General features: G+C 39.7%; 5 protein-coding genes across 18 annotated transcripts in view; 2 read left to right on the forward strand and 3 right to left on the reverse strand.

The window, feature by feature from the left end:
- Nucleotides 1-454: 454 nt before the first annotated feature.
- dync1h1 (dynein, cytoplasmic 1, heavy chain 1) lies at nt 455-54,899 on the reverse strand. Its single transcript, XM_061895981.1, has 77 exons — nt 54,528-54,899; nt 53,083-53,170; nt 52,840-53,013; nt 52,501-52,756; nt 44,228-44,414; nt 43,879-44,150; nt 43,574-43,801; nt 42,492-43,145; nt 41,980-42,402; nt 41,729-41,908; nt 41,506-41,655; nt 41,276-41,422; nt 41,044-41,184; nt 40,776-40,952; nt 38,154-38,264; nt 37,753-37,872; nt 37,432-37,671; nt 37,185-37,340; nt 36,999-37,112; nt 36,054-36,164; nt 35,767-35,976; nt 35,552-35,698; nt 35,317-35,483; nt 35,068-35,241; nt 32,999-33,353; nt 32,725-32,919; nt 32,368-32,650; nt 32,176-32,276; nt 31,219-31,378; nt 30,896-31,136; nt 30,643-30,826; nt 30,340-30,552; nt 30,016-30,254; nt 29,778-29,934; nt 29,472-29,696; nt 29,169-29,399; nt 28,855-28,995; nt 28,510-28,743; nt 28,227-28,433; nt 28,010-28,131; nt 27,770-27,935; nt 26,135-26,298; nt 25,899-26,028; nt 25,702-25,835; nt 25,511-25,625; nt 25,285-25,446; nt 24,995-25,209; nt 24,730-24,934; nt 24,489-24,662; nt 24,295-24,414; nt 24,092-24,212; nt 20,823-21,018; nt 18,574-18,691; nt 18,273-18,488; nt 17,972-18,184; nt 17,748-17,875; nt 17,511-17,664; nt 16,791-16,937; nt 16,553-16,703; nt 16,227-16,480; nt 16,016-16,150; nt 15,848-15,942; nt 15,600-15,774; nt 13,194-13,269; nt 12,950-13,110; nt 12,761-12,872; nt 12,496-12,680; nt 10,812-10,925; nt 10,563-10,733; nt 10,264-10,481; nt 8,736-8,839; nt 6,808-7,016; nt 6,339-6,492; nt 5,016-5,158; nt 1,131-1,299; nt 930-1,054; nt 455-862 (listed from the first exon to the last, which is right to left on the reverse strand). The coding sequence occupies exons 1-77, from the start codon at nt 54,775-54,777 to the stop codon at nt 734-736; spliced, it is 13,923 nt and encodes a 4,640-aa protein (XP_061751965.1). The 5' UTR covers nt 54,778-54,899; the 3' UTR covers nt 455-733.
- Nucleotides 54,900-58,348: 3,449 nt separating this feature from the next.
- tmem30b (transmembrane protein 30B) lies at nt 58,349-64,473 on the reverse strand. 3 transcript variants are annotated; one of them, XM_061896003.1, is made up of 8 exons: nt 64,337-64,473; nt 62,026-62,212; nt 61,784-61,891; nt 60,452-60,559; nt 60,294-60,384; nt 60,042-60,179; nt 59,235-59,441; nt 58,349-58,999 (listed from the first exon to the last, which is right to left on the reverse strand). In XM_061896003.1, exons 2-8 carry the CDS (start codon nt 62,206-62,208, stop codon nt 58,821-58,823), a joined length of 1,014 nt encoding a protein of 337 aa, XP_061751987.1. In that variant the 5' UTR covers nt 62,209-62,212; nt 64,337-64,473; the 3' UTR covers nt 58,349-58,820. The 3 variants fall into 3 exon arrangements, with proteins under 3 accessions (XP_061751987.1, XP_061751988.1, XP_061751986.1); XM_061896004.1 differs by having other exon boundaries at nt 62,026-62,215; XM_061896002.1 differs by having other exon boundaries at nt 62,026-62,218.
- An 18-nt stretch (nt 64,474-64,491) lies between these two features.
- On the forward strand, nt 64,492-86,247 carry kdm1a (lysine (K)-specific demethylase 1a). Of its 6 annotated transcripts, none has more exons than XM_061895998.1 (22): nt 64,568-64,642; nt 67,889-67,925; nt 68,300-68,590; nt 68,800-68,968; nt 69,284-69,417; nt 69,525-69,603; nt 69,720-69,812; nt 73,099-73,205; nt 73,331-73,412; nt 73,565-73,659; nt 75,270-75,287; nt 76,205-76,347; nt 76,481-76,571; nt 76,708-76,842; nt 80,267-80,340; nt 82,999-83,110; nt 83,194-83,326; nt 83,402-83,589; nt 85,218-85,332; nt 85,396-85,523; nt 85,604-85,750; nt 85,821-86,247. In XM_061895998.1, exons 2-22 carry the CDS (start codon nt 67,896-67,898, stop codon nt 86,034-86,036), a joined length of 2,580 nt encoding a protein of 859 aa, XP_061751982.1. In that variant the 5' UTR covers nt 64,568-64,642; nt 67,889-67,895; the 3' UTR covers nt 86,037-86,247. The 6 variants fall into 6 exon arrangements, with proteins under 6 accessions (XP_061751984.1, XP_061751982.1, XP_061751983.1 ...); XM_061895999.1 differs by having other exon boundaries at nt 68,803-68,968; XM_061896000.1 differs by lacking the exon at nt 67,889-67,925 and having other exon boundaries at nt 64,492-64,642.
- Nucleotides 86,248-90,026: 3,779 nt separating this feature from the next.
- Nucleotides 90,027-193,301, reverse strand: luzp1 (leucine zipper protein 1). 5 transcript variants are annotated; one of them, XM_061895985.1, is made up of 8 exons: nt 193,283-193,301; nt 131,918-131,975; nt 116,588-116,937; nt 114,283-116,341; nt 113,642-114,159; nt 113,437-113,580; nt 96,910-97,170; nt 90,027-93,775 (listed from the first exon to the last, which is right to left on the reverse strand). In XM_061895985.1, the coding sequence occupies exons 3-7, from the start codon at nt 116,708-116,710 to the stop codon at nt 96,931-96,933; spliced, it is 3,084 nt and encodes a 1,027-aa protein (XP_061751969.1). In that variant the 5' UTR covers nt 116,711-116,937; nt 131,918-131,975; nt 193,283-193,301; the 3' UTR covers nt 90,027-93,775; nt 96,910-96,930. The 5 variants fall into 5 exon arrangements, with proteins under 5 accessions (XP_061751969.1, XP_061751967.1, XP_061751966.1 ...); XM_061895983.1 differs by lacking the exon at nt 193,283-193,301 and adding an exon at nt 183,814-184,114 and having other exon boundaries at nt 90,027-93,778; XM_061895982.1 differs by lacking the exon at nt 193,283-193,301 and adding an exon at nt 183,814-184,113.
- A 12,229-nt stretch (nt 193,302-205,530) lies between these two features.
- ptafr (platelet-activating factor receptor) overlaps nt 205,531-210,140 on the forward strand; it is a 5,367-nt gene continuing 757 nt past the window's right edge. Inside the window, exons 1-3 of one of the 3 annotated variants that reach the window (XM_061895987.1) lie at nt 205,531-205,616; nt 205,969-206,046; nt 209,375-210,140. The exon at nt 209,375-210,140 is cut by the window's right edge and continues 757 nt beyond it. In XM_061895987.1, the coding sequence (XP_061751971.1) occupies nt 206,032-206,046; nt 209,375-210,140 (781 nt within the window). In that variant the 5' untranslated portion in view covers nt 205,531-205,616; nt 205,969-206,031. Of the gene's footprint in view, nt 205,692-205,968; nt 206,047-209,374 lie in introns of all 3 variants that reach the window. The other 2 variants (XM_061895988.1, XM_061895989.1) reach the window with 2 other exon arrangements.

A 210,140-nucleotide genomic window follows, 5' to 3' on the forward strand; every position in this document is an offset into this window, starting at 1 on the left:
AGCAAAGAAAAAAGTAAACAGCTTGGGCCTTAAGAGGTATTAAGCTTTTTGACAATTTTTCATATTTTGAGCTACTGAATTTTATCCTTTTAGCTGCAGGCTATAATCAAAATTCAGATACATTAAACTATTTCACTGGGCGTCGTGAATCTATAGAATGCAACTTTTGCTTTTTGTCAAACATTAAAATTTTGCAGCAATGGACCTGAGCCACAGTATTTTGATGTATTTGAACAATACGGGCATCTATATTAACAAAATGATTTGCTTGAGTAGCTGGACAGGACAAAAAATAAATTTATTTGTACATTGTCAAATATATACTCTGCACTTTCTGTAGTTGAGTGAAAGGATCATTGTCATTATATAAGGCAATACGGTAATTTCGCACCGTAGAGATCTACTTCACAGTGGAAATCGTTCAAATGAATCCACAAGTCCAAATAATGGCCAATTTCATTTCTGTGAGCTTTATTCAATCAAAAAACATCCGCATTCTTTCGTAAAAACAGGTTTTCCTGTCAACTTCCTCTTTCCCAACACGATTCCTGACATTTACCATTTGACAACTTTCCTCTCCACCTTCTCAGAACACTTTCCAATATGCATAAAATGAGTTCACTACTGCTCCACAAAGTAATATAATTGACTAGGCTTAAAACAGGCGATTAATATGCAGTGCTTACGAATGATTAATAGGTTGGTTAACTATGACTATGACTCAGGTGTTTTTCTACTCTGTGCACAGGATCGCCACTCCGCGCTCATAGAAACTGTGCGGATCTTCGTTGGTAGCGATATCGAAGTCGACGGTGAAGATGAGGTCGGACCTGGTGAAGTTCAGGTAAACGGGCAGAGTAACCTGCAGAAAAGAAAAGAACAATGAGTGCATAGAAACAAAATAAAAGATGGATGTATTCCAATCCTACCATGTGTCTCTTCTCAGCACTGCTTTGCTTGATCCAGCGCAGCTGAGTGAGAGGCAGCTCAGTGGAGATGGATGTGGACAATGACAGCTTGTTGTTGGCACATGTTGCCCCCTGCAGTTTGAGTCCTACAAATTTACACAGTTGGCGTAAACATGCAATCCTCCAAAACACTCATTGCAGACGTTCAGTAGAAAATAAGACCTTTGATGCCGAAGCTGCACGCGTCCAGCGTGGCTCCCTGGGCGGTGGTGACGTTGACCTCCAGACACAACTCCTCCAGCGACCAGCTGTTAGCTTGGGCGACATATTGGCGGGTGGCCGTGATGTACGCCTCGGGCACAAACAGGCTGCCCAGACAAACGTGGATGCTCTAGGGAAAGAATTTCCATGTTTGCTATTGATTAGTGGCTTTCAAAGTGACACACGGAGCCTAAGGTAACCTATTTTCTACGTTATATATTGATTGAGCGTTTTAAGCAAATATTTACACAAAAGCTACAAATACAAGGGAAAGTGCAGGTTGGTGTAATTCTGTGGAGAATTTTTGCCATGTAAGATTTTGCTATATGAATGAAAACCGACCAAACCCCATTTAGTAATGTACACTGCCAACACCTACTGGACATGAGTGGAATAGTATCTCCCCATGCAACATGACTTTTAGACAAGCCCCCCTCCAAAAGTAGGAGTGCAAAAAAAAAAAAATATAATAATCACGTCACAGTTCTCATTTATTCCGATCATACATGAATTCTTAAAGGCCACTGAAATGAGATGTTCTTATTTAAACGGGGATCGCAGGTCCATTCTATGTGTCATACTTGATAATTTCGCGATATTGCCATATTTTTGCTGAAAGGATTTAGTAGAGAACATAGACAATAAAGTTCGCAACTTTAGGTCGCTAATAAAAAAGCCTTGCCTTTACCGGAAGTGGCAGACGACGTGCGCGTGACGCACGGGTTGTAGGAGTCCTCACATTGTTTACAATCATAGCCACCAGCAGCTAGAGCTATTCGGACCGAGAAAGTGACAATTTCCCCATTAATTTGAGCAAGGATGAAAGATTTGTGGATGAGGAAATTTAAAGTGAAAGATTAGAAAAAAAAAAAAAGTTTAAAAAATAAAAAAAGGCGAGGGCAGTGAGAGCGATTCAGATGTTAGACACATTTACTAGGATAATTCTGGAATATCCCTTATCTGCCTATTGTGTTCCTAGTCTTTTAGTGAGATTATAAAGTACCTGAAAGTCGAAGGGTTGTGGCCACTGGTGTGTTGACGCCAGAGTCTCTGAGGGAAGTCACGTAGCAGCAGCAAGACCGAAGCTCCGCTGATGTCTCCGGTAAGAGCTGACTTATTACCACGATTTTCTCACCGAAAACAGCCGGTTGACATTTGGTCGGGATCCATGTTTGCTTGACCGCTCTGATCCATAGTAAAGCTTCATCTTCGAGAATTTTAAACAAGGAAACACTGAGTGTGTTTGTGTGGCTAAAGGCTAAAAGCTTCCCACCTCCATCTTTCTACTTTGACTTCTCCATTATTAATTGAACAAATTGCAAAAGATTGAGCAACACAGATGTCCAGAATACTGTTTAATTATGCGATTAAAGCAGACTACTTATAGCTTGGATCGGGCTGGAAAATAATGTCCGCTACAACCAGAGACGTTAAACGCACGCGTCGTCATGCGAGTCATCATACTGCGGCGTTTTCAACACGACACTTTGCGGGAAATTTAAAATTGCAATTTAGTAAACTAAAAAGGCCGTATTGGCATGTGTTGCAATTTTAATATTTCATCATTGATATATAAACTATCAGACTGCGTGGTCGGTAGTAGTGGGTTTCAGTAGGCCATTAATATTCAACTAAAGAACAATTAAATTTTTAATAAAACAATACATTTCTAAAAATTCATGTGTGCTGGTTAGGAGGCCTAAAAAAATCAATTCAAGTGCGAATCACGATTCATATTAATCCGATTCTAAAGAAATTAATAATTTCTTTTTTATATCAGTTAAAAAATTTATATTTTTAGGTCATCGTCGTGCTTACCTGCTGTGCGCAGTTACTTTTGTCTGCTAAAAATGTTTGTCTTCGTTACTGCCATTGTCCTTCTTTTTTTTTTTTTACCCCTCACTAAAATGTGACAACCAGTCAAAACAAATAAATGTTGACCAAAAAAAAAATTAATTGACCCTTGAGTCAATAAATAAAAACACGATGAAAACGTTGAGATTAAATCCAATCATATATGATTTCAACTTTAAGCGGGTGGGACAAGTCAGTCTGCTGCATGTGGGAGAGGGGCGGGGCGTAAATCACAGCGGTAATCTAATTAGAACAACTGCCTTTTTGAGGCAACGTGTTTGGATTTTTCAGTGGGAAAACAAGACTGTACACCTCAATACAATATGTATTTTATACCTACAAGAAAGAGAAGAGAAGACATATGGACACACTTATCTTTGCCATGGGTTTACAACGTATCACAAGATATGTTGTAAACCCAGTGGCTCGATTTTCTTCAACTTTGAGTGCCATCTGCAGACTAATTGTCCGGACATCTATGCAACAACGAGCAGGCAGAATCTTAAGATTACAAAACAACTCATACTGTACTAAATTACTGTTACTATTAAAGACAGTGATGTGGATCCCCCTGGGTCTGAAATAAAATGACTATCGATCGATCTATATATTACATTTTAATGATAGAGCAGAAAATATTTCTGAAGTTATTTGATGTTTGTTAAAATATGACTTCTTTAAATTACGCACTCCAAATTGCCAACAGTTTATGTATACAACTTTAATAATGTAACACTTTGTATTTTAGTCGAAGAAATTTACTGTAATGTTAGTGGATTTAGTCAAATAAAATATAGAAATCCTTGATGTAAATTGTGTTACAAACTGAGAACAAGACAGACATATGCGTTAGTAATTTGTATGATGTGGAAAAGGAGTAGGATTAAATAAACTTTGCTTCTTCCTACTGCTTTTTGGTCATGTAAAGAAAAATGAAAAATATGTGATGTATCATGTTGATACTGTTTATGTGTTTGAAATAAACTTCAACCAACCAATGTGACTAAACTAAAATACGTTCATCAAAAGAAACTAAATAAAAACTGCTGTCAAAATTAACACTGGTTGTGCGTATAAGCTATTTGTAGGGACGGGTTTTGTTTACAATTTAACTGATTGTAAACTCAAAATTTGGGAAAAAAAACAATACCTTTTTATTTTTACATAACTGTGACATTAAGGTTGAACAGACAAGTAATTAAAATACTTCTGTGATTAAAATAAAATAACAAATTGTCATAATCAGTGCAGCAAAATACAGAACAAATGAGCAAAAAAACAACTTGAGTTGTAATGTTTCATGCTCAAAATTCCAGGTGTTCCTAAATACAACCTTGCTTGCGGTAACAGTCATTGGCGCATAATGAGGAAGTGCTGTGTTGTTATGAGAGCTGCAGCTGGCGCGTTAAAGTTGGCAATAAAGTTTTAAAAGAGCGTCAGACTTTGTGCTTCTGTCAGGACGCTACATTACTTACAAGACAATACTTATAGAATGTCACCGCCAGGCACTTGCTGCAGGTGGATGAGTCTGCATTTGTTGAGCACCTAACTAAGGTGAGGTGAGGTTAATTATATTTATATAGCGCTTTTTTCTAGTGACTCAAAACGCTTTACATAGTAAAAGCCATGCCCTAAGGCATGGATAGCTTCTTTTTCCGGTCCAGTTACTACCATGTAAATCAGCACCTCTGCTATTATTATAGAATTGGGTTTCGGTGGCCATCCCAAGTCATATGTCAGCAGCCAAGGGCAGTTTTGTAACCTGTAACCTGTTTTGAAAAGGTTTATCATTTTTATACCAATAATACAGTGCGAGAATCGATTCAATTTAGAATCAACTCTCAATTCAAACCATCACTCAAAGAATCGGAATGGAATCGTGAGTTGTAGTAAGATTCCCTCCCCTAGTACTGATGGTACCGAGTTATCACATTCAAAATACAAGAAGGATGCTGTATAATATGTATGGTATACATATGTATATTTTTTTACCTTGAGCTCTTTAGCGCCCCCGCTGGCAGCTCCCTGGGAGATTTGCTGCAGCTGTTTGATGCGCTCACTGAAGTCAGCCACCCATTGGATAACAGTCATGGAAACGGGAACCGTGTAGCGACACCAGCTGCGTGGGAGGATGCCTGGAACACCGTCAAATACAAACGAATGAGTATCGGCTGTACAGTAAAACCCCGCGAACATGAACGCACCCATATAATGCCCCCAAAAATAGCTATTTAATACTCACATTTATAAAACTTAATTGGTGAAATGCGTAGATAATAATAAATAAAGATAATGAAATTTACTGTGCCTACCGATGCTATTTATAAAGCTGCTAGAAGTATCAGCAGGAAGTACAGCTAAAAATGTATTTGTTTTCCTTTTCATCATTTTCTTTTACTAGTAACTTTTGAAGGCTAACAAGTCCGGCTCATTCATACACTAGTGTAGATGTCAATAGCAAAGCCTACGTATATTGGCATCAAGCTAGCACATTTTTGGTAAGGTGGAACTTTACTTTGTTGGAGCATTTAAGTACATTTTTATGTTGGTATTATTTGGGTGAGTCCGCTATCAGTGCTGCTGGAGTGATCGCAAAGTGCAAAGAGAGACATCTAATGCAACGCAGGTACCGAAAAATGGCATTGTTCGAATTTACGTGAAACATTTTTAATCATAGGACAGGCAGGATTCGGTTGGTGACAAAAAAAAAAAAAAGTACCAAATTCGGTATCCATCTTTAATTGTGCAGTACACGCCATTCAAGCAAGGTATCATGGCCAATTTTCTACATCGATTCAATTAATTGGGTTCTAATTCGATTGATCACAATTCAATTTGATCAACACTTCAACATTGAAACTGTCTCACATATTTTATACAATACAAATGCAGTTTGTTTTTCCCCTTACCAATTCACTTGACAGTTAAAACATTTTAAAAAGTCTTAAAAGTGCATTTTTAAAAAGTGAAAGTGTACTTTTATTGCAAAATTCCTGTAGCAGCGGTTTATCAAAACAAAGTTTTCTAAATAAACTTTTCACCAAAAGAAACTCAAAAGGCAGAGTTGGAAGTTTTATTGTGAAAAAAAAATCCTCCAATATGGGGTGGAGCGAATGGTAAACCCCAAACAGGCAAGGATATCCTTTTTTTTTTTTTTTTTTAACTTCTCAGTTGCAAGTAAATCTAATACCCAGGCTTTTGAAATTTAATAGTGAGTTGCTATTTACTTTTTTGGGGAAAAAAACCCTTAAAAGGTTTTCCGATAGCTCAGAGAAGTATCAAGGGGCCATTATTGTGTACTGTGTAACAGTGTACCTTTAACCAGGTCGCTGATAAGAGTGCGCAGATCGTTGGTCTGCTTCTTCTTTCCCTGGCACACTTGCACCACATCTGACAGATCCTGGCGGACCTCCTGAAGCATCTTGCCGCCCATCTTAACCTCACGCTCAAAAAAGCGGAACAGTGGGTCCTGGCGAGGAAAAAATTAAGACAATTAAAATCTTGAAAGACCATCATAGGAGTACAGTGGAACCTCAATTTACAAACAGTCTCATCACAAAAGAACATTCTCTACAAAATGAGCAAGCACAAAATGGCTGCCATGCGTGAAACAAACTGAATGAATAAAGTGTTCGAACACAGAGCTATGGTTCGCACAGAGGCTTATTTAGTGCGATGTATAGTTTTGTAAACCGAAAAGTTAGCAAATAGAGGTGTTGGTAAAACGAGGTTCCTAGTTGCAAGTTGAGTGACGTTAAATGTGGAGCAGAATCCACCATCTTACCTTGATGTTCTCCACTGTGCGCTTGAGTGGATTGACAGTTTGAGGCATCAGCTGCAGCCAGTTGCAGGCGGTGGCGTGCAGCGTCCTCATCCAAGCCGGTTGGGTGTCGGATGTGGACGATGCACGCTCCTTTTTCTCGGTCTCGTAGGCAAGGTCATCCTCATCCTCCAGCATCTGCATTTTCAGCATCTTACCCATCATGTCAGTGCCTGCGCAACCCAGCCAGGGAGGGACGAAGGAAGGAACGGGGAGTGAGCGGGAAGGAGAAATTAATAAGTGGAACACAAAGCTCATCTTGATGACAAGACAGCTCGGGTTGCTTCAGAACACAAAAAGTGAGACAGACAAGGCTTCAGGCAATACATCCAGCAAACAAACATGTAGGTTCCAACTATATCTTACCTCCTTGAAATCACCGCCATGCCTAATTCATTAACCAAATGAATCATCAAACTAAATAGCTCTCTCAATACAAGGCCTTTTTCCCATTTTAAGAAAAACTTGACTACAAAAATAGAACGATATGTGGTCACTTTGCAATGTTGTATGCACCCATGTTTTTTAGGACCCAGGCAGCTACGCACCATCTTTGCAGTCTGCCGAAGTTCATACCTTTTGTTTTACTCTTAAATTACACTTGACATATATTGTTATATACAGTATATTACTTTAAACATTAATTATTCTGGAGAAAATATTGAAAAGCAATAGTAAGCTTTGCATCTTTGACTTTTACATGAGAAAATGATGTGCATTCGTTGGGTTTAACAGGAGGGACAGATTCGTGACATAGGGGAGGGGAGGGAGTGTTGAAAAGGGGATTCACTCATCAGCCGCTTTATTACTTAAATCATCAGGTACATGTGAACTAGTGTTGTGATGTTAACAAATGGCATCAAGTGCTGCATCATGTCAAATTTATAGCAATAGAGTACGGCTATCTAATGATGTAATTGTGTTTCCCTGAGTGTTCCCCTTTGAAGGAATCTTTCACATTAGTACAATCTTTATCCATTTAAATACTGGGACATGGCAGCTCATCAGCCTATCTGTGAAAAAATTAAAATACGGGGTTAAGGATTGGGACATCCTTACTGCTATCATGTACAGTACAGGCCAAAAGTTTGGACACCTCATTCAATGTGTTCTCTTCATTTTCATGACTATTTACATTGTAGATTGTCACTGAAGGCTTAGAAACTATGAATGAACACATGAGAGTTATGTACTTAACAAAAAAAGGTGAAACAACTGAAAACATGTTTTATATTCTAGTTTCTTCAAAATAGCCACCCTTTACTCGGATTACTGCTTTGCACACTGCTTCAAGAGGTAGTCCCCTGAAATGGTTTTCACTTCACTGGCGTGCCTTATCAGGGTTGATTAGTGGAATTTCCTGCTTTATCAATGGGGTTGGGACCATCAGTTGTGTTGTGAATGAAAAGGTGTGTCCAAACTTGTGGCCTGTACTGTACATTAGGGAAGGATGTGGATGTTTAAAGTGGGTCCAATTCAAGTTTTCCTAATAAAGTGACTGATGGCATGGCAGGCATGGTGGGGATGTGTCAGAGGGTGGGAATGGTGTCTTAGCAAAGCGACATGTTGGCTGTGAAATATAGCTGCTGGAGGGTGAGGATACACACTCCTTTTATCTTCTACTGTAAATATGACGGCTACAAAAGGAAACACACACTGCACAACAAGAAACCTATACAGCTGCTTAATGACCAATGGAAAGATGTGAGGAATCACCACAGGGCTAACATCTCTGCATCTAAAAATGGGGTCAAGGTGAACGTGAGAAAGAGCTAGGATAGAAAGGAGATGAGGTTAATCATTTGTTTTCCATGAAAACAAGTCTGATGAGGAAGAATATGGATATGATGGAATTGCAAAGCAGTGCTTAAAGAGGACTGCTGGCAGCGTACCCTGAGTGGTGAGCAAGACCTTCTCCGCATTGCTAGGCAACCCCAGCCAAGACGGCGTCTGAGTGTCGGGAAGCATCTCCACCCAGTGCATGAACTCCTCGCGCCTAGAAGAGTAAAAAATAAACAAATTATCAATAGATACATATTTGCATATATATACATACACACACACACACACACACCCATTTACACACTATGTGGGAAACTGCATTTTTAGAGTATTTTGCCTATTATTCACTGTTCCTATGTAAGACAAGCACACATTTTTTTAGTGCACTGGAACTCGTAAATAAATGCTACGCAATAGGAATCCCTCTATTCTGCCCATAAAGTGCTCTAAAAAAAACATTAAAAATCCTCCGTTAACGTTTTTTATACACTAAGTATATATGTAATGTAGTAACATGCAATTGATAATATGAAAAGTTTACGTATTTTGGTAATTTTAAGCATAAAGCAGTGTGAATCTGTTTTTATGTTTTATATATTTATTTCATTTTTTTATCATGTTCTAGTTGTGTTGTGTTTGCTTGGTCTCCTTTATTATCTTTTAACCTGCCCATTGTACAGCACTTTGGCTACCCCTGTGGTAAATTTTAACTATGTTCTATAAATAAAGTTGATTTGATTTGATATTAATTTCAAACGCATCATGACGTTCGCCTTTGTCCTTCAACAATGGCAACAGCACTACTACTCATTACAGACTTCATGAGAGCCAACAACGATTACTTTGGGACAAACGGAGATCTAAAACCTTATAATTTGAGCCTGAATACACGGAGAATGAGCTACAGGTTTTAGAAGCTGTGTGCTAAACAGATCCAGCCTTAGTAAAACACTAAGCAACATGCAACAGTATTACCAAGTGCTAAACAAGAAATACAAAGTATGAATATAATAAAATAATCACATACTGTACAATGTCTTCTCCCAATGGGAAGTTCATATCTTGCCATTTAGATGAAGAATTAATCAATTCTCCAACGCAGGCAAAAATAAAATAAAATGCAGCAACGAGTATTTTTTTCGTGTCTTTCTCACCATCTTAAGAGTCTAGATTGAATTTCAAAGTTTACCAACTTCTCGGTTCTACTATCCAATCCAAAATTAACTTTTAATTACTCGGAGGTGATGCAGCAGCTCAGTATGTCAGTACTGAAGCTGCATAAGCTAGTTACCTCTCTGTGATCACGGCGCCACTAAACACAGTTACTTAACATAAGCTCTAAATACAAAACAATATTGCTAATACTTGGTCCATATTTATGTCACGAGATGTAAATACACTATTGTTGTTAGTTTTTGGATGTTTTTACAGAGTGCTTTATGGGTGCAATAGAGTACTCCCATTAGCTGCATTGTTAGCCACCTCCTACTTGTCTTTTACAAATTAGAATGCATTCAAAATCCCTATGTCTCAAATTGGCATTTTGAATGATAGGTAAAATTCCCCCCACAAGTGTAGTTACCCTTTTAATTAAAAAAGTACACACTGGCTAAAAAAAGATTGGGTGACGCTACTGACCGAATGCCGTCAGGCATCTTGATGTCTTTGTGTCCGTCAACTTTGAGCGCCAGTTTAAACTCGCTGTCAAAGCTTCTCTTGGTGAAAATGCGATCCAGGAACGTGTTAAGCAGACGTTGGTCGAACTCATTGTCGATGCGGCCACCATAGATGGATTGGGCCATGAGGGTTTTTAGGGCTGCCCAAGGGATCTTGTCTGGGGCGATGTTTTGACGACCCTATGAGCGTAGGGGTGCCATTTGTATTCATATCTTTCTCATTTGTATAGGGGGCAGGCGGCGGCATTTGTTCTAACTAACCTTAGCGGTGTCGTCCAGCCAGGTGTCGACCGTGTCACAGGCGGAGCGCAGGTCAGACTCTCCAAACTCGTACTTCTTGGACCAACCCAAAGGTGCGTAGCGCAGACGTTCCTGGATGACAGCATGGAACCAGGCTAGCAGGAAGTACAGACGGGCACGCTCATTGGGAGCCTGTAAAAACATAAGAAAAATGTGTTAAGATAGAAACCATGGCGATAGGGGTACAGGTGAGTTTGATCTGCAGGTGACCTTGCACATGCGAGCCACAGGTATGCTGCTGAAGGTGCGCAGCATGTTGGCCTTTACACCAGGAGGAGGTTCGAAGACAAAAATACGACCAGCCCGAAGCAGATTCACTGGAACCTAAAGGGAAAATAATTCAGTTCAAAGGAAGACAGGTAAAAAGTAGTTCAGTTTGCGATTTACTGTCAATCTTTCTATAATAAAAATAAAATAGTTGTAGTAGATGACCACAGCATATCCCACAGGACATCAATCCAATACAAGTAACCGACTATGCTCTATCTATGAGCAATTGGCAATTAGTGTTTATTTATTATTAGTGTTTCTATGCCAGCGGCATATTGGGATATTGCTAACCTTACGTCATACTACAGGCAACCAACTGGTGGATACTGAGTCAATAAAGCCTCAGTGGGTTGAAGTAGTACACTTAATTTTGCCTCAACTACTGATGGGTACATTTTACATTTGAATCGATACCGGTAACACAACGGTACCAATTTTCTCTCAGTCTGTGTGTGCTCTTGTGTTAATAAATGTTAAATTGTTTAATAAGGAAATCTCAATGTTATTTAACAGTGAGCTGATACTGATAACTGTGTGTAGTTGTATCTTCATTTCTGAAATTTCAAGTATCATATCGTAGACTCTGCATGCAACTACAATTCCAATAAGTACTATGTAGCAGTAGTGTATAGGCTACGGTGTTTTGACTAGTTAGGAAGAAGTCTTTGCCATAAAACTGAATCTAGTCTTTTGGTGAGCCCTACAAATTGCTTATACTGTAAGTATTGTACTTATTGCATAAACACCAGCTGTTGATTGCAACATGGATTTTAGTTGTAGTTATTACCAACTTAGGTGTTGAAATCGCCATGTAAAATTGGTAATGCTATACAGTAGCATGATGGCAAATAGGTGTGGGAATTTTGGGCCACCTCACAATTCGATTCAGGAGCTACGATTCGAAAAAAAATTGATTATTGATGAACCTTTAATTTATGTATAATGATACATTTTTACATTTCTTTTCGTTTCACTAAATAAGCGTTTTCCATCACATTTATTAAATGCATGGAAACGTGGAAAACTGGAACGTAAGTGCCCTATAATAAATCAGCAGGTCGGATTTCTGAGTAGCCTCGCTGCAGTCAGTCAAATTTTATAACAGTCTGATTTACTCTATTCACAATAAATAAATCAATTACTGACCATTACTAACAGATTTTATAATCATTTGCGAGTCATTTAAATATCGATTATTTACCTCACCTCTAATGGCAAATCTAAAGTAAATTTGCATTGAGCTAGCACATTTTGAAAAGTGGATCCTTACCTTACGTTTAAGTGTTTTCTACCAGGTATACTTGCTTGGCATGGATAATTGCAACATTACCTAAAGGCGGTTCAACTGAGTCTGCTCTGAGTGACGAAAAAGTGCTTGTTTGGTCCCGTGCATGGTCTGCAACCGGATGTGATGTCACAGGCAACTAAGGTATCAATATATGGCACCCTTTGATTTTACGTAAACCGTTACCATATAGTACTGATGGAATTTGGTCAGTGCCTCTAAAATCTACCAAAGTACCCTCAACTTTATTGAAATAGATTACTATGCCCATCTCAGGTTTACAACACACAATGTATACATACTATGTGAGATAAATTGTGGAAAAAAACAACAAGCTACCTTAGGGTTGATCTCCATCGTCAGGAAGAGCCTAAAGCTAGAATGAGGCTGCATAGAGTGAAGCTTCTTCTCCAACTGCATCAGCCAGCCTGGGGCCAAGTGGACGTTCTCCAACATCACCCACCTCCCAGACTTGACGGCGGTGTTGATGTCTCGGTCTGCCTTGTTAAAGCCCTCAGCAGAACCTGTGGATAGAAAAGAAAAAACGCAAATCAGCAAAAGTATTCTTTAGAGGGATCATGTCTAACATTTCATTTGTCCTAACCAATGGAGATGGAAGTAATTTGTTTGTTTTGGTCAGTAGCCAGATCTCGCACCAGACCACTAGCATCATAACCCGGGACAGAACACATGAGCACAGGTGTACTGGGCTTCACCTGTATGTACAAAAGGACATGTAATTGCAACACTAACATGACTTGTTCCAAGAACACTTTTTGAAGATAACCAGTACCTCACTATCCACAATATTGGCCAGGTCGATGGGCTGCTCAATGATGTTCATGAAGGTCTCTCCCAGGACCTTTGCCACAAAGATGTGAGACATGGCCAACAGGCGGTCTGGGTGGAACGTCTGAATAAGCAACATCTGGTGCACTGCTTGGCCAATAGGAGCTGAGGAGGAAGAGGGTAAACAGATGGTTTAAGTGCAGAACAGCAGATGTGGGGAGTAGATGGAGTTGAACAAAAAAACTTACTGGACTGCTTCTCTTCTGACCACAGGTAAGGTACAGCCAGCTCTGGGTTGTTGCTTTCAAGCCACATGAAGATTTGCTGTGGCAAAACATCATGAAAACATGACATACTCATAGTATAATAAGCAAATTTACCATAATTTCTGGTATTTTCCTAAAACCTTACACTTTATACAATGCAGCGACTAGACTATGGATTATTCCGGTGTGATGGACAATGTCTGCCCCTGAAGAGCGGTAGCACAGTCACGCACGCACACACACTTGAGGGATGCAACACTATTGTAAATATCGCAATATTTTGGTTTTAAAATGCCATGGTATGTGACAGTATCAAACAAGAATTTAGGAGTACTCCAATCAATGTAGTTTTCTAGCGCTATTAATTTGGCTGGTCTGACTAGTAAACTACATCTCTCATGAACTTCCTGCAAAGTTTAAATCAGAAGTCTGGACACATTACGGTTTTCCAATGAACACAATAACGCTTAATGAGAAAACATGATGTTGGATTCTTTCGTTGGTCTGATGAATGAGCAGACTTGCAGTTATTTTCTTTGGCATAAATCCTCATGAGGGAGCATGGACATGTAAAAGAAACACTGCACACCACAACGTCTACAACGAGGAATATGTGTAGTAGGTCACTTGTCGAACAATAACCCGGAAAATATCCTTGATGTAAAACCAAGAAGCCAGTCGAACATAACTTTGTGAGCTATTTACATTACTAAAAGCTAAGTTGTCAGTTAACATCCAGGGAATCAGCATTCTCCTAACTAAAACATAAATGTCGACTGCAGAGGAGAGTGCTTCTCAGGAAGTTAAAAAACACTAAAATGAACATTGTTTTACACTTGTTTAACTGGATGTTTAAATTGTCAGTTTAAAGACACTCATACACATAAACATAGTTTCTGCAGGTATCAAGTCTAATTTAATGTTTTTTATTGCCCCTTAAAATTAATTGAATGCCCTTGTCCTTCTGCAAATAGTTATTATATAAAGTCAAGAGCTTACAATTGTCGGTATAGACACAATTGTAAGCAATTGACAATGATAATCTTGAATTAACGGTTACTATCCAGCAATGTTCCCTCTAATTTGTCTGAGCAAACGCAGAAACCTTCCTAAGCATTCAGTGGTCCACTAGTGGGCAACATAAACATGTACACCGTCATCACACCTGTCCAAAAGCTGACATAAGTTAAATGTTTAATATAGTATTAAAACAAGAACAGTCATTTTCATTCAATTATTTTGTAATATAAATGATTTGGTCTAACCTGACTCTAGCCATACCCTTGTAGTTCACTGAGCTCAACACAAGGATCTGGGCTCAAAGGCATTGCAAACTCCTTCCAGATAGCAAAATAATGAACCAGTCAGGATCGCTGGTGTAGTGCCGAAGGGACTGTTTGATTCAAACAATGGCGGCACATAGCAAGGAGTCGTGTGCTGATATTGATTCTGCTATTGCAACTGTTTCGTGACATCGATCGAATATTAATTATTTAAAAGATGAACAGAACGGTTTTGAGGGCATTAATTGGTGGCAAAAATGTTTTGGCTCTTCTCCAAACCGGGTTTGGATTTCCCAGCGCCACTCTCATCAGCGTCACGGGTTGATTTCGATGTGAGTGGTTGAAGTAGCACGTAGTTCGAGATAACGGACAAGTGGTTTATCCAATCACATACAATTATTTTTTTTACAATGCCCTGCCTTCTGAAATAAATCTATTGATTCATTGACACAGATTCATGTGTGGAGCTCAGCAAACGACAAGGATCTGGCAAGAGTCAGGTTAGATTTGGCACATTGGTAATGAAAGTTTTAAAAATAAGCTTGTTTTTCATGAGCTGTATGTTAAATGTCTGGGTGGGAGTGTCCTGCTTTGGAAAGAATTTGAGACATGTACCCCTTTAAGAGATCACATTTTGTGCAATGAGATGTGTGAAGCAGCACAAGCATGGAATGCACGATACATCTTTTTTGTCTGTAAACTATATCATTACATTGATTTTTATTAACATTCATGTAATCTAGTAACTGCATTTCATAGAATGGAACGGATTCCCACAAAACATTCCCACCACTACTGGGCCTCAAAAGGCTGTATCACTGATCGCCAAAGACTTCAGCGGTTTCAGTGGACTGGAGGACAAAGACAACACTCCAGTAGACTACTTTATGCCGTGTTACAGACACTGTCTTTTCTTAAATTTGTGAATAAACACAAGCGCCTACGCAAATATTTTATGTGTCAATGTGTACACCTACAGCTTATAAACTTGGCGGCCAAAATTTGTACAAAATAAAATTTGTCCCAAAATTAGGTGCGCTTTATAGCGCGGAAATGACGGTAGAGTTAAGTAAACAACAAGCCAACCGAGTCCCATTGTATTTACCTCATCAGCCTGAATCTTGGCCACCACATCTTTGAATGCAGGCAGGCGGCTGAGGCGGATCATTGCCTCACTCCGTTCAGAAGTCAGACCCCTCACCTTGGGCAGAGACGTGCCAGTTAGCACAATCTCTTTACCACGCAGGAAGTGCTGGAACTCTGCGTCATAGGACGGCTCGCTAAAAAGTTGAGGAGAAGTTAGAATTGTAATTGGCAGATTTTGCAGACAACTGCATACGACTGAATATGGACCTGGTCATTCCTTTGAGGCTGATTTTGGCCAACAGCATGGCGAAAGTAATGTGGTCTTGGTGTAGCATTCCCCTGGCAACTCTGTTGAACGCCACCTAAAGTGGAGAAAACAAACATGGTTTCATACAAAGAGTAAATGTTGTTGCTCTTAAAAGTTGGAGATCCTACTTGGAAAAGGTCTTTTGTGATGACAGCGAGTCTTTGTGAATGGTCGCTGATGCTCTTGAGGTTGGGGTTTTCATACAGCACAGTGTGGTAGGTGTCCAGGAAAAAGTGAAGGGAATACTGATACAGGAAGTGCATCTGTAACAAAATATAAACAAGATAAGATAATGATAGCACTGGCGTTAGATGAAATTCTATGTGTTTATGTTAACACCTGGTTGAGAGCCTCCATAGTGAAGTAGATGCTGCTGCAGGCGGACGATAGGGATAAGTACTGCTGCGAAACTGCTTCCACCTCGGCCATGATGATATCAGTCTCCTCCACCTTCCTGGTGACCTCGGCGGCCTCCTTCTTTAGGTTCTCCAGCGTGGTGATGATGGTGTCGTCATCTAGGATGCGCCCTTTAACCTCGTTAAGCGCCTGCAGCAGGGATTTTTCCAGCTGACGCAGACGCAGCTGGAACTCGCCTGAAGAGAAAAGAAATATGTGGATCAGTGACGTGTTCCTTTAGGTCACCGTGTACAAGTTGTGCGTCGCACCCTGCAGTTTGAGAAGATCCGAGCGTTTCTCATCTACGTCCGGCCTTTCAGCTTTAAGCACCTCATTAAGACATTGGCTCTGTAAGCTGCTGCGAGTCACCGTGAAGTTGACGAATGTAACACGAGAACACAAGTCTGGTGGGAATTCAACCTGCATGAAAGGCGACACCAGTCAGCAACTTATTTTAAGTACATCATCAATAGTAAATTGTAAATGCCATTTTGTTTTCCTTCTTACCGTAGGGTCTCGTGTAGAGAGGAAAATGACAAATGAAGGTGACAGATCGATGTCCTGGTCTCCCAAGGTGATGAGGACACGCCCACCAGTTCGGCGGACCTCTCTGTTTAACACTGGGTTCAAGATGGGGTCATAACTCTCGACATCCTTAAAAAAAAGTGAGACGAATTAAAAATGCAGTCAAAATACTCTACACCAGTGGTCTTCAACAAGGGGTCCACATGTTAACATGTTTCTCCATGTACTGGGTTAATGCATACGCAGTGTTTGTGGGCGGGAAGTAGGTAGTGAGTTTTCAGGTTTTTCCTCTGTGCAGAGGATTAAATGTAGTGAACGAGAATAAATGTGTTTATTCACCTGCACTTAACACACAACCCCCAGGGGTACGCAGTGGTTGAGTATATATATATATATATATATACACATATCTCCCCTCACAACTTTACCAAAAATGTAAAAAGGTCTATAAATACACATGAAAATTGAGTCAATACACTGTCATGTGGTTAAATGTGAATACATAACATATAACATGAATAAATAATTGTTATATTCATGATAGCATTCAACATAGTTTAGGATAGCCATTAATGCACTAGCTTAGTTGGCAGCTAGCAATTGGCGTGCTAGTTGCCAGCGCGCAAGTAGTCAGCTGGCAATTAATGCCCTAGTTGTTAGCCAGCTATAAGCACGCGGTATCGTCCTGAAAGCCAGCAATACCTGAACCAGCAGAGGGTTTCCAAAACGTAAGGCGCTCTCCAGGTTCTTCCTGAAGGCGTCGTCTAAGAAGCTGGTTCGTGTGATCTTTCGGTCTTTGTACTCGTTCATTATGAACTCCGTGGCTTGCCCAGATGGGTCGATGATCAGCGGATACCTTTTGAGGAGGTCATGATGAGTCACTATGTTAAAACTCTTGATGCGATAGTATTCAGACTTTGTGGGTTTACATCTACTTACCTGTTGAATCTCTTTAGCATGATGGCATTCTCAGTGCAAAGGTCATCCGCTGGGAGAGAGTTGGCCTGCCAGCGGAGCCTCTCATCTGCGTTGGAGAGGTATTCTGTCCTGGCAATGTCAGTTCGGAACTGAGGAAGAAATGTGAGCGAGTTGGGGGAAAAAAAAAAGTAGTAAGATCTGCCAGACAAACGGGAAGTCTGAGAGCTATGCAAGTTATAACTTACCTGTATATTGGCTTGCTGCAGGTGATGAGACCAAGTGGTGAACAGGTTCTGTCTCATCTGCTGTTCAAAGTAGCCGGCATATGTAATGAACGCCGCAGAGAGCAGACAGTCACCAGCGATGGTAGACATTTGGTTCTTAAACGTCTCACTGGTCTTCTCCCAGCGCTCCCTCTCAGCTGACAGACTTTTCAGGAGGGCTGTGCTGCGATTCACCTGCAAGTATTAAACCGATTTAAAAAAAAAAAAACATGCAAAAAGATGACGTGGAGGGAAATGGTGATTTGAAATCCTGGTTAGCTACCTTAGCCTCCACTGCAGCCAGGTCGGCTTTGATGGCTTGGGCCTCTGATATGAGGACAGCGTACTCCTCCTTATAGCGAGCAATGCTAGCCTCTAGGTCCCTAATCATTTGCTCCACCTCCTCAGCCTTCGTCTTGTTGTCCGTGGCATCGTCCTCAAGCTTCTGAAGCTCGCTACGCAGAGGCTCCACGCGTTTCAGCATGTCAGCATAGTTGAGCTACACAAGTAAAGTAACACAGTTAAACCCTCTGTTTATTTGAATATACATCAATTCATTTTAAATATCCTGGGACGGCCCTTACCTGAGCAATAGCCCATTTCACCATTGGGCCGCAAGCCAGCGAGGCTCTGTTGACTTGGTCATAATTGTAGCTCGGGTTGGACATGTAGTTCTTCTTCATCTTTTCACGAATGGAGTCACTGTACAGAAACAACCCAATACATGTTTTAGAGGAGAGAAACACTGCAGAAAGTTACAGTAGCATATAGAAATATTGATTTAGTTCCTCAAATAGTGTCCAAGGGATGTTTATTTATTCAACTGCAGAGCGTAATATACAAGGCATTAATTAACCCTTGCGCACCCTAAGACCCAAAGCAGGCGCAAGTTGCATGTGTTCCTTATATATGATTGTTCAGTTTAAGGGTTCGCGGTCTGTTTTTTTATGTAATAATTTTTTTAAAATAAAATTGCATTTTGTTTTTGATTGCAACTTTGTTAGAGAATAGCCTATAAACAATGCATACACATTTTCTCAAAATCTTTCAGCCCCATTGATTCCCATTTACCTGCTATTTTTTAAACAACTCTAATCCTGGTACATTACTTTGCTTTGTCCATGAAAACCAAATGAATCTCATTCTTTTCGATTGAAAAACAAGTCCATATTGTTTTGGTCTAATTACGCTTCTTAACCCATTACCAAAATTATCAGAGCTTTGATGAACGCAAATGACAAACAGCCACTAAACCACTGAAATGCAAATAATATAAACATTGTAGTTTCAATAAGGCCTCTGCAGGCAAAATGCCTGATCTTGAGTTATATATAATATAGCAGATATATATAAAATATTCGTGCCAACCAAATAAACTAAACTGGTGTGGCTCAGATGGTAGAGCGGTCGTCCAGAAACTTGAGGGTTCTCGGTATGAATCGAACTTCTGCCAGTCTATCTTACTGACGATGTGTCCTGGGGTAAGACACTACACCCACCTTACCTCCAGTGCCACAAACACTGGTGTATGGATGTGTGGCATGACTCCCTTACACTAGATTATTAATCTCAATGGGATATTCCTGGGTAAACAAAGTTCTGCCTGCTTTCTATTCTATTTTAACTCAGTAGGGGCTGTAAAAATAATATATAAGTCTACTGTATCCATTCAGTCAATGTTGTGAATTATTGACTTATTCAAGGCTGTAACAACCTAACCTCAAATATTCCTTCTGCTCTGCAAAACTTTTTTTTTTTAAAGAAACACTGCATCTTTTGCAATTTCCCATTACAAAACAGTTATTTTGGGGGAAAAGGGTCATTAAAGATAAAAAAATAATAAAACTTAAAATAAAAATTACATATCAGATGAAGTTAAAAGATTTTAAGCACTGACAGTAAAAAATATCCCTTTTGGATCCTATGAGAAAATGTGTATTGCAAATCTCAAAGTTGCAGAAGGAGATCTAATAAACAGTGGGCTCAACACACTGATATTCTATTATTGGTCAATGGAAAATTGTAATTTAAGGGTTACAGTGATAGAAGAGCAGTTTCTATTTATGCATTGTTTTATTCTTCCTTTCTATTAACTTATATTTATTTTAATAACACAGTACTTGTGTCACACAATATATGAAAAGTGAAGCTGAAGCAACTGCTGTGGGTAAGTTACACCACATGTCATTGCAGCACGGCCATAAGACCATGCCGATGTTTGTTTCAGTGATTCGTTTGCGTTCTTCCATAACGGCGGAGGCCACTATTTGAGGATTTGCAATGGTAAATCATTTGGCAAATTAAATATGAATTCCTGGTATATTGCGTAGGAAAGACGAGAGGGGATGACAACCAACAACTACTTAACCAGATTAACTAATTCCAATTTGTCATAAAATTTAAAACAAATGTGTCACTTGATTGGTGGAGTGATTCAATGGCATCATTTGCAGTTCCATCTGAGAAAGGCCAGACAGATGTGCTCATTTGGACACCAGTTAATACCTCATTTCCTCAGAGGAAAAGTTGACTATGCTGCTGATGAAATTATCACTGATAATAACTTGTCTGATTTTTTTCCAGTCACTGGTCTCCTCGCCCAGCATAAGGCAGATTGACTCCAGGGCCAGTTTGACTGCAGCTGGGGGATTGGTCATAGCCCGCACTTCTACTAGGTGCTGCCGTTTAATCGAGCTCACCGCTAGTTAGATGACAGGCGAAATGTGTTTGAAAAAAGTTGGAGGAGGAAAAAGCACCAAAGAAGGGAAATGAGGGAGAGAAAAGAACACACTTTTTAGTGAACAGTATCACAAAACATTTCCGCTCCTTTCACCTGATCTCATCGGCAGAGAAGTTAACGATAGTAGGAATGAAGTTCTCCCTCATGATGATGGATCGGATCTGCTTCCAATCGGTGGTGCTCTCCCCCAGGAGCAAGCAGATAGACTCCAAGGCCAGCTTCACGGCAGCAGGCGGATTGGCCATAGAACGCACCTCCACCAGGTGCTGCTTCTTAATGGACTTAACAGCTAGCAACATCACATCAACAGTAAGTGTGGATTATGTCAACGTAAGGGATAATATAGTAAAGGGAAGACCTGAGTTGGGGAACCACAAATAAAACATGAAAATAATACTGGGACAGAACATGAACATTGCGTCTCAATAAGAATTTATAGTGTAACCCAAAAGTAAAACAAATGTTTAGGTAAACTTTGTCTCAAAGTCAGAACTTTTCTTTACAAACCACCAAAGTGTACCAGTCATGGCATAGAACAGGGGTTCTTAACCTTTTTTTTCTTTTTTTTTTTAGCTTGGGACCCACTCAAATTTTAACACTGAAATATGAATTTTACTCTTGATTTGAATTGTTCTTAACAATCATATCTAACCTACTAACAGTATAAACCTTGTCAATGATATGAAACAGTGTTAATCACATAATCTGGTATTAAAAATGAATACTATCAAATATACTGCAAAACAAGTGGCTCAAAAAACTGATGAAAAATAAATGTTCTTATAATATACACTGATTAAAACCAAAATTATATCTAAATTAATAATAAATAAATAGTTTTTTATAAACTGTCAATAAAATATAGGTGCAAATACAAATACATATTCACCGTTGTAGTCAATTTCTGTACTTAAGAAATTTCCACATTACTTCAGCTCCAGACTTCTTCGGTCTGTTTGATATCGTGAATACTGCCACAAGTGGTGGAAAAATTTATTAACACAGAGTACCGCTGCGGTCCATACGGACCATAGCTGAGAAACAGACATGTTTTGGTGGCCCTCTAGAGCAGTGGTCCCCAACCACCGGGCTGGATTGGTAACGGGGCGCAGAATAATTTTTTACTATTCTTTTTATTTTTTTATTAAATTAACATAAAAAACACGAGATTCATTTACAATTAGTGCACCAACTCAAAAAACATCCCTTTTTCAAGACAAAAATAAAATAAAATAGCTAATACCCGTATTTTCCGCACTATAAGGCGCACCGGATTATAAGGCACACCTTCAATGAATGGCCTATTTTCAAACTTTGTACATATATAAGGCGCACCGCATTATAAGGCGCATAGAATAGACGCTATAGTAGAGGCTGGGGTTACGTTATGCATCCATTGGATGGAGCTGCGCTAAAGGGAATGTCAACAAAACAGTCAGATAGGTCAGTCAAACTTTATTAATAGATTACAAACCAGCGTTCTGACAACTCAATTCACTCCCAAAATGAATAAACAGCGGTTTTATTATTTTCCCCGATTCAATAAACACGTAAAAACGGCATCCAAAATCTCTCGTCGAAGTCGTCATTAAACGAGTCAGTGTCGCTGCTGTTAATGTTAAATTCTCTCGCTGTTGTTCTATTCCCGTGTTCTACTGCGTGACTGATCGCCTTGAGTTTAAACTCTTCGTCGTAAGCGTGTCTCTTAATAGGAGCCATTTTGGGCTCTTTACATAAACACACAGTAACGGCACGCCTCCCGCAGTCATATATCCCAGCATGCACCGCGCGCTTCTTCTACGGGGTAAAATGAAGTCGGTGGCTGCTTACCGTAGTTGTGAGACCTGTTGTGGCTCAATATTGGTCAATATATAAGGCGCACCGGATTATAAGGCGCACTATCAGCTTTTGAGAAAATTTGAGGTTTTTAGGTGCGCCTTACTGTGCGGAAAATACGGTAATTTAGAATCAAATTAAAATTGAATGTGAATTGAATTTTTGCAGCACCACTACTAAACAACACTTGTTAATAATACCGACAGAATAGGGATGGGAATTGATAAGATTTTTTCAGTTCCGATGACACCTTCCATTCTGCTTAACGATTCGGTTTCTTAACGGTTCTCTTAATGATTCTTATTTGGGAAAAAATAAATAAATAGTGGCATTGAGGTCAAGAAGCACATATGTGGCATAGAAGAAAAAAAAAATTGTAAATATAAGGAATTAATACCTTTCTGTCGGATTCAATGATGTGCCAATCACAAACAACTTAACATTTAGTAACATGTGATATCAATTTATAACATGCAAAGTGAGATATGTCAAGCCTTTATTGGCTATAATTTGGATGATTATGGCTTATACAGTTATGAAAATTTTGAATTGAAAAATGTAAGGTTTCAAAAACTGTAAGCCATGATAATCAAAATTATAACGAATAAAGGCCTGGCATATCTCACTTTGCATGTAATGAGTAAATAACACTGATTTTTTTTCCCATTTAAAGTTCATTGCTAACATGAATGGACTTTTACACCATATTCCAATTTTGTGAGTTTCACCTGTTAATATAATGACAGACAAAATCTGGTTGCAGGAAAACATGCAACTTTTCTCTGACTACAATCTAACATTCACCTACTGAAAATGCAAACTTTTGACCACAAACTCGGTGGCATACGCCTAGCGGCAAACGTGAATTGGGCTGCCTGCCTCGGAGCCAGTCACAATAATTCTCGTCCTGCTCATCTAAATGAGAAGGCATTAATTTAAATTTAACAAATAATAGCGCTAACATGATAGGAGGTGTTACTACTTGTTGAAGTCAGATGACATGCTACCATTACTGCTGGTGGGATTAGATAGCAGCGGTTAAAAAAAATGCAACTTTCATTTATAATTATTGCATGCTGTGTGTTCAAATGTTTCAGCATAATGTTTGTATGTCCTCCTCTTGATGAACTAGCAGCCTTATAATTATTACAAGTCATGCTGTTCCAATCTTTTCTTGTAAAATGTAGCCAACTTTAAAGTGTTTGTTGCACCCGGGCTCTGCCATTTTGCGATCTGGCGTCACTACGCACGTTGCCCAATAACGTCATTCCCACCCGGAAGATTCAATGAAAGAACCATGGCAAAATGGCAAGCGATTCCAAGGTATTGGTATACTGGGAATCTGTTCTAAAAAAGATTTGGTTTTCAATTCCTTGCCCTACTACTGAACATGTTAGGTTTAGCTTTAGAATGATTTATTATGTAACATTTCTTTTGGTTTGTAGACAGCTTCAAAAAATGTTGAGCTGTCAATTTATGCTAACAGCAGCTCAGAAGAGAAATTACGAGTTAAAAACACAACATACCATTCTGTGCCTCAACGACAGCTGGCTCCACTTGGTCCAAGTCCTGTTTGACTCGCAGTTGTTTGTCCTTGATCACCTCCTGCTGCTTGTAGACAGCTTCCTGTATCTCCTGGCTCATCACCTGGAATCAGAACAGTCACAATAAGACTTTGTAGAAACAATATGGGGATAAAATAGGTTAAATTTATTTTATTAAAAAGTACCTTTTTCTTCTCAGCCTCCTGTTGGTCTTTAACCATCTTCTTCAGCTTGTCATTGGCAGCAGCGTTCTTTGCCTCCAACTCCTGGCTCTTGATTCGAAGGTCGCGACGGAGCTCCTCCACCTTGATAAGAACTTGTGATTACAGTCGTGTTGCCAGAAGGTAAGCGCACTGTCAACTATAATCCTTCATGTTACCTGATCAACAGTCTCCTTGATCTTACGAAGACCGACGTTGAGGTGCATCTGTTGCTCCTCCAGCTCGCTGCGCTTCTCGTTAAACAAGTTGGCATACTGGTTGATGAAGTCCAGGTAGTGGCGAGGGGTGATGGCCATTGTGTGACCACCTCGCTTAGCCAAACGGTTGTTAGCCTAGTGACAGGTAGAAATTTAAAGCACGTCTGCCAAAATGCACCTTTTTGAATGTGGAGATGGTTACCTGGTGAAGTGTCTGGTGTACGAACACACAGCCATTAACGATGGCCTCCCTGTGCGATGGTGGCTGGGGCAGTTTGTCATAGACAATGGGCATATAGTCTGGTACTTTGTAGTTGGGCTTCTCCAGGTCCATTTTGCTGGTGAACTCCTTCCCGACTTGATAAAGTGCTTCAGTGGACCAGTCTCCAAACCAATTCAGCACACACCTAAAGCAGAGTGTTCATTTAGCATCAATGCAATAAGTGGTTTGTTTGGCATCTGTTTACCTGTTGAAGAGGGCTGGAGATGTGGCAGCCCTGTCCTTCAGGCCCTCCGATGAGGGATTCATGGTGAAAACCACATGGAGGTTCCGGATGACCTGGCTGGTAAACCACTTGTAGAGCTCCTCGTGGGTGTCGAGCATGAGTCCCTCCTTCTGAGCACCCTCCTTGCACTGAGTCATCAGGGTGGCATACTCATCTCCCTCAAACAATCCAGGAACCTGTGGATTTTGTCACATTAGGGACTGTCAATTCCTGGAAAAAGCAACAATGCTGCGAAAAAGGGAGCAATTTACCTCCCCGTTGGCCAGCAGGGTGTTCATTCTCTCAAGGAATCCGGAATCCAGCACATTGGACTCATCCATGATGAAGGCAATCTTCTCGTTTTTGCAACCAGAGCGGCGAAGCACCGTACGCAAGTCCTCATCAAAGTCCTCTCCGGTGTACTTCCTGTGCACCTAAATACCCCCCAAAATATCAAATGAATATGAACACATCGACTTACAATGATGTAATACCAACCTTGATTTGGTAAACGCTAAGTCCGTTCATCCAGGCAACAAAGCGAGACAGAGTGGTCTTCCCTGCTCCGCTCACACCAATCAACAGAAGATGCCCCTGTGGCTGGCGGAAAATTCTAGAAGAGATTTTGTCAGTCAATGGAGATGCCAGTTAATTCATAAGTTTTATAATGCTTAAGCCCCAAAACTCACCGATCAATTCTGAGAACATGGTCCAACACCTCGTTAAAGAGCACCAGAGGGACGTCAAGCTCCTCCTCGTAGAACACCTTAAGACGAGCCTTGACATAGTCCCTCAGCTCCTCTTGTTCCACTGGGATGTAGTCCTTAAGTCAAACAAGACAGACTTGTCAAAACATCAATATTTCATGTGTTTATTTTATGTTTACCTTTGAGAGCCAGTTGCTGTAGAGGATGGGCCTGTTGAGAGCCTTCTCCTTATCAATGTTAGGGAAGTGTTTGAGAGCTACCATGTCGATGTTCTCATCCGTCCACCTTCTCTCTTCATCACCGACAAGCCTGGGAACAAACAGGCACACCAACCAGATTTTAAACTTGCTCAATGTTGTCCGAATTAGGGGAAAAGGACACGTTTGGAACATAATTATAGCAAACTTGCGCTAACCTATCTTGGAAAAGGCGCAGAGCCTCATGAGCCCAAATACGGATAAGTCCCTCCACAGGGAGAGTTTCCAGTGGCCTCAGGGCTTCGAAGATCCCCCTCACCCAGCGGGTCATCTCTCTTGGAGAGTAGATGTAGTGAGGTTGTGTGTCTTGCGTGAAACGCTCCTGAAAGAAGTGCATAGATTTTACAAACTGCTAATCAAAGCCAGAAGAGGTTTTGTGTCCTGCGTGAAACGCTCCTGAAAGAAGTGCATAGATTATACAAACTGATAATTAAAGCTATAGCGTTATTAGGGGAGTCCCAATCCGAAATATGAAAAAATAAATAAATAAATAAAAAATAAATTTAAAAAAAGTATTGGATGATACTGGCTTGCGTCTTCAAACTCCATTATCAGTGTTTCGCTGTATGCATTCACAGCGCAAGACTTACAATTCACAGCCAGTTAACATCTGATTGTCTTCTAAAAACACCCACGTTTGATCTTTCTTTATAAAAAGGTAAACATGGCAGGCTAGAGGTCACTAGGAGTTAACAGCTGCAGTCCACAACAGCTAAGCCCACAAGCTAGACCAGTGGTCTGCAACCCAGGGCTCTGGAGCCGAATGTGGCTCTTTCATGCCTCCGCCTGGGCTCCCTTTGGCTATCAAACAAAATGTCAAGAAATAATGTCAATTTTTTTTATTTACTTAGTTTATTTTATTATAACAGTTGTTATTTTGGGTAGTTCTATGATCTTGTAATATAAAATAAAACATGTTTTAATATTTCAAAATGTACACCTATGCATCACCTTTTGCTGCCAAGCGATTGTATTGTTTTTAGCAGTCAACCCCTTTGTAAGCTCGCTATGGATAGATCAAAAAAGAGAACAATATCTAATGGAAATAGAACATTTATGCTTTTTGGACAGAATCATTTGTTTTCACTGTTAACGAAGTTGGTTCACCTATGTGTAAAATGGCAAACAACAAAAAAACAAATGTTGAAAGACATTTCTAGATCAGGCACAAATTTGCAGAGAAATACCCAGCTGGAGATGACAATAAAAAGCAGTTTCGGAACTGCTGCGGAAAGCTGATCAGAGCAAATATACTTGGAGTTATTTTCTGACTAGGGTTTGATTTCATAAATACTGTAAGTGTAATGAAAGTATAAGGGTTGTTATCGTCATTTTAGGGATCAAACAGAGTTTGTGGCTCTTGGTGGCTTTTATTTGGTGGGAAATGCGCTCAAATAAGCTAGACGAATCTAGTAGGTATCTTTCATTGAACAATTTTGCAGTCTAAAAAAATATTGTCAACATAAACAAGTATCAATTATACTTTAGTTTTACTTACACATTCAGAGTCTAAATTAATTATTATTCAATTTACTACATAATTCCCTTAATTTGATGAATTATTGTGACCACACAATGTCACCACTACAGATTTCATACCTACCATTGTCCCATAAGTATTTTCACTTGACCAAAGCTTTTCTAACCTTCCACACTACAAATAAAAAATGTACTGATGATGCCTGCTGATATTATATCGATATTGGCCTACACTCATGGCTCCAATATCGGTAACCTTTCTGAACTGAAAATGTTGTATCAGGATGCCTCTATTTATTGTTTTTCTTCCTTACCTGAGACATGGTATAGAATTCCACCATAGCAGCAGTAAGAGGTTCAGCATAGGTCCGTAGCGAGGGGATGAGGCGCAACATGGCCCGGTTGAAGGTGCCGTAAATCTGTGTGAGAGAAGCAGGGCCGGGATAGTCGACGTACACCACAGGAACGTGACGCAGGAACCTATAGAAGGTCACGCAACAATTTATTTCTTCATTGCTCACAGGTACATTTGGGTCAGGGCTCATTATTATTACCTGTGTGTTAGAGGCTTTCTGCCTGGATCAGTGGGAGGATTACAGGCACCCACAAACTGGATCCTCTCCAGTTTGACCCAAGTCTGGTCTGATGTGCGATAGAACCCTCCATGCTCCACCATCTGTACAGAGAACATGACCCTCGAGCAGTTAGCTTAAAATGGGGATACTGCATGTGATGCTGCTGCTTTTCCTAGCTCTTAAACAGTGCATTTACCTGTCTGAGGAATGATATAACTCTTTGTGTGCCGTACTTGTCCATATCAGGCAGATTGATCTCATCACAGAATAACACCAACCACTTGCCAAGCTGCACAGGGGCAAGGACCACGCCGTTGGGAGTGCGGCGGTATTCGCAGTAGTGGTCAAAGGTCTTGAGTAGCAGTTCAGGGGTGGTGGCGCTGGAGAAGTTCAGACCAACAACCTGGGGAAAAGGATTAAAATATTAATACATTAAATTGTAACATACAGGTACAAGGGAATATTTTTTTTTTTCTCACCTCCATATCAGGCAAGGCCCTGAGAGCGCTGAAGAGTGTCATGGTCTTTCCAGAGCCCGGAGGTCCACAAAGCACTAGTGGTTTGTGCTCTGCCAGCCAGGTGTACAGCAAAGCCTCGTGGCGCACAGTGTCCAAGGTCGGGACCACGACATCAGGCGAAGCCACTTTGTGAGTCTCTACCTCGATCTGGGGCACCTTACCCTGCCAAGACTGCCACTCGCCGGAGATACAAACCTGAGCAAAACAGACCAAATTTGCTTATGAGACAGAATAAAATGTGTATTCACTTCAGAGAATGTTAATATGGGAAAAATGTGGGTGCTTTTGTGTTCAAGTAACCAGTACCTCATAATCAATGATGGGGATGTTGGGAGCACTGGGGAGGGGCACCGTGGTGATGCGGCGAATGTATTCTCCTAGCTCAGCCCTCATTTTCAGCCGTCCATCACCAGAGAAGGACCACAGCACGGCATAAATCAGATATCTCTGCAGAAACCATTGACAAAAAGGTTTTCTAATTGTCGTACAGTGTAACAGTTAGCGATGCAACAATATGATATTTTCATACATGGTTATTTGGGGGGAGGGGGTTTAAGTGGACCAACAAAATAAATTACATGCCTACTTTTACAGCATAGTCGTTAAAGTACATGACTTACCTGCATGTATCGCTCAAGCTGATCAATGGGCATTGGAAAGTCAGGGTGGTTGTTGTTGTACTGAGCCACGTTACGGCAGGCCTGGTGCAGCATGGAAAACAGTGAACCCATGCATCGAAGGCGGGTGAAGTCCATGATATGCTCCATCTTGGAGGCGTGCTCCAAGGCCTTAATGACTAGGCCAGTGGAGGTGAAGTAAGGCTGCAAGATGGCGGCGGCATCACGCTGGATCTAGTGGGACACAAGAGTTCAATACAGATGCCTAAATGTTGACGTTGCAGTACGACAGGTGTAAGATTATACCTGCAACATCGGTGAAGCAGTCTCCTCCTCATCCTCTGTGCCCTTCCTCTTTCTTTGAGCCTCGTCCTCTCCCTCGTCAAGTGGGATACTACGAATGCGAGCCAGGAAGTTGTTGAAAACCATGTCTGTGCTGAGCACATCTTCGCTGAACCACACCATACCACAGCGAGAAACTGTGGCCAGGGTGGCGTACTTCAGGTCCTGGACCTCGAACATTACACGCACCTTGGGAAAGTGTGAATGTAAGAGTTAAAAAAAAAAAAAAGGGAAAGGGAGAGGAAAAAGGGCAATTGGGGCTGCTTTTACATTTGGTGGCAAGCTGAGACGCTCTCCATTGGGCAGCGTGAGCAATTTATTGTCATCTAATACAGAGTTGAGATTTTCAACCCACTCAGGGTCTACATCTCCATCAAAGATGATCCACTGGCGCTTCTGCAGTTCACCTCTGACATTGTCAATAATCCTGAAAGTCAAAGAAAATACAATTTTACAATAAAACATTCACAAAAAGAGCCCGTGTGTACTTCTCCCTTCTGCTACTCACTTTCTGAGGATGTGTGTAAACAAGCCATCAGTCCATTCGCGGGTGTTGGGGTCAAGTGTTCCGTAGAGGTGGTCCTTGCTAATTGCTTTGGGGTCAATGATGTGGGCCACACCCTCAACACCTTCCAGCCTCTCCAGGGCTTTAAGCAGCACCCGCCAAGCCATTGTCTTTCCACTACCTGAAGGTCCCACCATCATAAGGCCATGGTTGATCTGCGTTATCTGGTACAGCTGCAGCACCTAATGAGAAAATAATACAGCAATGTTTGATGTATTTGTATGCAACCCTGTAAGAGTTGGCAAATACATTAGGTAATGTACTTACCTTCTCCACCCACATGCAGCCCACATCGTCACCATCTCCGTAGGTGAGGTACATCTCCCTGCACACCTTCTTCAGCTCCTCCCGAAGCGCAGTCATCTCTCCACGCATGTACTGCACTCCGGGGAAGACATCGGACAGCAGGCTGAACAAAAGAGGAATGTCCTCCGCCACCAACTTTGGCACCATGGTCTCGCATACGCTCTGGATCAGAATCTACAGCAACAGAGGGTCATATTCAAGACTCAAGTACATTTATTTCTCCTGGTCTTTTTTTCATTTTTTTAATTTATTTTTTTAAATTACTTCTTGTTCGGGAAGGTTTTCTGCAATTTCATTCTCATCAACAACTTCTCCACGCTCAAACTTCTCCCTTTTGATTCTTTGGATGCGCTCACGCTTCACGTTGCCAGCACTTATCAGCACGCTCTTGAGAGCTCGCAAGCCAAAGTCGTAGTGACTTTGAGATGACAGCTGCTCGTCACACAGCCTGAAAAGAAGATACATATTAAGCAAAATGTTCCCTGAGATGTAGTTATTTCTCCATAGGAGAACATACTTGAAGAAGGGAACAATCTTTTTGGCGAGGATCTCAGCCGTGCGGAAGCCCTGAGAGTAGAGCATGACCTGGGCAATGAGCTGACGGTCCGGCTTGGTCATGGCTAAGCTACGGAAGAGTTTCTTCAAGTTGTCAGGCAGGTTGGAGCGGCCAGCATAGCCAGGATTCATGGTGATGAAGATGGCCATATCTGGGCTCACCTTCACCTGCTTGTTCAAGAGTTCTGTGGTGACCGGCACACCTGGTGAGATGACATCGCATTTTAGCCTTATTTGTTCAATCATCATATTTTTAGATTTACTGGACGCTTCCCCCCCACATACTCCTGTCTCTGTTGGGGTTGCTGTGTTCCCTCAAGGCCACCTGGATGTACTGGACTTGCTGAGAGACGGCAGACAGCATTCTCTCCTCCAGACGGTTGAACTCGTCAAAGCAGCCCCAAGCTCCCACTTGGCACAGACCCACAAAGATACGACCCATGGCCTAAAAGGAAAGGACGTACACAACAGACTTGTATAAACACAGCAGATTCCCTTGCTCATTTTGCATTTTTCCCCCAGGGGACCTCGTAACTACTGTTAGCTCTAAGTTGATGCGTTAGTGACTCTCTTCCCAGATGGCACATTCAAAAGTATTGTCTTGCCTCAGTTCATATCATTCTTGCCATTTCCAGATCTAAATTGGCTGTCAAAGTGTACAAACATGTCGGAATATGTCCTTGTTCTTCTACTATCCAGATGAGAAGCATAATCTATTAACTACTATAAAGTTCGACGTGCAAAAAAACGAGGAAGCAGTCGATAATGTCAAAATTGGCACACAAGCTCAAAATCACGGGACCGCTATAAATAGTTTGTCTGCGCATTTTGGATGTTTTTTTGGGGCAGAATAGAGGACCTCCCACTGGCTCCGCTGTAAGACGATTTTTATTTCTGAGTTAGAATGAACAAAAAGAAAAACAACTGACGTCATGTCTTTCATAATGATTTTGAACAATCGACAAAATTCCAAAAAAGTGCAGTTCCCCTTTAAGGCCACTTAATCCGCATGTGTCTCCAGATACTCTCTTCATGAAGGCCATGCATCACCAATTTGGGGTCATACCACAGCAGAAAGAAAACACCAGAAGTGGTATATTGTTGCTCTGTTCTCTGAGTGAGTCCTCCCTCATGTGTGGAAACAGTGTTTATCATTCTTTTTCATTTCCCCTCGGGGATTAATAAAGTATGTCTGATTCTGATTCCTATCTAATATTTCTTTTAGCAGCACATGTTACATACCTGGAAGTCGAATGTCTCATCGCAGTTGAAGACCAACACAAAGCGGCCAAGCTGGTGGCCCAGAGCTTTCACAGACTCTGTCTTTCCTGTTCCAGCAGGACCTTAGAGAAAAAATAATACGTTTTAATAACTTAATTTAAAAAAAAAAAAGGTTCATAGTGGGGGGAAAAATACAAAACAAAAAAAACATACCAAACGGTGACCCTCCAAGGCGAGCCTCCAGAGCCTGAGTCATGGTCAGGTAGCAGCGATCAGTCAGTGGAGTCTGGACAAGCTTGTCCTGGACACCCAAGTATTCAAAGCCATAGTTGAACTTGGCATTAGCCATCTGGATGGATAGCTGCTGTAGAACATCTGTTTGCTTGGGGTCAAAGTAGAAGCGCATCTGACTGAGCCACTCGAAGGACTTGGGGTTGTCAATCTTGTTCTTGATCAGATTCCTGGTCACATCACGTTGGTGCACCAGCTCTGTGATCTGAGAGGCAGAAAGACATCAAAATGTGTGCCACGGTCAAATAAAAACACTTGAAGATAAGCATTCTCCCTCACCAGGTGCTCCAGCTTCCTCCTGCGAAGTGGCGGCTGTTCCATGAGCACGGTATCGGCCAGCACATTGAGCGTGGCTTCCACGTTTGACAGCACACCCTGAATGGAGGTCATGTCGCCGCTACCAGGGATGGATGTCAAGGCTGACTCAATGTTTTCGGACCAGGCAATTTGGGCGGAGAGCACCACCAGCTGAGCCTGTGGACGGACGACAAAGAGGTTACATTTCATGACCAAGCATCAGCTTCGGAGTAACATGATCAGCATGCGATCAAACCTGATAGCGATCGATCCAGTTGATGTACTGGCTCAGATCCACGGTAGTGCCCTTATTGAAGGAGGTGACCTCAGTGACAGATTCTGCGAGCAGCTTGGCCAGCGTCACCCTCATCTCCTTCTCCACCAGTGTCAGCCACTCGTTGATCTTGGGGTGCTCAGTGATTGAGACGGGCGTTTTGTAGACAATTTCCTCGCCCTCGCGAGACGATATGCCCAGCACCACAGTGTTGTCCTCATTGAGCAAGATGCTGGAGACGCCTGCGAACATCTTTTTAAAGTGCTTCTGCAGCTTGGCCACGTTCTTGCTGTTGCCGATGATCTCCAGCAGGTCCTCGTCTCCCACGAAGTAGAACCTAGAAGAATATGTATGTCACATTTTCGTTTAGTTTTTCCAAAGCAATAAACTATTTTATAGTCAAAGTACTTCATAAAACGGGTCCACAAAATACACATTTAGCGTCAGGAAGCCAAATGTATACGTTTACAGCCATCCCAATGCAAATATAATAATTTTATAACTGACTAATAAATGTGTGCGCTTAATACACCTCTAAGCTAGTAAGAACGGATAGCAAGGTAATACGACATGGTTCCTCAAAGCTCATGATGTCATCAAAGCATTTCCAAAAAATCCCAATTCATAGTCCATCCATTCATTTCCCTACCGCTTGTCTTTTTTTTGCGGGGGGTTCTGTCTCAGCTGCATTCGGCGGGTACACCCTGGACAAGTCGCTACCTCATCATAGTATCATGGTTAATCGAGGTAATTTTGACGTGATTCTGTGAAAATATACTCTTATTGTGAGTCTACAGTCATCTAATCAAAACATCCCAATCACAATGCAAGGAGGTCTGACAGCAAAATGCTTTCCTCTTTCTCTTCAGTGCAAAACAGGGCTGCAACTAAAGACTTTTTTGAATGTCGATTTGTCATAGATTATCTTAACTATTAGTCGGATTATAATGCACACAGTAATCATCAAGACGCTTTAATTTTGCTATAAAATATGTAATTAATCTTCAGTTATTTTTAGAAATATACATATCCTGTATATATAAATATATATATACACACACATACACACATATGTATGTAAATATATATTTTTTATATATATATTTTTTTATTGATTTTATTTTACGGAAAAAAAGGACAGTTAAAATAGCATCAATGAAAACTTAGTCGAAGAGAAAACATTTTGTGATGATGCGTTTAAAAAGCTACAAACTGCTATATTATTCATTATTGAATAACTCCTGGCATTTTTAGCAATCTGATAAGACTCAATTTATAGAATTGGATCATTGATTAATTCTTAAAATTTAAGCTGTCTAATAGATTGTATGTCTAATCTTTAGTGGTATCGGCGCATTAGTGCCTAATGTTTTGTATGTGTGTGTGAGATTGTTGTTGTGCCTTGCTTCATTGTACTGCAATGCAATTCATGTTTTCTAGCAAGAATAAAAGGAAATGTTCCCACACTTCACAAGTTTTCACCCAGAATATTCTCGCGAGTGGCGGCGCTGACTTGCGTCCATCTGGAAAAACACTTGTGATGACGTCCAGACTGTTGTCGATACATGACTTTGTCGGCGATAAATTTTTTGGTCGATATTTGCCGACAATCCTTGCATCCAAAATACAAAGTAAAAATTACACTTCTGCTCCCTATGAGTATGTTATAAAACATTGTTTTCTTTGGTTGTTGGGCCAAGCACTTAACAGGACAATAACATGTTGTACAAATTATTTGTTTGATTGGGACTTTACAATTATTTCACATTTTGTAAATGAATTTTTATTTTTGCCCTTTTTTGCAACTTCACAGGACAGTTAATTGCGTGATGAAGACTTGTGCTGAGTGTATGGAACCAAGTACATATCAATAAATGTTAAACAAATTCAGTGGTCTACTTTGCTGCAGCCACTGGGGGGAGGGCAGTTCAGTCTCAACTAGTCTGAAGTCTAACGAAATACAATATGATGTCAAGCTTTGAGAAGTTCAGTAAATCCATGCAAACTTCAAATCATTTCCCCTTTGTCTAGCATAGATTGTGTAATTTTACCTGGGGAATGATGATCTTTCTCTCTCCAAGTATTCTCCCAGGGCTTTCTGTATTTTCCCAAGAAGGTCAGCCAGCCTCTCCAGGGACCTCTGGACCCCTTGTATGTTCAGCACATCCATCACCAGAGGAGACTTGGTGACTTTCTTCATTAATGCCAAGAACTCAGTGCTGATACTGTAAACATAATGCATCTAAAAACTGAGTTACATGTTAAATGTTGGTAGGAAATAAAGGCCCTTTTCACTTTACCTCTGAAATCGTTGGGTTTCCACCGGCAGCAGATGTTTGATGTCAGCACTCCCTGTGAAGATGCCCTCCAGGTAGACCCATCGACGCTGGACATCGATCCAAACATCAAACAGAGCCATGATGCGATTGAGCTTGTCCTCCCAGCTCAGAGCGTCCTCCTCAAACACCTAGGCAAAAAAACATTTTATTTAAACAGTAATGATTCAATGTAACACAAGCTTTAATGAGCCTTTACCTTGTAGTAAGGGGACAACTTCATAGCAGACACGCTGTTGATATGTTCTTTAACCTTGTTGAAGAGGTCATCCCATCCTCGAATGAGACGACACTTGTTTTGGTAATTCACCAAGTCGAGCTCGTAGGAGTTCCACACTTCACGGATCTGCAGACCAGCACAGACTTATTAATATTTGAAACAAGTGTAATTAGTGCATTATGCTGATAGTTCACCTGTTTGAGGAACTCCTCCAAAGCCATCTCTCCCTGGGCTACCAGGAGCACATCTTTCACCACCATCTCATTCTTCTGCAGATCCACATCCCAGATCTGACCAAGGGTCAGTTCTGATAGGACCCAGTTGACATGTAGTCGCTTCATCAGCTGCTTCCAGTGGCGGTCCTTCAGAGCCTCTGACTTCAGCTCAATCACCAACATGTTGACCTGATAAAAATCAGTGTAAATCATGCTTACAATTGCAATGTTACATTACAATGTTGAAGTACGAGAACTGCTTAAACCTTGAGGTATCCCTTTAGCAGCCTCTGGACGTACTCGTAGGAAGCATACTGTCTAAGTCTTGCTTGGAAGTTCTTGAGCTGGTTCAGGAGAGCATCCAGATTCTGACGAAGCTATAGACACACAAAAAAGAAAACCAAAACTGTGAATTTTGTATGACTTATCCAAATGCCATAAATCAGGGGTGTCAAACTCTGTTTTGAGGGCCACATCGCGATTATGACTGCCATCAGAGGTCAGCTAGTAACTGTGAATCTATATGAATATAAAACATAAAAGCCTAGTTTTTGATTGATTGATACTTTTATTAGTAGATTGCACAGTTCAGTACATATTCCGTACAATTGACCACTAAATGGTAACACCCGAATATGTTTTTGAACTTGTTTAAATCGGGGTCCACAATGCACAATCTGCCTCGGCAACGGATTTTTACAGATTGAAAAATGATTTGCTTTGAAACCTTAAATCAAGGTGACAAGCTTTTAATTAAGTACTTTTTATTGCTAACCTGGAAAAAAATGCTTGGGACATTTTGCAAGGGTACAACTTATGGAGTAGCATGAAGTACATTTTTTTTGGGTCAAAAATTTAACAAGTCTTTCGCAGGCCACATAAAAAGATATGGTGGGCTGGATATGGCCCCCAGGCCCTGAGTTTGACGTATTTTGACATCCATGCCGTAACTGCTTAAATTTTACACAAACCACCATTCTAAAGCACATGCAGAGGTAGATAAAGCTGCTGAAAGAAGACTATTTATGATACTTCAAATTGTGACGTTGGTAAAAACTACATAAGAAAGTTGCCACGATCGACAGTTTTAATACATCATCAGCTTTAATGGCAATGGTTTTTGACCCGGAGCTGTTTTTGCTTTTGTAAACAAGGCAACCGGCAAATAGAAGTTAATTGTTGCATTTAGAGTAATCCTGCTCATGTGTTACCTTGCGAGGTTGAACTGACACCCACGGCTGTTCTTTCATCTGGTCAATCTGCTCCCACACCTTGGACAGCTCTGACCACACCTCCTTCAGGTCATGCAGCTCCTCCAGTGCTACCTACAATCATTACAGTTGATTACTGAATCTCAGGTAAGAGACTAAAGGTAATATTTGTGATTGAATTCTTACCTGGACTCTCTCTTCACTGCCGCTGAGCAAGCCGGTGTCAGTGAGCTCCAGGGCCTCTTTGGCACGGGCACACTTCTCTCTTTCAACCTTCAGACGTCCAAAGTTGCCCTCATAGATGGTCAGAGACTGAAGAGCTTCCTCAGGACGCAAGTTACCCTGATGTACGGTACATATATCATTAATGAACTGGGTTTTCTTGCCTAAAAGAGCATCATTTAGTTTTACGGTTTCCCCCATGGTCTCTTACAGCAACAGGTTTTGTCTTTTCCCAGTCATTAAGCAAGTCAGTGGTGCGGTTCTCGACAGCTTTGTCCTCCTGGACGATCTTCATCTGCAGGTTGGCCACCTGTTGTTGGATAGCAGTGTCTTTACGCTTCATTATGTCACTGAAAGCCCCCCATTCTCCTTCGATGTTGTCGATGTAGAGCCAAGATGGAGGGAACTGGAATCTCTGCTTTTCAAGCAGCCGCTGCCCATTACGAAACAGCTAAAGAGAGACAAAGGAGGAAGAACAGTGTTTGTAAATTGCTTTTTCCTTCTGTGACACTTTGTCTTTCAACATACTCACATCCACATTTTTCTCAAATTGTTTGATTTTACGCTTCAGCGTTTGGACATATGTGATGAAGTTGACAGCATCTGATGTGCTTGCGGTGTCCACGGAATGTTGCTCAAGGTCTTGACGGGACTGAAAGGGAACATATAACTGTTAATACTGTGAGTACTAAAAACATGCATATGGTATTCTACTTATTCTGCTGTATTTTTGTCCGCCTCCTTCTTCCACATTTATCTGATTCAAAACATTCCACTTTCAAAACTTGTTTTTATATGTCCCAAGAATTCCGACATTCCCAGGAATGTGTTCCAAAAATTCGCCTTTCAGCATTCACAAAACAATTCTACTGAAATTGCTTTTTCTAGTTTCATAATGTATTGATCACACTATAATGTGTTATAGGGATTTACCTTGGAGATCTGGGCATGGAAATCCTGCATGTTCTGACCGAGCATTTGGCCAAACTTGCTGAGCACCTCTTTGTGCCAAGAGTCATATTTCAGATTCACCTTGGACTGGACCTAAAACACAGAATTTTTGACATTGAGTACACTGGAAAGAAATACCGTTAATTCCGGACAAAAAAAACGGTACTTTTTCCTCTGCTTTAAACCTTTCGGTTCATAAAACAGTGCTGCTAATTTATGGATTGTTCTTTGCTAATTGCTATAAGTTTTGAGTTCAATAGTTTTCATTAAACCCAAGCAGAAACACTGGAATAGTGTGTTATTGTTTTTGCTCTGGCACAATCTTTTGGAGGAGTTCGCCCACTGCAGGTGCTGCATGTTGAAAATGTACTTCCTGTTTTGATGCCTTAAGGTGGAAGTAAAATTGTCCATATTAATTTCTGCTCAAAATTTTTCTTTAATTATCACTGCTAGCAATGTTTGTAGGTTTTACTATTATCTAAAACAATTGTTACTTAACAGCCCCATGAATGATATCTGTAGGAGTGTTTTAATGCAAATTTGTTCTTGCTATCATAATGTAATTAAGTTAGCAGCGTTAGTATTAGCTATCATGCTAAAACGTCTACGAGTGTCTGTGTTAGTATTATTAACTTACAACGGCATTATTTTTGTATTGTTTCAGTTCCACAAATTCCTCAGTAAACTCACTAAGACATCACCAGGGAGGACGGTGGTGAAGTTGGTAAAGTGGCTATGCCAGCAATCTGAGGGTTACTGGTTCAATCCCCACCTTCTACCATCCTAGTCATGTCTGATGTGTCCTTGGGCAAGACACTTCACCCTTGCTCCTGATGGGTCCTGGTGAGCGCCTTGCATGGCAGCTCCCGCCATCAGTGTGTGAATGTGTGTGTGAAAGGGCGAATGTGGAAATACTGTCAAAGCGCTTTGGGCTCCTTAAAAAGGGGTAGAAAAGCGCTATACAAGTACAACCCATACAACTCATTATTGCTTGGATTTTAGTGGCGGCACGTTCGGCCCATTAAATTTGCGTGGTGGTCAAGCGAGCTCTGTTCTCAATTAGTACTATGCACCATATAGCCTTTCGAAAAGAAAAGATTCCCTATGCTTGTGTTGTTTCTGGCTGTACGAATAGTTTAAATCACAAAAAGGATAAATGTTTCTTCAGAGTTCCTCGAGAGGTTATCAAAAAGGGCAGAAGAATGCAAGATTTTACAAGAGTAGAAGAATGCATGAGTTTGCAGTAATCACTTCGTTAAAGGTTTGATATATATTTTTAAAATATATCAATTCCCATTTAAGTATTATCTTGCTATTAATTGTATTATTTAAACACGTTTGCAACGAAAGGCACTAACTCAGCAAGTCTAAAAGAAAGCAAATCCAAAAGAGTTGAGCTTTTACTAAAGGCAACACATAAATGAAGCTTTCAGCACATTTTTATATGTGCTTTCAGCACACACACAAAGTTGACATCTATAGTTATATTTTGATAAAGATTAGAAAAACATCCTACTTGTTAAATGCAAGTGCAACAGCATGGGGCGGTATAGCTTGGTTGGTAGAGCGGCCGTGCCAGCAACCTGAGGGTTCCAGGTTCGATCCCCGCTTCCGCCACACTAGTCACTGCCGTTGTGTCCTTGGGCAAGACACTTTACCCACCTGCTCCCAGTGCCACCCACACTGGTTTAAATGTAACTTAGATATTGGGTTTCACTATGTAAAGCGCTTTGAGTCACTAGAGAAAAGCGCTATATAAATATAATTCACTTCACAACAAACATGGCAGGAGACGTAAAACGTAATCATTAAATGCAACTTACCAAGGCAAAAATGATGCATATTTATTCGGGAGAGTCTTGATACCAATTTCCTTGACCCAGCCACACACAAAAAAAGTTGAAGACCTCCATCTGTTTTGTCGTGTAGAATGGCGTCTAGAGCACATTAGTTCGATATGTCTGGGAACTTGACCTACATATAATCCTTGATATTACTCGAGAATTTTTTTTTTTTCTTTTTAAGTATGGGGAACTATTACATTGCATAGTTAGATTTTTTTTTGTTCATGTCTGCTTATTACAGGAAGATTTAAGCCTCTTTTGTACACAGATAGTTTGTGCGCTGCTTACTGTACAACAGCCATCTTGGTTAGGTTGAGCACCACTGGTTTTCACTTCTGGTAAGAGGTCAGGTGACTGAATTCAAGCAATAGGGTCTGTTTAGCTGATTGGAGAGCGAGTTTCTGAAGCTAGCGGGTCCATGACGTTGACTTCTTTTGTTTGATCAGCCATGTTACAGACATAGTTTGGAAGCAATAAAAAGGTATGTAAATACACTTTTACAAAATACTTGTGTAAATAATTAATTTTCCAACGTACAACTGCAACTTCCAGTTCGGTGCGGCTAATATGAACAAAATTATTGTAAAATTTTGTGGCTGCGGCTTATAGCCCAGTGCACTCTATAGTCCAGAAAATATGTTATATAAATTCTGGAAAAACAATAGTCATCTATATGCAAAAGGTTATCAACTAGACGTATATAAATTCTGAAAAAAAGTTTGTAACCAAAAGTTAACTCAAAATTATAGTTTTCTTTTACCTTGCCATAGTCTATGACCACCGGTCCAAACTCTTTTCTTGTCTCTGCGTTGTCAAAGGTTCCGCGTGCTTTACGGATTTGGACGAGAAGGGCCTGCCACTTAGTGAGGTCTTCGCCCAGGCGATTGTAGATGTTCTCAGCCTGCATGTCCCACAAGCACTGGTACTGCAGCCACACCTGAATGAAGAAATTGAGAAGATACTTTTTTTTTTTAATTGACTCAATGGATTGTAACCACCTGAATGCGACTGATGAAAAGTACATTTACCTTGACATACTGCTCAACCTCACCGACAATGTCTTCCACTGCATTGTAAGCCTCCTCCAAGGCTGCTGGCCCATCAGGCATTCTGGTAAGAGCATTTCGGTAGAACTTCTCCTCCTCTGACAACTCGTAGTGGACCCCAACCTGGTGAAGACGGGTAGATTTACTTGAATAGAATCAAATAAAATGAAAACAATGAAAGTAAGGCAGAGATGTATATAAGAATATATTTTACCTGGTATCTCTGGCTCTGGATCCTTGGAAGAGAAAGGATGACCATTTTCCAGGAAAACATCTCTTGGTAGAGCTTGTAGCGACAGTCTTCAATAGGAGGGTTAAGGTAGATGACCTGGTTTGTGATCCTGAGCTCATGTACAACGTTCTACAGAAAACAAATGTTTGTTTTAAATTGTGACAGTATATATATTATAGTAAAGAAAAGGGTGACTTGGAAATTACGTCTACCTTGATCTTGGGCTCGCCTCCAGGTTTATGGCTCACTTGAGGAGCCTCTGTGTCCATGTCCACGTCAGCTTTGTCCTCTACCTGACCACGGAGCACCTGGGTCCAGGCCTTGAGGCCGGCTTGCAGACGCACTCCGAGGATACGCTCGATCTAAGCAAAGGCACAATTGAGGTCAGCCAGACACTTTTATTCCCAACAACAGTATTTATTGGTCCTCGCCAACCTCAATGTCCAGCTTGTTGACCCAAATGGGCAAGTTGGAATAGGAATGCAAGTTGAGGTCATCCACAGCTTTTTGGACACGATTGAGGATGTCAGAGAAGGTCTTGTTGTCGAACATGCAGGTGTCCAGAGAGCGGACTTCTAGATCAATTTTCTCCTCAATCAGCAGAAGGTCATCCACCTGAAAACACCAAAAAAGTTAAGTGTGAACTACTGTTTATGCGATTTGCACATAAAATCCTCCATACGGACCTTTTCTTGAAAGTTGAAAACAGTCTCAGCCAACCTCTGAACATAAGGGTCCAGCTTGTAGGACTCCCACACCAGAGTGATGCCCTCAGTAATGAGCGCCTGAACCTCTTTCTTTAACCCGGCCACCAGGAGGGAGATGGAGAACCTCTCTTCCACCTTTTCGCACGTGCGCTCGTAGGTGCGCACGCTCTCAATAAGAGAGATAGCAAACGGGTAGAGCTGGTTGGCCTGGTGGGCTTTGTTGACAATGGCTAGGGGTACGCGGAAGTTCAGCCACTTGAGATTGCGCACCTCTTTGGACAAGGTTATGATCTCAGGGAGGAAGTTGACTTTGAGCTTCAGCATGTTTCCTGTGCGCCCTCTGGCGCGGGTGCTCTCGATAGTGAAGATGCGTCCCGATACGCCGAGGTTCCGTTGCTGTACCTAGTACCACAATTTGACAAATCATTCAGTGATACGTTTTTTTTTTTTTTTTTTTTTAAATAGAATATCGTGAAGCATCCTTTATTTACCTTTCGCGCCCAATCGTCAAAAATCTCTTGAGTGTTGAGCTTCGCCCTGAAGCTATCTCCATCCTGCTTCAGTTTGAGTCCCTCCACGTGATTCTCCCATCCTTTTCCAAGAACATCTTCCACCCTCTTCATGTACGCCGTCAGTTGCCGGTCGATCTGCTTGGCCCAGATGATGGATCCCGACACGGGAGGCAGATCTCGCACGTGGCTCATCTTACAAGCCTGGCTCTGAGGGTACTGCACCTTGAACTTGTCATGCAGCGATTCGATGTCGTCTTTCACGCGCTGGATGAGCTGTGTCTGGTACTCGCGGATGGCACCGCGGATGTGGGGCCGCACAAAGAGTGCATTGAAGCGGGAGAAAATGCGGAACATTTCGTTGGCGTTCTTGGCGGTTCCTAGCTGGTCGCGCAGGCGGGCGGTGATACGGGTCTCCACGCGGTCAATGCGCTCATCGTAACGCTTCATGGCGGCTTCCCAAGCTTCCATTCCCTCCTTGGACACATCCAAGCCATCCACCTCTTTGACGTTCTCATAAGCCAGGTTGACCTCCTCGATAGCGTTGGCGTCGGCCGCATCAAATAGTACTCCAGCTACCTTCATGTCCTGAGGCTCCACCGTCTCTCCTGGTGCATGCTGCGGCACAGCAGAAACCTGGAGACAAATAGATTAACAGATAAATAGCCATGTTAATTAAATAATGAAATTTAAAAGGTTTTAAAACTGTCGATAAGCTGTTAAATGTTAAAAAATACTAAACTTGATTTACAATTTTACAGAGTAGAAATACAGATCAAATGAAAGGTAAATACAATAAAAGGAGTTAAAATCATTGCAAACCAAATTTTCTGTTTATTGTAATTATCATTTATGTATTTATTTCATTTTTACTATCATTGTATTAATGCCACTAATGTGTGGAGTCCAACTAAACTGTTATTGTTATGAATTATTGTTATTGGTAAGATAAGAAAAATAGAAACACAGCAAAATAAGGTTAATTAATGTAACTATAGACATACTCACCACAAAACAATCTCCTTGGTAGAGGGAACCTTTAAAAAAGGACAAATTGTTCTTACCTGAGGCCTTAAAACACGAACAATGACGGCCCTCAGCTGCTCGTGTTGCCTCCTGAAGCGCCTCATGTGATCCAAACGCGTCTGAAGCTTCTTGTGGGCGGGGCTCAAACGCCACACCATCTTTAGGTTTTCCTCTCGCTTCCTCTTCACTATGTCTCTTAGAAGAACCTGGAGTTTTTCATACTCGTCCTCCCAGGTCTGGAACACCTCGAAGCAAGCCACCATCACCTGCGCACGATAACGATATCATGTTTATAGAGATGACAAAGGGAAGTGATTAAACTATTTAAAAACTGTAGTGAAACCTTTTCAAATTCCTCGTAGGCGACATGCATGAGCTTCCTGGTGCCCAACACTTTCAGGAGCTGGGAGCTGAGGTCTCGGGAGATGGCCTCGACCAGACGCAGTGCTCTTTGAATGGGGTACTTGGTGTTCCTGATCTTCTTCAGGTGGGTGAATATGGCCATCAGGGCCTGCCGGATTTTATCTAGCTCTGAGGCGGAGAGCAGGTCGTTGAGTGGGAAGTCTTTCATCAGGGGATTGTAGTCATTGACGGTTTCCACTGCCTGTTTCAGACCTATGAAGAGAGGATACATGCATTAATACTGCTGAAGGTGAGGTGTGTACAATGTGGCATTGAAAGTATAAACCAACCAGTGTCTGTATCAAAACTGACAGTGGCGTGGAAACGTTTGCCATGTTTGAGGATGTCTAAGGTCAGTAGAACCTCTGGGCTCTCCCTCTTTTCCTGGATCCTGTTGAGGGCTCGCTCTAAATTGAGCCAGAAACTGATCTCCTGCAGGGCTGTACCGGATGCTGGGTCACGGTCCAGCTTCGTCACCTGGAAGTGATGGCAAAAAATATAAATAAAACAAGTCAACAGCAACCTCTGATGTTGCACAATTTAGACTGTGATTTAGGGGAAAATTTGGTTCAAGAGTATGGATGGGCGATGTGGTCTAAAAATTAAGCCGCGACTTATATTGCACCCTCCTGCAGTAACGATATATATATCACGATATATTATTTGGCGTCAAAATACATTTTTTTAACACCTTACAATTAACTCTTAATTTGCCTGCTGATGTATGCGGTAACATATTTCCGGTTGTATTATTTTCCCAAAACTATGACTGGTCTACTTGCTAATTTATTGTTAATATCTGATTACTTTCTGTTTTAACTACAGTTTTGTTAAAATGTAAGAAGCACTTATTCTTCTCTTTCAATGTGTTACATTAGCATTGGACGACGCTACAAATATCCATCGAGTTACTGGGGCAGTATTGGTCATATTAATGTTCAAACTTAAACTGTCAGGACCATTGAATTATTTTTTGGCATAATTAAAGTCAGAAATAAACACAGGCTGGCGGTGTAACTTTATCAAGTCCATATTAAAATGTTTTCCTACTATTGTCTTTTTAAATCATTTGTTTTGTGTCCGTAAGCCTTTCTTTGTCAGGGGACTTATTTCCTGATTTTGTAGACAATAACAAAAACGACAAAATATTTTTTGATAATGAAACATATCGATCTAATCAGTGTAGTATCGACTATTTACTGACCTTATACTCGGTATTGTCACTGTCGATATTTGTAGCGATACATCTACCTTTGTTTACATTTAGGAGCTCTAGCGAGCAGTTAGCATATCCTCTCAGCTCCGACAGTGTGTAGTGTAGCATGTTTGGCTATTACTCGTCCTCCAGTAATAATATGTGTCAAAAACAGTTTGTTTCCAGAGGATTGCTGACTTCGAAGTGGCTTTGTACAGTGCACTGAGGACAAGTTTGTCCGCTTGTCACTGTCAAATGTGCAGGACACAGCCATTATCACAATATAACGATATTAAGGTAATTAAAGCTCTACCATCGGCCATATTTATCTCATTATATATTGTATATTGCCTAGGGGTGTAACGGTACACAAAAATGTCGGTTCGGTACATACCTCGGTTTAGAGGTCACGGTTCGGTTCATTTTCGGTACAGTAAGAAAACAACAAAATATAAATTTTCTGGTGATTTATTTACCAAATTTGTAAACAACGGCTATATCCTATTAACATTGGGAACACTATAATAATTCTGTCCACATTAATCACCATTAAACTGCCTCAAGTTGTTGCTCAGATTAAATAAAATGACAAAACTTTTCTTTCGTCTACATATAAAAAGTGCAACATTAAACAGTTTCAAGTTAACTCATCATGCTTAATTTTTTACAGCATTTGGGTAGCCTGTAGTTGATTTTTATTATGTAAATGTTATATTTGTATCAACATGTGATAGCAGGGACCCTGCCATTCAAACTCAGCTGCGACATTACTAATTATTAAAGTAACGATAGCTGAAAAAAATAGTACAATAGCAATAGGAGAGACTATTCATCCCTGAACACCATGGAGTTCATGTACGCTTAATGATGCACTTACATTATAATATCAACTATCACAGACAGAAACTCTTCATTTAACATCATGTCCTTTTTGCTGCTTCAACACAGCTCAATCAACACAGAAAAAGGTAAAGTGAAATAACTGACAGACGGGGCTTTGCTCTCGTAACACACGCACGCACGCGCTCTGAATACGCACTGCTGATTGGCTGTTACCGCTTTGTGTGTAACCAATCAGATGGTTGTGTGGGTGGGACAATGCCTGGTGCTGTTTACAGACAGACACAGAGGCAGAACAGAGCGGAGCAGCTTGTTAAAACTTTAGCGTGTTCGTGTGGAAACTCGTTTTGTACACCACCGAACCGGTCCGAAACCCCGTACCGAAACGGTTCAATACAAATACACGTACCGTTACACCCCTAATATTGCCATATCTATATGATTTATAACGTCTATGTCGTGCAACCCTACCTTACAACACAGTTGAGTGTTTTCTACAGTGGATTAGCTTCTTTTTAAATAAGTAACAAGCACCTTTTCACACAGGATTATTACATCCAAGCTGTTAAAGAAGATCAGGCATTTATTCGCCTGTGCCTTTCATGCAGAATTATGAAGCATGGTAGTAGAAGCAGGAACCGGGAGACTAGTCAGGATAGAGGGAAAGATGAATGCAGCAATGAACAGAGAGATCCTGGATGAAAACCAACACTTCCCATCCAACAGATGAATCTTTAAAAAAGGTGCTGCAAAGAGGATTGGGCAAAGAGGAAAGGGCAAAACTGGGAATGGGCGAAACTATCCAAAGGTAGGTACACCAAGCTTGTGGCATTGTAGTCAAAAAGACTTGAGGCTTCACCGCACTGATGCCCATTGAAAAAGTTTGCAATTTTTTTCACATGCTGCAGAACACTTCCTCTGGGTTTACCATCGACAAGCTTTAACCAAGTTTTGAAAAATGATCCAGCGAGCCACTTTTGCTGAAATTTGCATTTTCCCTACGAGTATTAATTTTCTCCCTTTAGCTACAGCATCAGCATGTTCATAGGATGTATAAAAATTACAGAAGGAGATCTGAACTTTTTTTTAATTTTACCTATCATTCACAATCCTTATTTAAGACCAGAACACATTTTTCTGTTTTTGCATTTTAAGTCGTACAAAAACGTTAGCAAAATCCGATCCTAATTGTGACAATGGAGTCAATGGAAGTGCCTCTAGCCCAGGGGTAGGGAACCTATGGCTCTAGAGCAAGATGTGGCTCTTTTGATGACTGCATCTGGCTCTCAGATAAATCTTAGGGGACATTGCTTAACACAATAAGTAATGAATAATTACGCTGGTAATCACAGTGTTAAAAATAACCCTGTATCAACCAGACTACAAAGAAATCAGCAAAACCATGCAGCACCAGAAGTCGCATTAATGGTAAGAAGCATTTTATTTATTATTGGTTATCTTCAGAATAACAATGTTGTTAAAACAAATAAGAGACTTATCATAATCTAAACATGTTGGTATTTCTTAAAAATGCACGCATTTAATTAGGGACAGCGTGGCGAAGTTGGTAGAGTGGCTGTGCCAGTAATCTGAGGGTTACTGGTTCAATCCCCACCTTCTACCATCCTAGTCATGTCTGTTGTGTCCTTGGGCAAGACACGTCGCCCTTGCTCCTGATGGGCCCTGGTGAGCGCCTTGCCTTGCATGGCAGCCCCCGCCGTCAGTGTGTGAATGGGCGAATGTAGAAATAATGTCAAAGCGCTTTGGGCTCCTTAAAAAGGGGTAGAAAAGCGCTATACAAGTACAACCCATTTACCATTTTAATTGTATTTAGGGTTAAATAAAATATATGGCTTTCACGGAAATACAATTTAAAATATTTGGCTTTCATGGCTCTCAGCCAAAAAAGTTCCTGACCCCTGCTCAAAGCCCTCTAAATAAGATTTGGTTTATAAAAATATATTTAATGTTAATCATGTATTCAAAACATGCTGTAAAAAAGCGTATCCTCTGAAAATATGCCTTATAATAGTCAAACTGGAGGACACAATTTAAAAATGTGTTAAAAGGCAACATGGAATAATAAATGCACATCATAATAGTAAAGCAAATGATGGATGGGTTTGGAAATGGATGACTGATTTAAACATTTAAGAAAAAGAGACATTAGAGAATGGTATTTGTGTCTTTTAGATGCATTTAAAATAAGATGAGTCAATTTAACATCTTGAATAGATTATAATTTATATAATTTGAAACCCTATGGCCTTTCAGTTGATTAAAATGGGTATATTATATAGCAAGTTATGTATCAAGTGTCAGGCAGCTTAAGGAACTCTAATTCATTTACTGGGGGAATGTCAAAGAATAATAAGAGTTGTGGTCTTGTGAGAATTGCCTTGTTTGTCCATCTTAGACCACAGTAGCGCACGTGAGGTGTGTCACGAGTTGCTAATGTTAGCAACGTTAGCTCATATGTGTTGAATTGGAGAGCGACTAAAATGAAATGGAGTTGTGTATGACACAAACTCAGCTTCCTCATTAAAATCACATGGTGTCACAGTAAAGAAATCACATTTAGGCCCCCTGATCCGTTTAATTTTGCCATATTGAGGCAGTGCTTTTCATGCTTTCGCACCGGATTTTACAAGCCTCCTGTGTTTAGTTTCAATGCTGCAGCCAAAGAAGAGAAACCACAGACAGACGTAGCAAGTTATCGATGACAAAACTATCGAGTTTATTTTCATTTACCTTTCAATTAATTGACTTGCAACTATCGGCCCAGTCCTAAAATTGTATACATTTTTAATGCCTCTGGAAATACAATCTAATGATTTTTAATACCATTTAAGGCCTTACATCTTGCAAAATCCGTATAATAACTTAATGCTTTTCAATGCCCCACGGAAATCTTGTAATATATGCTCACAGCTGATATCAGTGATCAACCTCAAATTCAGGAGCTAAGAGTCGATTAAAAATCAATTATTGATGCATATTTAATTCATGTATATTGATGCAGTTTTACATTTATTTTCATTAAATAAGCGTTTATCACTTGCAACTTTTAAAAACAGTGCATTTGTAGTAAAAAAAAGTTTAATTAAAGAAGACGTGTAATAATTTCATGTCAAGTCATCATTAAATGGCCCTGATATTTTAAAAGTCATTAATAAATCATGTTCTATAACAGTAGTTCAGCCGGGGTATGCTCATTTCAAAATTAGATTTACAGCCCCGAAATATTGTTATTGTTTGATTTCGATGTCCTGCCCTCTACCGTTTGACCAATTATAAAGTCTGTGAGTGTTTCACATCCAGGTTTCCAGTTATGCAATGCCATCTCTGTCTCTCTACTGCCACTGGTAAAGTTACTAAACATGTAAATCTAAAAGTCATTGTTACAATTCTCAACTTATTCGTGACAAAGCCAGGAACAAAACGAGGATTTGTATTAGGGATGCCTTTGAAAGATGGAGACGATTAAAAGCAAAGAATATTTTTTCCATCCATCAATCTTCTTCCGCTTATCCAAGGTCGGGTCGCGGGGGCAGCAGCCTAAGCAGGGAAGCCCAGACTTCCCTCTCCCCAGCCACTTCGTTTAGCTCTTCCCGAGGGATCTCGAGGCGTTCCCAGGCCAGCCGGGAGACATAGTCTTCCCAAGGTGTCCTGGGTCTTCCCCGTGGCCTCCTACCGGTGGGACGTGCCCTAAACACCTCCCTAGGGAGGCGTTTAGGGCATCTGGCTCCTCTCCATGTGGAGGAGCAGCGGCTTTACTTTGAGTTTCTCCCGGATGGCAGAGTTTCTCACCCTATCTCTAAAGGGAGAGCCCCGCCACACGGCGGAGGAAACTCATTTCGGCCGCTTGTACCCGTGATCTTATCCTTTCGCTCATGACCATAGGTGAGGATGGGAACGTAGATCGACCGGTAAATTGAGAGCTTTGCCTTCCGGCTCAGCTCCTTCTTCACCACAACGGATCGGCATTACTGAAGACGCCACACCGATCCACCTGTCGATCTCACGATCCACTCTTCCCCCACTCGTGAACAAGACTCCTAGGTACTTGAACTCCTCCACTTGGGGCAGGGTCTCCTGCCCAACCCGGAGATGGCATTCCACCCTTTTCCGGGCAAGAACCATGGACTCGGACTTGGAGGTGCTGATTCTCCTTCCGGTCGCTTCACACTCGGCTGCGAACCGATCCAGTGAGAGCTGCAGAATCTTGTCAACCAAGACAGCCCCACAGCATCCAGAGCCTTAAGGAACTCCGGGCGGATGTCATCCACCCCTGGGGCCTTGCCACCGAGGAGCTTTTTAACTACCTCGGCAACCTCAGCCCCAGAAATAGGAGAGCCCACCACAGATTCCCCAGGCACTGCTTCTTCATAGGAAGACGTGTTGGTGGGAGTGAGGAGGTCTTAGAAGTATTCCTTCCACCTATCCACAACATCCGCAGTTGAGGTCAGCAGAACACCATCCACACCATACATGGACACCCTTATGTATGAACATGGTGTTTGTTATGGACAAACTGTGACGAGCACAAAAGTCCAATAACAAAACACCACTCTGGTTAAGATCCGGGCGGCCATTCTTCCCAATCACGCCTCTCCAGGTTTCACTGTCGTTGCCAACATGAGCGTTGAAGGCCCCCAGTAGGACAAGGGAATCACCCGGGGGATCACTTTCCAGTACTCCCTCGAGTGTACCCAAAAAGGGTGGGTACTCTGATCTACTGTTTGATGCGTAAGAACAAACAATCAGGACCCGTCCCCCCACCCGAAGGCGAAGGGAAGCTACCCTCTCGTCCACTGGGTTTAACTCTAACGTACAGGCTTTGAGCCGGGGGGCAACAAGAATCGCCACCCCAGCCCGTCGCCTCTCACTGCCGGCAACACCAGAGTGGAAGACAGTCCAGCCCCTCTCGAGAGAAGTGGTTCCAGAGCCCCTACTGTGCGTCGAAGTGAGTCCGACTATATCCAGCCGGAACTTCTCCACTTTGCGCACTAGCTCAGGCTCCTTCCGCCCCAGTGAGGTGATGTTCCACGTCCCAAGAGCTAGTTTCTGTAGCCGAGGATCGGACCGCCAAGTGCCCTGCCTTTGGCTGTCGCCCAGCTCACATCTCACCCGACCTCTATGGCCCCTGCTATGGGTGGTGATATGGGTGGTGAGCCCATTGGAGGGGTGACCCACGTTGCCTCTTCGGGCTGTGCCCGGCTGGGCCCTATGGGAACAGGCCTGGCCACCAGGCGCTCGCCATCGTGCCCCACCTCCGGGTCTGGCTCCAGAGGGGGGCCCCGGTGACCCGCGTCCGGGCGAGGGAAATCTGAGTCCATGATTTGTCTTCTTCATAAAGGTCTTCGAATATTTTTTCATCTGATGCCAAACTTGCGGATTTCCTCCTTGATAGGTAAGAAAGGCATTTACGTTTTCTTATTACTTGTAATAAATGGAAATTGACATTACTAATGTAAACTCTATTATCCAATATAGTCAATGATTTTAGTTTAACAAAGCTAGTATGTTAGTGCAACGAATGGTTAGTGTGATGGGACCAAGTTATATGGCATTCTGAAACGTTTGAAACATATCCTATAGGCATACCTTGGTAAAACGTCTCCTCTTTTGTTTTGGGCGTGTATTAGGCTGCTAAGCATGCTCTACTTATTTTCACCAGTATAACCATTGCTAGTGTTAATTGTAGTGTGTTTTAGTCTTTGTTTTCTGATAGTACTGACAATAACCGTATAATTGCCATTTGTTGCGATAATGTACGCTGGCATGACGTACTTCTTCCCGAAAATAGCCTAATTTCTGTGTAAAATGTGTTGGTTAGAGATTTGTTATTAACAAAACCTTTTTTTATTCAGCTTTTATGGTACCAGCACCTCAACCCCTAGCAAGTGGCAGTGGAAGTTTGAAGTTCCTTGGAGTAGCCTAGTCGATCAAGCTGGATTTGGCTGCAAATCTGGCAACCTCCAGCAGGGAGAGAGGGAGGGGACAACATAATTTTGACCTTGATTGTAGTACCTTTTCTGGCCAGGTATTACAATGGCTCCTTTAATTCTCAAAATTATTTAATTAATGGAAATGTTTGCAAAGCTGTAACATATGTGCCCTATAATAAAGGAGCTGGTCGGATCTCTCCGTGAGGTGGCTCACTGTGGTCAGACAAATGTTACAACTGTCTGCATTTTTTATTTACAATAAATAAATTGATGATCAATTATTGATGTTTTCTAATAGATATTATAATCGCCCATGCCTGAATTGTGATGCTTCTAAAAATCGACATGCACATTATGCTTTGCTGGAATGTTTTACAGTTTTCACATCTTAATACAACAGCACTTAAATTGTTTTCACACTTGTAATGACACCGTTTTGAATGTTCAATCATTGCCTGCACAATTACTAAATGTTATGTGAAGGCAATAGTTTGACCCTGAAACAGATTTATTTTAATCCCATTTTTTCCAATGAGAAAACTTACAATCGAGAGAGGTTCCTCCAAATGTGTCTTACCTTCTGTATCTCCCTGATCCAACGGTTAACTCCAGACTGCAGCTGGTTGAGGAAGGTGGGGTCTTCCACTTTATCCCCGAAGTCGGTGACTTTGGGCTTCTCCCCTCGCTCGTAGCACTGCTTGGCTATGTTGGCGATTATGGGGTGGATGAGCAGGCTGATCTCGGGGATCTCGATGTTCTGCTGCAAATGGAGAAGGCCCATTTCCAACTCGGCGATCTTTTTTTCGACGGAAGGTGCCATTTTATCACCGTCTCTGTGGGGAAATGTAGAAATAAGAATGGTAGGAGGGACTTCCTGTTGGGTTAAGGCGGCATCAAATCGCTGCTATAAGAACACCTGTCTGCCTTTCCAGACTCGCGGATGTAGGACTTGAAGAAGGGAGCGACGGCATTGCTGATGAAAGAGTGGAGAGTCTCATAGGGAGAATCCTCACTCAGCGTCAGGACTCGAACTTGTGTGGAGATGGGCTTGTCTGCATCGATGACACCCGTCCTCTTGATCAGAGCCAAGCTGTCAAAGATAGGCGTGTTGAAACAACTGATTCAATGACGAGAACAATCATAAATGCTGCAGATTCACCTGTTGGACTTAAGCCCGTAATGGATGTCAATGCTAATGTTGTAAGTGATGCACTCTTTCTCTTCCTCTCCTTCATCACCAACATCCTCTGCAAGAGTGACAGCTGTATTTTATTACAAACACTCAAGGCATCATTGCTCCACATTATTTGTGGTTGCTTGGAGGAAAGGGACTATAAAGCCCTCATTGATGTATGCTGGTTCACATGACAAAAAAAGACATTGCAGCATGACTCAACTGAAATAATGGTTCGTTTCATCTCAAAGGTGGCTAGTGTTTTTAGCACTGCCCCCTCAATGACAACATGGATTCTGTGCAAAAAAAGTGCAGGTGCCTGGCTAACTTCCTTGATGCCTGGCTATCATTTTGTAATGTGAACTTGGAGCTGTTTTTGAAGTACGTGTGTTTTTTTTTTTTTTAATTTGCGGCATTTTTAAATTGCTGCATTTTTCGTGTCGATGTACGTTTGCCCATTTAAAGGGGAGACGTTGATTTGAGATACAAGTGTTTTTGAGTTAAGAGCTTTGTCACAGAATCCATTATAAGAGAGTAAATTAAGATACAACTGTTGTAAGCACAATACCAATGGCGCGCAATTTAACGTCAAATCAAATCAAATGTTTATTGGATTCATCACTATACAGTGTACATCCACGACAGAACTACTGACTAAACTACTACCACAACTTGGTTTACTATTTATAAAATATAATAATGTAGGGTTACCTGGAATTCGAAATAGGCCACCCGACCCGAATGCACACTTAATAGTAGTTCAGTCACTAGTCTAGTCGTGGATGTACGATGTATAGTGATGAATCCAATAAACATTTGATTTGATTTGATTTGAAATTAAGTTTGCAAAATGCGATTGCGCAATCGGTATTGTGCTTACAACACTGCTGCAGTGCTTGAATTGATCTGGCAGTGGATGCAGGCTGCCGCACAGCAGTAGTGTGAAGTGAATTATATTTACATAGCACTTTTTCTCTAGTGACTCAAAGCGCATTACAAAGTGAAACCCAATATCTATTTTTTACATTCAAACCAGTGTGGGTGTCACTGGGAGCAGGTGGGTAAAGTGCCTTGCCCAAGGACACAACGGCAGTAACTAGGATGGCAGAATCGAACCTGGAACCCTCAGGTTGCTGGCACGGGCGCTCTACCAACCGAGCTATGCCGCCCCATAGAGAGATGCAGACTCATTGGTCACACCCGAAAGCGGCACAGCGTTGATTTATACTCAAAATAAATAATCTGTGAGGAAATTAATTACTCATCGTGGTTAGCAGCACCTCTACAGTCTTACAAACAGGTTAAAATGTAAGTGGTTTCTTTTCGAAATATGAGTTGAGCCACATCACGTACATTTCTGCCCATTGAAGAAGCTAGTTAGTTAGCTAGCTAACTAGCCGCTAGCCGCGCCAATGACGAAGTCAATTTACCTTTAAGCGCGCTTCTTTCGACCAAGATAGTGTGAATTTGAGGGTCTCCCAGAAATTTTCTCATTTGCTCCACGGTGCTCTTCTCCTCCAGGGAGGTTTCCAGAGAGGCCGGGGCCTCGCCGCCATCTTCCAGGAGGAGCGGGACTAGTTTTCGAATGTGCTTTTGCAGCACCGACGCATCTGCCACCGTGTGAACCGCCGACACCTCCATGGTGCCGGCGTTATCGTCTCCTCCGCCTCCGTCAGACATGATTTAAGGTGGCGAACGACCACCTGGAAGGTTTGAACGACGAACAAACGAACCAGAAGACTGAATGTGGGAAGCCACTGCGAAAGGGCTGAAGCTTGGGTGGGTTGGTGGGCGTCGCTGTCAAACCTCGGCACAGTGGACGTCAGATTTATACGCGCAGTGGATAGTGGTCTTTGTAGTTTAAATGGAGTCTTTTTACATTAAAGCAACTCAGTGAAAAACAACATTACCCAGAATGCAGTTAGCAAATACAGATTTGTTTTCCTTTCTGCATGCAACCGCTAGGAGAAAGAAGGGCGATGTCTCCTTTGTTTTTTTTGCTGCAGAACAAAAGTCGACTCAAATGTCCCTAAACAATAAAGATTGGATTATGGCTCTTTCCAAGAGCCATATACTGTGTGTGTGTGTGCATACATATATATATATATATATATATATCCATCCATCCATCCATTTTCTACCGCTTATTCCCTTTCGGGGTCGCGGGGGGCGCTGGCGCCTATCTCAGCTACAATCGGGCGGAAGGCGGGGTACACCCTGGACAAGTCGCCACCTCATCGCAGGGCCAACACAGATAGACAGACACTAGGGACCATTTTAGTGTTGCCAATCAACCTATCCCCAGGTGCATGTCTTTGGAGGTGGGAGGAAGCCGGAGTACCCGGAGGGAACCCACGCATTCACGGGGAGAACATGCAAACTCCACACAGAAAGCTCCCGAGCCTGGATTTGAACCCAGGACTGCAGGAACTTCGTATTGTGAGGCAGACGCACTAACCCCTCTTCCACCGTGAAGCCCATATATATATATATATATATATATATATATATATATATATATATATATATTTCTGTATATATTAAAGCTGCAAATCTCTGGGTGTCCCACGATTCGATTCAATATCGATTCTTGGGGTCGCGATTCGATTATATATTGATTTTTTCGATTCAACACGATTCTCGATTCAAAAACTATATTTTTCCAACTCAAAACGATTCTGTATTCATTCAATACATAGGATTTCAGCAGGATCTTCCCCAGTCTGCTGATCGACATGCTAGCAGGGTAGTAGACTTTTTTAAAAAGCTTGTATAATTGTAAAGGAAAATGTTTTATCAACTGATTGCAATAATGCAAATTTGTTTTAACTATTAAACGAACCAAAAATATGACTTATTTTATCTTTGTGAAAACATTGGACACAGTGTGTTGTCAAGCTTATGAGATGCGATGCAAGTGTAAGCCACTGTGACACTATTTTTATTTTTATTTTTATAAATGTCTAATGATAATGTCAATGAGGGATTTTTAATCACTGCTATGCTGAAATTATAACTAATATTGATACTGTTGTTGATAATATTCATTTTTGTTTCACTACTTTTGGTTTGTTCTGTGTCGTGTTTGTGTCTCCTCAATTGCGCTGTTTATTGCAGTTCTGAGTGTTGCTGGGTCAGGTTTGGTTTTGGAATTGGATTGCATTGTTATGGTATTGCTGTGTATTGGTTTTTTGGATTGATAAAAAAAATAAAAAAATAAAAATTAAAAAAATATATATATTTAAATAAAATGAGAATCGCTTCTGAATTGCACAACATGAGAATCGCGATTCATATTCAAATCGATTTTTTCCCACACCCCTAATATATATATGTATATATATATACAGGTATATATATATATATATATATATATATATATATATATATATATATATATATGTATATATATATATATATATATATATATAAACATAAAATATATAAAATTCCAGTTTTAATTATTCTGAGACGATAATAATTAAATTTGTCTTATGTTTTGATTATAAAAATTCCATAACATAGTGTCATATATCCCTATGCATTGGGACGTCAATGATCAATCAATCAATCACAATGGGCATCACAAACCACTATGACATATCCTGATCCAAACCTAAATCCCGGAAAGGGAAAACTCCAAAAGCCCAAAATGGGGAAAAAGAAGAAACCTTGGGAAGGGGCCGCCAAAGTGGGTACAATTATTGAACTGTTATATTCATGACAATGTGAGAGACCAGTACATCGCGAACACAGCAGAGGGTCATAGGGGAGTGTTCTCGCATGTAGACCAGTTGACAACGCTGAGACGTCACCAACTGTTACATAGGATAGTGGTCCACCCCGGCTCAAGACTTGAGACAGCTAACGCGTCTTCCAGACTGGTAAATCTTTAGAAATTATCCATGACCCCCTGGTACCCTCTGACTGGGCCGAAATGAAAAGCAGCAGGTAAACTGGTCTAAATAGGCTTCTATTTAATAGATAGCATATTTAAATTAATTTTAAAGTGGGACTTAAATGCTTATACTGGATGTAGAATCCTTAATTGGTAATGACGGCGTGGCGCAGTGGAAGAGTGGCCGTACACAACCCAAGGGTCCCTGGTTCAATCCCCACCTAGTACCAACCTCGTCACGTCCGTTGTGTCCTTGCGCGAGACACTTCACCCTTGCTCCTGATGGGTGCTGGTTGGCGCCTTGCATGGCAGCTCGCTCCATCAGTGTGTGAATGGGTAAATGTGGAAGTAGTGTCAAAACGCTTTGAGTACCTTTAAGGTAGGAAATCGCTATACAAGTACAACCCATTTATCATTATCATTAAATGGTAAGCCATTTCAGAGTACTGAAGCCTGAATAGAAAACACTCTAGAGTAGAGTTGAGTTTTAATTTCCTATATTAAAACATATTATTACTTTACAAACTGTGTGTAACGTTACAGTGGCTATAAATATTAAATATAATTGTTAAATAAAACCTCTACCTTGTTAATGAGTGCGTAAGCCTACTACAATACTGTATTTTAATGTTGGTCATTATGGTGGTACTTGGAGAGCAAAGTTTTTCTGAGGTGGGACTTGGTGAAAAAACTTTGATAACAACTGCTCGAGAGCTTGTAGACTTTTTTGGGCTCTAGGAATCAATGTTTTGAATTTCCCTTAAAATTTCCCCTAAAAAAAACTTTGTGGTTCTCAAGTAAAGATAAAAATATACAAATAATGAAATAGAATAATGTGTATATTGAGTTTGAGTTTATTTCGAACATGCAAGCATACAACATGATGCATCACAATTAACTTGGTAATAAAACTGAAGACAAAATAAAAATATGCATGTAAAACTGTAATAACCAACCAGATGTGTGTACACCTGAATTATACTTTTATATATATACCTGTACACTCAGGAGATTTGTATATTAAACAGCTCCAAAACAAACCATTTGCAATTGCCGTTTAAAAGATTAAACTTGTTTGGAAACATTACATCTCCACTAAATAAAAATTAATGCAATTTACTCATTTTCATTCAACTTCTAACAAAATGCAAGGTTTTTTTTTTTGGGCCCGTTGAATATTCCAAAAATAATATTAAACATACCTTGTATCAGAAATAGAGCTGCAATGAAAAAAAACAAAACATTTGCGTTGAGGAGACACGATAAAGTTAGTTTTTTTGTGTGGGCCCTTGTAGAGGGTCAGAAATAGCAGTACATTGCTAAGAAAAATAAAACGACTACATTTTCACAAAGTTCAGAAGTTTTTGCATTATTTTATTGCATAAATATTAACATGAGGTTAAACCAAGTGAGTGGGGAAATAGAATAAAAGTCAAAAGTACAACAGGCATACAAAGCTAAGGGAAAAATCTATAGAGTAAAATAAACTGCATTTACATTTTAATGTGCAAATCCAACTATTAGGCCTGTGCTGCTGATTTAAAACAAAGTATCCTATGGTGTAAAAAGAATGAATTAAAACCGCTAAAATACATCCTGAGACAAAACCCTGCCACATACATTTTAAAACAATCTGTAAATCCATTCTGCTTTCTTCGTTTCAGAGTCATTGCAGATGCATCGATGTGGATATAGACAAGCCAAGGAAACAAGTACTGTACACAAACACCCTCCACACTACCTAGTGCACATGCAGAGCCAACTTTGATGTCTATGCAATCACATTTCCCATCAGTTCATAGCGCATTAAAACTCACAACACTTCTCAGTCCTCCTCTGGGAACTTGAACTTGGCATAGACGATGAGCATGACCACGGACATGACGACACAAAGCGAGCCAATCACCAGGTAGGCGATACCGAGGAAGTCGTTCTTGCCGCCCATCCATGACACGTTGCTGAACACGACCTTCTTTCTGCCGCTGAAGCTCAACACAGGATAGTCTGGTGTGGTGGACGAGAGTGAAGGAAATAGAACACAGACTACATTTTCTATAGGTCTGACATTATCCAATTGTCTTAGTTGTGTAGTGTGTACACACATCAGAGAACAGCCAGTCAGTGTTCACAAAGCAGGAGCTCACCCAACCTGTCAAACAAGTTTATCTGCTTGTCACTGTAAAGCAATACTGCTGCATCAGAGGCGTAACAATCAATCAGGCATTTATTTGAAGGATACTGTAGGAAATTTCCAATGAGTAGTTTCCCGCTGGGAGGCCATCTGCGTATTCCCCCTCTGTGATTCGGCGGTATAATTTTCGGAAATCAGGCAGGGCGGCTCTTCGCATCCACACCAGGAAGTCTTGATTGATGAAGCCGTTGTTTGCAGGGTCTGAGGTGTCCAACTCAAAAGCTGGTCGGGGCCAAAACAGCGGCATGACGGTGCCTGCGAGTCAACCGAAACATTCAAGATTAGGTGGTTATCATCTTGAATAAATCAGAGGTAAACTACAGGAATGTGAGCACCCTTTGAGAAAAAAAAAAAAAGAGGAACAGTTCTATCAGCACAAAGTACTGCTGCATTAGCCCCGAAAGAATATTTCCTGCAATTTGGTGCAATTCTATGCTATATTTTCCCTTTAGATTTATTCTCATCTACCAACCTCTTGTGGCTGTCTTTATAACACTTACATGTCCCAGGTAATGTACCACAGAATTTTATTTAGAGTTTTTAGTAGTTAATTTACTAACATTTTATTTCATTTAAAATCTTAATACATAAAAAAAATAAAACAAGTTTAAAAAAAAAGGTTGAAGTCAGCAAATCGCATCTTTTTAATCCATTGTTTCTTTTTGGTCACAAACGTAAAAAGAAGTTGATCTTTCTAAAACAATTAATTAGAAAAATAAAACACTAACTCAACTTTCTTAATTTAACACCCTTTGGGGCTGCTTATGAAATCAACAAATACATATTTAAGAAGCCATATGCATAGCTCTACTATATAAGTGTATTCTGGCCAAATAAAAACCTAACATGACTAACCATTGAATGCGTCACTCAGAGGCGTGACGCTAGGGTTTCTGAACTTGATGTTGTAATCTGTCCACCAAGCGATCCCTTTTCCATCCAAGGGCACCGTCCTCGGCCCACCATTCACGGTCTGAAACAGCCTGAATGTGTCTGCAAGAACCCAATGAAAATACGTTAATACTGGTTTAATGTATTTAATACTGGTTTGATGTAATCAATACTGGTTTAATGTAGCAATGAGCGCTCACGAAGACATCAGCATACCGTTAAACATGCTGTTTGCGATAGCGCCGCACGGCACAATCGGTACGTTGTTGCTGTTGTATTGATAGGGTGCACAATCATCAAGGGGAGACTATTAACAAATTAAAAACATGTTAACCACAAAAACATTTATTTTTTATTTTTTTTTAGTCGCTCACCTTGAAGCTGTCCAAGTCTCCATAAAGCTGGTTATCGTCTCTGGAGACACTGTATCGTCTATAGTTCTGGAAGTAGTTGGACAGCCCATAATAGAAGAACACTGGTCCCTAACAGAGGCATCGTCACAAAAAAAACAGTCAAGGGTCAGAGCGAGGTCAGAGTATCATTCCATTTAGCGATAAAAATTGTTAATATAAGTTAATAAAGAAAAGCGTCAAACCGTCCTCAAGCAAGACACCAGCAGATGTCATTTACAGCGGTTAGTCAACTCTTTTTTTAGCCTTTTGCGAACATTTTGAGCATTAGCTATGGCGCCAAAGGACTTCTTCCCCAAGTGAGTCAGTTTTCTTCCTTTGAAACCAGTAGAATGCAAGCTGTACCTCAAAGTTAGCAAGCTCACAACATAGTTAATCTTAACATAGTCAGTGAAAGCTTGTTTTCCCATTGATATTTAAAACGGGCTTAAAATTGTATTTATTTTTTTGTTCTCGGAACATTTTTTTTTTCCAAGTTTGGAAAAGGAGGGAACGTCTTAGATTACTTTAACTAAATTTAACCTGGTTGGGGAGGAGACCCTGCCCCAAGTGGAGGAGTTCAAGTACCTAGGAGTCTTGTTCACGAGTGGGGGAATAGTGGATGGTGAGATCGACAGGCGGATCAGTGCGGCGTCTTCAGTAATGCGGACGTTGTATCGATCCGTTGTGGTGAAGAAGGAGCTGAGCCGGAAGGCAAAGCTCTCAATTTACCGGTCGATCTACGTTCCCATCCTCACCTATGGTCATGAGCTTTGGGTCATGACCGAAAGGATAAGATCACGGGTACAAGCGGCCGAAATGAGTTTCCTCCGCCGGGTGGCGGGGCTCTCCCTTAGAGATAGGATGAGAAGCGCTGCCATCCGGGAGGAGCTCAACGTAAAACCGCTGCTCCTCCACATCGAGAGGAGCCAGATGAGGTGGTTCGGGCATCTGGTCAGGATGCCACCCGAACGCCTCCCTAGGGAGGTGTTTAGGGCACGTCCAGCTGGTAGGAGGCCACGGGGAAGACCCAGGACACGTTGGGAAGACTATGTCTCCCGGCTGGCCTGGGAACGCCTCGGGATCCCCCGGGAAGAGCTAGACGAAGTGGCTGGAGATAGGGAAGTCTGGGCTTCCCTGCTTAGGCTGCTGCCCCCGCGACCCGACCTCGGATAAGCGGAAGATGATGGATGGATGGAAATTTACCCTGGATAAAATGAATTAAATTTCAATAATTCTTTAACGATGGGGATGATTGTTTGAAAACTGGACAAATAAAAATGTGTGTTTTTAAGTGTGAACAAAACTTCACGGCACCTCAATCAGTCTGTCAATGGAGAATACCAGCGTGCACACACAGTCCCTCACATCGGGGTCCGAGCACCTGAAGCATGGGGAGTTCTGCTCCAACCCAGTGTAGTCAAGCTGTGAGAAGGAAATAAAAATGTTGACACATTGATGAACTATTGGAGTACCACACTTTTTTTAAGGTCAAGGCTGTGCTATCATTTATCCATCTAACAAGTCTGCAAAGTACTTGTAGTTGGTTGCATGTGTACCTCCAACACTTGAATGTTCCGTGAGGTGATGAAGAGAGCCACACCAATGCCTATGAAAGCCAGGCCGATGAGGACAAAGCCTGGGATGACGATGCCAGCAGAGAGCATGGGCTGCCAGGCTGGAAGCCTCTGCTGGGTGAAGGCAGTGTTGTCTGGTCGGTTGGTCGCCTCAATCTTAACCATTTTTCTACTTGAAAAAATGTTGATTATATTTTTTGTCAAATATGCCACGAAAACATATTTAAAGTTTGTAATTTTTGTTTTCAAAATATATTTTTTCAAACACAATCTACAATTTTCAGGTCATAAATTAAGTATTATGAATCTTAAAAAATAAGTATCAACATAAAATATCAATTCACAGTAACATTGGCCAGTTGAGGAGACCAAACCGATGCTGTTCAGCATGGTGGCCACTGATTGTCTCAGCCAGCATTACTATATTAAATCATCCATCCATCCATTTTCTACGCTCGTGCCTATCAGGGTCGCGGGAGTTGCTGGAGCCTATTCTACCTGTATTCAGGCAGAAGGAGGGGTACACCCTGGAAAAGTCGCCCCCTCATTGCAGGGCCAACACAGATTGAAAGATAACATTCACACTCACATTCATATATGCCAATCAAAAGAGCGTAAAGTTAAAGGGTGTTGTTTATCTAGAACAGTGGTTCTCAAATGGGGGTACGCGTACCCCTGGGGGTACTTGAAGGTATGCCAAAGGGTACGTGAGGTTTTTTAAAAAATATTCTAAAAATAGCAACAATTTAAAAATAATTTATAAATATATTTATTGAATAATACTTCAACAGAATGTAAGTTCATAAACTGTGGAAACAACAACAACAATGCAATATTCAGTGTTGACGGCTTGATTTTTTGTGGACATGTTCCATGAATATTGATGTTAAAGATGTATTTTTTTGTGAAGAAAAGTTTAGAATTAAGTTCATGAATCCAGATGGATTTCTATTACAATCCCCAAAGAGGGCACCTTAAGTTGATGATTACTTCTATGTGTAGAAATATTTATTTAAAATTGAATAACTAGTTTAATTTTCAACAATTTTTTTGTACGGTATTTCCCTGAATTGCCGCAGGGCATATGCTGTAGTATGCGCCTGCCTTAAATAACTGCCGAGTCAAATTGGCTTCGCAAAATAATTAGCGCATGATTAGTATTACCGCCTGGTCAAACTCGTGACACTTCCCCTGTCATCATTTTCAAAATGGAGGAGGCTGATTTCAATACAGGTAATTTGAAATCGCATAAAGGGAAGAAGATTAAGAGCTATTCAGTAGGATTTAAGGTCCAAGCTTTCATCATCGCACTCAAATTTTTACTGCATGCCTTTGGTAAGTACAGGAGTGAGAAGAGGTTTTAAAATAATTAGCGCATGCTTACTTTTACCGCATGTCTTTGGTAAGCGCAGGAGTGAGAAGAGGTTTTAAATTAATTAGCGCCCCGGCGGCAATTCAAGGAAACACAGTAATTTCTATATCCTTTTTTCCCAAATAGTTCAAGAAAGACCACTACAAATGAGCAATATTTTGCACTGTTATACAATTTAATAAATCAGAAACTGATGACAGAGCTGTATTTTACTTCTTTATCTCTTTTTTCAACCAAAAATGTTTTGCTCTGATTAGGGGGTACTTGAATTAAAAAAAAGTTCACAGGGGGTACATCACTGAAAAAAGGTTGAGAACCACTGATCTAGAAGGCTCTCATATTGTTGAACAACTTATTTAGATGGTCGTTAAGTTGTGTCATGCTCTGGCTATTAAAGAATATTTGATTTATAGCGGTGTTGGCCCTGTGATGAGATGGCGACTTGTCCAGGGTGTACCTCGCCTTCCGCCCAAATGCAGCTGAGATAGGCTCCAGCGACCCCAGAAGGGACATGCGGTAGAACATGGATGGATGGATAATTTATAGTTAATAATCCCTAATTCACGGAAATTATTGTATCGCAGCTATGTTAACAGCGATAAGTGAGGGACAAACAGAGGAAACCTAGAAAATTATCACTTCCGGTAACACACACGAACCAAGCAACAGCCGGAACACGAAAGCAATTACGCCACACGCGATGATAGACGTGTAAGTGTGGGAAAAAAATCATGAAAACATATTCCAATCTTGTGTATTAAAGTTTTCTTTACTCCTAAACTAAGGGAGCTTAGCAAAAAGCCTACTTCCTGTAACACACACAAACCAAGAAATAGCCAGGACCCAACACACATGATCAAATGGTCAAAATAAATTAATAACAAATATTAATATTCAAAGATTTTTTTAATGGTTACTTACATTAGTTTGGATCAAACGGGAGTAAAAAGAAGTCAACAAAGCACATAGGTGTGCGGGACAGATCACCTTTACCTGTCTTCTTCCTGCTTTTCTCAAGCCGCGCCTACACATTACCAACAGACCCCAGATCAGTTTAAGTGGAAATCTGAATGTTCCGGTTTTTATTTTGACTGACAGCTTTTTGAGCCAATCATGTTAGTTGTTCTTGTTGGAAGGCTATCACGCTCCTCCAATCCGCGTTGAGTTCTCTTGAAGGAGTCAACAACTGTGTGGTCTTTTGTGTTGACATCTGCGGAGGATTGCGAGGTAATGTCCATATTTATCATAATTCACGTATACTTTTATTTCTGCAAATGATAATGTGGGACTGAGAATAGTTTGTATTGACGTATATTGCGACATTATCGGTACAGAGTGTGTTTTTTATTCGTGTAGCACCTGCTACTGGGCGAACGCTAGCTTGAGCTCATTGTTAGCAGCTAATGTAGCTTGCTATAGTCAAGGGGATGGGACATTTTCTATATTTTTAGGTCACAAAGTGAATGGTTGAATTCCAGTTGTTGCTACTCATAAATCATATGTTTTTTTATGTCTCGGTGCTATTATAAGATTGCTCGAGCAAATTTGACGTCTCAAGTAATGATTGTGCTGCTAGCATTGTCCAGATGGTAACGGGGGTTCTATGCCGCAAATGGTCGTTGACATTTACAGTGGGGCAAAAAGTATTTAGTCAGCCACCGATTGTGCGAGTTCTCCCATTTAAAATGATGACAGAGGTCTGTAATTTTTATCATACGTACACTTCAACTGTGAGAGACAGAATGTGAAAAAAAACATCCAGGAATTCACATTGTATGAATTCTAAATAATTTATTTGTAAATTATGGTGGAAAAAAAGGTATTTGGCCAACCATTCAAAGCTCTCACTGATGGAAGGAGGTTTTGGCTCAAAAACTCACGATATTTGGCCCCATTCATTCCTTCCTTAACACGATCGATCGTCCTGTCCCCTTAGCAGAAAAACAGCCCCAAAGCATGATGTTTCCACCCCCATGCTTCACAATAGGTATGGTGTTTTTGGGATGCAACTCAGTATTCTTCTTCCTCCAAACACGACGAGTTGAGTTTATACCAAAAAGTTCTATTTTGACATTCTCCCAATCCTCTGCTGTATCATCCATGTATCTATTTTGGTATAAACTCAACTCGTCGTGTTTGGAGGAAGAAGAATACGGAGTTGCATCCAAAGAACACCATACCTACTGTGAAGCATGGGGGTGGAAACATCATGCTTTGGGGCTGTTTTTCTGCTAAGGGGACAGGACGATTGATCCGTGTTTAAGGAATGAATGGGGCCATGTATCAAAGAGATTTTAAGCCAAAACCTCCTTCCATCAGTGAGAGCTTTGAATGATTGGCCAAATACTTATTTTCCACCATAATTTACAAATAAATTATTTCAAATTCCTACAATGTGAATTCCTGGATTTTTTTTTCACATTCTGTCTCTCACAGTTGAAGTGTACCTATGATGAAAATTACAGACCTCTGTCATCATTTTAAGTGGGAGAACTTGCACAATCGGTGGCTGACTAAATACTTTTTTGCCCCACTGTAGCTTACAGGGGTGTCCAAAGTGCGGCCCGGGGGCCATTTGCGGCCCGCAGCTAATTGTTTAGTGGCCCGCCACACATTCTAAAAATGCTATTGCAAAAATAAAAAAGTAGAATGAAGTGAAATCTAACGGGGAAAAGTTGCAATGTGGACACAAAGCTACCATTCAGGTTGTTTGTTTTTCTTTTTCTTTATTTTGCTCTTGTTGCCAATGCTAAAAAAAGAAAAACATTTTTATAAAGATTTATTGACCTATTTAAAGGCCTACTGAAACCCACTACTACCGACCACACAGTCTGATAGTTTATATATCAATGATGAAATATTAACATTGCAACACATGCCAATACGGCCTTTTTAGTTTACTAAATTGCAATTTTAAATTTCCCGGGAGTTTCTTTTTGAAAACGTCGCGGAATGATGACCTATACCCGTGACGTCACGGACTGTGAGGAAATATTAGCGCTGCGCACACACACAGCTAAAAGTCATCTGCCTTAACCGTATAATTATACAGTATTTTGGACATTGGTGTTGCTGAATCATTTGCAATTTGTCCACTTAATAATGGAGACTATAAAGAACAATGCTGTTTGTGGAAAGCGGTGGATTCTAGCTGTCTTTAGTACCGAGACCCAGCCGGCGTTTCTTTGTCTGTTGTGAAAGCAGAGCGGTCAAGAGAACATGTTTTCTCTACGTCAACCAGCATGTTGTTGGATGGGGAAATTGTGATATATATCTTACCGAAGACATCCGTGGATTATTCGTCATTCTGCAGCAGCTGTGAGCTTGGCTCCTTGGCTTCTCTCTGAGACACAGTGTGTTCAACGCAGCCATCCGACCTCGAGGTGTGGCTTTACAATCTTTACTTTACAATCTTTAAAATCTCACTAAAACAATATTAAAACAACAAGCAGATAAGGGATCTTCCAGAATTATCCTAGTACATGTGTGTAATAACATCTGAAACGCTCACACTGCCGTCGCCCGGAGCCGGCCCCCCCCCCTTTTTTTTTTTTTGTAGTCCGTCACTATCAATATCCTCAAACATGAATCTTTCATCCTCGCTCCAATTAATGGGGAAATTGTTGCTTTCTCGGTCAGAATCGCTCGCGCTGCTGGCGTCCATGATTGTAATCAATGGGTGGATGGGAGGAGTCTGACAATCTGTGATGTGAGCTTTATCGTCGATTTTCTCTACTAAATAGGTCAAAAGTAAAATCGACAGATATATCTGAAGTTGATCTCGTAACTTAAGTGTTGAAAGTAAAACAAATAATAATAAAAATGTAACACTTTACGAGTGGGGGACCTTTTGGATCCCAAAGATATTTAGTGGGATTTTTTTTTTTTTTTTACTGTGATTACTTAGAAATAATAATACATTTAAATCAATGGTGTCCTACATTATTGATCTTTTTAGGGCTCCAATTACTTCCGATCAAACATTGCTTTCTGAATGTTTTGGGCAATGGGGGAAATATTGCATATTTCAGTTTTACTATAAAAAACTAAGTTGTCTTTGACTGAAAAGGCATAAAACCTTTTTTTTAAATTTTTGTTTGTTTTACTTTATATCAACCTGAAGTTGATATAGAGATTTACTGTAAGCATTACATAAAAAATGAGAATAATAATTTGACTTATTTTTAACATGTTAATGACGGAGACCCTCTGTGGTCCCTGGGAGTCCTAAAGGTAAAAAAAAAAAGAATCCATACATTTTATTATGGTTTGAAAATGAAAAATATCAAAACGGCCTCCGCATGGTTTAATTTTTCCGTGTGTGGCCCTCAGTGGAAAAAGTTTGGACACCCCTGGCTTACATAAATAAAACATCAAATTCCTTTCTTTTTTTGTTGCACTTTAACGTTGTCGTGTGAAAACGGCCATTTTTGTCCATAACATTGCTATTCTGGTTCTGTCTTCATCTCTTAGCGTTTGAATGGATATTACCAGGTGCACGGAGAAATGGGTAAAACAAGACAAGGTTATTGTGCCATAGAGCCTCCATTTCACAAAACAAATTAAATCATATCATTCTTGCACAGACAACCGCTGTATTTATTCCATCTAGCCAATCCTTTGGGTGGTGGTTTGTGGTTATTAGCATGCTGTAACACTGATTAACATGAAACGTGATCATCAGACATGAGTTCTTACATTTTCTGCTCTTTGTTATTACACACGTATGCATCCATTTTTTTAACCCACACCATCACGCGTGCACTGGTTATTTTGTACTTCCACAGCTTACAGAGCCACAGGTCATCACATTCATCTTTTACAGTATGGATTGTGGGATTGCAATTTGAGCCTTTCTTATTGTGTCCCTCCACTCCCACACAGGAGAGGCCTCCAACATCCTCCATCATGTTGTCGAGTAAAAAATCAGATGCAGGGTCCTCCTCCTCGTCCTCTTCATCCTCTGCGGGTGGAGCTGGAGGCGACAGGGCCCCTGGTTCTGATGTCCAAATGGGTGCTTCAGTCTCCGTCGCTATGGATGTAAAGAAAAAGGAAAGATCTTCTCCGAGTGGCGAGTCAGGGGGAGCCCCTTTATCTCACCAAGGAGGAGGCCCCGGTGTTCTGGATCCGGACTCGGCCGAAGTCCGCAGGACAAGTCGGCGCAAGCGGCAAAAAGTAAATATTTGAAAATTGAGTACCTTCCTGCTTTAGAAGCAGTAAGCACATTGCAAGTACAGTAGTAAAGGGGTATCATTGAAATGAATTATACTTACAACCAACACCATTGACCAATCAAGCCTGAGAAGATAGAAACGTGTGAGTAATCCAAGAAATCGCTAATAGAAACGAGGGTTTTAATGATGCTTTTATTGTGCCTACTGTTGCAGGTGGAGTACCGCGAGATGGACGAGAGCCTGGCCAATCTGTCTGAGGACGAATATTACTCTGAGGAAGAGCGGAACGCCAAAGCGGAGAAAGAGCGGAAGCAGGTCATCCCGCCGCCAGCTCCTCCCCCAGAGGAAGAGAATGATAGTGAACCAGAGGAACCATCGGGTGTGTCCGTGTTCCGTTCATAAAAAATGGATAATCTTTCAACAATTGTTGCCACAGGAAATAATGGAAATCGCTTTAAATTGTTCCAGGGTCAAACTGCGGGTATATGAGCATTTTCTTTTAAAATAAGTGAAAGTAAATAAGTGAAATACACAAACATTTACATCTGGTTACACTGGAGTCATTCAGTCCCAAAAAGGCAAATGTGCAGAATTAGCCCTTGCAATTCAATCGTACAACCAGAGGGGCTTTCAACTTAAAATATTCCACTGTAGTTATGTTTGAGACCGCCATTAACACTATGTCCATAATTAGGAGTAGAAGGAGCCGCTTTTCAGAGCCGCCTCCCTCACGACCGCATGACATCCCAGGAGGCTGCCTGCTTCCCTGACATCATCAGCGGACCCCAACAGACACAGAAGGTGTTCCTCTACATCCGCAACCGCACAGTAAGTGCGCCTGTACTTGCATGACCTCACCTTCCAAAGTTACACGATTCTTCATAAACTAATTGAAATACAGCATTTTAAGCCCATGTTTTTTTAACACCTTCTAGCTTCAACTGTGGCTGGACAACCCCAAGATCCAGCTGACCTTTGAGGCCACCGCACAGCAGCTTGAAGCTCCCTACAACAGTAAGCCACTAGTGTGTGTGTGTGTGTGTGTGTGTGTATAATATATATATATTTTTTGTGTGTGTTTGTTTTTTTGTTGTTGTGCCTTTGTAATTTCATATTTTGTTCACTTTTAGGTGATGCTGTGCTGGTCCATAGGATACACAGCTACCTGGAAAGGCACGGGCTGATCAATTTTGGCATTTACAAGAGGGTTAAGCCTTTACCAAGTGAGTTAACTCATGAAAAAGAAATACACTTTAGTAATATCTTACTGCAATGGAATTATTACCATAGAGCAGTATGTGTTTATGCTATGATTTAAAATACAACGTGCAGGGTTTCCCCAGATTGTGGCGGTGGGGCGTGGTCAATATGACATCATATTTATGACATGATCATTTTTTTGGTGATGATGCATATCCATCCATCCATTTCCTACCGCTTGTCCCTCCTGAGGTTGCGGGGGGTGCTATAGCCTATCTCAGCTGCACTCGGGCGAAAGGCAGGAAACACCTCACCACCTCATATTTTCTTTTAAAAGGTAAACAGTGGGCTGTAGTTTAGGTACTCTTGTTCAAGAAAAGTCAGAAAAATGTGTTACGTATATTTAAAACATTATTAGTTTATTGTAGTTGTAACATATTTTTCTTATATTGTTTTGCTCTATTTTTAAATTGTTGCTGCTCATTGCAAAAGGTAACACCGGCAACACTATATTCTGCCCTCCCCGAATGTTAAAATTGAGTGTGGCAAATATGTAAACAGTCTTTTCAGTTAGTGATGAAAGAAAAATAACTAAAGGAGGTTTATTCATATTCCCCACAACAAAGTCACTGTAAAACTAAGCACATTAAGGAAAGTACATTATATACTGTATACACATGAAGTGCACACACATGTAGGAATCACATTAAATTAATAATATAGTTTGGAATAAACTGAAAAAAACCAAAACAATTATTTAACATGAAGGTTGGCTAACGTACAATGGACCGGCTCATTGACAGGCTAACAAAAATTAGCAGGGCCAATCACAGGGTACATATAGACAATCAATCATTCACACTCACTTTCATACCTGTCCTATGGACGATTTACAGTCTACAATGAATCTATTATGCACATTTTTGAGTGTGGGAGGAAGCTGGAGTACACGGAGAAATCTCCCCGTCCACACACACACGGTTAAAGTTAGATGATGTTGGTAGTAATGTCAAAATTAGGGTTGTTTGCACAAGCTTGAACAAAAAAATGCATTAGCTAACATTCTCTTCAACTTTCTCTCCTTACTTTTGCCGGATGCCAACTCCGTTCAGGTGCACGGTAAACTGTAGGACTGCTGACAGATGATTCCGATTCACATCCCCCCCAAAATAAAGCATAGAGGAACTTTTTTTTTTTTTTTTCAAATTTTTGATGGCCAATAGTATGTCAATAATAGAATTTATATCGTATATCCATTTATTTAATACCTTGTTTTTATGTTTTTAAGTTGTAACGCCACAATCATTTACATGTAGGGGAAACCCAGAAGTCTACTTCCTCAAATAGTGGGCACTGCAGTCAAACTCGTTTAAGATTGCCTGCTTAACCTAATGTCGACCACTTTAGTTAACATGAAATTTGAGACTCAATGGAGTCATTGGTATAGTAAATCAGACTGTTTTTGTGTTGGCTACTTCCTATTTATCAATAAGCAGCATTAAACGACAATGGAGACATACCTACTGTCAAATTATACAGCACTACAAGGTGTACACAGTGGCTCCCTGCTCAGTGCGAAGTAAGCCTCAAATATAAGCATGGCAGTACTGATTTGGGCTCTATCTACCACAGCAACTAAGAGGCAGATCGGTTCGACAGGAGAATAAAATGTATTAAAACTAGGGCTGTCAAAGTTAACACATGCGATTAATCACAAAATACGATCACATTTCTCATGTATGAACATAAATTAATCATGCAATTGATTATGACTGCACCTGGTCATTTACCTTAACCACGGATGTTATTTCAAAGGCGTGTGGGTTGTTATTCAGGCAGTGATCAGGTTAATGTGTACGTCATTACAAAGCAAAATAATATTATTAACTGCGAGATAACTTCTGATGGTTAGTAGTACTGTTTTAGACTAAAATGATCACCAAACCGTAATTGATAAATTCAGACTGACTGGCGCCAGCTCGCTACCTTAAATGGTAACATGAAACAAGGGTCTTTCCCCATTAAGAAATGACATACCCCAATCAAAATTCATATAAACACATTGCTGTGTGAGCAACTAAGATATGTAGATGTGCACATTGAACTTACAAGCTATGCTCTTTAAGTGTGAGTGATCGAGGGTTATGAGACAGGTGTTTTAATGGTGCTGTTTTTGCGGTGCATCCAAGGACTGCTGAACAAAGTAGGACAACACTCACTATAAATGATAGTTAATAACAATAGATTTGTTTTGCCACGCACTTTTCATTTAAATACCTCTTAAAGTTCTACAGCGCAAACCAATATTTACAAAAATGAAAGCTTAGCCATTAAAACAAATAAAACACAAAGACTAAAACACCATTAGTGAAGCATAAGAAACACAAAACATGCAAAATAGTGGGTTTTATAACAGCGTGTCTATTTATTTTAGTTATTCTTTAGAATTGAACCCGGTCAAAATATTTCAGTTTGTGTATAATCACCTTTTGAGCACGTTCAACAATACCGTGATAATAATGATAACCATAATCATTTTGGTCACGATAACTACCACTGGTATGTTTGCTGCCAAACTTTGCTTCAAAACACAGATGGGACTTCAAATAAAACCAAGGTAATTTGCATATATTGCAATGAGGAGTTTTCTTTTAAGTTTAAAATACCACCTGAAAGAAAAACACGTTTTTGAGGCAGCCACTAACAAAAATTTTAATAGTACATAAACAGCAAGCAGTATAAGACAAACAAGGCTGGCGGATTTTATCTGCCGGCAATGTTGTCAACTAGGGTAGCACAGGTAAGTTAAGCAATGTTTTTGTAGCAACTGTGATTAATCATGATTAATTTAATTTATAACAATAAGTGTTTGACAGAACTAACACAAGATTTAAAATAAAAACTAATGGAGGAAAACAATGTCAACAAACTGCCAGAAGTTCAAAATATCCCTCATTATTGCCCATTTTTTGGTAAATAAATGTGCAACTATAACTAGTTGGCTCGTTTAGCTTGTGTCAACAACAATGTTGATTAGTGTCAGGCAATCTGAGGAGCATCGACTGAGATGGGTTCCACTGTATACTGTATGCCAGGCCTCCAGTTAACCGCCATTCAATTCAACAACATCTTAAAGTATTTCTTTGTTCAAAATAATTTTTAAATGCAATAATATAAGATGCATTTGTGAACAATGCAAATGTACAAATACAAGTTTTCTCTAATGATGTGTTCAAGTGTTGAAAAATAAATTATGGAAATGCGTTACAAAAACCGAGAACCTTTACATTGGCCATTTTCTTGTTACAGCCAAGAAGACTGGAAAGGTCATAGTGATCGGAGGAGGAGTATCGGGCCTGGCCGCAGCCCGCCAGCTGCAGAGTTTTGGGATGGATGTCACAGTATTAGAAGCCAGGGTATGTATGTGTCCAGGTATAATTCATAGCATGAATAATATTTTTTACTGCCTTACTACAATGTAACAGTTATCCGTTGGTTCAGAGGTTTGACATTTAAAGTCATGTTTTTTTTTTTCCCTTAGGACCGTGTTGGAGGTAGAGTGGCCACATTTAGGAAGGGCAACTATGTTGCTGATTTAGGCGCCATGGTGGTGACTGGCCTAGGTAATAATTTATGAAGATCCTACATTGTAGCCCTAATCTGTGCCTTCTGGGACTTTTGTAAATATATTTTGCTGTAGTTTTTAGATCAGCCTGCAGAGGGTACCGTTTTCTATGAATAATGCATCTCATGTCTGGATTGTCTGCTTGTTCAGGAGGGAACCCCATGGCGGTGGTCAGCAAGCAGGTTAACATGGAGCTGGCCAAGATCAAGCAGAAGTGTCCGCTGTATGAAGCCAATGGCCAGGCTGTGAGTTTTCACCACATGCTCACTCAACTCTTTAAGCCATATTATAGAGGTGCATCTCAGTAAACAAGAATTAAGTGTAAAAGTTGTTTGATTTCAGGAGTTCAATTCAGATTAACAGCTCAGGAATATTTTGCAGTTCATTTGCTGGTTCAAGTGCGGACCATAACCACTTTTTTTAAGTTTTTATGATTTTTATGAGGTACTAAGTGTTTGTTTTTTTTATCATGAAAATTTTAATGGAATTAAGAAATACATGATTTCAATATTTCCTTCTGCAGTGTTTCCCCCAAATTGCCAACATATCTGTGGTGACGGGGGCATCTAACTTGCATAATCTGCAATTATGCACATTTTTTTTTTCTCCAAAGGCTAAAAAAGTGTACAGAAATATAAAAACAAATCTGTTATTATTAATTAGTATTAACATATTGTTGCTAATATCACATTGCTCGATTTTTCAATATTTGCTGCTTATTGTACAATGTACTGGTTCTAGAGACTTCTCCAATCCTTTTAGTGACTTTTTCATCTGATGTTATTAGAGACTGTACTAGTGTTTAGTTAGATCAGGGGCGTCCAAATGCGGCTCGGAGGGGAGCCTTTCTTTGTTGATGCCTTTTGAGCATTTTCTTAAGCAAAACACCATTGTAGTGATGCTGGTGTTTGCAGTTGGCTAATAAGGTTTAATGTGTTGAATCACACTGTTTTTGCATTTTTGCAAAACATTTGGTGCAAATATAGCACTCGAGAAGTCTTCCTCTTCAACAGTGAAAATCCCACACGATCAATGCTATGTTTATTTACAAAAGTTCAGTGGAAGTTTATTACAGGACGGCACATAGGACAAAAAGGACGCTATAGTTGCTAAACTTAACCCACCAACAACATCGTACGGGTAATCAAGCTTAATTGGACCGTTAGTTTTAAATTGGTTATCAAAGCTATATTTTTAATGTTATAAGATTTATTGTATGACATCATAATTACTCATATCGGCCCGATAATTATCAGATATTTATTGTGTACACCTAATAAAATAATCCCCTGTGACTCGCAGTCAATAGCTTGCATCTATTTGAGGTGTGGTGTTTTTGTGTTTCAAATACAATCAATAATTAAGAATACATTTTGAAGCCCCCGTATTTGCTCGTAGACACATTCAGCAATTTAATAGCGGAATTTTATCTATTACTGCCAACTGTTTGAGGAATGGTGTGTTTGTCTGCTTGTTGCAAGTTGCGAAACACAGGATGTCATTGTACCTACAGTGGCATTTTATATTTGTAGTCCAACAACATAAAACCACATTAAGGTCCCTTTTAGCCCTAGCGGGATTGAGGCATGAATCGACCTTTCACTGAACCTTTGGAAACACAACAGACTGGCTTTATTTCCCCTCCTCAACAAAACGGACAGAGCCTAAAGTCATTAACAGTAGTTAGGTTTTTAGGTTGGAGGGGTTCCAAGGCATCACCTGAACCTCTCTCCAGAGACAAAATGACATGTACAAGTTTGACTTTTCTTTGTTTAATCAATTTGTTCTCTCTCCTCCCCTTCCCTCCACCCTCCCTTTCTCCAACCACTTCCAATATTTTGGTGAACAACTAAAGGGTGAACGGTGCACAAGTGTATGTATTGTTTTTTTATTTTTTTATTTTATTAGTTCTTGTGGATACATTGTGTATTGTTTAGTTTCCCAGTGTTTTCTTTTGTAACTTTTAATGGCAGATTTTTGTATTCTTCACTTATTCTTAACTTATTCAGTCTGCACATGCTCACTACCATTATTTAACTAGTGTGGCTCCACCCCTTGTTAATGAACCCCTTGTTACGTCTGGGGATGTAACAATAAATGGTATCGTGATAAAAACTCACAAACACTTTGATAAACTCACGGACCGGTGACACTGCTCATTTACCGCAGAAGCAATTTAGTGCACACAAGCTTAAATTCTAACATAAATAAATGCAGGACACATTAACCCTTTTTCCCCCGTTGAAAACTAGATTCCCAATCTAAACTTGCATGAAAACTTTACTGTCCGAGCAACTAAGATTTTTTCGATTGTGCACATTAAACCTAAAGACTGTGCTCTCTTAGGAAAGAGATCGATCTATACTTGAATAAGAACTACATTTGCATGACATCACATAAACTGGATGTCTTTTTTCTTTGTCATTAAAAAAGTACTAAAGCATTTACAAGTTAAAACAGAAGAATATAAACATATTCAAACACGAAATGAAAATAATATGGCTCTCTCAATTTTATAATATAACATTTATTCTGACAAGAAAGTATATTGTGTGGCTATTTATTTATTGTATTACAATTTTAAAAAAATTACAAGTTTGTTATAAGTGTGTATGAGTACCTTTGTGCTCATTCAACAATACCGTGATAAAAATGATAACCGTAATAATTTTGGTTACGATAATCAACATTTTTATATCGTTGCATCATTTTGTTGTGATATATTCATTAGGAATATGTGTCCCTTTTGAAATTCTTCTGTGGAATAACTCTAGGCATGTGTGTGTTTAGGTGCCAAAAGAAAAAGACGAGATGGTGGAGCAGGAGTTCAACAGGTTACTGGAGGCCACCTCCTTCCTGAGCCATCAGCTCGATTTCAACTTCCTCAACAACAAGCCTGTCTCGCTGGGACAAGCCCTGGAGGTGGTCATACAGTAAGTGCTGATATTCTTTACATACAGCTAGTTGCAGAAGTATCAGTCGTCTTCGTAAGTCATAAAACATTCTCATTGTCACACTGCTGGACACTAAAGCATGCTTGCTCACACCGCGTGTATTGCTGTGCAGGCTGCAGGAGAAGCATGTAAAGGATGAGCAAATAGAACACTGGAATAAGATTGTGAAGACCCAAGAAGAGCTCAGAGATCTACTCAACAAGGTAAACGAGCAATCGAAAAGTCCACTGTTGGACAACTTGCAAATGGTAAATGCGTTATACTTGTATAGCTCTTTAACATTAAAGAGCTATACAAGTCTTTAAACTCCATGATACCACCTGATCTTTCTGCACTCAGATGGTGTCCACGAAGGAGCGTGTGAAGGAGCTCCATCAGCAGTACAAAGAGGCCAGCGAGGTCAAACCACCAAGAGACATCACGGCTGAGTTCCTGGTGAAGAGCAAGCACAGAGACCTGACTGCCCTCTGCAAAGTGAGCTCACACATAAACAAACACACACAAAAACAACACAACACTAATAAGTGACTCATTTCGCACACTTCTGTACTTATACTTCAATATGTGTATATTTAGTAAACATAGGTCTAGGGGGCGCCAATGTCTTGAAGGTGACAGTGTCCCAAATCGACTGTGTCATTGATTTACGCACTTAAAGGGGACCTAATAGGCAAAATCAACATTTCTTACCTATTGGTACCTGTTTTTGTGTGTTTGGGAACTGCATAAGCCCCGAAAATTTGAAATCAAACCATGGGTGCATCTAGAAGCCATTTATATTTATATTTCCTTCATACTTTTTCCAAATGGTTTGTTTGGAATTTTCCCAATTTGTGACGTTTTTCCAACATGTGACGTCAGCACATACCCGGAGAGTTTTGTACGAAATCTGTATTCAATAAGTTCCTTATTTCTCTCTATCCACTTGCTGTGGGGCAGGCTGGCTTGTACATGCACATGCATCCTCCGCTGTTGCCATTTCTAATACAAAGAAGTGTGTTAGAACTTATCCCTTTCAGACTCTATGGAAGCGCTAAAGACTATAACAAAGATGACTGTAAGAAGACACAGTCGAAGTGGAGCCACGTAAATAAGAGCGCTCACAAAACACGCATCCTGTAGAGACGGTCATAAAGCAGTTTGAAGATGAAACATAATCTTAACTAAATCTTGACCAAATAACCACCATTACATTTTATCGTAGACCACAAGGAAGTTTTTAAAATGTTGAAAGAACATCACGATATGACTTCGTTAACAGAAATGACAATCCCAATATTTATCCGCTTCCTCTTCCCTCCTTTTTAATTGTGAAATGAAACCACTCCTTTAGAGATGGGCTACATAGGCTAAAATCAATATTGTGATGTACGTTTCAAAGAATCAAAATATATATCAAAAGTTATTCTTTGACCAATATCAATTTGATACGATATTAGCACGAATCATAATTACATTTATTTTATAGTGTAGAATGGTAAAAAAAGTATTGAATAAGTGAAATTAGTCCAACAGACAACAATACGTATGAACAACACTAATCTATTTATTGAATGAGCTCTTATCGTCTTAAAGTGGCGTGGTAATTTCTTTTTGGCCGCAATTCATTAAGTTAAGCTTCTGACGCAGTAAGTTGAATGTTGTGGACACAGTTATTACTGGATACTTTCTAATACACTGCCTTGATGACTTTATATGCAGTACTATCATTTTTGGAAAAGTGTATATATTGACAAATGTTGTTTATTTAAGGACACTTACTACTACGCATGTCTAATTTGTGTGCTATAGTGTGCTTAGCTGTTGTCTAGCTGCTAGCTTTTAGTTGCCTATAGCCTACCATGTTAACCTTTTTGTAAATGATACTTGAAAACACCAACCTTGTGTGCTTATTGGAGAACATTTAGATGTTTACTGGATATTCAGCTTTGTACAAGTACTGTTTGTATCAGAGATTTTAGATTCTAGCCGATATAATCCACTGCTCTCTTTTCGCTGATATGGGACTGATATAAATATCTGATCGGGACACCCAAAAATACTATTTTAAAACACTTTAGAGTTGCTCCTCCTTTGGCTGCTGATTGGCTGCTACCACTTATGCAGTAACATATTGTGTAATTTCTGGTTTTCAGACACGTACGTTCAGTGTAGTTATTGTATTAATGTCTGTACAGACCCTTACTAGTCTGCTTGCTAATTTCCTGTTCATAGTCTGTTGCTCTCCGCTGTAACGCGCTTCCAATTAGACTTGTGTTAAAGTGTACTAAGCACTTTTTTTTTCTGTTTTGCTACTTTATATTCCAGGTAGCTTTACGGTTAGCAGGGTTTCTTGTTGCATGTGTACCTATTTCCCATCCTTCAGCCCTCCAGTGATATAATACCTGTAATAAACATTGCTTGTTTGCGACCATAGAGGCGAAGATTTGTAACTTGTGAGCTTTTCTGCGATGTTTAGACATACTTTAACTGCGCTAACTGCGCTTGCTAGCCAATTCTGTCAGGAAGCCACCTTGCATCGGTGACAAATTTGTTGTAGCTTATTGCAGCCTGTTGCTCTTAATTGTGCGGGACACGGCTAGAATGTATAACCGACATGCAATATACCGATTATAAATAAAATCTGTATCGTAGGCCAAATCTGTTGTTTCAATTTTACATAAACTTACTTTATAATAGTCCTCCCTTTCTACATTGCAGCCAAGATGGCGACAATTGAGGCTGCACAATTACCATTTGAGTGCAACCAACGGCTCATTGAATGTTGTTGAACTTCTAACTTATGCATGAGTAGTGTACATCTGGAAGAGTGTGAATTAAAACACAGCCACTACATGATATACAGTAGGAAGGGGATTCAAATGGCCCCATTCACTGTAATCTACCTGACGCATGAGCCGTGACGAATTGGAGGCATCTGCAGTGGCCAGATGGCAGTAAAACATTGAATACCTTAAAATGTGTTGTGTGATAATGCTAACTTTGGCCACAGCGTCAGTTGCTATGTAGAGTGGCACTTTCCGACCTTTTTTTAGCAGACTACATTGCAAAAAAATTATCCCCCATGTGAGATCCACCCAGGAATGAAGCTATATAAATCCCTTGCCTACTGTAGACGAAATGCATCAGATTCCTTCGTCAGACGTCTCGACTGGAGTTTCAATTAGAATATTCCACTCAAAGCTCTCGTTGTCACGTTCAGAAGCTAACTGGTTCCAAATGTCCTTGCGGCTTGACGTTACATAGCGTCTATGATTGTAGCACATTTATAGTTTCCGCTCTGATTGGTAGCTGTATGCCGAGGTCAGGAGGTGACCCGCATCACTTCAAGTTTATAATTGGTAGCAGGGTTGTTATATGCAGCTCTTTTAATGTGGCGCTATCGAACCTAAAGTAGACAGGCTATGTTTAAGTGGTTTAATGCCTTGGCAGGGTGTATTATTAGCTACGGGTGCTGGCGTTTTTATTTTTGGGCGCAGATAAATCACCTCTTGAGCGTATATTTTAGAACGTAGGGTTTAGCTTTTTTAAACACAGCTGATGTCTGCAAAGGAGTCATCTGCTGTGCCTCAAACCACTCCAAGAACCCACACGTATTTTCAGCTGGACGTGTGCGCGCATAATTTGGACCGGCACTCTTCGACACCTTATGAACACTTTAGCTTGTTAGCCAAACTCTGCGGCTTCTGTTGTGTGTGTGTGTGTGTGTGTGTGTGTGTGTGTGTGTGTGTGTGTGTAATTATGTGTGCATACATGGTCACGGTATTACAGTCGTATATTATGTTATTCTTAGTCGCTCCAGTTGGCTGCAATGACGGACTATCTTAGTTATAATCAGACTGTGTGGGAACTTATACTGTATGACACATCCTGTGTTGCTTTGCCCTTCCCTTTGCAGGAATATGATGAGTTGCAGGAGCTGCAGGGGAAGCTGGAGGAAAAGCTCCAGGAGCTGGAGGCCAACCCACCCAGGTATCCAAAACCCACAATGTTCTCTTCACTACTTACAAGCAAGAAGCAGGGACAAGCATTCACATTAAAAACATAAAAAATTTCCCCCAATAGTGGCTCGGTGAAGGAATGCACTTTATCTCAACGTCATTGTTTTATTTGCATAGTTGGCCATGACAAATTTTTTTTCATGGATGTCTGGAAGTGACCAAAAAACAGTAACAGTAAAACTAGAAAAAACTCTTAGAGATTACACTTCTTTGCCAGGCCTTATCTTACCCCACCTCTGACATTTTTTGAAAGTGTGATCAAAATTCACCCTTAACCGTTTGAGCCATGTTGCTAACGGACAAGACAAACAAATCCCATAATACATCATTTCCTGGCAGAGGTAGTAAATGGAAGGATAAATGAAATTGTCATGTCCGTGCATGCTTGCGTTCTTTTCATATTGCTTCAAAAAGGCTGCACTGTCTTTGTTTCTGTGGGTGAAGGTGGGACCGCTAGCATTCACGCACACAAGTTCAGGCTTAATATGTAAACACAAGGTAATGTAGTATGGTTAATGTTATGGTTATATTTTGAACATGCATTCAATTACAATATGGTACAATGGGGCAAAAAAGTATTTAGTCAGGCACCGATTGTGCAAGTTCTCCCATTTAAAATGATGACAGAGGTCTGTCATTTTCATCATAGGTACACTTCAACTGTGAGAGACAGAATGTGAAAAAAAAATCCACAAATTCACATTGTAGGAATTTTAAAGAATTTATTTGTAAATTATGGTGTAAAATAAGTATTTGGTCAAACATTCAAAGCTCTCACTGATGGAAGGAGGTTTTGGCTCAAAATCTCATGATACATGGCCCCATTCATTCTTTCCTTAACACGGGTCAATCGTCCTCTCCCCTTAGCAGAAAAACAGCCCCAAAGCATGATGTTTCCACCCCCATGCTTCACAGTAGGTATGGTGTTCTTGGGATGCAACTGAGTATTTTTCTTCCTCCAAACACGACGAGTTGAGTTTATACCAAAATGGCTACATGGATGATACAGCAGAGGATTGGGAGAATGTCATGTGGTCAGATGAAACCAAAATAAAACTTTTTGGTATAAACTCAACTTGTCGTGTTTGGAGGAAGAAGTATTATTGGCACCTTTTGAATGGTTATTTATTGGGTTTTATAGGCGGAATAGAGGACCTCCCATTGGCTGCGCTGTAAATGGACTTATATTTACGTTTATTTAATATTTTGAATGCATTAAAAAAAATACATCCGTCTTTCATAATGATTGTGAACGATAGGCAAAATTCCCCCAAAAAGTGCAGTTCCCTTTCAAGTTGCATTAAAAGCCTACTGAAATTAGATTTTCTTATTTAAACTAGGATAGCGGGTCCATTTTATGTGTCATACTTGATCATTTTGCGATATTGCCATATTTTTGCTGAAAGGATTTAGTAGAGAATAGACGATTAAGTTCGCAACTTTTGGTCGCTAATAAAACAGCCTTGCCTGTACCGGAAGCAGCAGACAATGTGCGCGTTACGGCACGGGTTGTAGGGCTCCTCACATCGTTTATAATCATAGCCACCAGCAGCCAGACCGATTCGGACCGAGAAAGCGAAAATTTCCCCATTAATTTGAGCGAGGATGAAAGATTAGTGGATGAGGATAATGAGAGCAAAAGGACTAGGGAAAAAAAAAAAAGTTAAAAAAAAAAAAATAGGCGAGGACAGTGAGAGCAATTCAAATGTTATTAGACACATTTACTAGAATAATTCTGGAAAATTCCTTATCTGCCTATTGTGCTACTAGTGTTTTAGTGAGATTATATAGTACCTGTAAGTCGGAGGGGTGTGGCCACGGGTGTGTTCCGCGGGTGTCTCCGGTGGGAGGAGGTAATAGTCCGCAGCAGCTGCAGCAGGACGCAAGCTCCGCTGATGTCTCCGGTAAGAGCTGACTTATTAGCACAGTTTTCTCATCGAAACCTGCCGGTTGACATGTGGTCGGGATCCATGTTCGCTTGACCGCTCTGTTCCATAGTAAAGCTTCACCATGGGGAATTTTAAACAAGGAAACACCGGCTGTGTTTGTGTTGCTAATGGCAGCTGCAGTGCACCACTTCCCACCTCCATCTTTCTACTTTGACTTCTCCATTATTAATTGAACAAATTGCAAAAGAATCAGCAACACAGATGTCCAGAATACTGTGTAATTATGCGATTAAAGCAAACTACTTATAGCTTGGATTGGTCTGGAAAAAAATATCCGCTACAACCCGAGACGTTACGCGCACACGTCATCATACATGTCATCATTCCGTGACGTTTTCAACAGGATACCACGCGGGAAATTTAAAATTGCAATTTAGTACACTAAAGCGGCCGTATTGGCATGTGTTGCAATTTTAATATTTCATCATTGATACATAAACTATCATACTGCGTGGTTGGTAGTAGTGGGTTTCAGTAGGCCTTTAAAATACCTTCGCAGATGCCTGCTGGAATCATCATGTTTAAAGGTCTGGTGATTGATTTGAGGCACTGCATCTGTATGAGTGGAGGCCTTGTTTGTGCAACGCATCATTAAAGTACATACTTGAATTGGAGTTTAGGATAATTGTAGTTGTAAAAGTGTCGTACTAATCTCTCCACTTCTCCTTGTCCGCCCACAGTGACGTCTACCTGTCGTCCAGAGACCGCCAGATTCTCGACTGGCACTTTGCCAACCTGGAGTTTGCCAACGCAACGCCCCTCTCCACCCTTTCACTCAAACACTGGGATCAGGTATGTTTCATCCTTGCCGACCGTGAACAAACATGGCCGCCGGCCTCACCGTGTGGTGCAACTCCATCCCCGCCTCCCCGCAGGATGACGACTTCGAGTTCACCGGCAGTCACCTGACCGTGAGGAACGGTTACTCCTGTGTGCCCGTGGCACTAGCAGAGGGCCTGGACATCAAACTCAACACAGCGGTGCGACAGGTTCGCTACACTGCTTCAGGTAAGTGGTTGATTCTTTTCTCGCGTGCCTTGTTTTTTTTTTTGTTTTTTTTACTGTAGTTTGATCTCCCTGCAGGCTGCGAGGTGATCGCCGTCAACACTCGCTCCGCCACCCAGACCTTCATCTACAAGTGCGACGCGGTGCTGTGCACGCTGCCGCTCGGCGTGCTCAAGCAGCAGCCGCCCGCCGTGCAGTTTGTGCCGCCGCTGCCCGAATGGAAGACGGCCGCCATACAGAGGATGGGCTTTGGAAACCTCAACAAGGTAAAAGGGGCGCTCTCATGCTTTTCTCTGCTTGTGCCAGTGTCAACAAGGACACACCAGTATTACTTACCGTGTCCTTACCCTGGTCTACTGGTGGAGGCGAGGGGCTCAGCTCCTTACTGCGTCACCCCCGAGTTGATGTCCCGCTTCTGCCGCAGCACACTGCATTATTACGCAACCTGCTGCAAAGCGCTCTGTGTCCAACAGAGGGCGCTTTAATCACTGCAGCAAGACTGGAGAGCATCAGCTGATGTAGGACTCAAACACACATTAATGAGGGCGGCATGGGCAGCACAGGGGTACAGGGGTTAGTGCATGTGCCTCACTATACGAAGGACCTTTCTGTGTGGAGTTTGCATGTTCTCCTCGTGACTGCGTGGGTTTTCCTCCGGGTACTCCGGCTTCCTTCCACCTCCAAAGACATGCACCTGGGGATAGGTTGATTGGCAACACTAAATTGGCCCTAGAGTGTGAATGTTGTCTGTCTATCTGTGTTGGCCCTGTAATAAGGTGGCGACATGTCCAGGGTGTATACCACCTTCCGCCCGAATGCAGCTGAGATAGGCTCCAGCACCCCGCGACCCCTAAAAGGGACAAGTGGTAGTAAAATGGATGGATGGCATGGCATAGTGGGTGGCGCGGCCGTGCCAGAATCCTGAGGGTTGCAGGTTCGCTCCCTGCCTCTTGACATCCTAATCACTGCCATTGTGTCCTTGGGCAGGACACTTTACCCTTGCCCACTAGTGAATGAATGATGAGTGGTCAGAGGGGGGTGGTAGGCGCAAACTGGCAGCCACGCTTCCGTCACTCTACCCCAGGGCAGCTGTGGCTCTGAAAGTAGCTTACCACCACCAGGGGTGAATGAATGATGGGTTCTCATTTCTCTGTGAAGCGCTATGAGTGTCGAGAAAAGTGCTACATAAAAATTACAGACCTCTGTCATCATTTTAAGTGGGAGAACTTCCACAATCGGTTGCTGAGTAAATACTTTTTTGCCCCACTGTAATAATGTTTCGCTGAACTCCTTTTTGGTCTTGTATGAACTCCTGGTTCTTTTATGAATAGTTTTCTGTAGTTGTGTGAACTCCTTTTGGTTCTTATGTGACGGCACTTCAGTACTTGTGTGAACTCTCTCAATTTCTTTGGAAGTAGACTCCTTATAATTCCTGTGTAAACAAGCCTTTGCACACAAACTGCTTAACAGCATGTAACCTGTTGGCTTTGTGGGTTCCTGTATGAACTCCCTCCATCCTTCCAAGCACTTGTAATTCCTTTGTCATAAAGTCTGCCTAGCAACAGCACGTCACGCCATATCAGAGCGGATGAACTCCTTCCGGTATAGGGACGGTACGGCTCAGTTGGTAGAGAGGCCGTGACAGCAACTTGAGGGTTCCAGGTTCGATCCCCGCTTCCACCATCCGAGTCTCTGCCGTTGTGTCCTTGGGCAAGACACCTGCTCCCAGTGCCACCCACACTGGTTTAAATGTAACTTAGATATTGGGTTTCACTACGTAAAGCGCTTTGAGTCACTGGAGAAAAGCGCTATATAAATATAATTCACTTCACTTCCATCCGTCGTTTGAATGATAATTCCCATGAGTCCACGCTCCCCTGTGTGTGTTTTGCAGGTGGTGTTATGTTTCGACCGCGTGTTCTGGGATCCCAGCGTCAACTTGTTCGGCCACGTGGGTTCCACCACGGCGAGTCGCGGCGAGCTCTTCTTGTTCTGGAACCTTTACAAAGGTAAACCTTTCTCACCAAAGTGGAGGTGTGAAAAAATCACTCATGTTCGGTCTCCTCACTCAGCTCCCATCCTGCTGGCTCTGATGGCGGGCGAGGCGGCCGGCATTATGGAGAACATCAGCGATGATGTCATCGTGGGACGCTGCCTCGCCATTCTGAAAGGGATATTCGGCAGTAGCGCCGTGCCTCAGGTAATGACTTTTTCAACCCGATGGGTCACACACACACACACACACACTTCACTGGGATGTGTGTTTTGTTGCCATGGCAGCCGAAGGAAACGGTGGTGACACGTTGGCGCGCCGACCCTTGGGCGCGAGGCTCCTATTCGTACGTGGCGGCGGGATCTTCCGGTAACGACTACGACCTCATGGCTCAACCCATCACGCCCGGGCCCGCCATCCCAGGAGCGTCTCAAGTGAGCACACGACCAGCATCGAGCGCACCATTGTTTAAATCACTCTCTCACACGCCGTCTTATTTTACAGCCCGTTCCGCGGCTGTTCTTCGCCGGCGAGCACACCATCAGAAACTACCCCGCCACGGTTCACGGAGCCCTCCTCAGCGGGCTGCGCGAAGCCGGACGCATCGCCGACCAGTTCCTGGGCGCCATGTACACGCTACCCAGACAGGCCACGCCCACAACCGCCACAGCCGCCAGCAACCCGCCTCAAGCTCAGCCCGCCGCCGCCGTCGTCGTCTGAACATTTAGACTGTCAAGCCCGATGTTTTCTATCCTACACATTCCAAAAAAAAAAAAGGCGCATGATGAAGACGTGAAAGAATGAATTCAACGACCTGAGTATGATTTGCAAAGTGTAGCATAGTTTGTATTAAAAAGATTTATTGAAAAGATTTCATTCGTTTGTCGTCAGATGCTTTTGTGTTTTCTTATTAAAAGATTGAAAATGCAAATTGAAAGGATTTTTTTCTCTACTAATCTATCCATCCATCCATTTTCTGCCGCTTATTCCCGTTCGGGGTCGCGGGGGGCTTTGGCGCCTATCTCAGCTACAATTGGGCGGAAGGCGGGGTACACCCTGGACAAGTCGCCACCTCATCGCAGGGCCAACACAGATAGACAACATTCACACTCACATTCACACACTAGGGCCAATTTTAGTGTTGCCAATCAACCTATCCCCAGGTGCATGTCTTTGGAAGTGGGAGGAAGCCGGAGTACCCGGAGGGAACCCACGCATTCACGGGGAGAACATGCAAACTCCTCACAGAAAGATCCCGAGCCTGGATTCGAACCCAGGACTGCAGGACCTTCGTATTGTGAGGCAGACGCACTAACCCCTCTTCCACCGTGAAGCCCGTCTACTAATCTAGGAACTAAGAATTCTAATGATATGAATGGAGGCCTTAGATGTGAATTTAAAGTACAAACCCCGTTTCCATATGAGTTGGGAACTTGTGTTAGAAGTAAATATAAACGGAATACAATGATTTGCAAATCCTTTTCAACCCATATTCAGTTGAATGTGCTACAAAGACAACATATTTGATGTTCAAACTGGTAAACTTTTTTTTTTTTGCAAATAATCATTAACTTTAGAATTTGATGCCAGCAACACGTGACAAAGAAGTTGGGAAAGGTGACAATAAATACTGATAAAGTTGAGGAATGCTCATCAAACATCCCACAGGTGTGCAGGCTAATTGGGAACAGGTGGGTGCCATGATTGGGTATAAAAACAGCTTCCATGAAATGCTAAGTAATTCACAAACAAGGACGGGGCGAGGGTCACCACTTTGTAAGCAAATTATCGAACAGTTTTAGAACAACATTTCTCAACGAGCTACTGCAAGGAATTTAGGGATTTTACCATCCACGGTCCGTGAAATCATCAAAAGGTTCAGAGAATCTGGAGAAATCACTGCACTTATGCGATGAAATTACGGACTTTTGATCCCTCAGGCGGTACTGCATCAAAAACCGACATCAGTGTGTAAAGGATATCACCACATGGGCTCAGGAATACTTCATAAAACCACTGTCAGTAACTACAGTTGGTCGCTACATCTGTGTGTGCAAGTTAAAACTCTACTATGCAAAGCGAAAGCCATTTATCAACAACACTCAGAATCGCCGTCGGCTTGGCTGGGCCCGAGCTCATCTAAGATGGACTGATGCAAAGTGGAAAAGTGTTCTGTGGTCTGACGAGTCCACATTTCAAAATATATTTGGAAACTGTGGACGTGGTGTCCTCCGGAACAAAGAGGAAAAAAACCATCCGGATTCTTATAGGCGCAAAGTTCAAAAGCCAGCATCTGTGATGGTATGGGGGTGTATTAGTGTCCAAGGCTTGGGTAACTTACACATGTGTGAAGGCACCATTAATGCTGAAAGGTACATACATGGTTTGCATTAATCAGAACCCAAGAAGCAGCTCTTGGTTTCAAAAAGGTTAGTGACCCCTGATTTAGAGCCATAGGTTCCCTACCCCTGCTATATCCATCCATTTTCTACCGCTTATTCCCTTTCGGGGGGCGCTGGCGCCTATCTCAGCTACAATCGGGCGGTAGGCGGTGTACACCCTGGACAAGTCACCACCTCATCGCAGGGCCAACACAGATAGACAGACAACATTCACACTCACATTCACACACTAGGGCCAATTTAGTGTTGCCAATCAACCTATCCCCAGGTGCATGTTTTTGGAAGTGGGAGGAAGCCGGAGTACCCGGAGGGAACCCACACAGTCACGGGGAGAACATGCAAACTCCACACAGAAAGATCCCGAGCCTGGATTTGAACCCAGGACTGCAGGAACTTCGTATTGTGAGGCAGACGCACTAACCCCTCTGCCACCCCTGCTATATATGAACGTTTATTCAGAAATATTTAATTAATCCCTGGGGAAAATGAACTTCCATGCATCCATTTTCTATTGCTTGTCCCTTTTGGGGTTACGGGGGATGCTGGAGCCTATCTCAGCTGCATTCGGGCGGAAGGCGGGTACACCCTGGACTAGGGATGTCCCGATCCAGGTTTTTGCACTTCCGATCCGATACCGATACTGGCCTATCCGAGCATGTATTAAAGTTTAACGTTATTTAGTCTACTTAGTTATCAGATTCATGTTGAAAAGGGTTTAAGTACTCTTGATAACAACTAGCCAGCTGAATTAGTTGAGTTTGAATAAATACAATGGTTGGTATTCAAGGATAAACACAAAATAGACAAAATTATACATGACAAACAGAAATGGCATCATTAAACAGTAAAAAAGTGAACAGTATAAAATGCAAATAATGCTGTAAATATTATTTAAAAAAAGCAAAACACTCAAACAACCTGAGTGGGAGAAAATGTATATGACTCAGCATCAATACTTGCTCTTGAACAAATATAAACTGAAAAAAAAAACTATCACACACGCCTTTCAATTGTTTGCCCCAGTCCGGGGGGAAAACAATTGAAGTCCAAGCATAGTGGGGAGATTCTTTCTAACAAAGACGAGCACTTCAAGATGCTTAGGTGTCAGCCTGCTCCTGTGTTCATCTATGATGAGTGAGGCTGTGCTAAAATGCCTCTCACTCTCAAGAGTCATTAAAATGTCTTACAACTTTACCACCACGCTAGACTTTATTGTGGCATGTTTTGCACTCCACCTCTTCATCTTTTTCGTTTTGTGGGGTAAAATAATCCCACACTGCTGACATTTTTACCGTAACTCTTAATTCACACGGCCGTTTTAACGGTTAGAACACAGACCTGTGGATGTGTTGAAGGTGTGCTGGAAAATGCGGAACGGAGCTTAGGGAGCAGCAGAAGAGTGGAATGTATTATTTAAATAGGTGCATTGGAAAACGCGGACCGGATTAAAAAAAAAAAACTGGATCTGAATCGGCATTTTCCCATGCCTTGCCGATAAACATTTTTTGGCAAATATCGGCGGCCGATCCGATAGAGACAACCCTACCCTGGACAAGTCGCCACCTCATCACAGGGCCAACACAGATACAGACAACATTCACACTCACATTCACACACTAGGGCCAATTTAGTGTTGCCAATCAACCGATCCCCAGGTGCATTAACTTAATTTAATTAACTTTAAATTGAAATTGAGATTTTCAGCATAATCCTATTCCAGAACAGGACTGCTGACGGGTCAGCCAACTTCCGGCGCTCCATACATGTGGTAATCCATCCATTTCCTACAGCTTATTCCCTTTTGGGGTCGCTGGCGCCTATCTCGGCTACAATCGGACGGTAGGCGGGGTACACCCTGGACAAGTCGCCACCTCATCGCAGACATGTGGTAATTTCATATTCAAATATTATTTAAAAAGGTTCATTCTAACATTTTGTATTTATTTTTACTTTAAAAAATGATCTAGTCATAAAAAAATTGAGTCAAAACCAGCTCCACAGACAAAGAAAATGTCCAGTCCATCACCCAAACAGGAAATAACACACAACAAAAATGAAAAGTATAAACATAGATAAGAAAACATAAAAGTTCGGTGTATACTAAAGACATATGCTTAAAAAAAAGTCAGCCACATTATTCCCCCCCGCTCCCCCCGACATGACGCACACGCTGACGTTGGACATTCCTCACCAGCGTGGGCTCTTCCCCCGACTTGTGCCAAATCACAAACCTGCTGAGCAAGTTCGAGCGTGTAAATTAAAAAAAAAAAAAAAAAAAAAGATGTAAAAAGCACAGCTTCAGTCTGACTCAGCGTGTTTACAAATAGGTTGCTTTTTATTTTTATTAGAATACATACGGTCTGCTGTACAGTTGGCAAGAGAGCTTACATGCGCCAGTAAAGTTAAAACATGCACATTTACCTGTAAAAGTCCACATGAGCACAAATACACAATTTTCCCCTCACAGAGTCCACTTAATAAAAAACTTTTATTGCCATATTGATCTGCTTCTTATTGATTAATGATGTACGCTCCTAAAATTCCTATTTCTTTTCTTTCTTTGGCAGAACAAAGAGCACATGAGGCCCTGAACTGAAGGCCTAATGAGCCATGTAGCCCCGCCCCTTTTTTCTCCTCCACAAATTGAGAAATGTACTAAAACAAGAAAAACACAAAATAATACAGGATGACATACTCTCCAGGAGTGTAATATAACACAAATATATATATATATTGTTCTTAAAACCACAAATATATTCCATTAATAATAAGGCCCACTTTACAAAATTAAATTTTTCTCCTTAAATAAAGTCTATCAGCATTCAAAATGAGACATCTTTTTATGCTGTTGTTCTGACAAAAGAAATAAAAAAAAAGGAGATTCAGTTGGTGAAGGAACTACAAATATGGTGGAATGATTTTCGGATAGATTTGATGAATTTTGCAGTAAATAAAAAAAGGACACTGAAGCAGGTTTTTCCACAATAAAAAGAGAGTGTTAATCCATTAAAAGGTCTTCAAGTTAAGTGCTGGTTAAGTGCAGATTATATTCGCCACAATATAGGATGCCAGAAATGTTTTATTCACAAGCACAAGACTTGAAATGAACAGCATGTTGTAGTGTAGTGTTTGTTTTACCATTAGAAAAGAGTAAAGACAGGTCGTCTTATATTCTTTTGTGTGTACATGCAAATGTTTGACAAATATAAACAGGATCTTCTTATTATATTCAGGTGAAAAGAGACAATTTTTTGTCTTTTTTAAACTTGCTGGCTTTTTTTTTTTTTTTGGCAAAAGAATGTAAGACGTCAATATTTTATTTATTTAAAAATTCATGTAATTTTATCAACAACATTTAGACTATACTTTTGTACATCTTAGTAAAAAAAATTACAAAATAAAAGCCAAATTATTAGGGTATTTTTTTTTTTTACATATTTTTTTGTCTTTTGCAGCAAACAAAAAAACATTTAACTCCAAATGAGGTGACGTCTTATATTTGGGGTTGAGAGATTTCTACGAGCAGGTGGCACCAAAAAACTTCTCCCTGCACGCACACACGCACACGCACACACACACACACACACACACACACACACTCACACACACACACACACACACACACGTGACCTGAAAAGACTTTATTGTAAAACTAATATTGAAAAAAATGTTTTTGTTTTGTTTAGTATTTTATTGTTTTAAAATACTTTTACTGGTCTTGAAAAAGAGGTGTTGTCTTATATTTAGAGGAACTGTCCATAAAAAGAAAATCGAGCTCTTGTTTGGAAGCTGAAAAGAAAACCTTAGAAAGTCATCTAATAACCTCTCGGTGGGATGGCTTGAGCGCCGAAAAGAATGCAGGATAAAACGACAACACACACAAAAAAAAAATGGAGTCAGGAGGAGTTTTTTTACTAGCCAAAATATCACGTGGATTGTTGGCGTGAGTAAAATAGATGTGATACTATTAAAAAAAAAAACTGCAATGATGTCATATCGAGGTTTCATTCAAGCCGCAGGGAGTCTCCGGCAGAACCGGGCACCTTTCTAAGGTTTCATGGCTATATTTAGACACCCCAAGTCAGTCGGGACAAAAACAGCCCTTTGACCCTTTTAGCGAACTGGACTAGCAAGTTTTGGGGTCTCCGAACGAGTCCCCACTTTTAGAAAGGAAGACGCTCAGAGGATTGGAAAACCTCTGAAAGAAACAGGGACTATACGATTCTACATTTTGGGGGCTCGAGTTTTCCTTTAGGAAATTCCAGGACTTGGGAATTCTTGATTGGGCTTTGACAAAAAAAAATATATATAAAAACTGTTTTTAACAATGAAAGAATTCTGAATATTAACTGCCAAAGCGGCGAATAGAATGAAGGACAATCCTGACAAAGCAGCAGAGGAGAGAAACCAACAGGCATCAAAATATATATTTTTTCAAATCACGTAGTATTGTTTTGTTTTATATTTGGAGTTGAGAGATTTAATATGTGCAAACCAACAGGTGCTCAGAGCTTGTCTTCCTGACGCACACGCACACGCACACACACACACACACACACACACACACACACACACACACACACACACACACACACACACACACACACACACACCTCTACACGTACAAGAAAGGTGCTGCCTGCTAGAAAAAACACACTCTTGTATTTGGTTGAATAATAATAACAATAATAAATAACCAAAAATAATAAATAACCACTAATGCAACCTTCACTGAAGCCCAACTTTATTCAAAAACCCTCGACAAATTTTTAGTTTGTTTTTATAAATGTTTTGCCCCCCCCCAAAAGAAGAAAAACTTAATATTTGTAATTTTTACAGTTAAAAACAAAAGAAAACAATTTATAACTGAGAATCCATTTTTATATCTGGAGGAATCCTGCTACATTTAAAAACTATTAGATTTGTAGTAATACATTCTATTTATTATTATTATTATTTTATTATTATTTATTATTACTATTATATACTATTACTATTATCATTATTAAAATTTATTAAGAAATTAATACATTTTCTTGAGGGAACTCTCCTGAAGGAATGACTTAAGTACTATCTATCTAAATAGCAGAAATCAGTTTGGACAAGACTCACTCGGTCTGAAAATGATGAAACTTTGCCAAAATATTTGAAACAAGTTAAACATATTTGAACGCGTTACAATCTTTTGCCACTTCCTTATCGTAAATGACTTGAATGCCGAAGTTTTCCACTGATGTCCCGCACTGTCAGTGACCCCGCCCCCCTTCCGCCTGTGTCAGTGACCCCGCCCCCTTCCAGCTGTGTCAGTGACCCCGCCCCCCTTCCACCTGTCTCAGTGACCCCGCCCCCTTCCGGCTGTGTCAGTGACCCCGCCCCCTTCCAGCTGTGCCATCCTATGATTGGCTGGCATGTGCAAAGTGTAGTATTGTGTGTTTACAGAAGAAAGAAGAGCACCATGGGTAATGTAGGGTAGCAGGTGTGATATATCCATCATTACAAAAATCAACTCTTCCTAAATGTGCCTTTAGTTGAGATGTGTCAGCAGAAAGAGGAAGGTAAAAATGGCCCACAACAGGAAGCTAATTATTGCATAATCATGACAAAACAAAAAAGGGTCCCGGGTATTGATATTGAGTGAACATGCCGAGTCATCGCACTTCACTCCTTGTCCGGCGGAGAAGTGCGTCTCAAGTCCCAAAAAGCGACACGGTGGCGTAATTTGGGAGTCATTCGCTTCCTCTTTTTGGTCACGTAGAACAACACCGTCGCCAAAGAATTATTCTTTTTTTTTTTTCCTTTCAAGCGCCGCCATGACGCGGCAGTTTTAGTGAGATGAAGTCATCCCTCTGAGCCTCTCCCTTGTCTTGGTGTGCGACTACGACGTGACTAAAACACATCCGGCGAGCAGAAGAGGACGCGTGCGATGGCGAAGACTCGTTCTGGGATGTCAACGTGCACTCACTTTTTTTTGTTTGTTTGTTTTCTTTCTTTCTTGTCGTTGCTCGTTCTGAAAGCTGCTGGAGATGATGGGGAGGCTGGAGGGACACCTGCTGCCATCTGCTGGACAAAGGAGGTATCGTCTTGTTATTCAATGGAAGCCAACAGGAAAGCTAGGAGTGCGATACAACTTCTCCACTTCCGATAACATACTGATATTGGAGCCTTAAGTATTGGCCTATACCGCTAGAATCTGACACAATGTCAGCACGAATCATAGTACATTATTTTATTAGTGGTAGTGTGGAATGTTAGAAAATGCTTGATTAGGAACTATGTGACAAACCCTAAACTTATGACGGACGTACATTGTCTATCATTTGAAATCTGAAGTAGTCATTTGTGTTTTGGCAATACCTTGAGGTCAGAGTTATTTAGATACAGTAAATTGAATTATCCGCACGTATGTTACTAAACACTTTCTAATATACAACTATAATTACAGTGGAACCTCTATTTTTCAATCCCCAGAATGGATGTAAACATGAATAATTGGTTCTCGCCTCCACAAAAGTCCCTACTTTAGCAAAACACTGCAGACTTTGAAGACACTGCATACATACATACATACATACATATATAGACATGTATTTATATGTGTATATATATATATATATATATATACATATCATATATACATACTTATATATAGACTGTATGTACACACACACACACATATATATATATTTATACACATATACTGTATATATATATATACACACAAATATATATATATATATACATATATACATACACACATATATATACACATATATATACATACACCTATATATACGTACATATATACAGTTTATACATATACAGATATATATATATATATACATATATATACATACATACATACACAGATATAAATATATATACAGTATATATATATATATATATATATATATACATACATACATATGTATACAAATATATATCCATCCATCCATTTTCTACCGCTTATTCCCCTTTGGGAGTCGCGGGGGGGCACTGGTGCCTATCTCAGCTACAATCGGGCGGAAGGCGGCGTACACCCTGGACAAGTTGCCAACTCATCGCAGGCCCAACACAGATAGACAGACAACATTCACACTCACATTCACACACTAGGGCCAATTTAGTGTTGCCAATCAACCTATCCCCAGGTGCATGTCTTTGGAGGTGGGAAGAAGTCGGCGTACCCGGAGGGAACCCACGCTTTCACGGGGAGAACATGCAAACTCCACACAGAAAGACCCCGAGCCCGGGATTGAACACTGACTACTCAGGACCTTCGTATTGTGAGGCAGACGCACTAACCCCTCTGCCACCTACATATATATGCATATATATATATCCATCCATCCATTTTCTAGCACTTATTCCCTTTGGGGTTGCGGGGGGCGCTGGTGCCTATCTCAGCTACAATCGTGTTAAATATAAAAAACCCAAAACCAGTGAAATCAATGATTTGCAAATCCTTTTCAACTTATATTTAATTGAATAGACTGCAAAGACAAGATATTTATTGTTTGAAATGACGATTGTTTTTCTTTTTTTTTGCAAATATCGTTAACTTAGAATTTAATGGCAGCAACACATTGCAAAAAAGTTGGCACAGGAACATTTTTACCAATGGGTTTGATGGCTGTTCCTTTTAACAACACTCGGTAAACGTTTGGGAACTGAGGAGAGCAAATTTTGAAGCTTTTCAGGTGGAATTATTTCCAATTCCTGCTTGTTGTACAGCTTAAGTTGTTTAACAGTCCTTTGGTCTCCGTTGTAGTATTTTATGCTTCATATTGCGCCACACCTTTTCAATAGGAGACAGGTCTGGACTCCCAGCAGGTCGGTCCAGTACCCACACTCTTTTATTATGAAGCCACAGTGTTGTAACACATGGCTTGGCATTGTCTTGCTGGAATAAGCAGGGGCGTTCATGATAACGTTGCTTGGATGGCAACATATGTTGCTCCAAAACTTGTATGTACCTTTCAGCATTAATGGTGCCTTCACAGATGTGTAAGTTACCCATGCCTTGGCCACTGATACACCCCTATACCATCACAGACGGTGGCTTTTGAACTTTGTGCCTATAACAGTCCGGATGGTTATTTTCATCTTCGTTCCGGAGGCTACAACGTCCACAGTTTCCAAAAACATTTTGAAATGTGGACTCATCAGACCACCGAACACCATACCACTTTGCAAGAGTGAATCTTAGATAATCTCAGGCCCAGCGAGGCCGGCGGCATTTCTGGGTGTTGTTGATAAGTGGCTTTCACTTTGCATGGTAGAGTTTTAACTTGCACTTACGGATGTAGCGACAAACTAAAGTTACTGACAGTGGTTTTCTTAAGTGTTCCTGAGCCCATGTGGTGATATCCTTTACACACTGATGTCGCTTTTTGATGCAGTACCGCATGAGGGATCGAAGGTCCGAAATATCATAGCTTACGTGCAGTGATTTCTCCAGATTCTCTGAATCTTTTGATGGTATTACGGACCGTAGATGGTGAAATCCCTAAATTCCTTGCAAAAGCTTGTTAATAAATGTCGTTCTTAAACTGCTCGACAATTTGCTCACGCATTTGTTAACAAAGTTGTAAACCTCGCCCCATCTTTGTTTGTGAATGACTGAGCATTTCATGGAAGCTGCTTTTGTACCCAATCATGGCACCCACCTGTTCCCAATTAGCCTGTACTCCTGTGGGATGTTCCAAATAAGTGTTTGAGGAGCATTTCTCAACTTTCTCAGTCTTTTTTGCCACTTGAGGCAGCTTTTTTGAAACATGTTGCAGGCATCAAATTCCAAATGAGCTAATATTTGCAAAAAAATAACATTTTCCAGTTCGAACTTTAAGTATCTTGTCTTTGCAGGCTATTCAATTGACTATAGGTTGATAGGATTTGCAAATCATTGTATTCTGTTTTTATTTACGATTTACACAATGTGCCAACTTTGCAGGTTTAGGGGTTTGTATGTTATATTGGACAGTTGATGATTGGAGGTACTTGTTCATCATCTAAACTTATCAAACTGGGGTACTTGAATCTTGTGTCGTCCTGTCTGGAAGACACGGATTACTGTTATGCTATACTATATTATGCTTGTATGATTTTTTATTTGTTAAAGAATATAACTTAGGTACTGCAGCTTTAATAGGACTTCTTCTCACTTTAATAGAAGAGGAGAAAAAAGACCTTACCTGAGCCATCTCCACGGGGCACTAATGGTGTTCGGCCTGGCGATGGCTCCACAGACGACTCCCCGTCGGTCCGGCCTTTCCCTCCGTTTTAGCCGTAGAGCCGTGACCCCGAGTGGCCCACTGCTCCCCGCTGGATGTCGGCGTCTTGGTTGTCCGGTCGTAGGAGCTACCCATGGGGAGAAAGTTGGGGCTGGAGGGGTGCTGTTTCCACGAGACCTGGTTGAGGCCCGGGTTTGGACTGCGATCGCCTCTATTTGGACCCTGGGAAGAAACAATGGAGGAAAGAAAACATGAACGCTGGAAAAAAAAACAATATTGTGTCTGCAGTGGAGTCTTTATGGTTAAAACAATACATAGCAGGTCAATATTTCTTATAGGAAATCCTCTTGAACCCTCTTAAAGCGCCTTATAAATAAAATGTATTATTATTATTATTAAGTCATCAAGTCCTGTTCCAACGTGTTCTTTTTACTAAAAAAAGTCAGCTTTAGTCCAAATAAAACATAAGAGCCAAGGGGGTAATTTCTAAGAAAAATTAGCTTTAGTATTATCTTCAGCAGCAACATAGACACTACTGTCTCGCTACAAAGCATTAAAACATGCACACATTAACTTCCTGTTCAGGCCCAAACAAGCTTCAGAATAAAAGCATGGCCATATTAACCCGCAACCTTCCAAAGCATCTACTATTTCTTTAAAGGCCTACTGAAACCCACTCCTAACCGACCACACAGTCTTATAGTTTATATATCAATGATGAAATATCAATGGTGCAACAAATGCCAATACGGCCTTTTTAGTTTACTAAATTGCAATTTTAAATTTCCCGCAAAGTGTCGTGTTGAAAACGTTGCGGTATGATGACTCGTGCATTTGAAGTCTTGGGTTGTAGTGGACATTATTTTCCAGCCCGATCCAAGCTATAAGTAGTCTGCTTTAATCGCAAAATTAAACAGTATTTTGGACATCTGCATTGCTGAATCTTTTGCAATTTGTTCAATTAATAATGGAGAAGTCAAAGTAAAAAGATGGAGGTGGGAAGCCTTTAGCCACACAAACACACTGTGTTTCCTTGTTTAAAATTCCCGGAGGTGAAGCTTTACTATGGATCAGAGCGGCCAAGCGAACATGGATCCCGACTACATATCAACCGGCAGTTTTCCGTGAGAAAATTGTGGTAATAAGTCGGCTCTTACCGAAGATCAGCGGAGCTTCTGTCCTGCTGCAGCTTTGTGACTTCCCTCAGAGACTCTGGCGTCAACACACCCGTGGCCACACCCCTCTGACTTTCAGGTACTATTTAACTCACTAAAACACTAGCAACACAATAGGCAGGTAAGGGATTTCCCAGAATTATCCCAGTAAATGTGTCTAAAAACATCTGAATCGCTCCCACTGGAAACGCCTTTTTTTTTCCCCTTGTCCTTCACTCTAAATTTCCTCATTCACGAATCTTTCATCCTCGCTCAAATTAATGGGGAAATTGTCGCTTTCTCGGTCCGAATGCTGCTGGCTATGATTGTAAACAATGTGAGGATGTGAGGAGCCCTACAACCCGTGATGTCACGCGCACATTGTCTGCTACTTCCAGTAAAGGCAAGGCTTTTTTTATTAGCGACCAAAAGTTGCGACCTTTGTCGATGTTCTCTACTAAATCCTTTCAGCAAAAATATGGCAATATCGCGAAATGATCATGTATAACACATACAATGGACCTGCTATCCCCGTTTAAATAAGAACATCTAATTTTAGTAGGCCTTTAATGTATTTTTTTTTAAAGATTGTTTTTTAAAAAAAAAAACTAAAACAATAAACTAAGAGGCTGCAGCTAGTTTAGCTGCCGCAACACTGCTGATTTGCAATAGTTTTTTCATACATCACTTTAAAGAACTTTACGGTGAGAGCTGGCGGGAGTATGGACGTAAACAGCGAACAATGGGTTTTGAAGTCCAAATGCCTCCATGTTGCTCTGCACGCACACTCTTTATTAATCAGTAGAATTTATGTTTTTTGTCATTCTTCCACCCCACGCTCTTTCTGCTTGTATGCGCTCTGGTGTTTGTGTGTTTTGACACACTCAACATCATGCGCCTAAGTTTGTACGTCACCGACGGATGGCAGCATGCTGATGAAAAAAAAAAAAAGTACCGGTATTTTTCAAAGGCAGTGAGTATAGTATCCTTTTTAATTCATTAGTACAGTGGTACATTATTAGTACTGCTATACTTAGTGTGTATACAGTATAAGTCATTTCAAGAAAAATGACTATACTGTAAATGTTGTTATCAGGATATGTAATTACCTACATCCGGATAACTATTTTTGTTCATTTTGCACAGCACTGCCTAGAGATGTTATTTGTAGGCCATAATGGCTAGCCCCGGAGTCGGATTTACCGAAAATTTGAACCGTACAACTTAGACTTTCAGAGGTTGCAATGTTGGCATTTTCCTGGAGCCTCGCTTGGATTGCTTGATTATGTGGGCATGTAATCCTTCAACCTCCAACCAGAAAACATGTCCCCAAGCTGGGAGATGTATCATTTGGTAACGGCCATAAGGGCCCATGCTCCTCTTTCAACCTGAGCGACTTCGCAAAGTCACACTTTACCAGCCTTCTGTCATTTCCCAGCACTGTAATTACTGACATTTTGTGGGCTAATACGCTTTGATGGAGCCCTGCTGGCCTGACTCGCCATGTCTCCGAGGGCAACCGACAGGAAATAAAGTCATTTGCCAAGCCTGCGGAGTGGGTGTGATCACTGTGGTCACTTCCTGCTCCAGTCATTGAGGAGAGGAAACATTAGTGTGGCATATTCTCCTTGTATGGTAAGCAAGCTGTGAGCTTTTTTTTTTTTAAATACAGTGTTCTCCACTGCTGGGCCTTAGGTTGCAGACTATGAGAACATGTTCACGTGTGGCTTTAGGAAAATATTTGGCTAGGAGGAACGTCAGCCTGCTAGAAATGCTGCTAATGTGTCCCGGGAGGATAGATCTAGTGAGAAAGGCCAGAGTTCTGGCCGCGTCACACAGCGGCTTCTGTTCACAAATGAAGGCTGCAAAAGAGTCCATTTTAAAAAGGAAATTGTGTTTGGCAACAGAGAAAACACTAAACCCAAGTCTGGCCTATTTAAGCATGAAATTGACGGGTAACTCTCCCTGCTTTAGATTAATGTAGTGAAATATGTAAAGTTGCTGTAGGTCACCGGCGTAAAATTACATAAAAACATATACAGTGGGGCAAAAAAGTATTTAGTCAGCCACCGATTGTGCAAGTTCTCCCACTTAAAATGATGACAGCGGTCTGTAATTTTCATCATAGGTACACTTCAACTGTGAGAGACAGAATGTGAAAAAAAAAATCCAGGAATTTACATTGTAGGAATTTTAAAGAATGTATTTGTAAATTATAGTGGAAAATAAGTATTTGGTCAACCATTCAAAGCTCTCACTGATGGAAGGAGGTTTTGGCTCAAAATCTCAAAATACATGGCCCCATTCATTCTTTCCTTAACACATATCAATCGTCCTGTCCCCTTAGCAGAAAAACAGCCCCAAAGCATAATGATTCCACCCCCATGCTTCACAGTAGGTATGGTGTTCTTGGGATGCAACTCGGTATTCTTCTTCCTCCGAACACGACGAGTTGAGTTTATACCAAAAAGTTCTATTTTGTTTTCATCTGACCACATGACATTCTCCCAATCCTCTGCTGTATCATCCATGTATCCATTTTGGTATAAACTCAACTTCAGAATCGATTTTCATTTTTAAAAAATCGTTGTTTGTTTCTACCGAATGTAGCTGAGATAGGCGCCAGCGCCCCCCGCGACCCCAAAAGGGAATAAGCGGTACAAAATGGAAAAAAAAAATGGTTGCGGTTTTTTTAATTAATCAATTGAACAAAACAATACACAGCAAAACCATATAAATGCAATCCAATTCCAAAACCAAACCTGACCCAGCAACACTCAGAACTGCAATAAACAGAGGAATTGAGGAGACACAAACACGACACAGAACAAACCAAAAGTAGTGAAACAAAATGTAATATTATCAATAACAGTATCAATATTAGTTGTGATTAAAATCCCTCATTGACATTATCATTAGACATTTATAAAAAAAGAACAATAGTGTCACAGTGGCTTACACTTGCATCGCATCTCATAAGCTTGACAACACACTGTGTCCAATGTTATCACAAAGATAAAATATGTCATATTTTTGGTTAATTTAATAGTAAAAACAAATTTACATTATTGCAATCACTTAATAAAACATTGTCCTTTACATTTATGAAAGCTTTTTTACAAAAATCAACTACTCTGCTTGCATGTCAGCAGACTGGGGTAGATCCTGCTGAAATCCTATGTATTGAATGAATAGAGAATCGTTTTGAATCAGGGAAAAAAAGCGTTTTTGAATCGAGAATCGTGTTGAATTGAAAAAAATAATAAAAGATTTTGAATCGAATCGTGACCCCAAAAATCGATATTGAATCGTATCGTGGGACACCCAAAGATTCACAGCCCTAATATACACATATATATATATATATATATATATATATATATATATACATATACACACACACACACACACACACATGTATGTAGGCTATGTAGGCTGTAGTATAATTATATCATTCATGTAAATAAATTAAATATATAAATCACTACACTAACCTCAGAACTGTTTAAAAGAAAGCTACAATAACTTGTAGTTACAATTTTAACTATTGCGCACAACTGTGAGAGTGTCTATGCGCTGATCATGTTCAAAAAGATGTGGGAACGGCGAGAACAATGATTTAAGGCTACATAGAAATGTAATAACGAATTGAAGAAGGAAGTTTGCCAAACTTGATAAACATAACTGCAGTACTACAGTAAAACCCCCAATAAAACCCGCTTTTCGAAGAAACTCGCCAATAAGCTGTCATATGCCAACACGCACGCACGCACGCACGCACGCACGCACGCACGCACGCACGCACGCACGCACGCACGCACGCACGCACGCACGCACGCACGCACGCACGCACGCACGCACGCACGCACGCACGCACGCACGCACGCACACACGCACACACACACACACACACACACACACACACACACACACACACACACACACACACACCACACAAATCCTTCTTTCGCCACCTTGCGCACGGCTCTGTTGGGTAAAGCAGACACGAACAGCACCGTGAATCTATGTAGCTTTATTTTTAGCAACTGCTACGTAAAGAACTTACGCAATGTACGTAACTGCGCCATAGCGTACATGTCAATCCAAATCCTTCTACAGTATGAAGTATATAAATATCTAGTAAAATATGATAGCAACAACGATCAATTTGCACAAAAAGATGGAGGATTTAGAATATCAGATACGACCGGACATGTCAATTTGTTAAAGCATTAATTACAACAAGCTTGAGACTGATTGACACCACCCATCACTACAATATGAAGTATATACAATAAAACATTAAATATTAAGAGCATGTGAACCACTCCTTATTTCTTTACTTCCCTAATGACCTCATTAAAGTTTTGGAATCCATTAGAAATATCCGGCCCGCGGGCTGTAGTTTAGGGACCTCTGTAGTAGGCTATACAGTCAATGATAATGTGAGTAGCTAAAATCGTTGTTACACAAGGATAAATATATATACAACCAATGATAACGTTAGAAATTAAAATGGGTATTACGCAAGGCTATACAATCAATGATTACAATAGTACCTAAACTTACAATAGTAGCTAAACTGGTTGTTACAAAGTTAAAATAAAATAAAATAAAATATAATCAATGATCAGGTTAATAGCTATTCTTGTTGTACTAGGCTATGCAATCAATAATGTTAAATAAAGATTTTATTATTTTTAGTGTTTACCTCTGGAAAAAAAGAAGGCAATATTAAAGGACAAGATGTGTAATTTAGTGAAATCCTTGCAAGAAAGTATATATATATATATATATATATATATATATGTATATATATATATATATATGTATGTATATATATATATATAATATATATATATATATATATATATACATACATATATATATATATATAAATACACACATATATATATATATATATATAAATATATATATATATATATATATATATATATATATTAGGGCTGCGAATCTTTGGGTATCCCACGATTCGATTCAATATCGATTCTTGAGGTCACGATTCGATTATAAATCGATTTTTTCGATTCAACACAATTCTCGATTCAAAAACGACATTTTTCCGATTCAAAACGATTCTGTATTCATTCAATACAAAGGATTTCAGCAGGATCTACCCCAGTCTGCTGACATGCTAGTAGAGTAGTAGATTTTTAAAAAAAGCTTTTATAATTATAAAGGACAATGTTTAATCAAATGATTGCAATAATTTATATTTGTTTTGACTATTAAATGAACCAAAAATATGACTTAATTTATCTTTGTGAAAACATTGGACACAGTGTGTTGTCAAGCTTATGAGATGCGATGCAAGTGTAAGCCACTGTCACACTATTGTTCTTTTTTTTTTACAAATGTCTAATGATAATGTCAATGAGGGATTTTTAATCACTGCTATGCTGAAATTATAACTAATATTGATACTGTTGTTGATAATATTAATTTTTGTTTCACAACTTTTGGTTTGTTCTGTGTCGTGTTTGTGTCTCCTCTCAATTGCTCTGTTTATTGCAGTTCTGAGTGTTGATGGGTCAGGTTTAGTTTTGGAATTGGATTGCATTGTTATGGTATTGCTGTGTATTGTTTTGTTGGACTGATAAAAAAAAAAATAGAAAAAAAAAAAAAAAGAGAATCGATTCTGAATTGCACAACGTGAGGATCGTGATTCGTATTCGAATTGATTTTTTCCCACACCCCTAATATATATATATATATATATATATATATATATATATATATATATATATATATATATACATATATACATATATACATATATATATATATATGTATATGTATATATATGTATGTATATATATATGTATATATGTGTATATATATATACACATATATATACATATATATATATACATTTACATATATATATATATATATATACACATATATACATGTATATACACACATATATACATACATATATATACACATATATACATATACATACATATACATACATATATATATATATATACATATACATACATATATATATACATATACATACATATATATATACATATACATACATATATATATATACATATATACATGTACATATATATACATACATATATATATATACATATATACATGTACATATATATACATACATATATATATATACATATATATATACATATATACATATATATGTATATATATACATACATACATATACATACATATACATACATACACACACATACATACATATACATACACATACATACACACACATACATATATATATATATATATATATATATAAAAAGTAAACGTTTTAACCTTGGCTATAAAATATATATATATATATATATATATATATATATATATATATATATATATATATATATATATATATATATATATATATATATATATATATATATATATATATAAAAAGTAAACGTTTTAACCTTGGCTATAAAATTAGTGATACCGCGAGGTCATACAATCAATAACAACGTTAGCAGTTCTTGTTGTTACGCTTGGCTATAAATCAATAACGTTAAGCTAAACATTGCTCTATTCTACTAACAGATTTTTTAAAAAGTCAACTTTCTCTAGGCAACAAACAGCCGCTAGAAATGGCTGTGTTTTGTAAATACATAAGACATTTTGCTTAAACTTGCCTGTTGTGTAATGTGGGTCTGTTATGAAAAAAACTGACTCTGCAGAACAAATATAATTTAAAAAACGTCTGCAGAACCAATCTATGTCACCTCTATGTCTTCATTGCAATTTTAAAGAAAAGCCAACCCCAACTATTGAATCACTTCTTCCATTAAGACGCAATTCAGGTGACATGTTTCAGACAATTGATGGTTTTGTTGGGTTGATTGGTGAAGATTTACACAGATGCGACCTTGAACCTATTTCTGTGGTTCAAGTCTTATTCCAGACGTACAGTAGACTCCCTCTCTGGTTTTAGACTTAACATTCTCGGATATTTTGGTGTCTTTTTCATTAACTGTTATGGTGTGATGAGATTTCCCGATGACAAAGTGGCTCCCATTTGTGCAACAGTCTTGGGCTGGATTACATGTGTTGTTTTAGCGATGCTATACAGCGGGGATATTTGGCTGGTACGAGTTCATTTCATAACCGTCAAACGCTTTTACACCTGGTTCCAAAAAAAATAAAAAAATAAAGCAGAACACTGCTGCCATGTAGAGGATCTTTGACTATGTGTTATTGTAAATCCTCAAAAACAGCAGAGCATTCTTGTCACATACAAAGGAACTTTGACTTTCTTTCTTTGCATGATGCATATTTAATAAATAGACGAGAACTACACAAATTAAACGTTACTGACATGAAAATCAAATGTTGGAATTGAGAACAGGAAGCAAAAACTGTTACTACTGGCTATGAAATTAAAAAAAAGGTAGGATTGGATAAATTCTGCTGACTAGGGTTGTGTGAGTACCAACATTTTGGTACCCTTACTAAAAAAATGTTCTATATTTATAAAAAATTAAATAAAGGGGATCAAAATTTTTTTCAAAATCATATAAAAATAATTGATGGCTTTATTTTGACAAAAATTGCAATCAAAGCACAAATTTGGCATTAAATAAAAGTTAACATACTAGTAAACTTCTCTTTTTATGGTAAGTAAGCAAACGGGTTACAAAAGCTCCTCATTTGGCTGCTGACAAATGCAGTAACGTATTGTGTCATTTGCAGTTCTATTATTTTGGCAAAACTATTATTAATACACTTGTTCATTTACTGTTAATATCTGATTACTTTCTGATTTAACATGTTATAGCTCCACTTATTTTAAAATGCAATAAGCCCTTATTATTCTTTTGTTTGGATACTTTACATAAGTTTTGGGTGATAATACAAATTTGGGAAAATCGATCCAATACCAAGTAGTTACGGGGTCATACATTGGTCATACTTAAAGGTCTCCTGTCTCTACAGACGTATTTCCTGCATGTTTATAGCTCATTAAAAAATGACAGAAGATTTTGTGATGACAAAGAATATCGATATAATCGTTACAGTCCATATTTGTATCGATCCACCCATTTGTTTACATTCAGGAGCACTAACTTTCTGTTAGCGTTTAGCTACTGTATCCTCCTACAGTATGTAGTAAAGCATGTTTATCCATTACACGTCCCGCAGGGATGATAATTGTAAGAAACAGTTAATTTTTCGCCATGGAGGCGAGGATTAGTGATATAAAAGTAGCTAAAACACTGCCGCTAGCTAACTATGTTAAAGTTAAAGTATCAATGATTGACACACACACACTAGGTGTGGCGAAATTACCCTTTGCATTTGACCCATCACCCTTGATCACCCCTTGGGAGGTGAGGGGAGCAGTGAGCAGTACTTCAGACTGAAAGCTCACTTGTTTTTTTAACCCAAAACTCTTTAACCTCATGGTTTCACATTTGAAATAAAATAAATTCAGTGTGGGATAGTGGGGGTTGGGGGCCTTTTGGTCCGAAAAGTTCAGAGTCACTAATTGACGTCATTGTCTAATTTGCACAAATGGCCATGTAATTCTGATAAGGGTATAAAAGTGTTGTGGGAGATACAAAAAGTGAAAAAACACAAAAAGCAAAACAAATATGTTATGTTGAGGAATAAAATAAACTTTTTTCCTGTCTCATATTTTTGTTAATTTTGTCTTTATATGCCAGTCCTCTGAAATGAGGGAAGAGCATGAGCGATACATTCAAAGTTCGATACAACGCGGTCGTTGGGGCCTATAAAAATGAATGCTGGATTTTTAATTCCCTACTTTCATAAAGATTTACTGTGTAAGTTTTTAAATATGAAATCATTTGGTGAAAAACAACGCGATTGAATCTGGTGGAAAAAAACATGCAAAGATTCAGGGTCCATGTCACGTTCGCGTTGTATAGAACATTGCATTATATCGGACCGCGTAATATCAAACTTTGAGTGTACGTGCTTTCATGTCAAACTCTCCATACGTTTCAAGTAACACAAAAAAAAGCTGCTATATTTAGTGCAATGAATACTTGCTGAACATAGAAACAAAGTCGCTAAATTAGCAACAATCATCTCTCCAGCAATATCTAATATAGTACATTCATAAGCAGTACCTTTAGCATGTGTTGATGAGCAAGCTATGTGTCATAAGCATTCATCCTTTCGGTGTCCATAGATGTCATCACAACCATTCCAAATTAATCCATCTTAACTGTGTTGACCATGTGGAATAAACGTTACCATGTTGAATAAATGACACCTAAACAAATCATCAAAAGAAAGGTTTAAAGTAGAAAGTCTGATCAATAAATGGACTGTTGTAGTTAGGCTGGCGGCATTCCACTTTAGGGAAATTCTTCTGCCTAATGCTTATTGATTTTTTTGGGCTTACACTGGTCTACAACATGCTGAGTTCTGCAATACTCACGTCACTTAAAGAATGAAAGCACCAATACTTTTCCTTTAAGTCTAGAACAAGAGGATTGCGCTGATTCAGAGCAAGCAAGAGGATTGCGCTGATTCAGAGCAAGCAATCAAGTTTAGGACACACGCTTACATTCATGCAAGACGGTAAGAAGGCAACCCTCTTCTGTCACCCTTTGACACTGCAATCACACGTTAATTCCCCGCCATCCCCCACTGTCCTGACTGCAGCTGTATTTATCCAAACCTCTTGGGAATGGACACGGTACAGACCACTGAAATGTGGTCGGGAATCCAAGCCAAACATTGTTGGCTGTGCAGAGAAGACCAACGATGATGACCACCATTTGAACCTTGTTTTTCTTGCAAGTCTGGCAATTTGTGTCAGGAACTATCCAAATGAAGTGGCCACTTTGTTACTCAGGAAAAATAAAAATCAGGAGGTCCCATCATGCTTGCGAATCAAGTAAATGGATTTAGGAAATTCCCCAAATGCACAACTGACTAAACACAGAATGAAGGGAGGCCAGCAAGAACATCAGGTCATTGCTGCAGGACCACATCTGAAGCCACAGGATGGGAGGCGGAGGACGACGGGGGGTCTTTTTGAAAGCCTATCTGGTGGCTCCAAGGTAACTATGGACCAGTCAAGGATGACTGATGTTGAGACGGGGTCAAAGAGAGGAAAGTTAAACTGAAAGAGAAAAGGATGGCCTCCCGTTTCAACAATGTGTCTGTCAGCATACAACTAATGAAAGAGTTTGCGGTCAAGGTGGCGTTTGTGAAGCTGATGTGGACCCACAAATAGAATTCCACAAAAGGATTTGTCCATTTCCACTGTGTTCATTCCAAGTTTTGATAGCAAATATCCAGTTCATAGTCTAAATCTCGGACACAGGTAATTACAGTGCCTGTTAGCCCGGGTGAAGAGTCACTTAAGCTAGAACTAACCAGCGCCAGGCGGGAAAATTCCTGCACACATAGTATTTCTTGAACAATGATGCATAAATCACATAATGCTTTTTCTCTTGTGACTGTGCCAGAGGTAGACATGTATTCTACAGAAATGGCCAATTACGAAGCGTTAAATCTATCACAGCACCAGCCATATAATCTCAAGATCCCCACCATATCAATTTATAGATGTAATCGAAAATATTTGAGATGCACTTTGGAAAATAGATGTAATATTAACAACAGTACTACTACCTTTAACATAAATGCTGCAAAACAGCCCACTATCTAAAGTATAGGCTTTGTAAATCTTAGATCATTGTCTCCCTATGCATTATTAGTTAATGAAGTCATTAGAAACAACAATCTTAACGTCGTTGGTATTAGGGAGACTTGGCCAAATCCAGTTAATCGTTTTCCGCTTAACAAGGCCTTTTGCTCCTAACAATACAAGTTCACCTGTTGCTCGTTCACTTAAAAGGAGTGGAGGAGTCGCACTAATCTCCAATGAAAACCTGAAATTTAGTCCTAACCTAAGTAATACATATTAATCATTTGGGGTGCTAACAAAGAGGTCTTTTACATCGCTACCGCTCCATTTGGCTGTTATCTATTACCTGCCAATTTTCAGAGTTTGCTGCTCAGCTAGTGGCGCATGCAGATAATATTTATATTATCTGATTTTAGTATCCATATGAATACCCCGTCAGACCCTCCGTGCGTGGCGCTCTAGACTATAATTGATAGCTGTGGCCTTACAAAAATAATACACAAAGCTATGCATCCCAACGGTAATACGATAGATGTCGTCCTTGTCTGTCCAGGGTGTCACCACCTCTAAAGTTTTGGTACGCCCATACACTAAGGTAATGCGCAATCATTACCTTATAACATTTCTAAGTTCTAACCCATTGTTAACAAGCTACTAATAACTATTGCTATAAAGGTCGTAACATTAATGCTGCCACAACTAGGATTCTAGCTGGCCTACCACTCTCGGTAATGGCACCATTCCCAATTTATGTGGACTCTATCGATAACCTCAGTAACAACTTTAACGATGCCCTGCGCAATGCCATTGATAGTATGGCATGGCTAAAGCTAAAAAAGACCTCTAAAAGGCATACCCCGTGGTTCATGGAAGAAACCAGAGCTCTTAAACTATTATGTAAAAAGCTGGAACTTAAATGGTGTGCAACTAAACTTGAGGTTTTCCATCAAGCATGGAGTGATAGTTTAATAACTTGTAAACATGCTTACCTTAGCTAAAACTAATTATTATTCCGATCTCATTCGCCCCAATATAAACAATCCTAAATATTTGTCTAATACAGTACAATCACTAACCCAATAACGGGCTTGTCCCAGTAGTTTCACCCACTGGGCTGATTACTTTATGCAATTCTTTACTAAGAAAATTGAGATCATTTGAAAGGAGATTGAAGATAACACCTCCTAACTACAACTGGGTTCTATAAATGCAGATATAAATGTTATGTACTATGGCAAATTCTCTCCAGAATAATCTCTTTCATTTTGAAGAAGTACCATTATAGGAACTCTTGCAACTTGCAGATGGGACAAAACAAACTTCTATTCTTACTTGACCGACTTCCTGGGCAACGTTTCTGTTTGAAATATTAGCACCATTAGTGCTAAATATGATGAACTTATAATTTTCCTCTGGTACTGTTCCCCTAGCATTCAAAACAGCGGTCATTTGTCCTCTGCTCAAAAAACCTAACCTCAATTCTGACCTCCTGCTGAACGACTGACCAGGGTTGCACCTTCCCTTTTTCACTAAAATCCTAGAAAAAATATTGCACAATAACTGAATGAACACTTGAAGTCTAACAATCTCTGTGAACCCTTTCAGTCCATTTTCTTGGCAAATCACTTTACTGAGACAGCCATCGTAAAAGTGACTAATGATCTATTGCTAAATATGTTTGCTGATGCGTAATTTATGTTGCTTCTACCTGATCTCAGGGCTGCTTTCAATACCGTCGATCAGAACATTACAATAGAGCGTATCAAACCACGTATCATTATGTCATACTTAGCCTTTTCTTGGTTTTACTCCTATTTTACTGAAAGGATGCAGTAACCTTGGAGCATGTTAAGGTAACGTGCAGAGTTCCACATGGTTCATTTCTTGTCCCTGCACTCTGTAATAACCGTTAGCCGCCACTGACAGAGCCTAAAAATTAATGAAATGTAAGGTCTGTAAATGTACTAAAACACATATTGCATTGTCATAACCAGTGTTGGGAATAAGTGTGTTAAAAATACAACAGCGTTACTAACGGCGTTATTTTTTTCCATTAACGAGTTACTGAAAATACTAATCAATTAATATTGCCATCGATGCAACACTGTTGCCGTTACCGAGAATGTGAAGTGGCGCGTTACTACAGTTTGGTTGAATGAAGCGCAAAGTATCTGGTTTCGGCACATATTCTCTGCATGCAGAAAACAAAGGTGGAGATGATAAAATTATTGGCATTAGCGGAGAATCTCCCAGCCCTCAATAAACACGTGTCGACATACATGAAATCCAATCATATTTAATTTAATGTTGTCAATGGGTGGTACAAATTCGGAATATATCTACTCACAGTTCTTTAATAGCGTCAAATATGAGAGAGGGCGAGGACTGGGGGTTAGCAACGATGTAGAGCCAATCAGATAAGTTTCCTTCATTGTTTAGGAAGTTGAAATTCTCTCCAGCAGCGCCAAAACAAAAATGTGTGGATTTGTTCTACGCTGTAATATGTGAACAATAAAGAGGGCACTTTTTATTTTTGTCGCCATGAACCGGCGAGTCCTCGTGACATTTACGGACTGAAAGTGAGCTATGTGTCTTTGATGCTTCGAGTGCACACATAAACAAATTATGATTAAGGCATACATCGTAACTCCAAGGTGTAGCATAACATACTTTTTACGCTTCTCTGTGTAAATAAGTGGACAATACATAAACTTTGAGACATGATCCAGCTGACCTAATGATAAACCAGTGTGAGAAGAATAATTTTGTATTTTTTACAAGACTACTACTTTTCAGTTTTGTAAATATTGACTATTGTGTGTGAAGTCTTACTTAAGATGGAATTCAATTTAAGAATTAGGCTATATCGTTGAGAACAATTTTGTGATGGTGAATAAAATGTGGATGTAGGATACTTCGGGGCGGCGTGGCTCAGTTGGTAGAGCGACGTTTCAGCAATTTAAGGGTTCCAGGTTTGATCCCCGCTTCCACCATCCTATTCACTGCCGCAGCGAAAAGTGCTATATAAATATAATTCACTACACTACATATCACGATACATCCCTTTATTTTACTTGTGTTTTTATTGCACTACTTAAAGGCCAAAAAGTTCAATATTTAATGTTGCTTAACCTAATTTTTTGTACACATTTTTACTGCTAAGGACAACATAAGGCACACTGCAATCTGTTGAGTTCAGATAAATGCCACATGTTCCTAAAATACTGTGTACAGTGTATTTATTCTTCAATCAGTTAATATAAACATATTTGACCTCAAAGATGTACTCAAACATAATACCGTATACAATAACAAAATTAAAAATAACGTCTCGGTTACTTTGCTGAGAAACTAGTTACTCTTACAATGAGGTAGCTGAGTTACTAGCTCAATTATTTTTTAGGGGATGTAATTTTTACCTGGTATTATTACTTTTGTAAGGTGAGATGACCAACACCGGCTATAACATGGACATAAAATGTACATAAATGACTAACAAAAAGAGCATCTGCATGATAACCCTTATAAGGTCTCTGTCACCTTGGAACTGTGAATTGACCTGTAACTCATTCGGGATCTTGACTCTAGGTTTGGGAGTCCCTGGTTTAAAACAACTGACTACTTAGCTAGACAGATTGTGGAGACTAACAAACGGGTAAATATTTGACTTCTTTAACCCCTGTGCAACCATTACTAGAATATTATGACTTTTAAAACACTTTCCCTTTCAAACACTAATACTGACAAAACTAAAAACTAAAATGAATAAACCAATTATTAATTGCTGCATTTATACCGTATATAACCAGTGATTGACTGACAACCAATCCAGGGCTTACAAACCAAAGTCAAAGGGGATATACCGTATTTCCTTGAATTGCAGGGGGGCGGTAATTAATTTAAAATGTCTTCTTACTCCTGCGCTTACCAAATGCTTGCAGTAAAAGTAAGCATGCGCTAATTATTTTAAAACATCTTCTCACTCCGGCACTTACCAAAGGTATGCAGTAAAAATTTGAGTGTGATGTAAGCTTGGACCTTAAAACCTACTGAATAGCGCTCAATCTTCTTCCCTTTATGCGATTTCAAATTACCGTTATTGAAATCAGCCTGCTCCATTTTAAAAATGATGACAGGGAAAGTGTCACTCGTGACGTCACGAGTTTGACCAGGTGGTAATACTAAGCATGCGCTAATTATTTTGGGAAGAGAGTTTCACGCGGCAGTAATTCAAGGCAGGCGCATACTATATGCCCTGCGGCAATTCAAGGAAATACGGTACTTTAGCTTTCCTGTGTTCCTAAACAGGTTTGGCAAATGACAATGGGTGGGTATACTCTTCAAAACACCTCTAGACAACTATAAGCGATGCAGACCTGCAACCACCAAGATGCTGGCATGGCCACTCTTCCAACCGAGCCACGGCGATTTTCTTCACTGTGAGGTTTTTGTTGCAGCTTTTTTTAAACTTGTTAATTGCTTGTTCATTCACAACATTTGTGACGTGTTGTCCACCATTTTCAGTTTGTGTTCAGAGAGACCCGCAAACCTGTCAAGCAATGCTACAATACTCGAGGAATAGAGGAAACCAGGACATCAACAGTATGTCTAAGACATTAGCTTGACTCTAGTAAAACCCTGTGTAACAGGAATTGTCCAGCCTACCGGTGATCGTTGTGAGACGGAGCGACTCCAGGACTGCGAGATGACAGGTGCATGAGGTATTTTCCTTCCCAGGTGTTCCTTAGTGCTTTCGCCACGATGGAGCACAGGTTCTTCTGCGTCTTTGTCGATTTTGCGCTTATACATCTGCACCATCAAAAAAGGTTATACAAGATGAAATTCAGCTATTATTTATGATTGGTCTTACCTCTGCAGGTGATTGCTTAACTCCCTTTGTTGCTGAAATATTCCTGCCAGTTCTTGGTCCAAGGCTCACTGTGTCTTCAGAATCGACCGTCGTTGCCAGATAAGCCTTCCATGTTGTGGTTTCTGTCTCATCCTCTGAACCTCCTCCTTCCATGGTTACCCGTCGACCTCCTCTACCCTTCTCATCCACATATGGATTGACTTGGTTATTCCAGGTCTTTCTCACGGTTACATTCTTCATATCTTCATGTGAACACTCTTCTTGGGGCTGCCTTTTTCTTTGTCTTTGGTTTTTCGAGCTGGTAAATGTATCGTTGCTGGATTTGGTGTCGTTGACGAGAGAGTTGCTGCAGTATAATTGGCTTGTGGTCATCTCCACCGTAGAGGTGTTGTGGTACTTGGACTTGGAGGCATCATTGAGGTTATCTGCACCAAATACCTGGTCCTGGTTTGGCTGCATTGTGATCTCGCTCTTGGGGATGGAGAATTCATAAGGGATCGAAATGCTGCTGGGTCTGCCTGGTCATTGAAAGAAAAGAAAAGGAAATACAAACAGAATAAATGTAATTATTAAAATAGCTGATAATAGAAAGTTATTTGATTTAAACTGCCAGCCATGCCTAAAATGAAGGTAAAACCCACCTATGACAATGTTAGTTGTGGACGTGTGGCGTTCCTTGGCAGACACTGGCTCACTGCATACACTACTGCTGCGACTGCTGGTTCTAGAGCAGTTAGGGTCGTTGGGATAGATCGTTTTAATACTAGTAGTCAGTATGGGTTTGGTGGATATTTTGGGCTTCCCGTTGGCCGCCAAAGGCTCCGATGTCATCACTTCTTTTCGGTCACTCTCAACGATGGCAGATTTAATAACCCCTTTGGATATCAGCGCCTCACGTGGACTGCAAACTCGCTGGATCTCGATCCCGCGCGAAGTGCTGATGCCTCCCTCAGCTACATTTGTTTTAATGTGTAACTCTTCATCAAATGAGCTCCGTGAAGAGGAACCCTCTGAATGAGAGTGCTTGATATGTGGATATTTAGAGTATTGTGAGGTTGCAGTCCTACTGCTAGAGGTTGTAGTAGTCGTTTCATTTACAGTCTCTGGTTCTGAGGGTCTTGATCCAGTGGATTCTGTTTCTGAAGCAGAGGAATGACTTTCCGAGCCTTGGTCATTTGGAAATAGTTGATGGACGTTGGACCTGTGAGTTCTGTAGGTTTCGTTGGCCTTGGACAGCTTGGAGGTGACGGGCACAGGATCTTGAACTTTTTCTGTTAATTCCTGGTCTAGGATAGGCTCGGTGTCCTTCTCTAACGCACAACTCTCGGATACTACATCAGAATTATTTGATTCACTTTCACTACATACATACAGTTTTGAAAATGTATTGCTCTCCTCTTCACTCTGCCTGTGAGCTGTCTTTAGGAGCTTCTTGTCATTAGCTGCTGGGGGGTATCGATCAAGGACAGACATTTTTTTAATATCACTACAAGGTGTATTTCTTCTGTATACTTTTTCCTCATTTCCCCGGGTTGACTCTTTAATTCCATTATCAGATGAAAACCGAGTATTTGGAATTTTGGGTGCTTTTGTACTTTCCTGGACAGGAGTCGAGCTGGGTTCTGGGACGGTTGAGGCGCTGTGATATTTTTGTATCTCTTGCTTGAAACCACCCATCGCAATCTCTTCAATCCCAGCTTTGCCATTCTCCAGGTACTTGGCATGGTTACCAGGACTGATGTTTGCACTTCCGTTGCCTTGTTTATCCACATTACTAGTCTCATTGCCTCCGATTCCACCTTTACTGCACAGGCGTGTGCTGAGCTGTTCAACCTGCTTGCTCAATTGAAGAGCCCGCTTGCGTTCCATTTGGAACTTTTCCTGAAGCTCACCATTTTTAGACTCTGAGTTTTTCAGGTCTTCCTCCACAATCTCTAGCTGCTTAAGGCGATTCTTGAGCCTTTCTACTTCCTGCGTAAGCTCCTTTACTTTGTTGTCTTCCTCTTGTGACCCCGCGAGGCCACTGTTCTTCTGATTCTCAGACTTATTCAGCAGGCCCATGTTGTAGTCAAGACTTTTCTTGTGTCCAGAGAAGATACTTGTGGAGGACAGTCCATCTTCAATCCTAGACCTCATTAAATCTGCACAACCAGGATCTACAGCCATTCCAAAGCAATTATTTTGCTGCTCTAGTTTTTCCATGAGCTTAAGAGGGACTTTCTCATCTTGTTTTTGCTTCTCTAGTATCCTCTCATGCTCGTTCTCGATGGTCTGATAGAATCCCTTAAGTTTGTCAAGTTCCGCAGTCAAAGCCTGCTCTGCTTTGTCCAGCTTTATCTCAGACGCCTCCATTTCCTTCAAACGAGCTTTTAGGGCTTCCAGCTCAGTTGAGAGCTTTTTGGTCAAGTTCTTCTCTTCATTGAGGCTGAGACAGAGCTGGGTACAGTCCGATTTGCTTTTCCCAAATGCTTCTTCCAGTATCTCCAGTTCTGCCATCCTCCCCTGTAGGTGTTCAAGCTCCGCTTTGAGCTCTTTCGTTAAATTTTCTTCCTCTTCCAGTTTCTCTCTCACTGTACGGCAGAGATCCTCCGCTTTGCGTACCTCCTCATCTTTGCCTTGGATTTTCAGAAGGCGTTTCCTTAATGCCTCCACGTCACCAAGTAAGGATGAGTTGCTGCCTTCTGCCTGGATGATCTTATCCTGTTGGGAAGAGAGTTCACGAATTGATTAGACCAAGGACTTTCAAAATCTGTTACCGATACACAAAATGGCGGCGGCCTACTCTGGTGCCTAAAAAAACATTTCAATTTTGTGTCGTTTTAATCACACACCATGGGAAATAACTGAAGTTAATTTAGCCGGTTTGAAAATAATAATATTTAAAAACTGCAGGAGTAGAATACTTCTGTTCTGTAGACCCACAGTTAAACACCACTTGGTACCAACCTGTATGTCAAGTAACTCATCTTCAGACTTCTGCAGCTTGTTGGTAGCTTCTTCCAGTTCGTCCAGCCGTCTGACGACACTTTGTAGCTTGTGGCGCAGGTGGCGGTGTGTCATGTCAGACATGGCTACCAAGTCTTGTGTGCAATATTTATAACTAAAGTTCTTTTCTTCAGGCTATTTGGCTTTTTGGAGAGGTCCACATTTGTGTCGTGGTGTAGAAGTCAAGCTGAATGCAATGTGATGGCCGAAGTGAAAGGTAAAGGTAATAGGAGCGGCTCTTATCTGTCTGCTTTTTACAAGAGGTGCTTTCAAGTTTTGTCAGCTTGGCATTTCGTGGACCAATCTGTCATCTGTGGGAGGGAGAGAGGAAACAACACGAGTCATCTCTTACTTGTATATGACAGTCATTTTTACTCTAGTATAGTAGACATTCTAGTAAAACACAATAGACCTAATATTACACACCAGGCACTAACTTAATATCTACCCTTATTATCAAGTAAAAACTGCAGTAAGTGGATGAGCTGTGTTATTCTGCTGCAATGACTTCCATTGAATCACTATGTCCACAATTCACCTTGCCTGTCCTTTCAAGGAAGTGTGGCGCAGGTGGGGGCTGTTTACATGCGGGGATGTGAATGTAGGTTTAGACATGCCTTCACACACGCACGGACACACGCACAGCCCCCCCCCCCCCCCCACACACACACTTTAGCTCAACATTGATTTCTGCTGGTTTCCTGCTGACCACAGCATATCTCAATAACGCTGACGTTTATTACATCATTTGCACACCCATCGCCATGGCAACCTCAATACCCATTGATTACCGCATTACAGCACAAGCGGGCATAGTGTAGAGCAGTGGTTCTCAAATGGGGGTACGCGTACCCCAGGGGGTACTTGAAGGTATGCCAAGGGGTCGGTGACATTTTTTTTAAAAATTCAGAAAATATCAACAATTCAAAAATCCTTTATAAATATATTAATTGAATAATACTTCAACAAAATATGAATGTTAGTTCATAAACTGTGAAAAGAAAGGCAACAAAGCAATATTCAGTGTTGACAGCTGGATTTTTTGTGGACATGTTCCATAAATATTGATGTTAAAGACTTCTTTTTTTGTGAATAAATGTTTGGAATTAAGTTCATGAATCCAGATGGATCTCTATTACAATCCCAAAAGAGGGCACTTTAAGTTGATGATTACTTCAATGTGTACAAATCTTTCTTTATAATTAAATCACTTTTTTATTTTTTTAACAAGTTTTTAGTTCTGTTTGTATCTTTTTTTCCAAATAGTTCAATAAAGACCATTACAAATGAGAGATATTTTGCACTGTTATACAATTTAATAAATCAGAAACTGATCACATAGTGCTGTATTTTACTTCTTTATCTCTTTTTTTCCAACCAAAAATGCTTTGCTCTGATTAGGGGGTACTTGAATTAAAAAAATGTTCGAAGGGGGTAGGTACATCACTGAAAAAAGGTTAAGAACCACTGGTGTACAGACAGAGAGAGAGAGAGAGAGAGAGCAAGAAATGCTAACAGACAACAACAATAGAAGCTAACGAGAGCCTCCTGTTTAATAAGTCTGTTAATGAAGAGGATACTGAGGGCAAAGTGCAGCAAAGTGGAGATTGTGGACTGTCATATTAAGGTGGGCAGCGCTAGGACACTGCAACAGGGTAAACCAACAATTTTCAAATAGTCCGGTGGGCCCCTCTGGGAGGGCCCGGTGCAATGGGAGGAGCATGTGATCTCAAGGAACATGCTTTTTTGTAGGCGTATGTAGTGCCTGGCTTCACTGTGACTCCGGTGGGCAAGGAAAGACCGGTGTGTTGTTTTCTTTAACGTTAATAAGTATACAAGGTTGTGCAGAGTTGTACTTATAAGAATTGTACTATTTATAATTGCAGTGGAGAATGTGGTGGTGCAAAATATTTTCATCTTCCTCAGGGGGGCGTAACTGAAAATAATTTAAAAGCGTTGGAGTAAACTAACAGAGTGCGTGTTTATTTCTGTCATTTTAAGTTATGTTTGTAAAGTGAAAGCTGCCTAAAAAAATGCTTATAATTAGTTGATTTTTCTATGACCTCCACAAGGCAGATACATTGATTAATAGCACAAAAAGGCATGTCAGCAAAAACCCTTCACGAATTGATCTGATCTTCTGTCTCATACATGATTCATGTAGTGGGTTTCCCTGCTTCTATTACACTTCCTTTCACCCTTTCTTTTAACTAAACCACCACGCCCCCAATGACAGCTAGGAGAATCTGCCTGAGGGTGGGGAATAACATTTGCACAAATCATCACTTATTGACCCCCTCTAATGCATCCAATTTGCCCTCACCTATGGTCAAAACATGACAAGTTAAGACGGTTAGTTTGATGTTTTAGTGCAGAACATCAAAAGTTGCCATTTGAGTTTACTTCTGAACAACTTTATACACTTTCTATTGTTTTATTTACTGTGTTTGGGAGGGTTATAAAGACTCCTTGTTGAACACAAACCGAGCCTTTTGAAAGTCAAATCTGGCAGTGATAACACTCCTAAAAGAAGCGCAATGCTTGTCTTTTATTCTAATTATTCCACACTTTCATGACCTCTGGTAGCACACAAGAAGGAAATAACAGCAGAACACAGTCTTTAAAGGAAGGAGTAGGGTAAAAAAAAAAAAACGAGGGGGAAAAAACAGACGTCTGACGTTAAAACCTAACCCAGTCAATAAAGTCATTATGGTGTCCTGCGTCGGTTAGTCCAGCTGTGACTGAGTTGCCTGCCAGCTTTTACACTGTTGTCTAGGTGAAGAACCACACAACCACATAAATGTTACTGGTATTGTTTTTCTATTATCCTGACATTTGCACCACCTGCAGCCCATTATCTTCAATTGCAGCTTATTAAAGCATACGTGACTTCGATGTGAAAACGCTTACAGCGACAATGAAAAAGAAAACCTGTCTCAGCTCCTTGAGATGTTAAAACAAGCATGCGGGGAAAATAATCGACAGCAGCAAAAAAAATTATTTACACTGAAAAGTTTGCGGGCTTATAAATTTGTCGTTGTGCTCCCCAGAAGTTAAGCGGAATGTTGAACCGCCAGAGAACTGAGGACACTGATTCCGATTTTAGTATGTTTGTTCATATGAGTTTGCCTGCCTGGTGTTTTGCACCCAAGTCAAATGGCAATATCAGTACATGAGGACCTATTGAAAAGAGGATATTTTTTAGAGAGGTGCATCTGCTCCACTTTCTCTCCAAAACACACGTAGGGTACAATCACACACAACATGTCATTAAGGCCTTAGCTGCTCTCTTCCTTAGTGACTTTGGTACATTCTGTTCTCCCCACGAAAAGTGAAGAAAGAAAAAAAAAATGCCGCCTCTCTTCCACTTGACATTAAGATCTTATGGCTCCTTCGCCTCAAAAATGGCGGTTAATGAAGAGTCCAATCAAAATAACAGTGACCACATCTTCATGTATGGGATGACGGCCAGTGCGAAGGAGGGATGCTGGCGCAGCAGTGGAAGCCACAAGATGGTGGAGAGCTGGTGCTTGGCTTGCGCTTTTCCCTTTTTCCCCAAGAAAGAGAAAACCGGCATCCAATAATGTTTCAGCTTGTCCTTTCCTGTACTGTCATGTGAAAGTTCTTGCGAACCTCGGCTTGAAAAATTGGTAAAGAAATACATGGGGGGGAGAAAGCCACCTCGCATTCAAGTAAAACAGGATAGTAAAAGACACAAGTCCCATGTGGGTTTTTTTTCCCCCAATGGTACTACCAGATAAAAATACTTTCAAAATGCCTACTTTTATTGGAAATGGAAAAAAGCGCCTCTGCACTTGTGAATTATAGCTTATGGTCTAAAAATATACAGGAATATTATTCCCTTTAATCAATCAATCAATGTTTACTTATATAGCCCTAAATCACTAGTGTCTCAAAGGGCTGCACAAACCACAACACAAACCACTACGACATCCTCGGTAGGCCCACATAAGGGCAGGGAAAACACACACCCAGTGGGACGTCGGTGACAATGATGACCCAGTGGGACGTCGGTGACAATGATGATTATGAGAAACTTTATGGCTGGCTCACATCGTGGTCAGTCCGTGATCACGTACGACCGCCAGACACTTCTGGATGTGGACATATCGGGCCGTTTTGGACTGATAGACGCGTGCCTGCTAGACCTGCTAACTAGCACGGGAATACTTCGGCGGCTACATCCAGCGGCCTGTGAAGCAGGGGAGTATAGTAGCAGCGGGGGCCGTCTACGGAGCAAACGCCAGCGGTGGGATCGGAAACGCGGATGCCGAGCGGGGCTAAACACAAAGCAGAAGGCTAATCCCCACAGAACACCACTTCCCTCCATCCTGAAGCCGGATTAAAATGGAAGATGCGAGACTACTGGTCTGGGTAAGGAATATACTCTAGCTTTTAAATGGACTCCCTTTTTAGACCAGTTGATCTGCAGTTTCTTTTCTTTTTCTCCTATGTCCCACTATCCCTTGTGGAGGGGGTCCGGTCCGATCCGATGGCCATGTACTGCTTGCCTGTGTATCGGCTGGGGACATCTCTGCGCTGCTGATCCGCCTCCGCTTGGGATGTTTTCCTGCTGGCTCCGCTGTGAACAGGACTCTCGCTGCTGTGTTGGATCCGCTTTAGACTGGACTCTTGCGACTGTGTTGGATCCATTATGGATTGAACTTTCACAGTATCATGTTAGACCCGCTCGACATCCATTGGAATTGTCCGGTATTTCTGCCAAATGTTCCATATTTAGCAAGAGCTCCTCGATGTCGCAGCCCGTCCGGGCGCCGCTATCTTGAACATACTTTAAGAACACAATACTGCGGTCATGCATGACATAGACTGGGTTTTGTTGTTCAACTCCTTTTTAAGAATGTCATCTTTCTGTATACAAAGGCCGACAGTGGGCTGGGCGATATATTGAGTTTGTAAGATATCCATCGATCCATCCATTTTCTACCACTTATTCCCTTTGGGGTCGCGGAGGGCTTTGGCGCCTATCTCAGCTACAATTGGGCGGAAGGCGGGGTACATCCCGGACAAGTCGCCACCTCATCGCGGCGCCAACACAGATAGACAGACAACATTCACACACTAGGGACAATTTCGTGTTGCCAATCAACCTATCTCCAGGTGCATGTCTTTGGAAGTGGGAGGAAGCCGGAGTCCCCGGAGGGAACCCACGCAGTCATGGGGAGGACATGCAAACTCCACACAGAAAGATCCGGAGCCGGGGATTGAAACCAGGACTACTCAGGACCTTTGTATTGTGAGGCAAACGCACTAACCCCTAAAAACATATTGATATATTTTTGAACAAGATATGAATTAAGAACATATCGTAACACCCCCGCCACCCCGAAAGGGACAAGCGGTAAAAAATGGATGGATGGAAAAACCGCTAGATGAATTTTTTATATTGTTATACCAATAACAAATAATGGGCATTCAAGTAAATACAATTGTGTCAAAATGTAATGTTATTTCAAAATTGGTACTTATACAAGCAAGTAATTAACTGTGACTAATTATGATTAATAAAAATTCAAAAGTGTGATAAATCTAAATAAAATATTAATCCCTAAGCATTTAAGCAATAGTTAAAATATTTTCGGATGATAACAGCTTTTTTAATTTTCCTGAAGGAACTCTCCTGAAGGAATCAATAAAGTACTATCTATCTATCTATCTATCTATCTATCTATCTAGCTTGACCTTGTAGTGGATTTTTTCCAGTCTATTTTGAATAAAGTGTGCTTAGTAGTGTCTAAATTGAAACATCTATTTCGTGTAGGGAGCCATATTTGGCATTCGTAAAGCACAATCCACTTCCACTTTGTACGACTACAAAACATGTCTGAATAATAAAAGCATATTCATGGACAACTGAGCACATGTAATCATTTTTACAAGTGCTAACAGTTTTACTTTGTTTGACTTGTCCGCACTATAAACTTTTATGAGAATGCCAAATATTGGCAGGCTCGCTATAGTCTTGGCCCAGTAAACTTACATTTTTTCCTTCATAGGCCCCCCCAGCCTTCCTACGACCCTTCCCTCCTTCCTGTGTCTTCTTGACGGGCTTTAAACCAACCCTGAACACACGTTTGGAAGAACCATAACATTGGAGAACAGGGATTATAAGTCAAAGATACAGAATGTTTGCTAATAACTGACCTTCTGGCTTTTCAAACGTTACTTCTAATACAAAATCCTACTAAATGTGTGTGAGGCTTGGACTGGTTCAGGGGCTTGGACATTTGCATGCCACTTGTTGCTAAACTCTTGCTCAGCATTTGAGATTGTTTTCTTGGGTTTGGCCTTGAAAACCCTTTTCACTTTGGGAGTAGCCCAAGGATATGCACACTAATAACTGCACTATAATGTTTGGAATTTACCTTACATGGATCCATGTTGTCTACATAAGAATATCTAATGCTTTATCAAACAGGCGCTAAAAGGGGAACTGCACGTTTATTATTTTTTGCCTAATGTTCACAATTATTATTAGAGACAAAAAGACTAAAGTTTTTTCTTCTTCCGCTTTCTAACATAAAAATTGGTTCGTTCTTGGTGGCTACCAATACAGCGAATGGGAGCAATCAATTCTACCACTAAATCACTTTAAACTTCATTCAAAAACCGTCAACGATACTTCATTTCCATTCCGTAACCTGTATAATAACCAAACTGTGTTGTAAATTGTTATTTTGTTATTGTAAGCGCGAGCACTGAGGAATTCTTTTTCTAGCATACCAACACATTGGCGTGCTACGGTATTAGCCCTAGAAGCTAACTACGGCAAGAGATAAGCTAATTTTGACGGCGACACGAAACATGTTTGAATTTGTACTGCGCAACACTATGCAATAAGACACCTATCTGTCAGGGGTGAAACGGTACACAAAAACTTTGGTTTAGAGGTCACGGTTCGGTTCATTTTCGGTACAGTGAGAAAACAACAAAATATAAATTTTTGGGTTATTTATTTACCAAATTTGTAAACAATGGCTTTATCATTTTAACATTAGGAACATTATAATAATTCTGCCCACGTTAATCAACATTAAAGTGCCTCAAATTGTTGTTCAGATTAAATAAAATGACACAACTTTTCTTCTACATATACAAAGTGCAACATTAAACAATTTCAAGTCAACTCATCATGCTTAATTTATCACAGCATTTGGGAAGCCTGTAGTGGATTTTTATTATATAAATGTTATATTTTTATCAACATGGGATAGCAGGGACCCTGCCATTCAAAGTTTTCTGTCCGTAAACACACACACACACACACACACACACACACACACACACACACACACACACACACACACACACACACACACACACACACACACACACACACACACACACACACACACCGCAAAATGAGCTAACGTTACGCTAAAAGCTAATTAGCCTTCACCTCAAGCCAGAACTGCGAGCGAGCTGAGCTACAGTTTAAGTTTCTAGAAGGTCAACGGGCTCATAGTGATGTTAGTAGTAGTTGACTGGGAGATGTTTATTATCATTTGGGGAGAGTACGGTGCCTTATGCTCAGCTGCTAAACACCTTTATGCTCGACGCTGCAGCATTTACTACATGCGCTCTGAATACGCACTGCTGATTGGCTGTTACCGCTATATATGTAACCAATCAGATGGTTGTGTGGGTGGGACAATGCTGGGTGCTGAGACAAAGGCAGAAGAAGCAAAGCAGGTTGTTAAGACTTTAGCCTAGAAACTCGTTCGGTACACCCCTGTACCGAAACGGTTCAAAACAAATACACGTACCGTTACACCCCTACTATCTGTACTGACTGGCTTAAAAACATGAACAATTGTATTACAGTATTAGTATTAGCCCACATTTAATGTTTTGTTTGTACACAGCGAGCCAGACAGCGTATGCACTGTGGATTTAATAACACGGATGACGTGCTGCGTGTATCATGATCAACATTAAAGTTTCTCACTCGATGGACAGTTGTGTGTTTGGTCCAGCTGGCCAGGGAAGTTTTTTTCCGGTTAATTATGGGTAAGTACGCCATTTAAGTCAAAAAACGCTAACAGTGTGTATGCTAACATGACACCAACATCAGTAAAGGTAACCTTATTAGAATTTTACACCCTACCGTGTGATCAACCTTGTATTAAAAAGGACAATGGATAAAGTAATACGCTAACATGCTAACAGTTTGTATGCTAAAAGAGTATGTAAATCATTAAGGCATACCATTAAGGACCGTTAACAGCAGCATTTTCTATACTCTTTAGAGCTACTGTACACTCACAGCTGTTGAAACACTCAAAGCTAAAAGCAGACGTCAGCTAGACTGATGTACAGATCCAAGTGAGCAGCACTAAACTCCTTGTAGGGGAGAAAAAAGGCACTTGCGTCACAGTTGACACAGACAACATGACACTTGTTCATTCGACGCTTCCCTGTAAGAATTAAGTAAGACTGACAAAGAGGGCAGTGAAAAATACGCTTATGGAGGATACCTATTTACTTAATGCACCGCTTTTATTTACAGGAAAATAACAGGCCTGTGATCATGTCAGCCACCTATGTAGAGTCAGCCAGGATGTGAAATAATAAGATGCCACCGAGCGTACAAATACATTTGTAGGATTATCAAAGTGCTCAAAGAGATTTAGGGTAAAATCACTACCACACATCCGTTGTCTCCCCCCCTCCCCCTTTTGTTAAAGATACCCATCCCACATGTGTTGGAAGACAAAGTGTGAAGGAACAGCCGGTAAATCAAGTGTCGAGTACATCTGCGTTTCAAAAGTATCGTTCCAAGGATGTACGCGGAAAATTGATTTGGCTGAGGTCGACTTATTGAATGTTCCCATTGGTAGACTCATCCGGTTTTGGTGCCGATGAGGTAAAAGCAGGACGCTGTTGGTACAGTGTAAACTAGTTTGTGGTCAAAAGAAAAGCATTTTCATAAATTTGTATTGAATTTGTATCTTGTAACAAAAAAAGTTCCCATCAGGGATTTATTCTGCCCATTCCGATCATTCATGAGTGAGATCCGTCGATATTAATACCGATCACGAGTATCAACTGTACATTTTTTTTATTTACTTATGGTGAGTGCTATTGACAGTTTGGCAATATAAACACACAATTTATAGATATGGGAATCCTTGGGCACCTCACGATTCGATTACGATTCAGGAGCTACAATTCAATTAAATATCAATTACTGATGCATCTTTAATTTATGTATATTAATGTGGTTTTACTTTTCTTTTCACTAAATAAGCATTTATCACATGCAACTTTTAAAAACAGTGCCATTTTAATAAGAAACAAATAATTAAATTGACATTTATTAAATTGAGGGAAATGTGTGCAAGATATCTCGGTGAGGTGGCTCGCTGCAGTCAACCAAAATATAGAACAGTCTGCATTACTTCATTTGCAATAAATAAATCGATTATCGATTGACGTTTACTAATCCACTTTATAATCGTTCATGTCCGAATTAGGATGCATCTAGAAATCAATATTTTCCCCACCTCTACTATTTAAACTAATTCCTTATTCTATTTTATTACATACAAGTGTTTAATCATAACAAAGTCACTGGCACACAGTGTCCAGGGAATTATTCCCCGAGTTCAAAAACTTTAACCCAAAAAATATTTTGAGAAAATCACGACCACTAATCGTGATCTTTATTTGAGAAAATCAAAATATCGCTGTAATCACGCAGGTATCGACCACACACTGATACTAGTCTTGGTATCGACATTGCCAACTTATGGTTCAATTTGCCCTCCTCTTACATGTCGTGTACTGACTTCAACAATGCTGACACACCAACAGTTGTTGCTATATTATTCTCTCCCTAGACTTTTGTTAACCTACTTGTTACTTTCCTGTTAATAAATGAGTTTCTCCTGCAACGTGGTTCCATCTACACTTCCTAAACTTTACTAAGCACACACATATTCTGGTCTTATTTCAAGCCAATTTAGCAGCTTGTTAGGCAATTAGCAAGCTTCCTCTCGGTGTATAACACGATCAGACAAGTCCTCCAGTGACAACAATACTTGATAATGATACTTAACATAGACAATGATTACACTGCAGACCAAAGTGGACCAATCAGAATTTTTCAAATGTTTTTTCTTCAGATGACTATTTAGTATAATATCATTTAAACTTTATCAGACCCCAGTATAAATGTGCAGAGGCCCCGATATAGTCCCAACGTAGCATTGACGTCACTTACATGCACAGTTCTATAAAGTGAAAACAAAGGAAGTTTAATTTATTTTATAAATGAACTACGAAGTCGCTACTACTCGTTGAAACATGTGGCGAAGTAACTCCGTAACTTGCCCACAGACGACATAAAGTCGCTGAACAGGTCGCATTGCTGTTTAGACTGCAGTAACATTTGAGAATATCCGATTCCAAACAGATTCAGACTGTATTCGTGACTGTGTGTACCATGAATTGATTTACGTGGACCGTTGAAAATAAGTTGAAAAACGTATTTGGGTGTTACCATTTAGTGGTCGATTGTACTGAGTATGTACTGTACTGTGCAATCTACTAATAAAAGTTTCAATCTATCACTCAATGTATGGAGACAAATTATCAGCTGCAAGCCGGTTGTCAGCTGGGGGACCAAGAATAAACGGCGTCAGCGAGAGAGAATCAGTATTTGTGATCAGCAGTTAAAGGCATCAATGGGTAACAGCGATCACATATTCACGAAAATTGTTCGATACTGATCGGTGGCTAAAACATGATCTTCAATCTCGAAAAAAAAAAAAGGGCAGTCGTCTTATATCGGGGTGAGTATAGTGCTTCCTGATTTAAATGGCACTGCAATTTTTGGGGAATTTTGACGATCATTCATATTCCTTATGCAAGACAAGCACACATGTTTTTCTGTTTTTTTCTGTATTCTAACCAGTAAATAAATGCAATCAAAAGTCCGCTTACAATGGAGCCTTTGGGAGTAGTTCTATTCTGACTATAAAGTGCTTTAAAAACATCTAAACACCGCCATTAAAGTTTTAAATACATGCTGTATGCAAATATGTAATGTATCAACAGGTACATTCATAATAATATATAACATTTACGGATTATGATCATTTTAAGCATACGGCGGCGCAATGATTTCACTAAGACATCACAACGTTGGCTTTTTCCTTCAACAACATCTCTGAATACTTCTCACTGGCGTGTGGGGCGGTATAGCTAGGTTGGTAAAGCGGCCGTGCCAGCAACTTGAGGTTTGCAGGTTCGATCCCCGCTTCCGCCATCCTAGTCACTGCCGTTGTGCCCTTCGACAAGACACTTTACCCACCTGCTCTCAGTGCCACCCACACTGGTTTAAATCTAACGTAGATATTGGGTTTCACTATGGAAAAAAAGTTTGACTCGCTAGAGAAAAAGCGCTATATAAATATAATTCACTTCACTTCACTCACTGCAGATTTCAGGAGATCCAACAAACATAATTAAACATCACGTACAGTGAACTGTCTACTGTCACAGGGATGCCAGGAGATGGGGTGTGGATATGTTACTGTTTAGATGAAGAATGACTCATAATCCTCGCAAGGAAAAAAGGGGAATTGAACTAAGCGTCTTTTCGTGTCTTTCTCACCATTTCAGGGTTCAAATCGGATGGAAAAGTTTACCAATTCATTGGATTATGTCCTCATCCTTCTACTACCAAGTTGAGACCGTGAGACATGATTTATGACCTACTGTAAACTGTCACCTCTGTGATCAAAGCACCACTAAAAATAGTTTGTCTGTGTCAGTACTTATAATAACAATATCACTAATACTTAGTTAATATTCAGGCCACAATAAGTAATTCATGTTTTGTTGGCAGTTTTTGGATGGTTATTTAGAGGGCTCTAAGGGCACAATAGAGGACCTTCCATTGACTCCCTTGTAAGCTGACTTTTTTTTACAAGTTAGAATTCATCAAAAAAAAAACATCTGTCTTGTCTCTCATAATGATTGTGAACAATAGGCACAATTCCCCCCAAAATGCAGTTCCCCTTTAAGTTATCATATAGATGCAGTGAAGCATACACAGAGGCCCTGACACAAATATCATCCTGGGTCTCAAGAGGATATGGAAGAAAATATAATTTAGTGCATTTGTTTGGAGTCTTGGAAAGAAATAGCCCTGTTATGCGTGTCCCCATAGGGACAGGGGAAGCTGGCTCTCAGAAGGATATTTTGCTTTGCTACGGATACTGTGCTCAATACAACACTGGCATGAAAACAGGACTTAAGAACATTCAGGGAGAGTTTCTCCCATACCAATAATAATAGTATTTAAGCCATTGCTATTTCCTTTGTTACTGGTAATTAGGAAATGTAATCAAACAACAAAATTGTGTCCTCCACATGCTTGTATTACTAACACTGTCAACAACTCCTGCCTGCTTTCCCATCTTCACTTGGGCTTTAGATGCTTACAGCGGCTACAGGTTTGCGAAGATGCCAAAAATGAGAAGATGCAAACAATGAGACGAGAGTAAAAAAGGGAAGCTACCCCACAGAATGCAGAGGAGGTTGCTCGCTGCCCGAGTGGATCACTGCAGCAGGAATGCAGCAAATGAGGGGGTGGTTTGTGATGATGACGTACATCAAGAAGAGATATGGAGAAAAGTATTGGGACACCTGTGTCCGCCTCTCATGGAAGGACACGAGAGGGAATGCAGAACCGATGTTAAAATACAGTAAAAAAAAAAAAGTGCCGTGCCACTCCTTGAGGCCACAGGGAAGGAAGCTTGGCGCCGGCGTTTGTGCCCGACAGGAAGCACATTCACAAAGACCAAAGAGGAAACACAGAGCAGCCTAGGAGGAGGATGAAGAGGAAAAAGGGGCAAAGGAGGTCAAAGTCAGTATGTGGTTATAAAATGACAGATCAGAGAAAGAGGTACGACAGATGAGAAAGCAAATGGATGCCATTTAGATTCAGGGCTGGTACAAAGACGTAGCTTGAACGACAATAATTATTTATTCCTCAATCAACATTTTTATTTGTATCAACCCCACACGAAATGTATCAAGATGTAAATAATTCACATGTAAAGATTGCATTTATTGCAAATAAAATGGAAAATGTTGGAATCGATGACATAAAAAATTATTAAATTATTGAAGTAAAAAAAAAGGTGCAACATTATTAGGAACACAACAAATATGTTTATTTATTACAATATTAATATGTTTTCATTTATTAAATGCATAATGATGTAAGAGCGGCATTACAATTTTAGGACTACATTTTAAAAATCCATGCGATTCTCCTAACAAAATAAGCCCCAAAATGTTTAAAATCATTATTTTAGTAAAACACATTTTTAATGAATGTATTTTTATGTATCAGTTATTTGCGCATAAATAATCAGTTAAATCTTAAATAAGCAACAAGATGACTACTAATAATTACAATGAATTACAAGCCAATATTTATATTATATAAATAATCACATAGCTTTTGATAATGTAATCGGGTGTGGTATTGCAATGTTAGTTATGGAAATAATTTGATGCAATCCTTTGAAAAAAGCTATTTCTAAAATGTATTTAGAATGATATTAATGAAATAACAAAACTGATTCTTACTTGTATGTAATTAAAGTATTTGTATTTGATAGTTATCTGTTCATGAATTATCGGTTAATTCCTGTCATATCAAGATTTTTTTTCTGCATTTAAAACACTGCCTTATGGTCTACATTACATGTAATGGTGGTTCTTTGGTCAAAATGTTGCATAGATTATGTTTAAAGGGACCTTTTCAAGCCGCTTTCTGACCGTCTGTTCAGGGTGCGCTGTTTTGTGGGCGGTTTTATTTACGTGTTTCCACTTCCACAGTGTTACTCGTACATGTAACAGCACAGGATGCATGTGCATTTACGAGCCGATCTGCCGCACAAGAGGAAAGTGAAAAATAAGGGAACTTATTGACTACAGTGTTAGACTACAATGGCGCCATGGGTACATTTCTACCATATATGGATAATCCGCTGACGTCACCAGTAGCAAAAATGCCACCAATGGCAAAAACATCGCAAATGGGTCAAATTCCAAATGGCTCGTTTCCGGGAAAAAGAAATATGAAAGAAAACATAACTGTTTAATTAATATTTTCACATTACCCTCATAGTTTGATTTCCAATTCTCGAGACTTACAGTATGCAGATTCCAAATACATAACAGCCTGTACTAACACGTAAGCAAAGTTGGTTTTGCATTAAAGGGCCCCTTTAAATGAATGCATCATTGCAAAGTCATAGAGAAAAAAATGTTTGGACGATTATATTCTATGAAAAACATGCATGTTAAACTAGCTGTTAGCTAGCTTAGCTTGAAGACTGTAGATTGAAGCACTTTACAGCTGAAAGTAAGCAGTTAACAACATGAAATTAACAAATAGAATAATAAGAGTTAGAGAGAGAATAATATAACAGTTAGTAACTGTTGATCTGTCAGGAATGTCTCAGCCAGAAGTGCACCACACGTAAGAAGAATACATCGATCCATAAACCACTGGTGTTAGCCATATCAGATTATGGTCGACACTATAATAATTACATCAATACTTTTATTTTCCTAAAATATTTTATTGTTAATGTTCGAAGACAAAAACCAAATGAATTAAATGCGTAATAGAGAGTAGCTTTTGCTTTTGTTTAGTTACTGTGTAGTATTGACTTTGTTTAGCTCAAAAATTGTATGTCCATCCATCCATCCATTTCTACCGTTTAGCCCTCTCGGTGTTGCGGGGGTGCTGGAGCCTATCCCAGCTGCATTCGCGCGGAAGGCGGGGTGCACCCTGGACAAGTCGCCACCTCATCGCAGGGCCAACACAGATCGAACCCAGGACTTTCTTACTGTGAGGCACACACTAACCCCTGTGTCGCCTGTCTGCCCCCAATTTTATGTCATAAAGGAGAATAAAGAACAAGTTTAAATATTGTGCGGATATTTTTAAACTGTCAATAGTACTCACCATAAATAAACAGAAAAATTCACAGTTAGTACATCTGATTGGTATTGGTATCGTGCAAATCTCACTCATGGATGATCAATATCGAACTCAGCAGCATAAATCCTTGATCGGACCATCTTCAGGCAAAAATATCAGTGTGCGGCCGAGCTCAGTTGAGGGAAATGTAACTGCACACTAAACTGAACAGGGAAGTATTTGCCTGGCGTTAATGAAGTGCACATGCTTGAAACAAGAGCACAAAGTACACTTACGTTTCAGACACATCCTTCATTTCTGACATGTTCACCTCCTCTTCCCAAAGTCTCCATCCTGTGATTGCAAACGCACAAACAAACATGTGGTTAGCCGGTGATTCAAAAACGTCGCCTTTCGCCAGCGTTTTGATGACAGCGCTAACAGTGGGGGAGGGGGAGTGGGGGCCATGGGAAGTCAAACTAGCATCCAGAGAGTGAGCAAACTGTTTGTGGACTTTGCAATAGACTCATGCATGAGCAGACAAGCCATGTTGGGCCACGGCAACACAAGGCCCCTATTCACTTTTCTGGGGAGGCGCTGACATGCACACACGCACACACACGTCTGCATGTACACACACACTATTATCATAATCATCATCAGCAACCCATGGACTCTCTCAAGTGCATCAAAACGCACACGCAAACACACATACAGAGACAACGCAGAAGCATTCCACTACAGTAGCATTCCATATGTTTGGCTAAGCACAGAGAATCCAGACTTAAGACAGAAGTCTGGACTGAATTAAAAGGATGAGTGCTGGAGGAGAGGAGGAGGAGGAGGGAAAAGAGGAAGACGAAGGAGGAAAAGCTGCAGGAGTCAAATACAAAATTATAACACTGTTAAACTTTGCGGTTACTGGCGAATTTGGCGGAAAAATCAGCAACCAGAAAGTCAGTGTGTGGAACGCGGACCTCCGCCAAGGTGCAAAGTGGATGGTCTGTGTAGCAAGACAATTTACTGGAAAACGACCAGCCTACGTTTAACGGTGTCATCACTTCATAACGCAGCACTGCATAACTTTACGAAATGGCTTAACCTGAGTAGCTTCGCTCATTTCTATTGCGCTAAATGACGGTTATCAATAATAATGACAGGCGGGAAAACATTCACAAGGATTTTATGACACTATCTATTAGAGGCGGGGGAAACAGTCAATTTTTAGATGCATTACAATTCGGACATTGACGATTACAAAATCGATTAGTAAATGACAATGATTAATAATCGATTTATTTATTGTAAATAAAGTAATGCAGACAGTTCTACAATTTGGCTGACCGCAGCGAGCAACCTCACTGAGAGATCTGACCAGCTATGTTATGTCATGGCTTTAATGTTCCAGTTTTACACACATTTCCATTAATTTTATAAATGTGGGAATTCATTCAACTGTTTATTACACATGCACTGTCTTTAAAAGTTGCAAGTAATAACCACTTATTTGGTAAAACAAAAATAAATGTAAAACTGCATCATCCATCCATCCATCCATCATCTTCCGCTTATCCGAGGTCGGGTCGCGGGGGCAGCAGCCTAAGCAGGGAAGCCCAGACTTCCCTATCCCCAGCCACTTCGTCTAGCTCTTCCCGGGGGATCCCGAGGCGTTCCCAGGCCAGCCGGGAGACATAGTCTTTCCAACGTGTCCTGGGTCTTCCCCGTGGCCTCCTACCGGTTGGACGTGCCCTAAACACCTCCCTAGGGAGGCGTTCGGGTGGCATCCTGACCAGATGCCCGAACCACCTCATCCGGCTCCTCTCGATGTGGAGGAGCAGCGGCTTTACTTTGAGTTCCTCCCGGATGGCAGAGCTTCTCACCCTATCTCTAAGGGAGAGCCCCGCCACCCGGCGGAGGAAACTCATTTCGGCCGCTTGTACCCGTGATCTTATCCTTTCGGTCATGACCCAAAGCTCATGACCATAGGTGAGGATGGGAACGTAGATCGACCGGTAAATTGAGAGCTTTGCCTTCCGGCTCAGCTCCTTCTTCACCACAACGGATCGATACAACGTCCGCATTACTGAAGACGCCGCACCGATCCGCCTGTCGATCTCACGATCCACTCTTCCCCCACTCGTGAACAAGACTCCTAGGTACTTGAACTCCTCCACTTGGGGCAGGGTCTCCTCCCCAACCCGGAGATGGCACTCCACCCTTTTCCGGGCGAGAACCATGGACTCGGACTTGGAGGTGCTGATTCTCATTCCGGTCGCTTCACACTCGGCTGCGAACCGATCCAGTGAGAGCTGAAGATCCCGGCCAGATGAAGCCATCAGGACTACATCATCTGCAAAAAGCAGAGACCTAATCCCGTGGATTGATAATCGATTTTTAATCGAATCATAGCTCCTAAATGGTAATTGTAATCGAATTGTGAAGTGGCCAAAGATTCCCACCTCTACTATCGATGTTGCATGCCTGTGTATATTGTCTTGGCCGACCTCTGAACTGATTTAAATTTGTAGATGATTTTGAGGTTGCAGAGGGATGTATTAGGAGTGCATTGATTATACCACATATCTACGTTGCACACCTGTACTCATGCATGAGCAAGCATTCCATGGCCTTGGAATTTTGTGGAATATTTTGAGTCTTTTGTTTTCTTTCTATTGTATAAGGTGACGGTTACTATGAGCGATAACTGTCAGTAGGACACATCACATTGATTTAATGACGCATTTTCTGTATTTTGCATGCCTGTCCATGTGTACGAGCGAAAGTACATTGGGCTTTGAATTTATGGAGTATTTTGAGTCGTTCTTTAATTTTATTGCGCAAGGTGGCAGATGTCATTGACAAATGGCGGGAGGAAAGATCACATTTCTTGGATGACACAAAAACACTGCAAGCCTGTGCTCATACATGAGCGAGCGTACTGTGGGCTTTAACTTTTGTGGATTATTTTGAGTCATTTGGTCTATTTCTAATATACTGTACAAGGTGACGGATAATAAGGTTACCATGAATGACAACTGACAGGAAGACAAATGACATTGATCTCATGGCTCGTCTGCCATATGTTGCATGCCTGTGTATGTGTATGGGCAAATGCAGAGTGGGCTCTTATTGTGGAATATTTGGAGTTAATCTGTTTAAATTTATGGTGCAAAGTGTGGTATGGTGTGGTATCAATTTTTTTTTCAAACATGCATATATTTACATGTTATACATATACATATATATATTATATTATTGGTGCAAATGTTTAACCAACACATATTTCACAACTGTTTGTCTATGTCTTTAATGTGTATATATTTGAACAGTGTTTATGTTGTGTACAAGGTGTATTTATAATATGTTTTGTAAAGGAAATTTTATATTTCTGTGAAGCTCATTTTGTATTTGAGGTTGTTTATAGAAATAAGTGCAAAACTTCAGCCTAAAACCTTTCGGTCTGTAAAATTGTCACGTTATGACTGTAAAACTGTTTGTTAATTTTGTTGACCACTGACCAAAGTAATAACAAACTAACTAACTATACATCATATATAGGGCTGCGCGATATGCCGGTATTATACTTAATACCTGCTTGCTTGGTGTGTCAAATATCTAACTACAACTCTGTTTAAAAGTGCCTCTATCCATAGCCTGTGTGGACTAAGCTACTGTAGTGTTGTGGCTCTGTGGCTGAAAAGTAGCTTTAAACTTAAACTTAACAGCCAGTAGCTTTCTCCACAGTGAGTGTGGCGACGCTCCATCCATCCCGCGCACAAGCGTGAGGATATGAACCTAACATTCATAAACAAAATGAACAAAAATTGCTCTGACATAGTAATGGCTAACCTATTATTTTTTAAAGAATAAACAACATATTACTTTACTACTTACAACAAAATAATCTGAGTGTTCTCAACACTGGTTATCTAGCCATAAAACACTGAAGCAGTCTTAAGCACTTCAAACCTTTTTTTTTTAATATACTGGTGTATATCGGATACCGGTATTCAAACTAAAAATACCGCAGTATCAGTTTTGGTCCATATTGCCCAGCCCTAGTCATATAGCTTACACATTCTAATTTCTCTTTACAACATATCCGAAATGGAGTAGGAAGACGCAAGGCTTATATAATCTTATCCCTTTTCTACTTCATATCAATTTTGAATACATATCTTGTAACACAGTTTACATTCTACAGTGAATTTCAAAATACAGCAATATTCTTCATAAGACTTTAAATGAACTATGATTCTCATAACAAGATTAATTATATACAATGTTCAATAAAGTTCAAGATTTTTCATAATTTTTCTTCTTTGTACATAGTACACACTTGTAGTTTGAACAACCTCTTGAGCCATATTAGTACATTGATTTCCATTCCATAATTTAATTCCACATACTGTACTGATGTGCTAAAAGTCTTAAGTGTTGTATATGGATACAGATGTTTTAATTTAGATTTTGTTCTAAGGTTATGTTTATCTTCTATTTAGGTTCCATATATAAGGGGTTTGTATGTTCTCCATATCCAACATTATGTGTTATTCTAATGGCTAGCTTTCGTAACGCAGTTAGTGTATGTCGTGCGTATGTTGTAATTATTTCCACACATTTCTACACAATAGCACAGTTATGGTAACACGAGCAAGCAGTAGAGAATATAAAGTTAAAAATATCATTAATAAATGGCGAAAGGAAGGATCTCATTTCATATATGAAACTTCTACCCTTCACGCCTGTGCCCATGCATGATCAAGTGTACAAAGGACATTTACTTTTTTTGGACTATTTCGAGTACATAAATAGACAGTACAGGCCAAAAGTTCGGACACACCTCTTCCTTATTCAATTAGTTATCTTTATTTTCATGACTATTTACATTGTAGATTGTCACTGAAGGCATCAAAACTATGAATGAACACATGTGAAGTTATTTACTCAACAAAAAAAGGTGAACTAACCGAAAACATGTTTTGTATTATAGTTTCTTCAAAATAGCCCCCCTTTGCACACTCCTGGCATTCTCTCGATGAGCTTCAAGCACACTTGTGAAGTGAAAACCATTTAAAGTGAATACTTCTTGAATCTCATCAAGAGGTCTCTGAGGTGATGATTTTAGGTTGTCCTAAAGAATTTGGAGGTAATCCTCCTTTTTCATTGTCCCATTTACTATCTGTAAACACCAGTTCCATTGGCAGCAAAACAGGCCCAGAGCATAATACTACTACCACCATGCTAGACAGTAGGGTAGTGTTCCTGGTATTAAAGGCCTCACCTTTTCTCCTCCAAACATACCTGTATTGCTGGGTATTGTGGCCAAACAGCTTAATTTTTGTTTCATCTGACAACAGAACTTTCCTCCAGAAGGTCTTATCTTTGTCCATGTGATGTCACATGAAACAAAAATGTTGCTGTTTGGCCACAATACCCAGCAATATATTTGGAGGAGAAAAGGTGAGGCCTTTAATCCCCAGAACACCATTCCTACCATCAAGCATGGTGGTGGTAGTATTATGCTCTGGGCCTGTTTTGCTGCCAGGGGAACTGGTGCTTAACAGAGAGTAAATGGGACAATGAAAAAGGAGGATTACCTCCAAATTCTTCAGGACAACCTAAAATCATCAGCCCAGAGGTTGGGTCTGGGGCGCAGTTGGGTGTTCCAACAGGACAATGACCCCAAACACACGTCAAAAGTGGTAAAGGAATGGCTAAATCAGGCTAGAAATAAGGTTTTAGAATGGCCTTCCCAAAGTCTTCCCAATTCTAAAGAAACGAGTCAATTTCTGAAAACCAACAAATTTAGCTGAACTGCACCAATTTTGTCAAGAGGATTGGTCAAAAATTCAACCAGAAGCTTGCCAGAAGCTTGTGGATGGCTCCCAAAACCACCGTATTGCAGTGAAACTTGCCAAGGGACATGTAACCAAATTAACATTGCTGTATGTATACTTTTGACCCAGCAGATTTGGTTACATTTTCAGTAGACTCATAATAAATTCACAAAAGAACCAAACTTCATGAATATCTTTTGTGAACAACAAGTATGTGCTCCATTCACTCCAGTCACAAAAAAATAAGAGTTGTAGAAATTATTGGAAACTCAAGACAGCCATGACATTTTCTTCTTTACAAGTGCATATGCATATATATATATATATATATATATATATATATATATACATATATATATATATATATATATATATATATATATATATATATATATATATATATATATATATATATATATATATATATGTGTATTTTTTTGTCTTTTTACCAAACAATTGCAGAAAAAATTAATACACATATGCAGGAATATGAGTTTAAATAAATAACAACATAAGCTGTCATTATTCACGATAATTATAAATCATTTAAAGACCTTTTGTCCCTTTGTTATTATCCAATCCAATCCGTTCCATCAGTAACGCCCGTATTACGATATTGAAATTCAGTCCACATTTTCACAGTTACCTTAGCAAGGTCGGGCCAGACAGCATCTGCATTAAGGCTACCTTTAGTGTGTTCACAACACTGCAGATTACAATGTCTAATTCAGATTTTCTTTTTTCAAATATGATCTTTTTATGTAGTCGTTCACATTACAAAAAAACGTATCCAGAATGACCAGAATACAGCCAAGTCAAGTAAACTTGGAAGTAGACATGCTCGTCGTCTCAGTACTGGCCTATTTGTGGCAATTTCAAGGATTTTGTGCAATCATAGTCAACACTTTCTAAACCGCGGAGAAAATTATGAAAGAAGATGTCTACCGTCCAGTTTTGGGCACATTTGCCTCGATGTTTGCTCTGAAAAGCGTATTGGCGATCAGTGGTGGAACATTGATTGACGTGAGTTCCTCAAACATTATTTTTATTTGTTTCTGCTAATTTACACACCTATTTATTTTGTAACCTTCTGTTTTGGGGAATAATGTGCCATTTTGCGACCGCAGCGCTGCAGAGTTCACACGGAAGTGGCATCATAACACTATCTAATTTATTTGTAAAATAAAACTCACAATGATATTGTCTATTATATTGCTGACAGAAAAATAACTTCCATACCGTATGATAATCAAAGCACACTACAACAGCTTTGCAGTATCTGTGTGCTACTTAAAATCATTGCTGTAGTCTAATAGCCTTAGTGATATTTTCAAGTAGTTTTTGGGGGCTCTGAAGACTAGATTCACTGACAGATTCATAGTCAAAAAGGTGGAGTTCTATAGGTTTTTTTTAATCTTCACTTTGATCTTATTTCCCATAAAAGGCAGGTTATTGTGATAGTCTATATCACCCATTCTTACTGGCCAAGTGTGGTGTTTGCGAGCCATATACAATGATGTGGAGGGCCAGATCTGGTTGAGTTAGACACCTGTGAACTAAGCTTTTCAATTGTGCATATTGAACCAACAAGCTGTGCTCTGCGAGAACAGAGTGATCGATATATACCTGGAGGAATGTGACACAAAGGCGCACACGATGCGTTCAATGACTGCTGAACAGAGCAGGATGCCGAAACCCCTATCGCCCACTAGAAATAATTGATCCTAATTGTAACAGTGTCTTTCTTTATTTTAGTTGTTAAAATACAAAAATAATTTGGTCAAAAGATTTAAGTGTGTGTATAAGTACAATAAAGATAAACGTGATAATTTTGGTCACAATAACTGTGATATGACATTTTCATATCGGTATATCCATAGATGCATTCTAAACTAGTTTGGTGTTTTAACAAGGACAGCATGACGTCAGCTGGAGATAAAAATGTAAATGGTAAAAAATGTTAATTGTTTAAAAACATTTTAAAACATAAAAAATACAAAACAAGTGCTGGCTGGGCCTAATAGCGGACGTTTTGTTTTGATGTCTGCTTTGACATGCACTATAACTGTCCTATTTTAAACATGTCTGTACATGCTTGTAAAGATTTATTGCTCGTTCTTATCCTGACATGACGCTGATGCGTGAGAAAAAAAAAAATTCAAGACAAGAAATCACTCTTTAGAGATTATTTTGAACAATGTCATGCACTTGGCACTCTTGACTTTGTGGTGTATTTTCTCTTAACTGGCAGCAACACCAATTGCCTTGAGTTGATGTGGTTATTTCTGTACCCATTGGCTACAACTTCTCTTCTCACACTTGGTGTTGTTGCTCCTTCATTGTATTGAAGTGACAAATCAGGAAGAAGACACGCCCTATGTAGACATGGAGAGCCAAAGCTAAAAACAAGGCTAACAACAAAGCAACATACTTTCCTTATTATTTGTGCCTTTATGTCTCTTTACGTTGCCAATGGCTGATTTTGTAGAAAACTTGTAAAAAAAAAAAGGACCGTAGATAAGGAACACTTTTCACCACACAAATGTGCATACAGTAACTGAGAAGATAGTTAAACGTTTTCTCAGGGTATTCAATTGATCACAACTGGACTGTTCATATTGTCTTAGAACAACTTTTGTTTAGCCTCTCAACCGAGCAGGACCGTCATAGAAAAACTGATCAGTCCAGGAGCGATAGATTGAATTAGAGCAGTGGTTCTTAACCTTTTTTCAGTGATGTACCCCCTGTGGACATTTTTTTTTAATTCAAGTACCCCCTAATCAGAGCAAATAATTTTTGGTTGAAAAAAAGAGATAAAGAAGTAAAATACAGCATTATGTCATCAGTTTCTGATTTATTAAACAGTGCAACATAACAGTGAAAAATGTTGCTCATTTGTAGTGGTCTTTCTTGAATTATTTGGAAAAAAAGATATAAAAATAACTAAAAACTTGTTGAAAAATAAACAAGTGATTAGATTATAAATAAAGATTTCTACACATAGAAGGAATAATCAACTTAAAGTGCCCTCTTTGGGGATTGTAATAGAGATCCATCTGGATTCATGAACTTACTGTAATTCTAAACATTTCTTCACAAAAAAATAAATCTTTAACATCAATATTTATGGAACATGTCCACAAAAAATCTATTCGTCAAAACTGAATATTGCATTGTTGTATTTTTTTCACAGTTTATGAACTTACATTTATATTTTGTTGAAGTATTATTCAATAAATATATTTATAAAGGATTTTTGAATTGTTGCTATTTTTAGAATATTTATCTAAAATCTCAAGTACCACTTGGCAGACCTTCAAGTAACCCCAGGGGTACGCGTACCCCTATTTGAGAACCACTGAATTAGAGGATACAATGATCTGGATGAATGGAAACATCAACACAATAGTCAGAACTTCAACTGTAAGAGAACACGGTCATCCAATTTCATGAAACTGTTATTAAACAGTTACACAACGGTTCAGGGGCTGTCAATTGTTCCTACCGTACACTACACCACTTTCATAGATAATTCCATCCATCCATCCATTTCCTACCGCTTATTCCCTTTTGGGGTCGCGGTGGGAGCTGGCGCCTATCTCAGCTACAGTCAGGCAGAAGGCGGGGTACACCCTGGACAAGTCCCCACCTCATCGCAGGGCCAACACAGATAGACAGACAACATTCACACACTAACAGTGTTTGTGCATAATCTTAATTTTTCACTTGTTAGCACTTTATGACCGCAGTCTGCAATGAAATTTATTTTTAGTAAGCCAATTTTTAGTGTTGCCAATCAACCTATCCCCAGGTGCATGTCTTTGGAAGTGGGAGGAAGCCGGAGTACCCAGAGGGAACCCACGTATTCACGGGGCGAACATGCAAACTCCACAGAGAAAGATCCCGAGCCTGGAATTGAACCCAGGGCTGCAGGACCTTCGTATTGTGAGGCAGATGCACTAACCCCTCTGCCACCGTGAACTAAATCCTGGAATGAAGGCTGTAACAGAGATGAATGCATATACTGTAGATTTAAAAACGTCATACAACACGCAAAGAAGTTGTTTTAACCCAACATTGGACTGAAACAGAGAACACAGCAGGAAAGTTTACGTTTTACAACAAAATATTTGGATTCAAATGGAGCGTACAAGAGGAAACATCCACAGGGACACTAGGATACCATAGAGTATAACAAAAGAGGAAACGAGAGAGACCGCAAAAAAGGGTACAAGACGGATTGTGGTTAAGTTCCTCCGCTGGAGAAGCGTTCAAGGCCTGAAACTCCATCTGGGGTTCTACTGGCCAGGCCGGCCCTGTTTGTATGGGAACCCATTTCCTGAGTGATTAACGGCAAGGAGAGAATGTGTGTGTGTGTGTGTGTGTGTGTGTGTGTGTGTGTGTGTGTGTGTGTGTGTGTGTGTGTGTGTGTGTGTGCGCATGTGTGATATTGTGAGCACTGGGGGTTGCAGCTCGAAGAGGTCTGGGGTTGTTTTGTCTGCTTCAGGAGGAAAGGAATGTCAAACACTGCGGACAGGATGCCTTGCGAGAGAAGAGGACGAAGGCGGGACATAGTGTGAGAGTGGGCAAGCACAGAAGGGGGGGAAGGAGGACCACGACGAGAGACAGGAAGGTCCAGAAAGTAGCAGACACAAGGAGGAAATGTGCTCGACAGCATTCCTCCCTTTGCTGCTATTTGCATTCCGACACAGTAGCGAGGTGGAGCGACTACAAGCTGTCAGAGAGAAAACTCCTTTTCAAACTTGACTGTGAACCTGCAGAACCTGTCCTTATATCTAATGACTTACAGCCCTCAAGCTTTCCCTGTTTAACAAATACCAGCCAAGGGTTTCACACAGTCACAGCCCGGCTACATGGAAACTATTATGTATGCGCGAACACAGTACATGACAAGGAGGGAATATCCCTTCTTTGCATAGAAATCCCTTAATAGGCTTAACTGGCAAAATGTGAGGAGGGCTTATTGTCAAATCTGCAATATGAACCATGTCGATTTAACATGTTTCATTGCTATCTATAAATTAATCAATCATTAAGAATGATACACCAAACGGAGTGCACTACTTCACAACTTGCCTCCGACCGCCAGAGGCACTGTTTATTCCATCTCAACTAGTTTGTGTCTTTCAAACAAAGCATTTAGAGAGAGATAAATTTAATAGTTTAAATACTATTTAATAAAAGAAAAGTTATGGTGCAGTTTGCAGTGGCTGCCACTAGGTAGCAACTTTACTTTCTCTTTCTGTTGTTTGGTGTTTTGTCTTCGTCCCCAATGTGTACCGGTGGAGTAATGTGCAAGCAAAAACCGCACCTTTAGAACTGCAATGTTTAGAACACATTTGTTTGTTGAATCAGTTCTCTTAAACAGTGGTCACCAACCTTTCTAAGCACCAGATTCCTGGTCTTAGCCAAAAACCAAAAGCAAGATCTAACCCTGCGTCAACTATGTTTTACCGGTATATGGGTTTATGTTAACCTGACTTGCCAGATCCCTGTCGTTCGCTGAGCTCCACACATTGATCTGGGAGTTCTCAATAGGAAATGTATTTCAGAAGGCGGGGCCTTGTAAAAAAAAAATGTATGTGATTGGATAAACCACCTGTCCTTTATCTTGAATGACGTGCTACTTCTACCACTCACATTGAAATCAACCTGTGACGCTGATGAGAGCGGCCCTGGGAAATCCAAACTCAGTCGGAAAAAGAGCCAAAACATCCTTGCCACAAATAAATTCCTTCAAAACCGTTCTCTGATCATTTTAAATAATTAAAATTCGATCGATGTCGCTAAACAGTTGCAATAGCAGAATCAATGTCAGCACATGATTCCTTGCTCCGTGCCGCCATTGTTGATTGAATCAAACAGTCCCTTCGGCGCTATGTCACATTTCTGAAATCCCACCCGGCGATCCCGAATTGTTCATTATTTTTGCAATCTGGAAGGAGTTTTGCAAATGCCTTTGAGCCCAGACCCTTGTGTTGAGCTCAGCGAACTACAAGGTTCTGGCGAGAGTCAGGTTAGGTTTATGTGCATATATGTATACATATATCGTATTTCCTTGAATTGCCGCCGGGGCGCTAATTAATTTAAAACCTCTTCTCACTCCTGCGCTTACCAAAGGCACGCGGTAAAAGTAAGCATGCGCTACTTATTTTAAAACCTCTTCTCACTCCGGCACTTACCAAAAGTATGCAGTAAAAATTTGAGTGTGATGTAAATCCTTCTGAATAGCTCTTAATCTTCTTCCCTTTATGCGATTTCAAATTACCGGTATTGAAATCAGCCTCCTCCGTTTTGAAAAATGATGACAGGGGAAGTGTCACTCGTGATGTCACGAGTTTGACCAGGCAGTAATACTAAGCATGCGCTAATTATTTTGGGAAGCGACTTTGACCCGGCAGTAATTCAAGGCAGGCGCATACTATATGCCCTGCGGCAATTCAAGAAAATAAAGTATATATATATGGGCTGCACAATTAATCAAATGTTAATCGTGATCACCTGCGATATCAATATTTAAAAAGTATGCTGCCTCGCATATCAATTCAAGTACTTTCACAACCAACAGTCAGCCAACCACCAGGGGGCGACCGGAAGATAGTTGACTGATGTGAGAGGGACTAAGGGTGTGTGATCAAGAGTGTGACACTTGATCAGCTGATCGACTGTAGCTCCCGAAAATATTTTGAAATGTATTGTTACATTGGTGCCCTCCTGTCCCGTAGAGTGACCCACATTTTAACGCCGGAACACGAACCGCATGTCTCTCTTTCCTCTATGCTAATAATCCTAATAGAGCTATGGTTGCTCACACAGCGGTCCGCCTGTCACCGGCGCAAATCCCCGACATAAACACTACCCTAACATCAACCGTCCACCAAGGGACACCATATCCATCCACCTCTCAAAGACAAGCATAAATATCAGATGAAATAGCGTTTTATTTAGCAAAGACACAAGCGATAGAAAATAGTCCTCTATATACTGTGACAGTACAGTAGGGGTATGGGAAAAAATCAATTCGAATTTGAATCGACATTCTCACTTTGTGCAATTCAGAATCGATTCTCATTTTTCAAAAATGTATTTATTCTTTTTTTTTTTTTAAATCAATCCAACAAAAAGATAAACAGCAATACCATAACAATGCAATCCAATTCCAAAACCAAACCTGACCCAGCAACGCTCAGAACTGCAATAAACAGAGCAATTGATAGGAGAGACAAACACAACACAGAACGAACCAAAAGTAGTGAAACAAAAATGAATATTATCAACAACAGTATCAATTTTAGTTATAATTTCAGCATACCAGTGATCAAAAATCCCTCATTGACATTATCATTAGACATTTATAAAAATTAAAAAAGAACAATAGTGTCACAGTGGCTTACACTTGCATCGCATCTCATAAGCTTGACAACACACTGTGTCCAATGTTTTCACAAAGATAAAATAAGTCATATTTTTGATTCGTGTAATAGTTAAAACTAATTTATATTATTGCAATCAGTTGATAAAACTTTGTCCTTTACAATTATGAAACCTTTTTACAAAAATCTACTATGCTTGCATGCCAACAGACAGGGGTAGATCCTACTGAAATTGTATGTACTGCATGAATAAAGAATCCTTTTAAATCGGGAAAAAATAAATTTTGAATCGATAATCGTGTTGAATTGAAAAAAATCGATTTTGAATCGAATCGTGACCCCAAGAATCAATATTGAATCGAATCGTGGGACACCCAAAGATTCACAGCCCTACAGTACTGTGTGTTCTTTGTAGTATGTATTTTGTGCATAATCTTAATTTTTCACCTGTTAGCACTTTATGATCGCAGTCTGCAATGAAATTTATTTTTAGTTAGCCAATTTTTTGTGTTGCCAATCAACCTATCCCCAGGTGCATGTTTTTGGAGGTGGGAGGAAGCCGGAGTACCCGGAGGGAACCCACTGAGTCACGGTGAGAACAAGCAAACACCACACAGAAAGATCCCGAGCCCGGGATTGAACCCAGAACAACTCAGGACCTTCGTATTGTGAGGCACATGCACTAACCCCTACGTCAACAAGTTGCCATAAGATAGCCAATTGTGTTATATTTTTTTGTTGTGAACAACGTAACTGTAAGCAAGTTGCAAACAGCCCATCTTATAGCAAGTTTTCCCCATAGGTGGTAAAATAATCTATATTATCTGATTAACAAATCAGTCTGTACAGTAAATTTTGTCAAAAGTAAAAGTACACCAATAGGTAGTCAGTTTTTGGCACCCATCTGAGTGTTACAGTACCAAAAGACAACTTTAAAAAGTTAAAGGGGAACATTATCACCAGACCTATGTAAGCTTCAATACATACCTTGATGTTGCAGAAAAAAGACCATATATTTTTTCAACCGATTTCCTAACTCTAAATGGGTGAATTTTGGCAAATTAAACGCCTTTCTATTATTTGCTCTCGGAGCGAGGACGGCACAACATGACGTCACCTAGGTAGTCAATCAGCCATTTTCTCAAACACATTGTAAACATCGAGTCAAATCAGCTCTGTTATTTTCCTCTTTTTTCGACTGTTTTTCGTACCTTGGAGACATCATGCCTCGTCGGTGTGTTGTCTGAGGGCGTAACAACACGATCAGGGATGGATTCAAGTTGATTTACGTAGGGTGTGCATCGATTAGCACGGCATGCTAATCGATGCTAACATGCTATTTTGGCTAGCTGTATGTACATTTGTAGCTATATTTGCATCCAGCCTTTCCCTCCATCCACATTTAATGCCAAACAAACACTTACCAATCGACGGATTTAAGTTGCTCCAGTGTCACAAGATGCGAAAGTCCCGATCGTTTGGTCTGCACATTTTACCGGCGATGCTAAGGCAGACATGGCACAGAGATGTATGGATATCCTGCAGATGCATTTCCAACGATAAAGTCAACGAAATCACAAAGGTGAGTTTTGTTGATGTTATTGACTTATGTGCTAATCAGACATATTTGGTCGCGGCATGACTGCCAGCTGATCGATGCTAACATGCTATTTAGGCTAGCTGTATGTACATTTGTAGATATATTTGCATCCAGCGTTTCCCTCCACCCACATTTAATGCCAAACAAACGTTTACCAATCGACAAATTTAAGTTGCTCCAGTGTCACAAGATACGAAAGTCCCGATCGTTTGGCCTGCACATTTTACCGGCAATGCTAAGGCAGACATGGCCAAATAGCGTCAATAACTATTCGCTCAATAGATTCAGTTTCTTCTTCAATTTCGTTTTCGCTATCTGCCTCCATACTCCAACCATCCGTTTCAATACATGTGTAATCTGTTGAATCGCTTAAGCCGCCGAAATCTGAGTCTGATTTCCGAGCTAATGTCGCTATATCTTGCTGTGCTATCAGCCATGTTTGTTTGTATTGGCATCACTGGATGACGTCACAGGAAAATGGACGGTAGCTTCACAGATAGCGAAAATCAGGCACTTTAAAGCCTTTTTTCGGGATATTCCATGATGGGTAAAATTTTGAAAAAAACTTTGAAAAATAAAATAAGCCACTGGGAACTGATTTTTATTGATTTTAACCCTTCTGAAATTGTGATAATGTTCCCCTTTAAGCATTGTGTCTTTACCAATATATTAGCTTTTTTTAAACAAAAAAATAAAATATCACCAGTTACAGTTAATGATAAACTAAATATGTTATCACCAACCGCTGTCCCACCCAAACTGTTATCATCATCAGACTGGATTCGTTAGCATCATAAATCGAGCTTACTTTTTTTCCCAGACACTGGGTAAACAAAGCAGGAAGGTATTGAATTGTGCAACCATTGCTAATGCTAAAATATTAAGTTAAAAAGACATACTTTCACTACTTTATAAGGCAATATTAATGAGATAAAAATGAGCGCTATTGCTTTATATTCCAGGTCCACGCCTATAAAAAAGCAAGCACTTATTTTTGGGTGCTATGTTATTTCTCTGCAGTTTCAAAGTTTAGCTGCCAAGCACTTCCTGGTGTTGTTCTTGTTGTAGTCGCGCTGGACCCTGCCCAAGCGAAAGAAAGTGCAAGGCATTTTTTGACTGGCAGAACAGAAATTATAGGCTGCTATTGTTTATTTTTAATGTCAATTGTGTTTAAAATGCTTGGTATGGCTGCCTGGAGTGCAGATGCGGCTCGCACGCCAGGAGAGATAAAGCGTGAACTTAGCAGCATTCTTTAGTGCCGTACACACCTCAAGACAAAAATAAGAAAAGACAAATCCATGCATGGACAAAACTAAACAAATAGGCAGCAATTGGGGATCAAATAAGAAACATTTGCCATGCCTTTCATTAATTGAATCTTAGAAATTAACACAGACGACCTTGCAAACTATTTGTCAAAATATGTCCTGTAATATCAGGGTGGGCACCTTCTAACGTATGTCAAGAATAAAAATCAGAATAGGGGTACTTCGGTTTTCGCACGCCTGGCTTTGCGTAGGATTCGGCTTGACAAAATAGTTTCCTGGTTTTTCCATACAGTCTCAGTTATTGCACGTACAAACATTGCACAGATAAACTACTTTGTTTGTCCGCAGAATCATGTTCCAAAAAACAAATCTTGTCGTGCTTTTAAAGGGGAACTGCAATTTTCTGGAATTTTGCCTGTCGTTCCAGATTATGATAAAGCAAAAAGACAAAAAGTTTTTAATTAGTTATTGGCTTTCTAACATATACAAATCGGTTCGTTCTTGGTGGCTACCAATGCAGCTAATGGGAGGCGAGCAATCAATTCAACCTCTAAATCACTTTAAAATGCATTCAAAAAGGTCAACAATACTTCATTTACGTACCGTAACCTGTATAGTAACCAAACTGTAGTGACAGTGTTATTGTAAGAGCGAGTACAGAGGAACTCGTTTTCAAGCGTACTAACACATCGACGTGCTACGGTATTAGCCATAAAAGCTAAATACGGCAAGGGATAATCGAGCTTCTATGTCAGCACAAAACATGTTGGAGTATGTAACGCACAACACTGCGATAAAACACGTATCTGTACTGACTGAATAACAATTACATTACAGTATCTGTAAAGTATTAGCCCACATTTCATGTTTTGTTTGTGCACGCATGACGTGCTGTGTGTATCATGACTAACAAAGTGTGACTCACCCAATCCACAGTTGTATGTTTGTTTGATCCGGCTGGCTAGGAATGTTTTTTCTACTTAATTATGGGTATGTACGCCATTTATGTCAAAATAACTTGTCTTCAAGTTTCACATTTTGCAGCTTCGATTCACTTTCACCTCACTTTATCGGCTTCCGTCTGCTGTAACGTTTCACGCTTCCTTTGTGCTGGCTTCTCGATTCTAGATCAAAAAGTTAAGGTTGTGAATAGTAATTTGTCCAAAAATAATAGTCTTTGTTGTTTGTTACCGAATCTGTCATAATTACAACACACACAAGCGTTTTGTAAGTACACAAGTTGTTGCCATAAGTCAGACGTGCGCCACTATGGAAACAGATATAAATACGCTGAAGAATTAGTTACAGAAATTATTAAAATGACCAAAATACGCAAAATATTGTTCATACTACATTTTGTTATGAACGTGTCTGTTACTACATTATATATAGACTTGATGGAAGGTTTTGAAGTTGTTTTCGAGAGCTTTGAAGGCTACGATGACTGCCATTAGCTGCATGTTCAAAGCATTTTTTTTAATCATCTTTAAAATCCTCATAAATAGAAAGACGTGTGTTCCTGTCTCACATAATGAATGTAATGATAGGCAAAATTCCCCCCAAAAGTGTGGTTCCCCTTTAATACACTTTGTAAACCCAACTGTCCTTATTATAACACCTGCTTGTAATAGCCTGCTCTCTCAACTCCCCACCCGAAATTAATCCTCCCCCATCATTGTCGCCCCTTTATGATCCTCACTGGTTGACTTTGTAGTTTTTTGTTAACTAACACAGTTACAGTGCGTTGCATTTGTACTGTGAAATCAAAATTCCTGAGTTCCTATTCAGAAATTTTAACTGGAACACTCTCTGAGGTCAAAGGGCGAAGAGTGCTAACCACCCCGAAGTTAGCTTCAAAGATGACCGCTCTGAGTGTAGAATCGTCTCGAATAGTCATTATTAGCACTAAATCAGTCATATACTATGTATTGATGAACGTTTATACATGGTTATGTTATTATACGTTAAATTTTTTTCATGTGTTTTATACGTTTTACGGGCTTCACGGTGGCAGAGGGGTTAGTGCGTCTGCCTCACAATACGAAGGTCCTGCATTCCTGGGTTCAAATCCGGGCTCGGAATCTTTCTGTGTGGAGTTTGCATGTTCTCCCCGTGAACGCGTGGGTTCCCTCCGGGTACTCCGGCTTCCTCCCACCTCCAAAGACATGCACCTGGGGATAGGTTGATTGGCAACACTAAAATTGGCCCTAGTGTGTGAATGTTGTCTGTCTATCTGTGTTGGACCTGCGATGAGGTGGCGACTTGTCCAGGGTGTACCCCGCCTTCCGCCCGATTGTAGCTGAGATAGGCGCCAGCGCCCCCCGCGACCCCGTAAGGGAGAAAGCGGTAGAAAATGGATGGATGGACGGTGCGAGCAAATGCGTCCGTTTCCTCTTCATCCATTGTGTTTGAAGGTTGCATATTATTCCATAAATTGTTGATTTTCAGATTAGGCAAGCAAAGATAGCTTTCGTAACTGACGCCATTCCCAGCTCCGACTTCCGACTTGCAATGCACCATTTCACCACACAAATCTGGGAATGGCTGCAAATTATTCAAAGTGCCAACTAATTTTAAAGAAAGGTAAAAAATTATGGTAAATGTTCATTTATTGATTTCATTCTTCATGTGTATTGTGCATTGTTTTTTCCAAATAAATTATATTTTTTCTCTAAAACGTGTTATATGGTAAAATTGTTTGTTGTCTGGAATAGATTAATTGGAGTTTCATTATTTATGAAAGAAACTGATTCAGTTTTCATACAATTGAGTTTTCATCTGACTTTGCTGACAAAAACACCATGTTCTACCTGTGCAATAAATATTCTGCTTCCCTGAAGGAAGACAATAGATCATTGCAATATGACCTATGCAATACTGCTGCTGCTGCTTTAAATCTAAACTTTAAACACGCATAGCTTTTGATAACATGTTTAATTGGTCACCAGAAGCAGCATATTTTGGGTTTCTTTCAAGGATTTATTGGGTTTTCTTTAGCCCATATGCTAAAAATTATTCCGCAAAAAGAAGTGACAGCAAATGTTTAGAATTGTCCCAAATGAACAGCAGAAATACAATCGGCTACATTCAACTTTTTTTGGTCAGTTTGATCAATAAGTGTCACCTATTTTGTACATCTAGCTCCACTCAATACGTGTCGGAACGAGTAAATATAATCACTCAACTTGCAATTCACCTATTAATAGGTTCTCTCTAAAATTATAGTTGACCAATAGTTTGTGCCTTTACAAGTTAGTACCCAATAGAAGCACACCTATTGAAAATACCTTTTTTTTTTTAAAATACACTTTAAAGTTCGATATAGTGCATCCCAGATAACGCGATCGTGCCGTAAACCCCAAATTATCGCCTGTTTTTTCCCCACCAAAGTCAATCTCATTGTTTTTCATTAATTTAACGCATATGGTAAATGGTAAATAGTAAATGGGTTGTACTTGTATAGCGCTTTTCTCCCCCTTTTTAAAAGGAGCCCAAAGCGCTTTGACAGTATTTCCACATTCGCCCATTCACACACACATTAACACACTGACGGCGGGAGCTGCCATGCAAGGCGCTCACCAGGGCCCATCAGGAGCAAGGGTGAAGTGTCTTGCCCAAGGACACAACAGACGTGACTAGGATGGTAGAAGGTGGGGATTGAACCAGTAACCCTCAGATTGCTGGCACAGCCACTCTACCAACTTAGCCACGCCGTCCCCATATGTACAAATTTACACAGTAAATCTTTATGAAAGTTTTCAAAAATAAGAAATAAAAAAAAAAAAAAAAAAGAACTAGTAACCCTCAGATTGCTGGCACAGCCACTCTACCAACTTAGCCACGCCGTCCCCATATGTACAAATTTACACAGTAAATCTTTATGAAAGTTTTCAAAAATAAGAAATTAAAAAAAAGAAAAAAAAAGAACTAAATACAGATAACAAAATATCGATCTAGTGATGTCCAAAACCTGATGGTGGATAGCGCCCGCCCCATTCATGTCACGTCACTATACAAGAAGCAGGTTTAGGCAGCCGAGCCAAGTGCGTAACTTTTTTTAAAAGAAAAGAGTAAAAAATAAGGCTCAAGATATAACGCGATCTCGGGGATAAGGCGATCTGTATTTTAAGGACCCCAACGACCGTGTTACAGTGTATGCAACATTGAATGTATAGCAAAATGGCTGACAAATGCTTCATACTGTCCAACATTACCAGCAAAAATATTCAAAATACTCAATACATGTCCCGTATAATGACATAACTTTTATAATCTGTTTATTGTAAACTAAAGTATTCGTCAAAAGAAGAACTGTGGTTGGTCGGTACCAAGTGTGGCGACTCTTTACAGTTCTTAGTTATAAGAATATGCAGATACATTGTAAAATTATAGTTATTTTACTCTTCAATGAAATTCTGATTTGAATGCGCTTTTTTGTTGTTTTTGTGGTCGAACAAATGTTTTCAAAAACGACTTACGGTCCTCAACAATAAATAACCCAACATTCTGATATAATAGGATAAGCTTCTACTTACAATACTACACTGGTAAAGGCAAGTGCCTGTTTAATGGTTGAAAAATGTTCCACATGTGGAACACATTCAGCTTGAGCTAATTTATGCCCTTTAATTAGGCCTACAGGACAAATGAGGAAAATACTATGGGATAACATTCACTATAAATCTTAAGGTTGTTAACATGACTGACCACATTGTCGCTTGTTGAAGCGCAGAACGCAGTTAAAAAAAAAAAAAGTGGTAGTTGAGGTAGAAAACAAGCCTTCAACTTGTATTTGTGTTTGACCAGGCAGTCAAAACACAACGTGTTGTATATAACTGTTTGTCAGGGTTGCAGAAAGAGAATAAACTGGGTGACAAACTAAGCTGGGCTTCCTCACCTTGACATATTAGCACATTGTACAAACTCTAATTAAATGTAACGATTCTGAGGAGGGAGTGGGTGGTTTCACAAATAAACCCAGACGGTCTAAGAAAGGGAGGAAACGGGCTGAGGTATGATCATAAAATATGCCTGGTATTCCACAATGTTCCACAGTGCACAAATGAGCCAGTCAGGGACCTGGGAGTGTTATAGGATTCCAGCAAAGCACTCCTGGGACCCACTGATTTGTCCACAAGTATATTCACTGCTATACCAAGGCAGGCTATTGGTATTTGATGATGAGGGCACTAAATCGTACAAAATATGTTAGCTAATGAGGACATGAACTCAATAGTTGAGGGCTTTTTGTTTAAGAAACAGCGGTCGATGAGGTGTTTTATCCACTTATCTAAATATTCGTGTTTTAAGCTAATGCTATGACAAAAATCAAAGTTCTTGATATTTTATTTTAATGTAAAGTCAAATTTGTCCTTGGCACTTTGGTTCATAGCTGAGTTTTACACAGCCCGCATTGGATCAATTCCTGACAACCTAATAACACCTAGGTTTTTGTACCCTTTTTGGAAAATTTTACATACAGCAACAACAAATAACCACAGAAATGAAAAAATAGTACGTACAGTGGTACCTCAACTTAGTGGTACCTTGACTTAGGAGTGTTTTGAAATACGATGTGTCTCTCTGCCTTTTATTCTGCTTTAAATTGTAAGCATAATCTACATTACAAACCTATGAGCAGCTAGGTGGCGTAACAAATGCCCCAGTGAACCACAGTAAATGCTTCACATCATTATTTCTGTGTTACAAAATGCAGGTGATGCATTCACGGAAGTGCTGGCCATAGGAATTTTACATTATCTCCCTACCCTGTTACATTCATAAAACTACTTTACTGTAGTTTGTTCATTTTTGTTTTAAAAAAGACGTGTTACATATTAAAATTGTACTGTTTTAAATTGATTTGATTAAATTGATTCCAATTAATTTTAATGGGTGAGGGTGGTTTAATATACGAGTATTCTGAGTCAAAGTTAAAGTTTAAATCCCAACAATAGTCAGACACACACACACACACACACACACACACACACACACACACACACACTCACACACACACTAAGTGTGGTGAAATGATCCTCTGCATTGGACCCATCCACATATTCACCCCGTGGGAGGTGAGGGGAGCAGTGAGCAGCAGCAGTGGCCGCGCTTGGGAATCATTTGGTGATGTGACCAAAAGTTCGGTCATGAAAGTTAATGTGCTCGTAGTAGGTTTAGGTACCACCGTATATCCTCCTGAGAACCAGCATCCACATTAGTTTAACAAATGTTTAGACTTGGACTTCCTTTTTATTGTCATTCAAATTTGAACTTTACAGTACAGATAACAAGGAATTTTGTTGCATTAGGTCATGGTAGTGCAGGATTAAAAGAGCAATAAGGTGCAGATATGAATAAATACATTACTGTACAGATAAATATATTGCACTTTTGCATATGCATCCACGTTTATGGATGCATGTTATATTGTTTTTATATTCCAGCGAGTTAATCCATTTTTGGGGGGGAGTTTGGTATGATGCGTTTAAGAGTCTTACGGCCTGAAGGACGAAGCTGTTACAGAACCTGGACGTTCTGCTACCGAGGCTGCGGAAGTCTTGCAAAATACATAGATCAAAAATCAGGGGAATAGATCATGTATGCCAGGACAGTAGTCGGTCATCCAAATTAAGAATTTGGTAATAAGACGTCGCTGTGTATATAGTTGTGATGCAATGAAGCTTAAACGTTGTTATACGAAATGTAATGCAATCTTTTTTTTAAAAAGTGACTTTGATGCCAAAACTTCGAGCAACAAAAATAATACAATTCAAATGAATTTAGGTTGAAATCTACTTTGCGTAAAGAGTCCAGCAGTTATGCTAGGCCTTTTACTTTGAAGGACAAAGTGTTTACCTTGAACTGATTAGTGGGATTAGCAGTTTGCTTTTTACCACCATTGCAACATAAAAATGCGCTCCAAAAGCAATGGTGTTCAAGGATAAAAGATAGGGGGAAACATAATAAAGCAATCATTAAACAAATAAAGCAGAAAGGAAGGTAACAAGTAGAAAGGAATGTGCTGAAAATAGCCTAAATATCATGGTCTGCAAGATTCTGCAGCAGAGTGATAACGACGCCTAAATCCAGCCATGCCAATAAACCCGTGGCGAAATACTGAGAGACAGAACTGCTCAGAGAAAAACAAAAACATCATTTTATCTTATTGGTAGTATTTTTAACGCTGCTGAATGCTTAAGGCAGTTGTCTTCTGAGCCATTGATGTTCATGTTGTGGTTTTGGCTCGGCCTTGTAAGTATATCCACCAATGTCCAAAACAAACTGTTTGCTGGAGGAAACAGTCCTCAAAGACACTTTCTGTCATAATGACTTGCATACTGTCTTTTGGTTTTTGCAACGACGGCTTTAAAAATGGCCAAGATGATGCAACATACCTGCTGTGTAAAGTTGCCTAAATAATAATTCACACAGGAAATAACACTTTCTCACCGTTTTTATGTAGACAGATGGCGTTTGAGTGATTGGAATATGTTTGGACAGCTGAAAACATCATTACAATGTAAGTCAAATCCCATGTTTTAACACTGATCAAGAACTGGAACAAAATATCAATTTGGTTCTGCATAATTTCACTATCTTTTGTTTTCCATAATGCACAATATCTATACTTTTATCACGTGGGCCTTCTTTCTGGGGCAATAACGTCTTGGCTACTGAAGTGGGCATTACACAAATTAAAAAGGTGATATATATTTTACAAAACTTTTTTTTTTACATTATTATAATTGTTAAAAAAAATGGTTTATTAGTTAGTTCATTTGAATACATTATGATTTACAGATACATATATACATATATATATATATATATACACACACATATACATACATATATACAGTACATATATGTAAATGGATTATACTTGTATAGCGCTTTTCTCCTAAGGAACTCAAAGCGCTTTGACACCATTTCCACATACACCCATTCACCACACACATTCACACACTGATGGCGGGAGCTGCCATGCAAGGCGCTAACCAGGACCCATGAGGAGCAAGGGTGAAGTGTATTCCTCAAGGACACAACGGACGTGACTAGGATGGTAAAAGGTGGGGATTGAACCAGGAACCCTTGGGTTTCTGGCACAGCCACTCTCCCAATTGCGCCACGCCGTACACCCAGAACATTATCACACGCATGCATTTTAAACAAAACACACCATTTTTTGGGCACATGACTAATAGTATGGGCTTTTACAATTGTTATTTAAGTTGTATTAAACTATTATGGATTTGAAGGACCACATTCCGTTTTGATACCTTTTTGAATTATTTCATCTTCAACAATAATTAAAGGCACATTCTTCATTATTTACAGTATTGTTTCTTTTTCTTGCAGTGTATTTTTTTTTAGCAATATGTGAAAACTACAACAGCAAAGAAACAAAAAAGTACATTATGTGCAAATATATATATTAAATGCCTACTGAAACCCACTACTACCAACCACGCAGTCTGATTTATAAATGAATGATGAAATCTTAACATTACAAAACAGGTCAATAAGGCCGGTTTAGTTTACCAAATTGCAATTTTAAATTTCCCGCAAAGTATCCTGTTGAAAACGTCACGGAATGATGTCGCGTGCGCGTGACGTCACCGGTTGTAGCGGTCATGTTCTTCCAGCACCGCTCACGGCTTAAAGTCGTCTCTTTTCATCGCATAATTAGACAGTATTCTGGACATCTGTGTTGCTGAATCTTTTGCAATTTGTCCAATTAATAATGGAGAAGTCAAAGAAGAAAGATGTAGGTGGGAAGCGCTGTATTGCAGCTGCATTTAGCAACACAAACAGAGCTGGTGTTTCCTTGTTTACATTCCCGAAGGGGAATCGTTACTATGGAACAGAGCGGTCAAGCGAACATGGTTCTCTACCACATGTCAACCAGCAGGTTTCGGTGAGAAAATGGTGGTAATAAGTCAGCTCTTACCGTAGACATAAGCGGAGCTTGCGTCCTCCTGCAGCTGCGGACTCACTTACCTCCTCCCACCGGAAACACTGGCGGTCACCACACCCGTGGCCACACTCCTCCGACTTTCAGGTACCATATAATCTCACTAAAACACTACTAACACAATAAGCAGATACGGGATTTTCCAGAGTTATCCTATAAATGTGTCTAATAACATCTAAATCGCTCCCACTGCCCTCGCCTTTTTTTTTTTCTCTAGTCATTCACTCTCACTATCCTCACCCACAAATCTTTCATACTTGCTCAAATTAATGGGGAAATCGTCACTTTCTCGGTCCGAATCGCTCTCGCTGCTGGTGGCTATGATTGTAAACAATGTGAGGATGTGAGGAGCTCCACAACCCGTGACATCACGCGCACATCGTCTACTACTTCCGGTACAGGCAAGGCTTTTTTATTAGGTTGCGAACTTTATCGTCGATGTGCTCTACAAAATCCTTTCAGCAAAAATATGTCAATATCGCGAAATGATCAAGTATGACACATAGCATGGACCTGCTATCCCCGTTTAAATAAGAAAATCTTATTTCAGTAGGCCTTTAAAGTTGTCAGATGATCTTTTTCAAATTAGAATAATCACACTTTTGAATTTGATATTGGATTTGGAAGTTTTTACTACAACTTGTTAACAGTTTCATCTAAAGCCGGGATTTATTTTGAATTGAAATTTGGCAGAACCGTCAGAATCTCCTCTCTCATTTTTGCATTGGAATGTGAGTGTGAATGTTGTCTCTGTGTTGGCCCTGCGATGAGGTGGCGACTTGTCCAGGGTGTACTCCACCTTTCGCCGGAATGCAGCTGGGATCGGCTCCAGCAGCCCCCCTGATCCCAAAAGAGACAAGCGGTAGAAAAATGGATGGATATACGTTGACCTGATCACTATCTGTATAACAACTCGTGTTGCTTTTCAGGTAACCTTCCGCAATTAAGGTAAAGGAGTGTGTGGGGTCAAAATAAATTGTGTGAATAATCTGCCTGTATACATGATTAATGCAATATTATTGTGATTAAAACTCCTTGTTTATAATGACCACAATTCCTTTATCCTGCTTTTCATTTATCCTGTCTATCACCTAAACTTTTATGGATCGTTTTAATTGACCTGCTTCAATATTGCACAAAAAAATGAGAAAATGTTCTTGGTCAACAAAGAAGGTCAACAGAAGTGAACATAAAAGTGAAGACAAAGCAGTAGTGGACCAAAGAGACAGGGAAGTGAGCAATAGCTAGGTTACCATGGCATCCCAACATTTTTCACCCGGATAACATGTATATTTGCTCATCACAAGTAAAATAATCCATGAGAGGAGTTTTATTTTGAGAGCCGCCCCTGTGTAGATCCGAGGCTTGGAACAGGTTCGGGTAGGACTCAGGAGTGTGTGTTTTGTGTTTCCCCTCTCGCATTAAAAAAAAAAATTGTGAAAAACATATGAGGGTCCCAGTTCTAAGACCAATCCTTGGGCCAAACATAATGAAGGTAGTAGGCTGGAGTACAAGTATCTATGTATATATCAACAAAATACAATTTCAGTCTTCTTAACCGCAAATTAACTCAACATGTTTTTCATTTAACCTCGTTGGAAATTGTGAGAGAAGTTAAGCAGTATAATCAGCACACTAACTGACTCTTTTCCAGCTACATGTGCAGAGGATAGTGCCAGAGACCACATATTACCCTTGGGGATGGACTAAATTTCTTCATTTGACATTGGAAAAATTAACGCCTAGTAATCAATTTATTGTTATCCTTTATAGGATTTCCCTGACTATTCTGAACTCCTTAAACTTAGAAAAACTTTAATAATCCAAAAATGTTCAAAATGTTTTTGTTTTTTTTGTTCCTGTTTCCATGCTTCTTAACTGAAAATGTGGGGCCACAAACTAACATGAAAATTGGGAAGGGCATAATTGATCAATCAAACATTAGGACATTCTTAATTATCTGTTGATTAAACCATGTTTTGAAGCTGTTGAGGAAAAATGGACAATTCACAGTTCATCGAAAAAGTATTCAAAGAGCTTCTCTTTTTCCACACTTTTTCCAAAAGGCAGTAAATTCATTTTTTTCCATAAAATCCTACAGAAATGATGTGAAATGGTTCTTATCACATTTTTTTTTCAAACTGATTATATATGAAAAAGTAAAACATTACATGTGCTAAAGTATAGGGCTGCAACTAATTTCTACTGTGATTGGTAACTAGTCATCTACTATTTTAACATATAGTTGATTAGTCGGATTATAAAGCATACACATTTTCAGTGGCTGTAATTTAGCCATTAATTTTTAAATTCATCTTGAGATACTTTTACAAATGTGCTTACTGACAACAAAGATGACTAATTTGTTCATAAATAACTCCTATTAATACTGTAACTATGCTGTTACAAAAATTCCAATAAATATTTAACTACTGTTCATTTAAAAGTAAGGACAGGAAAAGTGTAAAACAAAACACATTTTTTAATGTAAAAAAAAAAAAAAGAACAGTTAAAATACCAAGAATAACAACAGACGACAAAACAACAAAACTAACTACTCAAAAAAAAAAACAAGCATTTTGTGATGTGTTTAAAAAGTTGCACACTGATATCATTGATTAACTTCTGGTATGTTCAACACTTTAATACTCAATGTGCATATAATTTTACATTTTAGCCATCTAATAGATTGTATATTCAATCTGGCGCATTGGTGTCTATTGTTTAGTGTGTGTGTGCGATTGACGTTTGTTACTGTGCCTTTTCTTCACTGAATTGCAAATACACTGCTTTAAAAAGTACTTGAAATAATTAAGACCAGTGCTTCTCAATTATTTTCTGTTATGCCCCTGTCAGGAAAAAGAAAGTATTGCACACCCCTCTCTCCACTGTGACTATAAATACTATCATTTGTCTATAAAATTGTTATAACTATACCTCTGCATGACATCGTCAGTTTATTAACATTAAAAGAAACATCTACTATTTGAGAAGGACTGAGTTAGACAAAGTTTAACTGCCGGACTTCGGCTAAAAGGGACAAGCGGTAGAAAACAGATGGATAGTTAAATACATTTTCACACGATTTCATCTCACACTTACTAGTCACCTCGCAAGGTACAATCTAACAATCTTACCAAGTTGAGACCACATCCTCCAGAATGTCGAACATTCATCTGGTTTTAATGCTCCCGTATCACAGATATGGTGTCTTAAAAACGGGATCTGCTTTGCAAAATGGGCAAGGTATTCCTATTTTTTAACAATAGGAGGAAATATTCCCGCACTTTAAACATTTTCACCCGCGATGATTGGCAACAGTAAAATTGGCCCGAGTGTGTGAATGTGTGTGTGAATGTTGTCTATCTGAATTGGCCCTGCAATGAGGTGGCGACTTGTCCAGGGTGTACACCGCCTTCCACCCGAATGCAGCTGAGATAGGCTTCAGCACCCCCCGCTAGCCCAAAAAGGGACAAGCGGTAGGAAATGGATGGAGGGATATAAATGCGAGTGGAGGTGCTGACTCGCGTCCCTTTGGGGAAACACGAGCAATGATGTCATGACTATGTCAACAAATGTATTTGTTGGCGACAAATTTTTATTGTCAACGGATCGTAGGTATTCAAAGCTTTGCATAATTCTTTGTTGATGCACCTTTGGCAGAAATTACAGCCTTAAGTTGTTTTGAATAGTATGCAGTAAGCTTGGCACACTTATCTTTGGGCAGTTTTGCCCATTCCTCTCAAGCTCTATCAGATTGGATTGGAAGTGTTGGTTCTCATCCAGAATGTCTCTATACATACTCTATGGGGTATTGTGTATAGAATTTCGAAAACAAAAATCTATCTATTCCATTTTGGAATAAGGCTGTAATATAACAAAATGTGGAAAAAGTGAAGCACTGTGAATACATACCGGATGCACTGTATACTACACAACACATGCAGTAAAATAAAAGTTCATAGATTTTGTCTTATCCCATTAAAACAATATAAATAGAAACTTATTGACTAATTGATGGCTATATTGTCAAGAAAATGTAGTTGAACTCCCTTTCCTACTACCACAAGCTGTAGAAATCTTAACGATGAACAAATTAAATTGCAATGTACAGAGTGAACAGCTAATCATCAATGGCTCCTCAGAGTCGGAAAACAAACTAGGGTAAACATCAACGAAAAGCTGGGCAACTACAAACCGCTCTTTGTGGTCACTTTCAGTAGTTTTTTGTGATTAAAACATGGAAGACATCTGAAAAAAACCTAAGTTCACTATGTACTTTGATATTGCATGTCAGGACCTCAACAAAAAACTGTCTAACTTGTGTGTTCAATTGACATCCAGTGGTCTCCGTTTTTCAATATGAAATATTAACAAGCTTCAGATGTCGAAGAACCAAGTGTACACTCTCCAAGCACTGATTCATGGCCTTTGGATGAACTCCACCTCTGCTGAGCCCTGAACCAGTTCTGACTTCCACAACAAACTTCTGCCAACCGCTGTCTCGTCAGTCAGTGCCCATCTGACAGCAAATAACAGGCCCAAGCCTCATAAATCCTGGAGGAGCAAAGTGCTAACTATATCCACTGAGGAGACGTTGAAAGAGACATATTATAGCACTCGGTATAAAAACAATCAAATACTAAAATACGCAGTCCAAGACATACAAAACCAAGGACTGCGGGTTGCCATTTTCGCTTTTTATGGATGTTGCCGAGGTCTATAACATGATGGGCCAATGTAGGTGGCACAAGGGGATTATTTTATTTGTGTCTTTGTTTATAACAATTTCTAAAGAAGTTGTCCTTAACTCCTCTGAGCGCACAGACCAGCTCATTATTGTCAATTTGCTGATAAAAACAAAAAAGGTACGTTCCAGTCCTCATAGTAGTGCAATGCTATTGTCATGTACCAATGTTAAAAACAAACACAAAACATCTAATTAAGACTGACTCACCATCGGTGTGAGCTTGAAGTTTGTTTTCCCAGGGAAAAGATAAGAATAGTGAGGTTTAATGTTTTTACCATTCATTTTTTGGTAGTGGTCAGCACCAAAAATCCAGTCTTATGTAATTAATTGGATGGGAAGTGCAATGTCTGCCATGCCATTGTGGATAACTCTGGTTACATTCCAAAACACTGAAAAATGGAAGAATGGGCGAAAATCTAAATCACAAATAATTGAACCTTGTACCTCAGTTACGGTTAATTTACAATTATCCCATTCTACTACTCTACTTTTTGGTCATTGTCATCCTAATCGTAGCGAAAGTTTGTCCAAATGACTTACACTGAATTAATAAAGTAATTCTAATTCTGATTCTGCTCACATTGTATTGTCAGCTCGGTGTTGTGCCTCTGTAAAGTGGGCTGGATGGGATGGCGTTACTTGGCTACTTATTCTTCTGCTGGTTTTGGTTCTGGCATCCTTTACACTTAGCGCCACTGGGCTGCCTGTCATGTAATTATACAACCAGTAGTGGTTTTTTTAATGGGATGGTGTATTAGTGGAGAAGATTACTTTATATTGTTGTTAAGTGAACTTGTGTCTCCTGAAAGGCGCTATGAAAATGTATTATTAAATTTAATATTAATAAAATATAGTAGTTTTCCAATGGTTTTAGTGTTGGTTTTGATTATTTTTTTCCATTAATGTCAGGGGAAACCCCCATGATCTGACCAAAACATCTGGTTTTACTTGGTGGTAACAGCTTACAGGTATATATCGACGAGGATTGTCCTGATACCAAAATTTTGGTACCAGTACCAACATTTATTTCAATATTTTTCAAAATAAAAGGAGACCACAAAAAATTTCATTATTGGCTTAATTTTAATATAAAATCTTATGATACATTAAACATATGTTTCTCATTGGAATCAAATAAAGTGAACATACTTGCCAACCACTCTTTTAGTAGTAAGTAAACAAACAAAAGTATGATTTCGTCAAAATTATGAGAGGCAAACTGTAGAAATTGGATTACTAATCTACTTGTTCATTTACTGTTAATATCTGCTTAACTTCTGTTTTAACATGTTCTATCTACACCAGGGGTCGGCAACCTTTACCACCCAAAGAGACATTTTGACCCCTTTCACAAAATAAAGAAAACAATGGGAGCCACAAAACTCTTTTGAAATTTAAAATGAAATAACACTGCATACAGAGGGTTTTTTTTTTTTTAATTGTGCTATGTATTAACCAGGGGTCTCAGACACGCGGCCCGCACCTTAATATGAAAATTTAGTATTAGTGCGGCCCGTGAGTCTTAAATTAATGTCGTTTGACAGCATCACACTTGCCAACCCTCCCAAAGTTTCCGGGAGACTCACGAATTTCAGAGCAACTATTCTCGCGAATGTCTGCTGATTTTCGCCCTTCAACATTGATACGGGCGTGCTACGAAGGCGCTGCCTTTACCGCCCTCTACAACACGTACAAATATCTAGGACAGTCCAGCCACGAGTCGTATGTGGCTACAATAGACACACTTAGACGACTGCAACGTATACTTGTTCAACAGCCATACAGGTTACACTGAAAGTTGTGATATAAACAACTTTAACACTCTTACGAATATGCGCCACCGTGTGAACCCACACCAAACAAGAATGACAAACACATTTCTGGAGAACATCTTCACTTTAACACGACATAAACACAACAGAACAAATACCCAGAATCCCATGCATCCCTAACTGTTCCGGGCTACATTATACACCACCGCTAGCACCAAATTCCCCCTCCCCCCTCTGTGCGGGGGCGGGGGTCGTTTGTTCTAGTGGGGGTGTATAATGTAACCCGGGAGAGTTAGGAATGCATGGGATTCTGGGTATTTGTTCTGTTGTCTTTATGTTGTGTTACAATGCGGATGTTCTCCGGAAATTTGTTTGTCATTCTTGTTTGGTGTGGGTTCACAGTGTGGCGCATATTAGTAAGAGTGTTAAAGTTGTTTATATCACAACTCTCAGTGTAACATGTAGATCCGTTGATTAAGTATGCTTTGCAGTCACTGTCGTGTATCATTAGAGGCTGCATACTACATGTGACTGACTGGCACGCAGATAGCATTGTGTAAAAGCGGGCGTGACGACAAACTTTAGAGGACTGTAAAAGCTTTGCCATGAGGGCACGCCCTCTACATTTTCGACTAGGTGAAAATCGGAGAATGTCTGCCCCGGATAATTTCTGAGGGAGGAATTAAACTCCAGAATTCTCTCGGGATAATTGGGGGGGTCGGAAATAATGCAGCTGAGCCACATTAGAGTGATCAAAGAACCGCATGCGGCTCCGGGGCCGCGGGTTGCCGACCCCTGATCCACACTAACGGTCAAATGCAATAAACTTCTTCTGTTGTTTGAATACATTATATTTTGGGTAATACTACAAATGTTGGTATCAATCTAATACTAAGTAGTTGCAGGATTATACATTGGCCATTATTAAAGTTTTATATATATTTTTTTTAATGACAAAAGATCTGTGATGAAAAATCAAAAATCGATGTAATCATTGTAGCGTCGACTAAATACGGGTCTTGAACTTGGTATCGTTACAGTTGATGTCTGTGTAGATCTACCCTTGGCATTTTTTTTACATTCAAGAGTGCTAGCTGGCTGTTAGCGGTTAGCTATTGTATTACCCTACTGTATGTGGTGAAGCATGTTTGGCTATTCTTCGTCCTTCAAGGTTGAGACTTGTGAGAAACTTTGTTTATTTGTCGCAATGGAGGCGAAGATTGAAGATTTAGAATCAACTAAAACACTGCAGACTGCGGATGGACTTAGCCATAGCTAAAGCCGTAGCTAAACATAGATAGCTACATAGCCATCTATGTTTTAAAGCACCTCTTGCGGAGCTTCAGTGTTTATAGCTTCATCTTTATGGTTGCCTTTTAAGCAAAAATGCGTCCATTCTCCCTCTTTTGTCTCCACATTTGTCAGCTTCTAAATACTGTGTGCATGTGAGTTGCCGGACGTACGTATCTGCTTGTTTTACCAGCAATGTCATGACGGTCGGGCAAGAAAAAAAAATGTACAGGTATTTTCAGAAGCAGTATAGTACCATTTTTATTTTGTTAGTACCACAGTACTCTATTAGTACCAGTATACCCAGCGGCCAACTAACATACACCTGGCACAACCACTCTGGCTGGCCCCAGTTACACTAGTGTATAGTCAACAAAGCAGTACAAACATAGCACTGCAAGCCTGCACCATATTGAAGCAGGAGTTGATAACATTAGCATTAAAAGGAAATTAAAATAATATCTAAAGGGCGTACAATTATCCATGAAATAATGGAGAAACTGCTGATGGTGTGTTTGACGGAGAAGCAGAAAGGAGGATCTTGAAGGAGATATCATCGATGGGAAATCCTCTCCAAGGTAATGCTGTACAGTATCATTACTTTATAAAACTATTGTAGTTGTTGGTAATACATTGTACTGTTTTTCATAAAAAATATTTACATTTTAAGAAGTTAGTTTTTCTTTTTAAATGACATGTTGAATTTAATTACTTTCAATGGGTGTTTCACATTATGAGTCTGGCGTCACAGAACCAATTAAACCTGTATGCCGAGATACCGCTAGTCATTACCTTCTTTGTTTATGTAGTGAAGGTTTTTTGTGACCTCGTTTCATCCCAGCCTGCTTGAAGCAACTTTTCGAGAGTCTACAGCATCACAACACCGGCAGGAAATAAAGCGTGACGCTCCCCTTCGGACAAATCACCAGCAAGAATGCATCTTTAACCAGACTGGAATGGCTCCTAAAATATGCCAAATATTCCCTTGAATCCCCGCAACCTTCCCACCCACCTCTCTTTTAGTGGAGATATGTCTGAAACCCACCCTCTCTTTGCCCTCCCCTCTTTTCTAACCCACAACATTCCTGTGCTTTACACTTCACCAAACGCATGCACATTTACAGTCACGGATCACACAGACAATGTTAAGAACATTAGTAACGCAAGTTTCCACCCAGCTGACCCAGACGTGCCTTTTCTGGGGGTAGGGAGTTTGGTTTTCTTTTCATTAACTTCCAAAAATATTCCAGGGCCGAGTAGACGAAAGAAAAGCGAAGGAGGGGGCAATTGGGTTGAAATTGTGTGTGTGTGTGTTCCATTTTTGTAAGGCTAATCGCACACCTAATGTTAGGGCGAGGAATTTACAAGAAATGTCTTTACCGGAAAGCCTACTGTTAAACATCCTCACTGTGCCTCCCTGAATGCTTTTAAAAAACATTTCTTCTTTCTACTATAAACAAGGTAGCCTATATCAGGACAGACACTGGAGATGAAGGTATTTTTGTGTCGAACAGAAATCAAAAAGTGCCCTGAAGGAACCTTAATCCTCCATACAATAAAAGAACATGCTTTACAAACGGTTTACACTGTCTTAACTCAACTTTCAGTATGACCTGCAGCTATCAGGATATCATCAGGACAGCCACGTACGGATTCAGACATCAACATTCCTGCAAGATTCCCTTTTTGCACTGTGACTGTCTGCTGATCTATGAAGAGCATAGACTTCCCACCATAATTCATACAGTATGTGATGATTAATCAAGACACTTCAAACAACACAACAGAAGCTTTACCACAGCCTGGACAACTAAAATGCAGACACCTAAAAGAAAACGTAAAACACATGCTTATGATCAACCAACATTGGAGCTTGGCATCTTTGGACTTGATACTGACTGTTCTCTGTTCTCGTGTGATAGGGAAATGATGGACGGTTAGGGACGCTAAACGAAGACCAGATGATGTTCTTGGGTTACACGCTTTAAGTTCATGAACCTTAACATGGTCCACAGCAGGGTAGCTGCCCGGGTTTTGCTGGGACAACATGGGAGCCACCAGTGTTCATATATTACCTGAAATATAACATTAGAAAGCAGTTTGGAAGTCTGGCTCGGGTCACTGTTACAAGCTTGTTGAAAACTGGAGACAAACGAGGATAATGGAGCACAGAAGACATCTATTTAGTGCCAGGTCGGGTAAAAAAATGCAGTGAAATATAACTAGAAGCTACTGTTATGTCATAGCTGTCCATCTAAATTCAACTACTATAGAATTCACATGAAGTCTGACCTTACATATTGACATCTAGCTTAGTAAGTATACTGTTGCAGAGCTGTTTGCAAACGTTTCCTGGTTTTAATTAGCGTAAAATGAAAATAAAGGCTGAGCACAGCACTGAAGCTGAGTTCCAGTAGACACTATTACACTTCAGTCTAACAAACGGTAGTAATGTGTTTCAAACAGGGCCAAAGAACTAAAGGAAGGTAGAAACCAGGCCCACTGTTGACATCTGTAGATCATTCAACATGTTTTTGTTTTAGTTTGATGCCAAACTCCTCACAAACTTTTTAAGAATTGACATCCTGGTAAAAACAAAATCAATGTGGAACTTTGCTTTGGACTAAAATAATGACTTTTTAGGTTAAAAGGAAAGTCTTTGTAATAATAGGACAGACTCACCCAGTCGAAAACATTTTTTTCCCTTTTCTCAGCAAGTGAGGCGGAGTGACAATACTTCTAAGTTTCAAACGAAAGCTTCAAATGTTTTTTCCTTAAACTTGATGACTCAGAATAGTCAGCATATTTGCGGCAAGGCTCTGTAACGCAGAGTCGTAATTAGCTTGCGATCCGCACTGAATGAATGAATTTACGGCAAGCTTTGGTGACAAACATGTTTAAATGAAAACCCTAAAGCTTTGTTAAAATAAGACAACATCCATGATGGATATTTTTAACTGATGCTGCACCTCGTCAAACATGGGTGACTTTTTGCTACAAATTAAGGAACATGTTAAGAGTGGCACAAAGGAGACGGGAAAGGCCAACAGCTGGAGGTATATAAAGAAAACCATATTTGTCAAAGTTAGCCAATTAGCAGTAAATGCAAAATGAATCCATGTAAAATTAACTGATGTTTCTTTAGTTCCTACAGTAAGAGAGTAAACTGAAGTAAGCAGAAAATTTCACAAAACATCCTCCCGAAAAATTTGTTTTTCCATGAGAATGGATATATCTGCGCAGATTCTCAACAATCATCCAGATCATTGTATTCCACAAAAAAATGTAATTGACTAACCTGACTCGGCAACCATTTTTCCACTACACTGTGGCTTATGTTTTAGTCCCGCCTTCCTTTATGCCATCAGTTGTTTTATTAGTCACTGTTCGTGCAGTCTACGTGTCAGTGTCAAACATATTTGTAGCATGAGTAATGCATTGATACACAAAAGAGGGTCATCATGGATCATAAGTTTGGGCCCCGTTGTTTTGATAACCTGACCAAAGGGTAAATTAATATGTGCAGCATTCTCAGGGCATTAAATTGATCACAACTGAACTGATAGTTTTTGGATGAAGCCTGCTCAGAGGCAAAGCTTTTTTAGACAAACTGAACAGTCCAGTTGGTATCGATTAAATGGCCTGACACCTAGGGCTGGGCTGATAAAACAATATCATTGTTATATGTCGCGATAGACACGTAATCGCGCTCAATAAGAAAAAGTTCAACAATACGTTCAATATACATAAAGTTACGAAGGCTCTCGTGCTCTAGTAACCTTGCAAAACAAGAAGTGATGAATAAGCAATGGGAGGGAGATACTAGCAGCCAATCATGTTACAGTAAAAAGTAACTATAAGGTAAACTATGACATTTGGTTGCGCCACTTTGTTGTCTCGAGGTTGATTCTTTGCGTGGCGTGAAAAGAGAAAGTAGTAGTAGCTGCAGAAAGCAGAAAAATTGACGATAAAACGGGAAAAGTCACTTCGACAGTATGCCGGGTTTTTTTATTCTTAAAAACGGACCGTAGCCTCATTCATTGCTTTTCTTTTCAACCCTCGTTGGTTCCTTATTCAGGTATATGGAAACAACAGCTTGGAATTAAAATACAGGACTGTATAAATAAAATACATGACGGAATATAACAAATGTGCTATTTTAAAATTATAGTAACTTGATCCATCCATCCATCCATCCAGCCATCCATCTTGTACCGCTTGTCCCTTTTGGGGTTGCGGGGTGTTAGAAGCTATCTCAGCTATAATTTTTAAATGATAATTTCTGCATAACCTAAATTAATTTCCATATTTAGGTAAGAATAACATACCAAATTAAATGCCACACAGCTGTAATTTCCTTGAACTAAACCTGCAAAAAAAGAATAAAGGTTTCTCCATGTTTACATCTACACAATTGGCCCTATTTTGTTACAATTTATTAGGAATTTATTTTTCATATTAATTATTTTGAGGTTATTGTTGTTTATTGTGATTTTAGAATTTTGTTTAAAATTGACTGAGTGTTTTCCATGGTTGTGTTGACATTTTCTTTCTTTTCTACTTTGATAGCAGTGTGGAATACAATCAGACGAAGATAAATAAATATGTTTATATTTGATGTGTTTCTCCTGGTCCTTATTTTGGGTAGGTCAAAAATGTTTTTATTTAATTAATTATTAGGGATGCAACAGTAGGTATTGTTAATACTACGGTATTGCAGGTTTTAAAATTCTCAAATTAATGCCGTGATGTGTGATGGTAAACGAAAACTGGGAATACAGCCGCCAGTGTAGTTTTTTCCTGGCACTATTGAGTGAGCCGCTCTGAGAAGCAAACCACATTTCCCAAAACCCCATGCGCAGCGCAGCTCTGTAAAAAATGGCAGGAAACAAAGAGTAGCAGCACGGAAAGACCAAGCTAGTGGTTACTCCTGCAATGTTAAAATCGAACGTTTGGACGCATTTTAGAGTCTTGGTCAACGGAAATAAAGAAGACAAAACGTGACGAACATGCAAAATACAGTTTGAAGATATAGCCAGACCGCAGTCAACTACAAGCAACATGAGAAGTCACTTGAATATTTATCACCTGGAAAAGATTATTGGCGCAAAACCAAGTTTTAAGCCAGGCAAACATCATCTCTTGAGGCATTTCAATCAAGTTTTCCATTTGACAGCATGTTTACAAAGACAGTTTACAGACACAAACCTGAAGGTTTTTTGCATTTGCTTGTTACTTCAAACACTGTTCCTTCACTGTTATTTGCACTTTCAAAATACCTCTTGGTAATAATAAATAGGATTACAATATCTGAGCATTATGTTTGTGTTTATTTACAGTAGGTGTGTTTATCCTTAATATAAGTGGAACTTAATTTTCCATATAAAGGCATTTTTTCTAAGTCATCTTTTTTTTGACAATACTGCAATAATGTAGTACCATGACCTTAATACAGTGATGACATCATACTGTGAGATTTTGATATCATTACATCCATAGTAATTATTTATATTGACTGATATAAAACACCTTAAGTATTTTGTGATACAATTTTAGGCATATTGCCCAACCCTACAATGCATGAATCAAAACATCTACAGTAGGGCTGGGCGATATGATCACTATACATTTTTTCATAACATCCGATCGCAATCATCGATCACAATAAAATAATCGCAGAGCCCTAATCCATAAACGTTCTTTTTTATAACCATCTGATTAAAACATTCTACGTCCAAGATAAAAGTGACATATTATTATTTCTTCAGGACTTTTCATCACAATTGATCTAAGTTCGGTCCAATACAGGACAAGCAGTGACAAGGCCTCCCCACAGGCACCACGCCACCCGGAGATCGAGGGCCCACCAGCACCACCCGTAATGAGCTGAGGTTTTTTGGCACGCTTTGGCAGACTAACGAACTAACGAGAGGGGGATTCATTCACCATCACACACGCAGGAGATGTTGTGTAAACACAAGGCCATTCTAGCCTCAACATGGAATTCTTCAACGGTGAGAGCACATATTTTGGTGGAATTAGTTTTGTGCGTGTGTGTGATTGTGTGCGTTTAATGAGACTGACTGACACTCTCAAGTTCTAGTGCCCGGTGACAGACGTACACGGCTGGGAACAACATCTTATACAAAAAGGCCCTGGCTCACGCTTGCTCATAAAAAGTTCAAGTAGTTTGAACTCCAAGCTGAAATCACAAAGAGTGTCACTGCTCTATGGCTGATAAAGAAAGCTGGCAGGGTGGTAGGATGTTTTTGAGAAGAAAGAGAGAAGACATCAAAGAGGAAGGAGACAGGGATGAAAAATATGCAGGGCATTTTTCATTATTCAGAGTTTAAGTTTCATTAATAGGAATAACAGAGATGTGACGCTGTTGCTTGCACAAGCCTAAACATATCATTGCACCTCTAAAAAGCAAAACAACAGAGCACTTATGTGTCATAATGCTACGTCGCATTATGGGTAGGGCTTTCTTAAAAAAAAAAAATAAAAAAAAAAAGAACGAGGTCTAAATAATGAGGTCTAAACATAGCTAACAATTAGACTTAGACTTCCTTTATTGTCATTCGAATTTGATTTTTACAGTGCATATAAGAACACAAATTCGATGCAATAGCTCATGGTAGTGCAGGATAAGACGGCAATTATATTACCTTATGAAAAAAGTGGTTCTATTAATCTGTAAAAACAACAAATCAAAATTTTGTAATAAACTGCAAGTCAAAAACATGCTTTTTTCCAAACCCTTAAATGAATAACACATATAAATTTCTATTTCATAATTAAAAACTTGTCAGAGACCAAAGAGAAATATTCATTATTGCACAAGAACGACTTGTATGCAAACTCTACCTATGGACATTTGGTACATAGTGTGCACTGTTTCTCCCATTTGGTACTAACGGTACTAATCAGGTGCATTTCTGCCAAAGCAGTAATAAATGTAAAAATTGTTCTTGATTTTTCACTTGACTTCCTTGTAAAATCTCATGAAAATCTCACTAGAATATGCAATTTCGGAAGAAAATGCGTGTAAAAAGTGCAATTACCAAGTCGAATTAAAATTGAAACGCTGACGGTTAATATACACACACACACATATATACATATATATACATATATATATATATATACATATATATATATACATATATATATATATATATATATAAACGTACAAAAGACCTATTCTTCTCAAACATTGTAAACAAATCTGTGTTGGTGAGCATTTCTTATTTGCCAAGATAATCCATGCCACCTCACAGCTGTGGCATATCAAGATGCTCATTCAACATCATGATTATTGCACAGATGTGCCTTTGGCAGCCCACAATAAAAGGCCTTTCACCCAAGTAATGTATGTTCGAATCCGGAAAGGGAGCAAAAAAACAAATAATTTTCTGTCTAGTTTACATCTTTGAGTCAAATAGTTGAATTCGAGCTATTATGTCATGCGTTCATAATTTCTTTATTCATAGTACTTTTCATTACCGTTTACGATATTTAAGATTCAAACCATTTCACAGTTAAACCACTTCTCCAAATGATTTTATAAACCATTAGCATTTCAGTTGAGCTTCAGCTCCTCAACTTTCAAACCATTCCTACCGTTTATTCAAACTTTTTTCTAAATTAATTTTGCATGCATTCAGCTTTTAAATTTAGCTTAAGCAATGATTGGGGCATTTACACGCAATTCTTACCGGAATTGCATAAACTCTAGTTACAGAATGTATTTGTGTTTAGAGACTCTACTTATGTCCTTCGATGTCCCTCTAGTTGGACTTTCTCTGTTTAAAAGCTGCCACTGTCCCCTTAATATGTGCAAAGTTTGTAGATGGCTTTTCGCGCATGTATATCTGCAGTATATACTGTATAAATCACATCCATATTGTAGACATTCTGACAACACTCTAGAAAATGGCGTGCATTTTGTTTAGATCCAGTTTGGGTAGCGCTGTTTCGGTGAAAGTCTTTTTTGGTGGTCAAGTTTTCGGTACTTCTCCTGTCAGTCAAATAATAGGCCATTTATATATCAATTCATACTGAATTTATATATGTACTAAAAGAAAAATGCTAACCAAGTTAACATCCATAACGTCAAGTCCCTCTCACCACATGCACAACACTATGGAGGCCCTGAGTAGCTCCTTCAGCATTAAACTGTTACATCCACAGTGCAAGAAGGAGCGCTACCACAGGTCCTTTCTACCCACAGCCATAAGACTTTACCACGCACTTATGTGATTACTGTGGTGTTTTTTTTCGTGGTGTGCAATGCGGATGTTAGCGTTTTGTTTTTTAATTTTATCTTTTATCTATACCTATTAGTGAGCAATATGTAGTATTTATTATTATTTATTTACTTTTCCATTACGCTTTACTTCTCTTATTGTATGTAAAAACCTCCACTGCAATAACGTAATCAACCCATTGTGGAATAAATAGAAGTATACCATACCAACTTTATTTATAAAGCGCTTTAAAAACAACCACAGTTAAAAAACAAATTACCTGTACACTACAAACAAGTAAAAATTTAAAAAGCAGAGTACAGCCAAACGACAGACTAAAACATTTTTAAAACAGAGGTTTATGTATATATACAGTCAAGAAAATAAGTATTTGAACACCCTGCTATTTTGCAAGTTTTCCCACTTAAAAATCACGTAGGGGTCTGAAATGTTCACGGTAGGTGCATGTCCACTGTATGAGAGATAACCTAAAAAGAAAAATCCAGAAATCACAATCAATGATTGTTTACAATTTATTCGTGTGATACTGCTGAAAATAAGTATTTGAGCACCTGTCTATCAGCTAGAATTTTGACCCTCAGAGACCTGTTAGTCCGCCTTTAAAAGTCCTCCTCCACTCTACTGTATTATCCTGAATTAGATGTACCTGTGTGAGGTCATTAGCTGCATAAAGACACCTGTCCACCCCTTACAATCAGTAAGACCCAAAATTTCAGCATGGCTAAGAGCAAAGAGCTGTCCAAAGACACCAGAGACAAAATTGTACAACTCCACAAGGATGGAAAGGGCTACGGAGAAAATACCAAGCAGCTTGGTGAAAAAGGTCCACTGTTGGAGCAATCATTAGAAAATGGAAGAAGCTAAACATGATGGTCAATCTCAATCGGAGTGGAGCTCCATGCAAGATATCACCTCGTGGGGTCTCAAATATGCTAAGAAAGGTGAGGAATCAGCCCAGGACTACACGGCAAGACTTGGTCAATGACCTGAAAAGAGCTGTGACCACTATTTCCATGGTCACTGTTGGCAATACACTAAGACGTCATGGTTTGAAATCATGCATGGCACGGAGGGTTCCCCTGCTTAAACCAGCACGTGTTAAGGCCCGTCTTAAGTTTGCCAATGACCATTTGGATGATCCAGAGGAGTCGTGGGAGAAAGTTTTGTGGACAGATGAGATCAAAATTGACCTTTTTGGTCATAATTCCACTGTGCGTGTTTGGAGGAAGAAGAATGATGCGTACCATCCCAAGAACACCATCCCTACTGTGAAGCAAGGGGGTGGTAGCATCATGCTTTGGGGGTGTTTTTCTGCTCATGGGACAGGACGACTGTACTGTACTAAGGTGAGGATGACTGCAGCCATGTATTGTGAGATTTTGGCCAAAAACTTCCTTCCCTCAGTCAGATCATTGAAGATGAGTTGTGGCTGGATCTCCCAACATGACAATGACCCAAAGCACACAGCCAGTAAAACCAAGAAGTGGCTTCGTAAGAACCGTATCAAGGTTCTGGAGTGGCCTAGCCAGTCTCCAGACCTAAATCCAAATGAAAATATTTGGAGGGAGCTGAAAGTCAGTGTTACTCAGCGACAGCCCAGAAACCTGACTGATCTCGAGAAGATCTGTGTGGAGAAGTGGGCGAAAATCCCTCCTGCAGTCTGTGCAAACCTGGTGAAGAACTACAGGTAACGTTTGACCTCTGTGATTGCAAACAAAGTCTACTCTACCAAATATTAATTTTGGTGTTCAAATACTTATTTTCAGCTGTATCACACGAATAAATTGTTAAAAAAAATCACAGATTGTGATTCCTAGATTTTTCTTTTTAAGTTATCTCTCATACAAGATCCCTCCATGATTTCTAAGTGGGAGAACTTGCAAAATAGCGGGGTGTTCAAATACCTATTTTCTTCACTGTATATAGATATATAGATATACACATATACATGCATACATACATACATACATACATAGATGTATCAGATAAAAATTATTTAAAATAATTTTAAAGCAATTTTTAAGATAAAAGTTAAAAACAGTTTAAACAGTTTAAAGTCTATACCCTGTAACGACCAGCTAATGTTAATGTTAGATGTTTGTGTGGTTTGGATTTGATGTCAGTTTTTCCCATGTTTACAAACACAACGTCTGTGCCTGAATGGTGATTGCCGTTGCTGGAAGTAATGTTTTGTGTCCAGGGAAGTGAAGACTAACAGATACAAAAGTGTTTTCATGGGAGATAAAACATTTAGAATTGTGCCAATGTTTGTTAACATAAGATTGGTAATAAAAGTTAAAAATAGCGTCTGACCTTATTTTCAAGGTGTAGCGGTAATAAAAATGCTGTGGCGGCGCGCTGCCCGTTAATGTTTCATTATTGTATGCTATATAGCACCAAAACTAGATTACTTTTGACAACTTACAGAAGATATGTAAAAGTGAATAAAGCGCATTACAGCGCTTTTCGGAGTCATACACTCTGTTGAGTAATATCATTTGTTAGCATCAAAACTACTGACATATTAAACAGCGTGTTTCCAGTAGGACTAACTAAAAGCACATTTGGAAAACTGTCTCAGTTCCGGCAGCAACGTTAGACTTTGGCCTTGGATTTTTTTCTTAATTGTTGAAAAACAGTTTGATATTAGATGTGCAAAAGAAATAGTGATAATTTGCACTTAAAAAGATCCTATGACCCTCCATGTCTGTTGTCCTGCGTTTGTCAACATAGGTCTCCATCCCGGACACTGAGCCTATTATGGCATTATCGCAAAACACACACTCGTAAAAGGACACAGAGTCGCGGGCTGTATGTGGGCTTTAATATGAGCCTCTGAGAGCCTATGATTCATAGGTGCTATTTCAAGAAGAAGCTCTTTTCTGTTATGCATCAAAGAACGCTCAATGTACAGTGTAGCACTATTCCTGGGTGAGAAGGGTTGGTAAGTGTGTCCACCACTAAAAATAATCAACATTATTCCGTCTTAATTCTTCATGCACCATCCATTGCTTTTAATGTCTGGGTTGCGCTTCATGTCGCGCCCATGCGCTCCAAAAATATGCTGACCTTTGCACATTTATTCGAGAACAAACCCCTTACTGTGACACTTTTGGCTTGTTTTATTAGTTGACATTAGTAGCCTGCACATAATAATTTCCGGTTAGGTTTCCAACTATGGCAAAAAAAATTATTTTTGCGGGGTGTTTTAGCGCACTTGCAACACTTGACGTCAGCTGTAATTCCACACTAACGTGACGGTGCTACACTAACAGCAGGGGCTCTGTTAATAAACCTTGATGTGCGGACTGGCGGGAAACGCTAACGCTGACAAGCCAAGTCGGACATTCTCGGCGGTTTGATTCTCCCAAGCAGAAAGCCTCAATACTTTGTTTTTAATCCCCAGAAGCAGTCATTTAGGCACTCTATAATCCCACAAGTTCAAGGCCTAGGCTGATAATTACCCTTATTGGACACCAGTAATGATTAGTTTTTGGTTTCATTCATAGCTAGTTTCACCGGGGCTGTTGCTGGTTGAATGGAAAACCAATCATGCGAGCCGTTTAGGCTGTCAAATAAGAGAAGGCTATGATTATTACTTTGTTTGGAAAGTGACAACTCCTGAACAAGGACATGATTCAATATTTTTGTCTTCATAGTCAAACCACAAAAGAACATGGTCATTTACAGGAATCTATTTGCAATTAATGACAGCCAGTGCAAGTATAACCGTACATCTAAAGTTATACCATTCAGAATTGAACCAAAAACCTCCCTGTTTGGCACTTAACATCAAGGGTTGGAATTGGGGGTTAAATCACCAAAAATTATTCCTGGGCGCGGCCACTGCTCCCCTCACCTCCCAGGGGCGAACAAGGGGATGGGTCAAATGCAGAGGACAAATTTCACCACACAGAGTGTGTGTGTGTGACAATCATTGGTACTTTTACTTTAACTTTACTTTAAAACACATAAAATATTAAGAATAAAACACTATCGGTGAAGTATAAGCATCAACATGCAAAATATTTGGTTTTCTAACAGTGTATCTATTTTTTTTTTTTTTTTAAACGTGACCAAAAGTGCTTTTTGAGCACATTTAATAATACCGCGATATTGACTACCATAAAAATTGGAAATGGTAAATGGGTTGTACTTGTATAGCGCTTTTCTACCCCTTTTTAAGGAGCCCAAAGCGCTTTGACAGTATTTCCACATTCGCCCATTCACACACACATTCACACACTGACGACGGGAGCTGCCATGCAAGGCGCTCACCAGGATCCATCAGGAGCAAGGGTGAAGTGTCTTGCCCAAGGACACAACGGACGTGACTAAGATGGTAGAAGGTGGGGATTGAACCAATAACCCTCAGATTGCTGGCACAGCCACTCTACCAACTTCGCCACGCCGTCCCCATGTCATGAAATGTTCATAACATTACATACCTAAACCAAAAAATACCAAATCTTTGCTGTGTATGACACCCTTTTTATATGTCCATATGTATTTCATGTGGATAAAGCAGGTTTTTAAAATTATGAACAGCTCTTTTGCTACCAGTTTCCTGTTTTCTTCTTCAAATTCTAAAACTGCCAACTCTACATGTAAAAACCCATTCCGGCATGAAACTTCAAGCCCTTTCCCACACGCAGAACTGAAAATACATCAACACTCAAGTGCAGAATTTGGTGTGGTGGAGAGAGGCTTCAAAGCTTCCTAGCTCAGCAGGTGTGAGCTACAGCCGCCTTAGCAGCAAGTTATCAATGATCCCCCCCACTCCTTCATGTTGGGAACAGGTCAAGGCAGGTTCCCCACCTCCTTCTTGCCTCCCTGTGCTGCGTTTTTTTATGAGCCCCACCTGGCAGATTGTTATTCCACCAAGACAATTACGCACGCACACACACCTAATGATGTTATGTTAAGGTAGCACCAGACGCACACTGTACTATTTAGCCTTTTGCCACCTTGGGTCAATGCAGGCCCTATTTTATTTTCTACGTATGGTGTGAGTGTGTGCGCGTGCGTGTGTGTGTGTGTGTGTGTGTGTTCATACATAACACAGCCAGCAGACTTGCAATGGTCTCTGTAGGGGCTCCAACCCGATTACTATTGATTGTTTTGTATTCATAGCGACTTAACACGATGGCCCGTTTTAAATAGACTTTAGTGTTAAACAGAAAAAGTGACATAGACCCAATGACTGATGACGTAATGCATATAATTGTAGCCTAGTTCTAGTCTAGTCTTGTTCAAATCTAATTCATATACTGCCCTCTCTCAAGATTACACAATCATTAATGGCATGTCCTCAAGGTTAACTTGTTGCCATATAAATAAATAAAGGTACCAAAATTCACACAGCTGATGTTGCATTGTGGTCTCTCAGTTAAGACGAAATTGCATCACGACACGATTGATCAACTACATTTTTAGTTATTGGCCCATCCCTGAGCAGCGCATTCTTCTGTTCTCATATCGAATCTTGTTTGTCCCTTTAAAAAGGTAAGCCTTTCCCTACTGACTTCTCCTATGTGCTTGTTCTGAACTCCTGTTTGGATGCAAGTGCCTTATAAGATGTGGCTGAACAAATCATCTTGGTTGCTTTGTCTGCCATATCATATGATTCTACCATGTTGGCAAAATACAAACACACAATTACATATACAGCACATATATAAACACATAAAACATTTTTTTATAGTTGGTTAATTTAACTCGCAAAACCATTCACTCAAATATTTATTGTGATTCATTCATTGTCAACAATTCAATGCATCATAAGAAACAGCTGTTTGTATTCATACATTTGGCCAGCAGGTCTTGTGACTAAACATGCATTGAAACTTTGGCTCAAGTGGTTCAATGTGTCATGAGGCTTCATCTGACCATCACTCAGTACGTGTCCATGCACTAAATTAGTCTGATTTCTCAAATAGTTTGGCTCTAAATAAGCATCCTACAACCCATGAAAAGATCTTAATTTGATCGAGTTTGGTTTTTGAAAAGTCGAACTAACACACCTGTATTATGCAATCGCAAACTAAATCTTTCAAGTTGGTCTCAACGCGCGGGTTATATACTGGAAGCAGATCCTGTTCGATAAAAACCAAAGGCAACAATTGGAATACAGAGGACACTGTTTACATGCTTCACACATTAAAAGAACGTAGCATTTTTAAGTGTATTCATCGGAGAAAAAACATTTATTTAAAAAGGTAAAGGAAATGTATGATACTGCGGCTTCATTCGAACTTCCAACGAGAGAGACATAACATAATCAAGAAGAATGATTACAAGGCAAACAAAAAAAAAAAAAACATACACAAAAATTTTTCACGATGCATTAGAACACTTCGAACTGGTTAGCATTAACTCTATAATTCGCACAACTGGCAAGCAGAGAACAATTTAGCCACACCGTGTGTGTATGTGACCATTATTGGTACATTAACTTTAACTTAACTTAAGCCTGTACACAACAAATAGCAAGTTAGAAGTGTAGCAACCTTTGAAGCCGGAACAAACAGTATTTTCCTTCAATTTTTAAAAAAACGTTCCCCTCAATCCACAGAGTTTATGAAATACACTTCGAGACATTCCAAAGTTTTCGGTCCATTCTTTGTCCAAAAATGTATTCAAAACAACTCTCTGAGTCTCTCCCACCAGTCTTTGCTTCGGATCCGTGTCCTTCGATCCAACAACTCTTGAGACCTTCTTGGTAGTAGGGTCATGTTCGTAGTGCAATCTAAGATAATTTCTTGATGCAGACTGCTATTTACATCACCATAGCCATTAGAGACGTAAAATTTGTCATCTGTGCCAATATTATAGTGAATATAAAGCACAACAAGAACCAGGCATTAGCGGTAAAGATATTTTGTGTTGGTGTAATGTCACATGTCACCGGAAAACCAATACATTTCCATCCATCCATCCATTTTCTACCGCTGATTCCCTTTTGGGGTCGCGGGGGGCGCTGGCGCCTATCTCAGCTACAATCGGGCGGAAGGCAGGGTACACCCTGGACAAGTCGCCACCTCATCGCAGGGCCAACACAGATAGACAGACAACATTCACACTCACATTCACACACTAGGGCCAATTTAGTGTTGCCAATCAACCTATCCCCAGGTGCATGTCTTTGGAAGTGGGAGGAAGCCGGAGTACCCGGAGGGAACCCACGCATTCACGGGGAGAACATGCAAACTCCACACAGAAAGATCCCGAGCCTGGATTTGAACCCAGGACTGCAGGAACTTCGTATTGTGAGGCAGACGCACTAACCCCTCTGCCACCGTGAAGCCACCACCCAATACATTTATCTGTGGTAAAAGGAAGTAAGACCCTCAGTGTACAGAAGGCACTTGGCGTATGAGCAATAGTTGCGTTAGAGAGAGTGCATGGACACAGGGACTTCACAAAGTGTGAAAATACAGAAAACCAAACTATTTGAGAAATCAGACTAATTTAGTGCATGGAAACAATAAGGACTAGCAAACACCCTAAAGTTTTGTTTCTATAGTGTCCAATTGGGGAAAAGGGTTTGCGAATCCAAACAAATAGGACGTTGAACTAAACATCCTATATCAGTGTTTTTCAACCCGTGAGATACAGTCTGGTGTGCCGTGGGAGATTATGTAGTTTCACCTATTTGGTTTAAAAATATTTTTTTGCAAACCAGTAATTATAATCCGCAAATTGTTGCCATTGTTGAGTGTCAGTGCTGTCTAAAACTCAGCAGAGTAACCATGTTATTCTCCTCAAGATTAGTAGGTGGAAGCTGGTAGCTAATTGCTTTGTAGATGTCGGGAATACGTCAAGTGAGACGACGATGGCTTGTCATGATCACAATATGCAGATGACAGCGGGAGGCAGGGTGGAGGTAAAAAGGTATCTAATAGTTAAACCAAAAATAAACAAAAGGTGAGTCCCCCTAAGAAAAGGCAATAAAGATAAGGATGGCTATGCAGAACAAAAAACAATGCTGGACGACAGCAAAGACTTACAGCGTGTGGAGCAGACGGACGACGTCCACAAAGTACATCTGTACATGACAATCAAAAATGTCCACAAAAAAAAAACAAAAAAAACTTAAATATCCTTGATTACTAAAACAAAGCAGGTACAGGGAATATCGCTCAAAGGAAGACATGAAGCTACAACAGGAAAATACCAAAAAACAGGGAAAGCCACCAAAATAGGAGCGCAAGACAAGAAATAAAACACTATGCATGGGAGCACAACCAAAAAAACTCAAACTAAGTCAGGGCATGATGTGACAGGTCGTGACAGTAGACCTTCTTTGAGACAAGAGCTATAGTGATGCATAGTTGGTGATGGTTTGAATTCATATCCAACAATTGCGACAACGACTATTTATTGTCAACTGAGTTTCATTTCTTCATGATTTCTACTGGTGTTGTGCCTCTGGATTTTTTCCAAGAAAAAAATGCGCCCTGGCTCGAAAAAGGTTGAAAAACACTGTCCTAGATAGATTGCTCTATATCGTAGAGGGAACACTGTACAACAAAGTTGGAACTCCAGCTGAAACGGTTTGAGGATTGGTGTCACTAAAATGATCCCCATTATCATAAACGTCAAATGATTTGCTTTCTGACATGTTTTGTTTTAGCCAAATTAAAGTTGTCGTGATATACTGTATTAATGATAACCGCGGTAAAACTACCCGCTGTTAGAATTACCTTTTTTTTTTTATTGAAACTTTTATTAGTAGATTGCACAGTACAGTACATATTCCGTACAATTGACCACTAAATGGTAACACCCGAATACGTTTTTCAACTTGTTTAAGTCGGAGTTCATGTTAATCAGTTCATGGTTTTACAAACCCCGTTTCCATATGAGTTGGGAAATTGTGTTAGAAGTAAATATAAACGGAATACAAGGATTTGCAAATAATTTTCAAGCCATATTCAGTTGAATATGCTACAAAGACAACATATTTGATGTTCAAACTGATAAACATTTTTTTTTTTGCAAATAATCAACTTTAGAATTTGATGCCAGCAGCACGTGACAAAGAAGTTGGGAAAGGTGTCAATAAATACTGATAAAGTTGGGGAATGCTCATCAAACACTTATATGGAACATCCCACGGGTGTGCAGGCTAATTGGGAACAGTTGGGTGCCATGATTGGGTATAAAAGCACCTTCCATGAAATGCTAAGTAATTCACAAACAAGAATGGGGTGAGGGTCACCACTTTGTAAGCAAATTGTCGAACGGTTTTAGAATAACATTTCTCAACAAGCTATGGCAAGGAATTTAAGGATTTTACCATCTACGGTCCGTAAAATCATCAAAAAGTTCAGAGAATCAGGAGAAATCACTGCACGTAAGCGATGATATTACGGACTTTAGATCCCTCAGGCGGTACTGCATCAAAAACCGACATCAAACTATTATTTTCTTCAAATCAGTAACCGGTAGAAAAACTCCTGCTTTTCTCATGGCCCAAATAGTTCACAGTAGCACTATGCACAATCATTATACCAGGGCGTCCAGTGAGGGGCATTTTGTACTCCCTCGTCCCAGGAAGAATGCTTTGCGGAAATCTTTTATTTGTAGATCTGTATCGCTCTGGAATAACCTGCCTCAAAATCTCACCGGCACCTAAAGTAAACAGGTTTTTAAAATGAAAGTAATATTTTATCTGAGTTTTTAAATTACTTTGCTCGTTGATTATTTTTTATGTTTGGTTTTATATTGTGTAGTTATACTCATACGGTAATTATTATTCTGTGACTGTAAATTGTTTGCTTATTTCAACAAAACAATGCCAAGCCATGTGTTACAACAGCGTGGTTTCGTAGTAAAAGAGTGCAGGTACTTTCCTGGCCCGCCTGCAGTCCAGACCTGTCTCCAATCGAAAATGTGTGGCGCATTATGAAGCGTAAAATACGACAGCGGAGACCCCGGACTGTTGAACGACTGAAGCTCTACATTAAACAAGAATGAGGAAGAATTCCACTTTCAAAGCTTCAACAATTAGTTTCCTCACTTCCTAAACGTTTATTGAGCATTGTTAAAAGAAAAGGTGATGTAACACAGTGGTGAACATGCCCTTTCCCAACTACTTTGGCACGTGTTGCAGCCATGAAATTCTAAATTAATTATTATTTGCAAAAAATAAGTTTATGAGTTTGAACGTCAAATATCTTGTCTTTGTAGTACATTGTACTGAATATGGGTTGAAAAGGATTTGCAAATCATTGTATTCCGTTTATATTTACATCTAGCACAATTTCCCAACTCATATGGAAACGGGGTTTGTAAATCAAAACAATAAAAACAACACAATTGATAACTTGGGCTGCCCGATTAATCGCCATCGAATCGACCTACATCTAGAAACGAAACTAAAGCAAAAATAATGTTTCTCAAATCTACCTTCTGGTGGTGGGACATGATGGCCCCTACTTCCTGTTGTGTTGTGTTTTTTTTTACAATCAAGCCAGAACTTTCTTGACAAAAACAAGGGCAAAATAAAGCAGTTTTAGGATGGTTTTCTGTGGCTTTGTCAAAGGGCGGAAGCCCAAACAAACACTTTGTCCGGGTACAAAGTCTTCAGTCGCTATCTCAAAATTGCACGTTAACGACATTTATTTTGACTTCCTTAATTGAAAAAAAACATACACATTTAATTTATTGGAAGAATAATTTAAATGTGTTTTGTTGGCGTTTTAAACTATACGAGCACTGTTTAGTATGTTTGCGGCAACTCACACCGAGGGACCTGAGGTCGTGAAGTCTGCCATAAAATGGCTAAAATGTGACAAACATGTCGGTGAAGACGTGTTAAACTTACCATTACCGTATCGGTGGAATTCACTGGTTGTCGAATTAATTCGAACACCTGAGTTTGAGTACATTTGGGCTGAAAGCGAGCAGGAAGTAGGGGAAGGAGGAGGGTTGGGGCGAAAAACTTGCCGCAGTTGAACACTTGCGCCTCCCCGGCTCATGTCCGGCTACATACACGGAGACAAGTCGGCTAAAATGGCACCATACCTTCAAAATGTGTCCGAAGAAGAGGGGGAGAGGGTAATCCACAAAACGAGTACCCCAGCTTGAGTGTAGCGAACGCCCGCCGGTTGTCCTCACTGCTGCCCGGGAGGTGAAGACAAGTTCATCCCGTTCTCGGAAGCCGTGCAGCTGGGAGAGTTTCCACCTTTTCACCCGAAATCAGTCTCTGTCTCTCGGATATCCCCTTCCAGAGTCGGTTCGGCATCAAACCATCACATTCCACCGCGTCCTCAACAATGAAAAATGGGGCTTTTCCTTTTTTTTTTTTCACCCTCCCCTTTCCCCCACTGTCGCCGTAGGAAGACCCACCCCTCGGGATGACTCTGCCTGCTTTGACCGCAAAGAGAACGCCCTTCCCAGGATGCGAGGTCCCGCCTCTCCGCCCCCTTCCTCCACACACAGAAGCAAGTCAGGCCGGTGAGCCAAGCCAATGTGGCATATTTCTTCTCATACAGGCTTAATGTTGGATTGTGCAAGTCGTGGCACGATACAAACCGACTTTATGGTGCACTATAAAGCCACAGCTGCATTGAAACACTTTTTTTTTTTTTTTTTTGCTGATGCAAGATTAAGAACAACCTCTTTTAAAGCTCATTTAGATCTTCTTTTATTAGGAGCAACATGAGCCTGCATGCAGATGTTGGACGCTCGGTACAAGATGTATTTTCAACCTGCATTTGGCATAAACTCCATCCATCCATTTTCTACCGCTTATTCCCTTTTGGTGTCACGGGGGGCGCCGGCGCCTATCTCAGCTACAATTGGGCGGAAGGCGGCGTACACCCTGGACAAGTCGCCACCTCATCGCAGGGCCAACACAGATAGACAGACAACATTCACACTCACATTCACACACTAGAGCCAATTTAGTGTTGCCAATCAACCTATCCCTAATTTTTGAAATGGTGTGCAATATGCAGCCCGGGTGCCATTTGCTGCCCACAACTTGTTTTTTTTATTGGCCTGCGACACATTCTAAAAGCAGGGGTCACCAACGCGGCGCCCGCGGGCACCAGGTAGCCCGTAAGGACCAGATGAGTAGCCCGCTGGCCTGTTCTAAAAATAGCTCAAATAGCAGCACTTACCAGTGAGCTGCCTCAATTTTTTTTTAATTTTATTTATTTAATAGCAATCTGATCACGCCTTGCTCGACATTTTTAGTTCTATGAGAAACAAAACTCAAATAGAATTTGAAAATCCAAGAAAATATTTTAAAGACTTGGTCTTCACTTGTTTAAATAAATTCATTTATTTTTTTTACTTTGCTTCTTAGAACTTTCAAAAAGACAATTTTAGAGAAAAAATACAACCTTAAAAATGATTTTAGGATTTTTAAACACATATACCTTTTTACCTTTTAAATTCCTTTCTCTTCTTTCTTGACAATTTAAATCAATTTAAGAATTTTTTATTGTAAAGAATAATAAATACATTTTAATTTAATTCTTCATTATAGCTTCTGTTTTTTTGATGAAGAATATTTGTGAAATATTTCTTCAAACTTATGATTAAAATTTAAAAAAAATATTCTGGCAAATCTAGAAAATCTGTAGAATCAAATTTAAATCTTATTTCAAAGTCTTTTGGATTTCTTTTTAAATTGTTGTTCTGGAAAATCTAGAAAAAAAAATGATTTTTTTCTTTGTTAGAAATATAACTTGGTCCAATTTGTTATATATTCTAACAAACTGCAGATTGGAATTTAACCTATTTAAAACATGTCATCAAAATTCTAAAATTAATCTTAATCAGGAAAAATCACTAACGATGTTACATAAATTATTTTTTTTATTTTTTCAAAAAGATTCGAATTAGCTAGTTTTTCTCTTTTTATCAGTTGAATTTTGAATTTTAAAGAGTTGAAATTGAAGATAAACTATGTTTCAAAATTTAATTTTCAGTTTTTTTCCTGTTTTGTCCTCTTTTGGACCGTTCAATTAAGTGTTTTTTTCATCATTTATTCTTTACAAAAAACCTTCCGTAAAAAGAAAAAAAATGACGACGTACTGACAGAAAGAAATACCCATTTTTTATATATACGGTATATGGATGTATTTATTAAAGATAATTGAGCAAATTGGCTATTCCTGGCAATGTATTTAAGTGTGTATAACACTGGTAGCCCTTCACATTAATCAGTACCCAAGAAGTAGCTCTTGGTTTCAAAAAGGTTGGTGACCCCTATTCTACAGAGTCTGAGTTTATTTCGAACATGCATGCATACAACATGATACATCACAATTTCCAGTTCGTCTATACCAGTGGTTCTCCCCCCTGTGAATTTTTTTTAATTTCAAGTACCCCCTAATCAGAGCAAAGCATTTTAGTTTAAAAAAAAAAGATAAAGAAATAAAATACAGCACTATGTCATCAGTTTCTGATTTATTAAATTGTATAACAGTGCAAAATATTGCTCAATTATAGGGGTCTTTCTTGAACTATTTAGAAAAAAAGATATAAAAATAACAAAAAACTTGTTGAAAAATAGACAAGTGATTCAATTATAAATACAGATTTCTACACATAGAAGTAATCATCAACTTAAAGGGCCTTCTTTGGGGATTGTAGTAGAGATCCATCTTGATTCATGAACTTAATTCTAAACATTTCTACACAAAAAACAAAATCTTTAACATCAATATTTATGGAACATCTCCACAAAAAATTGAGCTGTCAACACTGAATATTGCATTATTGCATTTCCTTTCACAGTTTATGAACTTACACTTTAATATTTTGTTGAAGTATTATTCAATAAATATATTTATAAAGGATTTTTGAATTGTTGCTATTTTAAGAATATTTAAAACAATTCTCACGTACTCCTTGGCATACCTTCAAGTACCCCCAGGGGTACGCGTACCCCCATTTGAGAACCACTGTTCTATTCAACATGTTTGAAAAGGAGTAGGAAGAAGCAGAACTTATTTAATCCTACCACCTTACCTTTGCATAGCAGATGTGAAAACTTTTGTTCATTTACTGTTCTCAATTTATTCACAATATTCTCCATAAGTTATAAAAAAAAAAAAATAATAATTGGTGAAGTAAGTCGAATTTCGTATGGTGAGATGAGTAGGATTATCTTGAAAATGAATGGATGGAGGAAATCAATTCAGAATGTTCATCATGGTTCTTCTTATTTGTACTTTGTAAACACTTTGAACAGTTTCTTGAAGTGGATTATATTGATACATTGTTTTGATTTCATTGCTTGATCCATTCCATAATTTAATTCCACATACAGATTTACTGAAGGTCTTAGGTGTTGTACGTGCGTACAAAGGCTTTAAATTAAATGTTTCCCTAAGATTACATTTCTCCTCTTTTGTTGAGAAGAGTTGTTGTATATTCTTGCGTAGCAGGTTATAGTTTTCTTTGTGTATAATTTGTTGAGAAGAGTTGTTGTATATTCTTGCGTAGCAGGTTATAGTTTTCTTTGTGTATAATTATATCTGTTTACAAATTCACTAAGTGGTGGAATTTCAATATTTTTGAGAAAATAAACATGTCACTATTTGGTAACAGTAGAAGGGAAAGTCGAACACAAACACAATCAGACAGAGTAGACATTGAAAGGGTAAAATAAAAACTTTTTTTGGTGTAACAATAGATGATAAAATTAATCGGAAATCGAATATAAAAAAAAATACAACACAAAGTAGCAAGAAACACCTCAATAATGAACAAAGCAAAACATGTTCTGGACCAAAAATCACTTCATATTATCTACTGCTCACTAGTGTTACCATATATGAGTTATTGTGCAGAAATATGGGGAAACAACTACAAATGTGCGCTTCATTTACCAACAGTTTTACTAAAAAGATCAACTATAATAATACATAATGTTGGATATAGAGAACTTACAAACCCTTTATTTATTGAATCACACATATTGAAATTCAACGATTTGGTGCATTTGCAAACAACTAAAATGATGTACAAAGCAAACAATAACCTGCTACCCAAGAATGTACAACAATTCTTCTCAACAAAAGAGGAGAAATAAAACCTTCGAAAAAAATCTAATTTAAAACATTTGTATGGTCGTACAACACTTAAAACCTTAAAGCATATCTGTATGTGGAATTAAATTATGGAATGGATTCATCAAAGAAATCAAACAAAGCACCAATATGATTCAGTTTAAGAGACTGTTTGAACTACAAGTGTTCACAAACAAGACAGAAGAAAAATTATAATGAACATATTGAACCCTTTTTTCTTCTTTTTTATTGAGACAAATATTATTGATGTATTTAATATTTGTTTACTTACTATGGTATATTATTTTATTATTATTTATTTGTTCACTGTTATGTTACAGAGAAAAAGGAAATAGGATGAAATTGCTATGATATGAAAAGGGGAAGGCCTAAATAACCTCAGCTTCTTCCTACTCCTTTTTGGACATGCTGTAATGAAACAACTGGAGATATGTGATGAATAACATTGTATTGTATGCATGTTCGAAATAAACTGAAACTGAACTGAACTGAACATATTACAACAACAACAAAAAAGCTGGAACTGGCCTAAACCACCTCAAAAATGGGACCTGACAACCAAAATGGCCCACGGTCTATGCGTTTTACCATAGACATAGACTGGAGACTAGAACAAGACTATATAACTGGCAGCTAAGGGGCCAATTCTAGCCCAGCAATGACACCATACTGGCCGCCGAGTTTCTTTTTGCAAAAAACTGATAACACGAGAGTGCTCCTGATGTATAGAGGAATTTGGAACACATATTGCGGGAGTCGACAATTCGCGGCTAGAGACTCATGAGGCATTTTAGCACCAGCCTCGTGGCTCTCTGGAACTTTTTCAAAAATGTATGAAAATGGAAAAAGATGAGGAAAAAATATATTTTTTGATTTGTTATGGTTTCTGTTGGAGGACAAACACACACCTCCATAATTGTTACAAATCACACTGTTTCTATAAAACATGTTTCAGTGATTACAGACTGTTTGGCAAGCGCCATTTTGTCCTACTAATTTTGGCGGTCCTTGAACTAACCGTAGTTTGTTTACATTTACAACTTTCTAAGACGTGTTTTATGCCACTCCTTTGTCTCATTTTGTCCACCAAATGTTTGATGCTGTGTGTGAATGCACAAAGGTGAGCTTTGTTGATGTTATTGACTTATTGGAGTGCTAATCAGGCATATTTGGTCACTGCATGACTGCAAGCAAATAGATGCATGGATGATACAGCAGAGGATTGGGAGAATGTCAAGTGGTCAGATGAAACCAAAATAGAACTTTTTGGTATAAACTCAACTCGTCGTGTTTGGAGGAAGAAGAATACAGAGTTGCATTCCAAGAACACCACACCTACTGTGAAGCATGGGGGTGGAAAATCATGCTTTGGGGCTGTTTTTCTGCTAAGGGGACAGGACCATTGATCCGTGTTAAGGAAAGAATGAATGGGGCCATGTATCGTGAGATTTTGAACCAAAACCTCCTTCCATCAGTGAGAGCTTTGAATGGTTGACCAAATACTTATTTTCCACCATAATTTACAAATAAATTCTTTAAAATACTTACAAAGTGAATTCCTGGATTTCTTTTTCACATTCTGTCTCTCACAGTTGAAGTGTATTTATGATGAAAATTACAGACCTCTGTCATCATTTTAAGTGGGAGAACTTGCACAATCGGTGGCTGACTAAATACTTTTTTGCCCCACTGTATATCTTTTATTATTGAATGTATCAAATGTGATGAATATTTAATGGACCACAATGGAAACAAGCCTTTTGGCTTTTTGTGCCATCCATTTGCCTTTTTAAAGCATTACATGGATTCAATTCTTTAAGATGTCAATAAACTTCTCAATCAGTCAATCAATCAAGGATAGTTTAGCATATATTAATGGACCCCCATTGTGTTGGTTTTAAGGGTAATGTTACTCTATATGCGGCCCTTGATGGAAAACGTTTAGACACTCAGTTTTAGCGGAAAATGCTGGGGGCATAGTTGAGGATGAATGTGATATTGTTTTGTATGATCAAAGCAGGCTGAAAGCTGTTACAAGAAATATGAGGAAGTAATAAAAGCATGATAAAGGTAATAACTCCTTACACTAGATCAGTTTACAGTATGTTGACCTCCAATGACAATCACCAGTATAAGCAAGAATGGGATGGTCACCATGTTACTTACAATTATATTTAAGTTAAATATATTAACCTCACAATTAATAATATAAGGGTATTCAATTCTTACCCTTACATGTGCCATAATGGTCGAGTGGAGCTAAAAATTGATGAATAATTGTTCTTTGACAGGTGGAGAATTACTGGAAGAAATCAACACAACAGAACATAATTTGTGAGTCTGGTTGTGTATTCCATCCATTTACTACCGTTTGTCCCCTTTGGGGTCGTATTCTTTCTTTTTAATAAAGGAGGCACCATGTGACATGCATGTAGATTCAAACAGGTCACAATTTGAGAGGAAGCTGACTAAATAATTTAAAAGGCAAAAAGTAGAATAAATAATAGACTGTTGCAGAGTCAAATAATTTGTTTTAGTTTCTACATTACCTTTTTTTTTTTTAAAGTGTATATTGCAAAAATAATCAAAGAAAAAGCAACATTCACCAGCTAAGTTTAGTTTTGTCGCAGTGGACCCCGACTTAAGCAAGTTGAAAACTTATTCGGGTGTTACCGTTTAGTGATCAATTGTACAGAATATGTACTGTATAGTGCAATCTACTAATTAAAAGTTTCAATCAATGGTTTTTACAGCACTATGTTTACTTGGAATCAAATGCTTTGTAAAAAAAAAAAAAAAAAATCCTTCAAATTCCTATTAATCATAGCTGGTCCTCCAAATGGAAAAAGAAGTAAAGAGTCAAAGAATAAGCAAAACATAAAGAGTTAATTGTGTTTTTGGTCTGGTTGCTGCAGTTTTACAGTATGTGACGCTCCTCAACTCCAATGGTTTATGCAACTTTAGAAGCATTTTTTTTTATTTTTTTTTTTTACTTAAGTCCTTTTAGAAATTTTTCACTTTCATCTAAGTGTAAGAATAAGTTAACCACCACAAAAAAGCAAAGAAAAAGCACATCTATGAGTTAATTCTGTGTTTTAGGTCTGGTTGCTGAGGTTGTGACGCTCTTCAACTCTGAAGCTTTATGCAAATTTAGAAGCATTGTTTTACTTAAGTTCTTTTACACATTTTCCCTTGTTATCCAAGTGTGAAAATAAATCAACCATCACTAAAAATTGAAAGATAAAGAAAAACTACAGAGATAATCAATTATGTGCTTTTTTTGGTCGCTAAGGTTTTACATTGTGTGACTCTCCAACTCCAAGGCGTTAGACAACTTCTTTCAAAGCAAGTCCTTTTAGACATTTTCCACAGTATTTCAAGTGTAAAAATAAGTTAATCACCACAAAAAGTCAGGGGTGAGGCTAAATTATAAAAATGTATTCTGTGTTTTTTTGTTGAATTTAGGTCTGGTTGCTGATGTTTTACAGTATGTGACGTGATTCGACTCTGTTGCTTAAGCACCGGAATGTTTTGCCTTAATTGCAAATTGTACAACAGTGGCGTTCAAGTTCATGGGTTCCACTGTGCAAGCAAAGACAGACATGGAAATTCCTCTCTAAATATGGCGACAGACTTCTGTCATGTTGTGTCTCTCCCGGGGAAGCTATAGGCCTGAGCTCACACATGTTTCTGTCATGAAGGTACCCGGCGTCCATATATCAAGTGACGTAAACGCAAATGCACGACGCAGACAGCAATGCAGAGTAAAGCGCCAACACATGTTTTCAGGAGAAAGCCATCCAGCTCACTGCACTGCATATGGACACTTGTGCAAACGGGCCACCTGATTCAGGAAGAGCCGACATCCTTCCTAATTGCAAACATCCCTCGCCAGCTAGCAAAATCCACCGTGTTCCAAAAAGCAGTTTGTTGCTAGCACGCACTTGCCATGTGCTTGTGTTTTTTTTCCTTCTTTTGTGTTTCACATTTGTTTTCTTGCAATGACTGCAGCTGCACATTAATCTCCATAATCCAACGCACATCCCCAAAATTACATGCAGTCAATGGTACAAGAGTCCAGTCAAGAGGTCATCACTCACCTGATGATATAATGACTATTGTTATAATAAAGCAACGAAAAAATTTGAATCGAGGATGGTTTTACAGACAGTGCAACATGGCTTATGAAGCTTTACTACTTTGTGTTCTTTTAACAGCAAGGATGAGGATTACTGTGCTTAATTCACGGTCCTCCCACAGCGGGTTATGGCCAGTATTTAAACACATATATCCCAGATGAGTCCAAATGTGGGGCAGTCTGTAATGTCGGGAAACATGCACTTATCCTAAGACATGCAGCTCTTACAGCTCTATTATTGGATAACCACTCTGCATGCGTTGTTTGACAGAATGCATCCTTTTTGATTTAGATAAAATTGCTTATAGTACATTTAAGTTTTTTTTCTTTCCGTAAAGATGATTTTTATTCCCTCCCACCAAAAAAAGTGTCATATATAATTTTGTTTGAGGGCAGTATTCATTCCTGCTACATTTACATCAGGGATGTCAAACGATTAAAATATTTATTGCATAGTAACTCAAAATCAATCGCAGATAATTTTGAATAAATGATTCTGATATTCCGTACATTACATGTTGTAAAAGTTAATGGTTTCTATATTGCTGCATGACAGTGTTTTAACCTTTATTAATTAATAAAATGTATTATTCAGCCTGCTAATCATTCTGTAATTGAAGACTCGACCAAACATGTTACACAACAATTTACACAATATTTCAGCCAGCCAGAGTGTCAAAAAGGAAGTGTTTGCATTAATCGCCCGATAAAAAAATGAATGCCATTATAACGTTAACCCGTTAACTTTGACAGCCCTAATTCACATCGTCATGATCAAATTTCTAGTCTATGTACAATATGAAATACAAATTAGAAAAACAGAGTAAATGGAACATTTTAGTAGAATAACAGAATTTGTTAAATACGAAATATGTATTGAAAAGTAAAATAATATTAAGCAAAATCTGCTGGAACTGGTGAATCACTGCCACACTCTAATGCAAAACTACCATAGCTTTATACAATGTTGTTCAGACACGGAATATCGAGAATGTAGAATAACTGCTCTGTATTAAATATGAAATATATACACTTTTGTGACGTCTCAGTGGCATAGTGGTGACGAGTTGTTCTCTCGTGGGTGCAGCGAAGATGGAACACAGCCTGAGGGTAAGGATAATGATTTATTTACACACTAAAGAACCCTATAAAACAGACTAGGAAACAAAACACTTTGCACGAAGGCACTAACAAACAAAACAACAGAACTAGCGTGGAAGCTAGAAAGAACAGAAAGCGTTAGCGTGAGAACTAGGGAAAAGAACAAACAAAATAGCGTGGAAGCTAATCGAGCGCTAATAGTTACCACAATGCTGGAATGCGACGTCATCTGTTGCGTGGGAGCAAACAAGAGTCCAAGAATGAATGTCCAACAAAGGCGGTCTTAAATAAGGAGATAAATCAGGAGGCAGGTGTGCGTGATTAAACGGAAGGCAGGTGACACAAGTGCGTTGCTAGGACAACAGACACAAACCAGGAAGTGCCATAAAAGAACTGAGGAAGACAAATACAAGACAGAATGTGATAAACAGAACCAAAACCAGAATATGTCATGATCCAAGACGTGGATCATGACAACTTTATCACGAAATAATCAGATTTTCCTACAATTTGATCTTGAGTGGGACTTGAGTCAGCAACATTGTTTTTTAGGGTTGATCAGAAATACTGAGTTTCCATCCATTTCTACCGGTTATTCCCTTTTGGGGTCGCGGGGGGCGCTGGCGCCTATCTCAGCTACAATCGGGCGGAAGGTGGGGTACACCCTGAACAAGTCACCACCTCATCGCAGGGCCAACACAGATAGACAGACAACATTCACACTCACATTCACACACTAGGGCCAATTTTAGTGTTGCCAATCAACCTATCCCCAGGTGCATGTCTTTGGAAGTGGGAGGAAGCCGGTGTACCCGGAGGGAACCCACGCAGTCACGGGGAGAACATGCAAACTCCACACAGAAAGATCCCAAGCCTGGATTTGAACCCAGGACTGCAGGACCTTCGTATTGTGAGGCAGACGCACTAACCCCTCTTCCACCGTGAAGCCCTATATTTCTTGGTGTCTAATTTAGAATGCCACAGAAAAGTCCCATGAGAGTGAGAGACAAAGAGATCTTCTAACATGCGTTGATTGTTTGAAGAAAAAAAAAAAAAAAAAACATCCTCCTGTCTAATCCAATCTTATTTAAAAGTACAAATGTCTCAGCCTGTTGAGCTCAACCCTCCCATGGTCTGCGATTTCTCACTACGCGGGGGACATTCCTTTAAACTCAGTCTCTGGCATGCAGTAAATCTCCCTGAGAGAGGTCTGCACTGGAGCACCACGCCAGGTGATTATGGACATGAGCCCCGACATCCTTGTCACCTCATCTTCATGTTTTCAGGTGTTCATGTGTCGGCCAAAGGCGTAGCATCACAGTAGGGGGGTATGTAAAAAGGTGTTAACAGGATACGGAGCATTAAGATCCCTCCCTTCCTGTTTCCCAAAGGAATGCCTGATTCCCGACTGCTCAGCTCTTTTGAAGCGATGGCAAGATAGCCTGTAAAAATACCGCTAAGGTGCTGGCATCAATCCCTTATGCAGTCTCTGCACAGCTGGGGTAATGTTTAGAAACAACATGAGAGACAAATTGCTGCGGCGTGGAACATCATGGTTTGCCTGCATTAATGTGATGACATTTCTAAATGCTAAAGATGAATCCGGAGTGAGAGAATGAATTTCATGGCATGTTGGCAGCATTAAGCTTCAGCTTACACTAAGTTGTTTAACAGATCTATTTAAACCAGATGGTTCAAGTTTAGAGAATACTGGTTGATCCAACTCTGTCTGACGGTCCAGTCCATACACCGACCTACCTTCATAAAAAGATAATTTTAGGTTTTTACTTCTGTGAGGGCTTCACGGTGGCAGAGGGGTTAGTGCGTCTGCCTCACAATACGAAGTTCCTGCAGTCCTGGGTTCAAATCCAGGCTCGGGATCTTTCTGTGTGGAGTTTGCATGTTCTCCCCGTGAGTGCGTGGGTTCCCTCCGGGTACTCCGGCTTCCTCCCACTTCCAAAGACATGCACCTGGGGATAGGTTGATTGGCAACACTAAATTGGCCCTAGTGTTTGAATGTGAGTGTGAATGTTGTCTGTCTATCTGTGTTGGCCCTGCGATGAGGTGGCAACTTGTCCAGGGTGTACCCCGCCTTACGCCCGATTGTAGCTGAGATAGGCGCCAGCGCCCCCCGCAACCCCAAAAGGGAATATGCGGTAGAAAAATGGATGGATGGATACTTCTGTGAGGTCTTGGACTAATGGTGTCAGAAGTGGGATTGTTCACTTGAGGCCAACTGGATAGACACTTGATTTAAGTGACTATTTTGAGATAACCCTTTTGAGATTTACTTGGTTTGTTACTTAGTTGGTTTTCGAGTGAAGATCACTTCTTTTCAGAGTTTTGTGACAAATTGTGTAATAAGTGGGATTGTTAGCCTGCAGGCAAACTGGAAAAACCCTTGACACCGGATAGGAGTGAGGTTGACTGCAATGGTTGTTTTATTTCAAATCTGGATTGAGCACATTACATACTTGCCAACCTTGAGACCTCCGAATTCGGGAGATGGGGGGGGTGTTGAGGTGTGGGGGGCGGGGTTAAGGTGGGCGGGATTGGGGGGGAGCGGGGTTTGGTGGTAGCGGGGGTGTATATTGTAGCGTCCCGGAAGAGTTAGGGCTGCAAGAAATTCTGGGTATATTCTCCCGAAATGTGTTTGTCATTCTTGTTTGGTGTGGGTTTACATTGTGGCGCATATTTGTAACAGTGTTAAAGTTGTTTGTAGGGCCACCCTCAGTGTGACCTGTATGGCTGTTGTTCAAGTATGTCTTGCAGTCACTTACGTGTGTCTGTAGAAGTCGCATACAACATTTGACTGGGCCGGCACGCTGTTTGTATGGAGGAAAAGCGGACGCGACGACAGGTTATAGAGGACGCTAAAGGCAGTGCCTTCACGGCACACCCTCAATATGGTTGTCCAGTTGAAAATCAGGAGAAATTCAGGAGAATGGTTGCCCCGAGAGATTTTCGGGAGGGCCACTGAAATTTGGTGTCTCCCGGAAAAATCGGGATGGTTGGCAAGTATGGCACATTAGTCTCCAATGTACCAGGATAGTGGTGTCAGAATTGGGATTGTTAGCCTGCAGGTAAACTGGAAGGACCATTGGCACTGAATACGAGAAAAGTTGACTGCATAGGTTGTTTCATTTCAATTCGGCATTGTGCATATTAGTCTTCAGAGTTCTGGGATAATAGTGTCAGAAGTGGGACGATTAGGCTTAAAGCCAACTGAGAGGACCCTTGAAGCAAGTGGCCGTGGTGAGATAACCCTGTTGAGATTGACTTTAATTTTTGGACTTAGTTGTAATTCAAGTTGGGGGTACTTCTTTTTAGAGTTTGATTGATTGATTGATACTTTTATTAGTAGATTGCACAGTACAGTACATATTCCGTACAATTGACCACTAAATGGTAACACCCAAATAAGTTTTTCAACTTGTTTAAGTCGGGGTCCACGTTAATCAATTCATGGTAGTTCTGTTATAAATGGTGTCAGAAGGGGGATTGTTAGCCTTCAGACAAACTGAAAGCACTTTGCTGTGTTTCTAACAGCTTTTTATATAACATTATCCTAACCCTCGCCCTATTGCATTATGCTATCAAGAAGCAGATGCAGGCCCATCCAGAAGGAGCCTTTGTTGTAGCAGGGTGCTTCAACAAAGCCTGCTTGAAGAATATTCTCCCCAGATATACTGTATGCAATAAGTATAGTGCCCGACTCGAGGTGACCTCAGGAGAGGAATTAAGGCTGCAAAAAGGGAGTATGGGAGGAAAGTGGAGGCACACCTGGACAACAAAGACTCACGGCGGGTGTGGCAAGGCATCCAACTTCTGACGAGCTACAAAAGTAACTCATCGGCAGCAAACGACATGGAACACTCGCTAGCAGAGGAACTCAATCATTTCTTTGCCCGTTTTAAGCCATCCAGGCTGGACATACCCCAGATGCCCTCCCTCCTCTAGTCCTCAACTGCTTGTCCTTTAAGGTAACCAGTTGAGACGGACAGTTAAGGCTATAAACTTGTGTAAAGGCCGGATGGCATACTTGGCAAGATGTTTCGGGAGAGTGCAGACCAGCTGACAATAAGACTGACCGGGATACTCAGTGTCCGCCCTGAGATCGGTAAGTCGTGAGTTCAAATCCCGGCCGAGTCATACCAAAGACTATATAAATGGGACCCATTACCTCCCTGCTTGGCACTCAGCAATAAGGTTTGGAATTGGGGGTTAAATCACCCTAAATGCTGCCCACTGCTCCGCTCACCTCCCAGGGGGTGATCAAGGTTGATGGGTCAAATGCAGAGAATAATTTTGCCACATCTCGTATGTGTGTGACAATCATTGGTACTTTAACTTTAACTTTTTAACTTCATCCCTGGCACAAGCTCAAGTCCTGCCCTGTCTTAAGGCAGCCACTGTCATCCCAGTCTCCAAGAGGATAGCCATAAAAAACTTAAACGACTACAGACCATATGGCACTAGCGCCTGTGGTTATGAAGTGTTTTGAAAGGCTTGTTCTCAAAGATATCAAATCCTGCCTCCCCCAGAACTTTAAACCACACCAGTTTGCCTACAGCCAAAGTGGTCCCACTGCTCTTCACCTAGCTGTGGGACATATGGAACTTCTGGGTACCTCGACTACTGATAGACGTTCAATACCATAATCCCGGACATTCTGGTGGAGAATCTGAGCTACCGGGGTCTACCACCCCATCTGTTACTGGATAAAAAAATGTTTTGACCAACTGACCTCAGATTGTTAAGGTGGATCAACGATGCTCCACCCTGTCACTCAGCACTGGCTCCTCACAAGGCTGCGTGTTGAGCCCCCTCCTGTACGCCCTGTGAACGTATGACTGTGTCCCATTCATCCCTCGCACACCATCATCAAGTGTGCCGAAAACACCACTGTGGTGGGCCTGATCACGGGGAGTCATGAAACAGCCTGCAGAAAGGAAACACAGGCCCTGGCACGATGGTGCTCCAAAAACAACCTTAGACTGAACACCACAAAGACCAAGGAGATGGTCTTTGAATTTAGGAGACAGAGAGGGTAACATGCTACATTTGTAGTAAATGGAGCATGTGTGGAGTCTATAACTTCCTTTAAGTTCCTGGGAACTTACATCTTGGAGGACCTCACAACACTACTGGTCAACAAAGCACAGCAGAGACTCCACTTCCTTGGTGTTCTGCGGAGAGAACCAACTTGAGGAGGAACTGCGTGCATCTTTTTATCGGGCCACCATAGAGCCGGTGCTGATGTACTGCCTAACTGTGTGTCGTTTGCTGCCTGCTCTGCTGCAGACCAGGACAGCAGAAAATATTATGGGCTGCCCTCTGCCCTCCCTAAAGGACATTGCATGCGCTCACTGCCTCTACAAAGCAAAGAAAATCCTGACCGACAGATCTCACCCTGGTCAGCACTTGTTCAACCTGCTGCCACCATGGGAATATATTTTGGTCAAAGAGTTATAGACAGTTTTTCACATTGGCAATTACTATATTAAATCTGTCCTAATAGCTTTCACTGTTGCAGAGCTGTTTGTACTGGTATTTATGTATTTATTTTTAAAGGCCTACTGAAACCCACTACTACTGACCACGCAGTCTGATAGTTTATATACCAATGATGAAATTTTAACATTGCAACACATGCCAATACGGCCTGTTCAGTTTACCAAATTGAATTTTAAATTTCCCGTAGGTATACTGTTGAAAACGTCGCGGAATGATGACGCGTGCGCGTGACGTCACCGGTGGTAGCGGACATGTTCTTCCAGCCCCGATCACGGCTAAAAGTAATCTGTTTTTATCGCATAATTACACAGTATTCTGGAAACCTGTGTTGCTGAATCTTTTGCAATTTGTTCAATTAATAATGGAGACTACAAAGAAGAAAGCTGTTGGTGGAAAGCGGTGTATTGCAGCCAGCTGTAGCAACACAAACACAGCCGGTGTTTCTTTGTTTGTTATGAAGCTTTGATATGGAACAGAGCGGTCAAGCAAACATGGTTCTTTACCAGATGTCAACCGGCAGGTTTCGGTGAGAAAATTGTAGTAATAAGTCGGCTCTTACCGTAAACATGAGCAGAGCTTGTGTCGTTCCTCCTGCAGCTGTCAAAGAGGCAGCTGCGACTTTCTTGGCTCCTCCTTGGCTTCCCTCAGAGACACTGGCGGTCACCACACCCCTCCGACTTTCAGGTATGACTATATAATCTCACTAAAACACTGGTAACACAATAAGCAGATAAGGGATTTTCCAGAATTATCTTAGTAAATTTGTCTAATAACATCTGAATCGCTCCCACTGCCCTCGTCTTTTTTTTTTCTTCTTGTCCTTCACTCTCACTATAATCATCCACAAATCTTTCATCCTCGCTCAAATTAATGGGGAAATTGTCGCTTTCTCTGTCCAAATCGCTCTTGCTGCTGGTGGCCATGATTGTAAACAATGTGATGATGTGAGGAGCTCTACAACCGTTGACGTCACGCGCACATCGTCTGCTACTTCCGGTACAGGCAAGGCTTTTTTATTAGCGGCCAAAAGTTGCAAACTTTATCGTCGATGTTCTCTACTAAATTCTTTCAACAAAAATATGGCAATATTGCGAAATGATCAAGTATGACACATAGAATGGACCTGCTATCCCCGTTTAAATAAGAAAATCTCATTTCAGTAGGCCTCTAACAAGTTATTTATTGTTTATATTGTTATTTCAACTGAACCTAACAGAGTAACCACTTGTATTTCTTGTCATGCTCCTATGTTAATAAACTTTTCTATAATATTATATTCTGTTTTATTATATTCTTTTCAAACCCAGTTTGAGAGTACTCCTCTTCAGAGTTTAGTGTCCAATAGTGTCCGAAGTGGGATGGTTTGCCATTAGGTCATCTTTAGGACATCCTGTCAGAAGTTAGCAAAGGTAGCCACTTGCATTAGGGCAGGGTTTCTCAACCTTTTTTCAGGGATGTACCCCCTGTGAACATTTTTTTTAATTCAAGTACCCCCTAATCAGAGCAAAGCATTTTTGGTTGAAAAAAAGAGATAAAGAAGTAAAATACAGCACTATGTCAACAGTTTCTGATTTATTAAATTGTATAACAGTGCAAAATATTGCTTGTTTGTAGTGGTCTTTCTTGAACTATTTGGAAAAAAAGATATAAAAATAACCAAAAACTTGTTGAACAATAAACAAGTGATTCAATTATAAATAAAGATTTCTACACATAGAAGTAATCATCAACTTAAAGTGCCCTCTTTGGAGATTATAATAGAGATCCATCTGGATTCATGAACTTAATTCTAAACATTTCTTCACAAAAAAAGAAATCTTTAACATCAATATCTATGGAACATGTCCACAAAAAACATCTAGCTGTCAACACTGAATATTGCATTGTTGCATTTCTTTTCACAGTTTATGAACTTACATTCATATTTTGTTGAAGTATTATTTAATAAACATATGTATAAAGGATTTTAGAATTGTTGATATTTTTAGAATATTTAAAAAAAATCTCACGTACCCCTTGGCATACCTTCATGTACCCCCAGGGGTACGCGTACCCCCATTTGAGAACCACTGCATTAGGGTACCACATGTTACCACCAGGAAGAGTCCTTGTTTTCCTGCCATAATAGCACCAATAAAGTCTATGAGATTTGTTAAACTCTCCGAATCTAAGAATGACAGTATGGCACCAAGTAACTAAAGACCTGTAGACAAATGTTTTAATGTTGCTTTGCCTTTCTCTATGCAAGGCTGCTTGCCCTTGACTACTTTTGTTGGCCTAGTCTTCCCTCCAGTGGTTTAGAGACATTACTGCTGCCTGTTACCAAACTGCAGTGAACAGCTGTAGATGAGCATTTATAAAATACACATATTATGACAAATATGATGCTAAACTTTGTTTTGAATTAAATTTTATAACATTTATTAGGAATTTCAAACACAATTGAGATATAAACATTTAAAAATACACACAAAAACAGGTTGTTTATGTTTAGAAAATAATTTAAAATTCATTTCATGCAGGCTAAATGTGAGAGTCAATCAAAGGTTACAGAACAATGTGATAGTGATCCCAGTTATAGTATTGTGTGTTAATTTGGGTCATATTTCTGTTATATCAGTACTATTTGAATTCATCCATCCATCCATCCATCCATCTTCTACCCCTTGTCCCTTTTGGGGTCGGGGGCGGGGGTGCTGGAGCCTTTCTCAGTTGCATTCATTTTTCTAAAACATATTTCTTTATCGAACCAGCCTGTGTTTTATGATAGTATTTTATGTGATTGACATTTCAACAAAATTAATCACATGACCCCAAATAAGGAATATATTACTGCATGTCTGGTATGCAAAGAATTCCAAAATTAATTAATTTAAAGAAAAGAAAAGTTATGTTATTCGGCTATTCCAATCCAGGACCAGCAATAAATATAGATGGCGTGATTCTAGAAACGGTGTCAGAAATTAAATTCTTAGACCTGTAAATTATGCTGGAAACCACACATAAGACATATACAAAGCAAAATCTCCAAAACCATCTCTATTATCAATAAATCCAAATTATTCTTAAATTACACAGCTCTGCATTTATTATATTGTTCATTGGTCTCGCCATATCTAAATTACTGCATAGAAATCTGGGGCAACAACTACAAAACTTCACTACATCCCCTGGTTACACTCCAAAAACGTGCGATAAGAATTCTACACAACGTGGGATATTGTGACCACACAAATATTTTATTTTTACAATCTAAATTATTAAAACTGCCTGATCTAGTTGATTTTAATACAGCTCAATTACTATTTAAAACAAACAAAAAGGTTCTACCTGCCAATATTCAAAAACATTTCAAACACAGAGAAGGAGTTCATAATCTAAGGGGGTGTAGTATCTTTACTATTCCAACAGTAAGAACTACCAGGAAAAGTTTGTGTGTGTCTGTGCGTGGAGCAAAACTTTGGAACGGATTGGATGTGGGGTTCAAGCAATTTCCAAATGTCCATCAGTTCAAAACAAGATACAAAAAAATGGTATGGGCAATGTATATGAATGTGAACATGGATGCCTAAGTGTTAAATTCCATCACTGGCTAATAATGATTATTGTTATTATTATTATTATTGTTTTTATTTTCATCATCATCATCATCTTCATTTTTTTACATGTATTATTGTCATCATTTATTGTCATTGCTATTGCTATTGTTCATATTGTTATTATTATTATTGTTATCATTATCGTTATTATTATTGTTTAGTCATTGTTGATATTATCATTATTATTATTACTTCTATGACATCACCCAACTAGTTAAACTATATGAATTAGTATCAATAAGAGGAATACATTGAATTGTGTGTGTGTGTGCGTGTGTGTGGTGTGTGTGTGTGTGTGTGTGTGTGTGTACACAAACAATCCTACATGCAATTTGAGTAATACTAATTTTCTGCAAATGTAAAAACAAATATGAATTCTGACTAAAGAATTGGTGCCGATGGAAACTAAGAAAAGGGATTTGCGTACACTATCTGGAGTACAGGGCAGGCGAGTGGGGGATCTTATGTTCGTTGATAACTCCTCTGGCAGGGGGCTCCCCTCGTCTCTTTTAATGCACAGCATAGGACACATAGCAAGAGTGGTCCTCAGGTCCTGTTGATCAGGGGCAGTAGCTCCACAGCCACAGATCCACTTTTAACCACTAATATTACAGTCAAAATGAAAGCTTGTTCCCATAGGCACCATAAACTGTTAATAATGTTTAGACAAAAGTGTATATTATATATACTATTATATATATATATAGTATTTATATAGGTGTGTGTGTGTGTGTGTGTGTGTGATGGATATGTGTGTATTTTGGGTATATGCATGTGTGTATGTATGTGATTATGTGTGTATATGTATGTATATGTATATATATATGTATATATATATATAAATTGTATATATGTGTGTGTTGTGTATATATGTGTGTGTGCATATGTATATATGTAAGTGTGTGTGAATTTAAATGTATTATATATAGATATATAGCATCCACACAGCAACCACTGAATTGAATTATATTATATATATTATTGTATTATATATTGTATATATATATTGTATATGTATAGGGGTGGGACCTAATAAGTTTACTTCTTCCCACTCCCTTTTGGGCCAATCTTGACATCTACAAAAGATTAGTCACATGTAATGTTTTCAATGTAGCTGTAAAAATAATGTATATATATATTTCTTTTGTATTTTATGTCATCTCTTGTTTTGTTTGCATGGCTCAAAATAAACCATTCATTCATTCATTCATTCAAAATGTTGCAACAAAATACAACTGTTTATCATGGAAATGTTAAATTGTAGTAAGATGTTTTTATTTATATTCATAAAGACAAAAAACAAACAAACATACTGTACTTTTATTGGTTTCTTAATCTTGTTTAAGTGATTTTTACCATACATCTCAATTAAAGCATGCTGTATGGTACTAGATATTTGATGATCAATAATTTGCACATTAAATGTGCTTTTAAATTCATTTCATGCAGTTTACGGGTCAGACAGGAGGTTGACAGGGATTTCATTATAAATGTGAGAGTCAATCAAAGGTTACAGAACAATGTGATAGTGATCACAGTTATAATATTGTGTGTTAATTTGGGTCATATTTGTGTTATATCAATACTATTTGAATTAATCCTTCCATCCATCCATGTTCTACCCCTTGTCCCTTTTGGGGTCAGGGGCGGGGGTGCTGGAGCCTATCTCAGTTGCATTCATTTTTCTTAAACATATTTCTTCATCAAACTAGCCTGTGTTTTATAATAGTATTATTTGTGATTAACATTTCAACAAAATTAATCACATGACCCCAAGTAAGGAATATATTATTGCATGTCTGGTATGCAAAGAATTCCAAAATGTTTCAACAAAATACAACTGTTTATCATGGAAATGTTAAATTGTAGTAAGATCTTTTTATTTATATTCATAAAGACTAAAAAAAAACATACTTTTATTGGTTTCTGAATCTTGTTTAAGTGATTTTTACCATACATCTCAATTAAAACATGCTGTATGGTACTAGACATTTGATGATCAATAATACGCACATTAAATGTGCTTTTAATTAATTTCATGCAGGTTACGGGTCACACAGGAGGTTGATAGTGATTAGATTATAAATGTGAGAGTCAATTAAAGGTTACAGAACAATGTGATAGTGATCACAGTTATAGTATTGTGTGTTAATTTGGGCCACATTTGTGTTAAATCAGTACTATTTGAATTCATCCATCCATCCATCTTCTACCGCTTGTCCCTTTTGGGGTCAGGGGCGGGGGTGCTGGAGCCTATATCAGTTGCATTCATTTTCCTTAAACATATTTCTTCATCAAACTAGCCTGTGTTTTATAATAGTATTATTTGTGATTAACATTTCAACAAAATTAATCACATGACCCCAAGTAAGGAATATATTATTGCATGTCTGGTATGCAAAGAATTCCAAAATGTTTCAACAAAATACAACTGTTTATCATGGAAATGTTAAATTGTAGTAAGATCTTTTTATTTATATTCATAAAGACAAAAAAAAAACCATACTTTTATTGGTTTCTGAATCTTGTTTAAGTGATTTTTACCATACATCTCAATTAAAACATGCTGTATGGTACTAGACATTTGATGATCAATAATAAGCACATTAAATGTGCTTTTAATTAATTTCATGCAGGTTACGGGTCACACAGGAGGTTGATAGTGATTAGATTATAAATGTGAGAGTCAATTAAAGGTTACAGAACAATGTGATAGTGATCACAGTTATAGTATTGTGTGTTAATCTGGGCCATATTTGTGTTAAATCAGTACTATTTGAATTCATCCATCCATCCATCTTCTACCGCTTGTCCCTTTTAGGGTCGGGGGCGGGGTGCTGGAGCCTATCTCAGTTGCATTCATTTTTCTAAAACACGTTTCTTTATCGAACTAGTCTGTGTTTTATGATAGTATTATTTGTGATTAACATTTCAACAAAATTAATCACATGACCCCAAATAAGGAAATGATTACTAAGTCTGGTATTCAAAGAATTCCAAAATGTTGCAACAAAAAACAGCTGTTTATTATTAAAATGTTTTATTGTTGAAAGATGCTTTTATCCGTATTCATAAGACTTAAAAAACATACTCTTATTGGTTTTTGAATCTTGTTGAAGTGATTTTTAACATCTCCAATTAAAGCATGCTGTATGATACTCGACATTTGATGATCAATAATGTGCACATTAAATTTACTCCACTCGAATAAAATCTTTCAAAGTGATTTGACAATAAAAAGCATATTTCTTCACGTAAAACAGTCAGATTGCTGCTGCGTGGGCGCGTCATTTCTTTTTGGTTGCACCATGTGGGATTTCCCAAGAAGACATTTGCACCTCCTTCTTCTTGCACGCCTTCACTTTGACTCCGAGCAAACACTCCCACACTTTCAAACAACGAGCACAGACAAGACACCGCCTGGTATGTCAGCAGCCATGTAAGTTTTTAGAACTGTCTTCTGTTTTTTTGCAACGATACTTTGGGAATATGTGTGAGGTCCTAAGCTAAATACTTGATTTTTTTTTACTTTGAGTACTTAAATTGTCTCGTGATTATAGCTATTTTTTGACAACATCTGAGAGTTATGTTTTCTATCAGAGATCATTTCAGCTTGTAAAAGGAGAAATTAACCCTTTGATCCTTAACCAGCGCCAAAAATGTTAAAACATAATAGGTGTCTTTGTATCCTACTTATTGATATAAAATGTATCTGCATCAAGATATCCCAAGAATGTTTACTTTTACTTATCATCTTTGAACTTTTTTTTCACAGTTGTGCGTCATCACTGAACTGTAAGAGGGGATTCAAATAACAAGCTGCGTTGAAAGCCACAAGATGCAAGAAACGATGGTAAAACTCCTGCTTCCTTTTTAATGTCTTTCTTCACTTCTTCTTACGCCTTGCCTTACGCACATTTGCTGACCGGGCAGCCGGAACTGATTTGCTGATAGCGACATCCCGGTGACGGACTTTATTAGCAATAGCATACACATAAGATGAGTTGTATCTTCATGTTTTTAACATAAAGATTCATCAAGACTAAAAAAAAAATAACATACTTTTATTGTCGGTTGTTAAAGCGGCCGTGCCAGCAACTTCAGGGTTCAAGGTTCGATCCCCTCTTCCGCCATCCTAGTCGCTGCTGTTGTGTCCTTGGGCAAGATACAGGATACTTTCGTCGTGATCCCCCTCCCAAAGCACCCATTCTCATTAATGGCTCTGCTGTTGAGATAGTCAGTGAATACAGGTATCTAGGCACAATTATAGACAATAAATTGACCTTTGATGCCAACACTGACCGTATTTATAAGAAGGCCAATCAGAAACTGTTTTACTTGAGGAAACTGAGGGGTTTTCAGGTTGATAGGACACTAATGAGGATATTCATCTTGTATCGAGTCTATTTTAACATATTCTATCACTTCCTGGTTTGGTAACCTCAGTGTGGCCAATAAAAACAGACTAGGTGGTATAATCAAGGTGTGCCAAAAGACCATAGACACTACCTTGAAACCCCTGAGCCAGATTTATCAGGTCAGAGTCATCCAGAAGACAAATCCATTCTGGTCAACCTTCAGCACCCTCTCTTCTTAGAGTTTAGAGTCTTGCCCTCAGGATGTAGGTACGCCCCTAGTAATAGAAAGGCCAAAAACAACCGATACATAAGATCCTTTGTTCCCTCAGCTGTTGTCTTTATAAATGAGCTCCTTAAACAAGCTTAGCTGCCATGTAGTCACTTTAGAGGGATGCGACGTGTGATTAGTTTTTATTGTGTTACAAATGTTTTTGGTTTTTAGCTTTATGATGGTTTGTTTGTCGTATGTATTTTATGTATTTGTACCTTGTTTTTACTGTTGTACCTCGTTTTTTTATTGTTGAACCTTGTTTTAATGACTACTGCTGCAAACCAAATTGCCCCTCGGGGACAATAAAGATGTTCTAAGTCTAAGATACTTTACCCACCTGCTCCCAGTGCCACCCACACTGGTTTAAATGTAACGTAGATAAGGGGTTTCACTATGTAAAGCACTTTGAGTCCCTAGAGAAAAGTGCTTTATAAATATAATTCACTTCACTATTGGTTTATATTAAAGTTAAGTTAAAGTACCAATGATTGTCACACACACTAGGTGTGGCAGAATTTGTCCTCTGCATTTAACCCATCCCCTTTACCACCCCCTGGGAGGTGAGGGGAGCAGTGGGCAGCAGCGGTGGCCACGCCTGGGAATCATTTTTGGTGATTTAACCCCCAATTCCAACCCGAGTGCAAAGCAGGGAGGTAATGGGTCCCATTTTTGTAGTCTTTGGTATGACTCGGGCGGGGTTTGAACTCACAACCTACCGATCTCAGGGCGGATATTCTAACCGCTAGGCCACTGAGTAGGTGAATGATTCTTGAATCCTATTTGGACTCCCCCTTTTGTTATCAGCTCTTCCCTTTGACCTTTATTGCAGATATAAACACACAGTATGTTAAATAGATTGGGTGGCTATTGAGTTGATATATTAAGAAACTCAAGGTTGGATAAATGTGTGTGGTTTAAGAGAGACAGACATACAGACAGGGAGGCAGACAGACAGACAGAAGAAAGAGAATAAAAGACAACAGCAATAACAATAGCAGTAACCGTGACATCGACATTAGGGGAAGAGACATCATGAAAAACAACTAAAATTTGGCTTAAAATGTGCAAAAGCGAACAATACTTCCTAATACTTGGCTTAAAATGAGACAGACAGAGAAAAAAAAAAGACAACAATAATAGGAAACAATGATCGAACACTGATTTTCAGTTTTGACATTGGAGGCTACAATGCTAACAAAAAACAACGACAACTATATTTGCAGAAACAGATAGAAAGAAAAGAGCAACAACTGGAAACCACAACAGCAACAACATTATCAGCTAATAATTGGTTCAAGAGGGGACAGACAGAGAAATAGGAGCAACAATTGGCTATGACAAAAGTAAACAGACACAACAAAATCTCAGACAACCATAGTAACCGCAACCCAGAGTGTAAGAAAAAAGATGTGACGAAAGACAAAAATAGCAACTTGGTTTAAAGATAGAGCAACAGTGTCGAGTACAGTGGTGTTTTTTAAAGGGCAGACAGAAACAGGAACAATAGCAATGGAAAAAAACAACAACATTAGCTAGTACACGGTACATGGTAACAAAGTAGTGTGTTGCTGTGTATTCTTTGCGTGTTTTGGGCTTTTTGTGTATAATATTCCTTCACAAGTGAAACAGTGGTGACGCGGCAAAATCGGAAGCTATGCTAAATGTTAATGACGACAAAAGGACCAAGGAAAAAGTTTAGAACCCAATTTTTTTTAACGTTGACTATTTTTGTATAACTTGTCTGTGTGCCGACCTCTCCCGTCCAAAGGAAAAACCCAGTAACTCAATTTGGGTCAAAACTGAGCTGATAATAATTTTGGAGTTCCTAGGTGATATGCTTTACATTAGTGTATGCGATATTGTAATTTGTTCCGTAAGTAAGCTGTTACGCGCATGGCAGGACCTAGCAACTACCACATAACCCCGTAGATACAACAGAAAAACCTAGTATCTCCAGGGACCAATCGGAGCTTCTTTGTCAGTCGCCTTATTGTCTTTAATGAGACATTTGCACGAATGGGGGCTGACGGTCAACCTGATTATGTGATATTATGGCACGAGGGGATATTTGGAAGATTGGCCCAGGACGTTGCAAGCACCTTCATTAAATGTATTGTTCTTGATTCTTCCCCTTGCATACTCTTTTGGGCAGATAACTGTCGAGGTCAAAATAAAAACTGGACGCTGTACACGGCTCTTGCCCAATGTGCAAACGCAGAATGGGGCCCACCCGAGATTGTGATAAAATAACTGGAGAAAGGGCACACGTTCATGAGAGCAGATTCAATCCATGGCTCAATCGGCAAGAAAATGAAAGCTCAAGAAAACATCTATATGTTTGATGAATTTGTAGATCTTTGTAAGACAGCATCAAGATAGATTGGTTTTCCTTTCTTTTCTCAAAATCAGCTAGAAGTGAGTTACTAGGTTTTGCCTTTGGACGGGAGACCTGATGATAACGATGCTAAAATAACACTAAAAAAGTTGTATTGTGGATCAAGTTATACTCCTGGAAGGAATTGACGTTTGACTGTGTATCTTGTTATCCGCAGACAGACATGTGGCTTTCAACAACCGAAGTCTCTCAAGGACTCACAACCTTTACAGCCGTGAATGACTCAAACTTCCTGGACTCCCCCTTTCGTTATCATCTCTTCCCCGTGGCCTACAGCATCATCTTCATTCTGGGCCTCTTCGCTAACATCTATGTACTGTTTGTGCTGCACTGCCTACGACAAGCCAAGGCCATGGGGGAGATCCGGATCTACATGACCAACTTGACCGTCGCTGATTTACTCTTTGTGTGTGCCCTCCCATTCTGGATTGGGTATTACAGTCGCGAAGGCACTTGGGTCTACAGAGACTTCCTGTGTCGGCTGACCGGATCGTTGTTCTTTATTAACACTTACTGCTCCATTCTGTTCCTGGGCGCTATCAGCGTCAACCGATACTGGGCGGTCACTCGGCCTCTGGATGCAGCGTCGTCGGACCACAGGTGCCGCGGGATCGCCGTGTGCGTTGTCATCTGGTTGTTGACTATCTCCATGGCTGTTCCATTCCTTGCAAGTCCAGGAACCAACCAGGATGGGAACGTCACCCGCTGTTTCGAGGGCTACCAGAACGTAGACGATTCATCCAAAAGAATCACGGCTGCTACTCATTTTGCAATCATCGGAATGTTTTTTGTTGTTTTTGTGCTCGTGGTGGTGTGCAACCTCCTTATTGCCCGAGCACTGGTTTCCCAAAGTGTTTCTCAGTCCGTATTCCATTCCTCAAAAGGTCTATCCAGGAAGTCCAACATTAAACTGTCATCTTCCA

This window comes from Nerophis ophidion, linkage group LG03, assembly GCF_033978795.1.
Source record: "Nerophis ophidion isolate RoL-2023_Sa linkage group LG03, RoL_Noph_v1.0, whole genome shotgun sequence".
Taxonomy (NCBI): domain Eukaryota; kingdom Metazoa; phylum Chordata; class Actinopteri; order Syngnathiformes; family Syngnathidae; genus Nerophis; species Nerophis ophidion.

Bases quoted from the DNA above. Each gene is read 5' to 3' on its own strand.
- luzp1 (XM_061895985.1), bottom strand. From the start codon at position 116,710: ATGTCTGACATGACACACCGCCACCTGCGCCACAAGCTACAAAGTGTC. The intron at 116,342-116,587 runs GTTGGTACCAAG...TCTTCCCAACAG, and splicing joins ATGAGTTACTTGACATACAG to GATAAGATCATCCAGGCAGA. The intron at 114,160-114,282 runs GTGGGTTTTACC...TTCAATGACCAG, and splicing joins CACAACTAACATTGTCATAG to GCAGACCCAGCAGCATTTCG.
- dync1h1 (XM_061895981.1), bottom strand. From the start codon at position 54,777: ATGTCTGACGGAGGCGGAGGAGACGATAACGCCGGCACCATGGAGGTG. The intron at 40,953-41,043 runs GTAAATGTACTT...TTCTTCATTCAG, and splicing joins AGGTTGAGCAGTATGTCAAG to GTGTGGCTGCAGTACCAGTG. The intron at 24,415-24,488 runs GTAACATGAAGG...GTTCTTATCAAG, and splicing joins TCAAGGAGACTGTTGATCAG to GTGGAGGAGCTCCGTCGCGA.
- kdm1a (XM_061895996.1), top strand. From the start codon at position 67,896: ATGGATATTACCAGGTGCACGGAGAAATGGGTAAAACAAGACAAG. The intron at 80,341-82,998 runs GTATCCAAAACC...GTCCGCCCACAG, and splicing joins CTGGAGGCCAACCCACCCAG to TGACGTCTACCTGTCGTCCA. The intron at 83,111-83,193 runs GTATGTTTCATC...GCCTCCCCGCAG, and splicing joins CACTCAAACACTGGGATCAG to GATGACGACTTCGAGTTCAC.
- tmem30b (XM_061896003.1), bottom strand. From the start codon at position 62,208: ATGGTTAAGATTGAGGCGACCAACCGACCAGACAACACTGCCTTCACC. The intron at 60,180-60,293 runs GTATGCTGATGT...GGGTTCTTGCAG, and splicing joins CGCAAACAGCATGTTTAACG to ACACATTCAGGCTGTTTCAG. The intron at 59,000-59,234 runs GTATCCTTCAAA...CCACCACACCAG, and splicing joins CTCATTGGAAATTTCCTACA to ACTATCCTGTGTTGAGCTTC.